General features: G+C 34.3%; 30 protein-coding genes, 1 long non-coding RNA gene and 3 pseudogenes across 62 annotated transcripts; 14 read left to right on the top strand and 20 right to left on the bottom strand.

Moving 5' to 3' along the window:
- Positions 1 to 7837: 7837 nt before the first annotated feature.
- LOC133672665 (kunitz type trypsin inhibitor 104-like) lies at positions 7838 to 8429 on the bottom strand (annotated as a pseudogene).
- A 1858-nt stretch (positions 8430 to 10287) lies between these two features.
- On the bottom strand, positions 10288 to 11192 carry LOC133672447 (kunitz type trypsin inhibitor 104-like). Its single transcript, XM_062092871.1, has one exon. The coding sequence runs from the start codon at positions 10983 to 10985 to the stop codon at positions 10377 to 10379; it is 609 nt and encodes a 202-aa protein (XP_061948855.1). The 5' UTR covers positions 10986 to 11192; the 3' UTR covers positions 10288 to 10376.
- Positions 11193 to 18865: 7673 nt separating this feature from the next.
- On the bottom strand, positions 18866 to 19703 carry LOC133672433 (kunitz type trypsin inhibitor 104-like). The gene has a single exon (XM_062092848.1). The coding sequence runs from the start codon at positions 19619 to 19621 to the stop codon at positions 19031 to 19033; it is 591 nt and encodes a 196-aa protein (XP_061948832.1). The 5' UTR covers positions 19622 to 19703; the 3' UTR covers positions 18866 to 19030.
- A 1993-nt stretch (positions 19704 to 21696) lies between these two features.
- On the bottom strand, positions 21697 to 22288 carry LOC133672649 (kunitz type trypsin inhibitor 104-like; annotated as a pseudogene).
- Positions 22289 to 58311: 36023 nt separating this feature from the next.
- LOC133672533 (kunitz type trypsin inhibitor 111-like) lies at positions 58312 to 59006 on the bottom strand. The gene has a single exon (XM_062092967.1). The coding sequence runs from the start codon at positions 58939 to 58941 to the stop codon at positions 58330 to 58332; it is 612 nt and encodes a 203-aa protein (XP_061948951.1). The 5' UTR covers positions 58942 to 59006; the 3' UTR covers positions 58312 to 58329.
- Positions 59007 to 65677: 6671 nt separating this feature from the next.
- Positions 65678 to 67301, top strand: LOC133672998 (RING-H2 finger protein ATL54-like). Its single transcript, XM_062093581.1, has one exon. It carries the CDS (start codon positions 65823 to 65825, stop codon positions 66936 to 66938), a length of 1116 nt encoding a protein of 371 aa, XP_061949565.1. The 5' UTR covers positions 65678 to 65822; the 3' UTR covers positions 66939 to 67301.
- An 8067-nt stretch (positions 67302 to 75368) lies between these two features.
- Positions 75369 to 79436, top strand: LOC133672428 (uncharacterized). Of its 3 annotated transcripts, none has more exons than XM_062092837.1 (2): positions 75369 to 75686; positions 78261 to 79436. In XM_062092837.1, the coding sequence occupies exon 2, from the start codon at positions 78292 to 78294 to the stop codon at positions 79300 to 79302; it is 1011 nt and encodes a 336-aa protein (XP_061948821.1). In that variant the 5' UTR covers positions 75369 to 75686; positions 78261 to 78291; the 3' UTR covers positions 79303 to 79436. The 3 variants fall into 3 exon arrangements, with proteins under 3 accessions (XP_061948821.1, XP_061948819.1, XP_061948820.1); XM_062092835.1 differs by lacking the exon at positions 75369 to 75686 and adding an exon at positions 76794 to 76939; XM_062092836.1 differs by lacking the exon at positions 75369 to 75686 and adding an exon at positions 76795 to 76943.
- Positions 79437 to 80254: 818 nt separating this feature from the next.
- On the top strand, positions 80255 to 84356 carry LOC133673225 (serine/threonine-protein kinase PEPKR2-like). 4 transcript variants are annotated; one of them, XM_062093950.1, is made up of 5 exons: positions 80255 to 80435; positions 80891 to 80990; positions 81136 to 82059; positions 82333 to 82629; positions 83567 to 84356. In XM_062093950.1, the coding sequence occupies exons 3-5, from the start codon at positions 81318 to 81320 to the stop codon at positions 83929 to 83931; spliced, it is 1404 nt and encodes a 467-aa protein (XP_061949934.1). In that variant the 5' UTR covers positions 80255 to 80435; positions 80891 to 80990; positions 81136 to 81317; the 3' UTR covers positions 83932 to 84356. The 4 variants fall into 4 exon arrangements, with proteins under 4 accessions (XP_061949934.1, XP_061949935.1, XP_061949936.1 ...); XM_062093952.1 differs by lacking the exon at positions 80255 to 80435 and adding an exon at positions 80449 to 80760; XM_062093951.1 differs by having other exon boundaries at positions 80891 to 82059.
- A 977-nt stretch (positions 84357 to 85333) lies between these two features.
- Positions 85334 to 88004, top strand: LOC133672976 (uncharacterized). Its single transcript, XM_062093552.1, has 2 exons — positions 85334 to 86561; positions 87479 to 88004. Exons 1-2 carry the CDS (start codon positions 85488 to 85490, stop codon positions 87869 to 87871), a joined length of 1467 nt encoding a protein of 488 aa, XP_061949536.1. The 5' UTR covers positions 85334 to 85487; the 3' UTR covers positions 87872 to 88004.
- An 8451-nt stretch (positions 88005 to 96455) lies between these two features.
- Positions 96456 to 98701, bottom strand: LOC133672299 (uncharacterized). The gene is made up of 3 exons (XR_009834828.1): positions 98561 to 98701; positions 97352 to 98423; positions 96456 to 96966 (listed from the first exon to the last, which is right to left on the bottom strand). It is a non-coding gene; the product is annotated as an uncharacterized LOC133672299 (long non-coding RNA).
- On the top strand, positions 96828 to 100042 carry LOC133672298 (root phototropism protein 3-like). Its single transcript, XM_062092675.1, has 4 exons — positions 96828 to 96958; positions 97181 to 97250; positions 97383 to 98681; positions 99279 to 100042. Exons 1-4 carry the CDS (start codon positions 96846 to 96848, stop codon positions 99825 to 99827), a joined length of 2031 nt encoding a protein of 676 aa, XP_061948659.1. The 5' UTR covers positions 96828 to 96845; the 3' UTR covers positions 99828 to 100042.
- Positions 100043 to 105928: 5886 nt separating this feature from the next.
- On the bottom strand, positions 105929 to 108972 carry LOC133672885 (endo-1,3;1,4-beta-D-glucanase-like). Of its 2 annotated transcripts, none has more exons than XM_062093442.1 (7): positions 108613 to 108972; positions 108413 to 108434; positions 107466 to 107592; positions 107302 to 107347; positions 107055 to 107142; positions 106843 to 106945; positions 105929 to 106311 (listed from the first exon to the last, which is right to left on the bottom strand). In XM_062093442.1, the coding sequence occupies exons 1-7, from the start codon at positions 108758 to 108760 to the stop codon at positions 106171 to 106173; spliced, it is 675 nt and encodes a 224-aa protein (XP_061949426.1). In that variant the 5' UTR covers positions 108761 to 108972; the 3' UTR covers positions 105929 to 106170. The 2 variants fall into 2 exon arrangements, with proteins under 2 accessions (XP_061949426.1, XP_061949425.1); XM_062093441.1 differs by having other exon boundaries at positions 107257 to 107347; positions 108613 to 108966.
- Positions 108973 to 110970: 1998 nt separating this feature from the next.
- Positions 110971 to 115005, bottom strand: LOC133673047 (transcription factor bHLH143-like). Of its 2 annotated transcripts, XM_062093660.1 has the most exons (4): positions 114839 to 115005; positions 113500 to 114134; positions 113148 to 113305; positions 110971 to 113048 (listed from the first exon to the last, which is right to left on the bottom strand). In XM_062093660.1, exon 4 carries the CDS (start codon positions 113029 to 113031, stop codon positions 111925 to 111927), a length of 1107 nt encoding a protein of 368 aa, XP_061949644.1. In that variant the 5' UTR covers positions 113032 to 113048; positions 113148 to 113305; positions 113500 to 114134; positions 114839 to 115005; the 3' UTR covers positions 110971 to 111924. The 2 variants fall into 2 exon arrangements, with proteins under 2 accessions (XP_061949644.1, XP_061949645.1); XM_062093661.1 differs by lacking the exon at positions 113148 to 113305 and having other exon boundaries at positions 110971 to 113022.
- Positions 115006 to 121077: 6072 nt separating this feature from the next.
- Positions 121078 to 122299, bottom strand: LOC133672967 (mitochondrial uncoupling protein 5-like). The gene has a single exon (XM_062093541.1). The coding sequence runs from the start codon at positions 122148 to 122150 to the stop codon at positions 121182 to 121184; it is 969 nt and encodes a 322-aa protein (XP_061949525.1). The 5' UTR covers positions 122151 to 122299; the 3' UTR covers positions 121078 to 121181.
- Positions 122300 to 123240: 941 nt separating this feature from the next.
- LOC133672519 (peptidyl-prolyl cis-trans isomerase FKBP12) lies at positions 123241 to 125928 on the bottom strand. Its single transcript, XM_062092953.1, has 5 exons — positions 125756 to 125928; positions 125129 to 125162; positions 124928 to 124989; positions 124207 to 124259; positions 123241 to 123551 (listed from the first exon to the last, which is right to left on the bottom strand). The coding sequence occupies exons 1-5, from the start codon at positions 125841 to 125843 to the stop codon at positions 123450 to 123452; spliced, it is 339 nt and encodes a 112-aa protein (XP_061948937.1). The 5' UTR covers positions 125844 to 125928; the 3' UTR covers positions 123241 to 123449.
- Positions 125929 to 132475: 6547 nt separating this feature from the next.
- LOC133673285 (uncharacterized) lies at positions 132476 to 133696 on the top strand. The gene has a single exon (XM_062094028.1). The coding sequence runs from the start codon at positions 132476 to 132478 to the stop codon at positions 133694 to 133696; it is 1221 nt and encodes a 406-aa protein (XP_061950012.1).
- Positions 133697 to 134542: 846 nt separating this feature from the next.
- LOC133673198 (transcription initiation factor TFIID subunit 1-like) lies at positions 134543 to 156557 on the bottom strand. 5 transcript variants are annotated; one of them, XM_062093902.1, is made up of 22 exons: positions 156420 to 156557; positions 155521 to 155578; positions 154965 to 155068; positions 153248 to 153310; positions 153088 to 153133; positions 151204 to 151464; positions 150195 to 150280; positions 148946 to 149111; positions 147589 to 148675; positions 146276 to 146478; positions 145904 to 146141; positions 144157 to 144493; positions 143351 to 143560; positions 143113 to 143205; positions 142262 to 142468; positions 140780 to 140986; positions 139556 to 140039; positions 138870 to 139045; positions 138590 to 138739; positions 137597 to 137653; positions 136357 to 137505; positions 134543 to 135670 (listed from the first exon to the last, which is right to left on the bottom strand). In XM_062093902.1, exons 2-22 carry the CDS (start codon positions 155561 to 155563, stop codon positions 135323 to 135325), a joined length of 5715 nt encoding a protein of 1904 aa, XP_061949886.1. In that variant the 5' UTR covers positions 155564 to 155578; positions 156420 to 156557; the 3' UTR covers positions 134543 to 135322. The 5 variants fall into 5 exon arrangements, with proteins under 5 accessions (XP_061949886.1, XP_061949888.1, XP_061949887.1 ...); XM_062093904.1 differs by having other exon boundaries at positions 138590 to 138709; XM_062093903.1 differs by having other exon boundaries at positions 151216 to 151464.
- A 3708-nt stretch (positions 156558 to 160265) lies between these two features.
- On the top strand, positions 160266 to 160769 carry LOC133673284 (uncharacterized). The gene has a single exon (XM_062094027.1). The coding sequence runs from the start codon at positions 160266 to 160268 to the stop codon at positions 160767 to 160769; it is 504 nt and encodes a 167-aa protein (XP_061950011.1).
- Positions 160770 to 163436: 2667 nt separating this feature from the next.
- On the top strand, positions 163437 to 169956 carry LOC133673393 (uncharacterized). Of its 5 annotated transcripts, XR_009834976.1 has the most exons (3): positions 163437 to 164260; positions 164839 to 167057; positions 168824 to 169956. XR_009834976.1 is itself a non-coding variant. In XM_062094163.1 (2 exons), exons 1-2 carry the CDS (start codon positions 163626 to 163628, stop codon positions 165242 to 165244), a joined length of 657 nt encoding a protein of 218 aa, XP_061950147.1. In that variant the 5' UTR covers positions 163437 to 163625; the 3' UTR covers positions 165245 to 169956. The 5 variants fall into 5 exon arrangements, 3 of the variants coding, with proteins under 3 accessions (XP_061950147.1, XP_061950146.1, XP_061950148.1); XR_009834977.1 differs by having other exon boundaries at positions 163437 to 168082; XM_062094163.1 differs by having other exon boundaries at positions 165223 to 169956.
- Positions 169957 to 170705: 749 nt separating this feature from the next.
- LOC133673283 (protein PELPK1-like) lies at positions 170706 to 171065 on the bottom strand. The gene has a single exon (XM_062094026.1). It carries the CDS (start codon positions 171063 to 171065, stop codon positions 170706 to 170708), a length of 360 nt encoding a protein of 119 aa, XP_061950010.1.
- Positions 171066 to 172577: 1512 nt separating this feature from the next.
- LOC133672748 (agamous-like MADS-box protein AGL62) lies at positions 172578 to 173493 on the bottom strand. The gene is made up of 2 exons (XM_062093265.1): positions 173176 to 173493; positions 172578 to 173084 (listed from the first exon to the last, which is right to left on the bottom strand). The coding sequence occupies exons 1-2, from the start codon at positions 173491 to 173493 to the stop codon at positions 172662 to 172664; spliced, it is 741 nt and encodes a 246-aa protein (XP_061949249.1). The 3' UTR covers positions 172578 to 172661.
- A 7333-nt stretch (positions 173494 to 180826) lies between these two features.
- On the bottom strand, positions 180827 to 181853 carry LOC133673282 (agamous-like MADS-box protein AGL61; annotated as a pseudogene).
- Positions 181854 to 183660: 1807 nt separating this feature from the next.
- On the bottom strand, positions 183661 to 184020 carry LOC133673281 (protein PELPK1-like). The gene has a single exon (XM_062094025.1). It carries the CDS (start codon positions 184018 to 184020, stop codon positions 183661 to 183663), a length of 360 nt encoding a protein of 119 aa, XP_061950009.1.
- Positions 184021 to 185668: 1648 nt separating this feature from the next.
- LOC133673280 (beta-xylosidase/alpha-L-arabinofuranosidase 1-like) lies at positions 185669 to 190276 on the bottom strand. Its single transcript, XM_062094024.1, has 8 exons — positions 189806 to 190276; positions 189250 to 189555; positions 188986 to 189155; positions 188625 to 188725; positions 188196 to 188537; positions 187659 to 188072; positions 186950 to 187552; positions 185669 to 185988 (listed from the first exon to the last, which is right to left on the bottom strand). The coding sequence occupies exons 1-8, from the start codon at positions 190274 to 190276 to the stop codon at positions 185669 to 185671; spliced, it is 2727 nt and encodes a 908-aa protein (XP_061950008.1).
- Positions 190277 to 191888: 1612 nt separating this feature from the next.
- On the bottom strand, positions 191889 to 192523 carry LOC133673021 (protein PELPK2-like). Its single transcript, XM_062093614.1, has one exon. It carries the CDS (start codon positions 192438 to 192440, stop codon positions 192096 to 192098), a length of 345 nt encoding a protein of 114 aa, XP_061949598.1. The 5' UTR covers positions 192441 to 192523; the 3' UTR covers positions 191889 to 192095.
- A 2665-nt stretch (positions 192524 to 195188) lies between these two features.
- On the bottom strand, positions 195189 to 195900 carry LOC133673019 (protein PELPK1-like). The gene has a single exon (XM_062093612.1). The coding sequence runs from the start codon at positions 195825 to 195827 to the stop codon at positions 195414 to 195416; it is 414 nt and encodes a 137-aa protein (XP_061949596.1). The 5' UTR covers positions 195828 to 195900; the 3' UTR covers positions 195189 to 195413.
- Positions 195901 to 198464: 2564 nt separating this feature from the next.
- On the bottom strand, positions 198465 to 199172 carry LOC133673020 (protein PELPK1-like). Its single transcript, XM_062093613.1, has one exon. It carries the CDS (start codon positions 199097 to 199099, stop codon positions 198686 to 198688), a length of 414 nt encoding a protein of 137 aa, XP_061949597.1. The 5' UTR covers positions 199100 to 199172; the 3' UTR covers positions 198465 to 198685.
- Positions 199173 to 200029: 857 nt separating this feature from the next.
- Positions 200030 to 203370, bottom strand: LOC133672697 (beta carbonic anhydrase 5, chloroplastic-like). 2 transcript variants are annotated; one of them, XM_062093187.1, is made up of 9 exons: positions 203067 to 203370; positions 202899 to 202969; positions 202013 to 202171; positions 201881 to 201929; positions 201625 to 201738; positions 201420 to 201473; positions 201023 to 201105; positions 200802 to 200907; positions 200030 to 200486 (listed from the first exon to the last, which is right to left on the bottom strand). In XM_062093187.1, exons 1-9 carry the CDS (start codon positions 203184 to 203186, stop codon positions 200286 to 200288), a joined length of 957 nt encoding a protein of 318 aa, XP_061949171.1. In that variant the 5' UTR covers positions 203187 to 203370; the 3' UTR covers positions 200030 to 200285. The 2 variants fall into 2 exon arrangements, with proteins under 2 accessions (XP_061949171.1, XP_061949172.1); XM_062093188.1 differs by having other exon boundaries at positions 202013 to 202335; positions 203067 to 203136.
- A 7358-nt stretch (positions 203371 to 210728) lies between these two features.
- On the top strand, positions 210729 to 216528 carry LOC133673371 (uncharacterized). 7 transcript variants are annotated; one of them, XM_062094122.1, is made up of 5 exons: positions 210729 to 212670; positions 212924 to 212995; positions 214470 to 214602; positions 215818 to 215966; positions 216233 to 216528. In XM_062094122.1, exon 1 carries the CDS (start codon positions 210831 to 210833, stop codon positions 212664 to 212666), a length of 1836 nt encoding a protein of 611 aa, XP_061950106.1. In that variant the 5' UTR covers positions 210729 to 210830; the 3' UTR covers positions 212667 to 212670; positions 212924 to 212995; positions 214470 to 214602; positions 215818 to 215966; positions 216233 to 216528. The 7 variants fall into 7 exon arrangements, with proteins under 7 accessions (XP_061950106.1, XP_061950103.1, XP_061950104.1 ...); XM_062094119.1 differs by having other exon boundaries at positions 216227 to 216528; XM_062094120.1 differs by having other exon boundaries at positions 215732 to 215966; positions 216227 to 216528.
- Positions 216529 to 219801: 3273 nt separating this feature from the next.
- Positions 219802 to 226049, top strand: LOC133672441 (MADS-box protein JOINTLESS-like). Of its 6 annotated transcripts, XM_062092860.1 has the most exons (9): positions 219810 to 220009; positions 220345 to 220562; positions 223767 to 223845; positions 224700 to 224761; positions 224850 to 224949; positions 225045 to 225086; positions 225305 to 225346; positions 225429 to 225541; positions 225839 to 226049. In XM_062092860.1, exons 2-9 carry the CDS (start codon positions 220381 to 220383, stop codon positions 225855 to 225857), a joined length of 639 nt encoding a protein of 212 aa, XP_061948844.1. In that variant the 5' UTR covers positions 219810 to 220009; positions 220345 to 220380; the 3' UTR covers positions 225858 to 226049. The 6 variants fall into 6 exon arrangements, with proteins under 6 accessions (XP_061948845.1, XP_061948844.1, XP_061948840.1 ...); XM_062092856.1 differs by lacking the exon at positions 225839 to 226049 and having other exon boundaries at positions 225429 to 225649; XM_062092858.1 differs by lacking the exon at positions 225839 to 226049 and having other exon boundaries at positions 219815 to 220009; positions 220351 to 220562; positions 225429 to 225649.
- Positions 226050 to 236462: 10413 nt separating this feature from the next.
- On the top strand, positions 236463 to 248552 carry LOC133672263 (MADS-box protein JOINTLESS-like). Its single transcript, XM_062092632.1, has 9 exons — positions 236463 to 236730; positions 237670 to 237881; positions 243598 to 243676; positions 247313 to 247374; positions 247463 to 247562; positions 247679 to 247720; positions 247931 to 247972; positions 248055 to 248194; positions 248294 to 248552. The coding sequence occupies exons 2-9, from the start codon at positions 237691 to 237693 to the stop codon at positions 248310 to 248312; spliced, it is 675 nt and encodes a 224-aa protein (XP_061948616.1). The 5' UTR covers positions 236463 to 236730; positions 237670 to 237690; the 3' UTR covers positions 248313 to 248552.
- Positions 248553 to 256265: 7713 nt separating this feature from the next.
- LOC133673014 (MADS-box protein JOINTLESS-like) lies at positions 256266 to 265168 on the top strand. 3 transcript variants are annotated; one of them, XM_062093608.1, is made up of 9 exons: positions 256266 to 256396; positions 257304 to 257515; positions 261626 to 261704; positions 263831 to 263892; positions 263980 to 264079; positions 264173 to 264214; positions 264401 to 264442; positions 264525 to 264664; positions 264776 to 265168. In XM_062093608.1, exons 2-9 carry the CDS (start codon positions 257334 to 257336, stop codon positions 264792 to 264794), a joined length of 666 nt encoding a protein of 221 aa, XP_061949592.1. In that variant the 5' UTR covers positions 256266 to 256396; positions 257304 to 257333; the 3' UTR covers positions 264795 to 265168. The 3 variants fall into 3 exon arrangements, with proteins under 3 accessions (XP_061949592.1, XP_061949590.1, XP_061949589.1); XM_062093605.1 differs by lacking the exon at positions 256266 to 256396 and adding an exon at positions 256573 to 256953; XM_062093606.1 differs by lacking the exons at positions 256266 to 256396; positions 264401 to 264442 and adding an exon at positions 256501 to 256953.
- Positions 265169 to 265817: 649 nt separating this feature from the next.
- Positions 265818 to 268954, top strand: LOC133672410 (guanosine nucleotide diphosphate dissociation inhibitor At5g09550). Its single transcript, XM_062092818.1, has 13 exons — positions 265818 to 265904; positions 266105 to 266167; positions 266284 to 266367; positions 266474 to 266581; positions 266672 to 266844; positions 267072 to 267183; positions 267266 to 267346; positions 267423 to 267485; positions 267600 to 267701; positions 267805 to 267929; positions 268236 to 268446; positions 268608 to 268682; positions 268904 to 268954. The coding sequence occupies exons 1-13, from the start codon at positions 265818 to 265820 to the stop codon at positions 268952 to 268954; spliced, it is 1335 nt and encodes a 444-aa protein (XP_061948802.1).
- A 1021-nt stretch (positions 268955 to 269975) lies between these two features.
- Positions 269976 to 280239, top strand: LOC133673001 (probable ubiquitin-like-specific protease 2A). 3 transcript variants are annotated; one of them, XM_062093585.1, is made up of 17 exons: positions 269976 to 270273; positions 270472 to 270558; positions 270632 to 270813; positions 271100 to 271187; positions 271304 to 271344; positions 272039 to 272236; positions 272317 to 272392; positions 273096 to 273204; positions 273559 to 273633; positions 274300 to 274431; positions 275888 to 276088; positions 276175 to 276230; positions 276317 to 276407; positions 276738 to 276828; positions 277676 to 277795; positions 278497 to 278892; positions 278972 to 280239. In XM_062093585.1, the coding sequence occupies exons 1-17, from the start codon at positions 270099 to 270101 to the stop codon at positions 279527 to 279529; spliced, it is 2676 nt and encodes an 891-aa protein (XP_061949569.1). In that variant the 5' UTR covers positions 269976 to 270098; the 3' UTR covers positions 279530 to 280239. The 3 variants fall into 3 exon arrangements, with proteins under 3 accessions (XP_061949569.1, XP_061949570.1, XP_061949568.1); XM_062093586.1 differs by having other exon boundaries at positions 269977 to 270273; positions 270638 to 270813; positions 276314 to 276407; XM_062093584.1 differs by having other exon boundaries at positions 269977 to 270273; positions 276314 to 276407.
- Positions 280240 to 283848: the final 3609 nt, after the last annotated feature.

Genomic DNA, 283848 nt, shown 5'->3' with positions numbered 1-283848 from the left:
TGTGTCTAGGATAAAGCCTTTAGTGTCTTCAAAATTTTTTAGATTCATTATTCATCAGAGATAAAGTTGGATTAGCATTATGACCTATGTTAAGAGAATTCTGAATTTGATATTAACAAGGTTATATGTCACTTTCTCTACAATGACAATAAGAAAAAGTTGATGAATAGTTGATATTGATCCTAGGTCTTTGAAACCCTTAAACACCTTTTGAGCCTGTGAATTCCCTTTCTTTCATAGCCATGAACCATAGCCTGCATTACGTGCTTTTGAAAGCCCTTTTCGATCAAGTAAGCAATCTGAACCGATAAATGGCGCTCTCAAAACTTGAAAAGTTTTTCCATAAGGGTCGTGACTTCATGAATTAAGCTACTTGTTATTATGCATGCTAATAAAATTGGTGCTAAAAAAGAAAACAATCTTTCTTGATGAATCCTCAAGTTTCGACTTTGAGCCTTTTGTTTTCCTTGAAATTCACAAAAAATGTCACCTCATCACAGACCATCAAAAGATATAACCAAAGTCAGAGTTTAAAATGGACACAAAGAACCACGAAAAAAAGTCATTTTAATCTTACAACGGGTCATTTCTGTTTTCAAAATACAAGACAGTCACAAGATCATATTGAATACTGTGTGTTGGGTCTTTGACCAAAAAGCTTGATTTTCAAAAGATCTTTTCCAAAACTGATATCTCTTTGATTTCATTTCAACAGTTAGACTTGAATTGACATGATCTTTGAAATGTGAGAGTTGATTCCAGAACAAGAAAGATTGTTAAACAACAAGAACATCAACCGAATTTGCAAAATCCTTGACAAGAATGACATTAACACTTCTTGACACTCCTTGAAAAGTTGACCACCTGGGGGCAATACAGTGGATCCTGAGTAGGAAAACAAACAGTATTCAGATCAGCTGGGGGCAAAGAAAGATGATTAAATGATGAATCAATGCACTAAGGACAATGGTGTTTAAAGAAAGCTAATCAGCAGAATAAGCATTCAGATCATTACTGGGGGCAATGTTGTTCAAAGACAGTTAGTGATTTAGTGAACTTCAGCAGCAATTGATGAGCAATGCTGCACTTGAAGGGCATTTTATTATTATCGTCAACTTGGGTTACCCTCTAAAACATGGCTATGACTCCTGACAGATGTTATCAAGTGAGTGCATTTGAATGAACATCTAACATATGCACACCACCAAGACTGATGGTGGATCAAAGATGTACCTGAAGGACATCTTCATTAGTCATCGTTTGAAACATGGCTATCGACCGATGTGGGCACATAACTGCATTGAATGAATGTCGGAAAGGGCACCCACCATGAAGACTGACTATGGGACAATTTGTTTTGAAGCTCAAATGTGCACTGCACCGTATGAATATGGGTGATAACATGAACATCATTGATGATGCCACTGCATTTCTTTTCATGATCTGATTTGACAAGCTGAGAGGAATCTATGGAGAAGAACATTGAGCTTACAACGATGAACCTTTTACTGCAAGGTATGAGATCCATGTTTAGATGACCTGACAGTTCCAAGAAGACTAATGATAACATATACTTGAAGAGTATTGTTTCAACTGGGGGCAAGTTCATGACTGATTAACAATCTTGATGGGTGTTGGCATGATGCACACAACCAATCGAAAGATAATTTTCAGAAGAATCCAGGAGAGAAAATCCTTCATGATGAATCAAGCAACACCACACTAATAGGCAGAGTCAAGCTTGATAAACAGTGAGAGCAGTAATCATCATGGACAACCTAGGATGGGCACTGCACTTACAGCTGAGTGGATGGCTAACACATGAATAAGCCAATGCATCGAAAGAACAAAGAAAGCTTGGGAATGCAAACAAAGGCACCCTGTGATGATGGAACATCGAAGAGGGGGGGACCTATATTTCGAATCAGGTAAGGATGCATGCATGTCAGCTAACGTTAAAACATCGTACATATTTTTTATTTATTTTGTTGCAGGAAAAATCCTCAATGTAGTTTAGCAAGATTGAGGAACAAAAAAAAAAGAAAAAAAAAGGGGAGAATCATTGAGCTGATAATAACAGAGAATCATGGTTGTGACCTTGGAACGGGAAGAAGATGAGATAAGCCTTACTGTTAGGAAAATCTCAAAGAAATGAAAAGATCAACCTTGCAATCAGGAAACATCGAGTTTTCAAACCCTGCGCTCAAGAATTATCAAGAAGCACCAAGTTTTCTGGCCCTTCTTCTATCATCCCTTCAGGACTTCGCCAGGTAAGTCCCATTTTTCACACTTGTCACATCACATCCTCCACTTGGGTTCGTCACCCATACAATGAGACCATTATTTTTCTTGGGTTCGTCACCCATACAATGAGACCATTATTTTTCTTGGGTTCGTCACCCATACAATGAGACCATTATTTTTCTTGGGTTAGTCACCCATACAATGAGACCATCATTTTTCTTGGGTTCGTCACCCATACAATGAGACCATTATTTTTCTTGGGTTCGTCACCCATACAATGAGACCATTATTTTTCTTGGGTTCGTCACCCATACAATGAGACCATTATTTTTCTTGGGTTAGTCACCCATACAATGAGACCATCATTTTTCTTGGGTTCGTCACCCATACAATGAGACCATCATTTTTCTTGGGTTAGTCACCCATACAATGAGACCATCATTTTTCTTGGGTTCGTCACCCATACAATGAGACCATCATTTTTCTTGGGTTTGTCACCCATACAATGAGACCATCATTTTTTTACCTGGGTAGGTCACCCATTATAATGAGGTCATTCTTCCCCCTGGGTAGGTCACCCATTACAATGAGACCACTTTTTGCACAGTTTTAGTTTTGATTGAATGAGGTCGCCAGATGGGATCTCATGTAGCTTTGGTTAAAGGGAATCGCCAGATGGGATTTCAGGTTGACCGAGCTACCACACAGTTTTTAGTTCCACTTCAATGAGGTCGCCAGATGGGATCTCATGTAGCTTTGGTTAAAGGGAATCGCCAGATGGGATTTCAGGTTGACCGAGCTACACATATTTTTTTTAGTTTTGGTTTAATGAGGTCGCCAGATGGGATCTCATGATAGTTTTGATTTAATGAGGTCGCCAGATGGGATCTCATGTTGGTTCTGGTTAAAGGGGATCGCCGGACGGGATCTCAGGTTAGCCCAACCACGCAGATTTTGGTTTTGGTTCAAGGAGGTCGCCAGATGGGATCTCAGGTTAACGAAAAAAAAAAAAAAAAAAAAGAGAGAGAAAGAAAGAAAGAAAGAAGAGGAAGAAAGGAGAAAAAAAAAAGAAGAAACATTTAGAGTTTTTCTTTACAAAGCTTACTATGCGAAACATTGAGGAGTTTTGCTTCGTAAGCATTGTAAAGAGGGGGCATCTGTTGCTACCCAATTTTTGACCCATGTTTTAATAATTTTTTAGAAAAAATCCAAAAATAGTGAAAAGCATTGAAAACCCAAAAAATACATTTTTAATACATTTGCATCGTTTTTAGCATTGGCAGCGTCGTCTAAAAAAGAATTTAAATTTTCAAAGGTCTTTCGAACGCGTTCAATTTTTAACGCTTTAATTTTAAAATCATTGATTTTCCTCATTTGAGTCGACGTTGATATTTGCTCGCTTTCAAAAATACAAAAAAAATAAGAAAAATCAAAATTTACAAAAAAAAAAAGAGGAAAAGAGAAGGAAAGGAAAAGTTGAGGGACTAATTTGAAAACCTAGCAAAACTTTTCCTATAAATACCATGCTAAAACTGAATTTTGAGGGGGGGTAATTTTGCAATTAAGGGGGAGGCAACACAAACCACAAAAAACCCTAAAATTTTCCCTAAACCTATCTCCTGTACAGGGAAGCCGCCGCCCCCCTTGATTTTGGCTGAAAAGCGGAGAGCCCCGCTACTTCCTTTGATCTTCTTGAAGCCGCCGGCTCCCCCCTGGTGATTTCGGCCACTCTCCCCCTCACCAGACTCACGGACCAGCTAAGACCTTCCCTTTCCCATAGCCGGCTATTTTCCCCTGCCAAAAGACCTCACCAGACCTCTCCCTCACAGAAACAAGCCGCCGTCTGGCCAGCCCCCCACCCCCCTTTGGTTTTTTATCTTCTCCTCACAGCTCCCTCAACTGGACAGCCGCTCTCCGCCATCCTCTCATCTTCCCCAAGCCGCCAGCCCCCTCCAGGATTTTTCATTTTTTTCTTCCCCACAACAGCTGACCGAAACCTCTAGCCTTCCACCGTCTCCTCCTCCCTTGCCCTCTGCCAAACGGACACAAGGCCACTTCCCCTCTGCCTCTCTCCCTCTCGGCCGCTCCTTTTTTTTCTCCAGCCAGAACCGCTGCTGGAACCTTCCCCCCTCTGACCTGATTTTTGTTTCTTCCTCCCCCCGGATGTATTGATTTCCAGCCCCATCTCCGGCCACTACACTTCTCTCCCTTGACCCAGAAGAGCTACTGCTCGAAAATCTCCATCTTCCCTGCAAAGAAACAAAACCCCGCCGCTCATATCCTCCTCTCTCAGCCCCCCACGGACAAGCTCTATTCCTTGGCCAACCGTTCCCCAGCTCTGACTAACCTCTCTCTCAGCCGACCCACCGGCCTCCCTCTCCGGGTCAACGAACAGACCCGACCACAGCAGCCGGCCACAGACTCGATCTCCTCAGCACCGCCATTGGGCTCCTCCTTCAACCGACCTCGAGTGGCGGCCCGAACACAACGGCACCAACAGATCAGCAGCCATCCTTCCTCCTTTTGCCAGCTACCAGAAGCGGAGGGGAAGACAAGAAACCCACAGAAGAGCCAATCTGCAGATCTAAAGGAGAAGAGAGAGGCAGATCCCAAAAACCGTGAAAGAAGATTGAAGCAGTTGCTTTTTGCGTTTTATGTGGCTTTGCAGGTCATGGTTGTCACCGCCGGCGAGGAAAAGAAGAGGGGAAGAAGTCGATCCAGACACCCCCTGTTGCTGTGTTTTTCTGTGGCGGCGCGTGAACCCACGCGCCGCCAGTCACGGTGGCGCGTGGGAAGACGCGCCGCCGCTGTTCCCATGCCCAGAAATCCTGCTGAACACTGTTCAGGCTTCTAGAAGGTGTTCCCTGTAAATTCCAGATTGTTTTGGGGCTGTTATTGTAATTTTAATGTAATTTTTTGTTTATTTGTTTTGAAATTGTATTGTGTACTGTGGATGTAAAAAAAAAGAAAAGAAAAGAAAGAAAAATAAAACAATGATAGAAAAAGAGATTGTGTGTGTTTGTGTATTTTTTTTTATGTATGTTATTGAATCAAAGAAAAAAAATGAATTTAATATTTTAATTTATATGCACAAATATCTAAAGGACAGATAAAAATCATGTTGTATTTCTCATAAAAATGTAGAACATGTATCTACATATATTTTGGGAACCAATAACTGATTTATCAAAGCCTTAGAATTGGGTTAAAATTTTATTTTTAAAAACACATCAAGTCCACGAAGCAGCTTACCTCAGGTAGGGTGCGTTAGGGGTGCTAATACCTTCCCTAACCACAACCAGTCCCTTTCCTGTGAATCTCTGACAAGACCAGTACATCAGGTTTCCTAGTAGCCCTCAATAAATTACTAGGTGGCGACTCCAACGAACCAATCAAATCAAACAACAAACGAAAAATCGCCAGCCAATGCCGCGCGGATTTTTTCAGACGTGCGACATACATGATCCTGGAATATTATATATTAATAAACTCAAACTATCATATTCTAACTAAAATTCTAATTAAATTGTACGAGCTTAGTTATCAACCTTGATAACTAAGAAATTAAATTGTACGAGCTTAGTTATCAACCTTGAACTTGATGAGAAATTGTGTAATTGTAATGTCTTTGCACTTTGTGGTCTATGCATGGTAGCTAGATTTTTATAGGAAATCTGGCGCAGGCAGGCATGCGACTTTTCTACAAGATATCACAAAGTAAGCACGGCAACGAAAAGTCCATTTGTCTATCCTAATCAATCACTGCTTTTACCGACTTGATAAACCTTTGCATCCTACCCTTTTAATTATGTGTACATGGATAGCCGAAAAATTCAGATATTTGAAGTTCCAATTTCTGAAAAGATGAGTAGAATGATAGACAATGAGAGTAAAATGACTATTAATTCGCTCAAATCTATCCCTTCTACGTGAAAAAGGTTCTAATTAGTCCATTGCTAGCTCTTAACCCATCCCTCAACCGCCATTTATGATAAATAATATTTTGCTGGGTACTGGCTAAATGTGTTCGTCTACCAAATAGGAGCCAATTAGGCAATGAAGTCTTACAAGAAATCCATCACAAAGTCAATAGGGGTTTTGTACTTGGGAACGAATTTTAATTGAGAACTAAATTTAATACTTTTGGGCAAATTGTGAAGGGAGAGGCTTATATATCTTCATATTTGACTCAGCATCACTTCTCAAAATTATACTACACACCAACACGCTTTCCATGACGATGCTCCCTCAAATTCATGAACTTCTAGATAAATTTTCTAATACGTGATATATAGATAACAACCTAAGAAATTCAAAGACGACAAACATCCTTTAAAAATAGCACCTCCAAATCATATATTATAAAATTCTAGCTCCTAACTTGGCATACTATTTTTGCTATCGAGACTTTTCTTTCACTGCAATTTGGAATTAATTAGAATTGATCGATGATGTCTATTGTGTCTTGCGTCTCCTCTAATCATCAATATATATATATATATATATATATATATTGTAGGATATGGCATGAAAATATACTAAACTTGACCGATAAAAAGGATGAAAAAGCTCCTGCAAACACACACTAAACACTCAAGAATTCAATATCTCATACTCTGCAATATAGATATAATAATTAGTATATATACATATAGATACATGATCCTGGAATATTATATATTAATAAACTCAAACTATCATATTCTAACTAAAATTCTAATTAAATGCTAGTTTAATAAGGATTCCAAATATAAATCTTTTTGGACCAGAATTACTAATTGATCTTGGAATCATTTTCCTATCTCAACAATCCTCTCCTACTTGATATAGGAACTCTTCTCTTATCTCCACACTCCTCTCAACAATCTTTTAAACAAGGCCTTATTGAGTGCAAATAAGTTGTCTATATATGATTGTTGGAACCAGATCTTTTAAGACAAGTTTTACTTAAAAAAAAAACTTCCACGTGGCCTTAATTATCTAAGATCTTTGATCTCTTTTTGAGCAGCATGTCCAAAGAAGGGAAGCCTGTACAAAGAGAGGCCTGGTAATTACAAAGCTTGGTTGAAATTAATTTCCTTGCTTTCAAATTAATTTCTTTGTTGTCGTGCTCTCGATCCTTAATAGACCTATACTTTGATACCCCAATTATTGGTTGAGATTAATTTCCTTGTTGTCATGCTTTCTTTAATCTACCTATGCTCTGATACCCTAATTATTGAAAACAGTACTAAACATTCCTTATATATATTCGTAGAGAGATTATAGGATAAAGTTAAATTATTCTATTCTAACAAGGATTCTAAATACTATTTTAAGGATTCTAAACATAAATACTTTTGAGATTAGGATTCATTCTTGATCTAGGAATCCTTCTCGTATCTCAACAAAAGCCACGAAGAAACTAAGAGTCTAAAATTCTCAATGCTCAAACACACAATTCAAAACGACACAAGGAAAGAAAGATCTCCATTTATTTGCTGAGGATAATCATCAACTTATGCCCTTCTAAACATGAAAGGCTTGATTTTATTTACTATTACAATGACAAAATGCCATTTCTATATATTTATTTTTGTTATGGAGAATGAACCTAATTAACCCTTACAAACATAAAAGTAAACTCAGGACCATCTAGGACTAAAAATCTCGTTCCATTTTGAATCAGAATACCAGCAGTTCCACACGTTGGCCTACCACAATCTGGTTCGTCGACACATTGTGGGCACCCTTGGAAAGTATAAGAACCTCCTAGTTGATTCCTGCTTTTAATTTGAAAGTAGGATGGTTCAGCTCCAGTCACAACAAATCTCCTTCTCGTCTGTGGATCTTCGCCACCTATAGTCCATGCAGTGTTTCGAACACAAGTTGAAACCCCTGAAAATGTAACATTGACCTCTGTAGATTCAGTGATGATAGTCTCTTGAGGATTTCTTGGTGTAAAGATGACTGGAATGCCTAGTCGACCAGATCTAGCGGATTCTTGACCAACATAAAACGGGCAAGATCCATTGCGAGCCACTAGAGTTAAACTACCAGCAACATCAGCTACAGCAGGGCGCAAGGTATTCTACACCGCTTCTAAGAGGTTCACCTCCAGCATCAAGCACAGGAGGGCTTTGAGCCATAGTGGATATGGCCATTAGTAGCCATAAGAAGTTTAAACTTCCAATCAACCTCAACATTACAAGAAAACAGTACTGTGCTGTTTGTGCTTAGAAACTGAAGAACTTGGTAAGAAACTGAGTAATGTGTTCGCTTTTCAAGGTATAGAATATGTGGGCTAGATATTTATCGGAAATGTGGTACACACACGGTGGCATGCGGCAGTTTACAAGATTTGAACAATGGAGGCACGGCATCGAAAAGTCCATTTCTCGTAGCGTAATTATTGTTGTTTGAACGAACAAGATAACCCTATCCTGTCTGTACATGCATGGCAGTAAAGTAGGAATTCCAAGTTGAATTTCTGATGAGGAGTAACGTAAGAGATAGAGAGAAAACGTCTCCCAGCACAGCCTAAATGTAATCTTTTTCTGTTTATTATTATTAATGTTGTTATTATATTATTATAGGAAGTCCAAAAAATCTTTGCTAAGAATGGAGAGTAGAGTCCTCGATCTTTTATATGAGAATTACGGAATCTGAGCTGGTTTATATTAAAACAAATAAATTTACGAGAAAAACTTAAATTATTGAGTTATCAAGGATTACCGATAAACATAAATCAATTAATTTTTTTTATATCAAATCGTTAAATTTAGATTAGATTAGATTAGGTCTATTAAACTATAAAAAAATCAGTCAGGTCGATGAAGTTTTACCAAGTCAATATTTTATTAATTCAATTAAAAAATCTATTTGAAACAGATCTCAAATCTCTAAGCAAGTTCAGACAAATTTAGTAACAACTAATGCTTAAACTTAGTCTTTTTAATTAAAAAAAATTAAAAAATGGTATACTTAATCTAACAATTGTATATTCGTTGGCTTGCTATAAAGTTAGAGTCTTATTAATGAGTTCTATTTCTCATCTGCAATCATGTAATAGGAAAGAATTACCCATTTGTTGTACGATTCAAAATCTGTTGCTTTATGAAGTTTGTGATCGGCAATTCGGCTAAGAGGGTGTTTGGTTTAGAGGTAGGTTGTGTTTTTTTTGAGTAAAAAACATATTTTTATAGTTTTTAAAGATGTGGTATATGTTTAAAAAATATTTTACCTTTAACAAAAAACCAACACACTTCTAAACCTAAGAAGTGAGGTGGTAGGAACTTCAAACTTGTAACAAAACCAATTTGAGATTTCGTATTTGGGCCAAATTGCAGTACTTGGGCCACTTTAATTGACCAGGAAAGAAGTTGCTCACTTGGGCCGCCATAATTGACCCACGAAAGAAGTTTCCCATTTGGGCATGTTATCAAAGGTCAGATCCATATCCACATCGGGCCCATGTTTGTTTGAGCAGTTCCTCTCAGTCAACTTGGCAAGAGAAAAAAAATCCAATCATTACTTCTAACATGATCTCATGGCTGTTGGAAAATCTGATCCCCAAACAAGACAAGTATGTGCAATCTGGTCCTAATTATACATGTGCAACAAGTGAAGTTTTGAGATGAATTTATAAAGCACAATTTGCATACGAGCTTCATCCTAATCATGTACAATAGTCTCAGCCCTCACAGGACAATAAAATTAATGATTGAAATATTATTTTAAAGAAGAAATCATTTAGATATACAAGAGGTAGCAATTTCTTATTCGAAGTCTACTACTTGTATTTTTTAACTTATATATAAATATACAATCATAAAATAACTCGAGTTGACAAGTTTTTTTTCATGATTTGGCTTTTAAAAATAGTTATTTACTTATAGATAGTGTCAAAAAATATATTTAATATACACATGTGTATAGAAAAAGATTTAGATATACCATAATTTAACAATAGTATGCATTAATAATTATATGTTATCATATACATCTCAAAACTCAAAAGCCTTTATTTATTGCCCAAGCTATATATTCAATATTAGTCAAGAATTAAATATCTCCATTTATTTTTATAATTAGCAATGCATTGACAAGATGTCATTGATTATTCTTGACACATGGAGGCTATTACAAGCTATTCAAGCCCTTCTAAATATAAAAGGAAAGGCGGGACCATCCAAGACCAGCAATCTCCTTTCATTCTCAACCACAATACCAGCATCCCCACACAAAGGCTTGGGACAAGCTCCGGTGAGACAATTTGGACACCATTGAAATTTGTAGAGGCCTTGATCATTCTTGACAATATTGAAGTGCCAAGCATTAGAAGATGGAATAGGATTCGTTTCAGCCAAGATATACCTCCTCCTTGTCTCTGGATTCCGCTCACCTACCCTCCATGCAGTAGACTGAGCACAAACTGATACACCAGTGAATGCAACAGTGAAGTCCCTTGTCTCCCTTACAACAGTATCCGCAACCCGTGGTGTGAATATGACTGAAGTGCCTCGGGACACAACAGGTGCAAGAGGCTCTTGCCCAACAAAGAGTGGACATATGGAACCGTTGTTAAGATTAACAAGGGTTAAGCCACCGGCAACATCAGTTACAGCTGGAAGCACGTAGTATTCTACACCACTTCTAAGAGGTTGGCCATCTGCATCAAGCACAGCAGGCAAGGTTTGAGCCATTGTGGATGTGGCCATCAGTAGCCATATAAAGCTCAAGCTTCCAATCAATCTCAACATGGCTGCCTAGAGCTAGCTATCTCGCACAACAAAAAAGAAGTAAATATTATATGCTGGTTCTTAAAATTAAGACGCTATGAGCAATTTGTAATCCTTCTTTTCATCCTTTACTTGAGATTTGCCATCTTTTTATAGTGGAAGGAGTTGACATTCCACATTTATGTTGGGTTTGTTGCCATTTATAATGTGTAGCAAATGAAAGAGCATTAACTTAATTTGGCAGCCACCATTGTTAAAAAAAAACTAGGGTTGGCAGCCACCATTATTAAAGAAAAGTTGAAGCTGTGACACCACTCTTGCCTATAAATAGGCATAGAGAGAGAGCAACAAAATTTGAGCAGAGAGAGTAAGGCAGTAGAGAATAAGAGAGAAAGTGGGGCTGCCATGTGCAGCAGTGTGAAAGAGCTAGGAGTAGAGTTTGAGTGAAGTGATTCTTCTTCTCAATGTGTGTTGTAACTCTTTCTCTATTTATCTCTAATAATATAAACATCTTTCGTGAATGTAGGCGATTTGTCGAACCACGTTAAATATTATGTCTCAGTGTGTTTAGCTTTTAATTGAAATCTAGCAAGAATTGATACAGAGATGAACAAGAAGCAAAATAGAAGTAGGGAAAGATGCTGCTGTAATGCAGAGGAAGAAGAAAAATGTCTATGTGTTTTATTCACTTAATACGTTCCCAGCACTGTTACATTCATTTTATATCAACAGAAGATGAGAAGCTTGGTTACGTTTTCTACTCAACTGTAACAGAATTCATTAACTGCCTAACCATATTAACAAACTCGCTAACCATTATATTCTCTATTCTCTTTGACAGGTGGCTGAAGCAGAGGTGGCTGAAGCAGAGCATTTGTTATCTTGACATTCCCCCGCAATCATATGCTTGGAGGAACCAAGCATAAGATTGGAACAGTGATGCCGAAATAAAGGAGTGGAAAGGCCTTTAGTGAGAATATCGGCAAATTGATCAGCAGAAGAGACATGTTGAACCAACAAATCACCTTTGATAACACGTTCGCGAACAAAATGATAATCAATTTGGAGATGCTTCATTCTGGAATGGAAAACAGGATTGGAAGCAAGGGAAATAGCAGAGATATTATCACAATGAATGATCGGAGGGATATGTAAAGGAATGTGAATGTCACAGAGAAGCTGACGAATCCAGGCAAGTTCAGCAGCAGCAATCGCGAGAGCGCGATACTCAGCCTCAGTAGAGGATCGAGAAACAGTATGTTGTTTCTTAGAAGCCCAAGAAATAGGACTGGAGCCGAGGAAGACAAGAGAGCCAGAGACAGAACGACGATCATTGGGATCACCGGCCCAGTCAGCATCACTATAAGCTTGGAGATTAAGAGGACCAGCCTGAAAATGAAGACCAACATTAAGGGTACCTTTAAGATACCGCAAGATCCGTTTGACAGCAACAACATGAGAATGCATAGGATTATGCATAAATTGGCAAGCCTGGTTCACAGAGAAGGCAATGTCAGGCCTTGTGAACGTTAGATACTGCAAGGCGCCAACGATGCTGCGATACTGTTGAGGATGAGAGTAGGGTTGTCCATCATCTTTAAGCAAATGATGATGAGGAAGACAAGGAGTATCACAAGATTTGGAATGCTGTAAATCAACTCGACCAAGTAAGTCAGTGATGTAACCTGTCTGGGACACAAACAAACCGGAAGGGAGATAAGAGATCTGCAGTCCCAAAAAATAATGCAACCTGCCGAGATCCTTCATATCAAATTCTTGAGTCAAGGCATCAACGACTGAAGAAAGAAGAGAAGCATGACTACCAGTAAGTATGATATCATCAACATAGAGTAGCAAAATCACAACACCAAGAGAAGAATGCTGAACAAACAAAGAGGGATCGGCAGGAGATGCTTGAAACCCCAAACTTGGTAAAAAACTGGTAAAGCGTTCATTCCAGGCACGGGGAGCCTGTTTAAGGCCATATAACGACTTCTTGAGTCTGCAAACAAAGTCAGAAGGATGAAGCTGACTCACAAAACCTTGGGGCTGAGTCATATAAACCTCCTCATGCAGAAGACCATGCAAAAAGGCATTGGTAACGTCAAGCTGTCGTAAAGACCAGTTAAATTGAGCTGCAAGAGCAAGGACCAAACGAACCGTAGTAGGTTTCACGACAGGACTAAAGGTTTCATTATAGTCAATACCCTCCTCTTGACTGAAACCCTTGGCTACCAACCGAGCTTTATGCCTAGCGATAGAACCATCCGCATTCTTTTTGATTCTGTAGACCCATTTACAGCCAACAAGATTCTTGGCAGGTGGGAGAGGCACCAAGTCCCAAGTACCTTGGGCATGAAGAGCATCAAGCTCTTCCCGCATAGCAGACTGCCATTCAGGAATGGTGGAAGCAGCCTTGAAAGAATGGGGTTCAACCTGAGAAGAAGCAACAAACTGTACAGAGGCAGAGTAAGCCCTTTTTTTGGAGATACCATTCTTAGACCTGGTGGTCATGGGATGAAGATTTAGTGGTGAAAGAGGTAAGACCACACATAGATTCTCAGGCTGGAAGTCAGGATCAACAGGGAGAGGGGACTGTGTAGATGACAGAATGGGCAGAGGCAGAGACAGTGTAGGCTGTGAGGAGGAACTGTGAGATAGTGCAGACTGAGAAGAGGAACTGGAAGACAATAGAGGCTGAGATGTAGCCGCTGGAGTAGGAGGAGAAATAAGAGGGAACACAGTGGGATGTAGACAAGGAGATGAGGAAGTGGAAGGGGATACAGGAAGCACATGTGAGTAAGGAAACATGGATTCATCAAATAGAACATGTCTAGTGACAAAGAAACGATTTGTGCAAATAGAAAAACAAATATACCCCTTATACTGACCTGCATACCCCAGAAAAATACAAGTGGAAGTCTTAGGCTGAAGCTTGTTAGAATTATAAGGCTTGAGTAAAGGAAAACAAGCACAACCAAAAATTCGCAAATGATGAACAACCGGTGGAGAACCATAGAGCAGGAAATATGGTGAGTTGTGTTGAAGAATTTGACAGGGCATTCTATTAATCAAATAAATGGAAGTAGCACAAGCATGAAACCAAAATTTCGGAGGTAAATGGGTAGTTTGTAATAGAGTGATGGCTGTTTCTAAAATATGCCGATGTTTACGCTCAGCAAGGCCATTTTGTTCCGGAGTGTAGGGACAAGACATTTGATGGATAATACCCTTGGTAAGGAGGTAATGTTTGAATTTATTACTAAGATACTCACCACCCCCATCACTTTGAAAGACTCAAAGAGTAGCAGAGAATTGAGTAACTAAGAAGGTATGAAAGTAAACAAAAATGGAATAAACCTCTCCTTTATTGATCATTGGAAAGATCCAAGTAAATCGAGTACATTCATCAATGAAGCTAACATAATATCTGAAACCTTCAACAGATACAGTGGGAGAAGGCCTCCAAACATCACTGTGAATGACCTCTAAAGGGTTAACAGATTTAACTGCCGGATAAGGAAAAGGAAGTTTGGCAAGTTTACCTTCTAAACAAGTGGTACAAACAAATTTGGATGTGTCTGAGGTGAAAGAAATCTGGGATTGTTTTAACATGGCAGAGGTGACTGTGTTAGAAGGATGACCAAAACGCTTGTGCCAAAGACTTGTGTTGACCTGTTTACCAAGATAACAAACCAGATTATTTGGAAAGAGAGACTGTGAAGGAAACGAAAAAGAGAAAGGAATAGGATATAACCCAGCTCTACACAGTCCCTTGAGGAGAACATTCCCCGTGATTTTGTCCTGAATCCAAAAACCAAAAGCATCACAAATAAAACGGCAGTTGTTATCTTTGCACAGCTTATAAACCGATAACAAGTGTTGAGAGAGTTTTGGCACATGCAAAACTTGCTTTAATTGTAAGGAGCAATGAGGAACATCCAGAGTAGAGGAACCAATATTAGAAATGGTCAAACCTGAACCTCCTGCAGTGGTAACAGTATCAGCTCCTGAGAAAGGTGCAGCCAGATTAAGTTGAGCCAAATCAGAGGTCATATGTGTGGTGGCACCAGTATCAGCCACCCAAAATTGTTCTGGAGGAGAAGGAGATGGGAACGCAGCATGCATAGCACTAAGGTTACTAGAGGGAGGCCGACCTTGATAGCTGAAATTACCTCGATGATAACACTGAACAGCAGTGTGCCCAAATTTCCAACAAATTTGACATTGAATGGAAGAGGCAGAATTAGGAGGCAGAGTGTGACGCTGATAACAATCAACAGCTACATGACCTTTCTTAGTGCAAATTTGACATGTAGGAATGTCAATGCCAGGACCAAGAATACCAGGGTGAGACGTAGGTGGAACCTGATAAGGACGTGGACTGAACTGATACTGATGACGTCCTCTGCCACGTCCCTTAAAGTGAGATCCCCGATTGCCAAAGTATCCACCATTGGAACCATGAAATCCATTGTTATGACCATTAAATCCTCCATGGAAACCAGGAGGTGGAGCAGACTTGGAGCTTGAAGGATGAGAATGAGAGTTACCTTCATCAAGAACAAGAGCTTTGCCAGGAGATACTTGATGTTGAGCCATCATTGCAGGAACAAACGAAGCAGCAGAATAAGTTTGCTCAAGAGTAGCTTCTTCAGCCAGCAATTGAGACCGAAAATCTTTAAGAGATAACACGTTGTCTCGGCCGCGAACCATACACCGAAAGGTGTTATAATCAGAAGGAAGACCATTGAGAGCTAAGATGACAATGTCATCATCTTCAAAATAAACCCCTGCTGCAGAAAGATGATCCCGAGCATCTTTGATTTTTTGCAAATATTGAGTCACAGTATCGGACCCCTTCTTGATGGTTTAAAGCTCACTTTTCATCTGAAAAATCCGTGCCTTAGAGATTGTGGAAAATCTATCCTTCAGTTGAATCCACATGTCATGAGAGCTAACACATCCAATAACGTAAGAGATTGCAGTTGAAGAGAGGGTAGCAATAATCAACTGCATCAATGCCCGATCATGCATTTTCCAAATTTTGTAATCATCAGTTTCAGCACCTTCAACATCAGAGGCTGCATCAAACCGATGTGGACACTTTGTTGATCCATCAACAAATCCTAAAATACCATGACTCTCCAGTAGAATTTGCATTTGAAAGTTCCAGATGAGGTAATTTGTGTCATCCAATTTAACGGTTACTGCTGTTGAAACTGTAGGAAGTAAAGAGGTAATGGGAGATTGGATGATCTGTAGTTGAGAAGTTGTTACCATTTTTGAAGTTCAAGCGACAGAAGATGAAGAGAATCACAGGTTTGAGAAGAGTGTTTGAAGAGAAGTCTTTCAGTTAGACAATATATCAAACAGATGATAGGCAGATCATTATTATGGAATTTTTTTGGTTGAATATGGTGATAATAACGCCAGAAACAGAGATTAGAAGTAGAGAAATCACAAGCTCACAAGATACTAACAATCCTAAGCTCTGATACCATGAAATCTAGCAAGAATTGATACAGAGATGAACAAGAAGCAAAATAGAAGTAGGGAAAGATGCTGCTGTAATGCAGAGGAAGAAGAAAAATGTCTATGTGTTTTATTCACTTAATACGTTCCCAGCACTGTTACATTCATTTTATATCAACAGAAGATGAGAAGCTTGGTTACGTTTTCTACTCAACTGTAACAGAATTCATTAACTGCCTAACCATATTAACAAACTCGCTAACCATTATATTCTCTATTCTCTTTGACAGGTGGCTGAAGCAGAGGTGGCTGAAGCAGAGCATTTGTTATCTTGACATTAATGGGTAACTATCAGTACATCACCGGCCCGCGTATAGGGGAGCCGGAATCCCCAACAATTTCTCTATTACGGCACGGCAACAAAAAAGTCCTTGGGTAATTATCCATTTTCATCTGTTGCATTGTTATCTAATGAATCCAGTTTAACGGTGTCTTTAATACACTTAGGGATATTGTCTCATGGGTGGACTAATTATGAAGAGATCTGTTGGAGCAAGTAATCGAAGGAGGAAAACAGAGGAAATATGCTCCCCTAGTGCCATGTGCCATTTAATTTAAAAAATATATAAATTCATTGTATATTTATCCCATAGATATATTCATTTTATGTTTTTGTTCTTATCCTTTTAACCAAACAATTTTTTTTGGTATCTGTTTTTATTTTTATTTGTTCGGCGATACTAATCAAACGTTGTACAAAATTAACTCGAGGAACAGTGTAAAACCAAAAAAATGGCAGCTGAAATACTTAGACTGTAAGCTTTGAAATACTGTCTCATGGGTGGAGTAATTATGAAGAGATCTGTTGGAGCAAGTAATCGAAGGAGGAGGAGAACTATTCACAACCGGAACAAAATTAATGATCCCTTCCAAATTCTTTGAGCTGGTTAATTATCAGGAACTAGGTAACGGGAAAATGCTAGTACCTAGAAAGTCATTATCAAATTCATATAGGATTTGAATGTTCAGTTTGACCAAATTTCTCGTGTATACCCACAATTAAAGCAATTGAATTTCCCAAAAAATCGTCTACTTTCAGTATCGTGTGTGTGGATATACTAGAGAAAAGTCTGTGTTGTCTTAATTATCCAATTAATTAATTAAAGACAATAAAACAAGGGTTGGTTGGAGCATACTATTCATTTTGAACAATTCCTAGTTTTACTGCTGGAAATTATCAGACAATGAGGAATACTCAACTCTTCATGCTCTTGCTACAGCTAACCAATCCTTTTCAGATTACTAGTCCAACCCAAGAAAAACTGTATTAATGTCTTGAAGTTTCTCGCAACGCCATAAGATTTTGCACTCTGTGCAGTTTCTTAAAGCTCCTCTAGTCTCACAGCTAGAAATTAGTTGATTACTTTGCAAGGAATTTCGCAATAACTTGGTTAAATCTTTGCATTGTTTGGCAATGTTTCGAAGTCTTGAAACATTAGTAAGATTTTAACTTGTATATATCTGCTATTTTAGAGTATATTGCTTTGGCTATTCATTATATGACATTTTTAATATATTTTCGATAATTATCCAAAAAAAAACTTCCTATTTTATATTCTCTTTTCAATGCGGATCCTCCCACGTTTCCTACTAAAAAAAACACGTTTCCCTTAACTTATATCTACTCTTAATGTTTGTTGTTGGATAGAAGTAATTAAGCACTCATTCCCATTCCATAAAGATAATTCTCTAATTAGAGCACAACAGCAAAGATCATAGATAACTAAATTGAATTATTTGATTATGTTTTTAATTCAAGTACTAGAATTTAGTTCTTAATTTCAGCGAGTGATCGTCAAATACCAAGTGTTCTCCACCTTCCACCTTCCATTTCATGATATCCACCTGAACTATATACGCTAAAGTGGAATGTTGATGGTTTTTCTTTTGGCAAACGTGGTCCTACTGTTAATGGAGGGGTTCTTCATGACCATGGTGACTTTGTGATGAGTTATTTATCTGCACATGTGGGAATTAAAAATTTAAATGAGGCTGAATATTTGCTTCTTGTTATTAAAGTGCTTGAATTATCTTCTTCATTGGAGGATTTTTCCTAAAGAAATTTCATCTTTCAATCTGATTATAAGTGAATAGAATATGTAGTATTGTGGCTTGGATCTAATTATCCCATGTCGTGATGTGGTGTCTCCAATATATTGTGAAGGTTTTTCGTGCTTAATACGGCCTCCATTCTATGCTTCAGTTTTGATTCACAGTTTTGAATGTCTTTGTGGGTTTATAGTATCACAGCTCCAGAGATTTTTTATATCGGTCATGGTGTTTGCAATTTTTATTTTTTTTTTAAATTTCATCACAGGTGTTGTTATGCTTATTCTTTTATATATATAAGATAACTAAATTGAATTCTAAGCATCAAGAAAGATCTCCATTTATTTCCTGATATTACAATGACACCAAGGCACTTATTCTTCTTTGGAGAATAACTTAGGCGCTTCCAAGTATAAAATGATTTATTTGTACTATTACAATGCCAGAACGTCATCTACTTATATTTTGCAAAGGAGAAGAACTCAAGCCCTTCTAAAGCTGAAAGGAAATGCAGGGCCATCTATGGTTAAGAACCTCGTTCCATTCTGTTCCAGAATACCTGCAATCCCACATCTTGGCCTCCCACAAGGTGGAGGAGTGTTGCATTCTGGGCAATAGCCAAAAGTATAGGGACCTGGTGCTTGATTACGGCTAATACTAAAGATGGCTGGTTCATCACCAATCACAATAAGTCTCCTTGTCGTCTCTGGGTCTTCCTCGCCTATACCCCATGTAGTATCTGAAACACAAATCGAAGCAGCTGAAAATGCAACAGTGAATTGAGTATTTTCAGTGATGACAGTCTCTCCAGAATTTCTTGGGGTGAAGATGACTGGAAGGCCTTGAACATTACCAGGACCAATAGGAACCTGACCAACATAAGATGGACAAGATCCATTGCGAGTCACTAGAGTTAAACCACCAGCAACATCAGTTACAGCAGGATCTACATAGTATTCTACCCCTCTTGTAACAGGGTTTCCATCAGTATCAAGCACAGGAGGGCCCTGAGCCAAGCATGATATAGCCATCAGTAGACAAATGAAGCTCAAACCTCTAATCAACCCCAACATGGCTGCCTGTGTCAAACAACAAAATTAAATTGTACGAGCTTAGTTATCAACCTTGAACTTGATGAGAAATTGTGTAATTGTAATGTCTTTGCACTTTGTGGTCTATGCATGGTAGCTAGATTTTTATAGGAAATCTGGCGCAGGCAGGCATGCGACTTTTCTACAAGATATCACAAAGTAAGCACGGCAACGAAAAGTCCATTTGTCTATCCTAATCAATCACTGCTTTTACCGACTTGATAAACCTTTGCATCCTACCCTTTTAATTATGTGTACATGGATAGCCGAAAAATTCAGATATTTGAAGTTCCAATTTCTGAAAAGATGAGTAGAATGATAGACAATGAGAGTAAAATGACTATTAATTCGCTCAAATCTATCCCTTCTACGTGAAAAAGGTTCTAATTAGTCCATTGCTAGCTCTTAACCCATCCCTCAACCGCCATTTATGATAAATAATATTTTGCTGGGTACTGGCTAAATGTGTTCGTCTACCAAATAGGAGCCAATTAGGCAATGAAGTCTTACAAGAAATCCATCACAAAGTCAATAGGGGTTTTGTACTTGGGAACGAATTTTAATTGAGAACTAAATTTAATACTTTTGGGCAAATTGTGAAGGGAGAGGCTTATATATCTTCATATTTGACTCAGCATCACTTCTCAAAATTATACTACACACCAACACGCTTTCCATGACGATGCTCCCTCAAATTCATGAACTTCTAGATAAATTTTCTAATACGTGATATATAGATAACAACCTAAGAAATTCAAAGACGACAAACATCCTTTAAAAATAGCACCTCCAAATCATATATTATAAAATTCTAGCTCCTAACTTGGCATACTATTTTTGCTATCGAGACTTTTCTTTCACTGCAATTTGGAATTAATTAGAATTGATCGATGATGTCTATTGTGTCTTGCGTCTCCTCTAATCATCAATATATATATATATATATATATATATATATATATATATATATATATATATTGTAGGATATGGCATGAAAATATACTAAACTTGACCGATAAAAAGGATGAAAAAGCTCCTGCAAACACACACTAAACACTCAAGAATTCAATATCTCATACTCTGCAATATAGATATAATAATTAGTATATATACATATAGATACATGATCCTGGAATATTATATATTAATAAACTCAAACTATCATATTCTAACTAAAATTCTAATTAAATGCTAGTTTAATAAGGATTCCAAATATAAATCTTTTTGGACCAGAATTACTAATTGATCTTGGAATCATTTTCCTATCTCAACAATCCTCTCCTACTTGATATAGGAACTCTTCTCTTATCTCCACACTCCTCTCAACAATCTTTTAAACAAGGCCTTATTGAGTGCAAATAAGTTGTCTATATATGATTGTTGGAACCAGATCTTTTAAGACAAGTTTTACTTAAAAAAAAAACTTCCACGTGGCCTTAATTATCTAAGATCTTTGATCTCTTTTTGAGCAGCATGTCCAAAGAAGGGAAGCCTGTACAAAGAGAGGCCTGGTAATTACAAAGCTTGGTTGAAATTAATTTCCTTGCTTTCAAATTAATTTCTTTGTTGTCGTGCTCTCGATCCTTAATAGACCTATACTTTGATACCCCAATTATTGGTTGAGATTAATTTCCTTGTTGTCATGCTTTCTTTAATCTACCTATGCTCTGATACCCTAATTATTGAAAACAGTACTAAACATTCCTTATATATATTCGTAGAGAGATTATAGGATAAAGTTAAATTATTCTATTCTAACAAGGATTCTAAATACTATTTTAAGGATTCTAAACATAAATACTTTTGAGATTAGGATTCATTCTTGATCTAGGAATCCTTCTCGTATCTCAACAAAAGCCACGAAGAAACTAAGAGTCTAAAATTCTCAATGCTCAAACACACAATTCAAAACGACACAAGGAAAGAAAGATCTCCATTTATTTGCTGAGGATAATCATCAACTTATGCCCTTCTAAACATGAAAGGCTTGATTTTATTTACTATTACAATGACAAAATGCCATTTCTATATATTTATTTTTGTTATGGAGAATGAACCTAATTAACCCTTACAAACATAAAAGTAAACTCAGGACCATCTAGGACTAAAAATCTCGTTCCATTTTGAATCAGAATACCAGCAGTTCCACACGTTGGCCTACCACAATCTGGTTCGTCGACACATTGTGGGCACCCTTGGAAAGTATAAGAACCTCCTAGTTGATTCCTGCTTTTAATTTGAAAGTAGGATGGTTCAGCTCCAGTCACAACAAATCTCCTTCTCGTCTGTGGATCTTCGCCACCTATAGTCCATGCAGTGTTTCGAACACAAGTTGAAACCCCTGAAAATGTAACATTGACCTCTGTAGATTCAGTGATGATAGTCTCTTGAGGATTTCTTGGTGTAAAGATGACTGGAATGCCTAGTCGACCAGATCTAGCGGATTCTTGACCAACATAAAACGGGCAAGATCCATTGCGAGCCACTAGAGTTAAACTACCAGCAACATCAGCTACAGCAGGGCGCAAGGTATTCTACACCGCTTCTAAGAGGTTCACCTCCAGCATCAAGCACAGGAGGGCTTTGAGCCATAGTGGATATGGCCATTAGTAGCCATAAGAAGTTTAAACTTCCAATCAACCTCAACATTACAAGAAAACAGTACTGTGCTGTTTGTGCTTAGAAACTGAAGAACTTGGTAAGAAACTGAGTAATGTGTTCGCTTTTCAAGGTATAGAATATGTGGGCTAGATATTTATCGGAAATGTGGTACACACACGGTGGCATGCGGCAGTTTACAAGATTTGAACAATGGAGGCACGGCATCGAAAAGTCCATTTCTCGTAGCGTAATTATTGTTGTTTGAACGAACAAGATAACCCTATCCTGTCTGTACATGCATGGCAGTAAAGTAGGAATTCCAAGTTGAATTTCTGATGAGGAGTAACGTAAGAGATAGAGAGAAAACGTCTCCCAGCACAGCCTAAATGTAATCTTTTTCTGTTTATTATTATTAATGTTGTTATTATATTATTATAGTGTTGTGTGGTCCCGCACCATGTGATGGGGGGACCACCACATTAATTAAGGAGGCAGCTGGTTTAAATTAAATGAAACGGTTACTGTAGATGGCAGTAGCAAATTTAACAAGAGAGGAGAAGAAAACTGAGAGAAAGAAAGAAGAAGAGGCAGCAGAGCAGTCTGTGTTCTTTCTTTTATTTCCAGTTCGTTCACCGTTGGATCGTGCTGAGATTTCGAACGAAGCTTCTAGACATATTCCTCTTCATTCTGGACGGTTGGATCGAAGATTGATGGTGTGGAAGCTAGCCGTTTTGACAGAAAACGGGGCTGTCAGTTTTGTGAGTTTTTCTCAAATAATTCTCCTTTAATCTTGTTGTAATCCGAGAATAAGTAGTTCTTGATGATATATATGTTGTATCCATTAGTTGAATCTGAGGAATAACAGTTGTGAACCTATTATTTGTGATAATGGAAGTTTTTAGGTGGACTCCGGTCCCGTGGTTTTTCCCGCATCGGGTTTTCAACGTAAAAATCTTGGTGTTAATTTGTGTGATTATTTGCATTATATTTGATCATTGTTTGAATCTGTTTTTTACTGCACAAAGAGGGAAAAAGGATTGGGACTTGTGAATTGTGAATTGTATTCCGCTGAATTGATCCGGTTAGTTGTCTCGAGTTTTCCCAACAAAGTGGTATCAGAGCATTTGGTTGTGTAGATTGAGTTCTTGTGCAGTTAAAATGGAAAAGGAAGATTCGGGCATGATAAAGCTCACTTCCTCAAATTATTTTCTGTGGAAAACAATAATGGAGGATCACTTATATTGCAATGATTTGGCTTTGCCGATTGAATGTAAAGGAATAAAGCCTGATGACATGGATGATGCAAAATGGAATGGACTAAATAGAAAGGCTACCACTAATGTTAGAAAATGGGTATCTTCTAAGTCCATTAATCATATTTCTCAAGAACATGACTGCTATACAGTGTGGAAGATGTTGGAAGAAACATTTGCCAAGGAGAGTGCACAAAACAAGGTTTTTGTAATTAAAGACCTTGTGAATTTAAAGTATAGAGATGGTGAAGATGCTTCAGTGCATATAAATGTATTCCAAGGGTTCTTGGATCAGCTGTCATTGATGAACCTTGAGTTAGCTGATGAAATGCAAGCATTAATCCTATTGAGTTCATTGCCGGATAGTTGGGAGACTTTGGTAGTGTCACTTAGCAATTCTACTCCGAATGGAAAAATCACTTTGAAAACAGTGAAGGATTGTATCCTCAATGAAGAGAAGAGGAGGAAAGGGACAAGCACTTCCGAGTCTCATGCACTTGTTACAGAAAGTCGAGGGAGAAGTCAAAGCAGGTTCTCTCACGGCAAGCAAGATGGAGAATCCAGCAATAGAAAAGGCAAATGGAAGCCAAGAGGAAGATCTCAGTCAAGGAAGGGTTTTAAGTGTTATTACTGTGACAAGCCTGGGCATATGCAAAAAGATTGCATAAAGTATAAAAGAGATAAAAAGGGTAGAGATGAAGACAAGAATGAAGAGAATGGTACAACTGCAGTTGTATCTGATGGTGATGTTCCCATTGTGTGTGATGATGGTTGTGTTAATCTTGCATGTCAAGATACCACCTGGGTTGCAGATTCAGCAGCTTCTTACCATGTTACACCCCGACGTGATTTTTACACATCCTACACTGCTGGTGACTTTGGTCAAGTTAGGATGGGAAATCAAGGGATGGCTAGTGTTGTGGGCATTGGAGATATTTGGTTGGAAACCAATACTGGGTGCAAGTTGCTACTCAAAGATGTTAGGCATGTGCCTGATATGCGCCTACATTTGATCTTTACTGGTATTCTTGATGAATGTTGTAACCCATTTTTGGGTCCCCCATAATATATATATATATAAATATATATATATAGCCAAAGGAGGTTAAGAAAAAATAACAGGAGGCAGAAGCGCTCAGAAAATTATCGGAAAATTGTTCAATAAGGTTAAAAATATGAAGATTGAATTTTTGACAGTATATTATTGAAGGAGGAGAGCCCTGTGGAGAAGGAAAATTTGGATTGGAGGAGAAAAGCCCAAATTTGGATGTTTTTGGATTTAATTGGATTTTTAAATGAATTTATAGGGGATTTGATTGCAAGAAAAATTGATTTTTAAGTCAATTTGGGCTTTAATTGGAAGAAATTTAAGTTATGGGGCCAAAATATATTTTTTAGGAATTTATTAAGTCAAATCAGGGGCTTAATTGCATAAATATTGAAGTTTAAGGGCCAATTAGGGACTTAATTGAAGAAATCCGAAACCAGGGACCAAATTGAAGAAGGCGCGTAAGTATAGGGGCTGGAATTAATTGATTCAGGGGCCTAATTGAAGAAATTGGAAGTTATTTGATCAATTGAGGGCTCAATTGCATAATTCAGAGACCAAGGACCAAAGTGAAAAACGCGGCCAACTATGGGGGCGAAGACCGAAATTCGGCAGGGATGCAATTGAAGGGACAAAAGATGATTGAGGGCTGATTTGGACTTTGGCGCGTTTTGGCGTTTTGCAGGTTTTAAATGAAACGGCGCGTTTTATCCAAAACGACGCCGTTTCATCCATTCAAAAAAAAAAAAAAAAAAAAAAAAGGAAAGGGGCAGAACGGTGTCGTTTTGAACGACACTGTTCATCTTCCTTCTTTCCCCCCCGAACATGCAGCGGGGAAGAAAAGGAAAAAGGGATGCCTTTTGTTTGAATTTTGCCGGCCACTCTCTCGCCTGGAGCCCACCGACCGGGCACAATGGCCGACCACCCACCGCGCACCACCCGCCGAACCTCGGCAGCCGCGTCCATGGCCGACCAGCCGGCTGCCCCCCCCCCATGTGAGCTGTAAAAAAGGCCATGGCTTTGGCTCTATAAAAAGGACCCGAGGAGGAAGAAACGGGGAGAAAACGAAAAAAAACAGAGATAGAAAAGGGGGAAGAACCGAAAGGAGAGAGAAACCGAGAGGAGAGAAAAATATAAAAAAAATACTGAGGAAAAAAACCAGAGGAAAGAAACAGACCGAGAGAAGAGAGGGAAGGGAAGAAAAGAAAAAAAAGAAGAAGACCGAACCATAGGAAAAAGAAGGGGAAAGTTGGAAACGGGTAAAAAATTGAAAAAAGAAAAGGAGCACCGCCGGACGTTCGGAGCAGCCGCAGCGCCGCTGGACACCGCCACCGGCCTCCACCGCAGCATCAGCAACGCGGCCGCCTCCTCCTCCAGGTAACCCTTCTTCTCTTTCATTTCCTGCATTCTTTTTTTCTTTCTTTCACTGCATGCAGAACGACTAGCGTTCTGCATGCAGGGGTGGGGGGAAAATAATTCCCCCCGCCCGTTTTGGGTTGCTGGGCCAGGCGGATCCTAGCCCAGCCCTGCCTTCTGGGCCGGGCCTGGCCCAGAAGGCAGTATTAGTATTTTTGGGCCGATGTCGGCCCAATCCATTTTTTGGGCCGAAATCGGCCCAAACACCTTTAGGGCTGAATCCGGCCCAGCCTAGTTGGTTGGGCCGGCCCAGCCCGGTTTAATATAATATATATTATATTATATTATATATTATATTTTATATTATATATATATATAAATAAAAAAAAAGGATTTGAGAAAATTCTGCAAAAATTATTAAAAAATATGTTTCTTTTTTCTGTAATTTTATTATTGTATTTTGACCAATATTGGCTTGTATTTTTATACTGTAAAGATACAAATCCGGTATTAAAATACCCGGTTTTCGTCAAAGCGTCAAAGATTTTCAAAAAAAAATGTCTTTTGCTTTCTAAAAAATTTCCTAAATATCTTTAAAAATATTTGTGATTTTTCTACATATTTTCACCAAAATGGATTAATATTTGGTTGTATTTTTGTACTGTAAGAATACAAACCCGGTATTAGAGTACCCGATTTGCGTCAAAACAAAAAAATATACATAATTAAAAAAAGTTTTGTTTTAAAATACGGCCTAGTCTCTCCAATATATATATATATAAATATTACAACATCATATTTTTCATACAACAAAGAAAATTTTAAAATGATATATGTATTAGCATGCATTTTGGCTTTAATAACCAGTTTATTCAAGCCATGAGAACTAGGCCAATATTTCAAAAATTCTAAAAAAATCTTTTTGTTTTATTTTTTAGATATGGGATTATGAATTTATACACAAAACTTTTTCCTGATATTAAATATGTTTTTTTATCATAGACATTAGCATGGTTAGGTTTTACCCGATAAGATAAGGACCTCCTTATTGAGGAGGACTTTTCTTGAACCATAGATGGACCAACAACTAGGAAACACAACGGGACCTTGATTTTATCAGACAAACAAACAAAGCAGCTTACCTTAGGTAGGGCGTATTTGGGGTGCTAAAACCTTCCCTTTACGCAACCAGTCCCCGTGCCCGATCTCTGAGACCAGTTAGGGTTCCTAGTGACCAAAATACTAGGTGGCGACTCCCACACCATTTTTTTTATTAAGAGACAAAGAACTCCTTGTCTCTCCATATTTACCAGATAGATATATCCATACCCCTATACACACCATGAGGGTGGACGATCGCCGCGACGTCGCGCACCCCGCGACAGAATGGCGACTCCACTGGGGACCTTGTGGACTAAGCTTTGTTTTTGTCTGATTTATTTGTGTTTTCATGCGTTATTGTTAATGTACCTTCCCTTTGGTTATTTGCTTATATGCTTTAAATATTTTTTACGTAATATTGTTCATGCATTTGTATAGAACTGTTTCATGCATTTATAGAACTGTTTCATGCATTTGTATAGAACTGTCACATGCATCACATACTTTGTTTTTGAGAGCAAGCAAACTTTAAGTTAAGTGGGGGACTAGCAGCTTACCTTATGACTTTTAGTCAAGGTTTAAGTTTGTGTAAACCCCAACTCTTCGCTGAGTGCTTAGACTGGCAATAGTTGGTACATGTGCCATCTCGTTGCCTACAAGCCCCCATATTGCCTCCACGAGGGCAATCACTGGGACAGCAAGAGACCCTTTTTAGAGACTGAATAGCCAACCTACCCTCGTCAAAGCACAAAAAAATTTAGAACTGACTATAGGGTGTATGCTCCACAAAATGCATTTTGCATAAAACCATCTAAACCATAAAGCATTTGGTTTTCAGGTCTTTTGAAACGAAAAGATGGCCATCATTACCAAATTTTCTACTGTGGAATATGGGCAGAATTCTGAATTGTCACAACTATCAGAAGGAAACTGCTCTAGATATGATGCAAGGAAGCTTCCAGTAGTCAAAGATCTGAATTGCATAACATATGAGATGAAGAAAATATTAGGCCATAGTCAGAACATTGATGAGGCAGCATTTTTTGGGAAGTATGGGCGATTGTTAGAAATTGCAAGGATAGAAGTATTGAACCCAGCAATCAAAGCCTTGATTAATTTTTGGGATCCCGATTACAGATGTTTTTCCTTTGGAAATGTGGATTTATGTCCCACTATAGAGGAGTATGGAATGTTGATGGAGTTTCCCAAACACCTACACCGGGTTTACTTTCCTTTGAGAAATGACAAGGTGATTCCTGAATTGTCGAAATTATTGAAGATTCCACATATGAGCAGATTTTTAGAGAAGAATGGCAGCGGTTTAAAGTGGAAATTTTTGGAAGTTGAATTAGAAAGGAAAAAAGAACAATACGACTCAGTGCTGGAAAGAGACAGGTTAATCGCTCTGGGGATCTATGGTCTTGTGTTGTTTCCAAGCTTAAAAGGGGTTATAAGTCTAGAAGCTGCTGCTGCATTCGTGGAATATGAAAATACTCATGTCAACCCTACAACTGCCATATTAGCTGAGACTTTGCTGACCCTCAACCATTTTAGAAAGACAGGGAAAGGCGCAGTAAGATGTTGTACTCAGTTATTATACATCTGGATGGTGAGCCATGTTGAAACCAAGAAGCCGATCTTTAATAATTTTTGGTGGTTTAACCAAAAACCCTTGAAGATAGTGGAGGAAGAAGAATGGGGAATCCTGGGTGATCAAGGTTGGATGGAAAAACTGCAAGAGTTACCTAGTAGCAGCTTTAGTTGGAAGGCCCCTTGGGTTAAATCAGTTGATGTCATAGTAAGTTGTGGACAAAAATGTTGGGTACCTTTAATTGGGATCACAGGTTATGTCAGCTACGCTCCGGCTCTGGTAATAAGACAGTTAGGTGGCATACAACACATCCCAAGAACTGTGGGACTTGCTGAATTTTATGGGTTTTTCAAGGATCAATCCGCGAGAGAAGTTCTTGAAACCATCAAACAAGATTGGTGCCATTTGACTATGATTCAAAAGGAGTCAGAAAGTTTGAGAGACCCGAGCTCAAGTGAAGGATATGAAAGGTGGAGGAATTTGACCCCGATTGCCGCTCCAAAAAAGCCATGTCCAGAAGATGGGTCTTCACGAATTGAAGAAGGGACATTGAAAAGAAAAAAGGTCAGTAATGAGGAAGACCTTATGGAGCAATTAGAAAGGCTCCAAATAGAATTGGGAAAGAGCAAGGGAGATAAAGCAGCATTAGAAAGGATGATGATGGAAGGAGATAAAAGCAGAGTGTTTCTAAACGAACAGCTCGAATCCAGAGATGCGAAAATAGGGGTGTTGGAGTTGCAATTGAGCAAAAGAAAGGCTGTAATAGAAGAATCTGAGAAAGAAAAAGGAAAACTGATTTTAGATTGGATGCAAAGCAGCTCTGAATTGGAAGCATTGAAAGCCGACTTCAACGGATATCAAGAGAATGTCGAGGACAAATTCTTGCATGTTCAAGCGGAGTTGTTGGACCGAATTGAGAAGTATGATGAGTTAAACAAGAAATACGTGATGAGAGAGAGTCACCTAGCTGAATTACAAGAGTTCGGAAGAAAGGGGAATGAAGAGGAGGTTTTGAAGGCAGATTTGGCAGCTAAGAAAATTGAAATTAGAACGCTGAAGATGAAGTTTGACAAAGAACGAGAAAAGGTGAAACAATTGACCAAAAAGTTGGAAGTTTCAGAAAAACATAAAGAACAGATCGACACCAACAACCATACCTTGAATCGTAACAACATGTTGCTTATAGAGAAGATGGCCAAAGTAGATGAGCAAATGGATGAAGCTGCCATTCACGCACGGATTATTAGAGCCAATGCTCGAAGGGTAGGAAGGGACATTTTTCGTTATCGACGAAGCTTGGCTGAGACGGACACCTTCTTAGAGAAAATTGAGAATCGAGGTCTCGCTTTTCTACCAGTGGCTAGAGATATGAATGAAGAGGAAGATTGATGTATTTTTCTTTGTTATTTTGTACCATCTTTTTAAGAGATGTATTAGCCAATATTAATGAAAAGGGGCTTTGACCCATCTTTTGTAAAAAATATAAGCCTACCAAAGCAGCAGCTATAGCAGAAATTACTCCTGATAAGGAATGCGACAAAAAGAGTCCATGCCCATTATACAAGAGGAATGTTGGCCATCGATCGTTTTTTTTTGAAAAAAATTCATATGCATTCATACATTGTTTCTTTATCATACATTCATTTACATTTCTCCATACATCCCAGACCGTGAAACATAGGTCCCACATCCAAAATCCACAACACCCGGTCTCGAGCAAGAATGGAGAACGAAGAGAGAGCTCACTTAGAGTCACATTATCAGACCGAGTTGGAGTCCGTAAAGAATGAAGTTTCTCGGCTAACCGACTTACTGGAGCAACTTCTAAGAGCTAAGAATGGGGAGGGAACATCAGCACAACAGCTTGAAGGAGTACCAGCAGTTCACATTCCTCAAACATCTCAAAATCAGGGGGCAAACTCGGCCAATGGGCAGCAGTTTGTACCTGTTACTCCTATTCTACCAACTCATGCTCCAGTCACTGTTGACTTAACAGCGGAAGGAACCCCAGATAATAGGTCTCCCAGTCTGATGGACCAGAACAAGTTATTTGCTTTGGAAGAAAGATTAAGGGCAGTTGAGGGTAATGATTGGTTTGACCCTATGCGAGCAGCTGAAGTGTGTCTGGTACCAAACATCGTGGTACCAAAAGATTTCAGGATACCAGAGTTCATTAAGTACACTGGTTTGGAATGTCCAAACACCCACCTTCGTTCCTACTGCAATAAAATGGCAGAAGTGATCCGCGATGATAAGCTGCTAATCTATTTCTTTCAGGATAGTCTCTCAGGGTCCGCATTGAGTTGGTACATGAGGTTGGATAGTGTCAAGATCAAAAACTGGAGAGACTTGGTGGAGGCTTTCCTCAAACAGTACAAGTTCAACATGGAAATCGCTCCTGATCGAACAAGTCTCATGGCAATGGAGAAAAGGAGCCAGGAGTCGGTAAGGGCTTATGCGCAAAGATGGAGGGATGAGGCCATGCATGTCCAACCCCCTTTGATAGAAACAGAAATGGTGAGCTTGTTTGCCAATACCTTCAAGGCACCTTATTATGAGCACCTAATGGGTAGCTCCTCTCAACATTTTTATGATGCGGTACGCATAGCTGAGAGGATAGAACAAGGGATTAAAGCTGGGCGAATAGCAATGCCAGTAGAAAAGAAGGGTTTTATTGGAAGAAAGAGGGAAGGTGATATTAACCACTTGGAAGGCGGGTATAGGGGCAAGAAAGTAGATTCCCACAATCCACAAGTACCTACCTCTCAATTCTCACACATGAACTTTAACCAACCTTTTTCCCCCAATCGAACAAATAACCAGTCAAACAACCAAAATCACTACCAAAGACCCTATATAAGATACCCTTCAGAACAACTACCGCCACTACCCATGCCTTTGAAGGACATGTACGCCAAACTATTGAGCATTGGGCACATCGCTCATATCCCTACACTACCATTACAACCACCATTCCCAATTTGGTACAAGCCCGAGTTGACTTGTGAGTATCATGCGGGTAATCCCGGGCATGGGATTGAAACATGTTACGCTTTCAAGAAAAGATTGTTGGAGCTTATTAAGATAGGATGGGTATCCTTTGAAGACAAGCCCAATATTAATTCAAACCCGTTGCCTAAACATGCCTCAAGCAGTAGTGGAATAGGCATGATAGAGGTGGGAAATCAATGCAAGATGTTGAAGGTGTCTATGGAAAAGATGTACGACATGTTAGTACGATCAGGATTTCTAGAGGCGAATGTGGGAAGCCATCCGGCGGGAGGTGATTATTGTGAGTTCCATGGAAGAGATGGACACCATATTGAAGATTGCATCGAGTTTCGTGAAAAGATTGTCAAAATGTTAAAAATGGGGCAATTGAGAATTGAACCCATGGAGAGTAGGGGTGAGGTAAGCATGATGGAAGGTCAAGATGAGATGACAAGAGTATGCAGGATCCAACAAACGGCTAGTGGGCCCCCAAGGCTAATCTTGGTTAAACCATCCTACACCAAAGGGAATCACAATGCCATGCCTTATAATTATGGTTATACCTCCAACGTTCGAGCCCCTCTTCCTTTGTTCCAGACTGAGATAAGTGGTTTGACCAGGAGTGGTCGTTGCTTTACGCCCGAAGATTTGAGGAAGGCAAAGGGCAAAGAAGTGGTAGATCTGGACAAGACACTAGAAGTTAATAAGCCGGTAACGGAAGAGGAGTCGAATGAATTCCTGAAGTTGATCAAGCACAACGAATATTGCATCGTAGATCAACTAAAGAAGACTCCAGCTAGGATCTCCCTGATGTCCTTAATACTCAGCTCTGAGCCGCATCGAAACGCCTTGCAAAAGGTATTGAACGAGGCATATGTACCCCAAGACATTGAGCATAAAACCATGGAACATCTAGTAGGGAGGATCCATGCAACTAACTACCTCTACTTCACAGCTGATGAACTTGATGCTGAAGGTACCGGACATAACAAGCCCTTATACATTACGGTTAGGTGCAAGGACTGCCTCATAGGAAAAGTACTCATTGATAATGGCTCGGCCCTTAACGTGTTGCCAAAGCACATTCTGGAAGAAATGCCGATCGATGAATCCCATATAAAGCCAAGTACTATGATGGCTAGAGCGTATGATGGCTCGCCTAGGCCAATAATTGGGACTTTAGAAGTGGAGCTATATGTGGGACCACAATTGTTCCTAGTAACACTTCAGGTTATGGATATCCACCCTTCCTATAGTATGTTGTTAGGAAGACCTTGGATTCACGCAGCAGGGGCAGTAGCTTCGTCATTGCACCAATGCCTGAAGTATATCATGAACGGGATGTTGGTAACTGTCAAGGCCGAGGAGACAGTATCCATGATAAAGAATGTGGCTGTGCCTTTTATCGAAGCAGATGATTGCAAGGATAACAATATCCATGCCTTTGAGATTGTGAACACTGACTGGGTGCCGGAGAACACAGTGCTAAGAAGGCCAAGGATCTCAGAAGCAGCAAGGATGGCAAGTCTATGCTTTTTGGACCGCGGGATCCCATTTCAGTATAACCTCATTATCGGGATACCAGAAGGGGTTAGTCCGACAATGATGAAAAATACTGCTCAAAGATTTGGGTTAGGGTATCAACCCAGCCAAGAGGATTATCGGTGGGCTGCTGGTCGAAGAAGGGCAAGAAGGATGGCTAGAATTAAAGGAAGAGAGCCTGAGGAAGAAAAGCTAGAAATCCCTCCTCTTAGCGTGTCATTCCCAAAAGCTGCATACATAATGCAACATGATAGAGAAGCTGAAAGCCTTGATCAAGAGCTGTCAAACATGAGCATAAATACCTTGGGAGAAAACAAGGTGGAAGGAGATAACAAGAAGGCAGTAGCAAGAAAGGGAGATGAAGCACTCCCACAACTAACGGTCTACACCATAGAAGACGTCTCCGCCAAGACCTTTGTGCGCAAGTTGGCTCCGGACGAGAAGTTTCAAAACTGGGTGATCCAAGAAGCTCCAGTAGTTTTTAAAATGTAAACCCACTTTGGTTGTCTTAACATGCTTTTGTCATTGCTTTGTTTGTTTTTTTTCTCTAGTCGACAATCAAGGCTCGATTGTCAGCTAGATTTCGTGTTTGTCATGGAGCCTACCTTTTCTTCAAATAAATTATGAGATCATGCACTTTTCACAAATTGCCTTCTTTTCTTATGCATTTACACCAAACACTTCCCGCTTTCAGGAATCCTGAAAGCGGATCTCCTACAACATCACATACATTTAGCATCAAGAATAAATGGCCAAACTTGAACGAACATGTGATAGCTATGGAAGAGGAAGAGTTGGATGAAAGCAATATCAGTGAATTCACCAGGCTAGTAGAACAACAGGAACAGACTTGGAAACCTGCTGCAGAGGAACTTGAAACCATCAATGTAGGCAGTGATCAGTTCAAGAAGGAGTTAAAAATAGGTACCCTAATTACTTCTGAACAAAGGATAAAAATGATCGCCCTATTACAAGAATATTCAGATGTCTTTGCTTGGTCCTATGAAGATATGCCTGGTTTGGATACAAATATTGTAGTACACAAGATACCGTTGGAGGAAGGTTGTAAGCCAGTCAAACAGAAGCTGAGGAGGGCCCACCCGGATGTCTGGATGAAGGTCAAGACAGAACTCGAGAAGCAATGGGATGCTGGCTTTCTAGAAGTAGTTAGGTATCCACAATGGGTATCTAACATTGTTGTGGTGCCTAAGAAAGAGGGGAAGATTAGAGTGTGCGTGGATTTTCGGAATTTGAATAAAGCTAGCCCCAAGGATGATTTTCCTCTACCACACATAGATGTTTTAGTGGACAACGCTGCCCGGAGTTCGACATATTCCTTTATGGATGGTTTTTCAGGATACAACCAGATAAAAATGGCTCCAGAGGATAAGGCGAAAACAACTTTTGTCACACCTTGGGGTACATTCTGCTACAAGGTCATGCCATTTGGATTGAAGAATGCAGGAGCAACCTATCAAAGAGCAATGGTGACTTTATTCCACGACATGATGCACAAGGAAATTGAGGTGTATGTAGACGACATGATTGCCAAGTCTAAAAGGGGAGAGGATCATGTTGAAATTTTGAGGAAGTTGTTTGAGAGGTTGAGGAAATATGAACTAAGGCTTAATCCTGCAAAATGTTCATTCGGAGTTAAGTCGGGCAAGCTGTTAGGATTTGTGGTAAGTGACAGAGGAATAGAGGTGGATCCAGATAAAGTAAGGGCCATCCAAGCCATGTCATCACCCAAGACGGAGAAAGAAGTAAGAGGATTCTTGGGAAGGTTAAACTACATTGCTCGGTTTATAGCTCAGCTAACAACAACGTGTGAACCTATATTCCGACTACTAAGGAAAAAGAATCCTGGAACCTGGAATGAGGAGTGTGAGGAGGCATTCAATAAAATCAAGCATTATTTACAAAATCCACCTTTACTAGTTCCTCCGGTATCAGGAAAGCCTTTAGTATTATATCTCACAGTAACTGAAGCAGCCATGGGATGTGTATTAGGACAGCATGATGAAACCGGAAGGAAGGAAAGAGCCATTTATTACTTAAGTAAGAAATTCACTGAATGTGAGTCTAGATACACGGAGATAGAAAGGCTTTGTTGTGCATTGGTGTGGGCAGCAAAGAGGTTGCGACATTATATGTTATACTATACCACTTGGTTAATTTCAAAAGTGGATCCTCTGAGGTATATTTGTAACAAGCCCTTTCTCTCAAGTCGAATTGCAAGGTGGCAAGTTTTATTGGCAGAATATGACATAGTATATATGACAAGGAAACCCGTGAAAGGAAGTGCAATCGCGGACCATCTGGCCGATAATGCTGTTGAAGACTACGAACCTTTGGATTTTGACTTCCCTGATGAAGATATATTGTCAATAGAGAAAGAAGAAGAGAAGACAGATTGGTGGACGATGTTTTTTGACGGTGCAGTGAATGTATATGGTAATGGGGCCGGTGCAGTAATAATCTCTCCCGATAAGAAACAGTATCCAGTTTCGGTTAAACTGCATTTCGAGTGCACCAACAATACAGCTGAGTATGAAGCTTGTATCCTCGGTTTAGAAGCAGCATTAGAGTTGAAGATAAAGAAGATAGATGTATATGGAGATTCAATGTTGATTATTTGTCAGGTTAAAGGGGAATGGCAAACCAAGGAGGAAAAGTTGAGGCCGTACCAGGAATACCTATCCATGTTAGCAAAGGAATTTGAAGAAATTAGATTCACCCATTTGGGAAGGGAAGGGAACCATTTTGCGGATGCTTTGGCCACGTTAGCTGCTATGACTACCATTGATCTCAAATGCAAGGTACAACCGGTACACATTGACATTAGAAACGACCCAGCTCATTGTTGCTTAGTTGAAGGAGAGATGGACGGACAACCTTGGTATTATGATATCAAGAACCTTGTGCAAAATCATGAATATCCGTTGGGAGCTTCCAAAACGGATAAGAAAACCTTGAGAAGGTTGGCTATAGACTTCTATTTAGATGGAGAGATTTTGTACAAAAGATCATTTGATGGAACCCTGTTAAGGTGTTTGAATGAGGAAGATGCTAGAAAGGCATTACGGGAGGTCCATGAGGGGAATTGCTCAACCCATGCTAGCGGACATATGATAGCAAGGAAAATCCAAAGGGCTGGTTATTTCTGGATGACACTAGAGAAAGACTGTATCGACTATGTCAGGAAATGTCATAAATGTCAAGTTTACAGTGACAAGGTCAATATGCCGCCAGCTCCTCTATTTAATCTAATATCCTCTTGGCCATTTGCAATGTGGGGAATCGACGTGATCGGTCCTGTTAACCCAAAAGCTAGCAATGGTCATAGATTCATCCTCGTAGCTATTGACTACTTCACAAAGTGGGTGGAAGCCAGTTCATATGCCCACGTAACACAGAACGTAGTGAAAAGGTTTATAGAGAAGGACTTGATTTGTCGATACGGTCCTCCGGAAAAGATAGTGACAGACAATGCACAGAATTTCAATGGCAAAATGATAGCAGAGTTATGTGCCAAGTGGAAAATCAAGCATTCGAATTCTTCACCATACCGACCAAAGATGAATGGAGCAGTAGAAGCCGCCAACAAGAACATCAAGAAGATTATTCAGAAAATGGTAGTCACGTATAGAGATTGGCATGAGATGCTGTCATTTGCTCTTCATGCATACCGCACTACAGTCAGGACCTCGACGGGGACTACCCCATATTCTATGGTGTACGGTATGGAGGCAGTGATGCCTTTGGAAGTGGAGATCCCGTCGTTAAGAGTGTTGATAGATTCAGAATTAGAGGAGGCCGAGTGGGCCAAAGTAAGATATGAGCAACTGAACTTAATCAGCGAAAAGAGGATAGCTGCAATATGTCATCACCAACTTTACCAGAAACGAATGGCCAAGGCATATGATAAAAAGGTTAGACCACGGTTGTTTCAAGAAGGGGATCTAGTATTGAAGAAAATATTGTCACTACCTGGAGATGATCAAAGCAAATGGGCACCGAATTATGAGGGTCCTTACGTAGTAAAAAAGGCATTCTCAGGAGGAGCACTGAAGTTGGCTAGAATGGATGGGGAAGACCTAGCTCGACCTGTGAATTCTGACTCTGTAAAAAGATATTATGCTTGATGTAGGCTCCTAAATCAATAAAGCAAAGTTTGGCCATTGACTTCTTTCTCTTTTGCATTGATCTCACAACAATCATTTTTGCATTAATCCCAATAGTGCATGTCTTGTTGTTATCACACCTAAAAAGTTTAGCATCGGCTGAACGAATTTCTTCTCCATACAAAAGCCTAGGCTATAATAACACCCCTACACTGGGGGCAATAAGAGATGTTTTCATGAAAAATTTTCCGTGTTTAAAATGTACGTAAAATGTACGGAAGCCTATAGATTTGAAAACCAAGCTAAAGCATTTGACAAAAGCATGACAAAGAGGCAATGACAAGTCATACTTTTTAAGAAAAGGACTACTTGAAGAAAGTCAGAGACAACACTAGAGATGAATCCAGCATACGACGTCAAAAGCAAGCGGCCAAGGAGAACAAGAAGAAGAGGATGGGGCCTATGTTTCAAAACCAGGTACGAATGCATGCATGACATCTAATCATAAATCATTGCATATATGCTTTCTGGATCATTACAGGAGGAGTTCTTAATACATTCCAGCAAGATTGGAGACGAAGAAAGAATCATAGTGGGCGATAGCAAAGAATCACGATTTCGAACTATAGTGGATTCTGGGACAACAAGAAGAACAAGACAAAGAGAGAAAATGAAAAGTTTTGAACCCTGCCATCAGGAAGAACGACATCGACATCAGCTTTGGTAATAAGGAATCGCCAGACGGGATTCCCAAGTTGTTTGAGATCGCCGGAAGGGATCTCGTATTTCGATATTCGTCACAGGAGGTCGCCAGATGGGACCTCATATTTCATGTTGGTTACAAGGAATCGCCAGATGGGATTCCAAGTTGGTTAAAGAAGATCGCCAGAAGGGATCTCGTGTTTCACTATTTGGGGGTCGCCAGATGGGACCTCGTATTTTCATGTTGGTAAAAAAAAAAAAAAGAGAAGATAAATAAAGGAATCGCCAGATGGGATTCCAAGTTGGGATTGCTATAAAAGACAAGCATCAGATCAATCAAGCTTCAACCAGATCAGTTCCGGGAGTTCTGTTTTGGGGTTTATCTTTATAAAACTTACTGCGCAAAATCCCTGCTCCGTAAGCATTATAAAGAGGGGGCATCTGTTGTAACCCATTTTTGGGTCCCCCATAAAATATATATATATAAATATATATATATAGCCAAAGGAGGTTAAGAAAAAATAACAGGAGGCAGAAGCGCTCAGAAAATTATCGGAAAATTGTTCAATAAGGTTAAAAATATGAAGATTGAATTTTTGACAGTATATTATTGAAGGAGGAGAGCCCTGTGGAGAAGGAAAATTTGGATTGGAGGAGAAAAGCCCAAATTTGGATGTTTTTGGATTTAATTGGATTTTTAAATGAATTTATAGGGGATTTGATTGCAAGAAAAATTGATTTTTAAGTCAATTTGGGCTTTAATTGGAAGAAATTTAAGTTATGGGGCCAAAATATATTTTTTAGGAATTTATTAAGTCAAATCAGGGGCTTAATTGCATAAATATTGAAGTTTAAGGGCCAATTAGGGACTTAATTGAAGAAATCCGAAACCAGGGACCAAATTGAAGAAGGCGCGTAAGTATAGGGGCTGGAATTAATTGATTCAGGGGCCTAATTGAAGAAATTGGAAGTTATTTGATCAATTGAGGGCTCAATTGCATAATTCAGAGACCAAGGACCAAAGTGAAAAACGCGGCCAACTATGGGGGCGAAGACCGAAATTCGGCAGGGATGCAATTGAAGGGACAAAAGATGATTGAGGGCTGATTTGGACTTTGGCGCGTTTTGGCGTTTTGCAGGTTTTAAATGAAACGGCGCGTTTTATCCAAAACGACGCCGTTTCATCCATTCAAAAAAAAAAAAAAAAAAAAAAAAAAAGGAAAGGGGCAGAACGGTGTCGTTTTGAACGACACTGTTCATCTTCCTTCTTTCCCCCCCGAACATGCAGCGGGGAAGAAAAGGAAAAAGGGATGCCTTTTGTTTGAATTTTGCCGGCCACTCTCTCGCCTGGAGCCCACCGACCGGGCACAATGGCCGACCACCCACCGCGCACCACCCGCCGAACCTCGGCAGCCGCGTCCATGGCCGACCAGCCGGCTGCCCCCCCCCCCATGTGAGCTGTAAAAAAGGCCATGGCTTTGGCTCTATAAAAAGGACCCGAGGAGGAAGAAACGGGGAGAAAACGAAAAAAAACAGAGATAGAAAAGGGGGAAGAACCGAAAGGAGAGAGAAACCGAGAGGAGAGAAAAATATAAAAAAAATACTGAGGAAAAAAACCAGAGGAAAGAAACAGACCGAGAGAAGAGAGGGAAGGGAAGAAAAGAAAAAAAAGAAGAAGACCGAACCATAGGAAAAAGAAGGGGAAAGTTGGAAACGGGTAAAAAATTGAAAAAAGAAAAGGAGCACCGCCGGACGTTCGGAGCAGCCGCAGCGCCGCTGGACACCGCCACCGGCCTCCACCGCAGCATCAGCAACGCGGCCGCCTCCTCCTCCAGGTAACCCTTCTTCTCTTTCATTTCCTGCATTCTTTTTTTCTTTCTTTCACTGCATGCAGAACGACTAGCGTTCTGCATGCAGGGGTGGGGGGAAAATAATTCCCCCCGCCCGTTTTGGGTTGCTGGGCCAGGCGGATCCTGGCCCAGCCCTGCCTTCTGGGCCGGGCCTGGCCCAGAAGGCAGTATTAGTATTTTTCGGCCGATGTCGGCCCAATCCATTTTTTGGGCCGAAATCGGCCCAAACACCTTTAGGGCTGAATCCGGCCCAGCCTAGTTGGTTGGGCCGGCCCAGCCCGGTTTAATATAATATATATTATATTATATTATATATTATATTTTATATTATATATATATATAAATAAAAAAAAAAGGATTTGAGAAAATTCTGCAAAAATTATTAAAAAATATGTTTCTTTTTTCTGTAATTTTATTATTGTATTTTGACCAATATTGGCTTGTATTTTTATACTGTAAAGATACAAATCCGGTATTAAAATACCCGGTTTTCGTCAAAGCGTCAAAGATTTTCAAAAAAAAATGTAGTCGCGGGGTGCGCGACGTCGCGGTGATCGTCCACCCTCAGGTGTTGTGATGGGGGGTATATCTGGTAAATATGGAGAGACAAGGAGTTCTTTGTCTCTTAGCAATAAAAATGGTGTGGGAGTCGCCACCTAGTATTTTGGTCACTAGGAACCCTAACTGGTCTCAGAGATCGGGCACGGGGACTGGTTGCGTAAAGGGAAGGTATTAGCACCCCAAATACGCCCTACCTAAGGTAAGCTGCTTTGTTTGTTTGTCTGATAAAATTCAAGGTCTCGTTGTGTTTCCTAGTTGTTGGGTCGTCCATGGTTCAAGAAAAGTCCTCCTCAATAAGGAGGTCCTTATCTTATCGGGTAAAAACTAACCGTTCTAATGTCTATGTAAAAAAAGCTATATTTTTAATATCAGGAATACATTTTACGTATAAATTCTTAATCCCAAATACTAAAAGAAGACAAAAAGATTTTTTTAGAATTTTTGAAATATTGGCCTAGTTCTCATGGCTTGAATAAACTGGTTATTAAAGCCAAAATGCATGCTAATACATATATCGTTTTGAAATTTTCTTTGTTGTATGAAAAATATGATGTTGTGATATTTATATATATATATTGGAGAGACTAGGCCGTATGCATGAAAACAAAACATTTTTTTTTTTTTTGTAATTATGTATTTTTTGATGTTTTGACGCAAATCGGGTATTTTAATACTGGGTTTGTATTCTTACAGTATAAAAATATAACCAAATATTAATCCACTTTGATAAAAAAATGCAGAAAAATCAACAATATTTTTAAAAATATTTAGAAAATTTTTGAAAGCTAAAGACATTTTTATTTTGCAAATCTTTGATTTTTTTATGAAAACCGGGTATTTTAAAACCGAATTTGTATTTCTATAACATAAAAATACAAACCAAAATTGATCAAAATACAATAATAAAATTACAGAAAAATCACATATTTTTTTGAAATAATTTTTGAAGAATTTACGTAATTTTTTTTATATATATATCTATATATAAATAATCTAAAACAAAATAATATATAATATATAATATATAATATTAAATGGGCTGGGCTGGTCCGGCCCAACCAACTGGGCTGGGCCGGACTCAGCCCAAAGGTGTTTGGGCCGATTTCGGCCCAAAAATGGATTGGGCCGATCTCGGCCCAAAAAAGAAAAAAAAACTAATGCTGCCTTCTGGGCCAGGCCCGGCCCAGAAGGCAGAGCTGGGCCAGGATCCGCCTGGCCCAGCAACCCAAAACGGGTGGGGGGAATTATTTTCCCCCCACCCCTGCATGCAGAACGCTATTCGTTCTGCATGCAGAGAAAGAAAAAAAAATGCAGGAAATGAAAGAGAAGAAGGGTTACCTGGAGGAAGCTGGTGGCGGCGTCTTGGCGAGGCTGTGGCGGAGGCCGGTGGCTCACGGGCGGCGGTGCTGCGGCTGTTTCCAGTGGCAGAGAGTGAGGTTGTTTCGTTTCCTTTTCCTCCCGTTTTCTCTCCTCTTTTTTTCTTTCGGGTCACTTCCCTCTCCCTTCGTCCTCTGTTTTTTCGTTTTCTCCTCTCCCCCTCCCCCCTCTTCTCCCTCTTTCGGGTCCCCTTTTATAGAGCCAAGGCCATGGCCTTTTTTACAGCTCACATGGGGGGGGGGCAGCCGGCTGGTCGGCCATGGGCGCGGCTGCCGAGGTTCGGCGGGTGGTGCGCGGTGGGTGGTCGGCCATTGTGTTCGGTCGGTGGGCTCCAGGCGAGAGAAAGAGAGGGGCCGGCCAAAATTCAAAAAAAAGCATTCCTTTTCCTTCTTCCCCGCTGTCTGTTTCGGGGGGAAGAAGGAAGATGAACAGTGTCGTTCAAAACGACACCGTTCTGCCCCTTTTTTTTTTTTTTTTTTTTTTTTAATATATGAAACGGCGTCGTTTTGGAGAAAAACGCGCCGTTTCATTTAAATGTGGCGCCAGAACGCGCCAAAGTCCAAATCAGCCCTCAATCATCTTTTGTCTCTTCAATTGCATCCCTGTCGAATTTCGGTCTTCGCCCCCATAGTTGGCCGCGTTTTTCACTTTAGTCCTTGGCCTCTGATTTATGCAATTGAGCCCTTAATTGATCAATAAACTTCCAATTTCTTCAATTAGACCCCTGAATCCATTAATTCCAACCCCCCTACTTGCGCGCCTTCTCCAATTTGGTCCCTGGTTTCGGATTTCTTCAATTAAGTCCCTAATTGGCCCTTAAACTTCAATATTTATGCAATTAAGCCCCTGATTTGACTTAATAAATTCCTAAAAAATATATTTTGGCCCCAGAACTTAAATTTCTTCCAATTAAAGCCCAAATTGACTTAAAAATCAATTTTTCTTGCAATCAAATCCCTTATAAAATCATTTAAAAAACCAATTAAATCCAAAAACATCCAAATTTGGGCTTTTCTCCTCCAATTCAAATTTTCCTTCTCAACAGGGCTCTCCTCCTTCAATAATATACTGTCAAAATCCAATCTTTGTATTTTTAACCTCATTAAACAATTTTCCGACAATTTTCTGAGTGCTTCTGCCTCCTGTTATTATTATTATTTTTTTTTTAACCTCCTTTTGGCTATATATATTTTTTTATATACATATATTTTGTGGGGGACCCAAAAATGGGTTACAACAGATGCCCCCTCTTTATAATGTTTACGGAGCAGAGATTTTGCGCAGTAAGTTTTATAAAGATAAAACCCCAAACAAAACTCCCGGAACTGATCTGGTCGAAGCTTGAATGATCTGATACTTGTTTTTTATAGCAATCTCAACTTGGAATCCATCTGACGATTCCTTTATTTATCTTCTCTTTTTACTAACATGAAAATACGAGGTCCCATCTGGCGACCTCCAAATAGTGAAGCACGAGATCCCTTCTGGCGATCTTCTTTAATCCTTGGAATCCCATCGGGCGATTCCTTTTATTCAACATGTAATATGAGGCCCCATCTGGCGACCTCCTGTGATGAATATCGAAATACGAGATCCCTTCTGGCGATCTCTTTTAATCAACTTGGAATCCCATCTGGCGATTCCCTTTTTTCTTTTTTTTCTTTTTTTCTTTTTACGAGGTCCCATCTGGCGACCTCCAAATAGTGAAATGCGAGATCCCTTCTAGCGATCTCTTTTATTCAACTTGGAATCCCATCTGGCGATTCCTTTACCCATAACCAAATACAAAAACACGTATGTGGTCTCATTATGACGGGTGACCTGCCCGAATGGGAAAAGGAAAGAGTGGTCTCATTATTATGGGTGACCTACCCAGGAAAAATGATGGTCTCATTGTATGGGTGACGAACCCAAGAAAATGATGGTCTCATTGTATGGGTGACTAACCCAAGAAAAATGATGGTCTCATTGTATGGGTGACGAACCCAAGAAAATGATGGTCTCATTGTATGGGTGACTAACCCAAGAAAAATGATGGTCTCATTGTATGGGTGACTAACCCAAGAAAAATGATGGTCTCATTGTATGGGTGACGAACCCAAGAAAAATGATGGTCTCATTGTATGGGTGACGAACCCAAGAAAAATGATGGTCTCATTGTATGGGTGACCTACCCAAGAAAAATAATGGTCTCATTGTATGGGTGACCTACCCAAGGGGAAGAATTCTTAGTAAACTCCATGCTTTTCTAAGAAATAGTTTCAATACGAGGTCCCTTCTAGCGACCTTCCTTGATGAATGTCGAAGTACGAGATCCTTTCTGGTGATCTCAAATAACTTGAAATCCCATCGGGCAATTCCTTTTACCTCAGCTAAAACATGAAGTTCCTTCTGGCGACCTTCATCGAAATACAAGATCCCTTCTTGCGATCTCCTTTATCCAAACAACTTGGAATCCCATCTGGCGATTCCTTTTATACAAAAGCTGAAATTTAAGGTCCCTTCTGGCGACCTCCATCGAAATACGAGATCCCTTCTAGCGATCTTAACAACTTGGAAACCCATTTGGCGATTCCTTTTTACCGAATGCTATCGATGTCGTTCTTCCTGCTGGCATGGTTTGAAAACCATTATCTTATCTTCTTGTTGTTCTAGAATCAACTCAATGATTCTTTCTTTGTCCATAATCTTGTTGGAATGCGCTAAGATCTCCTTCTGTAACGATCCAAAAAAAAACATACATGCAATGATTTATGATTAGATGCAATGCATGCATTCGTACCTGGTTTTGAAACATAGGCCCCATCCTCTTCTTCTAGTTCATGAGACTCCCTCTTAACATGAACTTTACTTTTGAAGTCGTATGCTGAATTCATCTCTCGTGTTGCCTATCATATTCTTGGAGAAGAAGTCTTTGACTTTCTTCAAGTAGTCCTTTTCTCAAAATGTATGACTTGTATTTGCCTCTTTGTCGTGCTTTTGTCAAATGCTTTAGCTTGATTTTCAAAACTATGGGCTTCCCACCAATTTTAAACACGTAAAACTTTTCAAAAAAAACAACTCGTTTTACCCCTAGTGTAGGGGTGTGATCCTAGTCTGGGCTTTTATTCATTCAGCCAATGATAAACTATGATGATTTTTTTTTTTTTTTTTCAAAATGCACATTGTTATGGTTGATAAAGACAATTACAGATGATTATAAAGTGACCACTTAATCATTTATCCATTCATTACGCTATCAGAGGTAGGGATGTACTTCAGGGTTAGCTTTTCTTAAATTTCATATTAAACCATTTTATGATATAACCACTCAAACTTGTTCAAAAAGTGCATAATCTCATCATTTATTAAAAAAGTAGGCTCAAAGACAAACATAAAATCTGGCTGAAAACATGAGCCCTGATTGCTAAATAGAGAAAATAAAAGCAATGACAAAAGCAAATGACAAAAACATGCTAAGGCAAATAAAGTTGTTTTACATTTTGAAAACTACGAGAAGTTATTGGGTCAACCCGTTCTGGAAAGTCAACCGAGGCAATGCTTCATCTTCCTTCCCCACTTGCGTTTCCTTGTCTTCTCCTTCGATCTCGCCTTCTTCATTATTGACGATTCTTGACCAAGGTTTTCCAACCCTTTATCCCCTATTACTTTTGTCATGACCAGGCAATGGATTTGAATTGATATTGGGTGTGTCTTCAAACGACACCCATCCTATCTTGATGAGCTTCAACAACATGTTCTTGAAAGCGTAGCACGTTTCAAGACAATGTCCGGGAATACCAGCATGGTACTCGCAAGTCAACTCGGGCTTGTACCAAGTTGGGAATGGTGGTTGCAGTGGTGGTGCGGGGATAGGAGCTATTTGTCCAATGCTTAGTAGTTTGGCATACACGTCCTTCAAAGGCATGGGTAATGGCGGCAGTGGTTCTGAGAGGTATCTTGTGTTTGGTCTTTGGTAGTTGTTTTGGTTGTTTGACTGGTTATTTGCTCGATTAGAGGAAAAAGGTTTGTTAAAGTTTATGTGGGCAACATGAGAGGTAGGTATTTGTGGGTTAAGTGAATCCACTATCTTGCCTTTGGACCCATCTTCAAAGTCGTAAATGTGACCTTCCATTTTTCTTCCAAGAAAACCCTTCGTCTCCACTGGCTCAGCTATACGTCCAGCTTTAATCCCTTGCTCTATTCTTTCAGCTATGCGTACCGCATCGTAGAAATGCTGAGATGAGCTACCCATTAGGTGCTCATAATATGGTGCTTTGAAGGTATTGGCAAACAAGGTCACCATCTCCGTTTCTATCAAAGGGGGTTGGACATGCATTGCCTCATCCCTCCACCTTTGCGCATAGGCCCTTACCGACTCTTGGCTCCTTTTCTCCATTGACATTAGACTTGTTCGATCAGGAGCGATTTCCATATTAAACTTGTACTGCTTAAGGAAAGCCTCCACCAAGTCTCTCCAGCTCCTGATCCTGACACTGTCTAACCTCATGTACCAGCTCAAAGCGGATCCTGCTAGGCTATCTTGAAAGAAATAGATGAGCAATTTATCATCATGGATTACTTCCGCCATTTTGTTGCAGTAGGATCGAAGGTGAGTGTTTGGGCATTCCAAACCAGTATACTTAATGAATTCTGGTATCCGAAAATCTTTTGGCACCACAATGTTTGGTACCAAACATACTTCGGCTGCTCGTATAGGGTCAAACCAGTCATTACCCTCAACTGCCCTTAATCTTTCTTCCAAAGCAAACAGCTTGTCATGGTCCATCAAACTGGTAGGCCTATTATCCGGGACTCCCTCCTTTGTTAAGTCCACAGTGATTGGAGCGTGAGTTGGCTGGATAGGGGTGATAGGCACAAAATGTTGTTCATTGGCCGAGTTTGCCCCCAGGTTTTGAGATGCTTGAGGGATGTGAGCTGTTGGCGCTCCTTCAGGCTGTTGTGCTGATGTTCCCTCCCCATTCTTAGCTCTTAGAAGCTGCTCAAGTAAATCGGTTAGCCGAGAAACTTCATTTTTTACGGACTCCAACTCGGTCTGATAATATGACTCTAAGTGAGCTCTTTCTTCGTTCTCCATTCTTGATCTAGACCGGGTGTGATGGACTTTGGATGTGGGGCCTATGTTTCACGATCTGGCGTGCGTGGAAAAATGTAAATGAATGTATGATAAAGAACAATGCATGATGCATATATGATGTGAGCTGAAAAGACCTGAAAACCAAATGCCTTATGGTTAGGTTTTGTCTTATGCAAAAATATTTTGTGGAGCATACATCCTATAGCCGGTTCTAATTCTTTTGTGCTTGACGAGGGTAGGTTGGCTATTCAGTCTCTAAAAGGGTCTCTTGCTGTCCCAGTGATTGCCCTCGTGGAGGCAATATGGGGGCTTGTAGGCAATGAGATGGCACATGTACCAACTATTGCCAGTCTAAGCACTCAGCGAAGAGTTGGGGTTTACACAAACTTAAACCTTGACTAACAGTCGTAAGGTAAGCTGTTAGTCCCCCACTTAACTTAAAGTTTATGTGTGCTCTCAATAATCAAAGTATGTGATGCATGTGACAGTTCTATAAGATATATGAGACAGTTCTATACAAATGCATGAACAATGTGTAAAAATATTTAAAGCATATAAGCAGATAACAAAAGGAAAGGCATATTAACAATAAACACACGAAAACAAAAACAAATCAGACAAAAACAAAGCTTAGTCCACAAGGTCCCCAGTGGAGTCGCCATTCAGTCGCGGGGTGCGCGACGTCGCGGCGATCGTCCACCCTCAGGTGTTGTGATGGGGGGTATATCTGGTAAATATGGAGAGACAAGGAGTTCTTTGTCTCTTAGCAATAAAAATGGTGTGGGAGTCGCCACCTAGTATTTTGGTCACTAGGAACCCTAACTGGTCTCAGAGATCGGGCACGGGGACTGGTTGCGTAAAGGGAAGGTATTAGCACCCCAAATACGCCCTACCTAAGGTAAGCTGCTTTGTTTGTTTGTCTGATAAAATTCAAGGTCTCGTTGTGTTTCCTAGTTGTTGGGTCGTCCATGGTTCAAGAAAAGTCCTCCTCAATAAGGAGGTCCTTATCTTATCGGGTAAAAACTAACCGTTCTAATGTCTATGTAAAAAAAGCTATATTTTTAATATCAGGAATACATTTTACGTATAAATTCTTAATCCCAAATACTAAAAGAAGACAAAAAGATTTTTTTAGAATTTTTGAAATATTGGCCTAGTTCTCATGGCTTGAATAAACTGGTTATTAAAGCCAAAATGCATGCTAATACATATATCGTTTTGAAATTTTCTTTGTTGTATGAAAAATATGATGTTGTGATATTTATATATATATATTGGAGAGACTAGGCCGTATGCATGAAAACAAAACATTTTTTTTTTTTTGTAATTATGTATTTTTTGATGTTTTGACGCAAATCGGGTATTTTAATACTGGGTTTGTATTCTTACAGTATAAAAATATAACCAAATATTAATCCACTTTGATAAAAAAATGCAGAAAAATCAACAATATTTTTAAAAATATTTAGAAAATTTTTGAAAGCTAAAGACATTTTTATTTTGCAAATCTTTGATTTTTTTATGAAAACCGGGTATTTTAAAACCGAATTTGTATTTCTATAACATAAAAATACAAACCAAAATTGATCAAAATACAATAATAAAATTACAGAAAAATCACATATTTTTTTGAAATAATTTTTGAAGAATTTACGTAATTTTTTTTATATATATATCTATATATAAATAATCTAAAACAAAATAATATATAATATATAATATATAATATTAAATGGGCTGGGCTGGTCCGGCCCAACCAACTGGGCTGGGCCGGACTCAGCCCAAAGGTGTTTGGGCCGATTTCGGCCCAAAAATGGATTGGGCCGATCTCGGCCCAAAAAAGAAAAAAAACTAATGCTGCCTTCTGGGCCAGGCCCGGCCCAGAAGGCAGAGCTGGGCCAGGATCCGCCTGGCCCAGCAACCCAAAACGGGTGGGGGGAATTATTTTCCCCCCACCCCTGCATGCAGAACGCTATTCGTTCTGCATGCAGAGAAAGAAAAAAAAATGCAGGAAATGAAAGAGAAGAAGGGTTACCTGGAGGAAGCTGGTGGCGGCGTCTTGGCGAGGCTGTGGCGGAGGCCGGTGGCTCACGGGCGGCGGTGCTGCGGCTGTTTCCAGTGGCAGAGAGTGAGGTTGTTTCGTTTCCTTTTCCTCCCGTTTTCTCTCCTCTTTTTTTCTTTCGGGTCACTTCCCTCTCCCTTCGTCCTCTGTTTTTTCGTTTTCTCCTCTCCCCCTCCCCCCTCTTCTCCCTCTTTCGGGTCCCCTTTTATAGAGCCAAGGCCATGGCCTTTTTTACAGCTCACATGGGGGGGGGCAGCCGGCTGGTCGGCCATGGGCGCGGCTGCCGAGGTTCGGCGGGTGGTGCGCGGTGGGTGGTCGGCCATTGTGTTCGGTCGGTGGGCTCCAGGCGAGAGAAAGAGAGGGGCCGGCCAAAATTCAAAAAAAAGCATTCCTTTTCCTTCTTCCCCGCTGTCTGTTTCGGGGGGAAGAAGGAAGATGAACAGTGTCGTTCAAAACGACACCGTTCTGCCCCTTTTTTTTTTTTTTTTTTTTTAATATATGAAACGGCGTCGTTTTGGAGAAAAACGCGCCGTTTCATTTAAATGTGGCGCCAGAACGCGCCAAAGTCCAAATCAGCCCTCAATCATCTTTTGTCTCTTCAATTGCATCCCTGTCGAATTTCGGTCTTCGCCCCCATAGTTGGCCGCGTTTTTCACTTTAGTCCTTGGCCTCTGATTTATGCAATTGAGCCCTTAATTGATCAATAAACTTCCAATTTCTTCAATTAGACCCCTGAATCCATTAATTCCAACCCCCCTACTTGCGCGCCTTCTCCAATTTGGTCCCTGGTTTCGGATTTCTTCAATTAAGTCCCTAATTGGCCCTTAAACTTCAATATTTATGCAATTAAGCCCCTGATTTGACTTAATAAATTCCTAAAAAATATATTTTGGCCCCAGAACTTAAATTTCTTCCAATTAAAGCCCAAATTGACTTAAAAATCAATTTTTCTTGCAATCAAATCCCTTATAAAATCATTTAAAAAACCAATTAAATCCAAAAACATCCAAATTTGGGCTTTTCTCCTCCAATTCAAATTTTCCTTCTCAACAGGGCTCTCCTCCTTCAATAATATACTGTCAAAATCCAATCTTTGTATTTTTAACCTCATTAAACAATTTTCCGACAATTTTCTGAGTGCTTCTGCCTCCTGTTATTATTATTATTATTTTTTTAACCTCCTTTTGGCTATATATATTTTTTTATATACATATATTTTGTGGGGGACCCAAAAATGGGTTACAACAAATGTCTTTTGCTTTCTAAAAAATTTCCTAAATATCTTTAAAAATATTTGTGATTTTTCTACATATTTTCACCAAAATGGATTAATATTTGGTTGTATTTTTGTACTGTAAGAATACAAACCCGGTATTAGAGTACCCGATTTGCGTCAAAACAAAAAAATATACATAATTAAAAAATGTTTTGTTTTAAAATACGGCCTAGTCTCTCCAATATATATATATATATAAATATTACAACATCATATTTTTCATACAACAAAGAAAATTTTAAAATGATATATGTATTAGCATGCATTTTGGCTTTAATAACCAGTTTATTCAAGCCATGAGAACTAGGCCAATATTTCAAAAATTCTAAAAAAATCTTTTTGTTTTATTTTTTAGATATGGGATTATGAATTTATACACAAAACTTTTTCCTGATATTAAATATGTTTTTTTATCATAGACATTAGCATGGTTAGGTTTTACCCGATAAGATAAGGACCTCCTTATTGAGGAGGACTTTTCTTGAACCATAGATGGACCAACAACTAGGAAACACAACGGGACCTTGATTTTATCAGACAAACAAACAAAGCAGCTTACCTTAGGTAGGGCGTATTTGGGGTGCTAAAACCTTCCCTTTACGCAACCAGTCCCCGTGCCCGATCTCTGAGACCAGTTAGGGTTCCTAGTGACCAAAATACTAGGTGGCGACTCCCACACCATTTTTTTTATTAAGAGACAAAGAACTCCTTGTCTCTCCATATTTACCAGATAGATATATCCATACCCCTATACACACCATGAGGGTGGACGATCGCCGCGACGTCGCGCACCCCGCGACAATGAAGAAGGCTATCACAGTTACTTTGGAGATGGTAAATGGAAGCTCTCCAAAAATTCCCTAATTGTTGCTAAAGGGAAGAAGATGGGTCTCTACATGTCACAAGCCAAGGTGATCAAAGGGGAGGTAAATGCAATTGAAGATTGCTCTACTGATTTATGGCATAAGCGGCTTGGACATTTGAGTGAGAAAGGCCTTGGAATCCTTGCCAAGAAGAATTACCTTCCTTTAAAAGGTATGAACTTGAACACATGTACTCATTGTTTAGTTGGTAAACAACATAGAGTTGCATTTCAAAGATCACCTCCACATAGAAGATCACATGTTCTTGATTTAGTTCATACTGATGTTTGCTCAATGATTGATAAGTCTCTTGGAGGTGCATTGTACTTTGTTAGTTTTATTGATGATCACTCCAGGAAGATTTGGGCCATTTGTTTGAAATCCAAAGATCAGGTGCTTGATGTCTTTAAGGATTTCCATGCCAGAGTTGAAAGAGAAACTGGTAGAAAGCTGAAATGTGTTCGAGCAGATAATGGTGGTGAATACAGGGGTCCTTTTGAGAAGTACTGCAGGGAACATGACATCAAGTTAGAGAAGACAGTTCCTAAGACTCCACAGCAGAATGGAGTGGCTGAGAGAATGAACAGAACAATTGTTGAAAGAATTAGATGTATGCTCTCTCATGCAAAGCTGCCTAAGTCCTTTTGGGGCGAGGCAATGAAGATTGCAGTTGCCATGATCAACCTTTCTCCATCAGTTCCTCTTGAGTTTGATGTTTCAGATAGAGCTTGGAAAGGAAAGGATGTTTCTTATGCACACTTAAGAGTGTTTGGATGCAGAGCATTTGTACATGTTCCAAGGGATGAAAGGTCTAAGCTTGACAACAAGACAAAGCAATGTATTTTCTTGGGCTCTGAAGATGATGAGTTTGGTTATAGGTTGTGGGATCCAAAGGAGAAGAAAATTATGAGAAGCAGAGATGTTATCTTATTTGAAGATCAAATCATTGAAGACTTTGAACTGAAGGAGAAAACAGAGTCTACTACTTTTATTCCATCTAATTCAAATCCAGCACCTACTTCACAGTTATCTTTGATGCCTGCTAATCATGGGGGAGACTTGCAAAATGATGAAAATGGTGGTTTTCTTAATGAGTCATTAGTTGGTGATCCTAAATCAGCTAATGATGATATTGATGTTATTCCTGAACAGGTTATGCAGGAAGCTCCAGATGAGCCACAATTGAGGAGGTCAACTAGACCTCGCCAACCTTCCACCAAATACTCTCCTCATGAGTATGTGCTGATTACTGACGGGGGAGAGCCAGAATGCTTTGATGAAGCTATGTCACATGAGAAGAAAAGTGAGTGGTTGAAAGCAATGCAAGAAGAGATGAAATCCTTGCATGAAAACCATACCTTTGAGTTAGTGAAGCTTCCTAAAGGTAAGAGAGCACTCAAGAACAAATGGGTGTTCAGGTTAAAAATTGATGAACATTGCTCACAGCCAAGGTACAAGGCAAGATTGGTTGTGAAAGGTTTCGGTCAGAAGAAGGGTATTGATTTTGAAGAAATCTTTTCACTAGTGGTCAAGATGTCTTCAATCCGAGTTGTGCTTGGCTTAGCTGCTAGTTTGAATCTTGAAGTTGAGCAACTTGATGTGAAAACTGCCTTTCTCCATGGTGATTTAGATGAGGAGATCTACATGGAACAACCTGAAGGGTTTGAAGCAAAAGGTAAATAGCAGTTAGTTTGCAAGTTGAAAAAGAGCTTATATGGGTTAAAGCAAGCTCCAAGACAATGGTACAAGAAGTTTGATTCTTTCATGGTGGATCATGGTTATGACAGGACCACTTCTGATCATTGTGTATTTATGAAAAGGTTTCCTGATGGAAACTTTATTATTCTCCTGTTGTATGTGGATGATATGTTGATTGTTGGCCATGATGCTAAGAAGATTCAGATTTTGAAGGAAGAGTTAAGCAAGTCTTTTGCAATGAAAGACTTAGGACCGGCAAAACAGATTCTTGGCATGAAGATCACACGTGACAGGAAGAAGGAGAAACTTTGGCTATCTCAAGAGAGATATGTCCAAAAGGTACTTGAGAAATTCAACATGAGCAACTCCAAACCGGTTTGTTCTCCACTTGCAAGCCACTTTAAACTAAGTTCTAAGCAGTGTCCTTCAAGTGATGAAGAAAGAGATGAGATGAAAAAGGTTCCTTATGCATCCGCAGTTGGTAGCTTGATGTATGCCATGGTTTGCACAAGGCCAGATATAGCTCATGCAGTTGGTATGGTTAGTCGATTCCTCTCCAATCCTGGTAAAGAACACTGGTCAGCAGTGAAATGGATACTCAGGTATCTCAAAGGTACTTCTAGTTTCAGCTTATGTTTTGGTAATGATAAACCTGTGTTGGATGGATACACAGATGCAGATATGGCTGGTGATGTTGATTCTAGAAAGTTCACATCAGGATACTTGATGAAGTTTGCAGGGGGAGCAGTCTCATGGCAATTGTCGCACGTCGGAAAACACCCGCGCGCGGTGTCGTCCCGTCCTGGCGATGGCGGTTTTTGCTCTCTCTGTTAATTGGAATTGATTTTGTTTGGAGTCGCCACCTAGTATTTAATTGAGGGTTACTAGGAAACCCAAGTTGACTGGTTCTGTCAAAGATTCACGGGTAAGGGACTGATTGTGGTTAGGGAAGGTATTAGCACCCCTAACGCACCCTACCTGAGGTAAGCTGCTTCGTGGCTTTGATGTGTTAAAGAAGTTTTAAAAATTTTGTTTTTTCATCGGATTTTAGAAATACAACTTCCGTACAAGTTTGTACTTCTACACCGTGATCCAATCAAGATATTGAATCCTTCTTTTTTCTTTTGCCGTCTCATTGTAAAAAGATCCTGAAATAAATACAAACATGCATTTTTTTGTTTTTGTTTTCTTTCTTGCCTTTTTTATTTTTTATAAAATAATAAAAAAAAAGCACAAACACACATTTTTTTATTATTTTTTTTCTTCTTTTGTTTTCTTTTTCTTTTTTTTTCTTTTTTTTTTTACATCCACAATACAAGTTGTAAAATTCAAAAATAAATAAAAATTACATCACATAATTTATAATTTACAAAATAGTCCTCAAAACTCCAGAAATTGCAAGGGAACCCTTCTGCACAGGAATTGGAGCGCATGAACACTGGCGGCGCCGCTGTAACTCCAAAAACGGGCGGATCTGCCCCGCCTTCTCCTTCTCTTCCCTTCCCTTCCGTCTATGAGGAACACCGCTACCTGCAAAACAATCAAAACGCAACACAAGCAGTTGATTTTAGTTTTCATTTCTTTGGATCCGGTTCCTTCGGGTCTGTCACGGTTGGATCTGCAGATCCTGTTTCTTCTTCTTCAAGCGGCCGGTCGCTGGACCATGGAGCTGCTGGTCTGTGGGCGCTGGTTGAAGGAGAAATGGGGAACGGGCTGCAGCAGCTGTGAAGAGAGGGAAGACCAAATGGGTTTGTGGGCGCCACTGCTGGGTTCGGCTACTGTGGTCGCTGCCGTGTTGCTGCTGCTGCCGGAGGCTGTTCGACTGGCACCAAGGACCGGATGAAGAAGATGAAGTTGCTGGAAGAAGAAGAGACCAGAGGGCCAAGGGGAGTGGAGGTTGAAGACGGGTTGTTTGAGCTGTAATGGCCAGCTTGGTCAGCGGCTGGAAAAGGAAGAAACCGAAGGCAGAGGAGGAGATCGGTCTCCGTTTTTGGTGAAGGAAAATGGCGTTGGGTGAAGGCTGGAGTGGGAGCAGCCACTGGAAAAGAAGAAGAAAATGGGGAAACCGGCTGAAGAAGGAAAACAAAGGGGAATGGGGCTGCCGAGAGAGAAGATGAGAAGGAAAGGGAGAGATGACCGGCTGGTGTGGTTGTCAAGAGGGGAAAAGGAAGATTGTGCCGGTTTGAGGGAAGAAGAAAATTGGAAAACCACCGGGTGGGGGGGCGGCGGCTGCTGCAAAAAATGGAGAAGAGAGTGATGGTTTTAGGGTTTTTTTTGGTTTAGGGTTTTCTGTATTTTTTTTTCTGATATTGTCAAAATTGCCCCCCCTATTTAGCTGAAAATGAAGGCTATTTATAGGCAAAATAGTTTTTCGGGCTTCAAAATTGGTCCCTCAAGTTTTGTGTTTGGCCCCTGATTTCAATTGATTAACTTGGTAAAAATTGAATTTGGTCTCTTAAAATTCTGATTTTTCAATTAAGTCCAAATTAAGCTCCCAAACTTAATTTTCACCAATTAAGCCCTCCAATTAATTTTGACCCGCTTAAAGTATAATTAAGTCCTTGCACTTAATTAATTCCTTCAATTGGACCTAAATTAATTCTTAAACATAATTAAAATTCAATTTGGCCCATGATTAAATCAAATTGGCCCATTAAAAATTTAATTATATCGTTGGACTTAATTTTTATGCAAATTCGTCCAATACTCATTTAATTTGACCTTTGAATTTGCATTTTTCTATCCTTGGGCATAACAGGGTACAATTAGGCCTCTGAAAATTGTAGCTTGATTTTTGCCTATTTTTGCAGCCTTTCTTGGTCGGCTCTCTCCGCATTGCCAGCCTTTATTTTATTTTTATTTTTTTATTTTGATTTTTTTATTTTGAAAGAAAAGTGAATTTTGGGGAATCACCCAAAATTGGGTGATGACAGCAATCAAGGTTGCAAAATGTGTGGCATTATCCACTACAGAGGCTGAATATATTGCTCTTACTGAAGGGGGCAAAGAGTTGTTATGGATGAAGAAGTTCTTACATGAAGTTGGCCTAGTTCAAGAGAACTTTGTGTTGCACTGTGATAGTCAAAGTGCAATCCATCTCAGTAAGCATCCTACTTTTCACTCTCGGTCAAAGCACATTGAGGTTAGATATCAATGGATTCGAGATGCTATGGAGATGAAGTCATTTGTTGTCGAGAAGATCCATACCGATGACAACGTGTCAGACATGATGACCAAACCTCTACCGAGAGAGAAGTTTGAGTTTTGCAGAAGGGAAGCAGGCTTGTCAGAGCCTCCTAAATTGAAGCTTACATGTTGATCGCCAGTATGGCGAATTCCTCACATGGTGCGTGAGGGGAAGATTTGTTGTGTGGTCCCGCACCATGTGATGGGGGGACCACCACATTAATTAAGGAGGCAGCTGGTTTAAATTAAATGAAACGGTTATTGTAGATGGCAGTAGCAAATTTAACAAGAGAGGAGAAGAAAACCGAGAGAAAGAAAGAAGAAGAGGCAGCAGAGCAGTCTGTGTTCTTTCTTCGATTTCCAGTTCGTTCACCGTTGGATCGGGCTGAGATTTTGATAGCAGCTTCTAGACATATTCCTCTTCATTCTGGACGGTTGGATCGAAGATTGGTGGTGTGGAAGCTGGCCGTTTTGACAGAAAACGGGGCTGTCAGTTTTGTGAGTTTTTCTCAAATAATTCTCCTTTAATCTTGTTGTAATCCGAGAATAAGTAGTTCTTGATGATATATATGTTGTATCCCTTAGTTGAATCTGAGGAAGAACAGTTGTGAACCCATTATTTGTGATAGTGGAAGTTTTTAGGTGGACTCCGGTCCCGTGGTTTTTCCCGCATCGGGTTTTCCACGTAAAACTCTTGGTGTTAATTTGTGTGATTATTTGCATTATATTTGATCATTGTTTGAATCTGTTTTTTACTGCACAAAGAGAAAAAAAGGATTGGGACTTGTGAATTGTGAATTGTATTCCGCTGAATTGATCCGGTTAGTTGTCCCGAGTTTTCCCAACATATAGGAAGTCCAAAAAATATTTGCTATGAATGGAGAGTAGAGTCCTCGATCTTTTATATGAGAATTACAGAATCTGAGCTGGTTTATATTAAAACAAATAAATTTACGAGAAAAACTTAAATTATTGAGTTATCAAGGATTACAGATAAACATAAATCAATTATTTTTTTTATTTTTTTTATATCAAATCGTTAAATTTAGATTAGATTAGATTAGATCTATTGAACTATAAAAAAATCAGTCAGGTCGATGAAGTTTTACCAATTTAATATTTTATTAATTCAATTAAAAAATCTATTTGAATCAGATGTCAAATCTCTAAGCAAGTTCAGACAAATTTAATAACAACTAATGCTTAAACTTAGTTTTTTTAATTAAAAAAATTAAAAAATGGTATACTTAATCTAACAATTGTATATTCGTTGGCTTGCTATAAAGTTAGAGTCTTATTAATGAGTTCTATTTCTCATCTGCAATAATGTAATAGGAAAGAATTACTCATTTGTTGTATGATTCAAAATCTGTTGCTTTATGAAGTTTGTGATCGGCAATTCGGCTAAGAGGGTGTTTGGTTTAGAGATAGCTTGTGTTTTTTTGAGTAAAAAACATAATTTTATAGTTTTTAAAGATGTGGTATATGTTTAAAAAATATTTTACCTTTAACAAAAAACCAACACACTTCTAAACCTAAGAAGTGAGGTGGTAGGAACTTCAAACTTGTAACAAAACCAATTTGAGATTTCGTATTTGGGCCAAATTACAGTACTTGGGCCACTTTAATTGACCGGGAAAGAAGTTGCTCACTTGGGCCGCCATAATTGACCTACGAAAGAAGTTTTCCATTTGGGCACGTTATCAAAGGTCAGATCCATATCCACATCGGGCCCATGTTTGTTTGAGCAGTTCCTCTCAGTCAACTTGGCAAGAGAAAAAATTTCAATCATTAGTTTGGCATGTACTGCACTTCTAACATGATCTCATGGCTGTTAGAAAATCCGATCCCCAAACAAGACAAGTATGTGTAATCTGGTCCTAATTATACATGTGCAACAAGTGAAGTTTTGAGATGAATTTATAAAGCACAATTTGCATACGAGCTTCATCCTAATCATGTACAATAGTCTCAGCCCTCACAGGACAATAAAATTAATGATTGAAATATTATTTTAAAGAAGAAATCATTTAGATATACAAGAGGTAGCAATTTCTTATTCGAAGTCTACTACTTGTATTTTTTAACTTATATATAAATATACAATCATAAAATAACTCGAGTTGACAAGTTTTTTTTCATGATTTGGCTTTTAAAAATAGTTATTTACTTATAGATAGTGTCAAAAAATATATTTAATATACACATGTGTATAGAAAAAGATTTAGATATACCATAATTTAACAATAGTATGCATTAATAATTATATGTTATCATATACATCTCAAAACTCAAAAGCCTTTATTTATTGCCCAAGCTATATATTCAATATTAGTCAAGAATTAAATATCTCCATTTATTTTTATAATTAGCAATGCATTGACAAGATGTCATTGATTATTCTTGACGCATGGAGGCTATTACAAGCTATTCAAGCCCTTCTGAATATAAAAGGAAAGGCGGGACCATCCAAGACCAGCAATCTCCTTTCATTCTCAACCACAATACCAGCATCCCCACACAAAGGCTTGGGACAAACTCTGGTGAGACAATTTGGACACCATTGAAAATTGTAGAGGCCTTGATCATTCTTGACAATATTGAAGTGCCAAGCATTAGAAGATGGAATAGGATCCGTTTCAGCCAAGATATACCTCCTCCTTGTCTCTAGATTCCGCTCACCTACCCTCCATGCAGTAGACTGAGCACAAACTGATACACCAGTAAATGCAACAGTGAAGTCCCTTGTCTCCCTTACAACAGTATCCGCAACCCGTGGTGCGAATATGACTGAAGTGCCTCGGGACACAACAGGTGCAAGAGGCTGTTGACCAACAAAGAGTGGACATATCGAACCGTTGTTAAGATTAACAAGGGTTAAGCCACCGGCAACATCAGTTACAGCTGGAAGGACGTAGTATTCTACACAACTTCTAAGAGGTTGGCCATTTGCATCAAGCACAGGAGGCCAGGTTTGAGCCATTGTGGATGTGGCCATGAGTAACCATATAAAGCTCAAGCTTCCAATCAATATTCTCAACATGGCTATAACAGGAATAAACTATATATTTCTGCAAATATTTTGAAATTGGGACTCTATGAGGAAATGGGTTTATGTCTATGTATGATTCTTTAGACCAAGACATGGTGAGCTATTTATAGTGCATGGGGCTAGCTGGCTTACCAGATTTCATTGAAAGAAAAAAGAAGTCCAATTGTATTAATTAATTTATCCAGTTTCATCTTTGTGTCGGTATATATAATTCAGCAATAGCTCTCACAAGGGACCCGTTTTGGGGGCTGCGCAGGCATGTTGTCGTCTTAATCTCTTGCAAGAGTATATATAATTGAAGAAGAAAATGTATAGAGACGTAACGTGAGAGAAAGTTGAAAACATCTTAGCTTTTTGCTACTCCTTGATCCACTTTATTAGAAGCTTTGAACTATGAAACATTGGGTGGAGTAATTATACATGAAGGGATCGGATCATCTGTTTGAGCAAGCTATCAAACGAGGCACACTAGCCCGGATTCACATTTGGATGAAAATACATTCTCAAATTGTAATTAAATGCTATATTTCGATTGTCAATGGAGGGCTAGTCAAAACAATAATACTGCTACTAGCTAGTAATATTTGATGTGAATTCATATATACATGTGCTTGAATTTTATTTATTTTTTGAAAAAAAAGGAATAATCATGCAATGAATCTACAAAGAATTAAATGTGTTAGAGAATAATATAAATTATATCTTGGAATCTTATATAACAGCTTAAGCTATTGAATTGAAATAGTTTTTTGATATAATATCAGAGACTTAATGATCAAGCGATCATGAATTCAAATTTTATCATTTTTATTTATTTGATAAAAATTAAATATAAAATAATGTATGTAGATCTATACAAGTTTTTCAAATTAACCTATTTGATTGAGATAATTTTTTAATAATATACTCAAGGAAAAAGATGCTTTCGGGCAAAAAATGGTAGGTATCAAGAAGCATCCACTCCATCACTGGTTTTCTTCTCAATTAAATGCATGTAGGCACAAAATTCATTCGTTAAAATAAATTTATAGAGGTAAAAAAAAGTACCAAAGAATATGGCTACAGGTATAAGCTGGGAATATTGGATTTGATTCTGCATAATGGACCAGCTGATTCTTATGCATACATCATGGAGCTCTTGTCTATATACATTTTTTTTTTAATATCTAGTAAATTCTAGTCATTACCATGTAAATATTTGACCCATATCCTTTGGTATCTCTTTCCTTCTTTAGCCCCTAATCAAGGGCACTAATTCAGCTTGTAACTTGGAGTCTGCACACATACACACGCTATATCTAGAATGAATAGAGACGAGAGACATGCTTTGCAATTTATATTATTATATGATATCAGAGTCTTTTTAAATAAGTAGTGATGGATTTAATAGTACAAGACAGTGATGTAAATCTTATGTTCAAAAGAATTTTGTTAAGGAGAGTGTGGAGGAATTAATAAATATACATAAATCATTCTTATAATTCAGCCAATTGAAAAAACAAACCTTGAAAACCTAGGACGTCACCATCTTTCTAATTTATTGACAAGAAGGCTAATTTATTTATTACATCAGTCGTTGGGGTACAAAGAAATAATTAACCCGAAGATATCTAACTCTTTCAACCTTTGTTGTTCAAAGCATGCCCACAATTTGAACGAAATTTGGTCTTACATATATAATTTCAAACAAATGTGAGGATATTCTTTGACAAAGACAACCTAGTCTTATCCAATTAGTCACGTTAGGTAATCCATCAAATTACAGCTATAAACATCTGAATTTGTTTTTTTTTTTTTTAAAGAATCTGATCGAGTTTTAATTATGGTAAAAGGAGAAATTAACAACGAGCTAGGAAGAAGATGGCTACAGAGGTATAAAATGAGAACAACATCATGCAAAATAACTTCAAAGACACGCAGACGATGTTGCTCATAATTTATTGATAAGAGATCAGTCGTTAATTGGGATACAAAAAAGATCATAATTAACAAAACAAATTCCAAGTTTTCTTCGTTTTTTTATTATATATAGAAGAGGTTCAAACTCAGGATTTTTTAAGAAAAATGAAACTCTAATACCAGTGAGCTACAATTTATTGACTTCAGCCTTTATTGTTGAAGGAAGAACGAAATTCAATACGATCAAATTTCTAGATAGACTTTGCCTCAATTTAAGTAATTAATTATCCCAAGTTCAAATGTTCAAGCACCTCTCATTTACTCCATTGATTCTTGTAATTTCAACAAAATGTAATGATATTCTTTGGTAAAGATCGATTCGGTCTTATCCAATTAATCACGTATGCGATGCAGCGTAAGGGGAACGTAACCCTCTCAGGATGGTTGCATATTTGATACACAAATTTGAGCATAGTGCTAGTCCATAGCATTTACTATAAAGACGTAGAGGATTAGTTATGGGAGCTCGAAAACATCTAAAGATACCCTATTGTTTATGTGTATCAAAAAAATAAATAAATAAAAAATTTCCTGCATTTTGAGAGAGAGTCTACTTGTAGAATTACTGAGATTTTCCTTTTGTCTATGTAATTTTCCGGCACTGTTATATATCTTAAGATCAATTCCCATGCATTGAACCAATTGATCTCCGTAGCTCAGTCAAAGGGCAGCATTCGTGCCAAAAATCACGAAACATTGTTTAATACATAACGATGATGATTTTGCGATTGAGGAACAACAGCCAAGAAAGACATCCAAAGTGTGAGTAAATCATATAAACGATCTCCATTGATTTAGTATTACAATTACAAAATGTCACCTGTATATTTTACCATGGAGATTAGCTTAAGCCCTTCTAACTATAAAAGGGAATGCAGGACCATCTAAGGCCAAGAACCTGGTTCCATTTTGAACTCAGAATACTAGCAGACCCGCATCTTGGACAAAATGGAGACCAGGTATAGACACCAGTATTTGATCCCTTGTAATTTCAAAGTAGTCTGCTTCACCTGATCCAATCACAATAAATCTTCGCTGGGAAAGCCTGGTCCCTCAGATATACGTGGTGTTTTGCGAAATCATTATAGAATTCTCTTTGGTATCTTCTCGTTGTCGGTTGGTATTTTAGAATCCAATGAAACCGAGCTTCGAGATGCTGTCAAAGCTATTGAAATTTCATCCTCTAACTCTCTCTTGCATCACAAACATATTATTATTGAATCCGACTCTGCTAATATCATTAGTTGGATGAATAATCTAGATTCTAGATCTTCAGTCAAGAGATTGGCTCCATGCTTGGGCTCAATCACTTTCATCATTCTTGTCGTGAGTCTAATTATATGACAGAATATTATCTAGCTAAACAAGAAGTGCGCAAAACAAGTTAATTTGTTGCTTGGATTTGAGTCAACCAGATGTTTTTGGCCCTTCCTTTGCCTATTTTTGCTTGAGATTCCTGGTGGTGATGGTTTGTTTTGCCAGGAGTTGAAGGTTGAATTCTAAAGAGGCCATGGCTGGTTCTAGCTTGTGGTAAGGAGTGGTCTGGTTCTTCACCGTACCATTCGTTCTCTTCCATTTTATTCCACTGCGATCCACTGAAGCTAAACCACCAGTAGTATCAGTAGGGCTGGTAGTACATTTATAGCATTCTACATCACTTCTAAGAGGTTGTCCATCAGCATCAAGAACAGCAGGGCTTTGAGCCAGAGTAGATATGGCCATTATTAGGAGCCAGATGAAGCACAAACTTTGAATCAACCTCAACATGATGTGAAGATGGATTTATGATGTGATCTAACGATGGAGACAAGAGAGAAGATACTTGCAAATTACTCAAGTTAGATAGTTAGCTAATCTGATGTTATGACAATGTGAATTGGGATTTTGGATTTGATATCCTCTTATTGATTCTTACTTGTACCTACCTATGCATATACAACAGTAAAGTTGAAATTGCAGTTGAATTTATGAGTAGAAATAATGTGAGAGCTAGAAGATCAATGATTTTCTTAAAAAACATGATATCTATATTTTATTCAACTTTTAGACATCCAGATTTAAATTTTAGATGATATCTAAATCAGTTTATTTAAAATAATAATTTCTTTGTTCTAATTATAAGTTTTTACTAGTGCGTGTTTGATATATAATATAAATAAATAAAATAAAATAAAATAAAATATTGAGAAACAAAATTCAAAAAGCTAAGTCAAGAAAAGGATAAGAAAAAAACAATTTAAAGATTAAGAACCAAAATACAATTAAAAAAACCAAAAGAAATAAAATGATAAGGGACGAAATTGAAAAGAAAAATTAAAAAGAGATCAAACACAAAAAAAATCAAAAGAATAAGGATCAGATTGAATACAATAACTAAATAAAATAAAATATTTATAGATGAAATTAAAAGAAAAATAATTTATATAAAATATTAAAAGAATAAAAATAGTAATGCAAAAAATAAAAACCAAAATTGATAAAACTTGAAATTGAAGGACATAGTTAAATTTTTAAAAGAATGGCATGATTTTGTAGGTCGAGAGAGATTAAAAAAAAAAGTTTATTAAAACTTAATTATATCTCTGTTATGAATACGTGTCTCACCAATACAAAAAGAACAACTCGTTACTCTAAATATAATCATGAATGACTAATTTAGATAATTAAATTGCTTCGTACATGTTGCCCAAAGAGATTGAGGGGCGCCACTTGTAAGCTTTTTTTTAAGTACTATTTAATTTTTTAAAATTATCAAAAAAAAACCTTAGGTTAACCTAGAAAAACATAAGGAAAAGATTTTAAAAAAAAATCCTTGGAACCAGATTTATATTTTTTTATATATATTTTAAGAGCAATTCCATAATTGTACTGTTCATAAAAATTAAAAAAACAAAAAAGCACTTCTGTGCAAGTTTGTGTTTTTTTGTTTTTGTTTTTAAGATTATCAATATATTTTATGATGCAAATAATATTAAAAAGATAAAAAAAATCAATGTTGTATAATTTTTTCAAGAGCAACAAAATTGTATTAATCAATTTATCCCTAATTAATTTTGTAATACCTAATGAATCTCATTGAAAAAACAATTTCACTCTAATTACAAGTTTTGTTATTTTTTTAAGAACTACAAAAACGTAATGACACTATTTCATGACTTTTAGTTTGTTATATATATATATATATATATATATATATATTTCGTAACAATGTATTGAGAATCTGAGATTGAAGAAGAATTAATGCCTGTGTGTGTGTGTCTGCTTTCACATGTAAGAAACTAAATCAAAATCAATTGGGATTTTGTATTGGGCCCACCATGTTGTCCATTGAGCCGCTTTAATTGATAAATAAATAAATTACCCAAAACATAATAATAATAATAATAATAATAATAATAATAAACATTTTCAAACAGAACGTAAACGCGTTATCATCACGAAAACCAATATCTTATTAGCTAACAGCAGAGGCTTTCAAAGGGTAATGAAGAGATTCGTATTTGGGCCACATATTCGCTTCGTTAGTGCATACTATCACCAAGCAGATTGCTAGAATCCACATATTTCAGACTTGGTTTACGGTGGTGGTGGATATTATCATAGTGATTATTTTTTGAAATATTATTTATTTATATATATATATATATATTAAGAAAATTATTTTTATAATTAATACATTAAAACCGTAAAAACAAACATCAGGCTTCGCTTGTTGATTTTCGTTGTTTGCCTGGTTTTACTTTTGCTCCAGGGGTGGCGCATGGCTGTGCTTGCTGTCTGACTGTTTTTGTTTTTAGTATTTTGGTACTGCTGTGATTACAAGTATTTTTTATTTATAAATATATTTTAATAATATTTTTTTATTTTTTAAAAATTATTTTTGAGATCAACAATCTAAAAATATAATTTAAAAAAAATTAAAATGTTAAAAAATACAGTTTGAAACGTAAACTCTTAAGATTTACCTAACTAGCGTTATTTTCCATTAAAGCATACTTAACGTAAGAAAAAAAATCACCATCAGATACATTATTGGAAATCTCTCAATTTTGATAATTATCTATATATTTACAAGCTCTTGATACATATTATTATTAAATATACAAGTGTGTTCGTGTGTGTTCTATTTTTAAAATATAAAATACATAAATCTTCTATATAAAACTTATGTGCATATATAGTTAAAATAATGGAAAATGTATAACTAGATAAAATATACGTAATTATATACTTGTTGTAGCGATATATTTTTAGTTATTTACACACTCTGGTGTTAAAATAAATAAATAAATAAATAGAAGTTTTCCATGAAAATCACGGTACGTATTTGTAAATACTTTTATTATTTCTACTTCGATCATGGCTATATATAGTAAGAAGTAATGACATTAAAATTGTGATAAAAACAACAACAAATTAATCACATGGCAAGAAAAAAGAGTTATAGACTTAAATAAACTTAATTAATAATTAAAAGTTGGTGAGGAATAAATCTTTGTTAAGGTTCTTTGAAATTGTGGTAGTAATTATTTTTTATTTAAAAATTTATTAAAATAATATATATTTTTAAATTTATTTTTTATATTAATCTAAAAATATATAAAAAATTTAAAAATTTTGAATTTTAGTTAACCTCCCCCATGGCTAAATTGTGTAAGCTATGATAGAAAAAAAAATTACAGAAAAGAATAGTCAAAGGAAAGGGAAAGGCAAATAATCTATTATCCACTATGCTCCTTTGTCAAATTAAGGAGGCTGCAAGCAACCTTCCACTAATGCTCTAACTTGCATCATCTCTCTTCCAAACCAAACCCTTTCAATCTTTTCACTTTGTATCTTCCCATCCTCTCTTGATGTTCCTCTCTTTCTCTCTCCAAAACCAAGCTCAAAATTCTGTCTCGCCCTGATCTTTAATGGCTCTGCAATACAGAAGGTTGTTGTTCGCGTCTTACGATGATTGTGTCGTCTCATGTCAAGCAAAAAATTACACAGAAAGCTGTAACTCAGAATGTTCAGATTTATTTGGTGTCGACTCCTCACCACAGCAAAAGCTTGGCAAGATTGCATTGGCAATGATTGTTTTATCAGTTATAACTAGTGTTCTTGCTACTTGTTATGCTATCTATGCCAAGTTCATAAGACCAAGAAGAAGGAGATCAACACAGCGAGAAGATGAAGCAGAAGAAGAAGCAGAAATAATTGAGACCCGTGATCAGTTTGCCGATGAAGATGAAGGTCGTGTAGTTGACCATCCAATATGGTACATCAGGACAGTAGGGTTACAACCATCTGTTATTGGTTCTATCAGAGTTTTCAAGTATAAAAGTGGTGATGGTCTTGTTGAAGGTACTGAATGTTCTGTTTGCTTGAGTGAGTTTCAAGATGATGAGAGTCTTAGGTTATTACCAAAGTGTAGCCATGCTTTTCATATCCCATGTATTGATACTTGGCTTAGATCCCATACTAATTGCCCTTTGTGTCGAGCTCCTATAGTCACCAACACAGCCATAGCAACATCATCACAGGCTAATCTTGATGATACAAGTAGTGGAGAAGAAACCAGGATTGAAGTTTCGGAAGAGGATCAAGAATCTAGTAGAGAGATGGAAGGTAGAGATGGTGGAGTGAGGGTTGTAACAGAGGAGGAAAGTGAATTACAGAGTGAGAATTTGAATGAGGAGGAGGAGGACGAGGTGGAGGAGGATGGGATACAGCCACTGAGAAGATCAGTTTCTTTAGATTCTTTGTCAGCTTTCAAGATAATTCAGGCTCTTGCTAATGTTCATCCTGCAGTGGAATCTGATAGGAATTCAGGTACCAGGAGCGCTGGCGGGGGGAATGGATCCAGTGGAGAAAGTGTTCAAAACAGAGGTGGCGGAAATCAGAACTTGATAAAATTAATGGCGACTTCTTCTTTTGGGAGGTCTTTTCAAATAGGCCCAAGTTCATTGAAGAGGTCAATTTCTTGTAGTGGGAAATTTTTCTTGTCAAGAGCTCGCCGGAACCGGAATTCAGGTCTTCCTTCATGATGCTTTGGATCTGTTTCATGGTTTTCTCTGTCAGGTGAGGAAAATGCAAGCTGGCGTGTTTTGAAATCTATCAACAAGCAGTGGATTTCATAGGTTTTTATAATATAAATGCAACATATACTGTAGTATTAGGACAAAAGAAGCTGAAGTTTTAGGACATGTCAACGGAAAATGAAAGCGATCCAAAATGGGATCATATTGGGCTTGTCACAGTTTGAGTTTTCTGAAAAAGAAACATTCAACTGTGAGTAGAACTTTTTGTCTTGATGAAGTGGTTGTGCTTTTATCTCGTCTTTTTTTGTGTAAAAATTGCTGCTGCACATCCATATTTCTGTTCAAGAAGAACAATACTTGTACTTGCTATTTTCCTGCTGACTTCTTCCATAACTCTTAACCCTATTAGTTTTGGATTATGAAATTTGTGATATTCAACCTAAGCATTGCTTGGTCCTGAAGTCAATACGAGCGTTGATTTTCCAGCCTATTTATTTACTTTTCTCAGTTGCTGATTCCAAGAACAGCAACGCCTAGTTCCATAATCAGTGGCTGAAATCGGCTATTCAACTTGCCAACAGCATTGCTTGGTCGGTCACCAATCTACTTCACATTTCTTGGTCACTCATTCCTTAAAACAGCATTACATAACTGTATTTTGTATGAGCAAAATCAGTGGCTGAAATTGGCACTGCCAACAACATTTATTGGGTCACCTATCAGCAGTAATTTTCTTTGTATTTTGTTTGAAAATCTGCGGCTGAAATTGACAATGTCAACCTGCCAACAACTTTTGTCTGTTCCCTAATCGGCATCAATGGTGTTACGGTCCTTACGGTCGACCATATCATAATCCACACCACAGTATGTCATCCAGCGATGAGAGAGGTAGGCCCTTGGTTTACTATAACGACAACTTTAAAGCCATCAAGACTTAATTTTTATTTCTTTGAGAATTCCGAAGTTCCATAACTTTTAACCTTCATTAGCATTAACTAGAAGCGGGATTTTTAATGTCTGTGCTATAGATTGAAGCCATTAGATGATAGCAAAGTTTGCACAAGCTATTAGAAGAGATCGGTACCGTGTAACTTCCGAAGGAAATCCCTTGTGTTTCCACTTCCTGACATTTGACTTTGAGTTGTATGATTTATGGATCATGAGATCAAGAATTGCTTGCCACAACGAAGGCATCGGTTTTCTAACAGGGGATGGTGCTTTATTTTTAGCCAAAGTTGCATTCCTCAGTCATTGGTTCCAAACAGCTTGACATAGCTACTAGTACTATTACTTTGTACAGGCACCAGACGGCTGAAATTGCAATGCCATCAACTTGATTAGTGGGTCTTCATTAATCAGCACCAATATAATTCTCTCCTTATCTTGTTTGATTTTTGCGTTGGCTCATCATGTCTTAAGCTAACTATTCTACTTTACATTGATGTATGTGAAACTCTGTTCCTTTCTAAATCAGGTGATCAATCATGGAGGGCCACAGAGCTTACTCAGGTTATGATTGATTGCTGAAAATATTTTTTTGATCTATCAGAGGAGGAGAAGCAAAAGTCTCAAGGGAACCATGTATGGGTCCCAATAAGGTGTGGAACCAGCTTTTCAGTTTTTCAGTGGAAAAGGTTTCCTTTTGGAGGGGTTTTGTCAAGCTTTTCGCACATCATGTGTTTCACACACCTGCCAAACCTGCTGGCCTCATGTATCATCAAACTGTGGGAAAACTTGATGGTTATGGATATGACTTGGAGTTTAGGAAAACCTAATAATTTAAGCTGTTAGGTAAGGTTTCATGATATGATTTATAGTATTTTTTAACACATCTCCTCAAGTGAAAATCCCTTGAGCTTGAAACTTGCACAGGCTCAAATTATCTTGTGCTTAATTTTTATCAAATAAATAGAAATGGTGAGATTCGAACTCGTGACTGTTTGGTCATTAAAGCTTTAATATCATGTCAAAGAACCATCTCAATCAAATGGCTTAAGCTACTAGGTAAGTTTTCTATGATATGATTTATATTATTCCCTAACACCATTTGTCAAGTTCTTAAGATGAAACAAAAAAAAATAATTCTCAAAAGTTTTTAGTTTGGCTTTATTAAATAGGTTCATTAGAGCACTCCAAAAGAGTTAGAGAAGTATCAAGGTGGTTCCTGAAAGGAATATCAGAAAGCTTGGATTGAAAGGCAGCTATGGAGACAAGGCACTGGATTTGGAAAAAGGGGAAACAAATACTTGTTAGCAAATTTGCATCCACCTTGTCCACAGCCAGAACATGCAATGGGATTGCCTTCTCATTCTGATCATGGCCTGTTGACACTTCTAATACAAAATGGCAACGGTTGCATTCAGTTTCAACAGAGACGGAAGTGGGCCAACGCTGGCATCACCCCACTTTCAATTAGCCCATGGAGTAGAGACATATTTTTCAAAACCTTTAAGCTTATTGAAATATATCTGTTGCTTTCATGGAGGAAACAGTCAAAGCATATATACATGGTGCGTACAAATGCAAATATTTTCAGTGCATTTGATTATATTTATCATAACCTGACCTGCACAGCAAAGGGTTGCAAATTTCTAATTTGCAGGTCACATCTCAATTCCCACTTCGATATATCATGATATTGTTTCTGTCAGAATTTCTACGCCGGGGTTCACATGGATAAATTCTCCTCCTATAACAGTTGATAGTGATTGGCGACCATTATAGCTAGAGGGCCTGGCTTAGCAAGTGTCAAATATGTTTAGAGTAGGGGTCAGAAAAAGACTGATAAAATTGAACTGTGAAAAAAAATTGATTAAATAGATTAAAATTTTGAAAAAACCAACCAGTTTGGTTCGGTTTTGATTTTATAAGCCTGAAATCAAAAAAACTAAACCAAACCGAACCGAACTGAAATTGAAAAAAATGGAAAAAAACGGAGACAAACCAGAAAAAACCGAGCCAAACTGAACCAAAATCGAGCCAAACCCGAGTCCAATTGAAAAAACCGAGCCAAACCGGTTTGAACCAGTTTTGTCCTAAAAAATTGTATCGAACCGAACTAAAATCAGTTGATTTGAACCGGTTTTGGTTTGGTTTTGGTTTTTTTAAAAAAAATTGATTTAATTACTTTTTTTTCAATAAAAATTGAATTCAATCGAAAATAATTACCCCTCATTTAAAGTAGTTTATGACTTCTTTGGCCAATGCACGGATGCACCCATAAAATTTCAAGTAAATAGTCTACTCTTAACCTGATATAGTTTATGAGGGCGACATGGCAGCAATTTTAGGTATTTTTTTTATGCTGAAAAAAATCATTGATTTCCCAGTTCAAGTCATGATAGTTGAACCTGTCGTTCGAACCCTTCAATGAGTTGATTGCCAAGTCCTACAATATGTATGCTTTAGCTAACCACTATAAATTCAACAAATATAAACGAAATTATCTATTGTTTTTTTTTCATCGATATTTTACAGTGATATTTACCAAAATAACCTTTTCTTTTCGTTAAAACCATCGGTATATACCAATAAAAACAACCTATCAATATATACTGAGAGAATCCTACATGAGCCTAGATTCCGAGCCTCTCTTGCCCCATTTTTAAAATCTTTCAAGGCCCATATAGGAGATTGAGATAATTCTATCATAGAAGTAAGGTTTGCTTGCTAATTTCATCTAAATGGATGCCCTTATCTTTATTTTTACGTGTTCAATTCCTGATCGAATATATAGACAGAAAAAATGGCTTAATTAAAAACTCCAATAACATAAACTATCTATATATATGTTTGATCATGATTTCAATTTCATATCATTTTGGAGACCCAGTTTCTATGAATGTTCACTCTCCACAAAAGTTGTGGATAAAAGAATTTGAGTCTATAACTCCTTTCTTTTGGCATGTGCTCTAACCGACTTGGAAAAAAACGCAGCACCAAGTTGGTTCCTTGGCCTCAGCGTGGCCAAACTATTTATACAGATCACGAGACTCATGTCATCTCCTGCCTTAGTACTGTTATCTCCTAATTCTAGTCTAAATCCAATGAAAATTAGGATTCAAACCTGTGTACGTGTATATATATATATATATATATATATATATATATAGAGAGAGAGAGAGAGAGAGAGAGACCCAATATTTTATTGCATTATAACCACTGCAGCCCTTTCTTTCTCTCTATCGTGCGATAGGATCTTTCTTTCCCTTGTCTAGAAAATCTGAGGCACTTTTTATTACCTTTTGATCAATATGAAAATGATTCAAAAAAGGCTTCGATCCCTTGCAGAAAAGTTAAACTTGAAGAAGCAGAAGAAGGGTTACGAGAAGCAAGTGCCTATACCAAGCAAACACTTTCCAGTGTATGTTGGTGATCAAGAACTTGAAGAAAATCTAAAACGTTATGATGTTCCAGTTGCATGCACATCTTCCATAATCTTCCAAGCTTTGCTTCGTCAATTCGATGATATCCTAGCAGTAGACGAAGGGCCAATCACATTATCTTGCTCAAAACAGATGTTTGAGTCTGTCCTCAAACTTTCTCTTGACGGGTTAAGAATAGAAGAGGTGAAGAAGTTGACAGATTTCCACCACTAATATTGGAGGTCGCAGCTTTGCTTTATTTTTCCTCTGTTGTTTTTTTTTTCCCCTAGGTTTAACAAAACTTGGATGTAAATTTTTTTCAATTTTCTAATCTATAACATAGTTTTCATTGATATGTGAGAAAAAAAGATTGCCCTTTACACCAGAATCAATTCAGGAATTGATCCTCTGTATTCAAATTGATCTCTGATTCCTTTGGCAAATTTTCTGAAATAGTTTCTTTTTTAGGGTTATTTATCAAAAAAGCTTAACTAGCTGGAAGGCCGGCACATCAACAAAAGCGATTATGGACCGTGATTGTGTTTCATAAAGGATCCGGTTTATAACCGATGAACTTGTTGCATGTGATTAATAATCGAAATTCGATCTTCCTATGGACAAACCGAGGTCACCCCATAGATTCGATACTCAGCCCGGCCTGGTGGGTCGATCTAGAACTTGGTCAACCTGGAACTGGAATCAGGTCAGGTTTAAGAAAAAATAGAGGAAGTCAAAACCTAGTGTGACCCGGCTGACCCGACAACCCGATCAAAAACCCGGTTGCAACCCGTTGATTTCTTTTTTTTTTTACTAAAATGATGTCGTTTTGATTTTTTAAAAAAAATCAGAATTGACCCGGGCGACCACCCTACCTATAAAAAAAATAAAAATAAAAATAAAATTGAAATATGGAGAATTTTTAATATAATTTTTTTCGTAATATTCTTATTACCTTGTATTATCCTAATTGTCATATATAATCTTTAAAATAAGAGAGATAGAATAATCTATTTATTATTTTATCAAGATATATCAAAATCTATCAAAAAATTAACTAAGCGATTGTATTTATACTACTTCTTGACATAAACCCTAATTCTTAAAAAGAAAAAATATTAATATATAATTTTAGAGTTATTATAAAATCTATCTAATATTAAAATTCCTAAACTAAATAAGAAAAAAAAATAATTTCTCAAAAAAACATTGTCATCCCTCTTTCTAATGAAATTTTTTATGAAGTTAAAGTTATAATTAATTTTTTAGTGTTTTCAAATCATTTTAATATGTTGATGTTAAAAATAATTTTAAAAAAATATATGATTTTAATATATTTCCGAGTAAAAACCACTTTAAAAAACAATCACAAGTATACTTTTAAAAATCCTAAAAAACAACTAAGAGGGGTGTGGTTCAACTGGTCAGATCTTAGGTTTGCTCCCTAGAGGTCACCAATTCGAGTTCCACAAATCTTAAGACTACTGGAAGTTTATATAATTGTTAACTTCAGAGCCCGTAAAATTAATTAAAAAACACGTAAACTAAACCAGATAACCTAGGTAATTAAAAAAAAAAAACTAGAAAACAGATAAAGAACATATGGGCCTAAAGTGCTCTGAAGGTACCTTTAAATTTACCAGAGCTGTTGCTCCATGTATATATCTTTTCATCTTTACACCCTGTTGCCACGTACTCTCCACCAATCCATGCAATGCGAGTCACTTCACTCTACACCACAAGGAAGAAGATCCTTTGTGAGAGTAAATATTAGAAAGCAAGTCAAGTGCTTCTCTGTCTACAAACTTTGCAATACTTCAACAGGAAGAAAACAATCTAGCGTAAGAAATTATGTGAGTGATGCAAGAGATTCTGTAAGAGCTGAGCTGTAGAACATGGAGTTGATGATGATAGACATTGACATGTCTAGCAGATATATTCATGAATTAGATGGACGAAGTCTGAATACGTCAAACGTGTTTCGTAATAAAAACATGTATAATTTTTAATCTTATTATTAGATTAAACTGGAATTTTGCAACCATGCAAATAAGGTTATTTTCAAGTCAAATTAGGCTCAAAATATGCTATTTTAAGTTGTTTTTATTTTCGGATTTTTTCTTTGCTTTCATTGTTATTTTAGGATTCTTTTTCCTTCCCATCTGACGTCGGTGCCTATTTAAACAATTACAAGTTATTTTCAAAAGAGTTTTATAAGAATATTATTCAAAGGTTTAGAGTTCTCTCAAGCCCTTCTCATTTTTTCTGTCCTCCTGATTTTCTTTCAATCTCAATTATAGAGTTGAGACTGCGTCAATGAGGCTACAGGTAACATAAAAGTCGTAACAGTTTGGTATTGAACAGAGTTCATCCAGCCTCATGTTTACAGATCCATGCCGATTCTGATGAATGCTTCCGTTCCCAGATAACAAGTTTCTTATCATAGCCTCCTGTTTTTTTTTTAATAACTAAAGAATAGCATTAAATCGCTAAAAGATGACGGGAAGGAGAAGATACAAATCTGCAAAACACTCAGGTTTAGCAAAAGAAAACAAACGAGGAGGAGAAGACCAATTAAGGAGACCACACAAAAAACAGAGCAACAGATCATCAATCAATCCTGTTGCTACCCAATCAATCCTGCCACCAATGTTTTTGTTCAGAAACCTGTAATAAGTGAAGTGCATAGGCTTTCATCTTCTCTACTAACTTCTCCTCCCTTAGCCAGACATCTTTGCCTGTTTTGAAACTTCTTTTTTTCCTTGCAATATTGTTAAAACTTTCCAGAAACTGAAGGGGATGATCACAGAGCAAGAGAGAATAGGAATTACTGCTTAACTGATCCTTGGCGCATGCCGATACAAGAGATCTAATAATCCGAATGAGCAGGTAGAGATCTTACCAGCTTGTATGGAATGCATGTATTTATATACTCACCAAAATCTTTACGCCATGCATGCAATAGAAAACAAACAAGAGAACACCAGTTCATACAAGCTGCAGGGAACCATTCCTGGATGATTTATATTATATTGTGATCTTTCTATAAATTTATATTATATTGTTTTTACTAACAATTAATTATATATACCAAGCTTTAAGAATTGGTCCTTAAAAATTATTTAAGATTCCCAGACTAAAAATTTTATATATTTTAATCAAGTAATTTATAAGGCGAGAGAGTAGTTGAGATGAATATTGTTAAAATTACAAGTTAATTTGTAAAATTATATAATTTTACGAGTATATAAAACATATAAAATTAAATTAAAAACTCAAAAATAATTAAACTCGAATAAACTCGATAGAAATTGATGAACTCAGTAAACACTAATGAAGTTGCAAAAACGAAAAAAATAATTAACTACTTGAGATTTTTGACTACAATATATAAAATTACCGAACTTGTGAAAAGTTACGTTCCCGTGATGAAAAGTAGATGATAAACTGGGCTCCACATATATTTTCATAAATAAAAATAAATCATGGCTTTAAACCTGAGCTGATAAATTAACTTGAAAAACCTGCGAGATATAGCTTAATTCAAGTCATATTTTTATTGAATTATTTTTAATATTGATTTGGCCTTATATATGACTTAGTTAATTTTACCAAACTTAATGGAATGAACACTATAAAAAATAAAAAATAAATAAAACAAGATAATCTTTAACAAAAATAATAAATCTATATTGATTTAATATCTCACAGGTTGGTCTGAATTTGAGCCCGTTGCCAGGTCAGATCCAGGGCCAGATACAACCATGAACTATGGAAGAAACTGTGAGCAAATGTGGAATGAATGACAAGTAGTTTACAAAAGGCAATTTAACTCATAGGAATTACATGTAGTTCAACTAAAACTCGTTTATCATGGTTATTAATAACGCAAATTAACTTGTAAAATTATATAATTTCACGAGTTAATATATATATATATATATGTAAAATTAGGTTAAAAATTTAAAAATCAGTAAAATCGATTGAAATTAGTCAAAATCATCCAAACTCGATGAAATCGTAAAACCGAGAAACCGACCGATTTAACGAGTTAGACAAAAAAATTAAAAATTTCGCTGACTCCATGAGTCCCCCGACACTCCACCCACTCCTCAGTCTTCCCTTTCCCCTTTCTCAAATCTCAAATTCTCAAGTCTCAACAGCCAGCAGCGTAGCTGGTTCCACTCTCTACTCTCTACTCGCCAGCAGCGGCATAAGTCACCAGTAGCGCAGCAAAGATTAATCTTCATTTTTTTCTTTACTTTGTTTGCCTCTGATCTGAATCTAATTGTCTCCAGACTCTCCACTCTCTCAGCGGGTTTTGCAATTAAATAATCTTAAAGTTGCTGTTAATCTTGCAAAAAGAGGAAATCTTCCTGGTGCTGACAATCTGGTAAGTGGTAAACACATTGCTTGCTTTTAATTTCGGTTAGATGTTAATTGTGTTTTGCTATTAATACTCATCTGCTTGAAAGAGGAACAAAAGATTAGCTTTGAGATCGTCCCTGTCAGTTGTACTGCAGTGCTCATTAGTTCGCTCATAAGATTATGTTTTCCTCTTTATTCCCTCTCCCTCTTTCCTCATTTTTCTTCTTCTTCTTCTTTACGATTTTTTAAGGCTACTAATGATGTATTTCTGCACTCTTCTTCTTCTTCTTCTTCTTCTTCACTCCATGTTTTTTTCAAACCATAACCATAAAAACTATCACAATACCAAACACACTCTTAGTATTTGATCATATGATTATCGATCGGTTAGGTTTTTCACGGTTCATTATAATAGTAATACAAGTTTAACCAGGAGGGCCCAATCTATGCTCCATGGCATGCATCGGTCTTGTGTATGTTTGTGCCTCCGATAAAAGAATTATGACTAAATTTAACATATAAAAGCCCGAGCCCAGAATTATGCTTATAGTTTTAATTCTTGTCCTGAAGCAGCAGAGAGTATATGAGAGCCAAAGCCCGAGCCCAAGCCCAGTAGATTATGAAACAGATAAAAGTAAGCCCAAAGGTGGAGATACTTGAAAAGGCCCATTCAAGTTACTAGGCTTCAACTCTTAAGAAGATAAAATAGAAGTAGAAGGAAGCAATGTGATATGATAAAGCCTAGTGATGCCAATTGAAGCTATTTAATTGATTAACTGTTGGGAATAACCCTAGTGGGTGTCGGTCAGTCAAAAGGTTTTGTATCAGATTGTTTGTTTTAGCATCATTAACTAAAAGTTAATGAAATTTTATAGATATAATTATATTATATTATATTCTTAAATTACTTAAATTATGTATAAATTTTTATTTGAATTATATATTTTAAAATATTTGGATATTTATATTGTTTATTTTATTTTTATTTAAATTATGCTATATTATTATTTATTACTTGACTGGAATTATTAAAATATAATTAATTAAAATATTTTAGTTATAATTTTATAATTTAAGTTTACTATCCAAGTTTATGTTATATAATACGTTTACCACTTTATTATCTGATTTCCTATTTTATCCCTGTCAATCGCAAAAGGCAATTTAACTCGTACCCTTTACTTCCCGTCTCTCTTCTGCTATAAGCACCGGCCTTTCTCCACACAAAGTTCCCTCTTGCCCGCCTCAGTTACTCCAAAATCACTACGTTGTACACACGTAAGTAGGAGAATCACTCTCTCCCATTTGAGTTTTCTATTTAAGATAGATGATTCTGCTTGTAGGATTTCTACAAGTTTGTCTAAAGTTCTAGTCTTTATGGATTTTCCTTAACATGTTTAAGTTTGATTAGGAGTTTATGCTGTCATCGTTTACATCTGGGCTGTTTATTTTCTTGCTAATTCTTCTATGAACAAGCAAAAATATTCATTTGTCGGAATAATACTGGTCCATGATGTCGGCATAAGGGGTATTTTGGTTAGGCTGTTTGAATTTTTCCTGATGAGATTGATTGTGCTCTTTAAAGAATAGAAATTGTAGAGGAAATGCTTAAATTGTGAATCTTGATGGCATTACTGTAATATTGTTTTGTTATTTGAACTTGGTTTCTGTATGCTCTTGTTGATGCATGAACCTCGCATTGAGATGTTTATGGTGTCTATAATTTAGTTGACAATAACCTCATGATCAACCCTTCATAGGCAGGTGAGACGAATTAGTTTGCACTTGGTGAGTATCTATGTTGATTCCGGTGCAATACTAGCAGTCTTGTTGTAATCTAACCATCAGCTTATAAGGAATTGGTTTAAGCAGTATCTATGACGTTGCTATAATATGTTGCTTGCATTCTTTGAACTGCCAATTGAGTTAGTGACATTTAGTACCAATGCTGCTTATATTAGCTCTCAAATTATATTGTAATTGCTCCTGCATTTGTTGATTGGATCGGCTTTGCAGTTGTAGAGCTTCAGTAGATATAAGCTTTTGTTTTTGGAAATTCAAAGATATAGTGATGATGGATATTCCAGTAAATGTAGCCTGTCAAAAAAATTGGAAAACATTAACTAATTTTTGTATGGAATCTGTTCCCTTGTTATGAAAGCACATCCTGTTAAAAGTTAGGTCTAAATTTTCAATGTTCATTCTTCTATAGATTCTGATTTTTATATAAGAGCAGCTCCCGGGTTCCTGTATTTTTGTTATATATGAGCTGCTTGTTTGTTATGGAACCTTTTGATATCGGTGCTTTGTAGTCATTTTTATGGTAGATGCCACAGCGAAGGTGTCCGTAAGAATATACAAAGAATTTTAGCTTAACATGATTTTATCATTAATGGTTGTTGCATGATTTATGTGGGAGCTCAAACAATAATTCACTGTTATTGTCATGTCATATGATCACTTAGTATTCATTTTCTCCAAAAGTGACCTTGGAGGAATGAAGTAAATCCATCTAGTAGTAGATTAAGTTGAAAGGAGAGAATACAGGATGAAATAATATGATAGTTGCTAATCATGTTCATATCTTGTTCTATACCAGGTAGCAGGAGAAGCAACTAAAGTCAGTGACAATGAAGGAAGAAGATGTGAACCGATGCCAGATTCAGGAATGGTACCCAAAATTCAAGCCTGTATCTATCAGAACTGTAATCCATGAACTTCCAGAATCTTTTGTTGAGTACCTCGTTGATGATTCAGGTCCTTTCCTCCTCCCTCTTTCTATCTCAGGCGAAGATGCCTTGCCAAATAGAATTCACAACCCCATAGATGAAGAAGACTATCAGGTGTCAGAGGGACCTGGAGATGAATCTGAACAACCTCCATTGCCCCCTTCTTTCCCTGAACTTGAATTGAATATTAAGGAGTCAATTAATACCCTAGGAGGTGCAGTTTTTCCTAAGCTGAACTGGAGTGCACCAAAAGATTCTGCTTGGATTAGCACATCTGGGACCCTTCGCTGCACCTCATTCAGTGAGATAGCGTTATTGCTGCGGTCATCTGACTCATTGGTCCATGATTTGTGCCACGCCTATGATTCATGCCTTGACAAAACCTTGTCAAGACCCCCTAGCTTCTTTCTTGCACTTCGCAAGTGGTATTCATCTTTCTTGCCTGAGATGGAATTTCGTTGCTTTGTTCGGGGCCAGCAGCTAGTTGGAATCTCACAGAGGGAGGTCACTACATTTTATCCCACTCTCCTTGAGAAGAAAAATGACCTTGAACTGTTGATCAAGGAATTCTTCACTGAGAACGTGAGACAAAAATTTGAATCAGAAAATTACACGTTCGATGTTTATGTGACAAAGGATGGGCGTGCTAAGATATTGGATTTTAACCCATGGGGTGCGTTTACACTCCCACTGCTTTTTACTTGGGAAGAACTGGAGCAGAATCTCGAGGAAGTGGAGAATGTAGTGGACTTCAGAATCGTGGAGAGCCAGTGTGGAATCCGTCCAGGTCTGAAAACAGCAGTTCCGCAAGATTATTTGGATACTGGCCCAGGGAGTGGTTGGGATCAGTTCTTGAGGAAGGCTGACAAGGAGTTGCAGCAGCAGAAAATGGCTCCTGGAAATGGTGCCTGAGGTTTCCTTTTTATTTTTGACAGAGGTTACTGTGTTTTTCATTTATCCTCCTTGATTTCATGTGTTCTGTAACGAGCAATCAGTAGTGTTTGTTGGATCTAGTACTTTACTTTTGCCCAGCAAGAGATTTTTTCAACATGTTTTTCAAGTGGTGAAAAAAATTGCAAACATTTATTAAAATAGTTAGGGTTACATGAACAAATAAATTTAAAGAGAGATCCTAACACCATTTGTCATCACAAACCTAAAACATGTCGGTTGCAACATCAAAATCAAAATCAAACCAATTAATTCAATGATCTTTCACTTCAATAATTGGAGCAATATTTACAATTGCATGGTTATCCCCATAAAAAGGGGGAGAAAGAAAAGTACATGTAAAGAAATAAATTGATATTGGAGTGATGAGTAATCACGTCTAATCCCCCCCCCCCCTTTTCCTTCACACCAAACTCAAATTAGAATTTTATAAAATAAATTTTTTTTTGTTTTAATATCTAGAATACTTCTTGACTAAGCATTTAATTTTACATTGAGACTAAAATATTTCTCCATTCTTAGCAAATCATTCAAAACTAAACGTATGTTTACACAAAATTTATTTTTTTCACAGCCCTTTTCTAAATATGAATCAAAATATTAATATCATAAACTATCTTAAAATCTTATAATTCATGAATGAATACGTTATTTTTATTTATAAATACATAAAAATACTAATAATATTCAGTACTGGAATAGTAATTATATTTTAAAATATTTTTTTTAAAGATATATTATTTTTTAAAAAAAAAAATTTATTTTTAATATAATATATTAAAATAATTTAAAAATAAGTAAAAAAATAATTTAAAATAAATTCTCATTTTTTTTTAAAGTACAGTTTGACGACCAAAACAAAAACTGGCTATACTTGTATGCTACTAGTAGTTAATAGAAACGCGCGAGATTCCAACGGTTGTTGTCGTTCACGTGTAGACAAGTGTCCTTTTTCTTTTTCTCTCTAAAAATCAAATATCAAAAACTAAACTTCTGCTAGTTGAAGGAAACTTTCCCTTTCCATGAAACCCTTCTTTAATCCTCCTTAAACAACCATAAAGTTTCAACCTATCTTTCATTTCTTCTCCATGAAGGTATGGTGTTACGTTCACATCCTTCCTTAGCATTCTCTTTGTCCAGTTTCTGTTTGCTTCCTGGGAAAATATAAGAAAACAAAAGGAAAGTGGGGTCTTTTCCTTCTTCTTTTTTCTTTTCTTTTTGGGATTAGATAGTGAGTTAATGGCATTAACTAGACCAAACCCACTTATGCTTTAGCTTTATTTGAGTTGGGTATTTGCTTTTTTCACTGTTAGTTCTTTTTTTCCCCAGTTTCAAGCAAACAAGTTGGGTTTTGTTTAATTTTTTTGTTGTCGTTGGTTTTGTTAAGTGGAGAGTTTAGTTCTGTTAGGTACTAAATAGGTAAAATTTCATATTTGATTATGGGATCTATCAGTATATTCCTTTATTTGAAACTGCTTAAGCAAGTAAGGCCTTTTTGTTTTTGCTTAGTCTTTTTATTCTCATGTTGGGGTATTTTTAACGACTGCAGATTTTTTTTATTAATCCAAGTCAATCAATGTCTGAAGTCTTTGAATCATCGATGAATATGGATCGGAAGAAGAAGAACAAGAGGCTTCTGGTGTTCAAAGGTTCCATCTTGCTTCTTTAGTTCTTTAAAAAAAAATATTTGTGTAATTTTTGAAGTGATTCTGAATTAATATTCAGATTTTTATTATTAGTATCGAGTATAGTAAAAGGAGTGTTTTGATTGATACCCATTTGTTGGAGTTGCAGAATGTATGCAAAGATCCAGTCTTGTGATAGAGTGCTTATTGCTTTGATTTCACTTGAAGAGAGTTTTAGGTTATCTTTGTTCCTTTTGTAAATTTTTGGAGCAATGTTATTAGTGTAAGGATGTAATAATTTTCCGGGTTGCATGGTTGTGGTGTTTTGGAATTGCTTGATTTTAAAGTTTGATGGAATCCTTAAGAAGGAAGAGGAAGGGCTTAGAAATTTTGCCTTCATTTGGTGAGTCCCTTGCTCCATTAACAGTGATTTTGCCGCGCTTGTCATTGGGAGATTATTCGAGGCAAAGGAAGAAGTATAAGGAAGATGAGGATAAAGAAGCTGTTGGTTCTAGTACAAGTGTAGTTAAGGGTGTTTTCACTGCTCCACCTTGTAGGAGTGTCTCTGCAGATCCACCTTGTAGGGGTCTTAAGAGGAAAATTGGGTGTATTGATGTGGCAACTCAGTTGGGCAGGAAGAAAAAAATTGAGAAAGAGTATGACTTGGGTGCGTCTATTGGGCAAGGGAAGTTTGGGTCGGTGGTTTTGTGTCGAAGTAAAGTGACCGGAGAAGAGTTTGCTTGCAAAATGCTGCGCAAGGGAGAGGAGCTTGTGCATCGGGAAGTGGAGATTATGCAGCACCTCTCAGGTCATCCTGGTGTGGTGACATTGAAGGCAGTGTATGAGGACTTAGAATCTTTTTATCTTGTCATGGAGCTCTGCACTGGGGGACGATTGCTCGACCAGATGGCTAAGCAAAGGCAGTATCCAGAGCATAGGGCTGCTAATATACTCAAGGAAGTGGTTTCAGTTATCAAATATTGCCATGACATGGGAGTTGTTCATCGGGACATAAAACCGGAGAATATCCTCCTTACTGCCTCTGGGCTGATGAAGCTTGCGGACTTTGGCCTAGCTGTGAGGATGTCAAATGGTAATTGTGATTTGTTAATATGTTTTTATATGTATTTTGCTAAATCCAAGCACATTCCCACAAATATAAGTGTGTATATTTTATTCCTTTCAGATTTTCTTTTCTTTCTCAAATTCCTTCTGTTTTAACTATTTACTGTATGCATACAAAGTTTTCCAAAATCTTCTGCATCCTTCAGTTCTGCAATACTGGTGTCATTTCCGCTGTTGTTTCTCTGCAGCTCAATCGTGTGTTGTTTGCTATAATAACTAAACTTGTGTTTTGTTCCTGCAGGTCAGAGCCTCAGAGGTGCGGTTGGAAGTCCTGCCTATGTTGCGCCAGAAGTTTTAGCTGGTGATTATTCAGAAAAGGTTGATATCTGGAGTGCTGGTGTCCTCCTTCATACTTTGTTGGTTGGCGTGCTTCCATTTCAAGGTGATTCATTGGATGCTGTCTTTGAGGCTATTAAGAAGGTCAACCTTGACTTCAAAAGTGAATTATGGGAATCAGTATCTCAACCTGCACGGGAGTTAGTTGCTCATATGCTGACAAGGGATGTTTCAGCAAGACTAACTGCTGATGAAATACTAGGTAAGCTTCTTCACCACTCTAACAAACTTTATATAAAAAATGGTTCTAGGTCCGTCTCACTAACATTGAGGCTATAAAAGATTCAAAGAATGTTCACTTTCTCGCATCAAATTTCCACGAAGACAGCCTGGCTGCATCTCACAATTTACCATAAGCTCCATTTGCTTTCTAGTAAATGCCACCAAAAAAATATTTTCTTTGTTTGAACTCTGAATCCTTTATAGGCCAATCTAATTTGATTGTTTAAGGGAACAAAACTAGGAATCAGGTCATCAAAATTAAGAGACGTCTTTAAGATGATTTACCAGTTGAGGTGGAACCAAAAGCAGGAATTACAAATAGTTTGTGTGCATTGTATTGTTATTGGTGGGGTTTATCTGAAGAGGAGAACCATCAAGCCTTTTTAAGGGTTGGGAACCCTTATTGCTGCTATTTAGACAAGAAAGTTGTCTCTCGTTTTCTTTTCAGTACATGACTAATATTGAGGTTCTCTGTGGAATACATTGAATTGTCTCCATTATCTTGTCCAGTTGCACCAGCTGCCTGCAATTCTGAGTTGAGCCCAGATGGTAGTATAATCTGATAATATTTTTATGGGAGTTGGTTTTTTTGATAGTCATGCAATATGATAATGTCAGAATCCTACTTGCACAATATTATGATGTTTGACTCAGTATTTACATTAGTGTAATGGACATACTTAAAGAACAACTTCCTTTCTACTAATTAGATTGGGGACCTGTGCTATATTTCATGGAGTAGTTGTTTATTCATCTATTTCCAAACTCAGCAATTCTCATGCCATTAATTTGCCTACAGTTAACTATTTAATGATCCAGATTTTCTTTCTTTTGAGACATTAAAATCCAAGTTCTCTATCTCCCAGAGTAGTTTTATTACTGTATGAGTGTGTATGATCAAATGCATGATTTTGCAGGACATCCATGGATCTTGTTCTATACAGAACCAACACGGAAGGAACTTACCCAAAAACCAAAGTTTCAAGACCATGCAACACTGACTTCTCAACAACTAACTGTCACAACTAGGTTGGAGTCAGAGAGATACAGGATAACAGCCAGTGGTTTTCTCAGTGATGACTCTAGCCTAATTTTATCATCTGATGGTTCTAGGTCAAGGTTGGAAGAGCAGGACTGTGGATTGGTTGATGCTCTCACCGTGGCAATATCACGTGTGAGGATATCTGAACCAAAGAGAAGCAGGTTGTGTTGGCCCACAAGCCCTATCCGACAAGAGCGTTCCTCTAACATTAAGATTAACAATCTCTGTACAGCATTTTGATCCTGTTGTGTAAAAATGCTGACTCGGCTGCCAGGCATCGCCACTGTTAGTTATAACTGCAACGGAAGAAAACTCTGTGGCAATAGATTTGTGCTGCTTGGAGAAGGAAGAATAAAGACCATTAATAAAACAACCTTTTAGGTGAAAGTAAGTGGCAACTAAAATATTCTTGTTTCTTTAATTTGTGAGAACCATCTGGTATTTTATTGGTGAGCTCCTGGTTTCATTTCTTTCATTTGGCCTGATCTGTAATACTAGTACAATGTGGCTTCTAAGCTTCCTGTGTAAATAGCATGTGTTACTGCTTGGCATGCTTTGCCTGAAGCTTCAGTTCAATGTTAGCTTTTTTCAACAAATGAAGCCTAACATGAAACATATGGACGATTTTGAGTTGTAGAACTAAATGTGTTGAGTGTCTGATTGTATTTTCGTTCTGTCTATTTTCATATATCGCTATTCATCAAACCATAGACTCGAAACGGGTGGAATTTTTGGGATCTAATAATTGCTGATTTTGAGTGTTGACAAAAAGAAAGAAAGAAACAGCTGATTTTGAGTAGACTCCGTAGAGTGTTGGATGGGGGATCCCAAAGCTGTATTATATTAATTTAAAAGAACATTAAACATGGAAATCATTACAAGTAACTTGAGGATACAGTTTCAACTAGTAAATTTGGATCTTCTCATGTTGTACATCATACTCTTCCACTCGTGTCAATTGTTTCGACTGTCAAAACTTGCGTTCAGAAGTCAAGAAAACAATAAAATATTGCATGATTGTAGCTTTTCGATGAAGCTCGACTTTTGAAGTATACCATGACCGTATGATCCTAAGCATGAAGATAAACATTAATTACACAAAAAGGTATAAATTTATCATGTAAATAGTCCAATGACTTCAGCGTTGTCAATTCTCATGAACTTGGGATAGTTTAGCATATAGTTATTAAACTCGATGTTGATAATCTGTTAATCCAGAGTTAGGTCCGGGCCAGGTTTTCTTTCAAGTTGGAGTGAATGTTGGCTTAGTTAAACTTGATTGATTAGCATGGAAATTCAAACTCGTAATTTGATTGATTTAGTCAAGTTCATGTGAGAATTGCTGAGTTAACTCAAAGAATTGTTTTTTTTCTTAATTTTTGTTCAAATCAACATCATTTCAGTTTTTTTATTTATTCAAAACAATGTTATTAATTTCTTCGTAATAATCTTAACTTGACAAACCGCAATACAAGTTTTGAGCTCGGTCAGATCCAGTTTCAGGATATGTGCAGAAACTGCATGTGCAAGTTATTTCAGTTTTGTAAGTCTATGCAAGTTGTAGTCACATGATTGCATCTTTCTTGTATTTTTTTTTTTTGTTTACCTTTACTCATGTTTTCTTCTTTTGATTATCTTGCTTCCATTTGACACCACTTTTAATTTGGGGGGTTTGTTTTCTACTCAACTGTATAGTTTTTAAGCAAGAGAACTATGCATGATATGGTGATCTAATTTCTTTACAATGACTTCTCACTTATGAGGGAGAAAGAGAGAAAAAGAATCTCATTACTTTCATGGCCAAATCACCTCCAGAACTAAGCAGACCCACAAATCCCACTCTCAAAACTCCTTCCTGTCCTAAACAACGCACTACCATGTCAGCCTCTTCTCTCTACTCCCCTAAACTCTCTATCTTCCTTCTAGCCCTTTGCGTTTCTCTCTTCACTCTCTACCACATCCGGTTTCTCCATGGTCCACCATCTTCAACTTCATGGTCTCTCATGCACCATTGGGAAAGAGTAACCAATTGCACCCAAGAACTCGAATCCATGGCTGAAAAACTGCGGCAGGCGGTCACATTTCTCCCCCTTAAGGACTTACGCTATGCAGATACAGCTCCTGAAGGTCACACGTGGTTCATGAGCTCTATGCATGATACCCGTGAAGAAGGTGAAGTGCACTATCAGCAGTTTCCTTCAGAATCGTCAAAAGGTAGGTTACTTTGCTTGAAAGGAAAGGAGACACATGATGGTTCTTGGAATTCATATGCACTGGCATGGCCTGAAGCATTGCCTATCAATGCCACTCTTCTAAAAGGACTAACCTTTGTATCATATAACCATTATAACTACGATAATATTTGGCATGGGTTATCAGCAATGGTACCATTTGTTTCTTGGCATAGAAGAAATGGGTGTGAATCTCCAAGTAGATGGATTCTGTACCACTGGGGTGAGCTAAGGTTCAATATGAGTCCATGGCTAAAGATCCTAATAGAGGCAACATTTGGTGGAGCCCCATATATTGAAAACTTTGAAGGGGTTAATGATAGTCAGCCAGTTTGCTTTGAAAAGTCTGTGGTGATGAGGCACAATGAAGGAGGCATGTCAAGAGACAGGAAGATTGAGACTTATGATTTGATGAGGTGCAGAGCTAAGGTGTATTGTAATTTAAGCTTAGAAGGTAGGATTGCTGACGTTAATAAGCAAGGTTTACCAGTGATTGGCATGACCCTGTTCATGAGAACTGGACCAAGATCATTCAAGAATGAATCTGCAGTGATTGGAATCTTTGAGAAGGAGTGCGCTAAGATAGATGGGTGCAGGTTGATGGTGGCATACTCCAACAATCTAACATTTTGTGAGCAGGTTTGTAAGATTATTCTTTGTCTATTGACTCCTTTTTCATTAATAATTACAACCTAAAACACATTTAAGTATATTAACTAGCTAGTGGGATATGTGTGAATCCCACTAGAGAGAATGCATTGACAACCTTAAAGAGAAGAGCCTTTTAGCACAGCACTTAGGACTACTATATTGAAAATGTTTACACAAACACATATGTGCTCATAAGGTTGCTGGTCATGTGCGTTGTTTTATTTGAGAGAAGGTGGAGGTCATGCTGGCACTTGTTCTACCTTTTCGTATCAACAGGCAAGCCCAAGTTTAGATTTTGCTGAAAATTGTCTTCGCTCATTTGATTTGCGAAATTCATGGAGAAGGAAAAGATAAAGGGTCAACGATTTTCATTTCTTATGGTCAAGAAATCTTCAATATTAATTAATATTCCCTAAAGAAAGCTCTATTGAGTGAGGCTCAAGACTTGCCCAAAAGGCAGGCCACATGATAGCATGTACACAGCATTAAAGCCCACTCCCCAATTTTTGGTGAGTTCAAACTTCAAAGTAAGAGAATGCCATAGCTAGCATAAATAACCATTGATTGTGTGAAATGTTATAAATTCTACATCAAGCACATTAATTTCGAGTACACTCCAAATTGTTAAGGTAGAACAATATAGGAACTTTACTTGTTTTAGTATTTGATGCAAACATGAGACATAGCAAATAACAATTTTGTTCATAGCCAGATTTCTGTCTTACCTTTCCTCGCGGGACAGTTTTGCCTGAACGCTCAGCTTCATCTGCTCACCAAACACACTTTAAATACTGTCTATCTTTGCTAGTAGTCTAGTTAAAGAAACACAAAATGATTGTATATGATCAACACCTTCTTACATTAATGAAGCCAATGCTTGATAAATATGTTCTTGATATTCCCAGGTGAAGTTGATGAGCTTGACAGATATTCTAGCATCTGCTCATGGTGCTCAGTTAACAAACTTGTTCCTAATGGACAAAAACAGCAGTGTCATGGAGTTCTTCCCAAAAGGATGGTTAAAACTTGCTGGTGTAGGCCAATATGTTTTTCACTGGCTGGCAAGCTGGTCTGGGATGAGACACCAAGGAGCGTGGCGAGACCCTAATGGATATGAATGCCCCTACGGCGAAGATGATCGCCGGTGCATGTCAATTTACAAGACTGGCAAGATTGGACTCAACGAGACTTACTTTACTGAGTGGGCTAAAAAAGTTCTCAATGAAGTTAAAATAAATAAGTTGGAGGCGGCAGCAAATAAGACTAATGCTTCAGCTTCTATTTGTGCTTGTGGCTAGCTAACTTGCTCTCTTGATGATGACAGATTTTTTGTTTAATTTTTTTACTTTCCAATGCGTACTTTCTTATGAGATAGCTTTGAAATTAAGACCTCTTGGAAGATAAAATTAAGGTCATTTAAACAACTGTTCAGAGACATTGTTATTGATTTTTTTTTTTTACACCAATCAACAAATTATTTTTTTTATTCAATAGGATTATACTCGAGGGGGCTTGTGTGTCAACATTGACTAAAGTGTTTGCTTGGAAATATAGTATAAATTATTCTATAAAATATTTTTTATTTAAAAATATATTAAAATAATATATTTTTTTATTTTTTAAAATTTATTGTTAATATTAGTACGATCTAAAAAAATCAAATATTTTTAAAAATACAATTAGATCGTAATATCCAACAAACTCTAAGTTTTTCTCTAAATAAGATCTTAAATTGCTTGGTCTCCTAGAACAAAAAAAAAATAGATATAGAAAGGGTAAAAATATATTTAGTTGGAAGAACAAAAACAAATAAAAATTTTTAAAATGAATTATAGTTTTTTTATAATAAAAAAAACAAAAGGTATAAAAGATATCTCATCTCAATTTCCATTAACTTCGTGTTTCAAATACTATTATAATCAAATATTAGCCTAGTTTGCTAATAAATTAAATTTTCATTCTAATTTTTAGCTTTTGTGGTAGTTGTGGTTGGATACAATCCAATTATATACAAAACTCAACTACAAAAGCTAGTTTTTTTTATTTTTTATAGCTTTTTTAATGGGTTTCACATCCAAACCTCAACTTCTACCTCTAAAACAAACACACACGATCGAGATATAATTGAATCAAGGAAACAAAATCTCTTAAACATCAATTTAACCGCAAAAAAACTAACTAATATAAACTAACATGTTATTTGCTCAACTAGGCAACCACAAATTGAGCTAGATAGGCATAAACATATATTGACGATGAGTCGACTTATTAGCCTTTTGAAAAAGCTTAAGCTTCTCGTGGCCCGTCTGAGCAGGAATTAAAATTGGCAAGCCCTACAATGTCAATAATAATGCAAACACAACAATGGAGAGGCAGCCTGTTGTTACCAACAAAATTTCATAGACACATACATACCTCTGTATGTCTGTCTATACATGTAGTTATGTCTGTACCTTTGGTGTCCGAAACATTCTCATATCATTCATCAATGGAACCCTCGAATGGACCTAGTTCTTCATAGATTCGGCCGAGCTAAAACAATGTAACATATATCTAGATGGGCTCTGTCCATTTTTGATTCCTTCGGAACTCAAAAGTGAAGTGGGTCCAAAAACAATTGCACGGTTGGATTGAGGTACCGTTTGGGAACGCGGCTGCGGCCGCGTTCCCAAAAAATTTGAAAATTTTTTGTTTTTTTTTTTGCTAAAATTTAATATGGTTTGTACGTTTTGGATCGTTTTGATGTGCTGATGTCAAAAATGATTTTTAAAAAATGAAAAAACATCGTTGGCATGCATTTTGGCACAAAAAGTTATTTGAAAAGCACCCGCAACCACACTGCCAAACATGCTCTGAAATTGTGTATCATCCACACTCATATGTAGAAGTTACCATAATTAAAACCTGGTCTGGTCTAGAAGATGGATCATAGATTTGATAATGTTTGGAAGGGTAGTTATAGTTATTTTTAAAGTATTTTTATTTAAAAATATATCAAAATAATATATATATTTATTTTTTTAAAATAATTTTTAATATCAATGCATCAAAATGATTTAAAAATACCAAAAAATATTAATTTAAAGTAAAAATAAAATTTAATTTTTTTTCAAAAGCATTTTTTAAATACAAAAATAAATAGAGCCATCTAGCTCAAGTTTTATTTTTAATATTTTTAGATATTAAAATACTTAAAATTAAGTGATTTGATTAGTTAATCTGTAGAATCATTGATTTTATAAAACTCGGGTGAGACTGCCTGATTATGTTAATTTAAAAAAAATAGAATATATTTTTTTCCGCCTAAAGTAACATTATTTTGTTGTTTTTTAATTTCTATCCTAAGAGATTCATCCAAATTAACTTAATGACTGGAGAATTAACTCAACAACTTAGCTGCTAGACTTGATAACTCATGGTTAGCCTTAACAAGGTTTGATAACTATGAAAGTAATTATACAATACTATACTGGATTGGATTGGATAGAAATTTCACTTGTATTATTGGTGTTCGATATAAATATATATGGTGAATGGTAAATATTCACACCTCCATCCATGGAACAATCCGGCCGCCGATATTGAATTTGCCTGATCATGTTCCGTCTTTTCCAATCTCAATCACTCACTAAAAACAACTCCGTCCACCAAAGATTAGAAAATGAAATTATTGGAGTAATCATGTAGTAGAAAAGGAAATAAATGGAGGAGACCACGTCGATCACACTGTCTAACCTTAGCTGGTTGAACTGATCGTGATATCTTGAAGTTAATTAGTTGGTGTGTGTGTGTGTGCGCGTGTGTGTGTAGTTTTATTTGTGTAAAATATATTTATTATTAATAAAAAAAATTTTATTTTTAATATTTATTTATGTTTGATTAATAAATTTAGAGTAAAGAAAATGCTTTGCAAAATTTATTACATCAAAGTATTGTTCTTATATATTTTTTTATTAATGTTCTATTAAGATTGGACATTAATTAGAGTTGTTGAAATCGATACTTATAATACACAGGTGCTTGTCATATTACTAAATTTATCAACAAAAAAATTTTATATAGAGAGATCACATATATCTATAGAAAAGCTCTCATAATAGTTATATAAGTTATTCTTAAACTTGAAATTACTAAATTATCTTATATAGGAAGTGTTATATTTTGATCTTTACCACACGTTGTCTTAATCAATGGTAACAAACAAGAAGATATTGTGTATAACATAAACTATATGAATGTATTTGAGTAATCAAGAAAAGATTCATCACCCTATGTAATTTAGATAAAATATTTCATCTGTTCTCAAATAGTAGTAATTGTGAAATCATTGGTCAAGATGAAATAAGTTTTGAAAAGATATTCAAAATCTTATTCAAATAATCAATGACTATCATGCCGAGAATTAAAATCATTTAATAAAGCAGACATACTCCATGTTATAATGTTTAAATTAAAACATTCATGGTGAAACTATTATAATTACACCGAGAAATTAGTCACTGAAATGTTAAGTCAAATCACTTATGACTTTTTTAATAGTTGGGAATCATGATAGGTTGCTAGACATTGTACAACTTGATCTTCAAATATAAATCAATCAATTATTGAATTGATAATAAATTAAATTGTTTAATTTATTTAATCTTTTTTTTTAGGATTATGATTTATATTTGAGCTAAATTATTAGGGAATCTAATGAGTCACACAAATAAGAACCATTGATCATAAATTAAAATAGAATGATTAATCAAGTGTAATTTGATTGTGTATAAATTATAGAAATTAAGGACTAAAATATAATTAATATAAGGTATTATAATTCTAGACCTGTAAACAATCAAGTAAGGGCTTGATTGAATAAATTTATAAAATTAGCCTAAAATAATATATGTGATATTATTTAAGAAGTAAATTGATATTTTATTATTTATAGGGTTTCACTATGGATAAAATGATATGCTTGTTATTTCCTAAGAAAAAAAGAGTAAGAAAAGTACAATACATAAACATTTAAAACAACGAGAGTTAATACTCTACGGTATAAGAATCTCTTTATTTTAAAAGGGTCTAGAAGATTTTTCAATGATGGTTTTTATGGATTACCGTTATATGCTAGGCATTTAGACAACTCGTGGTTTGCGAAAAATCAGCTTTAAAGCAAATATTTAAAACTGGAAAGAATATCTGATTTTCAAACAATATTCTCATAAATTCTAAATAACTCTAGGTCTATTTAATTGAATCTTGAAACTTCTAAAAAAAATTAAATTCACTATTTTTATTGTATATATATACGTATTTCAAGGAGCCAAGATGAAGCTATCATGTCTTGCCAGACCCCAACAGCTAATGGGGACATGCATGTGGGGAAAATGGCATTGGATGTTAACGTGGCTCATTTCCCATCACCACCCTTCAAACACCTCGCTGTCCCTGAATTTCCACAAGATATATACAAAATAATTATGATATAAAAACGTCCAAAATCGCTCATTTTCCATCCATATCACTGCACAAGTCAATCACCAGTTGATAAGATCATTGAAGGTACATCTGAGTTTGGCTGATAACCAAGGTAGTTTACTGTTGAATGGATGGTAAAAAAAAGCTTGAGTTTAGAGCTTCTTGAATGATTAGTTGAAGTAGTGGGCCTTGATTGGAGATTATTAATCTCTTGGATTTGACATGTTTTTGAATGGAAAATGATTTACATGCCGGAGTTCTTTCACATGAACATGGCAGTAATTAACTGGTGAACCATGCATTTTAAAAATTATTAAACGATTAGTACTTAAACAAGATTAATATGATCCTAAAGTTGATTTTCCCTCCTTGATTATGATCTGCATAATATTCAGTAAGTGTTTGCTACATCGTAGCTTGCGATATCACCTCCAAAATGCATGGCTTCTTGTCCGACGAAGATGGAAGCATCCCCACATGGTCATCACCCAATTACTAGGGTTGGTGTCAACTTTTATAGTCGTACGTTGTACCCCCAGAATCTGACTTGCAACTGATTACAGGTCTGGATTTCGATCTATATATGTTGGATGATACATGCATGAGCTAGAAATATAGAAATCAGTTGTGTCTGCATGCCTGGAGTTTCCTCTCTTTTTGCTATTTTATGGTCTTAAACTTTCACAAGGGATACTTTTGAAATTTTAAATTTAAACGAGTTTTTTTCTTTTTTTGTAATATTTTTATTGGAGCAAAGAGAATTTTATTAAATCTTCGAATTTTTAAGTAAGTAATGTGGGAAACTACGATATTGAATTTCTTTCTTTATCTATGAAAATAAGAGGATATGGATGCTAATATATTACTGAGAAATCATGGAAATTCCTCAAAGAAAAATCCATATATGAGAATTAAGAAAAGGTTTTATTTGCTAGACAATAATATCTTCTCTTTCAAAATCAAGAAACATTTTAGCTGCCAGCAGATTGAGGGTAGGAAACAATATCCCAGGCTCTAAAGAGCTCCAGAGGGTCCCATCACCCTTATCTCTATCACTGTCAGGCAAGAGGTGGTTTCATATTACGACCGTTTGTTTTTTATTTCAAAAGTATTTTAAAAACATTTTAAATTTATTTTTTTATTTTAAATTTATTTTTTTTAGGCATTTTTAAAAAATTAAAAAAATATTATTTTAATATATTTTCAAACAAAAAAAAAACTTTTAAAACCAACCACTTACATTCTCATTCTCGTAAATACCTCTCATTCTCAATCTTCCTGTCGTTGAAATCCTTACAGAAAAGGAGCACAAATAATTATGTATAGAACTCTTTTTTCTATGCCCAAATTTAAAAATTATTGTTCTTGTTTCCACATTCACTTTTTTTCACAAAAGGTTAATCAATCAGAAGAATTTGGCTGAAGACTCTTGGACTCACTTTGAGCTTTTCATAACACAATGCATGTGTGACCAAAAAGTTATTCTTGAGATTAATTGGATGATCCAAAAACCCCACACCTTATAAATCCGAAGAAAAAGGTGCAAATTTATACCAAAATTTTTTTTCTCGTTTTTGGCAATTATTAGATTATTCAATGGGAATAACCCTATTCTCGTTCTTTGGGATTTTCTCTAATTTTTATATATTAAAATTAAGTATTTTTTAAATATAGTTATTAAACTTGTCTGACGTGATGGATCGACATGGTATTTTAAAGCCTAACCCATGTCATGTTTAATTTCAAATCATTATGGATATTGATCCGGTTAAACTCAAGTAACTTGATGAGTTCATCTACAACTCGATCAAATCAAGATGAGACTTGACTAGGTCTACTTTAATAAAAAAAAAATTAAAACTAAAATGTTGTTATTTTAGATAAAATAATTGATTATATTAACATAGTGATCAACAATTTAGGTCTAAAATAGATCATATCTTGTACCAACAACAACTGTGAGTTTAAGAATATTATTTATACTTAAAGTAGTGGGTTTGTAAGAAATTTATTTTATAATATCTTTTAAAATTCAAATATTAAATAATAACACAGGGAGAAAATCCAACTCCTCAGCATCCCACAAATCTTTTTAGGTGTTTTTTAAATTAAATAAATAATTTTAATTAAAAAATATTTTTCAAATAACAAAAACACAAAAAAAAAAGTTGGCATGGGTGTGTAATGGTCATGGAATGTTTGTCCCACCAGCTTATTGAGTAGTTACTATCTTCTTCCAAGAATTCATGTCAGATCTTCCATTGAAATTTCAATATCAATGCGGTTTACATGTTACTAATATATGTGGGATCCGCAAAGGAAAGTTTACAAGATGATGATGAAGGAGTCAACACCTGAAAGATGAGAAAATCTTAATTAATGATCAACATTATTATTCTGGAAAACAAATTAACATAATTACACATGCGATAACAACAATCTAAGGCCATATGTTCATCATCTTAATGATATGATTTTGCACTCCTGAAATACTTAATGCTCTCTCAAGTTTATTCATCATAATAATGCACTTATAAACATATACAAATTGTTGGCTTGATAGTATAGTTATAAAACGAGTCCGGGCAAGGAGCCGATCGAAAAAATCAATCCAAGTTTACTTAATTTTTTAAAATATAACATCAAAATCATGTTAATTTTATAAAAAAATAAACAATAAATTTTATCTTGGATTAATTGAGTCGCATATTAAGCTAAGTTTTTTAATTGAATTAGAAGGTCAATTCTTTACTCTTTTATTTTAGTAATTATGAATATTTGAGTCAGCTTACGTATATTTTAACTAATTTTTAAGATTCTAAAATTAATAATAAAATAAATATTTAGTGACCCGGTAATTCAGGGCATTCGAACAAGTAATATGAAGACTTTTACCCTCTCTTTTTTTCAACTTGTAGTAGTCCAAGAACTATATTTGCCGAGTTGCAAGTTCATCCGTAAGTCTAGCCCCTCTGGATTTATATCTAAGACTTGATAGTCAAGTCACAATTTATTTCTACTTTAATAACAAAAATTCAAGATTCAACTTGAGCCATAAAAGTAAAATCTTCAAAAAAAAAACAATAATTCTTACCCAAATAACCTGGAAAAGAGAGCTTGATTTCAGTACACACAAATTAACCATAAGAGAATCACTTAATTAGCTGTAAAACCAGGGGGGGGGGGAATAATAGATACACATTGTGCATATAAACAACACAAAAATTGGAAAAAGAGAAAAATAGATAATGGGAGGTAGGGTCAGGATGGAAGAGGCAAAAGGACATGGAGTCAAATCCCAGACAATAATCAATCAAATACACATCTCCAAATAGTAAAAAAGTCTCTGTATTTCTAGAGTGCTTCAGATGAGTGGGGAAGAAGGCCATCACCAGCCTTATAAAAAGGCCAAAAATACTTGTTACCAATCCAGCTAGCTAGCTAGTCAGTCTATGGATGGATGGGGGGGCATGCTTATCATTTCTTGCTGACACAAAAATTAAATAAATAAATAAAACACTCCTTTAACTGAAACTAATGGACCTACCAATGATGCCACAGCAAATTGAATTTTGATCTTGCTTCTGCATGCATTTGTACATGTTTCTAGACAATAAGATTTCTCTGAATTTACCACTAGTTTTGGTTCAAACCATGATTGTTCACTTTTGTTCCCAAAGATTTTTGTTATCATAGTTATAAAATCTGGTTCTGTGTTGCTGTGTTTCAGTTTTTAATTTGATTTTTTTATTAAAATAATATTATTTAATTTAAAAACTAAAATGTCATTATTTAAATAAAAAAATTTGATTCTTGCAAGTTAACTCGACTATCTCATGATTGAGGCAGGATCTATAGTCAAAGATGTTTTTCAAGTTTGGAAATGCATCAAAATATTTTTTTTATTTTTAACATCAGTATATTAAAATCAATGTATTTTTAAGACAAATACACATTTAAAACACAATGAAATAGAGTTGAAAACAACAAGCAGGCACAAGTTTGTTGTAAATGAGAAGTAGAAATTTAATCGAGGTATTTAGGAGATGTTTTAGAGTGTGTTATTATTGTTTTTTAAGTACTTTTTACTTGGAAATGTATAAAAATAATATTTTTTTAAAAAAATTATTTTTAACATTAACACATTAAAATGATTTAAAAATACTATAAATTATTAATTTGAAACAAAATAAATTAAATTTTTTTAAGAAATACTTTCAAAACTCAAAAATCAATATTCCTTTGCACGGTAATGGGAAGGAACCAAAATCATTAAAAGTGATGGTCCACTCCCATAAATATAATTCCTGTTACTTTTAACTTCCCATTCTCTCTTGTCCACATAAGAATGTTGTCTTGGAATGTGATCAATAGTAGCAAAAAAATGAATGAAAAGAGAAAACACAAAGGGAAAACAAATCACAAAAAAGCATGATATGAAAGATTAGAAACTGAATGTTTCAGTATTTTGTGCGCAGAGCTATGAAGAAAGAGAAGTGTCTTAAGAATTATGCAAGCTAGCTCAAAATGATCCAAAACCAGTGCGAAATTCCATGCCCATTACTTCACAGACTGTAATGTAAGAGAGTCTCTTGAAAATCCTCAAGAAGCCGACAGTTGAGAGATAATTCCAAGCACCCCCATGTGGGGTTCTTGTCCTTTTCTTTCTCATCAACCCTCTGTGTTGTTTTACTTGTTGTTTTGCCTGCTTTTGTTGCTTGTTTTCTCTGCTTCAACTCTGTTTTAGAAGGGCTCTTTTCCTGAGAAAAACCCTGCTCAGGCTTTCTTGGATTTTCTTGTTTCGACATCATGTGGGACTCTGAGAGTGAATCTGTTACTGGTAGAGATTATGGAAATGGAATCCTTTCCTCGAGCAAGCATGGTGTCAAGACTGATGGATTTGAGCAAAGAGACCACTCATGGTATGCATCTGAAAAATAAAAACTTTAGTAAAGTTTCATACTGTAAACTATGAGATTCTTCGACTTTCGGTTGGTTGCTTGTCTTTTTTTATGTCATGTCTATAGTATCATGACAAAGTTTGAGCATAGACGAGTTTGAAATGGTTCTTCTTCAGGCTAGTAGTTTAGCTTGTTTTGCACATGAACTTCTGAAATATTAGGTGGGATTTGATTGATATGCAGGTATGTCGCAACTGATATTCCAAGTGATTTTCTAGTTCAGGTTGGAGATGTAAATTTCCACTTGCATAAGGTACTTATTTTTCTCTTGTGATGCTCGAATTTCTCTCCTCTTAAGCTTCTGTATTTCAGAATTCAATAACAAGAAGATAGTTTAAGAATTGTGTTACTGACCCTTTTTTTGTTGTTTCTGTTCCTGTGAAAGTATCCGTTGCTTTCAAGGAGTGGAAAAATGAATAGACTAATATACGAATCGCGTGACCTGGACCTTAACAAGGTAGCATTGGATGATCTTCCGGGTGGACCGGAGGCGTTTGAGCTTGCAGCAAAATTCTGCTATGGAATTGCTGTTGATCTAACAGCAGCCAATATCTCTGGCCTCAGATGTGCTGCAGAGTACCTTGAAATGACAGAGGACTTGGAAGAAGGCAATCTTATTTTCAAAACCGAAGCATTTCTCAGTTACGTGGTGCTATCTTCATGGAGAGATTCTATATTGGTATTGAAAAGCAGTGAGAAGCTCTCACCATGGGCGGAGAACCTTCAGATTGTTCGAAGATGCAGCGAGTCCATTGCTTGGAAGGCTTGTGCCAATCCTAAAGGAATAAGGTGGGCATACAAAGGAAAACCCCCTAAAGTTTCTAGTCCAAAATGGAATGAGATGAAGGATTCAAGTCCTAGTAGAAACTCCCAAGTTCCTCCTGATTGGTGGTTTGAAGATGTTTCAATCCTTAGGATTGATCACTTTGTTAGAGTCATTACTGCAATCAAGGTAAAGGGTATGAGGTTTGAATTGATTGGAGCTGCAATAGTGCATTATGCAGGAAAATGGCTTCCAGGTTTGATTCAAAATGGGGGAGGTTTTATAGATGAAGCAAGCAATAGCAGCAACAGTAATAGTAATAGTAGTAGTGGAGGCATCAGTTGGAAAGGTGGACTCCATATGATTGTGGCAGGAACTAAAGATGACACCCCAACAGTTCAGGCCAAAGATCAACGGATGATCATCGAGAGCCTAATCAGCATAATCCCGCCACAGAAGGATAGTGTCTCTTGCAGCTTCCTTCTTCGCCTGCTGAGAATGGCAAACATGTTGAAAGTGGCACCTGCTCTGGTTACTGAATTGGAGAAGCGCGTCGGAATGCAGTTTGAACAGGCTACTTTGGCAGACCTTCTAGTACCTTCTTACAATAAAAATGAAACTTTGTTTGATGTGGATCTTGTTCAGAGACTTCTCGAGCATTTTCTGGTTCAAGAACAAACAGAAAGTTCAAGTCCAAGCAGACAAACATTTTCTGACAAAAATATGCACGATGGAACTCAAAGGAGTGCTAATACAAGTTCCAAAATGAGAGTAGCAAGGCTTGTTGACAGTTATCTTACAGAGGTGTCAAGAGATAGAAACCTTTCACTGACGAAGTTCCAGGTACTGGCAGAAGCTTTGCCTGAATCCGCAAGGACCTGCGACGATGGACTCTATAGAGCAATCGATTCTTATCTTAAGGTAATTCCTTTCCTTCTCCTTATTTGTATTTACAGAATTTATTTTTAGGACTCTATAAGTAAGAAGCCTCGTTCAAATTTGAGCTTTAGGTACTTGAAATAGAGAGTGCTGATTAGAGGTCTAGAAACAGGACCAAATTGTGCATGTGAACCTGTTGATAAGTAGGCATACCAGTGCATAGATGTAGACAAAGAGCATATGATAATTGGAAATAAATTATAAATTTGAAAAAGACATACCCTCAGGTCAAAGAGGAAGAAGACATACTATCACATATAATGGTCCCCCCTGTAAAACCATGACCACAGGCAGACATTTCTTTCCATCATAATCAGATATAGCTCATCAGGACAACGAAAGCAGTAACAATGTCAAAAATGAATTTATCAGCTTGAAGGAGTTGGCAGAAAGCTATTGCTAACTAAGAAACTGATGTGATAAGGAATTAGCAGAAATGTAAGCCTAGTTTCATGAAGAAAGCTTCAAAGGAAAGAAATTAAATTATAGTTCAAGTATTCTATACTTTAGCCATATGTTAAGCAATTTGAAAATGCAAATTTCTTTTTTTGAAATACTTTCTGGATCACTATTCAACAGGCTCATCCATCATTATCTGAGCATGAAAGGAAGCGCCTCTGTCGGGTGATGGACTGCCAAAAACTCTCAATTGATGCTTGCATGCATGCTGCTCAAAATGAAAGATTACCACTTAGAGTTGTAGTCCAGGTACTCTTTTCTGAGCAGGTGAAAATAAGCAATTCATTAGCAAACAATACCCTGAAAGAATCTAGTGAAGCTCAGTACCAGCCTATGATATCAAACAGAAAAACTCTACTTGAAGGGACACCACTGTCATTCCAAGAAGGATGGGCAACAGCTAAGAAGGACATTAACACTCTCAAGTTTGAACTCGAAACCGTGAAGGCTAAATACCTTGAGCTCCAGAATGACATGGAAAATTTGCAGAGAAAGTTTGATAAAATGACAAATAAGAAACAAACATCAGCATGGACCACAGGGTGGAAGAAACTTAGCAAATTTACCAAGATGACAAATTTGGAAAACAACGAAATCGGGTCTCAGGTTGCAGCTCCTGAAGAACAGACTAGAAAGACACCTGGAAGATGGAGAAATTCTATTTCCTAAGAGATGATGCTGTTCATTTTGATTCTGTGTTCCTGCTGCTCACTTTTTTCTTCTTTGTTTCGTTTTAAGTGCAGGATTTTCTTTCCTCTTCTTTCTCTTCAATTTTTAGAAATTACCTCAAAAAATCTAGCATAAGTACAATTTATTACCAAAATCTGCTTTTGTATCCTCTCTGAGTTTGTTAATTCTCCATTCAAGAGCACTTGGTTTTCAAAGGAAGCGTCTAATTGTGATTCACTGGATGAACAACATAATGCCAGTACATTTACATACTTCCCCCAAGCTCTCAATAGATTAACTTGGTAAAAACCCCAGATAAAAGTAAAGAAGATCAAAGGTTAAACAGTTGAGAAGAAATATCCTGTGAGACAATAATGCAGACTATGGTTCGGCAGGGTATCAAGTTAACCTGCCAGATTGGACCGAATTTTATAACTGCGATAGCGAGCATCTTTGTCAACAAAAGGTGAACAACCATGAATTTGTTGCAAGTTCCAGTCAATTTAGATTATTTTTTTGGTAGGTTTTTTTTTATGTTATTTTGATTTGTTTATGGAAGGATTAAAAAAAAGATTAGGGTTTATAAAGATTTGAAGTTTATGTTGTTAAGATTGATTTATGATTATTATGAGTTTAAGGTTAAGTGATTGATTTTGGCTGTGTTGTTAAAAATAAAAATTTGTGAATTAATTTGTTATGGATTAAGAAATTTATTTTAACTTTACTGAAAAATCTGAACAGAGTGGTCTTGAGGTTAAAAATGATAAAATTTTATTTTAGTCATTGATTTATGAAAATTTAACCCTGAAATGTATTTTGGAATTCTTGGCAATATTCTTATGAGGTTAAGGATGATAAATCTCAGTTTGATATTTGATTTGAGTAATTTTCAGTTTAATCCCTCTATTTTTTGGAGATTTACAGTCTAGTCCTTAAACTTTGGGAAATCATAATTTGGTCCCTTGAATGTAAATTGAGATTCTAGATGGAATTCAAGATGGATTATGGGTGAAATTTCAATATGGTTATGTATTTTTAACATTTACAGTTTGGTAATCTAATTATAGTAAAATTATGTTTTGGTCCTTGATTTCTAAAAATTAGCATCTTAGTCCCTAAACTTAAGAGACTAAACCTAGTTTTCTCTTACGCATTGGAGTCTTTTATTTATGTTCTTTTTTAGTATATTATGTATATTTGTTGTAGATACTTCTAACAATCTTCAATAGGATTTTTGGGTCTTTTATCTGATATTCCTTTTATTTCTATATTTTTCAAGTAAGTGAGATAATTTTTAATATGCATGTAATATAAATAAATATGTGTATTGATTATATGATGAGTACAACTAGTTAATTTCTTGAATATTTATATTTGTTGCTTTATTTTCTAAGTACTCATCTATTCTTGGATTTGCACTCGTATTTTATTAAATTAAATTCTATTTGATATGATATACATTGCTTTGATAATGATGTGAATATATATTATATCTTAATATAAGACTTGTTAGTAACTTTATGCTAATGGAGAGTAGTTGATCTATGTGCATGTGGTGTTTTGTATACCTAACTAATGAGAGAGTTATCAGTTTATGACGATTGATCCTCCCACAATGATTATCTTTGAGTGTCATCTGATCTCTGACATATATTCTATTATTTTATGACAATATGCTTAATGTGTGTGTATATCAAAATAAATCGACTTGCAAACTATTAATATCTAAAATGTTTATTAAATATTATTCTCTCACTGAATTGGTTGAACTCACCTTTTATTTTTAATATTATTTCAGGATTTTAGTTTCTGTTAACAGGTAGATTTTGTTAAGTGCTCTTGTTTCTTAGTTTTGGTCGGTATGCCTTACTTGTTTCGCAAAGCTTTCCTTTTAAGTTTTGATTCGATGTCATAGATACTCCACTATTAAATTGTTTTAGTTAAAGTTTTGATTTTGACAGTGTAATGAGTATTATAAATTATTTTAAAGTGATATTTGATTTTATTGGTTTTATGTAATATAATATTTTGAAATTTATGAACTACTGTACTAATTCTAAACAGTTTTGTTTATAATATATATGTTTTGAGGTTTAGTATAAATAGAATGTCTTTATAGCACCGTTCTTGTGTTGGCGGTCATAGACTTAGAATTCGGATCATGACACAAGCAGTATCGGTTTTTTATGCATCATGGATGTGGCTGTTAAAATCAGGCATTTCACTAACAGAGTACAAGATTTTCAAACTGTTTTATCCAAGATGAATGATGATACTAAAATTTGTGCCTGAAAACATGATTTAATATGCTAACCACCACACATGGCCCATCTGATGTACTGGACTGACATCTGCCAGAGATCTATGAATGTACTTGGAGGGAAAATTTATAGCATTCATAAAAAGGGCTTCTTGAAAGGATCCTCTATTGGAAGGAGTTGCTCCAAGGTTCCTATCAAGTGACTAGAATGGCCACTGAAAGGACATAGACTTAGCCCACACTGATGTAGTTTCCAGGATTCTGTGGTTCAACTGCAAAGGATTTGAGCTTCTGATTGTCAGTAATGTTTACGTATAGTGTTTGATTGAAAGGACCTATGTTTCCGCATGAAATCCAGAAGTATGAAAGAGGCAATGAGTGATAATAAAAGAGTTCACAATTGTGATTCTATGGGACCACAGCTTCAAGCTGATACAGATTATACTGGAAAAAGTAAGAAACAAACACAAAGAAGCAATCCATGCTTTCAATCATATCTCGTTTTACATGAAAAAACTGTTACTGATGTAATATGTCGAGGCAAGAGACTCAAAATGACAGAATTCATGTACCAGACAAACGTAAACACCGACGATTATTCGCTAGGCACTCACCTAACAGGTTTGAACAGTACTATTGACGTTGATATACTTAATGCACTACCACATTTAGAGGCAAATAATGGCAGGCATCGCTGAGATATGGTTCTGAAGAACTGCCTTCAACTTCCAAGTCAGAACTCATGTTTATGGGCGGAAAGCAGTAGGTCCCATGGTACCTAAATCATGTAGGATTAGGGATAGTGACAAGAGTAATAATGGTGTTGCATTATTTTCAATCCTGGAGAAAATACGTTGCTGATCTTGGATAAAATAGGCACTAATTGAAGATTATGTTCCACTGTCATTGGTTCGACTATTATGACAAAATCCTCATACAAACCTAGGTGATATTGAAACTATGTAGATGCAGAGTGACAATTTTAGAGATGAAGAGTGCCTAATCAAGTAGCAAATTGACTGGAAGAATATAATGGGACTTCTAATCACTGTTCAGGAAACTCATTATCATTAATTAAAATAAATTTGAATTCAGCACAAGCACAAGCTCTGCACAATTTGTAAGACAAAAATCTTTTCAGCAATCTAGAGTGCACTACTTCTGTCCTTAATTCAGATGCCAGCATTTACATTCAGAAGAAGCTGAAGGCAGTGGTATTTTGAAAGTAGCTTCAAAAACATAGCCGGGAGACAAAATTAGGTGCCAATGTAGCCATTTACAGAAGCAATTCCTTTTAAGTGGCACCAATAACTAGCAGAGTGACAACATCACCAGCATGGAATTGTTCCCACAGAATCTTTGTTCAACAATGGTGTAAACAGAAGGATTAGAGAATATGTGCTGCAAGAGAATTCAATGTCATACCAAAGCACTAGGCCAGTTATAGTCAAAGAGTAGAGTAAATGTTATAGGTAAAATACCAAAAGCGGTGAAGATTCAATGAAAGGATGCAAAAATCAAACCTGGCCCAGATAGTGGAGTTGACTAGCAAGGTATTTGGACCTGTTTGTCAGAAAGAATAATTCAACATTTTTGACAGAGAACTATCTCAAACTCACAGCAGGAATGCCTCAAATCTTCCACAAGGTATTGACCTGGGACGATCAAGACACTTAATCTTCTAAAACGCAAAAAAAATCAATGAACATTGAGTAAGTTGTTAGAAATATTCACTCGTTACATTATGAGAATATCCTTGTAAGTCCATGGGAAGAAATCCTCTTTGAAAGTTAATTTCAGGACCAATAACACTATGACTACTATCCTGACAACAAATTTCATAAGCTAATATTCTTCTCAGATCATCATTCCACAAGCACAGTAATTAACCAAAATGCAATTCTTGGACAAATGGGAATTTAGCCGGTTTTTCTTCTATACATGTTAAAAAACATCTCAATTCAAAAACTTAAATGGTTAGGTGAGGCACATGAAAAAACAAAAAACAAAATGAAATTCCTCGAATATTAATGCATTTCACCTGATATTTTCTTCAAGAATTTACCCAAAAATAACTCCAGTTCCTAGCTTCTGATTCTATACAGGCCACGCTGGTCTTTTGATCATTGTTTGCTATGCCCTATAGCTTATGAAGTAACCAACCCAATTTAATATTGTAACAATCCGAAGTTCAAATGCCATAGTTTCCAAATATCTGCAAAGGTTTATTTGTTTGGGTACAAGGGAGAGTCTCGAGTCGGAGTCCTCTCAAGGAATAGGGATATGGATACAGATTGAGCTAGAAGCTCATGGACGCTTATAAAAATTACATCTAGCAACCTAGCACTTAATCAGATATTGCAAGACTGGCCATCACCACTTAATTCATCTAACTTAACTAGTCAATAACACGAGTACAAAGCCATCAGAATGTACTTATATAAGCAATTATTCATGTCTTTGAACATATATAATTCGTTTAAATCATTTCAATGAATGTAGTCAGTTTCAGACTGCATTGTGTTGTCATCAAAGTGTAGCAGACTTGACTGAATTTCTCTGAAACTACTCCTCATGCAAGCGAATGTCAACATGAGAGTTGAAACTCAAAAGTGGGGCACCTCTGAGTGCTCATCAAGGAGACAAGACTTGGTGCCTTCACTGTATCCATACATGAAGCACTTGCATGATCTACTGTTCCTTAATTCTTATCCACTCTAAAGAGAAAGGGGCCATAGGGCACCATTGTCTTGCAATGATGCAGCATTAGAGCATATAATCTTTGACAAAACTTTTGCTACACCTATATAAAAACAAGAAATTATTACATGAGACCAAATATAACCTCTACATAACAAAGGCTATAAAAAATAAAAAATATTCTTGAAGCTTTTAAACTTTGATTCAAGTGATAATTATGCCAATTAGCTACAAAAATAGGTGACAATTAGCTACATAGAGTCTGATGGGATTCGAGTCACGATTTCTTGTCATTAAAGAGAGAAAGGATTTAAAATGGAATTTAGAAGCTTATGAAGATCACTGACAAGTATAAATAAGTATACAATTAATTAAAAACAGGGAATTAGAAACAAAATTGGAGATTATATAGGAGAGAAGAAACATGTTGAAATAAGAGTCAAGCCTGGTCTATTAAACTGGATGTAGCAATTTGTCTGGACTTGATAGGCGTGTGTTATGAGAGTGGAAACACCAAGAAGAGTGGCATTAGCAATGGGAGTGAAAAGATTAATAAACCTGAACTATGTTAAGGATTCAAGTGTTAAGGGTTTGTTTGGCTTTGTTGCTCACGCCACCCAATTGTTGTGAGTTAAACAAGATATTACTGTCACCTATTTTTGTACCCTAATTTCAATATCCCATTCACCTCTCTTAGAGTGTTCAGTTTTGTACTAGAAATTCCCAAATAAAAAAAAAAAGTTTTAATTATTGGGACGCCCCATGAAAATATTGATGGCCATACTTTTTAGTCAAATGGGCAATTTTATTTATTTAGCTTCAAAAGTACTAGTGATTGTTCCTGAGTGTTTGGAAGTAAAGTAATTGTTTTTAAGTATATTTTATTTAAAAAATTATTAAATTGATTATTTGTTAATAATTTTTTATGTGTTTATGTTAAAAATTTAAAATTATTCTAATATTTTTTAAAATAAAAAACAATCTATACCACAATACTAAACTTAATTAATATAAAAAAACCTCAACCAAAAACTAGAAGATTTGGTTTGGGATTAGATTCTGAACCGTATATCTATCCATCTCTTGGCAGTGTTATTGGCACTCTCCTAAAGAGATATCAATGCCTTCGCATTCTTGCAAATGAACGGTACAAAAATTATTATATTTATCATGGTAATGATATTTGTTGAGTTTCATACGTGAGCAAGGAATACACGAGATGCCCCCAAAATTCATTATTTTAGGCTTTTAAGTTATGTCTAATCTTGTGAGTAAGTCCTCACACATACAGGCTAGGTAGAGGCCTAAGCGACCTCGACCAATACAAATCTCCCCAACAATAGTACTGACAAATCTTGTCTGCACCATTAATTGTTGGTTCTTTCACTTGACAAACTTGGTAAACCAGTGTAACATGTCGCGGTGAGCTTCTTCAGCACTCTTAACAGCCGGTTCATCCTCGACATTGTAACGAACTGTCCATCCATGACTGACACCAGGGAATATTTTCAAAAGGCTAGCAAGCTGCAAAACATAGGAATCAAACATAAGCATGCAATTTAGAGCATCAATAGTAAGGGAAATAGAAGAATCATCGTTAGCTTTCGGGTCAAAACATGTCATTTCAACATGGCATGGAATGATCAAAGACACAAGTCCCTTTCCTTCTACCCAAAATGTTAGATCATGCTAGTTAGCATAGTTATAAGAAACCAGTGACCTGGTCTAAGATTTAGATTTGAGTCATGATTTGGGTGGATTATCTCATAGATTGGCTAGTTGACTCGAGTTTATTGAATTTTTATTTTATTTTATTTTTGTTTAAAATGATATCGTTTTGGATAAAAGAAATTTAAAAAAAAATGTTAGTTGAAACCCGATTCGACACTAAACTCTGAGAAGTCACTGGTCCACCTGTAAAACTAGGCAAGATTTGATAATTAACTATGTTAATTATTACAAGTGATGAGGTGAAAAATGTTTCATAATATTATCTCCTTAAACCACATAACCTCTATCAGATAATCGCCAATCTTTAGGTTGAGGGCTCATTACCTGAGACTTTGCGGATAAAATTTCTCCAAATTCCTTCAATTGTTCTGGCGGAGAATAATGGTCAATTTCAGCTCCAAGAACAGCAATTGGAATCTTTACCTCTGAAACAATATAATATATTTGTCATCAATTGTAATGCATAAATATCTGTTATTTCCTATTTATCCTAAATCATTTCATAATCACAAAGAAACGAGGGAAGAACCTTTCCTCTAATTTCATCAATGGTAAGTGGACCAGGATGCAATATAACTGCAGCTTGAATATCATTAGAACTGGCTAATTTCACTGCCACGTTCCCTGAAACAAATATGAATAATCAAATACTACAAGCCAAGTTGATCCTTCCAGTCCACTAGATAAGAGCTTGTTCTAGTTTGAGCAAGGTCTTAGCTACGAGGGAGAATGACTCACCTCCCCAGCAAAAACCTGCCGCGCCAATGGAATTCACACCCTTACTTTTTAGAGTGGCAATTACCAGTTTTGCATCTTCATGTCCTTTGTCCTATAAGAGATTAACTGAGATTAAACTCGAAACTAGCTCATTAAAACACATGCATGAAGGCTTTCATCTGGTCCAAGTCATGTGTTTCGGTATTTATGAAATTACTCTAGATACTCACCGTGTTATGGAGTTTTTTCCATGCCTCTATATCAAAGCCAGGCCTGCTTAGATCAACCGGATCACCATAAAAAAAATCAGGAACTACTACGAAGAATCCAGCAGCTGCAACTTTGTCTGCAAGCTTCCTTCACATCAAGAACAATGAAACTACATAATTATTTTGATGAGATAAGTGATATCAGGGCAAGTATTCTTGTTGTGATGCCCCAAGTGCAACAGGGAGATATTTTGGACAGTGAAGACAAATAAGCTCAACTCAGTATTATACTCGTAGAATATATAGAGGCTGTTCAGTTGCGCACCTGTTCCTTGCCCCAGTCTTGGGGTAGGACACTTGAGCAAGAACATAAGCATTGCAAAGCCAGATTTATTTCCTTCTATAATAGGTATACTTTGTGGAGGTTGAACATGAATTTTACTGTTAAAAGTTAAAACTCAGAATTGGTTTTGTCCTTTGATCAATAACATGAAATGTTTTATCTGGATGGGCTATTTTTCCAATCAATAGATGATATCAATATGATAGTTATTGAACTCTGCTCTAAAATAACATTGTTACAGCATTGCAGCTTTGAAAAAAAACTTAAAAAAGTCAAATCATGTTCTGTCTCACTCAATTCAACTGATTTGCGGGTTAAATCATTAGGTCAATTAGATTTAATTAGATGAACTATCAACTTAATTCAATATAAAATTTACTTCATATGATTAGATGTTAAGACCTCTTGAGCCAAATCAGGTTTTATAACAATTATTTAAATAATATGATTAGAAAATAAAGGTGAGCGCTAATTGATTTTCCCTAGCCTCATTTTATTTTCCCTTCTGAATTGAATCTTAAAAATGGTCTGTTAAATAACAAAGTCAAGAGCCAATGAATTGAGATTAAAAAACTGGCCATGGAAACACCAAACTTCATTCTAGCAAATGAGAGAATTATGTTACCTCAAATTCGGAGCTTCATAACCTGGAAAAATACGTTTAAAGATGAGATAACAGGCCAATCAGTATAGTAATTTTCTAAATAAACACTCTTTCACAGAGAATAGAAAGCCCGTCTCAAAATCAAACCTACGAAAGTGGAAATCAAGAAATAGAAGGGGGGGGGGGTGTGGGGCGCGGGGGCGGGCTTGGTGGGCTCTTACCAAAAGCATCGGCAATGAGAAGGATGGCTAGCTTGGAATCTGAAGCACCAGTAACATAGGTTTTAAGGCCACCAAGCTCTTGGACTGTCCCTGCTCCATAATCTGGAGTCAGTTTCGGTGGGTTCTCAAAACACTGAGGACTTGACATCTATCAACTGCTATACTAGCAGACTTCACGCTTGGAGATGGGGGAGACAAGGAGAATCAAGATGTTTTTACAAAAAGATAGTAGAAAGTTAAATCATGTAACATCATTACGCACGTCAAAGAGGGCTGCTCGACAGATACCATTGCTCCTGTCACCTCTTATCGACATTGCTTTCGTCAAAGAGGGCTGCTAGACATATACCATTACTAAAGAAAAAGAAATTGCATATTGAATATAATATTTTAATTGCCTTAAATTGAAAAATAAGAAATTTTGAAACTAGATTAATGGAGCTGAAGAGAGGTTTCCCCAAGTTTAATCACTAAATGAGTTATCTAAACAAAATTAGTATGCATAACTTCAAGTTAAGGTAACAAACACTTTCTCCTAATTTAGTAATTTAGAGGGTGTTTGATGTAATTTTTACTTTTATTTTATGTATTTTTTAAAAGTATTTTTGGATTGAAAAAATATTAAATTAATATTTTTTTTTAGTATTTTTTATGATATTGATATATTTATGTTAAAAAATTTTAAAAAAATCTGAAAACACTCATTTTAATATATTTTTAAAATTAAGTTTGTTTTAAAAAACACACTCCATCAGCATCATTCATAGTATCTAACATCCTTTAGATTGCCGGCCGAACTCACCCCAAAGACAACAAAAACTGAATGTCCTTGACTACGTCCATTAATCTCTCACGCACAAGCTTTCTTCCCTTCGATACTGATCTGTCTTAATTAGTTGTCAGAACCACGTACTGCAAACAACAGAGAGCATGCGCTATACGTAGTAGCTATAGACAAGGGACCAAATCCTACGTAGAGGACTCTCTAGTCTCTACATCTATGTTATGTATTATTTGATGTAGGAAGTACTTGCAAGCTCGATGGGTTGTTTGGATAATTGACAAAAAATTCTACTAACATGTATCTGGACTTTTAAAGTGTTTGCAGCCACTGGACTTTTGCAAGAAAAGATGGGAGATGCATGTGGACGGATGCCACAGTTTTTGGACTTGTACACCTGTGCCTACAAGCCCTATCTAGACTAGAGTGCTGTCACCACTTCTTTTTCTTACAAGAGAAGGGTACCTCCAGCTTAGATTTGTTTCTGATCAGGATTATTCATGGTTGTTAATTTGATCACTTGTAAAATTAGTTGAGGTATGTGATTGTTGTTGTTGAGACACCCATGTTAATTAAAAAAAAAAACAGAAAAGATAATGCTGTTCTTCTTCTAGCTTAAAGTAATGCAGCACTCAATATGAACCAATTATGCGCAGGTGTTACGAGGCTGGATAGATAAACACTCCCATGAAGATATATATGTTTAGTGACGAGGACAATCCCTGTAAGAGATTTTGATCTTGAGGAGACCCTACCTTGCTAACACCATCTGAGGTAGGTTAGGCAAAGTTTGGGTTGGCGAAGTGAAGGGTAGCCAAGACTTTCACGTGTCTTACACATCTTGATCCATGATGTTTTTTTAACTTATATATAATTTAGCCAGTTAATTCTATTTCAAGCAACTGGGAATCGTTCACACGCTACATAAAGGAAGGGAAAAACAAAAAAAAACCCTTACCTCCTAATCCAAGACCCAACGATCCTCTAACCTATAAAAATCCGTATGGTTCATGATCATCCAAGTCACCTCATCCCTACAAATCCTCGTCCAAAATGAAGGAAAGGAGAAGTTATGGCATTCAAAAAAAGGAAATCATTCATCTTGGTACTCCTCTATAATTGAAGGAATAAAGACATGGCAACAGGGGAAAAAAAAAGGATCACGGGACGAGAGGTTCAATAGGGTTATAAAATGGCATATGATGTGATGACACTGCTCCTAACGATTTATCATTCTTGTACTACTGATTATTCACCATCCATGCCAGGGTAAATCTTACTTTTAATCAAGAATCTTTCTTTTATGTACCATGGGTAATTATAGAAAGTAAAAATGTCTTAAAAGGAAAAGCAATGAAAAGTCCGAATTCTTATTTCATTCTTTGCAAGAAAATGGTGAAGTGGTGAACCAGCTTTTATCTTTTACCATGGCGTCAAAACACACATTTTTCTGACACCGTAAGTGCATATTATTACAGTGGCAGAACACAAGCAAAGACATTATCCATGAAATCAGCTTCAAGATCCACTTGTCCCTACACCACTCATCTGCCACAACTCAAAAGATGACATCCATCTCCACAGCAAGAGAATCTTATTCACTTCATCCATTACAGACACACATAAAACATCGATGCATAGGACAACAGGACGGACAACAAAAGAACAGCAAAGATAGACAGACATACTCAAACTCAAGCACTCCACTACTACTACTACCATCAATCACATGGTTCTACACTCCAAGTGTCAATGCATACAAATCTGACAAACCCACGGTAGGGCATTAAAGGACTTCACACTACATAACTATGGTCACATGTCCCAATACTGTGCAAGACCATGGGCAAGCCAGGATGGAATGAGTGAAAACAAACAAGACTTTATTATGAACATTTGATCAAAGAGTGGACCCCAACAATTGATGATTAACCACTGAGCTTCTCCACAGTAGTATCCCACACCAGAAGTTTTCTTTGTACTGCTACTTTTTAATGAGAGTTTAATACCAGAATGATTTGTGTGAGTTTAAAGAGACCAAGACAAAAGCATGAAATCAAAGAAAAGGGAAGGGTGGATAGTGGGACCCGAATTACCTAACGCGCATGCACTAAATCCATGGGGGTTCTCAACACTTGAAGAAAAGGAAGTCCTCATTTACAGCACAGCCCACCTCTACAATCAACCCACGCGTTCAAATCCTTTGAGACTTTTGTTAACCTTTAATCCACAATAAAGCTAAAAGATAATCATTTCTGGTCAACAAACAAAACCCATTTTTTCTTCACCTTCTGCAAGCAAAACAGCCATATCATCCCACTATTTCTCTCCTTTTATTGGCCCATTATATACAAGCCCTTGAGGGGAAAAAAGGTTGGAAAAAGAGCCCCCACATGAGAAAAAAAGCTAATATAGTGATTTCAAACTCATCAATCATTCAAACCAAGAATTCTTGAGTAGCTACCTTTCGTTCATTCTTCCTTCCTTCCACTTTTTAGCGAACATGCTACCATGGAATGAGGAAATGAGACTTAATGATAGTTCACTCCAAGCGTTTTGGCTTTGAGCTTCAGAGACTTCAAGTAATTTATAGCTTCATCAAGGACCAACAACGGTTCCTTATTCTTTGCACCAGGGATTATGCTCTCCAGAATTTTCAAGGTTGCATGAATCTTATCCTTTCTAAATTGCTTGCTGCCCAAAATGGAAACCATTCCCTCTTTTTGGGTTTGGCCTATAGCATAGCTTGATCCCATATCACTGTCATATCCATTGTCATATCCAAGAAATCTTTCCACTTTCACTGAACTAGCAGTGTCTACTGGAGATGATTTTTTGTACCCGCCATCGATCAATTTCTGCCTTTTGTTTGGACCATCAGAACTAGTAACTTCCTCTGTTATTTCCTCTACTTGCTCTTGCGTCCCGTGACTTTTAATCAGAATGGGAAAGTGACCAGTGCTCCTTACTTCATCATCGTCACTATCGTCATCGTCACTTGCACCATCATCTTCATCATAATCATCGCCATCCGAGTCTAGCAACGCATTGATTTCTTCAGTGTCCTCGTGCATCTCAGTTTCTTCACCACTAAAGTGATTCTCGTCTGATACTTCGTGTAACTTCAGCTTCATCTGGTCCATTTTTGCTGCATATTCTTTGTAGTTAAAATAACCAGGAATCGGCTTTGCATCAGCTGTAGTTGGTTTTGGGACAGTAAGTCCAAAGGAACTATACATCAACCTTTTTTCATTCCCAGACTGATCGAAAATGAAGAACCTTCTCTGGCATCCAACAATTGGATTTGGCACACCTCCCCTACCAAGCCCATAAGAAAACACAGACAAGTTTTCTTTGACATATGGGTTTGTACCAGGAAGAAAATTCTGGAAGTGAGGGGGTAAACACGGAGGCAACCCATAGGTTTCATTGCCTTGTTGTGTCTCAAAATTTGGAATGCTTGGAACTGCTAACCCTGGCATTGACATATTTGCAGACGTCATGCAAGTGCCAGGGTTCATACATGCTGGCAAACATTGTAGTGGCGCAGGATCCAAAGATGTGGTCATGCGATTGAAATTTGGTGATTGCCAAGTAGAAAGTGGTGGAAACAGCGAAGAACCTTCAGCCTTAACCATCCAACCAAAATAATTACCTGTAGATGAAAATAAAAGAGAGAAAATAAATTAGTGTCTAGAAAAGAACCTGTTATCATTTTAGATTCAGACCCAGTGGTAAGATATCGCAAACATACCAAGAGTTGTGCTTTGATTTGCAATGCGGAATTAATTGCTGCTTCTTTTAGGAACAAGAAAAGGAAAAGGAAAAACTACAAACTCCAGCTTGATACTATAACAGAAACGTGGAATCAATCTACGTGACAGGTTTAAGCAAATGACGGAAGTATTCAGCCTGCAAAAAAGTACCAGAAACAAGGAATGAATTAGTATCGCCACCAAACAAGGAGCAAAAAGAAAGCCATGGACTATAAGAGCAAAAATATACAATTCAATTCTTTGACAAAAATACTTTCTTATGAACTGCTAATTAGTTGCATCGCGCAAACAGTCAAATAATAAAGGAAGCTTTAAATGTTTTATACTAACCTGACAATCCTGCAATGGTTGATAGCATGCAATAACTCTAACTATAATTGTTAGTTTTCCAGCACTTCCATTCTCGTGTTTCAATGCCCGAAATCTTGTTTGACTAGCTGCTTGGCACACCATAACTTCTTTTGAACGCTTAAAACTCAAAACTATCCAGATGTAGGTTACAACACGGAGCAGTTGCCTAATAATCGAAAGCAGGGCAAGGAAAAGCTCGGTACAAAGATCAAAGATGGGCTGGACTTAGAATAGCAGAAAAAAAGAGGAAGAAACGCCGTAGAAACAGAAAAATTGAATTGGAAAAACAGAATGAAGATCGAACAAAAAGAGAAACTAAGGAAAGTTATATTGTTTTCTTGTTATCTTTTCAGCTAATCCTATAAAAATCACAATAAAAGATGAAAAAGTGATTAGATCCCATTAACAATTTTGTAAGGAACAAGAAGCCCAGAGTCTCAAAGATTGAAGTTCACTGGAAAGGTGATTTACAGAATAACCCTGCAATACAAATTCAAACGCATAACTTTGCGGATCACGTCAACTGGTGGACTCAACCAAGGCATATTGTTTCCCTTCGGTGCACTAATGAATTATTCACAGATATCTACTCTAAGTATATATGCCCAGATTTCCTGCAAAGGGTAGCATAAAAAACAAGAAACATGAGCTAAATGGTACAAAATGCAATCAGATAGAAATGCAATAAGATGGTGAGCAACAAGAAGTAAAAATGTGGAACAAACTCATAAATAACCTCTACAAGCTTAAACCTTGGCTATCAAATTTGACAAGATGATTTTTGTTTACGAACACAAAACTACAACTAAATTGCACTCCATAACTGAGCTTCATAAACTTCCCTCGACATCAACAAGAAACACAATAATTTTCATCATACTCTGCTTTCTTGTTCTGCCATTTTCTACCAACTGAAAGTATGGTAAAGATAACTATAACCAAAATAAGCTGAGCTGAACTTTCAGCATTTCTATCACATGAAAATTATCGAAGATACCAAAAAAAAAAACAAAATCAAAGAAATTAGCATCTCTATCTATATTGATTATTCTCATCAAGCAAGAAGGGCAATCCAAATTCTCTCCTGAATCCATCAAACCCCATGTACTGAAATTTGGAAACTTTAAGCTTAAAACAAACCAAAGCACACTTTCACAATTACCAAACAGTAAAACGAAAACCCATCAAGCAAAAAGAAGATAAAACCAAAAAAACAACTCAAACCAGAGACAAATTCAACAAACATCAAGCAAAAACAGGAAGGCTCAAAACAAGAAAAAAGAACCCATAAAGATAAAACTAAAATTCAATCACTTACAGTGAAAAAAATAATAATAATATCTTTCGTTGCTCAGATCCAAATACACAAAAGTTGACTCAAAAGGAAATCTTAAAAACACTGAAATATTACAAGGAGGGAGGGGAGGGGGGGAGGAAGGAACAGTTAAAAGTAGAAGTACAAGAAAGTTGTGACTGAAGAAGTGAGCGTGTCAAGAGATGCTAAGATTTTAAAGAGTTTTCATGACCATATTGCCCTTTTACTGTTATAGAATAGTAGTTGACCTTTGTCTATGGTTAAGCTAACCTAACATTAGTTATTTGTTTACCGTTGATTGAGTAAAGCCTCTCTCTCTCTCTCTCTTCTTTAGACTTTTTTTTTTTTTTAGAAAAACATTTTTTACAAAATGGTTTTTATGGTATGAAATAGGTTGGGGTATAACTTATAAGAGGGATTTAACAAAAAAAGAAATATTTTCCTTACAAAATGATTTTATGGTATGAAAGCACTATGTATTTTTGGTATTTTGAATACATTTTAAAAGTGTATCTTGGATGAAAAAATATTAAATTGATTCTTTTATTGTTTTTTGATAATTTAATAAGCCGATGGGAAAAAAAATATTTAAAATATTATTTTAATATATTTTCAAATAAAAAATATTTTAAAAAAGTAATATATATTATAATATTAAATATACATGAAACTAGTTAGCTAAGCTTGTAAAAGGGGTTTATAAAATCTTATTTTTTCTTATTCATCATCATCCTGAATTCAGAATTTAAAGGGATCTATTTTCTTAATACATCATATTATTAGCCTAGAAAATATATTTTTAGGTCGTTTATAAAAAAATAAATAATATGATGCTCTTACCAGCTAATATAATAATAAAAATAAATAAAAATAGTAATAATAATTAATGTGAATAGGCAAGTAAACAAGATCTAATTGATTTTTAATTTTGGTTGAGGTCCTACCATACTACAACAACAATCATGTTAAACATGAGCTTTATAGATTGTGACAAGAACTAGGAGAACGAACTGAAGCCATGAGAAGGCAATGGCAACCCAAGCTAAGAGCCCTATACCCAAATTATATTGTGGCAAAGACCAAACCATCCCTGAGCCTCAAAGATGAACAGGCGCAGAGTCAAATCGAGCACGTTCCCAATTCAGAGAACCTTGGTTCACATTCACAGTATACGACCAGAGGTAGTCATTTTTTATTCGATTTATTTTTTATTTGTAAAAACAATTCAATTAAATTAAATTATATAAAAATATAAAATAAAATGAAACCAAAACAAAACTGGTTTCAATTAACCGGTTTTGATTTGGTTTAGTTATTTAAAATTAAAAATTAAAACTTAACCAATCAATTATGGTTCGGTTCGATTTGGTTATTTTATATTAAAAACTGGAAATTATTTTATTTTTTGGGTTTTTTTGGACTTTCTAACGAGTTCTTTTCGGTTCGGTTTTTTTCAATTCGATTTAGTTTGATTTATTTCTTAACTAAACTGGTTCGGTTCGGTTTTTTTATTTCAAGCTTATGAAACCTAACCTAACCAAATTTTAAAAAAATATTCTAATTATTTTTTTTTATAATTCAATTCTTTCAGTTATTTTTTTATTTTTTTAATTTAATTGGTTTCTCAATTTTTTTAATCATTCCTACCCCTATTTCACAGTACTGGAACAATTCTAGGCAACCCAAGCTAGAGCCCCAAACCCAAACCATATTGTTGCAAAGACCAAACCACCCCTGAGCCTAATGGGAACAAAGTCAAATCGAGCACGACCACGGTGTAGAGAGCCTCGATCCAGAGTGCCAAAACATATCTTTTCCCACGCGGTTTAGATTTTCTTGTAATAAAATAGAATTTTAGCCCAATATTTATTTGAAAATATCAGTATTCTATATTTAAAATCTGAACCAAATTAGTTTATATAAACCTGCAATATATTTATATATATTTTTAACGAATTATGATGTTATTTATAAGCATAAATTTGATTTAACGTTTGTGTATTAGCTTTTTAAAAAATAATAAAATGCAATTTACAAAATGTTTTGGGACTTAATTTATTCGGAATTTAGTATGCACTACCAAATTCATTGCATTGAAAATTATCTCTCTCAAGGTGCATAAGAAGAGAGAATCATCGAAGATATATACGTGCTTCCTAGGCGTGGCGTGGGTTAAAGTTTTCATGATAAAAACTTCTAATCATGTAAATTATTAGACATGTAGCGGGTTGATTTTTGAACCTGATTTTACCGAGTTTTAAAAAAAATGAGTTGATTTGATGATATTTAGGTGATTTAATATTTTTTTATTTAAAAAAACTTGAAATAATATTGTCAAATATATAATTTGATCTCGAACTAATTATAAATCAGCATAATTTAATAACTTAAGAATTATAATATAATTTTTCACAATTATATTGAGTTTATATTTTTTATTATTTATAAAATCTCCTTTTACATTTTATAATGTGATTTATATTTCATTTAATTTTAGCTGAATTTTAAAAAAAATTAATTAAAAGTTGACCCGACTCGATCAAGCTTAAATGACTCTATATAATTTTTATTTAAAGAGAAAAACTTGAAACAACACGTCTAATAACTCACAATTCTGTTGAATTTCTATTATTTGTAAAACTTCCGTTTACTTTTCATAATGTGATTTTTTTTTTTTTTTTTTTGAGGTTCATAGATTTTTGTGTTTCTAAGAATCCATGGACTCGCAGCCAGAGCACTTGAATGGACTGAAACACCATGGGGCTCAGCAGGTCTAACATCCATTTCAACAAAACAAGAGCTGAAGGCTTGAGCTGGGCTAGCCCAAGTCTTCTTTTTTCTGGTATGATTGCAATTATACCAATAATGATAATAAACACCTTAAATCATATAGTCATTAAAATGTGCCATTGCTCATAAGTATCCACTCTACTACTTGCTAATCTAATAATTAAAATACTCATTTCCCATCTCAAGGCAGAGAGAAGGTGATCTACATAGTGCAATTTTGACCCCACAGGAATATATATATATATATATATATATATATATATATATATATATATATATAATAAATTAAAAGAGCCTTGTATTAACTAATAATTAAAAGGGCATCGATTGCAGGCTCCAACTTATGCACACAAAAAAAAAATTCTTGAATATTGAATTTTTAATTGTAGATAGCACTCGTGTATAAAGAAATCCCATAAAATAAATAGTAAAAGTATATAATAAAAAATCAATAATGATGAATTATATTATATATAAATTATTCATGAGAGTGGTGGAGGGAACAAGAATCATAGGGGGCGAACTGATATTTAATCAAAACATCATAAGGTCTTCCCTTTTCAAGGCAATCAAATATGATCCAAATTTTCCTTCTGCTGGCATTGTTCGTCTCTTCCCTTGCTTGTGAACTAAATAATAATCAAATCAATTGCTTCAGTTTCACCCTTTTTTTTTCTTTTTTCATTCAAGGTTTTATTAGCCTTGAACTGCCAATACTCGAGAAAAATATCTCTCTAATCTTCTTATTTCCAAGTGTGATCAAAACCCATCATTAATCTAACAATAATTAATTAGAATTATTGTTAGATTAAGATAATTAGAGGTGTAATTTTCTTATAAATACAAGGTCGACCGGCAATGCATGAAGAATTTAAATATGTGTTTTGAAGAGTGTGAATTAGTCAATAAATATTAAGATATCCATCTAAATTTCTTGTTAGATTATGATAATTAGAGATATAATCTTCTTAGAAATAAAATGACCAATGCAAAAAGAAATTAAGAGGGTGTTTTAAAAAGTATGAATTAATCAATAAATATTACGATATTCATCCAAATACCCGAGTTTCTACCTAATCTGGGCATATAGTTTGGTAAAGTTTGACTCCCTTTCTTGAATCCTCAACAGTCTACGTTTTATGTAGTGGTCATTATTTTTGTACCACTCCTGAGGAAAAAAACACCACCAATTTTAGGCCCTCGATGTTAAAATACGGCCCCACGTATTCCTTTGCTGGAATTTGCTTTTCTTAAGGCACCGAAAGTATAAACACAGTTGTTTTTTAAAATATTTTTTTTAAATAAATTAAAATAATATATATTTTTTATTTTTAAAAAATTATTTTTAACATTAACATATCAAAATAATATAAAAACATTAAAAAATTAATTTAAAGTAAATAAAAAAATAAAAAATAATTATTCTTAGTGATTCAAGTACCCATGGAATCTATATTTGATGTTGAATAAAGAAGGTATAAATGCGTGTAATGAGTCAATATAATGGTGTCATCCACTTGATTCAATGTAAGCAAATGGGGTTTTCGAAGGTGATGATAAGACGGGCATATGGCTCCTGTGTGATACTCGATGTTTTGTAGTGGAGGACGAAAGAGGTGCTCATACATATATATATATATATATATATATATATATATATATATATATATATATATATAAATAACATGGTATATATATATATATATATACCATGTTATTTTTTAGCAAAAGCCTTGATAAAATATAATACAAAAAGTATGTACTATACTATATTATATTAATCTAGTGCTTAATTATACACCTTGCCTCCTTCCCCAGATTGAATCTTTATTGTTAAGTGTCCGGCAAATAGAATAATTTAGCATTCGACTGATTGGGTAAACTCTTTTTCCATTGCAGGCCTTTAAAGTTTAAAACCTGTTTGTTTTTCGTTTTAAATTAATATTTTTTGATGTTTTTAAATCATTTTAATGTGTTAATATCAAAAATAATTTTTTAAAAATAAAAAAATATTATTTTAATGCATTTCTGAGTAAAAAGCACTTTAAAAAACAATCTCTTTTATAAATCAGCTTTAGGAATAATTTTTAAAGGAGAAAAAAATAACTTTAATTCCATAAATTTATTAAATACTGGGAAAGCAAGGTTGTATTTCATAATTTTTATTGGCAATCAAACTAATTCCAGATGAGAAAATAGGCTATAAGTACAAGTATAATTAAAAAAAATAGAGTAAACTCGTATTAATTTAACCATTATTAAAAAATTAAATTGAGGGAAAAAAACAAACAATCGTATTAACTTCACAAACTAATTCATTATTAAAATGTTAAATTGAGGGGAAAAAACAAATAATAATATCTCAATGAATAATATTTTATAAGTTTAACTATAATGATTTTGTTTTTGTTTAATTTAATTTAATTCAATATAATAGTAGGATGGTAAAGAGTTGTCAAATTCGGGCTGCAACTTGCAAGAGTTTGATGGGGATATTTCAACAGACCACTAGGTCTCATGATAAACGTTTTGATCTCCTTGCTTGATGGGTGATTTTCTTTTTTTTTTTCTTTTTTTTACAATATATCGTTGTATTATTTTATATCATTGAACGATTGTAAGTAAAGATTGTGAGGGACAGAATAAGATAATTTATCTTAATTTAATAAGTAAATAGTAAAAAACAAATTTTAATACTTATTTCCCGATGAATATGAATATTTAGATCTAGTAAGTGAAATGAAGTGATTAAATATAAAAAATAATTGTAATTGTGCTAGACAAACTTTTACTTGGGTGTAGAACTACCCGACAATAATACTGTGTTTCAGCATATTGATTCACGTGCAACAAGGACATAATGCAGCATCATTGTTCAAACCACGAGAGCTGAATATTTCTAGCTCATGTCGCTAATGAAATCTTGCTGTAGAAGAGAAGTTGGCCCAGCAAAATGGCTGGTGAGAGAGCGGCTAAACCATGAGGAGTGAAGAGTGAAAATGAATGATTGCTGAACTTGTCTGGGGACATCTCTCCTTGCAGGCTGTATAACGGGCGTAAAATCTAACTATGCTCCAATCTGGCATTATATATGATCATATCTTGCTGTATTTTCATCTTTAATCTGATGATCAGGAAACCCTCAGCAGCTTAAGCTAGCAACGATGAGCTTCGTTGTAGCATCCTGGAGAACCATATGTCGCTGTTAAGGCCCACTTCTGATCATATAGATGCCTTAGGAACTGTGACTGATGGGGTCTAGCAAACTTTTAGCCATGAGCCCAGGAGGTGAAGATGAGGTGAGTGGTCTTTCAAGCATGAAGGAAGAGCTAAGAAGCCACGTTTAGAATCTAGCATTTCATCATCATGATCTGAGGAATTGTATTGCATAACCATAGCTGGCTATTGTTCATGATCATCACTCATGTTCTACCACTCTCTTAGACAAATCATGAAGGAGAATAAAAATTATATTGCTTCCAATATATAATTGAAGTTGAACTAATAAATCAATAAATATATGTGAATTTTTAGCTGAACTCATCATAATTAATAATCAGAAATCTTTAAGTAATTTCCTAACTTGCTCCAGCGTGACAAACAGCACTACTGTAAAAGGTCCCTGCCTTGAAATTGTAGGGATAAACCCCTTGTACAAGGCCATAGGACCCTCTATCCTGATCGTCTTCATTGCACAATCTAATGCACCCTTGTAAGGTGGTTCCACTCCGGGCTCAACCTTCATATTCATAACTCTAGTCTTGATCACATCAATGGGGTTTGAAGCAACAGAAGCAACAAAACCAGCCACAAAACTTGCCGTAACATGGGTCCCAATCCCATCATTCATCAAACCCTTCTCCAAAATCATCTCCTTGGCTTGATCATATGTTGCAAGCTGTGATGCAGTCACAATCATTGCACGATTGATTGTAAGACCTGAACCGCGCCATAAGCTGGCAACACCCTCATGCTTTGACATTTGACCTAGGGCATCCACAACACTCTTGTAGTTTCTACGTTGTTCAATAGGGAGACGCCCATCAGCCTGCATACGAACCATTGCCACATCTGCAGGGTTACCAACTGCCGCCCCGACAGCACCAGAGATCAATCCAGCCACTATCTTACGTGCAAGTGGCATGTTATTAGTATCCGAATCAGTCCATTTATGTTTGAGGACATCATAAAGGCCCATACGAGTGGTGGAGTATAGGGTTTGGCGTAGTATGGTGGCGGAGACACCGGAGAAAAGGGCATTAGCACCTTCGGATTGGATGATACGTAGACCAATGGAAAGGGGCCCAACACGGGGTGGAGGAGGGACTTCTAGGGTGGTTGGTAAGGATATGTTGGCAGCAGAGCTCAAGGCAAAAGCAGGGCGATAGGATTGTAAGGCAGATGGATTTGGGATGTGGGATTCACCTTGAAGTTGCATCCGGACCTTGATTAAATCTAGAGGGTGTGTGGAAGCTCCAGCAATGATGGAGGCAATACCACCTTCAGCAAAACCTTTCAAACCCATGTTATGATTTCTAATGGAATTTTCGAAGGCTGATATATTGATCAAACAAAGAGTTGAATTAATTGGGAATTCTTACAGAGAATTGAAGAAAGTGATTATGGGAGAAAGAAGTGAGCTGCGATGTGTTGATGAGTGTTAAGAGTATCATCCATGTTTATATACAGAGAGTCGAATGAGAGAAGGGAAAGAACATAGAGACCTTCTTGACTCCTGGACGCGGCTATCTCACTTCCAGATATCGTTGACTGTGCTGTACTGCTTGGTGTGCTTGCTTGTTCAAAGGTGATTTTTTGTGACCGATATTGGCAGTATCGGTTTGACTGACTTCAAAATAGCTAAAAGTATGCCATACAATTCAACTTGACAAAGTGGGTGCCACTTGTGGAATTATATGGGATGCTTATTTATTGGAAATGTTCTGTGTTTTGTCCTCTGTGCTACCTGCCACATCTCATTTCAGCTGCGGCACTTTTTGGTTGAAATTGTCCACTTTGTTTGAAAACTCAGACCAGCCCACCAACCAGCAATTTTCGAGGATTGTTGACAATATCACAGAAAGTCTCTTGTTTTTTCTGCGTTTGTGCGCGTTTGCCAGTGGGAGGAGGGCTGATACTGATGTGTCATGTGAAGGTGACTGCTAGAGATCAGAGGTCTTGACCCTAACAAAACTCCATTCCATTTAAGAAGCTTGCCTCAGATCAAGGCTTGTCAGAAAACCAAAATTGCTTCTTCTTTTTTTCCTGTTATTTGATTTCGCCAACACATTGTTTATTTTTGTGGTTTAGGTAATTTTAAAAAGTACATTCAACTTGAAACAATATTAAATTGGTATTTTTTTAATATTTTTATATAATTTTAACGTGCTAATATTAAAAATAAAAAAAATCTGAAAAATAAAAATTATTTTAATATATTTTTAAATTAAAAATACTTTTAAAAAACAATCTCCAGCGTCTATTTGCTGTAGGGTGAACGCAAGCAAGGATGCCAATTACTTGTTTGATTAAAGAGCATGTCATGGTGCTCATAACCACTAATCAATTCCACAAGCTATCAGGTCATATGGTGGCACGAAACAAAGCATAAAACATGAGAAAACTGAGTGCTTCATTATGCTTGGCACCAAATCATGCTCATTTCAAGATGATGAAATGTTTAACCAAGCTACAAACCTTGTTCCTAGTAAGAGAACAAGAGTAAATAGCTCCATCTTAAACATATTACATGTTCATCAAACGCTGGGAGATAATACTCATGTCTATGACATGTTATTTAGAATAGCCTCCTCCCACGATTTACTCACTCCAAACTTATGACTTCAATCTCAAAATCCAGGACCGAGTTTGGTTGTATTCCCCAAGCTGGAAATCCACCAGCTCCATAAGCATAGTCAGGAGAACACTGAAAAATCATTCAAGATAATTTGTAGTTAGATATAGAAACTTTAGAGAGCAACACAATCCAATTCTTGATCTATCAAGGAGCATGCTTACATAAGTATGCTGTAGCTATTTGTAAGCAGTTCAAAGGATCAGAGTATAGATGGAAAAATGTTAAAAGTTTCAGCAATTGGAGTGTTCTTAATTTTAACAAATATTGAAACAAATAATAATAATAAAGTAAAGGGTAACTGTAACCTGCAACAAAATCTCAGAATTACTCGCTCAGAGGAGAATATGGGTGAGTGGTGAGCCACAGTGAATGTGAAGGAGGAAGAAAAGAAAAAAGCATGATTATTTTTATTTTTACATAATATGATGGTAAGTGATTTGAATAGAGAGGATTGATTTCCTACAATTTTCAATTATTTGGAAAGTATCCCTAGATACTATTAGAATTGCAAGCTACATGAAAATACATATCTCAAACAATATCAATCCGTTTGCTCAAAAGTGACACTTTTAAGATTTTTCTGTGATCACAGAAACATTGTGTTCCTTGCCTTTGCCAACAATAATTCAACTGGAACCACAAAATGGTGATTCTTATTTCACTTGATGCATGAGAGACTGTTTTATTGGTGGCATTGAAAAAATACAGAATAATAAGGAAATACCCGCAGGCGAGCAACTTCTCCCACTTGCATTCCCATGACACCTTCATCCCATCCTGCAATAAATTGAATGGGATAATAAGTTCATCAAAACATATCCTATTAAGCATTTACAAACAGAGGCAAATTGGCCATCTAAAGCAGCGATTCTATTAACTTGACAGTTGATACGTAACATGCTTATAACCAATGAAAACTACAAGGCTGTAATGAAATTGAATACACAAAGAAAGCATGCAGTTGGATCTATCAAGAAATAGGCATTTCATTTCCTCCGTAAAGCACACAGTAAAATTTCTGGTAATGCAAGAACTTTCTTGTTTAGAAAAATATACTCAGTGCACCTAACATGTGTAATATTTCATCAACAAAAAAGAATAGCCAGAAAAAATCTGCAAATCTTCCTACATCAAGAAAAGAGGAGTTAGTGGCCACAAAAGAAAAGGCAGAATGAAGAGCAAAGTAGGGAAACAAGCACTGGCATCAGCAAATTGTTAGAATTTTCTTCATTTCTTCCATCTCAGGGTCAATTGTTTTCATGTTCACATCACCACTAAAATCATGAGGCGAAGAAATAGAGAAAGCAAATAGCTACTACTATTCATCAACATAGCTTTTAAAAAGTACACATGATCCTATAGTCAAACCCTTGCTTATTTTCACTGAATGAAAGTAAACGAAAAGATTGTTATTTGTAGCAAACACAATGATAGCAGGCTCCTACCCTTTATGACAGATCCTTGGCCAATTTTGAACGCGAAAGGCTTTTGCCCTGGATCCTTGGTGCTGAAATAAAACAATCAACCAAACAAATAAGAAACACAGAATTCAACTCCACAAATCGCAAGCCTACAACAAAGAATACAACTTTTCGAATAAAAAAGTTTCCAATTGCAACAAAATAAAACAACACAATCCTCCTCACCTCCAAAACTTCTGTGAGAGATCACGATTTTTCCCTGCATAAAAAAACAACCAACATCACTCCTGTATTTTAATTCTTTATTCAATGATACAGAAGCAATCTATTTCACTCTTCAAGCATTATCTCCCTAACCCACAAAAAAAATGAGAACTTCTTCACCTCCTTGAACTCAAATCACAAACACGACTCAAAAAACCCTTATATTATAACATCTAACCCAATCCTTTCACCAAACAATAAACACACCCAATAACTACTAAGCTCTTTCGCACTCCATGCTTCTTTACTAACCCCCCCCCCCCCCCACCCACCCAAAAAAAAAAAAACAAAAACAAAATCAAAACTTTTTCTCCCTCAACTCAAACTCACAAAACCCACCTCGAGAAACCCTAAATTACAACATCTAGCCCTAATAATTCCACGAATTAAAAGGCACACCCGATAACAATCTCATAAACCCATATAGAAAAAACCAAACTTTCACAATATTGTAAAACTAAAATCCCAAGTCTCTATACTTTCATAGATTCTATCAGTAATCAGACAGAAAGCAATAGACTTCCTAACTTGCAAATCAAAATAAGTAAATAAAAATAGGGTTTTGTCAAAAAAAAAGAGCTAGCTAACCAAAACCAGTGCAATGAACGGTCACGTTTTGACCAGCAGTTGGTTTGGGACCAGTTCCGGGTCTGATAACTTGTTTCTCCACTCCCATTTTTGTGTTATTGTCGACTTCTGAGCTTAGCTTTGCTTTGCTTGTAGATATCTGTGCTGCTGCGGTTTTTTTTCGATCTACAGTTCTATAGTGCCACCGAATGGTTTTCACACGTGCCTTGCACGTGATGAGATGAATGAATATTGTTAAAATGATTATTTATTTATTTTTATATAGGAAAGATGATATTTTCCGTTTGAAATTTAAAACGCAAAGATAAATAGTGGTATCTGTGTTTAACCAATGCATTTTTAGTGACTTTTACTGGATTATTGTTACGTACAGGCTATGCCGTGGATTCCGATATAAAAAAAATATTCAAGTGCTCATGTTTTCTGGTTAAAGAACTTACAACGTTATAAAGGTTAATATGATATGATATAGTTAATTCTGTGAGTTTAAAAATAATATATATAATTAGTAAAAATATAATTTGATTAATATATATATATTTAAGATGGTATTTTTAAAAAAATATTAAAATAATAGTATATTGGATCAACACGGGTTCACTTGTTAAATTCACAACTCATGTCATGAGACCGTGATAGTCCCGTAAAAAACAAATTGAAACAACTTATAAAGCCTAATTCTAAATTAATCTAATGTTGAATGATAAAATTAAAAAAAAATAATTAAAAAATGATATAAAAAAAAGACTCAAATCAACTTCGGTTAATTTGTCAAACCCACAACTCAGGTCATGAAACAATGATAATCCTATAGAAAACAAATCCAAACAAAGAATGAAACTCAATTCTCAATCAACCCAATATTTAAGGATTAAAATTAAAAAAAAAACAATTCAATTAATAAAAAAACACAAAACAATTACTAGGTAAATTCATCAAATTTGTGACTGACATTATGATATTATGATAATCTCATAAAAAAAATTATGAAATTCAATTCTTAATCAATCCATTATTGAATGATAAAATTGAAAAACAAAATTCAATTAAAAAAACCCAAAAAGAATTTACATTAACTTGTCAAACTCGTGATTTTGATCATGAGATCGAGAAAATCTCATATAATTATTTATTTGAATGAAATTTAATAAAAAAAAAGAAAAAAAACATGATAACCCTAATAAACAAATGTCAAGCCCCTGCCTAAAAAGAGAACGTCGTATGTGAGGTTACAAGGCCAAGCCCGCGCACTTGGATGTGCATTTTTTTTATTGGTAAATGGGGAGATTGTCTACCCTTATTTTCATGTAAGAAATAAATTAGATGATATGTCATCTGTAGTTCTACCACCAACCATCTTAAGTGACTGGAAAGTCGGGTCTCCAATGTTTTGAACTTTAAAACCCCATTTCTCAACCTTTTTCTTTATCTAAAAATACCTAAACACACCTTAGTAACATAAATAAACTCATTGATAGCCTTAAATTAGCTAAAAACTGGTTGAACACTTAGATTCAATCTAAATCCAAAAAAATTATTGAGTCCAAATCTACTTTTTTAAACAAAACGAAGGCTAAAAAAATACTCTAATGAAACTCCTCTAATCAAATAAAACTCATTAAAACTAATATTGAGTTTTTTCATGGTCATAATCGAGGCAACAAACATATTCTCCATCCTTTCCTGTTTGTTAACCATCCATTCTCTCATCTCTCTCACTCGGATATTGAAATAAAATAAAAATGAAGTTTGGATATTGAAATGAAATAAAATAAAAATGAAGTTGAAGACCAAAATAGGAAAAACACATTAAACAAGGATTATAAATAAAAACATTGAAAAAACAACTTAGCGGGCTAAAAATGCTAAAAACACGCCTCAACTGTAGTATATAAAAAAGAGTCTATGAATTTGTTTTAGTGTCAATTTTGATCCTTAAGTTTTAATTATGTTTAATTAAGAAAGTCAAATTTGATTTTCCAAATAGAACATCGATTTAATGTTAGAATGTTTTTTAAGTACTTTGAGAAACTCTATGCGATGTCATTTGAAATAAATTATTGATCATAATTCTAAATAAAATATATTTAGAAGGATAATATTAAAAAAATAATAATTCAATAACCAAAAAAGGAGCCAAGACAAAAAATAATAATGGGGAAACACTATTTCAACCCACATTGTTTCATACGTGTGGGGGACAAAGTTCACCACACACCTTTAGGTTTTTTTTTTTTTGTAATTCCCTCCTATACATGGTAAAATAAATTAGCCTATGATTTTCAAACAATTTGATTCATTTATATTTTTTTATTTGAAAGATAACAGTTTTCGAGTCAATTTATATATTAATGCAATATAAATTATTTTTAACTGTCAAATTTATCATTTAGGAGCGCATGATGAGGTTTTAGTGTAAAAAAACTGAAGCTTATGTCAAAAGAAATTATGCATATAAAGAAAACATTGTAGATTGTAATAGTATTTCACTGTAATATCCCACATGGGTGGGTGATGGAGTGATAACTAGCCTTATTAAAAGTGCTGGTTACTGAATTGTCACTGGTTGTCCGGTTGTGTCGATGGGGTCGTTGGGCTTCTTAAGGGGATAGATTGTAATATCCCACATCGGGGGGTGAGGAAGTAGTAGCTAATCTCATTAAGAGTGTTGATTGCTGACTTGTCATACGTGTTTTGGGGCATCAGACTCAGAGATGGGCTCACATCACCAGGAACAAAACCGTGAGGGCAGTAAGACCCAAAGCGGACAATATATGGCAGGTTGGGTCGGGTTGTTACATTCACAATGCTCTCTCTCTCTCTCTAATTTTCTTGGTCCATTGGTTTTTTTTCATTTTGGTCCTTTTTTTCTTATTTGTTCCTTTGAGGTTGCATTTATTTGAGATTGGTTTTAGTAATTTGTTTTGATTGCCTAGGTTATGGGATCCCGGGATGTCAAGAAAAGATTTTGTCTCTCAACTTATGCTTGGTTTGAAAAACTTGAATAAAATTTTATTGATTTAAAAATATTGAAGCTATTGAGAAATTTGAAATAAAAAATATTTAGTCCTTTTCTCTTGAAAGAATCAGGGACTTGATTGTATGAACAATGAAAAGATCAACCCTTTTATTTCCCATAAGTTTTTTTCAATTGATCCTTTCACATTGAGTTTATTTTGGATTGGATTTAACAATATTTTTTGGTTGTTTAAATATGAGAATCCTATGGAGTCGAGGAAAAATATTGACATACAATTGCTGATTAGTTTTGCAAAATAAAATTCAATTTTATTTATTTATAATAATGAAGGCTTGAGATACCAAATTTAAAAATAAAAACAATTACAGGGAGTTGGGTTAATAGGTGATGGCAAAGAGGCTAGTGTGTTCAATGCATGTACTAGCGTTTGAATGAGGTCATCACGCTCTAGCAATGTCTATGGATTCCTCTGGTGTCATAATGTTGCTTTTCTTGATGGCATTAAATTTGTTTTGGAAACTTATTAGTGATGAAGTGGCACATGTATAAGTTGAAGGAGCATATAGTTCCTTTTTCCTTTTCTTTTGTTATATCCTTTCTTTCTCTTCTCATCGGTTTTCATGCACGTAAAGCATAATGATATTTCTTCTCTAAATAGCAAGGTGTCTTGCCATTTTATTTTTGTGTTAAATTCGGTTCTCGTTATTTTAATTGATATTTATTTTTTAATCTTTTTTTAAATTGATTTTTTTTAATTTCATCCCTCGACATTAGGTTGGTTAGGCATTGAATTTCATGAATTTTTTTTTTAATTTTATTTTTATGAAGTAATCTAGTCCTCATAACCTGACATATAAGTTTGGAAAGTTAGTCCAGATTGATTTCAGTCTTATTATGTCTTTTTTTTTATTTTTTACTTTTCATTCTTCAACATTAGTCTTCATATTGGTTTTTGCTTTAATTTATATAGGGTCATCCCGGTCTTGTGACATAAGTTGTGAGTTTGGTGGGTTAGCCCGAGTTGACTCAAGTCATTTAAAAAGATGAATTATTTTTTTTAATTTCAATATTCAACATTGAGTTTGTTTGAGAATTGAGCTTCATATTTTTTTTTAATTTAATTTTTATAGGGTTATGATGATTTCATGACCCGAGTCATAGTTTAGCAAGTCATCTCGAGTTGATTCAATCGGTTTTTTTATCCTTTTCAAAATTGATATATTTTTAATTTTATTCTTCGTATCCATAATTTTTCCTTGATTATTTTTCGAGCTAGAAAACAGTTTTTAAATAATGCCTTTATATTTTTTTACATTTTTTTTTATCTAATCCAACAGAGTGCAAGCAAATCATCTAGTACAGACTATAATAAGGAGTTTGGTTTAGCTAAACACCATATTTTCTATCTTTAATTTTTATTTTATTATAGTGGCAAGGCTTTCTGTTTTTGGCGGAGAAAAGGAGAATCCTAAAATTAAATTGGACCATTACTCCTGTAAAAAAAATCTACTGACGAAAAAAAAAAAGAAAAAGATCTAAAACCTAGAAATAGGGTATCATAATTCATTAAACTAGTTATGGATGTATCATATTATAGTTAAGAGACTTGGTCTGATCTATAACCTTAGTTAAAACTTGGGTTATAGATTGATCCAATTCTGTTTTAGTTTTTATCCAAAATAATATTATTTTTTAATAAAAAATAAAATAAAATAAAAATAATAACAATAACAATAACAATAACAATAATAATAATAATATGACTTCACATAGTTTTTTTTTTTTAAAAGATGGTCAAATCTTATAAATCATTAAACTAGTTATAGATATATAAGATTATAGATAAGAGACTCAATTGGACTCTTAATGTATCTTAAAATCTAGATCAATGTTAACTCGAGTCTATTTATTGACATGTATTCAAAATAATGTTATTTTAAAAACAATTAGAAACTCATTCATATTGCCTTGATTTTTATTTTTTAAAATGTTGGTGGAATATCATTTGAATTTTGACTAGATCACTCTAGTTGTGGGTTAACTTACTAATCACCCAGATTTTCCCTGTCAATTACATGAGCGGTCCAAAACAAAACTGAATTAATCTAGAGTTAGGGCTCAAATCATGAATTTTCTAGTCAACCCGCCAGCCAAGACCTATTTTCAGAACAGAGTGTCAACATAGGACTAAACAAAATTTCAAGTAGTCCATCATTAACCAAAGATCTAGAAGCCTGTAATGATGTAAATCAAACTTAAAAACACTTTTTACATGTGAATTGTTGGTTGATATGATAAATGGATTTCTTTATATTATAAAAGAACATGTTAAGTTGGTTTTCGAAGATGGATTTAGCCTTGACACCCCAAACTTAGTTTAAAGATTACGTTAAGAAAAAAATAATACTTGAGGTCATGGCTTAGTGGAGAAAGTGACTTGTTTCTTTTCTCTACACCTGAGTTCGATCCTTTCTATACATGTCTATTACCCTTGTAGTGCCTTACATGTTCACTAGGCTTGCAGAATAGTCAGTGGACCTGAAGATTAGTTGTGGTGTTCGTAAACTGACCCGGACACCCCGAGTTATATATATATAAAAGATTAAGTAAAAAAAAAACTTCATTTTAATTAAGGAATCAAGGGATCGATCGATTAATACGTGAAACGAAAACGAAATACATGAAGGACCAATAAGTGTGCATGAAATACATCAGGGACCAAGAGCATGAAAGGGAAAAAGGCCCTTCTCAATTAAGGATTCTGTAGCATCTGTCGGTGATGATAAACAAGAGACAGGATGTACCACCTCATTGAAAATTAATAGTTTAAAACCCTTGTAAAGCAAGCATCCATCATAATTAATGAAGTAATTATTTGAGTTGAAAATGCAGTAAAGTGATTATTATTTTTTAATTATTTTTTTGTTTTTAATAATAACAATTCAAGATTATTAAAACATAATAAAAGAAACCCAACTCATAACCTCTCTGATATTATCTCCACACACACAAGAAAGATAGACATCCTTCCTTAATTAAGACACTGTTCTCACACGGCAAGCTGAAAAAACCTAATTAAAGTAAAAGAAATTCAAGAAATCTAAGCTTAGCCAACAAACTGAGAAGTTTACAACTCATCCATCAAGCGCACATTTTTAGCCCATTATTTCTCCATTGCTACACCCTATAAAACCAACACGACCCCTTTTTTCCCATCGATCTTGACCTCACATTACACAACACAACAAAGCCTATTCACATTCCATACACCCACAACCATCTGTCTCTCTCTTCTTGGTCTCTCTCGTTTCTGGCTCTCCAAACACAGGTCTTGTTGTGTTTCAGATTTCTGAATGACATTTGGGTGAGTTCTAGGAATCTGAAATGTGAATGGCTGGTTCTGATCTGATCTGGGTTTGGTGAGGAAAAAAAAGAAGAGAAGAGAGAGATAGAAAGTATGGAAATTGAGAGAATTAAGGTGCTGTTGCTCCTTTGGTGTAGAATCAAAAGTACTCGTGTGGCCCTCGTGGGTGGAAACCACACAGCTTCCAGGTTTTGCACTCGCTAAAGATCATTCTTTTCTTGGTGTTTTAGTCTCATTTCCTTCAAGGAATCAATCTTTGTTTATATATCAAAGTTCTTGGCTTTTGCTACTTAGAAAGAAAGCTTGAAACTTTACGCGATTGTAGATTCAAATTCATTGTTTTGAGTGAGAGCTCGAGGTGGAAACGTGAAAAGATATGGATGTGGCTCGTGGGTTGTCGGCTAAGAATCTAAATGGGATCAAGCATTTGCAGAATGGAGGGATTGGCTTGAATTCAGATGCCATTTTGGTGCTTAAGCTTCCTGATTCGCGAGTAATGCGTGTTGTGTCTCGCTCCTTCTTTTTGGCCATGCTTGTTCTTACACTGCCATTTGTGGTGTCCATTTTAAGGGAACTTGATTCAAGTTCTTATTATGATGACCCCGGTTCTGCTTCATTTGATCTTGAATCCTTCGATCTGTTGTTGCAAGATCTGGCCAAGGAGGGCCTTATCAAGAAGGGCGATAAAGCTCTCATTGTTTGCTCCGGCGTCGGGGCTGTAGTTGATACTTCAAGATTCTTGAATGACAATGATATTGACTTCGTGTCGGAATCTGATTTGGAGCAAGAAAGATTGTTCCCGAATGCAACATTTGATTTTGCATTGACATTGCGCATTGGAGATGCTAGATTTGTTGATCGTGTTGTGAAAGTTGGAGGCATTTTGGTTTCTCAATTGAGCAGTGACCCCTCAAATGCTTTCCAAAAGCTGTCAAATTACAGAGCTGTGTATCTTCGGCGATATGATTCAACCATAGTGGCAATGAGGAAAACAAGTTTGGTGAATCAGTTAGTAGTTTCCTCAGCAAAGAGGCGGCCTCTGCAGCTGGCATTGGATGCCAAGAAAACAGCATTGCAAGGCTTGGAAGATGTTCTGCTTGAGCCTCCGCGGAAGGCTCTGGCCAAATCTAGAGTGTACTTGAAGAGATTCAAATATCTACCCAACTTGTTGGGAGATTCTTTAGAAGATTACTCACGTCGAGTTTTCATCCATGCGGGTTTGCATGAGGAGAAGAAAGGTGCAATGCAATGGTTTAATGAAAACTATCCAACTAGGAATCAAGACTTTGAGTTTCACAGCATAAACACGTCACCTGAAGGACATTCTAAGAGGGTGGCATCACCTGCTGATGTTTCGAACTGGCTGATGAAGAATGTGAGGGAAGATGAGTTTGTTGTGATGAAAGCAGAAGCAGAAGTAGCTGAGGAGATGATGAAGAGGAAGACCATTGGTTTGGTGGATGAACTGTTTTTGGAGTGCAACAACCAATGGAAAAATGGGGAAAGAAAGAAGAGCAAGAGGGCTTATTGGGAATGTGTAACACTTTATGGAAGGCTGAGGGACGAGGGAGTTGCTGTGCATCAATGGTGGGATTGAAGAGGGAGACAAACAGACCCTCACATCAATGGCCTCTGAGTGTGTTTTGTGATCATTTTGTTATCTTGGGATTTTAGTAGCTAAACCTATAATATGGTTTTATCTAAACTCAAACCTCTTGTTGGTTTTGTGTTATTCTAAGAAGCACAGCATCTGATTTGCTGTTGGGAGGGGCAGCGGCTATGCTCCTTTGTCCTCCCCCTGACTCTTGTTGATGTCAGTGGGAATAAAATTATTTTATCCAAGGTTAATTTCATATTATATTAAGGCTGTTCTTAATATATGTCATCCTTGCTGTTCCTTAATAGGTTGCCTCGTCTTCCTTATCCAATCAGCTCTATTATATTAGGCATTCCAAAGCAACTTGCTCATGCTTTGTTTTGCATTCCTTGTTAATGACGAAAATCTGCTTGGATGCGGCAAAAATGGAGGTATGGATAGCTCTCAGAAGCAAGCAAAGATCAGCGATGGATGTGTCCAAATGCCTGCACTCTGCATATACCACTCTATTTGCTCCCTTCAGCGAGATCAAGAGCTTATCAAAAGGATATAATCGTCATATTTGGTTGACGATTATATCACAATTTTTATCTAAAACATCACTACTTTAGAATTGACCTAAGTTTTAAAACAAAATTGACAAAATTGAAACATCACAGCTTATAATTCAACCGAGTTGATTTAGAAACCGTTTAAAAATACAGTCCAAACCATGTTTTTAAAAAATTTAATTTTTTTTTTAAAATTTAATATAACTTATATGTTTTAGATTGTTTAGACATACTGATATAAAAATTAATTTTAAAAAATAAATAAAATTATTAACAAATATTTTAACATGAAAAATTATTTAAAAAACAACATCTATAAACTATCACAATAATAACCCAACAAACAACCAGTCGTAGTCGCCAATTCCAAGCCTGTGGTCTAACGATTACAACATGTGTCGTTAGTAAGCAATAGTTGAGAGCAGAAGAAATATAAAATTAATCCATCGGGTCGGGTCTTGTATAGCCATCCAACCTGGGGAAAGGGGAAGGTTTACATTTTCTAGACAACTAGTACATAGGAGCTTAGCTTGCTTGTATATACCAAATCGGTAACACAAACACGAGGGCAAAATTGGGGGACTTTGTTCCCTACGAGGAGGAATATGATTATCCTCACAAAATCCACATCGAATGTCCATGTTTCGAGGAATAACACATTATTGACTCCATTTGTTAATGAAAGAAAACTGAGCAGAGATGCAGCAACATGAAATGGCCATTCCTAAGGGGAGATTTTTGCTTCTTGTACCTTTTTGCAACCGGCAAGCAGCTGCTTCCTTCAGAGAATATTCCCCCCTTTTTTTCCCACTACTGATTTTCATCGTGGATTGGAGTTAATACCTAAATTTAACAGCACAATGAGGACAAGATGTGGCAGATCTACTCAGATGTACAGGAGATATGGCTCGTTATTTTACAAGGGCATAACTGCCGTGCAAGCTTCTGTGCCCGAACTCAACTTATTTTGTTACTAACCCTTATCAACCCCAGGGAAGGAAAAAAAAAAAAATTAAAAATTGATTTTTCCACCTGGGAGTTTGGGACAAATAATGAAAGATTAGAAACCAATGATTCAAATACCAGCTTCAGCTTCAGATAAGCTATCCTGTTTCTCCATCAACAAGAAATCACATATTTCCAGAAGCTGGTCTGCAAGGGGAGGAATACCAGGGTTCCGTCCATCGTTGTACAAGTGAGCATTGTAAGCAATCTGCCACATATCATGTCTGAACTCGTTTCGGTTCTTGTATTCCATCTTCCTCGCCTTGTCCTTAATAGTTGAAAGATCCATGGGGCGTTTTATGATGTGCAAGTAGTCAGGAGCCTCCTTCTTCAGGACCGGTTTCAAGAAAAGATAGGACACTTCCAACCTATCTTTAAGAGCATCCACAATACCTTCCAAGATGTTTGCCAATCCAACCTGGACGGAAGTTGAGAAAATTCAATTAACTTAGTTCAGGTTTTCATACAAAAGCAGCGATAAGATTTTGCAGATAAAATTATAATTTCTGCAAATTGTTTTTTCAATTAAGGGATATGGCACTAAAGGTCGACTCCCAAGTCCATTTAGGTAAGAAAATTGTACTTTAGTCGTTAATACTTCCCGAGTAAATAAAAAATACTGATCAGGATAAGTTAAAAAACAAGTTGCATGATGGCCAGTGAGACAATCCAATCAGAAATATTTCAAATGAATGCGGTAGGAAAAGCCTCGCGTGTTTAAATTTTTATGCAATTCCCAGTCACCACTGAATTGAGCAACCACTGAATCAGTACACTGAAAGAGAGACTCCTCAAAACCAACCAGGACCTAAGAGGTGAACACTAAATGGTTGTTAACAAGCTTTTCAGAAATAATAGCACCGAGGAGCTCTAAACCATGACTTTTAAATTGGGGCTTTGTACCCTCTAAAATATCTCTGTGCTTCTAAAAAATGTTAAGGTGGCAATAAAAGCTAAGCTAGCACAATTTCACAAAAGACAATTTGACCAATAAAGGTCTTCCAAACCATTGCATAAAAGGAACAATGGATAATGGTAAAACAGGAAACAATATAAGCCGAGCACAAACCACATGGAAATAATAAGGTTAGAGTTGGTCAGTACCTCTCCAACTCTACGACGCTTGGTTGCCGGGGTATAATCAGCACCATAATTCCCCACATCAACAACAGGTCGCCTTTTTGCACCTCGATCTCTTTCTGGTATCCTTCTCTCATTTCTGTCTGCCCTGAAATCATCCAAGTGATCACTGATTTCAGGCTTTTTCTTCTTCTTCGTCTTCTTTTTGGCTTTTTGGCGTTCTTCCTCCTCCCAATCCCATCTAATGGTTTCTGTGTATCTTTCAATCTCAGCTAATTTTTCTCGTTCTTCTCGTTCTTCACGTGACCTCATTTCTTCTGCAAAAATCCTCCTTGCTCTATCTTCTCTCTGTCTCTCAGCAGCTCTCTGCTTCTCCTCCTCTTCCCACCATCTTCTGTCCTCCCTAGCTTTCCTCTTAGCCGACTCTCCAGAGAAACGCATGGTTTTCCCAGGCTTCTCAAAACTGGACAGTTCAACTATTTTTTTAGTTTTTCGATGCTCATAACCAGGGCTTCCATCCTGACTAACCTGGTCCAGATCAACAATCTCTTTGGGCTGTTTGATAACGATTTTCTTTTGAGTCTTTTTTCTATCTTTTTCTGCTGGTGGACGTATCACAATGGAGGGCTTATGAGGATCAACATGGTCTCTGTCCATGTATGTTGGTGGTCGTATCACAATAGAGGGCTTATGTGATTCACTTTGGCCTCTCTCGGTATCCATTGGGGGTCGTATCACAATAGATGGCTTATGTGATTCAACCTGTACGTTTTCAGGTTTCACCTTGTTGAAAATTTTTATTTTACTAACCTTAGAAGTTGCCCTACTCCCAGTGTCAATATCAGAGCTGACAGGTCGGACATTGGACGTGGTAGGTTGATTAGAAGTATCCGCAGCCCCATCAGAAGGTTTATCAGAAAATTTCTCTGTGGAACCACACTTGAACTTCACTGGAAGAGATTTTGCTAAACTAGATTTTTCACCCTCAGCAGCTTCAATTTTGGTTGAGCTTTTGGAGATCATCTTCTTCTTCTGCAACTTATGCTGGGACACATTCAAGAGATCCTGGGAAGTGGATTTTCTAGAAGACTTTTCCAAATCTATAGTTTCTGATGGTGTTTCAGGCTCCTTTCCGTACTTAGGGCAGTTTTTATTGGTCTTCATGTGTCCAAGCTGGAAAATGAAAGGTAATACAATTACAACTGAAATTCTTCTGAAGCATTGCGAAGAAAAAAAAACAAAGCTAATTTGGTAAGTTATGCACCTGTCCACAGGCTCCGCAAACAAATCTCTCTCTTGCTGATTTCTTCTCCTTGAAAATCTGGATTGTAATCAAACAAAATTAAAGGTTGTTCAGGGCCGAAAATGGAAAAACTAGAATTCAAAAGTTAAAATGGGAAGTAGTGTTTCACATGTTAAAAATCCAAGTAAATGCAGCTTTAAAATGTAGCATGATAGCTATTGAAACACTGGCTATTCTAGAACAACTACCAGTGCAAGAAATGATTACAAAGCCCAATGGCTGTCCAGAATAGAAATATAACACCTCATATAACCCAGGTTGCATCTATATCACTAAACACAACTTGGTATGAGAAGCCTCGTACATTATTATCGGTAGCAATTAGAGACATGCCACTATGACATACTTAAGCCATGAAAGGAATTTCGAGCATCTTTTTAGGGAAGGCGGAGAACTTGATTTCTTTTTTAAATTTAAACTAAACTGTTTGGAAAACTGAGTCAGAGAAGAAGCACATGTATTTGGGTTTTGTGAGTTACAGAATGCATCCTAATAACATCATTTCCTGCTTTTCTACTTAGCAGAAATTAAAGGATGAGCCTCTAGTTGGTAAGCATGTCATACCTAAATTCTTTGCTTGAGTAAGTTTCAACCAAACTGCAAATTAGTCAAAACACAAAAAATGATTATCCTATGCTTCTTTCATATCTTCTATTTCTTCTATGCTCCCATAATCACATATCTAGAGGTTGCACAGTAAGACAGCAGATTCAGTACAAATTTATGATACATGATAAGGTGTACTCAATGTGAAAGGAATTTCTTAAGTGCAACCACACAAAAAATTAGAGAGCATGTTATATCACAAAAACAAAAGATAGAATACCCATGCATTATATCTACATGCATTATATCTACCAGAATCTGTATCTTTGAATAAATGTTCCAAAAACAAAATTTCCAATAACAAAGATAAAGTTGCATATGTACTGAAGAAAAGATGAATACGCTCACATGATTAAGTCCATCTGCCATTATTACTTTTGCCTTCAGTGGAGGTGTGTTGAAGGCGCCATTCTTTTTCACTGTTTTCACCTTCTCAGACATCTTCCCCTTGATAGATAAGGTTTCAAGCTGCCACCACAAGATAGTCACTGGTGTACACTTTCACAAGCAGGAAGAAATTATCTAACCATAAGATATGACAGCAAACTGGAAGTGAATTGGCCAAGAAAAATGCAGGTTTAACAACAATGAACAATGTAGTTAAGGTTTAAGGTGGAATGTATTTTACCTCCTTCAAGTCTCTAATGTTGTTCTCTTTTGGTGCATATGATCCATTGGGTTGGGTTTTGTTCATTTTCCTACCCCAGTGAACATTGTCAACAAAATTTGGTTTCGTAGGTGTCACTAATGCATCAACACCAACATTTCTTGTTTTTTTCTTCCTTTTCTGCTCAGCCTCATCATCTGCAGCACAGCAAGTCACCACAGTCTAAGCTAAATTATAAAGTAACAATGTGCAATCTATGATTCATCTACTAAAAGTTTTCCATCTAAGTTAGCTCCTTGAGTACAAGGGTTATGCCACATTAGCAAAAACTAATCAACATTCAAACAGAAAAGCACTTGTAAATGAAGTGGAACAGAACCTAACCCTTAAATGAAATTCCACCAAACTAGAAGATTAAAGACACACACAAGTACAATGTGAAAAGAAGAAAATAAGTGCCATGATACTTATGTTTCAGTGCGTAAAGGTAGTAACAGTGATAAACCAGTGATTTTGATAAACCAAGATTAATAAGAGGCTTATGCTCCCCGATATGTGGCAGCACATAGACTGCCATGTTCTTGGCGGCAGGAAATTTTTATGCTGAGATATAACTGTTTCAGCTATCTAGAAGTCCACAGAAGTATGCAAGCAATAGTTCATCAGAAATGGCCATATGAAGTATTAAGAAAACAAACAAACCATACCATCCATAAGCAACCTGCACAGTTCAGCTGCCTCAGCAGCTTCATCTTCAAATTCCTCTTCTGCCTGAGCTTGCGATGGGCGTCTTCTCATTTTTATCCCCTTAACACCATCTCCTTTGTCATGCTTGGACTCGTAATTATTCTCGTCTCCTTCAAATTCTTCTGCATCAAGTAAGTTTTCTAGGTCTCCAGCAAAGGAATCCAGATCGCTATTTGCTTCAGAATCACTTTCAATTTCATCGCCATCCAATGCTGAAAGAGATTGAACTTGACGATCCCAAATTTCTTGGCACTTTTCTCTTGTCTGTTGATGTAGCTGAAGAAAGGACATTCGTTGGCCACGTGCATATTTGCTGATAGTTGTTGGATCAACCTTTACCCCACATGAAGCTTGTTCACTTGATAGCTTGCGTATCATGGCAATACGATGCCATCTCGTCTGTTTTGCAATCTGCTCATCAGGTACATTGAACTTCAGAAGTACCTGGAAATAAGAGAATAATCGAATCAATCATTTACATCTTTCTTGTTCATCACTATCAATTATACTCTCTTAAGGATAGGTTCAATGAATTTAAGGCTGTTATTTACTAGCCATGTTGTGTAGTTACTGGGAGTCAGTAAAATTGGAGATCACTCTGTGGTTAATGCATAAAGAAGAGGACTTTTGTTTTGGTGGCTCTGTTTAGAATGCAATAAAAAAAGATGAATAGGGACTGTCACATTGTTAACTAAATGCAAAGGGATGAGGCACAAGATTAGTGTGCCTCAGTGGTGCCACTGAAAAATCTAAAGCGAGCTTTGTAGCTGGATCTGTCTGGTAAAGTTTTTCTATTACCATGTGAGAATTTTGTTAAATGTTTGATGTCGGTAGCTTAATTAATAAATGGTTTCACCATATCAAAAAAAAGAATGTCCATGGCTTCATATGAAGCATGGTATCCCAGATATGGGATTTCAGTGGAAGAAAGAAAGAAACTTCATTATCCCTTTCTCCATGCCGTGTTCCAATGATTATCTCTACTAGATATTTAACTAAATCTACCCCAATGCTTCCCTTACTTTCAGTTCAACATGCTGTTATAATACATGTTTCAGAGACTGATGAGTTCTATGCAGTTTCCTGGATGGTTGTTTCAAGCTAATCATCTCCAAGATATGATCTATTCAGAATAATTGAGGATCAATAATTGGAAATTCCTTTGAAGAAAAAAATTAACACACCTCTCTTGCAGCCTCCATGCTCAATCTACGAAGGTCAGCATCTGTCCCAGTGACAGTGGAACCTCCTCGACCAGCACCTGCTTTTTTCTTCACTACTGCGTTTGAAATTGGTGCCTTGGGAGCAGTACGAACATAGCTAAATCCTAGGCCCCGGCCAGATGGATCACCAACACCAGTAATTTCAAGGCGCTCAATATTTTCTCTATCCTGAATGCAAAAAATTAAAATTGAGAATTAACATTGAAGAAAAAAAAAGAGTACATTTTTCTAAACAATAGCATAGCCCTGCCAAATCCTAAAATTCTGAAATAAAAAATAACCAGCAAAGAGGGGAAAAAGAAACTACTCCGGTACAGCAAGAAATAACAACTAGAGCTTTGTGAACTAGCTTAACCACTTGCAATATTACTTCAATAACATTTTGAAAAGTAAGAAAACCAATTACAACATTATCTCACAAGGAATTGCTAGATTGTCACAATACAGCAACAAAGGTGACATACTGAAATGACACAGTGCCTACCCAACTTTCTTTTCTAATTTATTTTTTTGACAAGGATTGAAAAACATCTACAGAAAGATGTCAAGGAGTTGCCAAACATTTACAGAATGACAAATAACATGCAAAATGAAGAATCTGCAAGTTATATCCCATCATCTGCATTTCTATAAGAATTTATGTACAAAAAACAACAATAATTCTTTTTCCTTAAGATTTTATGTATAAAAAATAAAAATGATTCTTTTCCTTTGCACACACTTTTGTCTTTCCTCTCAGCAAATGAGAAGTTGCTACTCCTAGAACACACCTCTAGAGCCCTTTTCCTACAAAAATGTACGACGATTCAAACATTAAACTTTTGCAACCACACTCCAGACACATAAACTAATACAAGTCATATTCAGTTTTCTCAGGGATTGGGAATAGAATATGGGTATGATTCTAGTGCCAATTCCAATTAGGATTATTCACATTCAATTTATAAAAAATTGAACGTAATTGTAATAGGGTCCTAATTCAACTAAAAAAGAGATCCATTTATTTCACTTATAATACAACTCAGTTCTTGTAGAATTGCAGTCCTTGTTACTAACAAACCAAACAGTATCAAGCAAGAAAAAGAATGAGATTTCCAATCTCTACTGAACCAAACACTATCATATAAAATTCTATCCCAAAAACAATGAAGGAACAAGGGAACAAGTTTCTCAATCAATCTTCAAGTCAATCCCAGAGAAATGACAATCTAACACATCCAAAAGAATCAATTTCTTAGTGTAGAATAGTTAAGGAAACAAAAAAGAACAACACTCTCACAATGGAAATGATATTTCTTTATATAAGCTCTTAAGAGAACAGATATTCACACATAGTGACTGGTAGCTCCATCCAAAACATGTTCAAATGCAATGCTGACCTTAAAGGGCATTAGGATCAGAGATGGCTTAAGAATGTAATAAATCAGAAAAAGAATACCTTACCTGGTTTGTACAAGCAACAAAATTGCTGCTCAGGCTCCATGGAGTTATCTGAAGTTCTCTCTCGATGTGTGACGCTGCAGCCAAAGCTATTGCTTCGTCAGGGAGCTGACTCATTGCAGTCGAAACACTAGTGGGAAGTGTTAGCCTTGTAATCCCCAAGTGTTTAAGACGATACAGACCAGCTTGCATGCTTTCATAGGCACAAACCTAAACCCAAAATGAGGGGGATAAATCGTATATTTATTTAAAAGAAAAGGGAGAAGTACATGAAGCAACAAAGCGCAGGAATTTTCAGCATACTAAGGGACCACTGGAGTACAAGATACAAGAAAATTTAGATGATCTTTGTTCCTAGGACAGAAAGCTGTATTAAACCATCAGATTTATTAGGTTCACCAATGGCTGAAGTTGAAAGTTTATGGATCCACAAGGTAGCAGTTACCAATCATTTTAGTTTAACAATTTATTCTTAAGCAAGATATGAACTGATTTTCCTATAAAAAGATTATTCTTACATAGTGGCTAGTGCTAACTATAGAACCTGCCAGTTTCTTCACTCTAACAATGCAAGTTAAAAGCAATCTCAATTACATTTAGTATGCAGGAATTTTCATCTAATAACACTAGCTAGCCAGACAATCGAGTTGCAAATAAAATGAAATGCAATTTCCAAAACAAGCTTACAGATTACAACATCTTTGCAATAATACAGCCTTTCAGAAAGTACAAAAATCTGATTAACAGTGAACTCAAATCAAACCAATCCATGGCTATCAAAACTCATAGCCATAATAGAATCATAAAGGATGAGGAAAAATTAAAGAGAATTAGAAATGAATTCTGAAACTCACATTCTCTGGTAAGACCATCTTTTTCAATTCCTCTTCAGATGGAATGATAAAATCACGCTTCTTTGCCCAAAACAAGTGTCCATTTGCATCCTTCTGTATGTTGAATGTCCGTGTAAAGCAAAATACAGGGGACATTGAAAGATTCATTTTTCAAAGTGCAAATCCAACAATCATCACACTTATTATTTACTAACGTCTACAAATCTAATGTAAAATATTATAAAGCAAGATATCATACCCGCAAAATTGTGCACTCCTTGAGCTTCTTCCGCAAGATGGTCTCCGAAATGTTTGGAAAATGAGCGGACAGCTCATCTGCACGGATCCAAGGAAGCATCCCACGCTTCTCAGCAGCTCGGAACTCACGATAAAGATACAGTAATAGCCTATTTATGATATATGCCTGAAGATTCTTAGAAGCAGGAGTTAATACCTCCATAAGGGGTTCCTGCAAAGACAGATCAATGAATCCAAATTTGTTTGATAACACTTGCACCAAATAATTATTAATTCTCCTATTTCTATATTGAAACATCACAATGTTTTAACTTCTAATGGTGGAATAGAAAAAAGACTCCCGGGGTGTATGGTATGGGGAGTGTTGGAGAAGAACTTCTTGTCTGAGCCAAACTATCACATTATGTAATGTTAATCAAAGCTCTATCATTAATGTCCAAACTCCTATCCTCTTCCTTTCCCAACTACACAATTTTTTTCCCTATTATGGCGCTCCTTTGAAGTGACCACTTTTAAAGGAAAAAAAACCACATCCTGATCTAGTAAAAATAAAAACCTAATGCGCGCAACCTGGCCCGAACACCCACGTTAAATTAAAAAAAATAAAATGAAAACCTAGTGTGTGGAGCAATGTTAGGTAGTCATTACATGAAGGAAAATAGAAATAACTCTTAGGTGTTCCAACATGTAGCACGAATCACTAATCACAACAAACCTTTAAGAAGAAAATGAATCTAGTAGAGATTCGAGGATGGAGTCTAATTCAAGGTAACCTGCGAGAAAGCATGAAAAAAAGCTAAATCAAACCTGTTGTCCAACGACAGCAACTCTGTCAATGCGTCTAATAGAAAGCTTTCCTTTTGCAGAACGAACCAACAAATAGTCAGTAGGAGGCACCTTGTGGGGAAATAATGGTGCTTTATACATGTTTGTTTCAAGAGATGATTGTCTGCAACCAGCTTTTATGTCTCCAAGGAAAGGGGATTTGTCAGTCTGCTCTAGTATCACAACGTTCCCCAAGCTGCTTTTTTCATTGCGCAATGAGATACCGGTTTGATCACTGGGGCTCAACTTCTGATAGTAAGTGCGGAGATTGGCACCCATACCAACATTGCTTAATGACAAAGGTCTTTCCTCACAATACCTGCAGTTAGAAAGTAAATGAACCCCTGTAAAAATACCATCATCATACTCATGCAAGCATGAGGGAAAACTTAAGAAAATAAAACACCATGAGAAAAGAAACACCACGGTTTAGATGAATTTAATCCTGAAGTTTAGATGAATTTAATCCTGAAGCAATTATATTTATCAATGTTAAGAATATAATATGATGCAACAAAAGTGTTTCTACATGCTCACAAACTTAATATGAGAAACATCTGTTGAGAATAGGGATGACAATTTAACCCGACCCGAACCTAATGGATATCCACCTGAACCAACCTGATTTGGTAGGGGGTTTTGGATAGTCACCTTACCCAATGAGTAATGGACAAGGTTTGGACATTGCCAAACCCAACTCGAGATATATACATTAGTGTCATGTACATATATGTGTAGAACATTTATATTTTTTGAATATAATATAATGTATATGTAGACCAATATTGACATAATACTGTATAACTTTTACAGTTCTGCCACTTAATATATGCATATATACCCCATATATATATTACTCATTTAACATCCTCACTTACTATGTGATGTCCATGACACTTTAGTAAAGAAAGCATACGCAGAAGATGTTTTAGAACTCACATGCTGAAGGCAGTTGTAGAAAATTTGGTTTGGAAGGAGGATCACACAAGATTTTGCTAGAATGATGGTCATTTTTAAAATAAGATAACATGGAAAAAAAAAAAGAACAAAGAAAAGTGAGACCTTGGAATTACAAAAAATATCAAGTGAAGATACATAAAAACACATAAATGGTAAGAGGGAAGAAATGAAAGAGAAAATAGAACATAAAGGAAAACAGGTAACAGAGCCATACAAGAATCTAAGCAAGGGTAGCAAATCAATGGTCGAATTAGGGAATTCCTCATTTTACTAGGACAATGATGCATTGACAAGTTTACTGCACATAAAAAGCAAGCTTTCTGATATTAAATTTTCAAATTAAATTAACGATAAACAAACTAGCTAATTCAGATAAGCATCTCAGGAATATCTATGTGCTAATAACAAAAACTTTGCATTTAAATTTGCTTCTGTTGGTTCCAAAATATATGTGTGAACAGAAGGCCACAGTAAGAAAATGAAGAGAAGAATACAAGGGAATAAAAATGGGATTAATTGGAGCATGCAAATCTCTTTATGCCAATTTGAGCATGTTTCAAGTATGTAAATAAGCGAATTTTCTATGAGCATGAAAACAGCTTTCTAAATACCTTCAAGGGAGATTTGATGCAGACAAATCCTTATAAAGAACTAAACAGGTATATCTCCATAGTTCTATGCCTAGGAGGTATAAGACAGGAGAATGCAGGACATAGGAGTGGGACAAGGAAAGACAGAGTGAGAAAAGAAAGATTTTTCTGTCACTTACTCCATTAGAAAAACATGACCATCTTTCACAGAAAGGTCGGATTTCTTCTTAAATGCCCCTGGAGGGCGCAGAGACTTGTTCTCACCCGGAATCTTTTGTGCCCTAGGCCACAAGTGAATTTTTGTTCGAACTAGATGAAGCAAGGAGTTTGGCTGAACATTATGAGCAGAAAGAGATTTATGGTCTTCAAGCTCCTTCCCCAAATAAAATAACTTCACAGTTTCTGATGGCTTGAAATCTATAAAAACAATATTTTCAAGTAAGCTCTTGTTCTTCTTAAATGATTTAGAAATAACAAAATGTAAATGTGGATTAACAACACAAGCAATTAAAATAAACTGGATATATTACAAGCATAAGAGTAATTACAACCTAGCTTCTTTGAAGCTTTTGCTTTGACAGATGAGATATTTTCCTCAGCATCCACATGTACCTTACTTCCTTTGCCTCCTAAGCTCTTTAAAATAATTTTCATTGGTCCAGAAGTAGGTAGCTTCCCTCGTTCTTTGACAGCCACCTCATGGTCATGAGGATACCATAAAGCTTTTGGTCGATGAAAATTAGCTAGATCTTTACTGCAAAAGGAGTATATGAGAAAATGACATATTGTTGATATTCAAAAGGAGTATTTAGAAAATCCAGGACATAATGTTGCTAGGTAAAATCAACACCATGAACCCAAATTTTAATAAACAAGGAAAATGACATATATGAGAAACAATACAGCTTGCTGAAAAGAGAACAAGAAAAATGGAACCCCATATTTATGCAGATGATTTGTAAGTCATAATTAAAGGACCACAATAATAGAGAAATTCCTTATCCAAAAAAATAAATAGAGAAATACCATCATCCATTATACTATTGATAAAAGGTGCACGGAGCCTTAAGGCAATTAGGCTTCCTCTTGCCTAAGGTGCCTAGTGCTACTGTATGAGCTTGCCTCATAAACAAAAGATCCCAATCTAGCAAGAACATATATTTCAAATAAAGGAAAACAAACAGGCAAAGAATCACCAAGCTTTATCAAACAAAAGGTTTCTAATCAAAATATCAATTTCAATGTCACATATGTATATGATCAATAAGAAAATCCATGTCAATATACAAATGCCGTGCTATTACAGCACCCTTTTCTGGTAAGTAACATAGGACTCATATTGAGTATCTCAAACAAAAAATTCACGATTGATTTCTAACCATCATCAAAATTTACTACTTAATCATCATTATCATCCATGTTCATCATTAAATATGTAACTTAAGATTCTGGTCTTTTCTCCTTTTACCCTGACAAAATACTCCCTTCAGGTCAATGAAGTACATCACTTTTACTCCGTAAGATATTTTTCCCCTTCGGCAATTCTATCCCTCACTATGACTTTCAATAGGCTATCTCAAATTTAAATATTGCTGTAAAATGTGAATTAAACAAAGGCTTTAAAATGCCAAATTGTAGAAATCAAATATAACTTATCAAAGGAGAAACCCAGCACAATCTAAACTTCTTAATAGTTGAAGAATAACTGTCACTAAGACCCTGGGAGTTGGAGAACCTAAATTCAAATCCCCTATTTTCAAACCGTCAAAAAGAACTGAAGAATAATCATTTATCATTTTAAGAATAGGCCCGGATATGAAACAGCATAAAGAAGACTGCTACGAGGTAGGCCACTAAATCTTACTTGCTCAACTTCAACTTCATTGTCTGAAGTTTTATTGCAGGTGCAGAGTGATGAATTTTAATGCCATAAGCAGTTCGTTTGTTAGAATTTGATTGCAATCGCTGAGAATTTTTCCTGTTCATGTAGAACTTGTCATTAGCAATGTTGAATTGCCAACCAGATCGATTTCCACAGCCTAGTAGCTCATGAGAAACCTTTTGCTTTAGGGGTCGAGTTATAATCATTGCCCCTGCATGAAGTTGAAGATGCTTACTATCCCTGTGATCCAAAATTTCAAAGAGCATCTGCTCATCTTGAAGATCAAGAATCAGCTTAGGCTTTATGTTAGCTTCACATGGTTCCCATATTATATCATCTAACCAAGATCCTTCCATCAAGTCTCTATTTTGCAATGTGAGCTTGCTGAAACGCCTTAGAGCATCACTTTTGTGAAGCTCCACAGCATTATTCTCTCCTCTATCATTAACATGATTAGAGCTATCCTCTTCCAGGCGAGATTCCAATCTCAAAAGTTGTGGATGGCATCTGCTTTCTGATAATGGAAGATTTCCAGGTTCTGAATAATCTCTTGAGCCAAAGGACTCCAAGAGAACATAAGACCTGTTCCAAAAACAGCTATCAAGGTTCTCGTTTAACTCCACTGGGAGCTCTGAATGAAGATTTGGTGGACTAGTCACTTGTTCAGTTTCTATAACAAATGAAGATCCCAATTCAGGTCCAGAGGGATCACAACTCTCCACAGAATTGTCACTGATAACTGGGGAATTGTCCCAGAGAATTCTCTCTTCCCAATCGTGCTGATCAAGTGGGTTGAATTTTGAATCCAATGGAGACTTCCATACCACATCCTTGTTCAATGGTTCAGCACTAAGATAAGAGTTCCTTCTTTGTTCCTCAATTTGAACAGACATTTGAATAGCTCCATGCATAGATCCAAATCTTGCTAACTCTGAGGCATCTTCGCTGAAGATTGAGATGTCATGTTGATTTACATGCAAATGTGATGGAAGCATTTGACCAGAGTCCTTTAAAAACGCCTCTTCATCCTCTTCAACAATATCAGAAACATCCAAAGATGTATACTTCTCTGAAAAATGAATTAAACAACAACATTAAAACAGGAATCAAGCAAAAAGCAACAATAAGAAGGACGCACAGAATTAACAGAAAATCCTTCCACATTATTAAAGAACAAAACCGAGAAACTAGACATTAAAAAGAAGAAGTGAAAAGATGAGCATACAATGCAAATTACACAGGTCCTAAAAGTTACCGTGAAATTGCTAGAACAAGTAAAATGATAATGAGAATGGAAACATTAAGCCTGAAAGAAAATATCTAAAGCAAGAGAGCGTACCTTTCAAAATGGAATATCTATGATCTCTTTTTTCTCCTTTCTTCAAGGGTTCATGAATAGAAAATATTTCGGAGAACCGTAAGATCTCCATCCCATCTTCTATACACAAAATAGGAAGCGGAGTGTGACCTTTATCTAGAGACCCCTTGACAGTATCAGTTTCCTCCTGCATCATCGTAAAAGACATCAATTAGAGTCAGAAAAACAACAAAACTTCTGCAAAAAACATGATAGTGGATTATTCAACATCTTGGGTGAAAGATGGTGAACATTTACAGCTTGCCATATTTTATCAACCTTTACAGAGAAAACAATGGTATATCTTTGATTAACAGACAATTAAGATTTATCAGGTTAGCATTTCAGAAGTGTAAGCAGCAAATTAACCACCAAGATAGAAGCATAAATGCATTTTTCCTCTCTGTTCCTTTTTCTTTCTTCCTTTCCTCAAAAAGAGCAGGATGTGATTATTTGCTATTAGAGTTGCACCATGGAGGATGTTGAGTTTTTTTTACAAGGATGGCAGAATTCTTGACAGTAGCCTTTCTGGGTTTAGGAAAGAAGAAATGTTCTAATACTTTGATAAAATATGTTGTTTTTGCAACTATCTGATTTTTCTGGATGGAAAGAATTGCTAAAATATTTCAAGGAACACTCCCCATCAAGAAAGTAATCGTGGAACAAGATACTCTCCCAAGGTAACTCTAACAACACCAGAAAATAGCGGGATAGCACAAACAAGAGGCAAACTGAGAGCAAACTAAGAGGTTGTCCAGACCCAAATCTTACAAACTGCGGGAACTGGGAAAGGAAGACATTACTTTCAAGTGCAAACTCAATCCAAGATCTTGCATCCTCGTGATCCAATGCTTCAGGGGCTATTAGGGAGCTTCCCTTGCTGATACTCAACACTCAACAGAAATGAAGCATTTATTTATTTATTTTGAGCTTTGTCCATTTCCAGAGAATTGGCAGTTTGGCACGCAGTGAATACCAGGAGAGGTATTTAATAACTTGCTGGCACTCATCTATATTGACATCATAATCTAACAAGCACAAATGTTTTTCCAATCTCACAGTATGTGTTCATCTTTCAAACATTTACATAGTCAGTGATTTGTTGAAAGTGGATCATACGGTAATCCAAACATTTGCTGACCAGAACATCATGCAACAGCCTTTAGAATGCAAATGCTACACAGAACACCTACAGAAAAATTGAAGAATAAGGAGGACATGGTAAACTAACCTCATGAATATCTACGAATTCAACATCAGAACTTTCAAAACCCACGGAGACAAGTTCTCCGGAAACTACTCCAACATCTTGCTGACCTGAAAAGGAGATTCTAAAACTATATAATCTTGCTTACACAGTTCAGAAATTTGGAAAGCTTGTGTGTGTGGGGGGGGGGGGTATTGATTGTAAAAAACCAAAGAATTATCCACAACCAAGGAAGACAACCACAAATAGAAATAAAATATTTGAGAAAAAATATTAATAAGAGAACGAACCAAAAAAATAATCTGTGAAGTTCATAGTCAGCTAATTTATAACTTGTCTCAGAAAAAAGTTTCAGAAATTCCTTAATGCGATAATGTCGATTAAGCAAAGTCTCAGAGACAATACAGTCACTCTGGAAAGTTCAAATTTGGTGAAAAGCTTGGGAAAAACTCATTACGTTCAATTGTACACTGCAAAAACTCCTGTGTGGATGATGCAATTTGGATTACTTTGTGTACAAACTCATTGAGCTATCTGGGAATACAGAACAGAGAGTGGGGAAAACACAATCAATATGACTGCTGAAATCTCACATAGAAAATCCATCCAAATAGCTGATACTGAATTTGTACATCATATGGTTCCCCACAATATGGGTGTAATCAAAAAACATTTGCAGGCTATAGAGCGAATAAAGAAAAAAGGATAGGGGGATGAAAAATATCTGTTTTGTGAAACGGAGCTACCAAGTTCTGATCTGACCAGTAGCCAAGTTGAGTAACACCAAACAGTCAAATTTTCTGAACTCCAATCTTTTAAAATTAAGAGAATATAATAACAGGTTTCAATATGAAAGTTTGAGAGGGGTAAAGGAAATAATCTATCTGAACCACTAAATCACAGAATAGGTCATTAATAAATAAAACCTTGAAAGATGACAGCAGTGGCCCTCAATATCTTAAATGGAAAATGATTACACGAAGAAAAAATTGATGAGGAATTGTCTATTATAAAAAAAAACAAAATGAATCACCTAAGAGTGAACCTGATAGAGAAGCTGTTTGAACTTCAAGTTTTTTATCCGAAACCACAGGTTCCTTTTCAAGTTCCTCTTTCACACCTTCATCATAATCTTCATCATCAGATATGGGAGGCTGCAACGTGGATTCAGACAACATATAATCCTTTTTTGACAACAAATAGTCCTCCTCACTAACAGCTTGAATCTCAGGCCCCTCGTACTGTTCATCAAAATCTTCATAATCAACTGCATCTTCTGCCTTTGCATCATAATCTAGCAGCAGAAATACAGAGTAAACACATAATCAGAAGGTTTAATGAGATAAGGCACAGGATAAACAGCCAGTTACATAAAGCTAAACCTCAGAAAGCATTAGTATAATGATGTGGAATCTACATATTTTGACACACATAAATGCAAGAAAATTTATGCATGGATGCATTGCATATGTACATATGCAGAAAAGTTCAACCAGTAAGTTTCAACCTTTACCCCACACACCAAAAAAAAAGTTTCAACAAGCAAGCCACTGGACACCATCAAGATATGCATCAAAATAAAAACAAGGCAAAATCACAAGTACAATGTTCCTTGCAGCATAAAAAAACATAGCCAGAGGAACAGTTGGAAATTTCTGACATGACTTGAACTTAACAAAAAATATTAGAAAAGATGTGACCCTGTTCCCTGTTCAGAAATATATTCATTAGTGAGTATTTTCAACAAAACCAGCATATTTAACTATAACCTTTCCATTTGGCTTGACCAGACACGTGACTGAAAAACCAGAATATCTATTCACATTGACTTCTACTAGATGTGCTGGAAAAATGTAAGTTGTTAAGTTCTCTTAATCACATATTCAAGATTCTTCCAATTTCCGATAAAAAATGGTACTGAAAATAGGAGTAGAGACTTCAGTTACTAGAATAATGATAAGTGTCTAAACAGTTTTCCCATTCTGAAAATTTAGTTTCAATCTAATAATTGATAAGTTCCAGTCTTTCTCTTTGAAAGAACATCAAGCACAACTTAAATTGAGTAAGTGCTCTTTATTTCTTCTTTTGTTTAAATGTTTCTTCAATAAATTCTGTTTGAAATAATGTCAAGACGCGGACAGGCATCACTTTCTGCAATGGCATGCGACTATTCTCATTTTGAATGCATTAAGTAATTGGGATAACATAATTTATGAAGAACTATGTTTCCCCAATTCCACAATATATTTTTTAAAGAACAAATCTGGGCTTGGCCACTGCAGAAAAATGTTGTCAGATCAGATAGTTTCCTTGCATCCCTATGGTATCATGCTTTGGGTGGTTTTAGGGTGTTTCTTAAGAGTTCTACGGGAATATGGGTCTTCATTATTCAGATTTCTGTTTCATTGATGTCTTTCCTAGGAGGTTGCATGTGCATTGCTACATACTTTCATTGACTTATAAAACATATATCTTTCAGAATTTTCATGACAGCATCTTCTTTTGCGATTTCCTAAGTCTCATTATTATTATTATTATTATTATTATTATTCAATAAGTTAAAGATACCCTAAAAGGTTATTGCTTTTTCATGCAAATCCAAGCATTGGTCTGGCAAAATGTGTGCATCAACACTTGAGAATACCAAATACGTTCCTTAAAAGTAAGTTATCTTTTCAATAGAACCGTCATTATAAGACATAGCCCTATGATCAAATTAGAAAGCTTCCCAAGTACTTGACATACAAAATTGAAATCAAATACAAGAGTTCACAACCTTGTATACCAGTAAATGTGAGTCAAGATAAGTAAAAAACAGCAGAGAGAGAGAAAGAGAGGTTAATTAGTTAAAGAACCAAAGATACTAACACAACATCAAAAACTGCATGACATAGTTTTCCTTGGCAGACAACATCACCTTGTTCTGCAGCGTCAGTGGATGTTTGGGGTGATTTCACTGACAACTGAAATTAGAATAGCTTAAGATTAGTGTCAAGCCAAAAAAAAAAGGAAGGAAGAAATCTGCCCAAGCATCACAGGAATTGAAAGCTAAAACACATGATAGAAATTTTCCATACATCAATTTCTGTCAATGACGAACCCAACTTGTCAGCTAGTGCGGCTAGATGCTCCTTTGCATCCTGAAGATATGTAGTTTAGAAACATACGTGAGAATCTCAAACCGGACACTTACCATACTAACAAATGGGAACGCTTCTTATTAAAAGTAAAAGAAGAACGTATGATAAATATAGCAAGCCCACAACTCAATTGCACAATAAGATTAGAAAATAGAAGTTGCTGCAAAACAAAGATGTTGCATGCCTGTACATCATGATTCTACCCAGTGTTTTAAAACCCGGACCGGCCCGGCAGGTCGACCCGGGACCCGGCCGACCCGGGCCTGGGACCGGTCCGGGTGGAGGCTAAAACCCGCTTGGGAATTGGCCCGGGGAAACCCGGTCGACCTGCCGGGTCGACCCGGGACCCGGTCCACCCGGTCAAACTCGAGTGAGACCCGGTCAATTTTTTTCCTGCTGCTACCTCTTCTCTTCCTTCGACCTCCGCGTCCCGGCCTATTGCACCTGCTGCCTAAGGAGCAAAACCCGAGTTGGAGGAGTTCCATTGAAATTCACACTCTTCACCTTCTTCTCACTAGCATTCACTATAACCCCAGCTCTCCTATCAGTCTTCTTCGCCATCAATGGCGTCATCATCGCCATCTCCCGTTTCCCTTGCTCCTGTTTCCCCAATCCTTGCCCTTCCTTCCACCCTATCTTCGCCATCATCCTCTGCGCTGCAATCATTTGTCCACCAGCACCAACTCCCAACCCTACCGTCCCTGACATCCCAATACTAAACCCATCCCCATTCCTGGGTGGCGAAGAACTCCTCGGAACACCTCCACTCATGGCAGCACGCCTTCTCCACGCTTCCTCCCCAGAAATATTCACATCCCTGTCCCTGTCCCTATCCTTCTCCCTCTCCCTCTCCCTCTCCTCCTCCTCCTCTTGCCTCCTCCTCTCAATCTCCCTCAACCTCTCCGCTTCCATCGCCTTCCTTTTTTTCTCCCTCCTATAATCTTCATAATCATTCGGCCTGGCCGGATCATACTCCTCAACAACCACCGAATTCACCCCTACCAGTTCCGGTTGCGGAGCCACCTCATTGGGTAGCACAGTCGCCGCCGCCACGAACGGAGAAACCATAGTTTTGGAAGCAGAGATTTGGGGTTTTTTAAAATAGTTAGTGGTGATGTGAGCAGAAGAAATTAATGTGTTGATTTAATAAAAGTGACTGTGCCACTGTGGTGTTAATTTTGTTGCATGTTTTTTTTTTGGGTTGACCCGGGTACCTGTGACTCGATCACTTGACCGGGTCAATGACCGGGTCGGGTTTCAAAACTATGATTCTACCAATTTCTATCACATGCCTGAACATAATATTTAAATATGAAAACCGTTTCACTCAATGTCATCTCCCAGAGTACCAAGCCATGACAAATGACCATTACCAAGCCAGTGAAGTTTAGTTTATTCTCCATCTTAGAATTCATAAAAAAGTATTAGTTCTTCATTTCACTGGCCTAAGCCTCATATGTTTTTTTATCATTCCCTGCCTCAAATAAATAATACTGCCTTCACTCAATATCAGTTTTAAGAGGAAGAAGAGGAAGCCAACTATCACTTGCATGTGCATTAATTTATGTATCAACACGTGCATATTATTGATACCTTTTACTTGAGTTAATATAAGAAATAAAAGATTACACTTAAGAAAGACAAATAAGCTCACCTCATCAAGGTAATCGGCATCAAGATCACCAGAATTATCAACATTCCCAAACATAAAACCCAAAAACTGGTTACCCCCGACTTCATCATATTCCTCGTCATCATCTGTCCATAAGTCATCCATACATTAGAAACGATGATCACAAGGGAGTTAAAAAAAACACGAAGAACGAAAACGAAAAGGAACTAATTTTGAATGTGTTTAAGACACACATCCTTTTTTTTTAACAAAACCAGTTTGATAATCTCAGTTTGTGTTTCACAAGGTTGTCTAACTATAGGAACAAAACCAACTTAAACTACAGCCTTTAAGAACAGAGACTAAAGATTGCAATTAAACACACTGTCCATACACTGTGACCATCATGATTCTACCTATATCTATCACATGTCTGAGTACAAAACAACAAGGCTATTCATCACCCTTGACAAAGATGACACAACTATAGAAAACCTTCAAAATCCGCAATTATACACAATTCTACCAATAATTATTATACCAATAAGCATAAAACAATCAAATTACAAAATGTCATGACGTTAAATAACCAACTTACCATCACCGGAAGCACTTCCCGACTCATAGCCACCTCCACCCATGTTTTAAAGGCAGTTCTGCCAAGAATCATGAAAATGTAAATTTCAATTTTTAGCTATTAAACTAAAAAAAAAATCAGTTATTTAATAAAATGTTTTTATTTCATTTGAAAAATCCATGTGGAAAACAGAAAGTATATGGCAACAAATTTTAAAAAAAAGAGCTAAAATAATGCCAAAGAAATTGAAAAAAGAACTTATAAAAGCAAAGATAAAACCAAAACCTAACAAAAACCAATAAAACACTAAAAAAAAACAAAAATAATCACGAAAAAAAAGAACAACATCATCAAAAAAATTCGAAAATGGGAGCCAGAATTAGCTACAAAACACAAAAATTAAGAGAAAATCATAAAATCACACCAAAAATACTTAAAAATACTTAAAATTCGTTGAAATAACGAATAATGACCGCACTGGAATTCTCCCATGAAATAAATAAATGTTCTCTAAAACTTTCAATTTCCAATTGATAAAGAAACTCTTGTAAGTAACCTAAAATCAAACCCTAACACAAACCTATAAAATACGGCGGGAAGTAAGAACAGCCAAAATTCGAAAAAGAAACCACAAAATATCTCGAAAAAAGAACAAATTGAAGATAAATTTACAAAATTAAGCCAAAAATACTAATATAGAAAATTAAATTCGTTGGAATAATTAGTACTAACCAACCGTACTTAGATTCTTGCATGAAGAAAATACAATTATATTTTAAAACATAATATTATAGTTAAATTTAAAAGGAAAACAAAGAGACAAAATCAGCGATTTGAATTTGGAAGTAAGGAAGGAAGGAAGAAATGATATAAGAAAGGAGCTGAAATAAGAAATTGGAGTGGTTGGATTGAGATGATACCTGGTAATTTAAGAGGATTGATTCATATCCTGGTGGTGAACAACGATCATCTCCGACCGAGATAGCGACGACGGAGTGGATTTTGCATTCAACGACGAACTGAGAGGTTTTCTGCTTTTGCGTTTCTTTCTTTATTAAAAGAAAGCAATTGAGTGTTGGGGACAGGAGTCGGGCCGCGTTTCGGAGATGGGTGGAATTGGGCCTAGACTTTTTGGATTCGTGGAATACAATCCAAGCCCATAGAAAAATAAACGTTTTTTTTCATGGTTATGGAACCCGGTCTGCCCAAGAACGAGGTCAAAAATTAATTAAGAATGGATTTAATCTAAAATAATATTATTTTAATTTTTTATAAAAATATTAAATTAATTTTTTAAAAATAAAATAATAAAAAACAAACTAAAATTTAACTAAATTAATTAGATATGGATTAACTTTTTAAGGCAATTGAATCAATTTTTTTAAAAAAATTCAACATAGGCTAAGAGCCAAGTTGGATAAGTTTTAGGTTGGTCTATTTTGAATTTAGGCCCCGTTTGTTTGCAGGAAAGTAGTTTCCTTTTGGAAAGTGAATTCCTGGGAAAGTGAATTCCAGGAAAGTGAATTCCGGAAAAGTATTTTCCGATGTTTGGTAGTGTAATGGAAAATAAGTTAGAAAACACTTTCCAGTGTTTGGTTATATTATGGAAAATGAGCTGGAAAATAACTTATTAATGTTTTATTTTTTTAAGTTTATTAAAATAATGAGTAACAAATCTTACAAATTAAAAAGTTGAATGAGAATGAAATTGAAAAAAAATATATAATTTCATAAATTATCTCAAATAAAATAAATAATAATCAAAATAATAGAGATCAAATCTAAAAAATTAAAAAAAAATAAAAGGTGAAGAAATTAAAATAATAATAATTAACATTTCATAAATTATTTTAAATAAAATAAGTAAAAATCAAAAGAATGAGGATCAAATTTGATAGACAAAAAATTTCAATAAAAAAATGATAAGGAAAAAGCAAATAGCAATTATAAAAATAAGGACCAAAATTAATATAAAAATTAAATTTTAAGAGAAGAAATTGAAAAATAAATATTCAAAACAAATTATATATAGCAATCAAAAGTTTGGGGATCAAATTTGATATAATCAGCAAATAATGACATTTCTAAATTTTTCACAACTTCCGGAAAGTGTTTTCCGCCCAAATTTTTCAGGAAAACACTTTCCTGAAAACCAAGCCAAATTTTCCTTTGACTGGAAAGTGTTTTTCATTGACCAACTTTTCCAATGGCAAACAAACACATGAAAGTTTGGAAAGTGGTTTCCCGGAAACCACTTTCCGGAAAACAAACACAAATTTTTCTTTGACTGGAAAGTGTTTTCCGTTGACCGAAAAGTGTTTCCGTTGACCAGAAAGTGTTTTCCGTTGACCGGAAAGTGTTTTCCGTTGACCAACTTTCCTAGTGGCAAACAAACACAGGAAAGTTTGAAAAGTGGTTTCCCGGAAAATGAATTCCGGGAAACAAACATCGCCTTATAATGAGTTTGAATTTTTTTAAATTCACTTATTATTCATTTGCTTTATGTTGGGGGGTTTCACTTGTTGGCATGTCACCAAATTGATAGCTGATAATATTATTTGTAAAATGTATTGAGATGGATATTTTAAAATAATTAAAATTACTTTTATAATTATATTTAATAGATCTAATTTGAGAATTGATTCAAAAAAAAAAACTTAGATTATTAGGTCAACTTATTGGTCACCGGGTTAATTATTTATATTAAAATAACATAATTTTTTTTCTTGGAGCTGATCTGAATAGGTTGAGTGGGGTCAACCAAGTCATTAAAAACTCTATTAATTCAGCTATATTTTACCTAGTTAATATTATATTTAGTTTAATTAAAAATCTAACTCGGATTAACTTTTAAATCTTGAGTTTTTTTTTTGTTATTGTACTGGACAAAGTTTAATAATTATGAGTGCAATATTAGGAATAGAAAAAAAAAATGATTGGTACAAAAAGATTATCCTTGAAACCATTATCCTTGTATGCTTCATTTTCATTAGAGAAAGAAGAATGGATGGCTTGGGTTTGGAGTCTGGGTTCTTAATTTTTTGGCGTGGCTAAGTGGAAGGTTTGGGTTCTTAAGGTGATCCATTTTTTATTCTTTAAAGGATGAGTTATGAGACTAAATCATACCTAATTTTAGCTTATAAAATCAACCTCCAACATTCCCATGTATAAGAGAAAATATATTTCTCTAATTTGTTTAATTTAGTTTATAGTAAATCTCTCCTTAAGAATCAATTATATTATATGGTTCACATGTATTAAGTAAAATCAAATGTCTTGTCTAGATTTAATAAAACACTAACAATCCATCTCTTTAATACTAGTTAATTTCTTGTCACGTGTATGTGCATCATTCAACTATATATTTAATATTTTTTTTATTTTTTCATGAATTGATTTAACTCTTATATAAAAAAGTAAAATAAAAATAAGTTTAGTTAGATAATTTTAAAGTGATATTTTATACTTTTAAAATAAAAATTACAAAAATAACATGTTTTCAGAGACAATATTTATTATTTTGAACAAGGCTCAAATCATGGATAAGCACAATCAACTCTAATTTTTTTAACTGTTAAGTCGGTTCTGATTTTATAACTAGAATTATTATATTATTATTAATTTGAACATTCAAGATAAAATAAAGAAAAAAAATATTTAATTATTTTTTTAGCTATGTAAGATAAACAATAATATATATTAAATGTATAATAGACCCTTTCTCGATGTTTTATTATATCTTGTTTACTATCAATAAAAAATGATACAAATATAATCATTTAGTCTTGTAAATTATTATCATGTTTTATCTTGTTCTATTTTATTTTTATTATTTTTTTTTCTATTATAAGATAGTAACGAAACACTGATTTTGTGTTCATTCATTTTTTTTTTGGTCACATTAAGTAAGAAACTAAAACACATTGGTTTTTAATTGTAGCTAATATTGTTCACGATCTCACATGACACTATAGATTAACTGTATATTTTTTTACTAATTCATTTTGGTCTTTAAAATTTAACTTTGGATGATTTAATATTAATTAAAAGCTAATTGTTTTTTATTTGTTAGTAAAGGATGAATTTAAAAAAGATGTACCAAAATAAAAAAAATACACCAAATATAGGTGGCGTGATAGAGAATTCGAGAAAAATACACTTACATCTTCAAACTTTAAAAATAATATAAATTATATAATTTTTGTTCTTTTAAATTTTAAAAAATCAATTTTTATATAAAAATCAATTTTTATTACATTTTCAAACACCCGGCAAAGCAGATTGATTACTAATTAGGCCATAGACAATTAAATGCCAGAGCAAGATCCTTGTTCATTTAAATCCATTTTGGTACCTGATTGTGCATAACTATAAAGTCCATAAAAGAAGAAGCACAACTGCTCTTGGCTGCTGATCATTGAAGTGTTACAGATGTTGAGGCTACTGCTATCACTGAAACATTAAACATAATTTATCCTTTCTTCTTCATAATTCAGCTCTAACAATCATTTTCCGAAACATTCTGATGTTTTCTTGGCTTGGTGGGCCATGATTTTGGTATGGTGGGCCATGATTTTGGCTTTGGCAAAGGCCAGTGCTTGACTGGCGGGAATTTGGGAATGGTGGGAAATTTATATGGCTTTGGCATAGGCCACTGCTTGACAGGTGGGAATTTGGGAATGGTGGGAAATGTATACGGTTCAGGGTGAGGCAGAGGAGGTGACTCGGAGCTAGTCGATGGTGGCATTGCATCCTTTGGTGGTGACATGGAGATTGGTGGTGGCAATTACGTCGGTACTGGTTCCACAGGTGTTGGGTTTGGTGGATTGGAAGGTGTCAACACAGGGATGCTAGGAGAAGGTGTTGGTTTTGGTGGATTTGAAGGTGTCAACACAGGGATGCTAGGAGAAGGTGTTGGTTTTGGTGGATTTGAAGGTGTGAACACAGGAATGCTAGGATATGGTTTTCGTTTTGGTTTTGGTGGATTTGAAGGTTTCAACACAGGAATGCTAGGAGAAGGTGTTGGTTTTGGTGGATTGGAAGGTGTCAACACAGGAACGCTAGGAGAAGGTGTTGGTTTTGGTGGATTGGAAGGTGTCATTACAGGAATGCTAGGAGCTGGTTTTGGTTTCGGTGGACGTGAAGGTGTGGGCGGTGTTTCAGCTGGGGATGGCGATGTTGGTGCTGATGTAGGTGGTGTGGGAGTTAGTTTAGGTGGCAAAGGAGGCCATTTAGGTTTCGGCAACGGAGACAAATCCTTAGCATGGTGAAGAAGATGCCGAGTTGCCAAGACAACATTAGTGCATGAAAGTGGAAAAAATATGAAGACAGCTATGATCATGAGGTAATGAACAGAAGCCATGACTGTATACAGAACTATTTCTTTTGACGCTTTGTTTGTGTATATATAGGGGGTCTGGGGAGAGTAAGCTTAGGACATGCACTAAATATGTTGAGTAATACTCCTTCACACGTGGTTAGATTTCTTGAGATGGTGCAGGTTCACAATTAATAGTGTCAAATTGTAGCTGTACGTAGTGGACAAGAACAAGGCTTGTTTATGGCATAAATTAAAACACCTTTAAACTTGCAAGGTAAAAAACAGGAATCTGAGCTTACAATGTCTATTTATTACCCTTTGGAATTAAGATTGAAACTATATATATATATATATATATATATATATATATATATATATTGTTATAAATTCAAATATTTTTTTAGTGTTTTTAAATATTTTTGATATTCTGATATCAAAAATAAATTTTAAAAAATAAAAAAATAATATTTTAATATATTTTTAAATAAAAAATCATTTAAAAATCAATTTTTATTACATTTTCAGACATCCGGCAAAGCAGATTGATTACTAATTAGGCCATAGACAATTAAATGCCAGAGCAAGATCCTTGTTCATTTAAATCCATTTTGGTACCTGATTGTGCATAACTATAAAGTCCATAAAAGAAGAAGCACAACTGCTCTTGGCTGCTGATCATTGAAGTGTTACAGATGTTGGGGCTACTGCTATCACTGAAATATTAAACATAATTTATCCTTTCTTCTTCATAATTCAGCTCTAACAATCATTTTCCGAAACATTCTGATGTTTTCTTGGCTTTAAACATTCTGATGTTTTCTTGAAAAGTACTGATCCAGAAATGCTCTGGAAATAATAGCTGTTCTTGAGAGTCACTCTGTTATCCAAGGTGGAGATCAAAATTAAAATTTTCCCAGGCAATTTAAGCATTCCAAGCAAGTTTGATTAGCAACTGCTTCTTGATGATAGCTTGAAGGATCTGAGATACAACTACTTAAAGCTTCTCATTAAAATGCTAGAAATATTGGGTCACCTACAATACTGAGCACCCTTTAATGCTGTCAGGAGACGAAACTTTGAACAACCTGAATCCCATTAGGCTCTTGAAAACCATGGCCACCCTCCCCTCCACCACAAGAACAATCCAATATTCAACTACTTGAAGAACTGTCAGAAGGATAGTGACCTTCTCTAGCTCACATAAAAAAAGGGGGGTTGCAGCACGGATAAAAGTGCCCTGAAGGGAAAGCTACCAGTACTGTATTCATTATCACCGATTAGTTATTTTTGGTTTGAGTAGACCGGTGGCACATGTTATGCTGTGGGCTATTCAAATTCTCTCAAGATAAAAAATAATATTTAAATGATGATAAAAAGCACAACTCATGATATAAAACTGAATCAACATGTAAAAAAAAAAAAATCATAAAGTTTAAGATTTAATAATTTAATGTTAAAAATAAAAAAAATATAATATTGAAAAAGTAAATCCAAGTCAACTTGGTCTAATTTGATAAACCCACAACCCGTAATATAAGATGAGAATAAAAAAAAATTCAAAAGAAGCACCTAGCAAACAAAACAAAGTTAAAAAAACCTTTAAAAAAACCATGAGCTAATTCAGGTTAACTTTCTCAATTCGCCATCATAATAATCAAATTGAAAAAAAATTGAAAAAATTGACAAAACTCAAGGGCAAATTATTCTATGTAAAATGATGAAATTAAAAAAAAAACTCATAAAAAATCGAGGGAAAAAAATAGACCTTCAAAAAAAGCACTTGATAAAAAATACCAGAATTAAATAAAAAAAAACTTAGTGAAAACATGCAATCCAACTCTAGTTAACTTTACTACCCTACATTCGAGATAACCCATCATGCGTACATTTGTTTTTAAATAGTATTTAATAAAACATGCTTAAGGATCAATAATTTAATGGAAAATATTAAAATAAAAAAAATAATTAAAAAAACAAAGTCAACCCAAGTTAATTCAACTAACTTTTGATTTGAGATATAAATCATGAATAATCCAACAAAAAAAAAAACATAACAAACCAAGAAATTCAAAACCCAACAATTCAATGTCAAATGATAATAAATAAATAAATAAATAAAAACCCTAAAAAAGATCAAACTTAAAAAATTAATTTTGAAATTAATATATTAAAATGATATAAAAATATATAAAAAAATAATTTAAAACAAAATTTAAAAATTTCAAAAATATAATTTAACTAAAAAAAATATTAATACAAATTATCTCATGATAACCGTGTCAAGCAAGTCACTGAAACCCAAGACTCGGTAAATCTCGGTAAAAATAATTTTTGGAAGGGAAAAGAATCAAGGAATAATTATAAAAAAAACTCCAAGATTTGCTGGTATTTTATTTTCCTGTTTTGGTAACTTTACACCGGTGCTAATCCTTAACTTTCTAAAAAGAACGACAATAATAGAAAATATCTAATTATTTATAAAATTACTATTATTCTTTTTTTTTATTTAATTACTATTATTCTTTATTTAATTACCATTAAACTCATATTATTACCCGAAATTAAAAGAAAACCTAAAACTTAGCAACTGATATTTCTTTTTAATTTTAGATTTTTCATATTCAAACCGTATTTTACCGATACTGATGAGTACAAGGGGCAACCACCACATTTTCAAGTTCAGAATGAACACAAAGATTTTGATCTCCTTTTGTCTGAAACAAATCCTAAGCAAGAGTTTTTCTGAAAAGGCCATGCTAAGTGCGAGTCCAATGAGAATTTGTTGCTGATACTATTGGTGGTGCGAATGGTGCTGGATACACTACTTGATGTGGGTCTGAACAAGCAAGAACTTGGAGATCAAAGCTCTACAATCCTAGTTTATGACGCCTATGCTACTGTCTCTGCCTTTGCTTATAGGTGTGGTTATAGGCACCCTGCAGAGCTCAAATCAAAAGAAACAGAGTTGAGGTTGATTGAAGATTCTATCATAGAGCTCTCAGCAAAGCTTCAACAAAAAGAAGAGAAATTGGATTCAGCTCGACAACATGTGAAACATTGTGCCAGAAAAATTGAATCAAAAGAGGAGGAGCTCAATAAAATCAAAGGAAGAATAAACACATATGATACAGAGCTTGAATCGAGAGAGAGGGAGTTCAATGCCATTCAACTGTCCATTGAAGACCGGAGTGAGGAACTTAAAGGGAAGGATAGGCAACTGAAATCTGTCCAACTATCGATAGGAGAATGGGAGAAAGAGCTGAAAGCAATGAAGGAACATAAATATCCCATCCAAAAATCAGTTGTGGAATGCTCTGAGGAGCTCCAATCAAAAGAGAAGAACCTTATTTTGGCAAGAGAATCTCTCAGAGAATGTTGTGATAATCTCGAATCGAAGAAGGTGCAGCTGGATTCAATTCAACGTACTGGTTATGATTATAGGTATGCTTATTGGCACATAATATGCTTACAGGTATGATGTGGGAGCCTTTTATGATTTTTGAAAACCCTAAAAAAAAAAAACCAAATTGATTTCTATTGGTTATAGAACCCTAATTGAAAAGGAAAGGGAGGGAAGGAAAGGGAAAACATTGGTAAAAAAAATTATATAAGAAGGCAATTCTATCTCTAATTTTTTTTTAATTTTTTGTTTGACAGTGTTATTTCTTAAATTATAGCGGAAAAGTTAAAATGCAGTAGTTTTTTTTTTTCAATTATCCCAAGAATCAATAATGTTAGGCTGATTTGTGGGGTCTAGCATTTTATCACAGGCAGGAAAAATTTTTCTAACACAAGGATTGCTAGTTGTTTTTATTCAGGGGAGAACTAAACTAGATATCTTCCGCTAGGGTTTTTATTCTTTATGTTTCTGGCATATGCTAGCTGTAGGTGTATATTTTGCATCCAGGAAGAATACACTTTGAGTTTTTCATGCTGTATTTTTCATATAGGGTTAAGTATCTGTTTTGCCTTTCTCTTTCTAATATCTTATCATTTTCCCATTTAATATCATTTTATAGCAGATTGAAGACAATGCAACTTATCCAGCAATTTAGCCTGAGCTTAATGCAACCTTAAAAAATTACTGTCTCTCCCCTGGAGTCTTTTGACTTTAACATGTAGCAAGCATCTCAACAGAAAACCATATTCAGCATAATTCCCATTCATATTTTTTGAAACAGTACACTAATATTCCATAAAAATTCAAGAGAGAACACAAATAATGGAAATCCGATCAGGCCATTTACGTGCCATGAAGATATCAAAGGAAATAAGAGGCCATTTTGCATGCATAAACGTTTATTTACCTGCTTAAATATGCAGCCATACTATTACCATTCACATATATTCCATATATATGCAAGCTGCTAAGTAACAATGATCTTGAGGTCCATTATGAATAGCAGTGGCCCTGGTGGGGAATGACACTGAGGGGATAGAAGATGGAGGGCTTGGCACTGAGGGGATAGTTGGTGGAAGTGGAGGCAACCTGACAAGTGGTGGATCAGGCAAATTAGGAGGAACTGTAAAGCTGAGAATATTACGTGTTGGAGGCAGGAGATGACGAGCTGCCACAGCAACATCAATGCTTGAAAATGACAGTGTGATCATGAACATAGCCAAAATCAGTAAGCGAGAAGATGCCATGGTATAATAATATAAGAACAAGAAATCAGTGACCTCTGACCTAGAACAATCAGGCAAGGAAAGCAATAGAGGCTTATGGGGTGTGCAAACTCTGACCTTTCTTTTGCTATTTATAATCGAGGACATTGGTTCACTGTGTAAATGAAGGGCAGGTTCACTGTGTAAATGAAGGGCAGGCAGTAAGCTGCTGCATTTGACGAGTTTTGTTGCATGTGCTTGGCTAAAACTGAAGTGCTTTGAAAGCGGAAATCAGGCAACCGGTACATATTACTCCAGCTGCTGTTAAATTTTCATCTTCAGTGCTTTCAAATGCAGTTGTAGTCATCACATGAGTCTACCTAATTTGTTTGGTAGATGCAGGTATGTCTCAAAATTTTGAATAAAGTTACACAAATAATATTTTCAGTCCACTGACGTTCCCTATTGATTGCTATCTGTGGTCATGGAAATTTGTTCCGAGGATGTTAATTCGAGGCAGTAAGATGTCAGTGTTTAGTTAAGATTAGCACTGCTCTCATTTCAGTCTTCATGTGAAGTGGCTGCAAATTTTGTTGTAGTCTTCATACCTGTAGCTAAATAGTTTGATAGATTCAGATGTGTCAAAAATTAGATACAAAAATAAAACCACACAACTACTCTTTCCTTTCTTCTACTAATTTTTTTCTCACCTTTATGTAGTTAGCTTCTGTTTGGGGCCATTACATTCTGTTTTAGGAACTGTAATTAATGATGTGTTCAATATGATATGTCGGTGATCTATTAGTTTGTTCCATGTAACCAGATCATTATTTGAATGGAAAAATTATTCAAGTCCTTAATGATTTTTCCTTATACGAAGTCCTTTCTGGTTCTCAAACATGGATGATATCAATCATGATTTTCCTTTCTTAGAAAAAATGAATTTCTGGTTCTCAATATGATATGTCGGCGATCTATTAGTTTGTTCCATGTAACTAGATCATTATTTGATTGGAAAAATTATTCAAGTCCTTAATGATTTTTCCTTATACTAAGTCCTTTCTGGTTCTCAAACATGGATGATATCAATGATGATTTTCCTTAGAAAAAATGAATTTCTGGTTCTCAATATGATATGTCGGCGATCTATTAGTTTGTTCCATGTAACCAGATCATTATTTGATTGGAAAAATTATTCAAGTCCTTAATGATTTTTCCTTATACTAAGTCCTTTCTGGTTCTCAAACATGGATGATATGAATCATGATTTTCCTTTCTTAGAAAAAAATGAATTTTTGAGTCAATATTTTAGGAATTGATGAAGAAGGGTGTCAACGGAAGCTTATTAAGGAAAGGATTAGATGTTGTCAAATTGTCAGTCACATAGATTTGCTGCTGATTTCTTTCCCTTACCTGTCAGAAATGTTAAGAGAAGGGTATCTTTGCTACAGCTGATTATTCACAATGATGCGGGTTGAGGCCTTCTTGTGGTTTATCTTAGTTTTTTTGCAGAGGATGCTGCCAGGATAAAATATGGGTATTACAAAGGTTTCACGTATATCGTTATCCAGTTAACCTAGTTTTGCTGGAATGCTGAAACAACGGAGACTCAGGTTAATTTGTTCCCGTGGAGGTAAATGCAGAATCTGTTCTGTTATCATGCTTACGCAACTCTGCTTCTTAGATTACTTTTCTGATGCTTTGTTTTATTATGGTGTTTTGGCATATTTTGCATCAAACTCTGCTACAGAAAATGCAAAAGATTTCTGTTGAGACTGAAAAGTTCAAATTGCAACCCATTTTAAAGGACGGTCAAGGATATTGTTTGAAACAAGCATTTCAACAGAAAAACATATTAAGCATAACTCCATTCATATTTTGAAACAGTATACCAACATTATTTTCACGTGAAAATTCAAGAGAGAACACAAATAACTGAAATCCTCTGGCGGTTTGCATGCCATGAAAATATAAAAGGAAATAAGAGTCCATTTTGCATGCATAAACCTTTATTTACCTGCTTAAATATGAAGCCATACTATTACCATTTACAAATATTCCATATATATGCCGGCTTCAAAGTAACAATGATCTTAAGGTCCATTACAAATAGCAGCGGTGGTGGGGAATGACACTATGGAGGGCTTGGCACTGAAGGGATAGTTGGTGGAAGTGGAGGCAATCTGACAAGTGGTGGAACAGGTAAATTAGGAGGAACTGTTAAGCCAGGAATATTACGTGTTGGAGCCAGGAGATGGCAAGCTGCCACGGAAAATAACAGTCTGATCATGAACAAAGCCAAAATTGGTAAACGAGAAGATGCTATAGTATAATAATATAAGAACAAGAAACCAGTGACCTCTGACCTAGAACAATCAGACAAGGAAAGCAATAGAGGCTTATGGGGGTGTGGAAACAGTGATCTTTCATTTGTTATTTATAGTCGTGGACATTGATTCAGCTTGTAAATGCAGTGTGGTAAGCTGCTGCATTTGGTGAGTTTTGTTGCATGTGCTTTGCTAAAACTCAAGTACTTCAAAAGCTGAAACCAGGCAACCAGTACATATTACTCCAGCTGCTGTTAAATTTTCATCTCACTGCCTTCAAATGCAGTTGTAGTCATCACATGAGTCTACCTAATTTGTTTGGTAGATGCAGGTATGTCTCAAAATTTCGAATAAAGTCAGTCCACCGACATTCCATATTGATTGCTATCTGTGGTCATGGAAATTTGTTCCGAGGATGTTAATTCGAGGCAGTAAGACGTCAGTGTTTGGTTAAGATTAGCACTGCTCTCAATTCAGTTTTCATGTGAAGTGGCTGCAAATTTTGTTGTAGTCTTCATACCTGTAGCTAAATAGTTTGATAGATTCAGATGTGTCAAAAATTAGATACAAAAATAAAACCACACAACTACTCTTTCCTTTCTTCTACTAATTTTTTTCTCACCTTTATGTAGTTAGCTTCTGTTTGGGACCATTACATTCTGTTTTAGGAACTGTAATTGATGATGTGTTCAATATGATATGTCGGCAATCTATTAGTTTGTTCCATGTAACCAGATCATTATCTGATTGGAACAATTATTCAAATCCTTAATGATTTTTCCTTATACCAAGTCCTTTATGATTCTCCAACAGGGATGATATCAATTATGATTTTCCTTTCTTAGAAAAAAATTATTTTTCGAGTCAATATTTTAGGAATCAATGAAGTAGGGCGTCAACGGAAGCTTATTAAGGAAAGAGTTAGATGTTGAATTGTCAGTCACAGTGTTTTGCTGCTGATTTCTTTTCCATATCTATCAGAAATGTTAAAGAGTAGGGTATCTTTGCTACAGCTGATTATTCACAATGATGCTGGTTGAGATCTTGTGGTTTATCTTAGTTTTTTTTGCAGAGGATGCTGCCAGCATAAAATATGGGTATTACGAAGGTTTCATGTATATCCTTATCCGGTTAACCTAGTTTTGCTGTAATGCTGAAACTACGGAGACTCAGGTTAGTTTGTTCCTGTGGAGGTAAATGCAGAATCTGTTCTGTTATCATGCTTACGCAACTCTGCTTCTTAGATTACTTTTCTGATGCTTTGTTTTGTTATGGTGTTTCAGCATATTTTGCATCAAACCCTGCTATAGAAAATGCAAAATATTTCTGTTTAGACCGAAAAGTTCGTATCGCAACCCGGTATAAAGGACAGTCAATGGTGTTGTTTGAAACAAGCATCTCAACAGAAAACCATATTAAGCATAACTCCATTCATATTACTTGAAACAGTTTACCAACATTATTTTCATATGAAAATTCAAGAGAGAACACAAATAACTGAAATCCTCGGCGGTTTGCATGCCATGAAAAATATGAAAGGAAATGAGAGGCCATTTTGCATGCATGAACTTTTATTTATGTACTTATATATGAAGCCATACTATTACCATTTACATATATTCCATATATATGCTGGCTTCGAAGTAACAGTGATCTTAAGGTCCATTACGAACAGCAGCAGCCGTGGTGGAGAATGACACTATGGAGGGCTTGGCACTGAAGGGATAATTGGTGGAAGTAGAGGCAAACTGACAAGTGGTGGATCCGGCTAATTAGGAGGAACTGTAAAGCCAGGAATATTACGTGTAAATACAGTGTGATCGTGAACATAGTCGTGTACATTGATTCAGCGCGTAAATGCAGTGCTATAAGCTGCTGCATTTGGTGAGTTTTGTTGAATGTGCTGGCCAAAACTTAAGAACTTCAAAAGCTGAATTCCGGCAACTAGTACATATTGCTCCAGCCACTGTTAAATTTTAAGAGCAGGGCATCTTAGTACAGCTTGTTATTCACAATGATGGTTGAGGCCTTATTGTTGTTTATTTTATTACGTAGCCGAGGATGCTGCCAGCATAAATTGGGCATTACAAAGTATTCGCAGACATTCTTATCTGGTTACCCTATTTTTCCTGTAATGCTGAAACTAGTGAAACTCAGGTATTTTTTTTTTTTCATATGAAGGTAAATGCAAAATCATTTTCGTAATTGTGCTTATGCAACTCTACTTCTTAAATTACCTTTTGCTTCGTTTTATGATGGTGTTTCGGCATTTCTGTTATAGAAAATGAAAAAAGATTTATGTTTAAATAGAAAAGTTCATATCGCTAAAGTATTGCAACCAGGTAGGTATAAAGGAGAGCCAGGGGTGTTTTCTGCAGAATTCATTTTCCCAGGACTCCTTTTTGCAGAAATAAAGGTTCTGTTGTTAGAAATAATGGAGTGCAAGGTGATGGAATTGAAATTTTGAAGATGTAGCTCTGCTTATAGACTGGAAATTTTGGTTTTGTAAAACTGAGAATGTATACATGGACACAAACTTGCATGCGGAGGTAAAGCTTCCGCTGATGGCTCGATCAGGGAAACTTCATAATGTGAGATGACAGGTATTTTTTCAGAATTTGATTAAGGCAAAGACATAAACGAAAATGAAATTTTAAGCAAACAACCTTTTATTCTGTAATAATGGATTAAAATACACACAAAAGTATATGGAAACTACAGTTCCGAGATAGTGGAAACTAATAAAGCACACTGAAGGAAGAAGAAACACCCCAAATAGGCTCACATATGTGAGTCGAACTATAAATACATACAACTATAAGCCTTCATTGCCTCCCAAGTCAAACAAGACAGATAAAATTCCTTCAAAAAGAAACATGAAATACTACTGCATGCCTTGCATCACAAGAAAGGAACCGCAAAAAGGTTAACTATATTAAGTAAATTGAGCAAACTCAAGGGCTAGTAGTTGCTGGTGGAGGGGAAAGGAATGGAATAGAGGGAATAGTTGGAATTGTGGGGATTGAGGGCATGCTTGGAAGAGGAGGCAAAGTGACCTTTGGGACTGTAGGAAAGGTAGGGATGGTGGGAATGCTAGGAAGTGGTGGCAGTGTGGGCTTAGGTAGGGATGGTTGAGTTGTAGGCAAGGTGGGCAATGTGGGCTGTGGAAGGTTTGGAATAGAAGGCAATGGTGGCATTGGTATCTTAGGCAACGTTGGCAACTGGAGGAGATGACGGGCAGCTATGCTAACATTCATGCTCGAAAATGTCAGAGCGATGAATAAAGCTAAGATAAAGCTTTTGCAAGAGGCCATCACTAGAATTCAAGATACAATACTTGTGATCACCAGAAATGTAGGACAAATAAGTTGTTCTATTCGGCTTGTATGGGAATGTTTAGGCTGATTATACAAGTATTTATAGTAGGACATGGAATCATTATGGTGATTTAGGCACTACTAGTTGGTTGGAAAATCCTGAAAGACAATATTGAGGTTTATTGTTAGTTCACCTACTTCTATGTCACATTAGTTGACTATTGTTTCTTTGAGATTAATCTGTTTGGTTATCTAATTAGAGTTCATGGACAAACAACAAATTTTATAAGTGTCTTTCTTCGATTGATTCTTAGTTAACTTCTAGGCTCATAAATTAGTATATTACTGCTCTTCTCGAAATTAACAAAATTATACAACCCATGTTGTTAGTTTGCAGCAAGCAACCATGACTTGGAACCCTTGAGTTTTCTTGTTGGCAGTTCATCTTCTCATGTGCATTTTGTTGAAAAGATGTCATAGGCTTCTTACAGGTGTTGTTGAATAAGATTTAGCAGGTTCTTGGGGTTGGTGAGTTGAAATCTCATAATTAATGCCTACTCGCTACAAAAGGAAAGTCCAAGTGATGACAGAACAGTCAAATATAAAAACAGTTTCCTGTACTCCTAGTCTCCAATACCATTATCTGAAGAAAAAATTACTAAATGTTGGTCAAGTGCAGGCCACTAGCCAAGTTTGCAATATAAAACAAATCATATTTATAACTGCAAATTATAGGTCCCTTTAAGAAGATAATCTATCCAACATTTTCTGGATGTTAATAAAAGGTTGGTTGTGCTTCAAGCAATGAATTAACATGTTAACAGATCATATGGCAATTCATCAAGTGTCATTAACAAGTTGTTCATGAATCAATTGTACATGTACAACCTTAATCAAACATGGTTTTAAGTCATTTACGATAAACTGCGCGCCATTTCAACCGACGATTCGCACGGCGGAGGTTTTTCTAAGAGATGCAACCGCAAAAAAGATAACTGCAGACATCAAATTTAAATTTTGAATCAAGTTACCAAATATACTACCATCAATTTATGATAACAGCATCTTTTTTTCTTTTTCTTTTTTTCGCGGGATCTCTTTTCGACATGTTACCGTTACTGCTTTGAACTTGTAGAAACACAAAATCGATATGAAACCAGTTTACCAGCCAGTACTTTTGCAGTAGAGGAATATCAGTTAGTAGCGATGGTTTGTGATGCGCAGATCTAGACGACTGCTTTATGCATCAGAACATCTAGTCACAAAAAGCTTGCATCTCTTGTAAAAAAAAAAATGAACCAGGCCATTGATTTCTTTACCTGAAACTTTTGAAAATTCTGAATTGGATAATTTCCTTACGTATAAAATATAAATGCATGAACACATGTATAATCGGAATATGCATTACTGGATGTATGTATTGGTGTGGAGATCTCACAACAATCCTTCAGAAACCCAAAGGGTAATTTATTATCATTTCAAATAGCATCTCAAACAAAGTACTGAATTCAACCAGAACACATAGATACATCTAAACAATAAATGCACTAACGGTTCCATGGTTAAGATTATTTCAACAGAATTATTAAGAATCTAGAAGAAACCATTTCCATATCCAAGATTGTATCCATAAGGAGTCATTGTTGTGCTGCTTTGATTGAAAGGAGTCCCAGTCATGTCTGTGTTGAAAGCAGTCATGGTTGTGTTTGAACTGAAAGGAGCCACAGCCATGTTTGAGTTGAATCCTGTATTATTTGTATCAAAGGGAAGATTCCCAGCAGCGCCGGGGTTTGGAGAGAAAAAAGGCTGAGGAGGAGCTGAATTTTGAAGCAGAATCTGCTGGGCTTGCCTGGCCAGATTCTGCTTTAGAGTTAGAAGAGATGCCTTCAATTGTTCAAGCTGTGCTACGTTAAGTTCCTGAATAGGACTGTCCCACCAGTTCTGAATCTGACTAGCTTTCCTCAGTTTGTCCAGCTCTTCACCTCTTTTCTTTTCCATCTCCAGTTGGTTTTGCGCCTAGTGAATCATTTATTAGTAAAAAGAATATTTTTGTTTTCTGATGAAAGCAGACTGATGGTACTAAAAATTGCAATCAAAATTCATGTACCTGAGTTAGCTTCATGTTGAGTTCACTGATCCTAGCTTTCCGGTGAGCCTCAATCAGATAAAAAGCACCTGAAGTTTGGGGAATATTTCCCGAGACATAACGTTCCACCACCTTTTCAACAGAAGGGTGGCCAAAAGAGAAGACCTTCTTGCCAGGCGAGAACACAATGATGGCGACTTCAGCACCACACAGAGTTGAAATTTCACTAGCCTTCTTGAAAAGGCCAGACCTACGCTTTGAGAAGGTTACCATTAGATTGCTTTCGTTAGGTATTTTGACCATCTCCAACTTTTGGCGACCCTTGCTGCTTCTAACCATGGTTAATCAACAAGAAGAAGGACCTCGCCAAGAAAAAAGAGAGAAAGCTATCTTTAGAACAGTACAGGTAGAGGGGAAATGGTTCACACTTTATAGAGGTTTCAGGACTTGAATCTGAGAGTTGGAGACGTCAAAATTCACTGAATTCTTGGTGGCAATTCTAGCGTTATGCTTGTATTTATGAGCTTTCTAGTTTTGGAGGGTTCAGAATCCCCCGAGGACTGACGTATATGGTATACAAATTTCACACCATCAACTTGTAGAACCAATCTTTGTTGGCTAGACCGTTCTCCGATTCACCGCCAAGAGGAAATCTCTTGGAAACGCCCTTGTCCACAGCCTGACCTCCCTTGCCGTCCTGTGATGAGTAGGTGAAATGGTCTAGCCTGACATCTCAGATCATAAAATCCTCTGGTTGGACTTACCAAATGCGTAACTAATAACTGTCCATTATGAGATAAGGGATGTTTGGAAGAAGAATTTGTATGCATATCTACCATTATGTTTCTATATAGTAAACTTGCTAGTATTTCACTTTTTTTCCTCTTATATGAGTCTAGCAGAATCCATAATCTGATATGACTCCAAAGGAAAATGTGACATCCTTCTGCCCAAGTAATTTTCTCTGCTTTCATACATTTTCCTTTGCAATTTCATGTGGAATTGGAAAACTTATCACATATGCATTTTTCACTAGATTGCAAGTAAATTTTGCTTTAAAGACCCCCCCCCCCAAAATAAATAAATAAATATTTATCTTAGTTGTAATAGTTACACCATTCATATGGTTTATTTTCCAGAATATTCTTAGTTTCCTATTCAAGAGACTATCCTTATCCTATCTCTGTGTCATAATGGAAATCCCCACAAAGAAATCTCCGATATATTTGTTTGGTTTTTTAATGGAACGGAATGCCCTTATGATTACTGTGGCAATTTAATTTCGTTGCATCACTCGTATTGAAGACTTTGGAGGTAAAGTAAAATTGGTTATGTTTGTTTTCTAGAATTTATTTTTTGAGAAATTATTTTTAAAATTTTCTAGAAGTTGTGACAAATTTAGAAATATCATATTATTTGTTCATTATATCAAATTTGATCCTCAAACTTTTGATTGCTATATATATTTTGTTTTGAACATTTATTTTTTAATTTCATATTTTAAAATTTAATTTTTATATTAACTTTAGTCCTTATTTTTATAATTGTTATTTGCTTTTCCCTTATCATTTTTTTATTAAAATTTTTTATCTTATTTTTTTATTGAAATTTTTTATCTATCAAATTTGATCATCATTCTTTTGATTGTTACATATTTTATTTGAGATAATTTATGAAATGTTAATTATTATTATTTTAATTTCTTCATCTTTTATCTTTTATCTTTTTTAAATTTGATCTCTATTATTTTGATTGTTATTTATTTTATTTGAGATAATTTATGAAATTATATTTTTTTTCAATTTTATTCTCATTAAACTTTTTAATTTGTAAGATTTCATTTTCATTATTTTAATAAACTTGAGAAAAATAAAACATTAATAAGTTATTTTCCAGTCTATTTTTCATGACATAACAAAACACTGAAAAATATTTTCTAATTTATTTTTCATTACATTACCAAACAGTGAATTGTAAGGATTCTGTGTGACATAGCAGGGCTAGTCTTGGGGTTTATGTAGATGGAGATGAAGCGGGGAGATCTCTCTTCAATGGTGGTTTAGTCGAGAAAACAGAGACAATCATCACCTTCGTATCTACGTGCATTGAAAAGAAGAACATATGTTCATTGTTGTTGACCACCTATGCTTTTCTTTGTTGGATTAAAAAAATTTAAATTCCTCTATTCAATCTCCCATCTTTTGTTAATTGGTGCTGTCCAGAATGTTACCAAATAAATAAATAAATAAATAAAAATGTTAAAACTTGGATAAATAAGTTGACGTTTAATTACTATAAAAAGCGAGGATAATGAAGACAAATGGGATATATCTCTCTATAATTCTTATTTTAAAATTATATAAATTCACTCTAAAAATATACCAAAAATAAATTTATTTTATATCTTCATTTATGATTTTAAGACAATAACATTGGGCTTTTCTTAGGAAAAAATTAAATTACTATAGGACTTATTACAAAGCAACAAGTCAAATATTTCATAAAATTCCACAAAATTTACTAAAGATGAGAAATTTACAGAAGGCGTTATGTTTTGAATTCTTATCATATGGAGGGGAGAAGTGGGATGATGATGAATTTCAACTTAAATGCCATAAACAACAACCTTCTCTATTAAAATTAGATTCAACTCTTTCTTGCCTTGCCTTTTCAATATTGCTTTAAAGTGAACTTTATTTACCATGGGTCAAATGTTTTTTTTTAATAAAAAAATAAGCATGTAGACTTTTTTGATGTGTTTTTTTATTAAAAAATTTTTAGATATAAATCGAAAAGTTTATGCACACATTTAATTAAATAAATCAAGAACCATTTATATAAATAAATTAAAAAATAATTTATTAATGATAACTAAAGATAAAACTGAAACAATTAAAAAACAAATATAGATCAAGATATTTAATCTCGAAATAAGGGTCACTTACCCATTTGTGTTTAATGAATCTTTTTTTTATTAAAATAATTTTTTTGTTAAATCAAATAATAATAGAAACTGACACATACATAAAATTGATTGAATAAACTAAAAGAAAAAAAAATATGCAAGGTTGCATATATTAGATATATTATCCAAAAATAAATATTTTTTATTTTTAAAAATAAAATTCATCTATATAAAGTTAAAAAAAATAGGTGAATGATAATAACCTCTTTAAAAATTACATGCATACAAAATAATTAAAAGAATAATTGCTATTTAAAAAGTCTAAATAAGCAAAAAAAAATCACAAAGAAAAAATATTAATTAAAATATAAATTAAAAAAATCATTTAAAAAAAAGATATAAGAAGGCACTAAATTAAAACAAAAGAAATCAGAATTAAAAAAGAAAGAAAGAGATTACACTTGTTAGGCTTGATAAGCCAAGTCATGTATTTAGCTCATTAGAAAAGGGCCAAGCACCACACGCGGACCTTTAGTTTTTAAAAGTTAATTTATTGTTTGTCCTAAAATTTTTTGAAAAAAAAAAAAACAATGCATTTTCAACTTGAAAAAAAAATTGGGATTTTGGGTTTTGGTTTGAAAACCTATTTTTCAATTCATTTTTTACCCCAAATACCTAGAAAAGACCCTAAACTCTATGATAAATCTATAAATGACCATAAAAACATTAAAAAAAAAACCATACAAAACCTAAATCAACTTGAAACAAAAAAATTCTTCCGAGCTTAGATATGATTTTTAGACAATTTTAAGGTGTAAAAACACTTAAAATCGATAATTTTTGTGACTGAAGTCATTGTCAACACCAATTTTCTCTCTCTAATGTTGGAATCCAGTGAATCTCTTTATCTCATTTCTTTAACCAAGGGCTAAAATATAAGAAAAATGAAATTTTGGATCAAAATTGAATCCTAGACATTTAAAAGGACCTAAATTATATTATTTCTAAAGATTAAGGACCAAAGTGTATTTTTGTACAAACTTTGGACACATCATCTGTTTTGGATGCCTTTTTATTTTGGTTTTTTATCTTTCAATGTTGTCTTTGCCTAAAAAATCATAAGCAATTGACCTTCAATTTAGGATCAAATCGCCGAAAATAAAAGTTTGATGATTAAAGTAGAAAAAGAAAGATGCACAATAAATTCAGACTAATTTGTGAATGTGTGAACAATGCAACACAATCTTTTTCTTTACAGGAAAAACACCACATGCTTTAGAGTTTTGTACTAGATACTTGACTTGTACTTTGCTATGGGTTAAATATTTTTTTCCAACAAAAAAATTATATATACAGGCTTTTTTGACACGTTTTTGTAGTTAAAAAAGTTATAAGTGAAAATTAAAAAACATTATGCATACATGTAATCAAATAAATCGAGAAGTGTGTGTGTAAATGTTTTTTTTAAATCCATAAACGATAACTAAAAATAAAATTTAAAAAATCAAGAGATAAGTATAGATCAAAATATTTTAATTTCGTAAAACAAGATATTTACTCGACTGTGTTTGCTAAATCTGTTTATTAAAAAAAATTATTCAATTAAATAATAATAAAAATAGACACAACTTAAATTTGATTGAATAAAATAAAAAGAAAAAAATATTATGCAAGACTGCATATATTAAAAATATTATATGAAAATAAATATTTTTTAATTTAAAACATAAAATTTATCTATATAAAAAATAAATAAGTAAAAATAATCTTTTTAAAAATTAAATATATAAAAAATAACAAAAAATATTATAAAATTCACTGGCCCATCGCCGTGTACTACTTCTATTAGTTGAAAAGTTTTTATTTAATATGATAGGCCCATATTCTAATTATCCAAGGCTCAACATTCTAATTTATTAGATACTTCTATTAGTTTACGTGACAATTGTTATTGCTGGCGAGTTGACCCATAAACTCACGATTCAGAATTTTTGAAATAAATTCTAATTTGATTCAGAAAAAATATTAACCTATTAAATTTAGTTTATTTAAAATTGACTGCTAATCTAATTAATCTTAACAAATTTAATCGGATCAACAATAAAAATAAAATGAAGTTATTTTGATAAAAAAAATTTGATTGTGACCCGAAGGTTAACCCGAAAACCCAATGACCCGTGTCCTTTTCTTCTTCCAGTGGGGCCAGGTAGGATAATTAGAACTGTTCAAAGAATAAGGGAATTTTGAAATAATGCCGAAATGCTTGTAAAGAACTACAAAATCTCAACATGGCAAGCGTAAAACGGTCAAGAAAACTTGAACACACATCTGCAGTGGTCTCAAATCTTTTGTATTTCCCTGTCTAATGGCGTTCTGATTTTTATTTTTTGGAATAATATTATCAGTCTTATGGCTACGCTGGATGGATCATAAACAGACATGAACCCGAAAAGGATCGGCTTATGAGCCTGTGGAAGACTGTCCATATGATTTCACTTCTTATGATGTATCTGGTAATATCATCAGGTTCATCCAGTGCTAAAATATTTCCATTATTCTTGAACATTATAGTAGAATCTCATAATCCCTTTGCTTTGGTTGATCATGGAAATAATTAAGAAAAGAAAGAGAAGGATGTAGTAATTAAATGTGAAAGTTCATATATATGGTACAAGGAGACAAATGGAATCCACAAGCTCCAATGAAAGTAAACAAACAACACAATTCTTCACACTACTCCATAGACAAGTATAAGAACAAAGCACTCAAAAGATATCTTCGACAAGACAATTAACTTGATAATCAAACTCAAAATGAAACTAGTTTCCAGCTGGTGGTGGGGAGAGGAATGGAATAGAGGGGATTGTAGTTGGGATAGGGATAGTGGGCATTGTAGTTGGGATAGGGATGGTGGGAATATTTGAGGGCATGCTTGGAAGTGGAGGCAAGGTCACCTTGGGGAGACTAGGCGTTGTTGGGAGGCTGGGAAGTGGAGGCAGAGTGGGTTTAGGCAGTGAAGGTTGTGTGGTGGGCAAAGTTGGCAAGGGGGGCTGTGCCAGTGTTGGTATAGAAGGCATTGGTGGCAATGTTGGTTTAGGCAAATTCGGCACGGAAGGTAAAGGGGGCAATTGCAGAAGATTACGAGCTGCCTCGCCGCCTGGAAAAGAGAAAGCAATGAGGAGAGCTAAGATGAAACAGTTGAAACTTGCCATCTTGGTGCTAAATTTAAGGCCTACGAATAAGCAAACAAAGAACAGTATGAGATTGTTCGTGATAAACCAGGGCTCGTAATGGGTTTATATAGATGGAGATACTGTAGGAGAGATCTCCCTGTGATCTGTGACAGATGGCTGGTTTAGTATAGAAACAAGGACATTCATTTTGAGTTTTGTTAATGGTAGGTCACCTTCTTATCCATCTTCCATTGAAAACATTGCCATGTCTTTTTTTCTTTCTTGTTGTTATAGTTGTTGTGACTACGAGGATGTTTTTTGCTTCCCATTTTGCACTTATGCTGGCTAGTGCAGGATTCAAACTTGTATTGTTGGCCAAGCAAACCATGAGTATTTGTTTGGTAATCTAGTTTTTAGTTCGAAGGAACAGCTAACCCCTGAAACTGTTCTTTTCTTAAAAGAAAAAAAAACATTAGACTCGTTGTTTTAGCCAATCTAACCTTTCTGCTACAGCATAATCACACACAAAATCAGTTCTGTCTTCTTTGTGGTAAGAGTAACTAACTAAACTGGTTAAGGCCAGAACAACTTGAACATTCCTAAAAAGTCCAAGTTGAGGACAGTAAAAGTAGACAAGGGGATTGTTTGTCTCTAACCTGCGTTGTTTGTTTAATTTTTAATAGGTTTAAGGTCTCTAACCATGCGCAAGAAACATGGTATTTATGAGCACATAATGTATAGCCATGTCTCAGATTCTGCAGAAATAATAGTCTGCAGATTCTGCAGAAATATTATGCAGTAATAGCTATAACTTTCTGCTGCAACTGAAACTATACTTTATGGTTATTTCCAGAACCGAGTTTGAGTTATAGCCTATAATTTTGTGTGGCGTGTTACATGAAATATTACAAACTTCATATTACAATCCACATCCCAAAAAAATCAACAGCAATCATACCATATCACCTTAATTTTATGAAGATAATTATCAGTTTTCTGTTAATGATCAACTGAAATAATTTTATTCAGACTATCAAATATATCAATGGGTTAATTTTCTACTACCAAATAATTATGATTTTTTGTTATTAAGAGATTAGCAGTGTTAGAAAGACCTAGATAGGAGTAGTGTAGAAATAAAATTTGGAAATAAAGTACAATCATTCATTGAAAATCACCAAGCCATTTATTTCTTTACACGAAACCTTGAAACTTCTGAAAGGGATCATTTCCTTGTTTATGAAATATAAACGGATGAATATTATATATATATATATAAAATAAGAATATATGTTGGAAAAAAATTAGGTGAGAAAGGTAGGAAAGAAAGCATGGTAGAAACATATCATATTCATATCGTTTTACTCTTCTAAGAGGTAAATTACAACACTTTCATGACACATTTATATTAGTTTATAGAGAATTTAGATATTGGATAACTAAAAGGATAGTTTTAATGTAGAATCCAAAATTAATTCTAACAATATGCAAGCCAGGATGTATCTAATGTGGAGATCACAACAATCCTTTAGAAATCAACACGGTAATTTCTTGTCATTTCCATTAGCATCTCTCATAATTAAACAATACTTAATTAATCCAACCCAAATACATAATTAGATTTGAACCCTAAGTAAACGACTATGGTATTGTGGCTAACAATTTCGTTTACAACTGAATTTTTAGCAGACCAGAAGAACCCATTTCCATTTTCATATCCAAAAGTATAGCCATGAGGAGCCACAGACATGTTTGTGTTGTAAGGAGCCATCGTCGGGTTTGTGTTCAGAGGAGCCACGTTCATGTTTGTGTTGAATCCAGATCTCCATGTATCAAAAGGAAGAACCTCTTTAGTACTGGTGTTTTGTGTGTCCATAAGCTGAGGAGGATTCAGATTTTGAATCAGAATCTGCTCAGCTTGCCTGGCTACATCATGCTTGAGACCCTGACCCTGTAAAGATGCCTTCAATTGTTCAAGCTGTGCCATGTCAAGTTCCTCGATAGGATTCTCCCCCAGTTCTGACTCTGACTGGCTTTCCCCTTTCTGTCCAACTCTTGACCTCTTTTCTTCTCCATTTCCAGGTGGTCAAGACCTAGTGAATCAGTTGTTTAGTAGGAAAATATTTTTATATTCTGATGAAAGTAGACCGATGCTACTCTGATTTCCAATAAAAATCTTTAAAATATTCAACCCAAAAAAGGGAAACATCACGAAATCTTCTGGAAATAAATTTTACAGAAACATAAACAAATAAATAAACAGAAAAGAATACATATACTTTCAAAATCCTTGTCAATCAGTACCTGAGATAGCTGCATGTTGAGTTCACAGACCCTAGCATTGCGATGAGCCTCAATAAGTTGAAAAGCACCTAAAATTTGGGGAGTATTCCCAGAGATAAAACGTTCAGCAACCTTTTCAACAGAAGGGTGGCCGAATGAGAAGGTCTTTTTGCCAGGAGAGAACACAATGATGGTGACTTCAGCACCACAGAGAGTGGCGAGTTCAGAAGCCTTTTTAAAATACCTGACCTACGTTTTGAGAAGGTCACCACCCGATGGCTTTCACTAGTTATCTCGACCATCTCCAACTTTTGGCGACCCTTACTACTTCTAACCATCGTGATCTGACTTAGAAAAAAGAGACAACTATCTTTTGAATGGAATGGATGGAGGAGAAATGGCACAATTTATACAGTTTTCTAGATTTGAATCCGGGAATAAAAAATATCAAAATGTACTGCTTTCTTGGTGGATATTCTTCAGTGCTTTGCTTGAAATTAAAAGCTTTCTAGTTTTGTTTCAGAATCCCGTAGAATTAATATACATGGTATTTGCAGTCGATGCCATCAATTTGTAGAACCAACCTTTCTTGGTTGCACCATTCTCTGACTCATTTCTGACGAGATATATACGATGAGGAAATTTATTGGAAACATGCCATCCACAGCCTGCCTCTTGTTGCGTCCTGTGATGAGCACGTGAAATGGTAAGCCAGCAAATGGAGCATCTCGGAAAATTTAAACCCTTAGTTGGACTTAATTATTTATAAACAATTCTCTAGGAGTTGTGAGAGGTACTATGTTTTTGAACACTAAACTGGCTGCTAAATGGACATTGTTTGATCTTGTATGAATATAAAACTGAAACTGTGCGGCCGAAGCCAGAAGTCTGATATAACTGGAAAGAAAAATGTTACATTACTAAATGGCATGAAACATCCTTTTGGTTAAGTTTGCTGCCTTGATACATTTTCGTTTGATGCAGGCGCAAGCTATGTTGGACAATAACAACATGAATTCACAAGAAAAAAAGAGACTTAGAAGATTTAATGAGTGAAGAGAGTTGGGGGTGTGAATCTTGAATTCACAATTCTATTTTCAAAATTGAACATATAGTGGGTGGTTGACTCCTTACGAAGTTTATATGAACTTTAAATAGATCAAAAAACCCTATTTGTACTAGAGAATAATTAGAAATCTAAAAATATAAAGTAGATAAACATAAATTCTGAATCAAAACAAGAAAAAATAATAAAAACTGTGATATCAGGAGCATCAGTGATCAAAACATGATTTTGAAATATCTGACGATCCATTTAGTAACACGGTGATATTCTAGGGAAAATTGCTCGTAGAATCACAAGTAAAAATTTAAATATAATTTAACGGTTAGATCTCTTGTTATTGCAGTTTTAAAGAGATAATTAGTTCTAGCTATTTCAGACTTTTTTTTTTGCTCTAAACCTGTTTTATTAATTCATAAAATAGCATTTGCTAGACTATTGACATTGTCTGTATAGGCCAGATCTCCGTCTGATAATGTTATATTATTACCTGAATTCTCACAACCAACCGTGTTTGCAAGATATTTTGGGATGAAAATAGAAAAGTCTAAATAATGGAACCTGCTGTGTATTTTTCACTATACTGCAATAAAATTTTGTTTGAAAGACTAATATTTTTTTCCTGTACTAAATTGGTTAACTCATAGTAATTAGATCATACACATTATCGATGCATCAGAATGATATTAATTCCTATTCAAGAGACTATCCTCATCCAGATCTTTTTGCCATAAAGTTTCAGAGTTTATGAAATGGAAATCCACAGCAAGAAACCTCTGGGGTGCCTGGCTGGTGGAAATTCAAATTCATTTCGACAAACTAAAATCGAAAAAACATAATACAATGATCATATATCTCAAAGTACAAGCATAAATACGAACTGCCATCCAAATACATATAAACAAACATAAACAGAACTGAAACAAATGATAAACACCCCTGTAATGCTCTAAAGATAAAAGAAAGGAAGAATTCTGCGACCCGATGGCATGAAACTACTCTTGTATTTGCTATATCCAATCAAAGCCATGCTAATGGTACATGTAATTAAGCTTTCACACCGAGGAACAAAGTGAAGAAAATCAAGGCTTAGTTGTAGCTGGTGGTGGGGAGAAGAACGGAATAGAGGGAATTGCAGTAGGGATTGGAATTGTTGGGATTGAAGGCATGCTTGGAAGTGGAGGCAAGGTGACCTTGGGGACAGCAGGCCTTGTTGGAAGTGCCGGCAGGCTAGGAAGTGGAGGCAAGGCGGGCTTAGGCAGGGAAGGTTGAGTGGTTGGCAAGGTTGGCAATGTGGGCTGTGGCAGAGTAGGTATGGAAGGCAATGGTGGCAATGTTGGTTTAGGCAAATTGGGCAATTGCAGGAGATTACGAGCTGCTTCGCCAGCCGAAAATGACAATGCAATGAAGAGAACCAAGATAAAACAATTGAGACTTGCCATGCTGCTAATGATTCAAGGCCTCACAAGACTAAGAGCTAGCAAGATATATAGAGTTGTAGGAAATCCTGTGTGCCATTCCAGGACTCCTCTTTGGGGTTTATATAGATGGAGATGAAGAGGGGAAATCTATATGTCTGGCATGGTTGGTATAGTTGAGAATACAGGAGACTGGTTTTGAGTTTTGTTCTTGTTAGTTCACCTTCTTATCTATGCCATTGAGAATACCATATCATATGCTATCGTTGTTGACTTGCTATGTTTTTCTTCAGTTTTTTTCCCCACTTGGGATTCAAAAACTTTAAAATCCTCCATTGCCCCTCTTTTTCAAGTTGAATAGGTACTGTCATCGGTTGTTGACCAGAAATCAGCGTAAATATTTGCATGATTTTGTTGCCCACAGTGTCGGTAAATAAAAAAGAGCGTAGATCGATGGAGTTCAGAGAGACTACTTGTAACCCTTGAAAGTGTAAAAAACACAAGACTGCTTACTAGAGTCAACATTTTAGCAAATGAAGACCTCGTGCAAGAGAATCAAGAACAAAGTTGTATGTCACAAGTCACGAACTAAGCTGGCCAAGGCTAGACTAGAACAACTTGAGTATTCGTAACTGTGGCCAAGCTCAAGGCCTGGAAGCACAATTTTGAAGTGAATTCCATATTCTATATACAATGCATTTTTCTTTTTTATACAAAAAAAATTAAATTATTATAATAGTCGCATGTTTTGAATTCTTACCCTAAGGAGGGGATAAGTCATATGGTGATTTTCGAAATGCCATGAACACCAACCTCGTGTTGCGTACAAGAGTTGTACCCTGCATTATCGTATTAATCAAGAATTAAAAACCAATTGTATTGCCTTTTTCTCCCTTTTTTGGGGTTATGTCAAATCACGGTTTTTTTTTTTCTTGATGATATTGATATATCAGATCAACTAACTAAATCATGGATTAACTCATTATATCAATCGGATTTGATGTGGACACTGCCTTTCCCTGTTAAAATCAAAACCTAGCCCAACTTAGCACCGAATCATGGATTTCCTGAATTAACTCACTGGGCAGAGGAAGAGCGGGTTTAATTTGTAAGCGTAGAACACACTGGGCCTATATCAAGTATTAACGTTGTCCTCAATTAATCTCTTGCTAGATATCAACAGTTTTCCCAGTCTATTGCAGCGGTCTGGTATTTTTCTTTTTTCCTTTTATATGTTTTCGAATAATTGATAGGGGCTCATGAGTCATGAAATGAATGATGAACATTGAAAGGAAGACTAACCATGGATTTGGTAATGCCACCAGATTTTTGAAACTAAAATAATTTGGTTAACATTATCGAAAAGATCAAGAATCTTTTATATATACCACCAAATAAATATGATTAATTAACTGTGGAGCAACACCATAAACATGAATGAAAGCAAATTTATTTACTTAAAAACGGCAGTGATATAGGTATATGTAATACAAGGAAACAAACAAGTACAGATAAAAAAAAATAAGAAGGGAAACAACAGTGCAAATAAATGAAGACCGCCATTAACAAACACAATTCCTCAGAATACGCCATCGATAACAACGCACTGAAAATATATGAGCTTCTGACATGAAAGCTTAATAATCGAACTGAATATGAACGAGAACATGGTCTAGTTTCCAGCTGGTGGTGGGGAGAGGAATGGAATAGAGGGAGTTGTAGTTGGGATAGGGATGGTGGGAATATTTGAGGGCATGCTTGGAAGTGGAGGCAGGGTCACCTTGGGGAGAGTACTAGGCATTGTTGGCAGGCTGGGAAGTGGAGGCAGAGTGGGTTTAGGCAGTGAAGGTTGTGTGGTGGGCAAAGTTGGCAAGGTGGGCTGTGGCAGTGTTGGTATAGAAGGCATTGGTGGCAACGTTAACGTTGGTTTAGGCAAATTCGGCACGGAAGGTAAAGGGGGCAATTGCAGAAGATGACGAGCTGCCTCGCCGCCTGGAAAAGAGAAAGCAATGAGGAGAGCTAAGATGAAACAGTTGAAACTTGCCATCTTGGTGCTAAATTTAAGGCCTACGAATAAGCAAACAAAGAACAGTATGAGATTGTTCGTGATGAACCAGGGCTCGTAATGGGTTTATATAGATGGAGATATTGTAGGAGAGATCTCCCTGTGATCTGAGACAGATGGTTGGTTTAGTATGGAAAGCAGGACAATCGTTTTGAGTTTTGTTAATGGTAGGTCACCTTCTTATCCATCTTCCATTGAAAACAATACCATGCCTTCGTTTTCTTGTTGCTGTGATTGAGACTATTATGATTTTTCTCCCTCTCCACATTTCCTGAAATTAGATGGAGCAGGACTCAAACTTGCATTTGTTGACCAATCAAACTATTGAGCTAAGTTAATTAGCTGTATATAGTTATCAGACTGGCTTGAGATCTGACTTTTAACTTTGTAAAATTAATATTTTATCATTTTGAATATTGCTTTCCTTTTTTGTCATATCAAACTTTTATTTTTTTGTTGGACCAGTTGTTCCTGGAAATTGTTGTTGACCAATTATATCTGTTCTCTCTCTCCTTTTCTCTGTATTTGTTTCCCGGGAAAGTGTTCAGTGAAGGGTTTGCAAGCTCAAAGCCTAATTTTTCCTTTTTCTTGAGTGAAAAACAAAAAATCAAACATGGTTTCATCCTATTTGAGGAAAAAAAAAACTATTATCTAAGTAAGGAGAAGTTTAACCTGTAATGTCGGGCTTACAACACAAGGAGGAGTTTTCAAGTTGAAAAGTTCAAAGAAACCAAGTGATAGAAACTTTGGAAAGAAAATAGTTCAAAACTATAAAATCTAGAACAATAAAGAAATTAGTACTATTTATTTGATAAATTGGAAATTCCATAAACAAAACATTCAATGGAAAAACTAGTAGCTAATCACTAGCAAAATCCTACACCTAACAAAATCTTATTTGGACAGTAAAAGAAATTATATCATCTCCAAGCATAATAGTGTGTCCACCAGAAGGCAAAACACTGTAGGCGTTGAAGTCTACAACGTGTAAACTCTTGCTAGCATTGAACTCAAATTTCACCTTCTCACTGCCTCCAGCGGGAACAAATACCCTCTTGAAACCAATAACTTGCTTGATGTAGGTGGCGTCAATTCCTTCTGGTGGCTTTGCATAGACAATGACCACTTCACTCCCATCTTTAGAGCCTGCGTTCTGGACTTCAACTTCGAATTCAAACCGATCATTATACTGAGAATCATCAACTCGAATTGCAGGACAAGAAGGCTTGAACGAGTCGTTCTTGTATCCCAAATCATGACAATATTGATACTTATCCAATTTGATGTCGAGTGATCTTATCGAAGATGTCAACTTATAAGTGAATTGAGTATAACTCAGTCCATGTCCAAATGGATAAACAGTAGATCCATTGAAGAACTTGTAAGTACGACCTGGGTAGCCTAGGCTATCAATTGGTCTCAAAGGCATAGACGTCATTGGGAGCATATCCACGTAATCAGCTTCATGCCATGTGAGTGGTAATCTTCCTCCTGCGTTCATGTATCATATCATCTTTATATATTGTATAAAAAAGATACACAGACATGATCATTTTCATGAATATTCAAGAAATCTAATCTGAAAAACACTAATTACCTGGATTATATTTGCCAAAAATAACATCTGCGATGGCATTTCCTCCCTCTTCTCCAGGGTATCCAACCCACAAAATAGATTTGATGTCTCCATTACTCTTGGCAAAAGAGATATCCACACCTCCAGCAGACATGAGTACAAGAACAACCGGGCCATTAGAAACACTAGCAACTTCATTGATGAGTTGAGTTTGGTAGCCTGGAAGGAGAAGGTCATCCCTATCAAGACTTTCAGCCTCGATAGACAAATCTATGCCAGCTAAAATAATAGTGGCATCGGCTTTCTTTGCAGATTCCATTGCTGGGAATATAAAGCTCTCATCCTTGCATGCAATATCACTGCATCCCATTTGATAATCCACTTTCGCATATTTTGATAGCCCTTCAATAGGAGTAATGATTTGGCATGGAATACCTACAACAAGATAGATGAACAAAGCTATATTAGAGCGAAAATGTGCATAATAAACTATAAATTTATATTGTCTTTAAAATTAATATATATGTAAATATAATTTTTTTGCTTAAAATTAACTACCAGCATAGTTTCCAATCATAGCTGAGGTAGCATTAGAATGAGGTCCAATCACGGCTAAGGTTTTAACTTTTTCAACGCTCAAAGGTAGACTATTATTTTCATTTTTTAGAAGAACAGCCCCCTCCCTTGCAGCTTCGGTTGCTAACTCAATATTTTCCTTCGAGCACACATCATTCTTGCCAAAAGATTTGTATTGGGGGATTCCATCAAAAAACCCTAATCTCATTAGAACCACATAAAGGAAATTCAGGGACTTGTCTATGTCTGCCTCCCTGACTTTTCCTTGTCTAACTGCAGCTTCAACATTCTCCGTGTAGTAAGCTCCACAATCCAAATCCAAACCTAATAATAATAATATTATTATTAATTTGATAATGCAAACATTTATATTTCAAAATTTGATAATCCACAAACATTAATTATCCTCGCCTGCTTTAAGAGCTTGTGCAACTGCATCCTCTTTGGTATCACCAAGCCATTTATGATCGTCAACCATTACTTGTAAGGAATCACAATCAGAAACTATGTATCTGCCAAATCAATAATATTAAAATATATAATTAAATGATGAAATATTTATTGAAACACTTGAGGTAAGAGCTAAAGGTTGAACTTAAGAGAGAAACCAGTGTGGCTATTTAATTTGTATGTATAGCTAGTATCAAAGGGTACAAGATGCTTGCAATTCTTAATAATCAGTATTGGCAGAATATATATATAATTTAAATTCAAATGACAAGAAAAAAATAAATAAAAGAAAATACAATGATATTGGATTTTAAAGTTGTACCCGTGTAGATCCCAATCTCCTCTAATAGTTTGATTTAAAAGCTTCGGATCAGCACAAGTAGGTATGCCATTAACACGATTGTAAGAACACATAACACTGCTAACATCACCATCCTTGACACACATTTCAAAAGGTCGAAGGAATGTCTCCACCATATCTTGTTCTGACACCTTCAGAACACAAAAGGAGAGAAAAAGTTTAGTTGCAATATTTTTGTACGAGAAAAAACCTTAAAAGAAGTGTTGCAAGGTTAAGAATAGTAACTCTAGCATCAAAAGTGTAACGTTCAACTCCTTTCCAATTATCAACATCATAAGCAGCATAGTGCTTGCAACATGAGGATACTTTGAGGGGTCTAGAATTAGGATCCGTGTAATTCTCTGATCCCTCAACATCTTGTAAGCCTCTCACATAATTAACAGCATATCTGCCAACAAGGTAAGGATCTTCTCCTGGTGTCTCAATGGCTCTTCCCCATCGAGGATCCCTCACTACATTAATATTTGGACTCCAATAAGTTAATCCAGCCCGACCTAGATTATACATGGCTCTTGCTTCTGTTGAAACGGCCTACAGAGAATAACAAAATGGATTAAAAATATAAAAGGCTGACATAAAAAAACTAACGGAACCAAATGGATTAAGCAACTGGTTAATCAAGCGTTTTCAAGGAGATTGGAACTACAAAAAGAGTCTAACAACGATAATTTCTCTATAAGAAAGTAATACTGTAAACGTAAAAATCACAGGATGACGAGTTTTTTTCCCATTTAATAGGGATTGTTTAAAGGAAAAAGTTAAGCTTAGCATATTTAATTACCTGCCCAATAACTTTCCATAGTGACTCGTTGAATGCTGCTGCAGTGGTTATCACCGTAGGGAAACTTGTTGAACCAGGAATCAAATCATCAAAGAAGGTTCCTGGACCGACATTTGACACTCCATGGAGAGCCTCTGACCACCACTGATATTCAGCAAGCCCTAACCTAGGCACCCCATAAGCTTTGTTTCCAAGTTGCAGAACTTTTTCATTCAAGGTCATTTGATTGACTAAATCCATTGCCCTAACTTCATAAGACAATGAAGTGTCACAAAATGCAAAGTTTGAGACATCTAAACCCAAACTAGCATATCTGGCGGGGTCACAAACAAAGGTAAAGTTTGAGCCAGTAGGGGTAGCATCATCATGATCCAAAGTAGAAGATGATAGGATTCTATGATTAACTCTAGCACCAGTAGAAAGAACAAAGCAAGCACAAAGAAAAATAAACGAACAAAGGATTTTCGCCATTTTTCTTTTAACTGATCGGTGCAGGTGAAAAAGACTTGGTTATTTAATTATAAAGAAATCTACGATGACAACAAACTCATCAAAAGATAGATATTTAAGTGATGTGATTACATTAGAAATCTTAATCTACAGAATAAAATCGTAATCTGGTGGTTTTGATTCGGATTAAGATTTAATATTTGTGTTGTTTAGATTCGATATATTATTAATTAAATCAGTCATATTTATCCATATGAGATTCTATTTTTTTTATTTTTTTGATGAAAGATCTTACCAAGATTCTTCCAAGAAGGAGAAAACGAAAGAAGAATAGACATACATAATTAGCCAACTCCAATATTCAAGCATCTTCAACATGGAAATTTGATCTCTCGACTTGCTATAAACCATAGCTTAATTACCTTGTATTTCTTATAATTTGACAAAAACATTATTTACAACTTGGTCCCTTTATGTGCTTAAAGATAAAAATGGTCCCTTTATGTGAGAATAGTTTTCAAGGGCACGTTAAGTTAAACAACTAAAAGGTAATCAAAACAATATGACTGATCTCTACATCTTATGGCCCTCTTATTTCTTCATCCTGTTTCAGTTTCCTCACTAACCCTTTATCTCCTAAAAACAAAACATTTCTGGGTCAAGAAGTTGGGTTCTACTCAATTTGTAAGAACCTTAAATATTTAGCTAAAACCCGTACATATATATATATAAATATATTTCTTGCAACAAAAAATAAAAACAAAATTCTCCTCATTTTTATTCATTACATGTTTAAGATATTAGAAAAAAAAATACTTGAAAATTAAACAATAGGTTAAACTCAGTTTGGCTCAACTTTATAACCTAAAACCTCACTCAAGTAAGGTTTTGTGTTGAATCAGATCGAGAATTAACTTGTTTTAACCCGTTTGATCTAGTAGATCAATTCTCAACCCAATCAACAAGTCAAGATTCAAGTGAAATTTATCTTGATTTTTAAAAAAAAATTAAAAAAATATCACTTTAAATATTTTTAAATAAATTTTTGAAACAGTGTTATTTTGTATTCACCTGGATAGAGTTTTATAACTTTACTTAAGAAGGAGAATTATAATATTCAAAATTTCTCAAAAAAAAAAAGAAGAAGAAGAAGAAGAAGAAAAAGGGTGCATCGAGCGAGGGCCAGGTAGCCAGCGTAAGGAACAGGCTCACATTCGGGATCATTACACGGCCTGGCAAGACCAACCCAAGTGTCATCGTAAAAGGATAGTGCTTTACAAACCAAAAATAAATTCTTAGAAGAATTAATAATCCTGAACATTAACGAAAAAAAACAACAAAAACCAATACACACAGGATCATAGATTAGATAGAATTTATCGTCGAAGCTTATATTAAAATCATGATTCCTGTGCTTTCTTTGTTCTTTTTTGTTGCATATAATTAATTTAGCCCTCCATCTCATGTATTTTGCTTTGTAACCTTGTTTGCTTCTTCTTTTTTTCTCACTTGGTGTTTTAATATATTCCTTCGGCTTATATAGTAATCAATTTGCATATCATTTTCTTCATAAAAGAAAGAAAAAACTCGACCAACAACGGGCAATATTGTTTAATTTTCAGAAGAGGAGGAATGGCAATTTGCAAGGATATATGTAACATTAAAATAGTAGAAAAGGGACTGCAGAAACCACAAATTTTAGTACAACAAACTCTCAACAACGTAAAATAATATGTGTGTAATACAATAACAAACACTCAGACGAAAGTCCTATCCACATATTAAAGTTATTTCACGACACATGTGTCTAATACATAGAAATATGAAATGGTATGGCCATTTAAGGACTAGTAGTAGACTGAGGTGGCTTGATTTCCTTGGGAAGAGCTGGTATGGTAGGTAATGTGGTCTTTGGAAGCTCAGGGAAATGGGGGAAAGATGGTAATTCAGGCAATTTGGGAACTTCAGGTTTTGGCAGCTCAGGGAGTTCAGGTTTCGGTATTGTTGGAAGTTCAACCTTAGGCAACGGTGGCAGCTCAGGCAATTCAGGCTTGGGGAGCTCAGGAACCATAGGCAATGTTGTCTCCAAAATCCTGCGCGCTTCTGTCCTGCTTGTGTTGTCCACCATTGACAAAGTGATCAGCAAGAGTGGTGAAAGAAATGTCAAGAAACGAAGAGAAGCCATGATTTTGGAGATGGAAATCAGGAGGACTTGGATCAAAAGTAATTAAATAGAGTCGTATACTAATTGCAAAGTGTGCAAGCTTCTCCAATCACTTTGGTGTACTGATTTCACTTTGAATTGGGGTTTTATAGATGTGGGATGTGGAGAGTAGGGCAGTTTCAAGGGAGATAATTAATTTGGTGGGAAAGCTTGAGTCGTCTTGGTAGCTCAACTTCTGGGCGGACGTCGAGAATAGGGCAGTTTCAAGAGTGATTTTGTACAGATGAGTCTTGGTAGCTCACCTATACAAGTCTTGGTTGATCATCGTATATATGATGCATTATCCGTTTAAAGTTACTCCGATTTTGCGTTTTCAAATTCTCTTGTTGGGTGCAACCAAATTAAGAAGCACTAGACACGTCTTGCTAGATTTTATGAATGGTGAAATCATATTATAATGAGACAAGGATATGATAAAAATTCAATCCAAATAAATTATAAAATTTAATTATTAATTAATTTAATATTAAATTAAAAAATTAAAAAAAAATTAAATTAACTGAATTAACATGTTAAACTCGTGACACGAGTCATGAGACTAAAATATTCATATAGAAAGTAAACCACAATATTAAATTATGACCTTCAATTTCTAATAAACCAAATATTAATGGATAAAATTAAAAAAAAAACATGGATTTCAAAAACAGAAAAGATAAAAAAAAAAATTATTGTAATGAATAGTATTTTATGAGGTGGTGCATAGTAAAGCACCATCATTTTTAATCTTGTTAAATAGTTATGTGACCTGCGCTCCGTTGTGAGTCAGATATTTTAATTTCCTATAAATAAAATTGTATATATATGTTTTTTCAATGCATTTTTGCAGTTTAAAAGATTTTAGTACAAATAAAAAAGTTATGTATACATGTAATCAAATAAATTAAGAACTATGTGTACTGATAAATAAATAAAAAGACATTAACAATACCTAAAAATAAAACTTGAAAAATTAAGAGACGGGTGTAGATCAAAATATTTAATCTCGTAAGACGGGATATTTACCCATTATGTTTGCTAAATTTTGGTTATTACAATATTATTTTACTTCATCAAGCAATAATAGAAATAAACAAAAACATCAAATTAATATACTCTCGATGATTATAAAAAAAACAAAACAAAAACATCAAATTGATTGAATAAAAAAAAGAAAAAATATTAAGGCTATACATATTAGAAATATCATCTAAAAATAAATATTTTTTTATTTTCTAAGATATAATTCATCTATATAAAATATTAAAAAAATATAGATGAATTAGAAAAGCCTCTTTAAAAATTAAACACATAACCAAAAAATAACTATAATTTAAAATAGGCTTTTTAAACAAAATAAAAAAGAGAATGAGTAATAATCTTAATAAAAATATAATTTTTGAAAAAAAAAACATATAAAAAAGGCTAGGCCCTGACCCATTTTGTTAGGGCCCGTGAGATTGGGCCCTTATTATTTTTTGTTGGATAGAGGGTGGACAACCAAATTTTTTTTGAAAAAAAAAGACAATCAAACGACGCGTTGTCTGATCTTACCTAAATTCCGGCTATTATGATAGTCAATAAATCAGAGCGTAAGTTTTTTTACTTAAAAATCTATTTTTCAACCCATTTTTTAACTAGAATCTTAAAAATCATGTTAAACCTATCCATGACCTAAAAAATCAAAAAACCAAAATCACCTGAAATCAAAAATCAACCCAAACTCATATTGGTTTTTTTATAAACTTTAAAGGTAACAAAATACTTAATATGAACTCTTCTCTCAAAAAAAATTAATATAAATATTATTTATTTTATTGATGTAAGTTAATATCAACTATATTTTTTATTTCTAACGCGGGATTCCTTTGACCCCTCTCTCTCCTCTCTCAAAACTTCTGCTATCGATGGGTGCTTCAGGACTTGTTCCTGCGGACACCAGCTTCCCATCAGAGCTGTCTCTTTAGACTCTTCAAGAAACTCAGGCGGAAAAATCGTAGATTCACCCCTGACAAGATGAGGTCTGATTCACAAAAAGGTTTTCTTGCTGTTAGCAAGTCCCCAAGCAAACTCCACAAGTGTGTTGTTCTTTTTTTTTTTTTAATCAAATGTAGCACAAGTGTGTTGTTGTGTCATGACCGTTGTTGCTATCCAAATTTTTTACCCAGTGTTTGATAAATTTTTGAAAAAAATAGCCAAAAAAATGAAAACCCCAAACAATGAATGAATTTTAGCCATCGATGCCGTGCGGGGACAAGCGACAACCGTGATGTTACCAAAATCCACATCAAATGAAAATGGCAAGAAGCTCACGAAATTAATGGGGCTAAGAAATTAGGAGTTTGAGATAGAGTGACAGATAAATGAACTGTCTAGGGGTAGTTTCAAACTGAAAATCAGGCATGCCATCAAGGGAGCTGGGGCCTCTCATCAGCTCGCCTACAGAGCTTTCGCTCGAATAATTCGATATCAGCTTAATTATTAAATTAAATTAGAGACATTTCACATGAATGATTAGCAGTTAAGAATTGAGATTCAATGAAATTTATATCTTCGATTAAATTAAGGAAAAGTCATCTATGTTGAGATTAGTACGTTCAATTTGCCTTCAGATTAAGGCCTGATGGTTAATCCAAGTGAATTTTTTTCTCTTGTATCACATACACTTGAATTATGGAAGTGACAACAGAAACACACTTGATGGTTTGTGCCACATTAAGCAGCTTAAAATAAAGAACCAAACGAGTATCCATATATATATTACTTGTAACGGAAGGTATAGTAGAAAATACATGGTAGCAATGACCCTTATACAGGTATGCTGTACTAAATAGTAAAAATGGCATAAAGAAATAGTAGAGTACAGTATAATCACCACACCAAACGATAATACACCCAGCAAACTAGATGAAGTATGCCATAACACGAAACATTATATGGTATGATCATCATCATTCAAGGACTGGTAGTTGAGTGGGAGGGAATAGTTGGCAGTGTGGGCTTAGTCAGATCAGGAAAATGGGGAAAAGGTGGCAATTCAGGCAGTTTTGGCATTTCAAATTTTGGCAGTTCAGGTTTTGGGAATTCAGGAAGCTTAGGCAACTCCGGCTTGGGAAGCTCGGGAAATTCAGGCTTCGGAAGCTCAGGCAGTTTTGGTATTTCAAATTTTGGCAGTTCAGGTATTGGGAATTCGGGCAGCTTAGGCAACTCCGGCTTGGGAAGCTCGGGAAATTCAGGCTTCGGAAGCTCAGGCAATGTTACCTCCAAGAGTTGGCGTGCCTCTACCAGAATTGTCTGGCTCATTATCAATGACATGCTCATGATCACTATAAGTGGTGAAATGAAAAGTGGGAAGATATGATTGGCCATGGTTGTGGAGATGGCAATGGCTTCAAGGGAAGGGAGAGTTCTAGGCTTTAGCAGATCACAAGTGGTGTGAAGTGTGCTTTTTGCAGTGCTTTTCCGTGAGAAAACCATTGAGTTTTTATAGATGTGGGAGGTGGAGAATAGGGAGGTTTTGGAGGGCGAGTTGGCAGGACATTTTGTATGTTGGCAGTTCAACTTCTCACCAGTTATGCTTACTTACAGTTCAACAACATAATCAGGTTTCAAAGACACCCTTTGGAAGAAAGAAAAAAAAAAGAGGAGGTAAAAGCTGGTGCATCTAGATTGATTAGCCGGCATTTCCATTTTACCCCAGAACCAGCTAGAGATTGATTCAAAAAAAGGGTTCGGGTTACCAGGACAATTCGTAAATCACCGGGTCAACTCAGGTTAATTATTTTTATTAAAATGAAGTCACTTTATTTAACAACTATGCATGTGCATTAGGGGGCTCATCAAACCAAATTCATCCATCATTCATGGGAATTGAAATCAAGGGCCGTTTTTACGATGGGTTATTTGGGATTTTCCCAAATTTATGTGTTCATTGTAACCATGTCATGCATTAAATGCATGTTAGCGCGAAAATAAACCATAAGAACATGGTGGCTAGTCTTTTGCATGTTCTTTTATTACACTTGCTTCATGATTTGGACTAGAAAATTTACTCTCGTGTGGCTAGTGAAACATGGTAAACTCCATATAACTTCATCTCGAAGTCCATCCGAATCCCGGCAGACTACTGCTACAGATGTACGTCTGCAGACGTCTACTCTGCAGATTGCTTTCGAGAAACGAGTAACTTTGACAGTAAGTTTTCATCTACAGGGATGAACTAAAAGTTAAACTAATAAGCTTAACCATCTCTTACTTATCCATGCCATCAGACATGCAGAAAACACAAATATCATCCATCAGAATCTGGAACTTGAAAGCTCTTATGCCAAACTAATAAACAATACTGCTTTATCAAGTATGAAATGTAGTGTCATGCAACATGTTACAGATTATGACATCAAATGTGACTATAATTACAACAGCACTTATATTACTTGGTAGTTAATCCCAGGAGTTCGAGGGAATAACATTATTTTTCTGACTGTCTCCACATGCATGTATAAACAAAGCACAAAATGCAAGAAGACTTAACGATGACGACAACAAAAACATCAACAAATTATACGGATAAATCAGCAGCACAGTTTCAGAACCAAAATGCTCGGTCTTTTACTGCAACTTTCCCACTTTTGTCCTTCATCTTGTTTTCCTTGTACAGCGTCCACTTCTCAAATGAACAGTCAATGAAGTCGTAATAGCCACCATGAATATATTGAGTTCTCCATTCCTCACTTTTTCTTCTACCCAAGGATAACTGAGGAGGTTTACCAATGAACAATTGACTGATTCCTGTAGGAAACAACATCAGGAAGAAATCATTCGGCATAATTATGGTTCGATTATTTAGACCACCTCTCATCAAACTATATTCTTCTCTACCCACTGGTTAGCAGCAGTCCTGAATTCATTATTTATTAAGACGAAATTTTTTGTGGCATTGAGGCCCAAAACTTTCAATATTTAAAAACAGGAAAGGAAATGGGATTGGAGAAAAAATAGTTACCTTTTCAAAGTAGGGCTGTCCACTACACAAGTTCACTGTATAGCACAACGATAAAGCAGGACGGTAAAAAAGGACCAAACTAAACCCAATCCAGCAACAAACATGCGGTTACTATACTTTTCGCTCCATTTCTCAGATGATAGCCATGAATTTCAAAAACATCAAGTTGGCCAACGTCAGCTATTTCATGAAAGATACGAACAAAAACAAATTAACAGAAAAAAGACAAATGAAAGAGAGAAGTGGTTAGAGCAAGCAAGAATAGGACGTCAGATCTATGAAGTTCATGCTAGAATGAAACAAAAATGCTCAAAAATAAATAAAAAAGAATCCTAGGAACAGGGGTTTGTTCTCAATGCTTGAAGGAGAAACAAAAAAATAACTAGGAATATGCAGACATGCATGCTGGATGAAAGCAAGAAACATGGCCTTTTATCAATCAGAGGGAGACCATCTGGGGTAGTTTCAAACTGAAAATCAAGCATGCCATCAAGGGAGCTGGGGCCTCTGGATTCGACAAAGATGATGTGAAAGCCTTTGTGATGTAGTAGTTTTGCTACTTTGAGCTTGGGAGTTATGCGACTCGAGCTAGCAGGGTATGGCAGCACTCGTTTGGTTTTGAAAGAGAGCCCATATCTCTCACTCTCTTATAGTCTCTTGCACATTTTGTGAGTTAGAAATCTCACATCACGATTCTAGGAATTACTTTGATTTTTTTCTTTCCAATATTCAAAATCTCAAATCACACATTTGGTGGCATTTTTCTCTTTTCTTCCAAATTAAAGATCTCATTATAGGAAGAGTGCTTCTATTCATCAACTCTTCTACAGAGCTTTCGCTCGAATTATAATTAGATATCAGCTTAATTATTTAATTAAGGCTCGAATTATCTTCGATTTGATTAAGGAAAAGTCATCTATGTTGAGATTAATTAGTATGTTACGTTCAATTTGCGTTCAGATTAAGGCCTGATGGTTTGTGCCAAATTAAGCAGCTTAAAATAAAGAACCAAACGACTATCCATATATTACTTGTAACGGAAGGTATAGTAGAAAATACATGGTAGAAATGACCCTTATACAAGTATTCTGTAATAAATAGTAAAAATGGCATAAAGAAATAGTAGAGTACGGTATAATCACCACACCAAACGATAATACACCCAGCAAACTAGATGAAGTCTGCCATAACATGAAACATTAGATGGTATGATCATCATCATTCAAGGACTGGTAGTTGAGTGGGAGGGAATAGTTGGCAGTGTGGGCCTAGTCAGATCAGGAAAATGGGGAAAAGGTGGCAGTTCAGGCAGTTTTGGCATTTCAAATTTTGGCAGTTCAGGTTTTGGGAATTCGGGAAGCTTAGGCAACTCCGGCTTGGGAAGCTCGGGAAATTCAGGCTTCGGAAGCTCAGGCAGTTTTGGTATTTCAAATTTTGGCAGTTCAGGTATTGGGAATTCGGGCAGCTTAGGCAACTCCGGCTTGGGAAGCTCGGGAAATTCAGGCTTCGGAAGCTCAGGCAATGTTACCTCCAAGAGTTGGCGTGCCTCTACCAGAATTGTCTGGCTCATTATCAATGACATGCTCATGATCACTATAAGTGGTGAAATGAAAAGTGGGAAGATATGATTGGCCATGGTTGTGCAGATGGCAATGGCTTCAAGGGAAGGGAGAGTTTTAGGCTTCAGCAAATCACAAGTGGTGTGAAGTGTGCTTTTTGCAGTGCTTTTCCGTGAGAACCTTTGGGTTTTTATAGATGTGGGAGGTGGAGAATAGGGAGGTTTTGGAGGGCGAGTTGGCAGGATATTTTGGATTTTGGTAGTTCAACTTCTCACCAGTTATGCTTACTTACACTTCAACAACATAATCAGGTTTCAAAGACACCCTTTGGAAGAAAGAAAAAAAAAAGGAGGTAAACGCTGGTGCATCTAGATTGATTAGCCGGCATTTCCATTTTACCCCAGAACCAGCTAGAGATTGATTCAAAAAAAAGGTTCAGGTTACCCGGACAATTTGTAAATCACCGGTCAACTCAGGTTAATTATTTTTATTAAAATGAATAAGTCACTTTATTTAACCAAATTCATCCATCATTCATGGGAATTGAAATCAAGGGCCGTTTTTAGGATGGGTTATTTGGGATTTTGCCAAATTTATGTGTTCATTGTAACCATGTCATGCATTAAATGCATGTTAGCGCGAAAATAAACCATAAGAACATGGTGGCTAGTCTTTTGCATGTTCTATTATTACACTTGCTTCATGATTTGGACTAGAAAATTTACTCTCATGTGTGGCTAGTGAAACATGGTAAACTCCATATAACTTCATCTCGAAATCCATCCGAATCCCGGCAGACTACTGCTACAGATGTACCTCTGCAGAAGTCTACTCTGCATATTGCTTTCGAGAAACGAATAACTTTGACAGTAAGTTTACATCTACAGGGATGAACTAAAAGTCAATCTAATCAGCTTAACCATCTCTTACTTATCCATGCCATCAGACATGCAGAAAACACAAATATCATCCATCAGAATCTGGAGCTTGAAAGCTCTTATGCCAAATTAATAAACAGTACTGCTTTATCAACTATGAAATGTAGTGTCACGCAACATATTACAGATTATGACATCAAAAGTGACTATAATTACAATAGCACTTGTATTACTTGGTAGTTAATCCCAGGAGTTCGAGGGAATAACGTTATTTTTCTGACTGTCTCCACATGCATGTATAAACAAAACACAAAATGCAAGAAGACTTAACGATGACGACAACAAAAACATCAACAAATTATACGGATAAATCAGCAGCACAGTTTCAGAACCAAAATGCTCGGTCTTTTACTGCAACTTTCCCACTTTTGTCCTTCATGTTGTTTTCCTTGTACAGTGTCCACTTCTCAAATGAACAGTCAACGAAGTCGTAATAGCCACCATGAATATTGAGCTCTCCATTCCTCACTTTTTCTTCTACCCAAGGATAACTGAGGAGGTTTACCAATGAACAATTGACTGATTCCTGTAGGAAACAACATCAGGAAGAAATCATTCGGCATAATTATGGTTCGATTATTTAGACCACCTCTCATCAAACTATATTCTTCTCTGCCCACTGGTTAGCAGCAGTCCTGAATTCATTATTTATTAAGACGAAATTTTTTGTGGCATTGAGGCCCAAAACTTTCAATATTAAACAGGAAAGGAAATGAGATTGGAGAAAAAATGGTTGCCTTTTCAAAGCAGGATGCATCAAACAGGTTCTAGGAATATGCAGACATGCATGCTGGATGAAAGCAAGAAACATGGACTTTTAAATTTCATAAAACATAATTACCTTCTCACAATGTTTGCACTGCTGATCAAAGTTCAGAAGATGAGCGGCAGCTTTTGTTTTTACTCTTGCATTCATCCCCACAGAAACCCAACTTCCAATGAGGCTACTGAAAATAGATAAAAAAAAAAAAAAAGAGTTAAAATAGAGGATAAACATAAAGTTACACCTTTCACAAGGATGATATTTGATGATTGCAAAAACAGATATTATCTTCACTGGACCTTGGTTCTACATCATCATGCATGCTCATTAGGGCACGGATGCCTCCACAACAACTGTGACCAATTACTAAAATGTTTTCAACCTGCGAAAGGATTCATTTATGATTTGTCAAAAAAAAATAGATAAATCCAGGAGATTCCAGAAGCATTAGTTTCCATATTGTTTCATATCTAGAGCCCGGTGTAGAGCACATTGATTCTTAGATATAACACTTCCCAAAATCTACTGGTCATGATGAAAAAGCTTGTCATAAGAGATCTTCATTAGTTTACAGTCTGGTGTCCCCTGCTTACAATCCAGTTTTGACAATATGTATATACACATTTTATAAACCCACAAATTCAAAGGAAAGGAAGAAAAGAAAGAACCCTAGAGTTGTAGGCATGTATAACTCACTTTAAGAGAATTTCCAGCAAACTCTAAGGCCGCATTTGTTTCAGACGGTCCATTCTGCATAAACAGAGACGATGATCAAACAAAAAGGACAGATGCTGGTAAAAATATTTTAGGCTATCATTTAAGTGTTCACTCCATGGCATCGATGCTTCAGATAAAAACACAGACATGAAGTTAGGACATGCTCACGCAACGCATCATATACCTCATATGGTGGCACCATGTTTGCAACATTTCGAACAACAAATGCTTCACCAGGCTGGAACCCTAGGATGGATGAAGGGCAAACCCTTGAGTCTGCACAAGCAATCACCATAAACTGCACTTGAATTTGTTAGATTATGTGTACTACTATTTTTTCGATTGTTCAGCAGCAAAATTGCAGTAAAAGCCAAACAAGATGCTAAGATGCATCCATAATATGTACAGTATACTTCAAAAACTAGAAAGACCATTATTACCTTTGGTGCTTGTCCCTTGGCAAGCTTTTCATAGTGTTCCAAGTCTTTCCTGCTCAAAAATTATCTCAATTAGAGGGCATGATAAGTTTCAGTAAAACTAAACCATGTCAGGCCAAAGTCTTCACTGCTTACATGTATTTATGCTTCTTAAAGCTCAAAAACCGTTGTTTCATCTCATTGAATAAATCAACATGTTCAACTCCCGCCATGCGTTCCGACTTGTCACTTTTAAGTTCCTTAGTCACTGCAGCAGGCTCGCTGGAAGCCTGTAATTTCAAATCTGAATTTGTCCTGAAAACATTGCAAACCATTGTAGAAGAACAAGCAAATATGCCACCACCTAATTAAGTACATGGCAGATAACTTGTATCGAAACAAAGACATGCTTATCTTTGTCTCTTAAGCTCAATTCCAAAGGTTGCTGGTAGGAGTCATTGCATAAACTATACACTCTCCTATAAATAAAATAGATGATTAAAAAGACTAAAACAAATCATCAGAAAATCACCCACCAGGCAGTAACATCCTCAACATCACTAGATAAATCATTCACGGGAAAAAAAAATCCTCGGTATTTTAACTAAGGGATAACAGAGTAAACAAAAAATGACATGCCAATTTCTGTTTTTAACTCAAAAAAAAAATTAAATGGCTAATTACGTTGCACTATACTATATTGAGTTTTATATTTTTTTTCCAAGTACTGGAAGAATAATATTTTTTATAAAAACAACCACATGCATCCACCTGCAACTTTAACTGGCCATTTTGAAGATCCCTATAAAGTCTGCTGTGGCTAGTGTTTGATCCCAGATATTCTAAATTCAAATTGTGATCACATAAAGAGTGATTATAAATCAATTCAGCTGAAAAAATTAAAATAGCAACTAGCAACAATCAAAATTAAAACTTGAGCTAATTCTTGATTTAGCAACAGAAAGTAAACAACAATAAGGAAATAAAATAAATTCAAAAGGAAAACCTTTTTACAAAACCAAAGAAAGTAACACCAACTTACTTCAAATTAGCCCCACACAATCTCAACTGGGTTTGCTCAATTCCTCCTGAATTAGCCTTGGAACCAAGGACCTGCAACAAGAAAAGCAAATAAACACGAAACCAACAAAAAAAAAACTATATAAAACATCTCTAAATATATACACAGAGAGAAAAGGGAAAAGTTTACATTTTGGGTTCTCAAGACTGAAGCTTTAGAGGGATCCAATGAAGGGTTAGATGCAGGGATTGAAGAGGAATTGGACAAAGGGTGCTTTGAAAGAGAGAAAGATGATAATGGGACAGCCATTGGAGAGACAAAGAAAGGTAAAGTTTGTGCTTTTGGATGGAGAGAAATGATGATGATTTAAGACAAGTAGACATAGGTGAGAATTAATGAATTAGAGGGGAGGTGGGGTTGATGTGTTGGTGAAAGAACAAGAAAGAAACACTTGTTTTTGTCTCCAAGAAAGACGGAGAAACCTAAGTAAAGATCCAACCGTGTTTGTGTTGCATGGAGTTTCCAACTAGACAAGTACTGGCTGGTACTTGATTCCGACATCTAACAGGTTTTTTTTTATAATTATTTTGATGTATAAAAAAAAATATTTTAATATATTTTTAAATAAAAAATAATTTACACCACTGAAATACCAAATTCATTCTAATAACATGCTCATATATAACTCACTAAATTAAATTAAATTACTAAAATGTTGAAACCATATTGAATATCACGAAATTTATATAAAATTAAATTTAAAAAATATATATATAAATAAATTAGAAACCAAAGCCTTTATTTACTATATTAAAAAAGAAAAACCAATATCTTTCTATTTATTATATTAAAGAGGGGAAATCAATATTAATACTAATATTTTTTTCAAAACAATCATCTACTTTTCTATTTTTTAAAAGATCTTGCAAAGAATAAAATAAAGATAATGAGATATTATCGAAAACAAAATCAAGTAAATTCTATTTTTTAAAATATATTAATTTAACTTATTTATTAATTAAATTAAAATTGCACTATTACACTAATAAAATTGGTTATAAACAGCCTCAGAGGTAATAAAAAAAAATAGGAAAAGAAGCTACGGTAGGAAGGAAAAAAAAGGAAAGCAATAGAATGAAATGACTTTTTTCATGTTGTTAGCTTTTTTTCTCTCCTTTTTATTTATTTTTTACATTTTGTTTAAAAATATTTAATATATAATAGATTATCTAGAAAAATCAAGATTTAAATTCCGATCATATTAGTATATTGTCATCATGAAAATAATAATAATATCAATAAATATTAATCATCATAATTAATATTAAAGATGAATACGAGTGAGGGATCAATATATTAAATGTTATATAATTTGGATTTGGATTTGCAGTGATGGTAATGTGTTGTTGTGGATTACAAGATAAATTCAAGTTAGTTATTTTTATTAAAATTATAATTATATATTATTTTTTTACCTAGCCTGGGTCAGTGATGCAAGAACTCTTTGAAAAAAAACTAAACATCTTTCCTAGTTATTTTTATTTCTCCTTTCAGTTTTAGGCTCCGTTTATCTAAGCAGTAGCATTTGTGTATTTTAAAAACGTATTGATGCATATGTTTGGTTACCACATGTTACAAAAATTTAAAACACGAGTCCCACCAGTAAAATGAGGCAGGACCGTGATTTTAGAGAAGCAGTAAAATACTGCTTTTTTGCAAGTTTAACCACATGTTCAACTTTTCTAGAGATAACAGAGATGAGAAATTACCAGCTTATCCTCTTTCTGGCTGGCCCCCCCTCCAATCCCTCGGCTGAACCTTCTGAGGCCGTGATGACTTTTTGCGGGTCTCTTGTCGAAATGAGAAGCTAGCAAAACAGCAGTTGGTGTGCAGTCCACTAATGACGCCTCACTCTGTCCCTTGCAGTGAAATGTAGATGTAGAAAGTGATGTTTATTGCAGTGATCAATCTTTAGACAAACGGATCTGTGTATTTCCTTTGATAAATCAATTGTTTTTACTCTTGAAAGTTTAAATTGTAATTGTTTCATTCATTTCTCTTTATCAACAGAAACGGAAGAAGAAGAGCAAACTGTCTGTAATTATTAATATTATGAATGAAGTTCTTTTAGGTAATTGTACCATAATATCAAATTGAACCATAATTTTTAACCAAACATAATAAATTACTTTTTGTTCAACCTCAATTTCAACCACAATTTTAACCAAACATATATTTTTTCAAACCAACGACAACTAAAAACACTTTTTACAAAACTATTTTTTTCGAACCACAACCACAACAGCCGCTGTAATACCAAATACACTCTTAGAGTATGTGTGGTAGCGGTTGTTTTTCAAATAACTTTTCGTGCTAAAATGCATGCCAATGATGTTTTTTCATTTTAAAAAAATTATTTTTGACATCAGCACATTAAAACGATTCAAAACATACAAACTATATTAAATTTTAGCAAAAAAAATTGAATTTTTCGGAAACGTGGTTTACATCACGTTTCCAAAAAGTTTCTAAGAATTTTATTCCTTTTTTTTTCTATTCAATATTATTAAAACTCATCTAATTATTTTTTTTTGAAGAAACTAATTTTTTTTAATTTTTTATTCAATATTAATAAAAATTTATAGTTTCCTATATAAAAAGTTGTAATGAGTTTTGACAAGTGATACTTGAATTAATAAAAATCAAATATTTTGAGTGTCTTTCTATAATTATAGTTTTTTTTTATTTTGAAAATTTTAACTTATAATAAAACTTGTTGTTAGTTGGTATTAGAATACAATAATTCTTAATTAATTATTGCGTGTTGATATTAAAAATTTTAATTACAGGAAAAGCTTTATAAAAGTGTAAAAATAGGTTTGTTTAGTTTTTCTCTTTTTTAAGTTTAGAAACTTAAAAGTATAAAAGTGTAAAAATTTTAAAATAAAAAAATTTTAATTTTTTTCTCTTTTTTAAGTTTAGAAACTTTTATTTTATTTTTTCTTATTCAATATTATTAGGTTTGTTTGGTTTTTCTATTTGAAAAGAAATAGTTTTTTTCTATTTTTATTTTTCTATTTATTACTGATAAAATGTTTTATTTTTTTTAATATATATAAAGTTGTGATGGTTTTTTGGTAATTAAAACTATGATAAATAAAAAATTATATATTTTAGTCATCTGAGTATCTTCTCGTTATTATAATATTCTTGAGAGTTTTGATTTGTAATAATTCTTGTTATCTTTTATTTTTAACCATGTCATTTCTTTTATTTTTAACCATGTCATTTAGACTTTGAGTCTCAAATTTTTTAAATCAACTCACCAAGTCAGGCCAAATTTAACAACTATAATTTATATTGTGATTGTACTATGTATAATTAGAGCATTTTTATATTATGGTAAAGATTTTTTTAAAAGTGTTTTTTACTTGAAATGTATTAAAATATTTTTTTATTTTTATTTTTAATATATAAAAATAATTCAAAAACACCAAAAAAAAATAATTTAAAACTTTTAAAAAAACATTAAAAAAATAAAAAAAGTATAGCTGAACCTCACAAACAAACATGCTGGATCACCCCTTTTAACCTTAAGGCTAGCATGCCCTTGCCTGTTCTTGTAAACGTACACAATTAACAAATCTAAAAACCTCACTTGGGAAAGCCAGTCCTTTTTTCTCCACCCACGTAACAGAACAGTCCTTCTACTTAACAGGTTCAAAGGTGGGTCCCTCTCATATATACAAAACAAAACAGGTGCAATAAATTGAAAAACAAAAGAAAAGAAAGGAGAACAAATCAAAACAGTGGAAATTCGAAAATGAATATTGTTTCTTTTTTTCTTTCAAATTCTATAACCTATTTTATTTTATGTATATATCTCATCACTAATTCTAATGGTTTGGAAAAAGATCGTTTGTATGACAAATTAAAATCTCACGGGACACAATTCTCATAATTAGGAATATTATTCTCATAAGAATCTTGTTTTATTGACCGTCATCTTATAAAATACTATTTATTATACTAATATTTTTTAAAACAAAATCTATATATTTTTATTTTTTTCTTTAATATTTAATTTATTAAAAATTAAGTTTCATGACTTATTGCAATTTATACCCTGACATGTTAATTTTATTAGAAATTGAACTTCATAATTTATTTTGATTTGTATTTAACGTTAACCCAAATTGTTTCAGATCAATTTTTATGTCCCTTTTAATTGAGGTTTTTTCAATTTCATCTTTCAACACTAAGTTGATTAAGAATTAAACTTTATAATTTGTTCTGATTTACTTTCTATTGGGTTGTCTTGATCTCATGACCCGGGTCGTGAGTTTGGCGAGTAAACTTAGGTTTACTTGGGTCATTTTTTTATTTTTTTTAATTTCATCCTTTAATATTGGGTTTATAGGAAATTAAGCTTCATAATTTATTTTGATTTGATTTATATAGGGTTATCATGGTCTCATGACTTGGATCGTGGATTTGACAGATTAAACCCAGTTGATTTAGGTCAATCTAACAAATTCTTGTCTCAATATTTAAAAAAAAAACATCTTAAATTTTTTGAATTAAACTATGATTTTACCTATCGCTTGAGTTGTTTTTAGACTTATTAAATTAATTAAGTTATATCAAGTTAACTCTCACATAGTTTAATTTTTTACTAGAAAAATATTAACAATATCTAAATATTTATTTATTTTTTAAAAAATTAATCTACCCCGTAATATATCACATGCAAATAATCTAGTAACACCATAAATGGCTTGCCAAAGAAGAAGGAGATTACCTCAGCTTATTCTTGTACTTAACAAAATCATCAATCATCAAAATCGTTTTTTTCTTATATTGATTGTTATACCCTACATTAAACTCACTTTTCGTCCCTAATTTCCCAAAAAAAAAAAAAACACTAAACTATGGACCTTTAGAAGCTAAGATTACTTATCAATTCATTAAGTGACCGAAATACCATTTATACAAAATGACAAAAACCAACAAATAACTTCAAATTAATATCTAGAAATCCTCAGTTTAATCTTTCTATCAACAAATATACCTAACATCGTAACTAAGATTAGGGACTCAATTGAGAAATGGGTTATAAGCAGGGGACAAAATATGAGGTTACCCAAAACCAATCATCTCTCCGGCTTATCTAACCTTACCTTAATCTTAGTATTATAATTACGATTACAAAAATAATTAAAATGCATAACAAAAACACTTTGGAATCCCTCGCAGTGCCTTGTTAACCTAAACAATGATTTTTTTTTTTAGTTTTTTTACTAGATAGATGGTCCATGTTATACTGTGAAACCGAGTTAAACTTTTTTAATGTTAAAAAAAATCTTAAATAATAACAATTCAAGTAAATTCGGGTTAACTTTACAAATACACGACTCGAGAGATATAAAATCAAAATAACTCACAAAAAAAAACAAAAAGTGATTGCAAAACTTAATACCTAATAACCTAATGCCAGAAGATAAGAAAAAATAATTTCAAAAAAATATAACATTATAGAAGAAAACTCGAGTAAATCTGAGCTACTTGAATAATTCAGAACTCACGACATGGGATTGAGATAAAAAAAAGTTAGAATTTAAAAAGAAAGACTTAGTAAAAACAAATCGAAATTCAGTAAAAAAAATAAAAAAATGATATAATCTGGGTTAACTTTATTTACTCGCATTCGAGATAACTTAATAGAAAGAAAATATAAAAAGAACAAAGGTCAAGGGTCAATGCCAAGTGATGAAATTAAAAGAAAAAAAAAATCAATTTCATAAAAAGAAAGTCAAGAGAAAAAAGCTTGTGTCAATCTGGGTTATCTCGACTAACCCACCACTCATAATTTAAGATTATGATTAAAATAAATTTTCAAAAAACAAACTTGACAAAAAAATTGAATTTGAATATAAAAAAATAAAAAATAAAACCCAAACTAACTTAACTAGCTTATACTCAGGATAATACAACAAAAATAAAAGCTAAAAAATCGTAAAGTTGAAAAGCAAATAATTTAATATAAAAAAAAATCATCAAAGACCATTTAATTTTGCACAAATGATTATCAATTACTTTCATTAAACACATGGGTATTGTTTCACATTTAAAAAATTTTCTTAGTTTATCAAAGAAAAAAAAAACCTTAATAAAACTCATATATATATATATATATATATAAAAGTTAAAATTAATTTTTGATATGCATGCAGTGGAGAAGAGGCACTGGATCTAGTCAAGCCTACAGGCTATTGGGGTAAGCTAGATGTTTGAGAGGCCCATTATCTGGCTAGGCCACACAGTTTCTCTCTGGTACATGGACTATCAATGCCTGAATCTTAATGCAATCAACGACACTGCAAAGCGGAACAACTGCTTATTTTTTAATTTTTTTATATAAATATTAAAATATTTTTTTTTATTTTTTAAAAATAATTTTTAATATTATCACATCAAAAATTTAAAAATATAAAAATAAAATTTTAAACAAATAAAATTTTAAATTTTTATGAAACACTGTTTGAACACGATTTTAAATAATAATCTTTTTACCGAAATAAACTTATGTTTATTTTTCTTCGCTTACTCTAAATTAAAATTATAAAATCCAATTTAACTTATTACTTGATTTAAGTTTTATGTTATAGATTGATTGTATTAATTAGGTTAATTAAAATAATATTGTTTATTTTTTAAAAAATAAAAGTAATAATAATTTAAAATTTAATTAAAAAGTCAAACAAGTTTTGATGTTGAATGTTCAACTCCCACCAAATGTTTTTTAAACTCAAACCAAACGTAAACCAGGTTTGTAACATCACTCCCAACACAATTAACGAATTAAAAAAAAAAAAAAAAAACCTCACTTGAAAATACTGGTCCTCTTTTCTCCACCCCTATGACCGAACAGGCTTTCCAGTCCTTAACATTTATCACGAGGTTTAAATTGACCACGTCATTTCTTAATTTTAATGACCATTATACCCTTCGACACTCTCACTTCCACATCCCTTGACCTTCTTTTGACTCTTTGAAGGATTTTACACCAATCCGGGCTTTACAACTCAACCAGAAAAAGCGAGATAAAAAAAATTAATCCTTAATATTAATCTACCCATGTATTAAAAACAAAAACATCATAAGAGCCAAACACGGGTTTATCAAATAACTAACTACCCTCATTTCCTCCAAAAATAACCATAACACCCTCCAATAATCTCACCTTTCCCTTCCCGGAGCTCCCTTACAACGCACCATTACAAGCTAAGATTACCTTACCGGATAATGTAAAATGACCAAAATACCTCCCGTTCAGAATGATAAGAAACCACATCACAAAATGCAGCTGGGGACTGATATGTCAATCTATATTTAAGGCCTCGACTGATTTATATTGGAAAAAAAGAATTTGCTGACCTATTAAAAAACTCAGATTTACCTGGTGAAACTCAACTTTAATAATGTTATTTTTCTTTTTTTTTTTAATTTTTTTTTTTAAATTAATCTGAATGGACCGTTTGAATACATGATTTGTGACTCGGCCTTCTTCTAGGGAGGTCTTAAGGTCGGGTTTTTTTATAACTTTGACCGTAGCTGTCTCAGCACTTTTTAATGACCAATATAACCCTCTTTTAAATTCCCGTTTAACAAACAGAAACACCAGTTTTCCCTCCTTATATGACCAAAACACCCTTCAACAATCAACCATTCCCATTCCCCTTCAACACCACAAACACGTGGACATATACGAAATGACCAAAACAATCCTCATCAAATCCCTTAAGGCAGACAATTTACGTGGTTTCTAAAAAACTTCCAGTTCTTTTTCGTCCACTCAAAAAATCCAACTTTTTCTCCTTCTCGCCCTCTAAAATAACAGACCAATAAATTTGTAGAGAGGGAAAATATTTTTAGAGAGAGAAATAAAAAGAAATGGACGGGAGCAGTAGCGGAGGAGGAAACGGTTACAGAGTAGAAGCAGAACGGTGGTTATCTATTTCAGAGAAACTCCTAGCCGCACGTGATTTGCACGGGGCTAAGAGCTTTGCCATCCGATCCCGAGAATCCGACCCGAGACTCTATCAATTCGCCGACCAAATCATCGCCGTTGCCGACACTCTTCTTGCCGGAGAGTTATGCGTCGAGAACAACCACTACTATGATTACTATACGATTCTCCAACTTGGACGGTTTACTCAGGATCTCGAACTCATTGCGAATCAGTATCGGAAACTCGCCTTATTGCTCAATCCGACGAGTAATAGGCTGCTCTTTGCTGATCAGGCGTTCGAGCTTGTGTCGGAGGCTTGGCTCGTTCTTTCCAATCCTGCTAAGAAGGCAATGTATGATCATGAGTTGCAACCGAGCCAGCTCGGTCTCCTCGTGACTCAGCAACTGCCACCTCCACTATTTCAACAGCAAGCGCCGTATGCTCCAGAGCCGATTCGGCCCGTCCCGCTGTTCACAACGCCGAGGATGCCCGAGTCTTCTATTCGGTTCCCCACTCAGCCCAAACCCTTGGATTCACCTCGGCCGCATGCTCAGCAAAGAAACCACCCGGAGCCAACTTGGCGACAACCTCAGCAGAAGCCAACTGAGCCAACTCATCAACCTACCCCGCTAAAGGCCGCTACTGAGCCAACTAAGCAATCAACTCCTCAGCGGAAGCCAACTGAGCCAACTCAGCAACCTACCCCGCTGAAGGCCGCTACTGAGCCAACTAAGCAGCCTACCCTGCTGAAGGCCGCTACCGAGCCACCTAAGCAGTCAACTCCGTCTAAGACTCCCAAGGAGCCAACTTGGCCAGAAGTTGTGATCGGGCTAACTCGATCAGCTCCAAAGCGGAGTGTCACTGGTTCGACCCGGCGAGTGACTAAGCCGAAAGCTCCCACCACCGCTGCTGCTGTCATTGAGACAACGCATGTAACTCAGTCAGCTAGGAAGACGAGTGCGAGTGAGCCAGAGGCACCGAGTTTCTGGACTGCGTGTCCTTATTGTTATATACTGTATGAGTATCCAAAAGCGTACGAGGAGTGTATTCTGAGGTGCCAAAGTTGTAGGAGGGCATTTCATGCTGTCATGGTACCAGCACCGCCGGTGACTGGTAAAGATGCATGTTTTTGCTGCTGGGGATTTTTTCCATTGGGATTTTCTGGTAATAATGAGAAAGGAGCTAATGGGTTTGGTAGTAATTGGTCGCCATTTTCGGCAATGTTTGCCACTCCATTCCAAGCTGGTGATGCTATTGATAGTGGTGGTAAAATGTATAATAAATCGAAGCAAAAAGTGATATATAAAGATGATGTGTATATAGATATCTCTGACCCAAGTGAAGAGGAGTCTGATTCTGGTGATGAGTGGGGTAGAAATATGAGAAAGAAGGCAAAAAATGCCAAGGGGAAAGGAACTCTCGATAAAAAAGTGAAGAAATTGCCTAATGAAAGACTGAAGGAGGCGGGGGCAGGGACAGGAAATATTCAAAATTTGGATAGTGATGGCAGGGGTAGCGTGCCAGAGGAGGTTGTGGGAAAAGGGGAAGGGAGTAGCGCGAAGAAGAAGGCTGCAAAAGATCTGGAGAGGTTGGATTTGAATGTGATGTTTAGCAATGATGTGGATGAGGCTGCGCCTGGACCAAGTCAAAGGAATGGGCCTGGGAATGAGGAGGAGGATAATATTGAAGGGATTGGGTTTTTTGAGGGTCTAGATGAGTTTTTGAGTACCTTGCCCATACTTTCGGTTGTAGGGGATGAAATGGTGAAGGCTACTTAGTGATGTAAGGCCCTTCGTTTTTGTTTTTACCTTGTTGTTGTAGCTGTTTATTGCAATGTTGTAGCTTGATCATGTAGAGTTATTGGCATTTTGTCTGCACAACTACTTTGTAGTTGAAATCTAATATTTGTTTTGCAGGCATTGTTGTTTTTTCTGCATGATGTTTGCAGAATTGCCTTCTTGTTGAAATCTAATCTTATATCAGTTGATTCTAGTTACTTCTTAACTTTCTGGAATGGTTTATTTCTTGTGTCTAGACTTTGATGTTGGTGAGGGTTTGGTGGTCGCAAGTAGCGGTGCTAAAATATTCAGTTCAATGAATGACTGAGGTCTGTCATCACTGAACCTTGCATAGTCTTTTATCTGTCGCGGAATTTTTTTTCATATGTGCGTGAAATTTTTTTTGTAGCTGTTTTGCTGCACTTTTATTTCTTCGCTTCCATTAAGTTTTCTGAATAAGTTTGCTTGATGCATATGTTATTTCATCTCTGATTGATAGGTTGCTTTTTCTAGATTTTCAATCGGTACTCTTCTCTATAGTCGAGTGATGAAAATAAGGAAATGACCAGAGGAGATATGGTAGTCTTTAATGTCCACTTTCCCTCCCTTTGTTATAGTTCTAGATTATAAACGGAAGGCAGTAACTTGAATGATCAGATATGCTGCAGTGTTGTCAAAGGCGAAAGGCGCTAAAGGCTTATATGCCCGAGGCTCTCGCCTCTCCTGAATGAACCAAGATGATATGCTATAAATTAAATAAAAGGTGATATTATATTATATAAATTTAAAATATTCATCTTCTCAAGTAAGATTAGATCATTAGAAAATTAAAAAAAAAATATAAAATACCATAACATAGTCATGTAGAGTTATATTTTTCACTCTTAAAAATAAAATAAGATAATTTAAAGTAGTAAGTAGACAAATAGATTAAAAAGCAAAATAAGTCAAAACATAAATCAGTTTTTTTTTTTTAAAAAAAAAAAATCCAACAGAAAAGAAACTTCAAGCAGGCGCTAACCTTAACGCATTGCACCCACTCACAAGGTGCTCGCCTGAGGCGCTTCATTGAAATCCAACGGCTGAGGCTAATAAAGGTGCTGGGGCCTCACCTAGAGTGCCTCTTGACAACACTGATATGCTGTTCAGGTTTCCATGAAATTTAAGAGAGAAAGGTTGTCACAGCTGCAACTTACTGTGTCATATATATGCTCAGTGTTTGCGTGTAAGATAAATTAAAAAATCAATATCAAAACATACTGGAGAAGCGTATATGGACACCATGGTTAAAATGGTTCCTTAATGGATACTACTTATGACACTTTCAAGGTATATCAGAGAAGCATGTTTTAAGAACCAGGGAGTTTAATAGGCATTTCAGAACTAGAAAATTTCATTATAAAATGGAATAAAGCCTCTACAGTTTTTCAGGATTTTTTTTCGAAGATCTTAAATGATTTCATGTTGTTGAAAAGTGTGTTGTTGAAGTTGCTAAACTGATTGAAGCGCTTACAATACACTTTTGAGTTATGCATCAATTTTTAATCCTGGTCCTGCAGTAACAGATGCAGTCTGCAGCCCTATTAGCTTCATTCCAGGCCACAAACCTTGCATTACCTTTGTGCTAGGCTTATCCCGTACTTTCTCTTGGATATGCCTAGTTGTTGACAGATATGCTCTTGTGGACATGGTGAAGTGTTGCCTTTTGTTCTAGCTTTGCAGCATCTCTTTCTACCGTTCCATGATTAATATTGCATTAAAGTCCTGCCCAGTATCTTAATCTTCATTCTGAAAAGCATGTAGGTTGACCAGCTCCTCAACTGTATATAATACTCGAGGAATATTTTGTGAGATGCAAATGAGTTATCTAAATGTGATGCAGTCATGCAACCTTTATTTTGTGAGCAGTGACGTTGGACTCATTTGAGCTACTCAGGTACCATCTGTTGCTCTCACTCTAGACATGAGGTTTCCCTGTGAAGCACTGCTCCCAATGCAATTTTTAATGCCCGAATAATCATTATTGTCTATTTATGACAGTTAATTTCTTTGAAATGTAGTTTCTGAGCCATTAATCCATCTTGTTACTCGTAGCCTCATACAGTTTTATCCTTCCCATTTTGTGACTGCTCGAATCCATTTACTGATTTTTGTTTGTGCTACTCAACAAGCAGCCTGTTTATGTTGTGCTACTCACAGAATTTCATATATGTTCATTTACATCATTGCATGTAGACCATATCCTTTATTTTTTGCATGCCCTGCTCATGATCTGATCTAGATATCAGCAAACTATTCACAGAGTAGTGATAATGGTTTCCCCATCCCCCAACTTCCTTTGTTTGAGAGGTATGATCCAGCCTGTCATCGGTAAGATTCCCTCCTCTTATACAGGGCAACAACAGCTTCCATGCCCGGTTGCAAATTTTATTGACTGATCCATTGTGTTTTTGTCACGCTCACACTCCTACGTACAAAGGATGATCTATCCTTCCTGGTTCAGGCCTTCAGGGCAATAGCAACAATTTCATTGGTTCAATCCACACCTTTTTATTATATATTGGGTCCATATGTAGACACGCACAACCTATTCTTTCAGTTGCATGCATATTTTAGCCTCCTAGCTTAGTTCTCTTTATTTAATGGCTTGCCACCATGAAATGTCTTGCTGCATGATTAGCTGCTGGAGATGAAGAAAGTTTTACAGTGGACTGGGGGAACTTGTTAAATAACAGGGAGTTGCTTCCACTGTATGTAAAAGTGCAATGATGGGTTCCATGACTCTTCGATCTGTAGGCCTTAGAAAGATTCTTCTTGTGTCTGCATCTCTCCATGCTCTTGCTTGGTACCCGCAGCAGTAGCAATACTAGTGCATAGAAGTAAAATGTCTGTCTACTACATGCATGTTACTAGCATCTCCATCTTTCTCTTAATCATTTTACATGTTCTTCAAAGATTGTGCAGTGGATGGGAAAATATGTGTTTCAAATTAATTCTAACCAAATATCAATGTGACTTGATACCTTTTCTTGCTAAATTAAGTTTGTCGTGTTCTGTGGGCGTAGGGAACTCGGTTTTTCATGCCATGACTGCGATTTGTGAAGAGCAGGGTTTCATGCCTTGTATTGAAGTGAAGGTACTATTTGTGCAGGTTTGACATGCACTAGCAATGCTTTAAATGATTTTGGACCACCATGATGGTCGACAGCCAACTTCAATTCCTCAAAACTCCTCCGTTGCGTGGTCACTAGCCACTGCTATAAATCACTGTCGAACAGGAAAATTTTGGACCACCATGAGGTGAGTTTTATGATGCTCAACCTTGAAGCTGTCAATCGGGCATTGTTATGAGCTTTTATCAAATATAATAATACCTTTGCTCTTGGGAGAAAATTTTAAATTTTGGGCATTTGGATTATAGTTTCATGTTCATCGTTCCAAATTCCTAAAGGCAGCAAATTATTGGGGAAGTGCGACGTTGTTGGGTGGTGCTATTCCAGCAACATTGTCCTCTTGTTGGGTTTCATATAGTAACATCACGATTATATATTTTTTTCAAGACACAGGCCCCTTGGATGGTGGTGCTAGTCCAGCATGGTGGAGATGCTTTTCGCTACGATCTGATCCGGTGATCATTTGCACGGCGGAGTGACCGATGAGGCGATTTCAGGTATAAAAAGAAGGGTTTTCAGCTTATACAATGGTATTAATTTGTATTATTCATCGAGTAGTTCAGACATAAAATAGACATAAACGAGTTTGGACCACGATGATGCTCCACCGCAACCACCTTCAATTCTTTAAAGATTTTCTCTCGTGTGGTCGCTAGTCAGTTCCTTGAATAAAAAGGAATTTTATTTTATTTTCCCAGGATTTGACTGCAACCATACTAGTACTTCTAGCCACTCTCAATTATTTTTAGCTTGGTCTTAATAAATAAATAAACAAATAATCTTTCTTTTTTCGTGGTTATAAAATATGAACAATGAATCTAGCACCTCTGTCAACTGACTATTTTTTTTCTTCATATTTTAACTCTCTTTTTTCTATTCAATCAATACCTTATATAGCCTAATTATAATATATTAAGCTTTAAATTATGGTAAAAACATAACATATAGAGACAGGGGACTAAAATATAAAATATGGGAAAAATTTATAGCTATCAACAATTTTTATTTTGATTTAAATTCTTTTTTTTTTCATTTTCTTAGTCCTTGAATTAGAGAGAGGGTAAAGAAACTCACTTGAAAATGACAAGAAGAGAGAAAGTAATTATTTGATACTGATTATAACCACGAAAAAAATTGATTTTGGTGTCAAATATTTATATTCGATGAGAAAAGTTCTATTACTATTTTTTTTGACCTTCATCTTGCTTGAAATGATAAATATGAGTTCAAGAAATTTTATCAATTCAGATTAATTTTTAGTTTTTAAAATTTGATCCGTTAAACTAAATTTAATAATAATATCAAAGAGTTCTTCACAAAGTGGACATTTGTTTTACGTTCAATTTTTTCTATGCTAATTAAATCATGAATATATAATTAACATAAAGTTTATGTTTTTTTTAAGATTTTTAATTCATTTTTTATACCAACTTATCACATTTAGCAATATTTTTTTTTCTTCAACCATAAATAAAACATTGTTACTTTGTTTGAATATTTTATTTTAAATTTGATTCTAAGACCATAATGGATTTTTTTTATTTGACCCGTAACATAAAGGTGGAAATAACTTTTAGATGTCGGGAATACAAATCTTATTATCATGTGTGATCCATAATATATCAACATCCCAAACATTATTATAATAATATTTTTTTAAAAAGTCTAAGTTTTGATCTTGATATAGGTATGATTACGATTGGATTGGGTCTTTTTCAAACAAAGAGATGATGTGATATAAGCACAATATTTTTTTATCGGAGAGTATAATAATTAATTTACTTACCTTTTCATTTTAGGTGGAAAAGATTTAATGAATAACTTATTTAAAAAACTATTAAATGCCTTTTTTATTTTATTTTATTTTATAGAATCTACTTTTTGAACATACGTCTATATGGAATAATTTAAAAATCAAGCTTTCATGTGATGCTACGTGTGTGGACCAAGCAAAGGGAGGTATGAATAGACTAGGGTTCCCATGGAGCATAACATAAAGCTAGAAGAAAATTCCTTGTTTTTCCATGCTTTTTGTAGCCTTATTTAGAAGGTTGTAGGTTCGATCTATATGTATGTTTTCAGTAGGGGTGTTCAAAAAAACTGAAAAACAGATTAAACCGAGAAAACCGGAAAAAAATAACCGAAAAAACCAAACTATGAAAAAAAACCGATTAAACCGATTAAAATTTTGAAAAAACCGACCGGTTCGGTTCGGTTTCGGTTTTTTAAGTCTGGAATCGGAAAAACCGAACCGAACCGGAACAAAAAAAACCAGAAAAAACCGAGCCAAACCGAAAAAACCGAGCAAAACCGTTTTGAACCGGTTTTTGCTCTAAAAAACCGAACCGAACCGAAATTGGTCGGTTTGAACCGGTTTCGGTTTAAAAAAATAATTCAATTTGGTTATTTTTTTTTATAAAAACCGAATCAAACCGAACCGTGAACACCCCTAGTTTTCAGTGTTGTCCAAAAACTTACAAAATAATTAAATAATATTTAAAAAAACCCGATAAATTAACGATCATAATCAAAATACTAGCATTCATACTAAACATATATAATTAGAAATATATTGAACAAAACCAATAAAAGATACTTACTTATTAAAGAACTTAGCATATAATCAATCTAAAATTTGTTATTGTTATTAAAATAAAGGAATTAAACTGAAATTTAGATGAAGAAAAGTGTAAAAAATTCCATAAAATTTATACAAGAAAAAACCTAGTTGTAATACTATTGAAAGCTAATATATTGAAATGGATCCAACTAAAAATTTAAAGATTTTACTTTTTGATTGAAAAAGAACATATAAATTCGACTTAACAAAATTACAATTATAAATTAAAATAAATATTTATCAAAGATATTTGAAAGCACAGGGACAAAATATCTAAATAAATTGTGTTATTATTACTATAAAGTAAGGATTATATTAAATTCAAAACACATTTTCTTGCCTTTGGATTGTGATTCCCATCATTTTAACTAGAAGGAATCACATTCCTTGCTTTCAAGAGAATGCAATGCCTTAGGAAATGTTAGATTCCTGATAGCGAAGGAGCTCTAGGATTTCCTACTAAAGAGGTAAAGGATTAAAACAAATGTCATTATCGCAAGCATTATTCTAATTCTTTTCAAATATATATTGTGTTCTAACCATATATATATATATATATATATATATATATATATATATATATATATATATATATATATATATATATATATATTAATTAAACTAAGAATAAAAACAAATTAAGTTGTTTACTCTTTTTTTTTTTTTGTGAACGGAATTTCGTTAGTCATAAATAACAATAAAGAGAACAATTTTGAACTTAAAATATTATTTATAAATCAATAAAAATACAATAATGTTTATTCTTTCGTCTCTTTAACTTGAGGATTAAAATGTAAAACAATAAATTTATGAATTAAAATATAAAAATCTCTTAAGATTAAAGACCGGTTTGGTTTCATAAACATGAAACCGAAAAAACCAAACCCAAATAAGAAAAAAACTAAACCAAACTGAAAAATCGAGTCAAATAAAAAAAAACCGAGTCAAACTAGTTTTTATTTTAAAAAAACTTAACTAAATCGAAATAGGTCGATTTGAACCGGTTTCATTTTTTTAAAAAAAAAATTTCGGTTTAATTATTTTTTTGATAAAAACCGAATCAAACCGAAAATAATCACTATTACTAATAGGTATTACATTTTTAATAGGATGGGGTAAATTTTAAGTTTTTTAAATTAATTTTTTAAATTTCTAGATTGTTTTAATATATTAATATTAAAAATAATTTTTTAAAAATTAAAAAATATTATTTTAATATATTTATAAATAAAAAAATATTTTAAAAAATAATCCTATCAATCAAACAATAGATATTTTTACAGTGTAGCTTTTGTTTTCCTTACATTTTCTTTTTATTCAAATTTCTTTCCACTTTTATTGGAGCAAGATAAGTTTTTCTTAATTTTCCATATATAGGCGAATTCTTTTGAGTGGTCAATGGACATTTGCTTTTCTTCAATTAATTTTGTGGTTTGATTTTTTGTAACCAAAGATCCCTTCTTGTTGTCTTGCAATTAAGATCCACTGCTGTACATTAATGTAACTCCAGATCTTCAGTTGATATTTTTCCTTCTGCAAGGACTTCTCTGGTAAGGAAGTGATCCAGATTTCTTTATTTTGTATCGTCACTCCTTCTTCTCCTTCTTCCTTCTCTGTTCATGTATTCAAATACATGTGTGCATACATGTCATTCAAAAAAAAATTGATTTCCTGGTAAATATACTTGTTGAGTATGTATGGTGCATGCTTTTTCTCATTCAATGTAAGGGGTTTTGATTTTTCTGTCTGTAAACATCGGTATTGTCCTCTATTAGTGAGCATATAACACTAGGTCTATGGTTTTTGTACCCTGTCTCTCTCATCCTCTTAGGGATTCTATTTTGATCAGTATGTGATGAATTACCTTGGTTGATTTTGCATGAAGGGTTAGTTGGATTTTTGTTTCTTTTACTTGGGGAAGATGACTCGAAGGAAAATCCAGATCAAGAAGATAGACGACACGATGGCAAGACAAGTTACTTTCTCAAAGAGGAGAAGAGGGCTTTTCAAGAAAGCTTATGAGCTCTCAACTCTATGTGATGCTGAGATTGCTCTCATGGTGTTTTCTGCATCTGGCAAGCTTTATGAGTACTCAAACTCAAGGTTCTTCTCTTTATCATTATCTTATTATTTTCATCTTCATTTTCTCATCTCAATTGAAAAAGGAAGAGAATGGTTGAAATGCATGTACAATAGAACCTCTCGATATCTGTGAGCAAAATGACATTTTTCAAGGGAAGAGGAGAGGGGAGTGCTTTAGGGAGAAATTGGTACTGATGAGATGAAGGTTTTGATGCTAGTTGCTGCCAATTGTTGCATGTTCAAACCCTTTGTCAAGGACTATTACCATTAACACATCCACTTATGGTTCCTCTCACTGCTACACCTGAACGTGGGTGGAGAAATTTCATAGTTAATATCTTCTCTTTCTAGTTGATTCTTTAGCTCAATTGCTATATGAAACTTCAAAAATTTATGGTTTAATGTCTTGATTGTTTCTATATACACACACACTATGTAATTATTCTGCCAGTAGAGAGTCTAGAGACCAAAGCCACTGATATCATTAAGCTGTTTTTGCCATTTTCTATGCACCTAGAAACCACAACTTACTATAAGGACGTGCTCATAAAATTTAGGGCATAGACTACTCGATTAGGTAAGGCCTTCATTTTGCAGAAAATTCAAGGTCAAATTCTGAAACTTCAATGCCCCTAAGCTAATATAGTACCACCTCTATGTATTCTTTGACAAAGAGCATTGATTGCATCTGCCTATAATGATGAACTAGAGTTCTGGAACCCGTGCTACGATTGCGTTTTGAAAAACAAGCAAGAAGAGCCCAATATCCGGTAAGACACGAACCGTATATAAAAATTCCTGTCAATAATAAATAAAAAAATAAGCTTTCAATATGATACTTGAAAGGAGAGAGAGAGAAAAAAAAAAGTTGGCCACTCGTGGACATCACCCACAATCAAAAGAGTTTGAATGTTTGTAAAAACAAACTGAACAAAACAAAATGAAGTGAGTATTTATTTATATTCAATCATTCGATTCTATTTAATTAAAGAAAACTATTTTGAGAAAAACTATTTAAAAAAATAAAAAGACGTAGATAACCTAACCAAATAAAAAAACAAAGGATGTAAAAAGCATATATAAAGTCAATGAGCTTAATTTCCAATAAAATAAAAATCGAAGGATAAAATCTAAAATAGCAACCCCTAGCGAACATCCCTACGTGGAGTTCATTTTTCAAATTGGAATCCGTGAAATTCCAAAATAGGGTTGACCAAGAAGTTTAAATTCAAATCAACTCAACGTTGAAAGATAAATTGAGTGTAAGAAAAACGAACTAAAAAATTTAGCAAAAAAAAAATTAAAAGAATAAGGATAAAATCTAATAGGAAAAAAAATGATTGAGAGTGAAATTTCCAAAAAAGTTTCACTATAACAGAGGACATAAATAACAATTAAAAGACCGAGGACTCGATAAGAAAACTTTTAAAAATCAAATGAGGATGAAATTGAAACAAACTTCAATTTTCATAAGTTATTTCAAATAAAAGAAATATTAACAAAAAAATCAAGGACTAAATAAAAAACAAAGAGAAGTAAAAAAAAATCAAACGAGGAAAAAATTGAAGCAAATTTTGATTTTTACAAGTTACTTGAAATAAAACAAATATTAATCAAAAGATCAGGAAAAAGAATGAAAACATAGAGAAGCTAAGGGGTTGATTTGAAAATTGTAGGGTAGGGTGCAAGAATTGAGGGAGAGAAAGGACAAAAAAAATAAATGTCCGCAGAAGCCAAACCAGAGTTTCATTTTCTACACATGCCACCTTAACGTGGAGGAGACACCGAGATGAATCTAATGACACCCTAGAATGATGTTTTTAGTAGTCGGAATCAACTGCACGCGCTGTCCAAAGATGATAAGGTGATTGATGCCTTGATGCGTGCCTAGCACGTGCTAATTTTTTTTATTGTTTTTTAAGAAATGGAGTTTTAATTATAAAATGTTGAGTCCATCTAGCATTTGGTAACAACTAAATGAATAAAATAATAATTAAACAACCAAGATAAAAGTATATGTAAGTTTTTTTTAAAAGACAAATTACCAATTAGTTCTAGTTCTGTGGTAAACTCTTAAGATCTATAAGTTTATTTTTATAGTTTATCTTTCAAGAAAATTTATATTTATTTAAAAAATTACCATTTGAAAAACAAATTACTTAATAAAACTTGTTGGGAAGTGTTTTCTAAGATGAAAAAGGACATATAAAATTTTTTTAATTTATTTTTAGAATTTTATATGAAAATATAACAAGACATAAACTTACCTTAAAGAGAAATCTGAAAACTGAACTAATTGGTCTAACAAAAATATTATAGAACTTATTGGCCATTTATCTTTCAAAAATAAACTTGTCAGTGTTTATCCCAACAATCAATCAATTTCAACAAACATTTTCCCTTAATATGTAGTTTTTCTTCAAAACAGAGAATGCATTTCTATTCTGAAAAAAAAAAGTTAAATAGTAATTCACATTTAGTATGAAAATTATAGTTTTAACTTGATTTTTTAGTATCTGATTAATGAATTATTTTTTAGTATCTGATCAATGAATTAAAGTTTTTTAGTAATTCACACATGCGAAGTTAGAATTTGGAGTAAGGTTTCAAAGAATTACTCTAAGAAGTAATATTGTATGTTAACAAAACCACTGAATCGAAAATGAATTTGAAATAATTACAAAATAGCCCATGTAAAGGATAATTTCGTAGACACTGTCTAGTCTTCTTCATTTTCTATTTGGACTTTGTTTTCCCTTTTGGATTTTCCAAGTTTTTGGCTAGCCCTTCTTTTTCTAGGGTTGGTAGTTTGCTGTTGTAAAATACATAGGAGCAACAATTTTTTCCACCCTTTCCTCTTGGTGAGCCTTTTTGTCACTATGCTTACAAAATAAATAAATAATAATGAAAAAAGGAAAAATATTGATGATCACCCTGCCTTAACCATTATGAGTCTATGACTCCTTCAAGCCAGGGTGTTTCCCTTGGCTTGTGCATCATCTGAGATTTTATTTACAATAGATGGTTACCTTTCAATTGATATTTTTCTATTTATTATTGTAAAAAGAACATATAATTAGAAAAGAGAGGGTATTTTCTAAAATAATACTTGGAACAGTCCAAGTAGCTAGCAATTAATTTTTCTGACAATAAATAGCTAGTTTTTGCCTAATCTTCATAATCAATAATTCAAGAATTGACTTGGCCTGCTTTTTGTTCTTTAAGCATGGTGCAAGTGATTGAAAAGCGCAATCTACATCCAAAGAACATCGACATGTTCGGTCAACCATCTCTTGAGCTGCAGGTAATTAGTTTTCATATTTTGGCTTACCAAGTTTTTGAATTTGTACCCATATGAAGATTGCTCTTCATATCAGAGGAAGAAATGAATATAGGGTAAACAACAATTCTTTTCTTTTTTGCTTGCTGACCAGCGGTGGATTGAATAATAAGTGCATGACTAGATTTTATTATAACTAGTTTTTCTTTGTTTTCTCATTATTTTCCTAGCCGGTTAAATTGGTTGTTTGACATGGTATCAGAGTCTTGATGACCAAGCGGTCACGAGTTTAAATCTTACCATCCTTATTTATTTGTTAAAAATTAAGCACAAGGTGGTGTGGATCTATCCAAATTTCAGGCCTAAATGACTTTCACTTGAGGAAGCGTGTTAAAGAATAATATAAATTTCAAGCCTAACAACTTAAGCATTTTGGGTGAATTGGTTATCTGACACTAGCTTTTCTTTCACTCAAATGTGTCTGTTTTTATTGTTGAAGAGTAGTATAATTTGTTTTGCTGCGTCTCCAACATATTTTGACTTAGATTGGAAGTCTATTTGCATGCTATAGTGTTTTTATAAAAATTTGAGATAAGAAGTGTGATTCATGCTCAAGTTCTTTATCCAAATCATGCCCTTATGACTTAGATCATAAGCCTCAGCCTCTGAATGAAAACTCAGGACTTTGAAATAGAATGTGATATTTGAACTAGTAAAATGGATGATGGCTTGCAACTCTATGTTAGATAATCTGATTCAGAAACTTTGAACCAAGTTGAAGAAGGAGGAGATCTCATTTCAATAATCTAACATTATTAAATTCCATAAGATAGCATGTTTATGCATTAAATAAAGGCAATATTCTTTTATCCTTTTAGCCTGATGGTGCTGTGTATGCCACGCTGAATAAAGAAATAGCCGAGAAAACCCGTGAACTGAGGTAAACTTACATGACTAATACTTGTTGTCACAATAGATGAACATTCCTATTTGCAATGCTGAGACATATAATGATCCATTGATGACAGCCAGGTGAGGGGAGAAGACCTACAAGGATTGAACTTGGAAGAACTACATAAATTAGAAAAATTAATTGAAACAAGCTTGTGTCGCGTCGTGGAAGAAAAGGTTTGTGTAGTCTTTTCTTGTCTTGATTCAGGAGATATGTATGCTGAAAACTCTGTACAATACCTAACACATGTTTCAACTTCTATTTGCTTCAGGGGGGTAAAATTATAAATGAGATCAATACTCTCAAGAACGAGGTCACATTCTTTACCTCAAAAAAATTCAGGATATTCATGCAAAAATTCATAAAAATTATAAATTAAGATTCAAAACTTAATCATGAATCAATAAAATCGAACACGGCCATATATATGATGAGCATAAACTGATATTATTACCATACTTTCTTGGATTATCAAATGATTACCATGGTCACTGTCTATTCAATTTCATATTAGTTTTGGTTAATTTGTAGGGGGTGCGATTAGTAGAAGAGAACCGGCGATTGAAGCAGCAAGTGAGACTACGAGATCTCTTACGAATTTTCAGTCCCTTCGTTTCACACACTCTCAATTTTGAGCTCGGTTTTTATTTGACAGGTGATGAATTTATCAGCAGGCCAAAGGCATTTGCTCGAACCAGACAAGTCATCAGATTTTCTGGTGACCAATACCAGGAGCACGAGCTCAGTTGATCCTTTTCTTACACTAGGGTTGGCTTGTTACACTCATTTTCATGCAAATATTTTCTGTTTTCATTCACTAGTTCTTACAGACATCATATATATATGGCACCAAGCAATAAATCATATTTAATCTCATTTTTTCTTGCGGTTTCACGACTCATTCAAACACATTATAACTACGTAAATCCAAACAACTTCGAACTGATAATGACATAGTAGTTTATTTACTTGCTATTTTCTAGGTTATTCTTGCCAGTTAATCTTTATCGTCCTGGTTCCTGGTAGTGTTAATTTGTATATAATGCAACTCCAAAATTCTTGCAGGTTACCTTTTCGTGATTGAATGGGAAAGATGGAGAGGCTCATCCAGCAAAAAGTATTTTTAGCTTGATCTAAATAAATAATAAAAAAGAACGTTTAATTTTAACGTATGTACCATTACTGAACAGAGAATCCCCTTCATTGTGGTCTTCTTCTTCTTTAAATCGACTGTAAAGAATCCTTGAATTAATTTACACATTAATCCTGTAGACGATCTTAAAGCGTTCATTTTACGTCAGTTTAGTAAACTTTTAAAAAATTAATTAAACCATATAATTTTTTGTTAGTGTTATCTAAAATATATCTTCTATTTCTTATTTATTCTACCTGTAAAAATGTTTTAAACTAGTTTCCACGCATCAAAACTATATAATTGGAGTTGAAGTGGGCTATATCTCTTATGACAATTAATTCTATTAGCAAGGCTCAATTTGTAGGTTTGGCATGGACTAGCTAGCATGCTTTTATACTGGAACAAGAAATGCTAATTATTATTTTTTATATATGTTTTTTAAAATATATTTTTTTATTTTTTAAAATTTATTTTTAATATTAAGATAGCAAATCGATATAAAAATATGAAAAAATTAATTTAAAATTAAAAAAAAGGGTTTAACATGGAAAAAGAAGTTTGGACTAGTTTCAAATTATCAACAGCACAAACCATTTTAAAAGAAGAAGCTAGCTCCCATAAAAATAAATAAAGTAGTAGTAATAATAATAATAATAAAAGACAATCTAGCATATTCAAATGGGTGGGTTTAGACTACAAGAAGCCCATATAAAAACAATGCAAAGAAAGCCAATTTATAAGGAATAAAGTAGCCCAGATTATGCTTTAACAAATAACGACCCAAGCACAAAGCGTCCAGTTGGTAAGAAAGATTCAAAAGGATCCAGTTCCTTTCCATTTCTAGACCCTTAGGCCTTAGCCATGCCCACCATAACCAGAATAGGTGCGCACGTCACCATCCACCCTCCACCCTCTTCTATCTTATAATAATAAGATTTGAACTCGTGATCGTTTGATCACTAAGACTCTGATACCATATTAAATAACTAATTCAATCTAAAAATTTATAAAGTCTTAAGATATAATTTATATTATTTTCTAATATATCAATATCCCAAATATTGTTATAATAATTATTGAAAAAACCCCAAGTCAAGATCTTGATATAAGTAGGATGGGGTCTTTTCAAACAAACAAAATGATATGATATAAGCATAATATGTATTGTAATAATTTACATACCTTTCCATTTCAAGTAAAACAAGGATTTAATGTATCGAAATAACTTATTTAAAAATTATCTTTATTTGGAACACCAGTTTAGAAAGATTAAATGCATTTTGAAAGAATCAACTTTTTTAACATACGTCCCTATGGAATAATTTTAAAATCAAGTTTTCAAGTGATGCTAGCTGGTTTATCTACAGTTACTTGTGTGGACCAAGCAAAAGTATGAATATACTTGGAGCATCACAGAAAGCTAGAAAAAGTTCTTCGGTTTTCATGCTTTTTGTTGATTCAGTAGATGCATCAGCGTTTTGCAGGCACCGTTGGTTTTGAAGCTGAGTGGAACGTTGCTTCTTGCATTAAAAAAGTATGTATGTTTGGTGATCGGTATGGTGATAGTTTTTGTGGTTATAGTTTGAAAAATGTTATTTTATAAAAAATATTTTTTGTTAAGGTTGATTTGATATTTATATATATTTGGTTAAAACTGTGGTTAAAATTGAGTTTGAATAAAAATTAGTTTAATGTGTTTGGTTAAAAGAATATTTTTCAAACTGAGGTTATAAAATAATATATATATATATATATATATATATATAATAGTTTTTAATTTAAATATTGTAAATTTAACTACTACTATTACATCATAAAATAAATAATACTAATATCAAATATTTTTTATTGTTCCATTAAACAATCTATAATTTCATCACGTACGAAATTCATCCGACAAGGACTACAGTTTCCTTGGTTTCTTAAGCGCGCAACAACATCAGGTAAAATATCATCAAGAACAAAATTGAGATTGCGATTAAATTCTGTAAATGCTACGTCATCAAGCGATCTTATTCTAATTTTTTGAATAAAACACAATTAAAAAAAATTAAAACTGAATTTTTTTTAACTGGGTCGGACCCGGTTCATTGTATTTAGCTTTGGATTGGACCCGATCCGACCGGAACAGTGGCCGAAAGAGTAGAGTCACTCTCCACTGTTCACTTAACAAAAACACAGTGAAGAGTGAAACTCTGCACTGAACAAAAACGCAGCAAGATGAGAAGCAAGGAAAAATTGTTTCACCAAAAACTACGGTTAAACCTTATTTTTAGTAGGTTCCATGAGCCAAACCACAGCTGCTACTTATAACCAAACACTATATTATTGAGTTTGAAAAAACAAGCAACAGCTACCGCAATGACAAACGCTCTCTTAGAAGGTTGGAGGTTCAATCTATATGTTTTCAGAGAAAAAAAAATAAAGTTGAATTGTTTTGTCCCGCGTAGTTAGATTATTGGACCGCGCTACACTACGAACATGTCAAATTCATTTTTTTTTATGTAAAAAAAAACATAGAGGCATTGTTAATGTGTTTTCTAGTAATAAAAAAAAAGTATTATGAACTAAAAACCTAATGCATATTCGATGATATCTTTCTAGATATTGAGTTGGTGACATGTTGAATGATATTTTTTAAAAAATAATGAGACGACTATATATTGGATCGATCCGAGACAACCATGGCTAACCTGTAAAATCCATGACTTGGGTGATAAGACCGTGATAACCCCATAGAAAACAAATCAAAATAAATTATAAAGCTTAATTCCCAATCAATTCAATGTCGAATGACAAAAATGAGAAAAAATATTCAATTTAAAAATAAAATAAAAAAACTACAACTCGAGTCTATCCAAGTAAACTTGTCATACCTGCGACCCGGGTTATAAAAATAGAATAAACCTATAAAAAACAAACTAAAAAAGATTACAGAGCCCAGTTCTTAAACCAACACAATGTTCAAGGGCAAGGTTGAAAAAAAAACCAATCTAAAAGAATGATAAATTGACAAAAAGACTTGTGGCAACCCATGTTAACCTGTAATCTAGGTCGTGAGACTGATATAACATCATAGAAAAAAAATAAAAAAGATTACAAAATTCAATTCTCAACTAACCAAATATTTTAGAATGAAATTAAAAAATATATATTTAAAAGTACCTTAAAAAGAAATGATCCAAGTCAATCTAAGCCAACATTCCAAACTCACGACCTGAGTCATGAGACCAAGATTATCCATACAGAGAACAATTTGAATTTTTTTTAAGAAGCTTAATTATCGATCAATCAATCTAATACTGAATGATAAGATTGAAAAAGTTATTCAATAAAACAATGACACAAAGAAAATATAAATAGCAATAAAAAAATAAAGATTAAAATTGATATAAGAGAAAATTGATGAAGAATGACATAAAACCCAAGGTGAAGAGAGATAAAAAAAAAAAAAGAAAGGAAGAGAAAACAAGATGCTAGCGACAGACTACCTAAAAGAAACGATCCAAGTCAACATGGGCTGACCTGCCAAACCCACAACCTGAGTTATAAGATCAAGATTACCCCACACATAGCAAAAAAATAAAAAAAATAAAGCTCAATCCCTAATCAATCAAATGCTGAATGATAATATTGTAAAAAGAAAAAAAAACAATTCAATAAGAAAGGCTAAAAAAAAACAAATAGAAATAAAAAAAAACAAAATTAACATAAAATTTTTTTGAGAAAGCACGACATGAAACAGTGTCAAACGAGAAAAAAAAGAGTGTAAAGTTGATGACACACCACCTATAATCCACTACGTGCCACTTCAACATATAACATTTTGTTTCGGCTTTAAATTTGAAGGCTAAGGTTTTCTAAACCATTTCAGGATTGCTCAAGCCTTAATTGTTTTAGATAAATAAAATTTATTTTTATTTTGTAAAATTGAGCATCAACTATTTGCCATAATATTTTTTTGACACTACGAGATCTTTATATCTAGACAACTAAAAAAAACTATTAGATCTAATCACAAATAAAGTTAATATAAAAGGATCAAACTGAAAAAAAAAATCAAGCAATAAAAAGAAGCTAGATATTTTTCCATGCCCGTTCAATTCAATCCTTCATGCTAGCATAAAAAAAAAAGTTGTGTATTTACCTAGTTTTCAAATTCAGTTCCATATACTTTAATTGTTTTAAATAAATAAATTTTCATATAATCTTGCCAAACCATCACCAATTGAGCCATAAAGTTTTTTTTTCGACATCGTAACGGAAAGTCCTCCAACACAAGCATAAAAAAACCACCAAATCTAATCCTAAATAAATGCAATGGCAAAGAAAAAAAAATAAGGAATCAAAATGAAAAAAAGAGAAAATATAATGGAACGCTATTATAATTTACAATGTTTTTTTTTTTTTTTTTTGTCTTGGTGAACAATGAAAATGCCACACCCCTTAGTTTTTTTCCTAGCTCATTAGCACACACTACATGACAGGTCTGAATAAAAGGAATTTTAAACGCATAAAAAAATGTATAGGCATTAATAATATGTCTCCTAAACAAGAAACAGATTTTAACTATAATTTTAATAATATTTGTATCTAATATTGTGATCGAAAAATATTTATCTACCTAAGTTAACCTGGGCTGATTTATGAAGTTCATCAAGGTAATCTTGAAAAAAATAAATTGAAAAGCTTAATATTGAATTAACTCAAAGTTGAAGGATAAAATCGGTAAAAAACAACATTTAATTAAAAAAAAACCTAAGTGAACTTTAGTCAACCAAGCAACCTCACGAGCAAGTAATGCACGTCATCAAATTCAATAATCCTTTTATCCTAGAGATTATATTTCATTTAATATTACAATAATAAAGTGCGTGATAATTTTTTGTATGAAACATTTTTTGTAAAGTAAAAAAAACTGTGATAGGCATGTGGGGCCGAGATAGACAAAGTAGATAATTGATAACAAATGATGAAATTTTATTTCTTTTATGTTTGAATTAAATTAAAAAAAATAATAATCGATAACAAATGGTAAAATTATATATTTTTTTGAAAAACAATTAAGGGACAAAAAAGAATTCAATAAAAAAATATTAAAAAAATAAAAAGAAATACTAGCTTGGATGTTGCAGATTAACCCATTAAACCTATAACCTGGTTCATGAACTCAATTGGATTCAATAAATTTTTTTAACTTAAATATAAAATAATTAAAAAAAAAAACTAAAAAAAGCCTATGCACGTGGGCTAGGTGGCCTAGTGTGCCCGGACATTAAAAAATAAATAGCATCAGCGTCAAGGCTCGCTGCCTAGCTTGCTTATCTTTAATTTTTTAAAAAAACATTTCTTAATCGTTCGACTCATTTTTTTTTAAAAGAAGATAGCAGACAATGTCTTCTACTTTCCATAGGATCAAATGACCAGAGGTCAATGGAGAAAAAGAACCTCGGTTTTTTTGTTTTAAAATCTATTTTTGATAAAAATTACCTAAAAAACACCCTAAGAAATAAGAACCTATATAAAGCTATCCATGACCTAAAAACTAAAACAATAGCAAGAAAAACCTTAAACCAACCGGAACCAAAAAATATTCTAACTGTCACATCTGCACTCTCAGGTAAGGAAAAAAAATCTAGGTAAAACTTTTATCAAGAAATGAAACTATTTACATCAATTTCAATTATTTTTATGCCCAAAATAATTATTAAGAACAACCCTTTCTCTATCAACTGGAATAGACTAGGGTTGACAAAGCAAAGGGATGAATAGACTAGGTTCCATGGAGCATAACATAAAGCTAGAAGAAAATTCCTTGTTTTTCCACGCTTTTTGTTGATTCAATATATACATGTACGTCGTTTTGCAGGCACCGATGCTTTTGCAGCCGAGTGGAACGTGGCTTCTGGTTCGATCTTTATGCCTCGAGAACAAACAGATGTATTGTTTCACAATTATCCCTGAACTCCTTTTATGATTGTAATTAGGTCCTTGTTTGTGCATTGATGCTAGATAAACCTGACAATCTCTTTACCTACCCCACTAATTGAAATCTATACCTACCCCACTAATTGTTACCAACCAACCCCCGGCCTGACTAGATTGATGTAAAAAAGGAACGAAAACATTATGATATTAACATTCTTGTTTATTTAGTTAAAAAATTGGATTTTTTTAGGAAATCATGGAGAATTTAAAATTTTTTACTATTTTAAGTTTTTAACATTAAAACTTATAATATCTAAATTTGAAAATATTAATATTTGCCTTTTATTTAAATATTATCCACATAAAATTAGATATCACTACTGTCAAAAACTAATATATTGAAATGGATTCAACTAAAAATTTAAAAATATAAAATTAACTTGTTAGAATTATAATTATAGAGTAAAATAATTATTTATTAAATATGTCTAAATAATTGTGTTATTATTAGTAAAAATTAAAGATATATTAGTCCAATAATAATAATAATAATCATAATGATCATAATATTTAAGTCCAAAACATATTCCCTTGCCTTTAGATTGTAATTTTCATCATTCTAGAAGGGAATTGCGTTCCTTATCTTCAGCTTTTCAGATTTTTCTTGGCATTGATTGATGAGAATGTGATATTTGTGTTCGGTTAAAATGAAAATTTCTTGTAATGTGTCTTTCTTGTGTTTGGTTCATCTTTAAAAATTCATGAAAAAAATAAATAAATTTACTATTTTAGCCTTAAAAATTCACAAAATCTAAATTCAAAAATATTAGTAATATTTGTCTTTTATTTACACATTGTACAATAAAAGTACATGTTACTAGTATTGAAAGCTAATATATTGAAATTGATGCAACTAAAAATTTATATTTTTGGTATATAAAAAAATAATTTTTTTTTATAAGAAAACATACAAATTTGACTTGATAAAATTATAACCATCAAGCACAATAAATAGTAACTAAATATTTTTGAAGGCATAGAGACATAATACATAAATAAATTATGTTATTATTAATAAGAATTAAGGATTATAACGTTTCAATAAATATTAATGATAGGATAATTAAACTTAAAACACATTTTCTTGTCCTTGGATTGTGATTCTCATCATTTTAGAAGGAATCACATTCCTTGCTTTCAAGGGAATGTAATGCCTCAGGAAATGTTAGATTCTTTATAGCTGTAAAAAAAAATCATCTCAAAGTTAAAATTTAAAACGTTAGGTGAGATATTAATATATTATTTATGTTATTATTTAACGTATTTTTTTTAAATAAAAATTATTTAGATTTGAAATTGTTATAGGTTGTCAAAGAACCATCTAAACCTAATAGTTTAAACTGTTAGGTGAGGTCTTAATATATAATTTATATTATTTTCCAACACATTCCCTCAAGTAAAAGTTTTTTTAGACTTGAAACTTGCATGGGTTCATATTATCTTATGCTTAATTTTTATCAAATAAATAAGAATAATAAGAATCAAACTCGTGACTGTTTGGTTGTTGAAGTTTTGATACCATGTCAAAGAACCATTTCAACCTAAAATCTTAAATTGTTAAGTAAGACTTCAAAATATAATTTATATTATTTTAAAACAAATAACAACAAAGCTAGGATTTCTACTCAGAGGTAAAAGATTTTTTTAAAAATATTGTTATCATCACAAGCATTATACTAATTCTTTTCAAATATTTATTACATTTTAACTATATATATTCATTAAATTAAGAATAAAAACAAAGTAAGTTGTTTTCTCTGTTTTTTTAAGGAAATTTAGTTAGTTATTATCTAACATGTTGTTCCCTATGTTATTATAAAAGTAACCTGGCCTCATGTATCGTGATAAATCTTATATAAAAAATTAAGCAAAACAGATTATGGATAATATTTACCAATTTTTTTTTAGATAAAAAATTTAAAATTAGAAAAACACTAGTTAATTATTGACTAAAATAGAAACAGTAGCATAATAACAAGAACAGTTAAGCTAATACAATACGAAATCATCTCACCTTTTTCTGGTCATTAAATCTTTGGAAACACAGAAGAGAAACATAAATCATTCTAAAAGTCTGAACTTTCCTTACACTTCATCTGGAACTCCATTGCTTCACATTAAGAGCTAGCCTAATTTTATTCGTCTTAATCCTTTTTTTTTTTTTTTGGATAATCTTATTGGGTGAGAATCATGTATAATTTACCTGTAAAAGAGCTGGCAGAAGCAGCTAATTCAATCAACTGCAACGCAATTGATTTAATCATCCCAGAATTATCTAAGTAAAACAATCGCAGATGATGTATATACAGATACAACAGAAACAATTCGAAGCTAGTGACAATATCAGTCCAAGTTCAAAGCAATTCATTGATTTACCACCAAAGCAGAGCCATAAAGCTAACCTGCACATTCATATTAATTAAAAAAAGAAAGAGATTTTTCAAAACATTATCAGCCTGCTGTCCTCGAGTAGTTGCAGGTGAAAACCATGAAAGCCATATGGAAATCCAGATGTTGTTCCATGCACAGTAGCGTCTGGGAATCCTCGAAACTGAATGTTAAACGACGATGGGAAAAGTGATAGACCACCAAAAGCAGTTGAAAAAGTAATTTAGCATGACAATCATAATATTGAGTGTTTCTATATTAAATATGAAAAAATTACTCGTTTTTCTATGTATTATCTCCTTGTTTCTCGTAATTAAAAATAATTTATGATCATACCGTTGGGGAGGAGCATCCCTCCTTCCAAGTTCCGAGAATTAGTTTTTATTGTTTGGACTTTGGACAGCCCCAAAAATAATGGAACAAATTAAAGGAGATTTTTGCTCTTCATTTACAGTTTTTTTTATCTGTCAGAATTTTGAAATATATTTTCAGATAAGTAATTTTATGAATCAAAACTAATTTTATTTTTCAATCAAATTTTATTTCAATATATATATATATAATTTGATTCTTATAACATCTCCTTTAATTACCATACTGCTAATTAAAGAAATAAATTTTGATTTTTTCAAATTCGTCTCAATTAATATATATTCACGATAAATTTATTTCTTATCGATTCTTTTTAAATTTTAAGGGAAATAATGTAGGGTGTTTAAACTTACTTAATTATCACTAGAAGTGAGTAAAAAAACTGAAAAACTGATTGAACCGAAAAAACAAAAAAAATATCTAAAAAACCGAACTATAAAAAAAATCAATTAGAATTTTAAAAAAACCGACCGATTTCTTTCGGTTTTGTAAGCTTAAAATAAAAAAACCGAACCGAACCCAAACAAAAAAAATCAGAAAAAACCGAGTCAAACCGGGAAAACCAAACCACACCAATTTGGACCGGTTTTTGTTCTAAAAAACCAAATCAAAACCGGTCGGTTTGAATTGGTTTTGGTTTTTTTATAAAAATTGAACCGAATAAAAAATAATCACCCTTGATCACCACATATGCCGACCAATTAATTTCAATGTTTTTTGTTTTTAAACTCATAGATTTGTTTTTTACACTTTCATAAGGTATTCTGGGACTACTATTAGGTAAGATGTTTAATTTTGACAACCTTCTCTATTTTTGTTTGACATGATAGAAAATTTGGTTAATATAAAATATTTTATACTTCAATTATTAAAAAACATTTTTAATTCATAAAATATTTTATAAATTTAACTTATAATATTAATTAACCATTTCAATCACCCCACCATCACTCCACCACATACTACAACATTCTATCAGATCTCCATCCATCATGTCATTGATTTCATATTATCTGTATCATTGTGCAATAACCATTATAACTTTTATGATCATATCACTTTATTATTATAGTGACTATTACCTAATCACCATAATGTTATTTTACCATTGTTATTATTTTTATATTATTACTTATTGTAAAATTTAGAAAATCTTAAAACCAAACCAGAAAAGTAATGTGCTGGGTTTACTTGGGTAATCCAAGAGAGCTTACTTTTTATTTTTGTGTTTTAAAAAAATTTATTTTTTTTTATTTTTTTGTTTTAAATTAATATTTTTTTAAATCATTTTAATATATTAATATCAAAAATATTTTTTATAAAAATATTTTAAAAAACAATTATACCTCACCCGACAATGTAATTATCTTTATCTGTATTTGTAGCTGAGGAGTATTTTGTTTTTTTTTTTTGTTTTTACAGTATATTGTCAGCTTGTTATGTAAAAAGATAAAATGACGTGTCCCACTACTTGTAGCTATCGTCGCAATTACCTTGTACTAACCTGTCTGTAGAGACAAGCTGGAGAGACAACATTGGTACGAGGGTACAACGGCTAACCACTAGACAGCAGCATGGCTATCTGTACGGAAAGCAAATCTCACCGTATAAAATAAACTTTGACGTTAAAACAATAAAAAAATAAGAAAAAGGTTCCCCCTTAAATTGAATCTGACCTTTTATAGCTCGACAACAACCTTATTACCTTCCTCAAATGAAAATAAATAAATATTAAATACACAACTAGTAATTAATATATATTTCCCTACATTCTTTTTTCAATAACAATTACCATTTTGAGAAAATTGCAGACAGTGACTCTCTTGCTTGGCTATAAGAAGAATCTATCTTTTTCCTGCAAGCTAGGTCAAGATCTCCTGGTTAAAAATTTTTCTCTCTTATCTCTCTCTAAATGCCATCGGTGTAGGGACTTGACGTTGATTTCTGTGAGGTGTCGCGGCACCAGAAAAAGACAGGATAGATATAGTTAAGAAGAACCGAAACAAAAGACTTCTAACCAATCCTTGCAAGCTCACATCCTTCTTGCATAGCTCCATGACAGCTTGAATTATTGGTAGGTTACTCTCCTTCTTCACCACCTTGATTCTCTTAAGATTACCTTTTATGCTTTAAATTTTTAGCTAGGGTTGTTTTAGATTATGTGTTGTTTATTATTGTTGTTGTTGCTGCTGCTCTCTTTTATACTCAGTTCAAGATTCCTGGCTTGATTTGGAAAAAAGTTTGCTCTTTGCGGCTCTTAATTGTTTTTTTTATCTAATTTTCTTTCCCTAACTTTATCACAGAGGGGGATTCTATGCATTTCTATTTACTGAAATATTCTCTAACTGGTGTACCAGATTTTTTCTTCATTTTCTTTTTATTAAAATTTGTTTCCACTTTTGTTGAAGCAAGATAATTTTTTCATGATTTTCCATAATAAGCAAACTCTCTTAGTACAGTTGTTTGAAGCAGTCAGCAGACACTTGCTTTCTTCAATTAATTTTCCTCTCTGTGTTATAATTGTACCTTTATCTCTCTTTCCCTCTCTTTTGTGGGTAGATTTTCTGTGACCAAAGATCCCTCCTTGATTTCTTGCAATCAAGATCCACTATTGTACATTGACGTAACTCCAGATCTTCAATTGATATTCTTCCTTATGAAAGGACTTCTTTCGGTAATTAAAAGGAAGTGATCCAGCTTTCTTTACTTCGTCAAATTCATCACTCTTTCTCCTCCTCCCTTTTCTGTTCAAGTATACATGTGTGCGTATATGCCAATCAGAAAACAGTTTATTTCCCTGTAAATATACTTGTTAAGCATGCATGATGCATGCTTTTTCTCATTTTATGTAAAGGGTATTGATTTTTCTGTCTGTAAACATGGATATTGTCCTCTATTAAGAGCATATAACAAAGGGTCTGTGGTTTTTGTGCTCGGTCTCTCTCTCTCTCTTAGGGATTCTATTTTGATCATTATATATGCGATGACTTATCTTGGTTGATTTTGCATGAAGGGTGAGTTGAAGTGTTTTTACATGGTGAAGATGACGCGAAAGAAAATCCAGATCAAGAAGATAGACAACACAGCTGCAAGGCAAGTTACTTTCTCAAAGAGGAGAAGAGGGCTTTTCAAGAAAGCTTATGAGCTCTCAACTCTATGTGATGCTGAGATTGCTCTCACGGTGTTTTCTGCAACTGGCAAGCTTTTTGAGTACTCAAACACAAGGTTCTTCTCCCTTTCATTTTCTTATTATTTTTCCTTCTTTATTATGTCATCTGTGATCTCATTGATCAACCTAGGATTCATTAACTATGGTTTCTTCTGAACCCAACAAAATTGAAAAAAGAAGCGAATGGCTGAAATGGATGTACAATAGAATCTTTTGATATCTGTGAGCGAAATAATATTTCTTGAGGGAAAAGGAAAAGGAGAGAGGAGCTTAGGGAGAAATTGGTACTGATGATATGAAGGTTTTGACCATGTCAGTTGCTGCCACTTATTGCAAATTCAAAAAAAATTTCAAGGACTATTGACACATCCATTTGTGAGATCCTCTTAATGCTACCTATGTATGAAACTTGATTAGTTTATATTGTTTTACACACACACATGTATGCATGTATAGTTACTATGTTTCCTTCTAAAACAAAACCACCTGTACTTATGCTGCCATTAGAGACCTAAGCAACTGATATTATACAAGTTGTTTTTGCTATCCTCTGTACACCCAGAAACCACCACTTACTATAAGGATGTGCCATAAAATATAGGGCATGGACGACTGAATAAGGTAAGGCCTTCATTTTTCAGAAAATTCAAGGGAAAATTCTGAAACTTGAATACCCCTAAGCTAATATAGTACTACCTCTATGTATCCTTTGATAAATAGATTGATGGCAAGTACTCATATCGTATATTGATGTATGAGCAAATAGTGCTGTAGTCTGAAGTGACCTGTAGCATATATAGTTTTTATGTGTGAAAAAAAGAAGAAGGTCTCTTCATTGTCTTTGTTATGTACTATATTGATATAATTGCCTGATTTGTACTCATCAATTGTATTTATTTTTTCAGTATATCAATTGAGTCATAGAAACCAGAACTAGTTTTTTTTTTGTTGAAGAAGGTTTACATCATAAACAAAAAGTTTTTCCAATTTGTTTTACCATCAATAGCCAGTCTTCCCCTAGGTTTTTATCTGTCCATATATTCGAGCCAACCTCCTGTGTTGCCAGCATAAGATTTAACCTTGTCAAGCACATCTCCAAACTTTCTGTCTGTTTACGAAGCCTCCAAATTTTCTTACATATATTGATATGCTCCTGCCCCGATCATTATTTTCCTCGTTTATCTTTATAATTATGTCATTTTAGTTTCAAGATTAAATAAATGCTTCACTTCGTTCCATGTTAATTTGGATTTTAAGTTAGGGTCTTGATGTGATCCGATGCCTCCCCCAGCCCTCTGGTCATGAGGGATGGGAATGATAATTTTCTTCAATAAAAAACAAATCCTTCCTTGTTCAATTGCATTTACTCATCATCCATATGAATAATACCTTTGTTGAAGCGCAGATTTATAATATGACAAAATGAGAATTTGATTATTAGTAGATAACAATCGAACTGGTATTGGATTGAGGAGAGGTCGCTTGCTTGCATTGCTTCTTCTTCTTCTTCTTCTTCTTCTTGTTTTTTTTTTTGGCTAGCTTGCTTTTACTTCAATATGATAGAGGAGAAGTGAGGTTTTTAACATCAGCCTTAAACACTGCCTTTTCCTTTTCTTCAATATATATAATCTACTCTTAACCACTGCTTGCTATTTCACAGGTAATGAGATTATGCTCTAATTTTAGGAAAAATGTATGATGAATCTTAATTAGGCTAGATAAGTGTCAGTTTCTCTCTAAACTTTGCTAATTCTTGGTTCTTTTATTGTTATATGGGATCAAAGTGATAGTCTATGTCCGTAGAATACTGCCAGTTCTCTTCGATTACTTTCATGTACTTTGCCAGGCATCCCTGGTTCTTGAACTTTCCCACCTTTTCTAGGTAGCTTGGTGCTCTATTAATATACTACGTACGAATTTAATTATATTTCTTCTTTCTCATATTACTATATGAGTAATACAAGAACAATGATTTTTTCTCCTGTAGTAGTAATGTGCATATGACGTACAAAAATCTCATTACTTTATGAATAACACCTAACAAAATTACGAAATTAAGAATTTGATCTCAAATGAAATCTTGTTCGAGAAAAGTCAAATATAAGATTAAAATTTGAGGGATTACTTTATAAATGACTTCAAACTAGGAAGAGGAGACACCCATTTAACCCCTAATTACCAATGTCATTTTTTTTTCCCTTTTTTTGCAAGGTCATGTCTTATAAATGCCTTCCATGAAAGTTTATTAATGTTGTTTTTACTTTCTCATATTACTCCTTTTTTACTTCTTGCACCAAAAAAGAAAAAAAAATAATTTCTTTTCCTACAATGTTTAATTCAATAGTTTTAACACCAATTTCTTTTTTGTTTTGGGATTAAAATTAATTAAATCACTTCCTTTTCTTTCCCTTTTGACTTTGTTGCTACTGAAAAAATATCAGAAAATAGTTGTATTCAATGATTCAATTTGAAGGATCTTCTTAGGAGGCGTACGAGCATATAGGAGAGGAAAGAAGTAAGTTACGATGACACTTTGTCAGTGCTTCTAATCCTACTCAGTATTTCGTAATGTTATTAATGAGTGAATAGTTTTGCTCCTAATTAAATTGAAAATTTGGGATATTTTCGAAAGAGTACTGCTATAAACAAACTTTTTATATAAAACTTTCATATAAATATGTTATAGTTTTTTTTCAATAAATTATCTATCATTCATGGACCTGCATAAATTTTATCACTTATCAATTAACATATTAATTTCTATGAAATTTTAATATAAAAAATTTGTTTGTAATCATTTTTTTTAAATGATAGTAGAGCTTATTTAATAAACATTTTAATGCTTCTTATTTTTTTGATAATCTTCGAGAGTATATTGAGAAGACTATAAAGCTAATAACAAAAAAAATACAAGCGATATGAAAAAAGAAAAAAAAATAAAAATTAATCTACTACAGCAAACAACAAAAAAACTACCTACAGCAAACAACAAACATTTTAATGCTTCCTATAAGAACATTTTAGTGGTAAGGTCTTTATAGTTAAAGATTTCCCATGCATATTTCACAAAATTTCTCCAGAAACCATGAAAAAGAAGAAACATTTCTACCTAAAGGAAGCAAGTGGTGTAAAACATTTAAAGCATATTTTTTCTATAAAAGCCAAGACGGCTGAAGGCCATCTTGCAGAAAACAACACAGAAAAATCCGTAAAGGTAGCGGGCAGAGAAGAAACAAGAACAGAAGAGGAAAGAAAACACCTTATGATCCTTGCTGAAGAAAAGCAGTGCAATTTAAGAACACTTTAATTAGCCTAGAAGAATACGTTCTGCTCATAAATTTATATTTGCTATGAAGTTGATTAATATTGGATATTTTATGATAAACACAAGCTATATACAACAAGAATTTTGAAAGAAAAATAAATTTCAGTTGCTTTACATTATTGCTAAATGAATTTTGGCGTGCATTTAAATTAAGGTGCCTACTCTGTGTATTTAATCCATTCTCTTTGAGCTATAGTGGCTAAGTAACCACAAAAAAAATGTATGACTCTAGAACCCTAAGCCTGGCCAATGATAAGACAAATATTCATCACATATTTTCTAAGAATTCTAGTAATTAACAATAAATCTTTTATTTTTTAAAACAAATTAATTCTATAAAATATTCAAGAAAAAAATCTAAAAAATGAAAAAGAGCTACATAATAAAACTTGTTGTGAAGCTCTTCTCTAGGATAAAAAAAAAAGATAACTAAAATATTTTAAATGTATTTTTAGAATTTTATAGGAAAATAAAATAGGACAAACTTATTTGGAAAAAAATCTAAAAACTGAAATTAATAATTGGTTTAACAAAAATATTATAAAATTTATTGGTCATTTATTTTTCAAAAATGAAGTTGTCGTGCCTATCCCAACAACAGTCGTTAATTTGAGCAAACATTCCTTTAATATGTAATTTTATTAAGAATAGGGATTGCATTTCCATTCTTGTTTTTAGTGAACAAAGAAAAAATAGTAAAACTGTAATTCACATTTAGTATGAAAATTAAAAATTTTTCATACTTGGAATATATATTTTAACTTGATTTTTGGTAGAGGCATCTCAACCCAAGTAATTTGTGCTTATATAAGGCTTGTGATGAGTTTAGAATTTAAAATAAACACCTATTAGGGTTTCATAGCTAATTTCAAGTTTGAATTTTATTTTAGAAGAAAAAACCTCTTTTTGTATTAATCTAATAAGTAATATTGTACGTAAAAAAAACTACTGAATTGAAAATGAATTTGAAACTATCACAAAATAGCCCTTGCAAACAATAATTCCATAGACATCTATTAGAAGAATTATGTATGGGGTACGTGGATATCATGTGATATGGACTGATTGGACAAGTTTCTAAAAGTAGTGGGGCAAATGTTTAGAAGGAGCAGGATGATCAAAGTTGAATTTCTAAGGACTACTATGAATATTTGAAAAATATATAAGGGGGAAATTGCCCCTTTCACATGCATGCATGTATTTCCATCCTTGGTTTAGCAAACTGATCACATGTTTTCATGTATGCTCGGGATGGGTTTTGGAAAAATCCAAAAGCAATTTCACATTTAGTATAAAAATAGATTTTATAGAACTAAGTTTTCAAGTTAAATATAAAGATATGGAAAATGTAATAATAAATCATTTATCTTGAGAAAAATATAAGACATACGATTTTGACTTTTTATTTTAAACTAGTTAATGAAAAAATATTCGTACTTAATTATAAGGATGGATTCAAGAAATATATAGAACATCCATAAAAGTTGAAGGACTTCTTTGCACTTTGTGGCGCTGTTGTCTGCTCTGCAAACATCCTTTTCGCCCGAACTCTCACCATGTCAACAAGGGATGTAAGAATATAATTTATGATGAATCTCCTTTCCCGTCATAAAAGAGTTTGTTTTTGTGAGCATCGATCTAAATAAAACTTTCATAGAAAATGATTGCAAATGTCATTGTTGCAGTGAAACTATTGTAGCAAAATAGGATTATCTTCGTGGTAACTTGTGTCCATCCTGTTACATACTTGGCTTTAGGATGAAATACGGGAGTTCTTGGGTTTTGCTGGCTTCTGTACCCAAATTCCTTTTTATTAGATCTTCTCAGTTTTATATTATTCTAGATTTTTTAGGGTTTTTGTAGTGTGAGATCTCAGCAAAATCACCAGCTAGATTCCAGATGTTTGATAAGTTTTTCAACAGGTAGTTTTGGAACTAGGCCTTCTCTTTCCTTGTCTTGATGCTACTTTATATTGGTCTTGAAGCATATATTTCTTATATTAGAGAGGTATAGATCAGTTAAACATTAAGCAAATGTGAGATTTAAGCTTTTGGCACTCACGGTACTGGATCTTTAGGATGGAAAATGAGAGTTCTCAAATGAACTTGCATATGATTTTAGGGTTTGTTATTGTTAAATTTAGCTACCGCTGTAAGCTTCTTTAATATAGGAGTTGTTATTGGTGTTGTATCTAATATTAGGGTTTACTTAATATTAAGATTTCTTTTACTTGAGATAGTTACCTTCCTATTGATAATCATCTATTTATCATTGAAAAGAGAACTTCTTTCTAATTAGACAAGAGAGGGTTTATTTCTGAAAGAATACTTGGAACAATCTTAGTAGCTAGCAGTTAAACTCTCTACCAATGGCACTGTTAACTAGTTTTACCCTATTTTTCATCACCAAAAATTCGTGAAATGACTTGGCCTACCTATTTTTTGAAGCATGGGGCAAGTGATTGAAAGGCGCAATCTGCATCCAAAGAACTTCAACACCCTTCATCAACCATCTCTTGAGCAGCAGGTAATTAGTTTTCTTGCTGTCGCTTATCAGGATTTTGAATTTGTACCCATATATATCAATATTGATGTTCATAGAAGAGGAAGAAATGAATAAAGGGTGAACGATAATTTCTTTTTTCTGTTGATTAATGCTGGATTGGTAAGTCAAATAATAAATGCGTGGCTACATTTTATTGTAATTAGTTTTTCTTTTTCTTCCCATTATTTTCCATGAAATCTTTTTTTTCCTCGCTTAAATGTGTCGATTTCTATTGTGAAGAGAAGTATAATTTGTTTTTCTGGATATCAAAAATAAGCAATCTAAACTTTCATAATTCTATTTGCGGCTACAGTTTTTTTTTTTTTTTTTTGATAAACTTGAGTATTATTAATAAAAGAAAGGCAGCCGCAAAGATAAAGTACAAGGCATGAAGCTAAAGAAAATTGCAGATATAGGGGCTAAAAACCATACCATATATAGTAGCATTTATTTCTTAGCAGCGTTGGTCCATAATCTAATCCTCTAGTTAAATCATACCCTGTATATGTGATGCTACCTTCTGTGTTGTGAGTTCAAGCTAGTTAAAACTCCTCACCATTGAATTACTCTAGACCAAAAACACCAGGAGCAATGATAGTACAGAGAAGGTGTAACGTTGATTCAATAAATTTGCTGCAGAAAAGACATCTTGTTGCATCCATATTGATGAGATTTCTTTGGGTTATTTTTTTTTTGTACAAAGTCAGTTTTCATAGCTAACCAGCATAGAGTTTTTGTTTTTGGAGGAGCCATGCCAGCCCGTATATTTTTTTTGGAATAATATTAGCTTTCCATTTACCTTCACCTGGGATTTACAGTATAAATCCCGTGTCTTTGCTCGCTTCCCAAATCTTCTTGTCTTACTTTGCTTAAGATAGTGTTTGTGATTGAATAATATTCGTCAAGTTTGTCAACTTTAATTGTTCAAATACCCATAACTCCCTCCTTTAGATAAGACTAGCTCCAAATCCAAGCACTATCCACCCAAGTCTCAAAGCTTGAGATTTGGCGTGCTTGTTGCATTGATATTGCAAAAAACCTTCAAAATTGATGTGAGAGAGTAGAGTATATTAATGGTGAGGAATTTAGCACACTCTTTAGGAGACATAGACGACCTGCCATCGACAGCATCTTCCCCCACCTCGTTCTTAGTCCTTAGTCTTGCCTTTATTTTGCTAACCATGTTTTGGATTCACCACATGTTGCTGTTAAGATATGCTTTGAAATAGGATACGGCATTGATTTTATAGCAAGAATTCATAAAAAAAGATGATGGTTTGCAACTTTACACCAGATAATTATTAGATTTAATAATCAAGTAGAGTTATATAATAACCCTAAATTTTAAATCAAATAATAAATCACAAACTACAAAGAATAAAATAAGCATGCATATGGAGCAATATATAAAAAATTAAATGAAGATGCCAGCCAAAGAATTTTTTGGCAATGCCTTTACCCTTCACAACAAGATTCTTCTTTTTGTGGTGTTCTTTGCCATTTTTTAACAATATTGTCTTTGTAGTCTGTAAAGGAAGTATTAGTTTTTTTTGGATACCTTATTATCCTTTTTATTTTGAACCTTAGAATAAGGTCATCAACTCCTGATTCCTTACACTTATGCTTAAAATAATTCTTAAAGTTTTTTCAAGATGGTAATATTTTCTAAATGATTTCAATCAATTAGAAAGATTCACTTAGAATAATCACTTCATTATGGATGTCAAGCAAGATGAATTGAAACTCGTGAACTTAGCTTATTACAATTCATGAATTGATTATCTTGAAATCTAGAAATTTGTCGACTTGGAACTTTTTCACTTCAGCATCTTTAGCCTTATATTTTCAATCCAAAGCTTCTTATAATACATTTTCACTATTAATTAAACTATACACATTATATAATATCTTGTCTAAGCCATTCAAGATGTTATTCTTGCACATGAAATTGTTAATTATACATCTATGCTACCATAAGTTCCATAATGATATGATCAAATTCATCATCTAAAAGCTTTCAAAGAGGAGAGATTGAACAGTATCATTTTTTTTTGCCACATTTCAAAATTCACACCTTTGAACTTCTCAAGTTTTTCACCACACACCAAAGTGATGATGAAATCCTCTTGAGGAAGCGGTGGTATTAGGTTTCTAACCATCACCACAAAATATAATGGTGATATCCTTGATGTTAATGTGAATTTACTAGTCTTGCTTTAACCATTTTTCTCTTTCATAACATGTCACAAACTTTTATCATTTGATTAAAATAAAATAATAAAACTCATCTTGTATAGTTTTATAACATGTAACTAATAAATGATTTTAAACTAAATTGATAGCATGGAGCAACATATGAAACATGTGTCATAAATTGGATTATTTTGTTTTATATAATAATAATAATAAAATTCACTTTATAAACTAATTGAGTTTTAAAATTTCTTAAGACTTTTGGATTTAGTAATCAAAGAAATTCTAATCTATTTTTGCAAAGACAAGTAAACTAAATTTGGAGTTGGTTTCTTATGATTTGTTTGTTCCCCTTTTTGTTGCTTCCCCATGTTTCATGTAATAGTTTTTGTGCTTTCCTTTCCTCTACTTGTTCATCTGATGTAAATTAGGCTATTAACTTTGTAGTCTTTTTTCTTAATAAAATTTCAAGTATTAAAAAAAAAGTAAACTAAATTTATTTAACTAAATTTGATTAATAATTAAATCTAAATTTTTAAATCAAATAACAAATCACAAACTACAAAGAATAAAATACTCTCTCTCTCTCTCTCTCTCTCTCTCTCTCTCTCTCTCACACACACACACACACACACACACACACACACACACTAAACTAGCATACCAACAAAAGATATTAAAGATTTAAATCATCAATAAATGTTACTTAGTTGTACCATTTATCCTTAAGATAAATGTTGCCTATCAATTAGTGCACATAATAGATGCAAATTGTCTCCTGTAATTTAACAATTATATTACTTAGTTTTGATGCTACTTCAACACTAAACCAACACACTTTCTCTGCAAATGAAAAAAGGAATGACCACAAAATATGAAAGTATAGGAAGATAATTGAGAAGGAATACCTTCTTCTCTTTTTATAAACAAGCAAACATCAATCTTTCTCTCTCTCTCTACATACATGCGCACGCGCCTTCAAAGAGAAGAGTTTCTATTTTTCCTCTGTTGGATAAAGACCATATACACAAAGAGGAGTTTCTATTTTTTAAACGTGGGATAGTTTTATGGTTGGATTTTGGTATTTTATCAACTCCACCAAGTTGTTATTTGATATCAATTTTTTATTCACTTATAATTGGTTTTAAACATTTTAATATTTTATATTATAGCACTCATGTTGAAGAAAATATTTCAAAAGATTTTAACCAAAAAATGGATGAATTTCACATCTAATCAGATCTCAAATATGTCCAAAAACTTTGTCTAAAAATAATTTTTTCCAAAAATAATTTGTTTCAAAATCTTTGAATTAAGTTGAAGGCATAGAAGATGATGATTTTGTTTCAAGAAGTTAACTTTATTAAATTATATAAGATAGTATGTTTATGCATTAACTAAGGCAATATTCTTTTGTCCTTTTAGCTTGATGGTGGTGTGCATGCCTTGTTAATCAAAGAAATAGCAGAGAAAAACCGTGAACTGAGGTAAAATTACAAGACTAATAATGGTTGATACCATAGATGAACATTCCTATTTTCAATGCTGAGACATATAATGATCAATTGATGACAGGCACATGAGGGGAGAAGACCTACAAGGATTGAGCTTGGATGAACTAAAAAAAATAGAAAAATCAATTGAAGGAAGCTTGCGTCGAGTGGTGGAAGAAAAGGTATATATGTGCAGTCTTTTCTTGTCTTGATTCGGTAGATAGGTTGATCCTGCATGTATATGCTGAAAACTTTGTACAATACCTAACAAATATGTTCTAACTTCTATTTGTTTTAGGAGGAAAAAAGTACAAAGGATATCAATGCTCTCAAGACCAAGGTCACATTCCTTACTACGAACATTTTCAGGCTATTTGTGTAAAAAATCGTAAAAGTTATAAATTAAGCTTCAAAACTTAATCCTGAATCAATAAAATTAAACACAGCCATATATATGATGTGCATGAACTAATATCATTACCATACTTGATCAAATGATCACAATGGTAACTCTCTATTCAATTTCATATTACCTTTGGTTAATTTTTAGGGGGAGCAATTAGCAGAAGAGAACCAGCGATTGAAGCAACAAGTGAGACTACGAGATCTCTCACGAATTTTCAGTCCCTTCTTGTTACAAACTCTCAATTTTGACTTCATTTTTTATTTGACAGGTGATGAATTTATCAGCAGCACAAGGGCATTTGCTCGAACCAGGCCAATCCCCAGATTCTTTAGTGACCAATATCAGTAGTATGAGCTCAGCTGATCCTCGCCAGGACAACGATAGCTCTTGTGCTTTTCTTACACTAGGGTTGGCTTGTTACACTCATTTTCATACAAATAATTTATTTTAATTGTTTTGATTCCTGATAATGTTAATTTATATTACGCAACTTCAAAATTCTTGCAGGTTACCTTTTCCTGATTGAATCCGAAAGATGGAGGGTTATCCAGCAATATTTAATGGCTTAGAAGTCATCAGTTTAATTATTAGTGTATTACTACTCCTTGCAAATAAAATATATTACATCTTGGCTTGTAGTTAATAAAATTCATATGTGCACTTTTCATGTCTGCTTTTAGTTAATAAAACTCATGTCTGCTTGTTGATTCAGTTGATATTTTTCCTAATGGAAGGACTTCTTTGGGTAAGTGATCCTGATTTTTTATTTTGTCAAATTCATCACTCTTCCTTCTCCTCCATTTTCTGTCCATGTCTTTGAAAATATGTAATACATGTGTGCATATATGTCAGTAAAAAAAAAATTGATTTCCTTGTAAATATACTTGTTGATGAGGTATGATGCATGCTTTTTCTCATATTTTATGTAAAGGGTGCTGATTTTTTTGTCTGTAAACACCGGTTTTGTCCTCTAATAATGAGCATATAACACAGGTGTATGGTTTTTGTACTCGGTCTCTCTCACTCTTAGGGATTCTATTTTGAGTAGTATGTGATGAATTATCTTGGTTGATTTTGCATGAAGGGTGAGTTGAAGTTTTTTTACATGGTGAGATAACTCGAGAGAAAATCCAGATCAAGAAGATATACAACACAGCTGCAAGGCAAGTTACTTCTCAAAGAGGAGAAGAGGGGTTTTCAAGAAAGCTTATGAGCTCTCAGACCTATGTGGTGCTGAGATTGCTCTCATGGTGTTTACTGCAATGGCAAGCTTTTTGAGTTCTCAAACTCAAGGTTCTTCTCTTTTTCATTTTCTTATTATTTCCTACTTGATTATGTCATCTGTAATCCCATTGATCATCCTAGCATTCATTATCTATGGTTTTCTTTGAACCAACAAAATTGAAAAAGAAGAGAATGAATGAAATGGATGTGCAATAGAATCTCTTGATATGCGTGAGCAAAATGATATTTTTCGAGGGAAAAGGAGAGAGGAGCTTAGGGAGAAATTGGCACTGATGATATGAAGGTTTTGATGTCAGTTGCTGCCAGTTATTGCAAGTTCAAATCCTTTTCCAAGGACTATTGATACATCCACTTATGGGATCCTCTTAATTTATAGTTACTGTGTTTCCTTCTAAAACAAAACGACATGTACTTATTCTGCCATTAGAGACCAAAGCCAAGTACTGATATTATAGAAGATGTTTTTGCTATCCTCTGTACACCCAGAAACCACAACGTACTATAAGGATGTGCTCATAAAATATAGGGCATAGACGACTGAATAAGGTAAGGCGCCTTCATTTTTCAGAAAATTCAAGGGAAAGTTCTGATGTGATCCTAGACCTCCCCAGCCCTCTGGTTATGAGGAATTGGGAATGAGAATTTTCTTCAATAAAAAACCAATCCTTTCTTGTTCAGTTGCATTTATTCATTATCCATATGAATGATACCCTTTTCAAAGCACAGATTGATAATATGACAAAATGAGAATTTGATTATTAGTAGATATTAATCGAACTGGTATTGGATTGTGGAGAGGTCGCTTGCTTGCACTTCTTCTTCCTCCTCCTCCTCCTCCTCTTGGCTTGCTTGCTTTTTCAGTGTTGGATTCATTGCTTGATCGGGGAGAAGTGAGGTTTTTAACACATCAGCCTTAAACTGCCTTTTCTTCTCCTTTTCCTATCATTAATACTGGGTTCTAATATATATATACACACATCTCTTCATTGGGTTGCAGGAAACTAACTGTAATCCTACTAACTCCTAGCCATTAATTGCGATTTCACAGGCAAGATTATATAAATATATGTTCAAATTTTTGGAAAAATTATAGGATGAATCTTAAATAGGCTAGATAATTGTCATTAATTGAGAATTAATCTCTCAGCTTCAAATCTTAAGTTTGACATTTCTTCAACAATGTTTTATTTGGAACCAAATCCTTCTATTATTTACTACAATATATCATTTTGCATGTCAAAACATAGGGTACGCTGAGGTTCTTGTTTCTTTTCAGCTTCAATGGGAAACTGATATTATACATCGTAGCTACATGCTTATTCGCCTTTTGCCTTTGTTATACTACTGGAGAAGTATCAGAAAATAGTTGTTTTACTTGGATTGCTTATTTGCTTTTGTGTTTGAATTTTTTTTAATTGAATATTTTAAAAATAATAAAAATTTGGTTTCATGATTTTAAATTAATGTCAAAAATATATTTTAAAAAATAAATAAAAATATTATTTCAATATATTTTTAAATAAAAAATATAATAGTAAGAGTCAAAAAAGTCAGTTATGGTGACACTTGTCAATGCTTCAAATTCCTACTCGGTATATCAAAATGTTATAAATGAGCGAAGTGCTGACCCCTCCTGATTAAATTGAAAATTAAGGTGGGATATTATAAAAAGTTATTTGTTTATATGAAATTTTACTTCGAAATATTTGTTTGTATCATTTTCAGAAATTCTCTCCATAAAAAGTTATTTTCGTATAATGTCTACTAATAATCAAAGATAATTTTCAATCATGTATATCTGCTTTTATCGAAGGTGAGTTTTATTGAAGCTCCATATTATTCATTAAGTAAAGTATAAAGGATAAAAAAAAATTATTTCACATATATTAGACAGTTAAACAAGAAAATTTTAATAAAAAACTATATATTTAGATATGTTGTCGTGGATGAATGACGCATCGTCTAAAATATTTTAAATTTTAACTACTATGATGACGGAAAAATAAGACTCATATTATTTCATTTAAAAACTCATTTTCAACTTAAAAACACTAAGAAAAAACCTTGGAACCTTGTTAAAATCAATCCATAAACTTAAAAAAGCACAAAATCTACAATCAACTCAAAAGCAAAAAATCTTTATGAACTTAGATTTGTTTTTTTTGGACACTTTCAAGAAAAGAAAGAAAAGAAAAGAAACATTTAATTTGAATTTCTTTTATCATATAAAATTATTTGATATAAAAAACAATCGTTTTAGTAATTAGTATTTTTACCAATAACTTTTTCTCTCGGTGCTAGAATCCAATGAGCCTCTCCTCTACTCCTACCAAAAAAAACAAATAAAAAAGTTTTTATCTTATCATATTAAAACTTAATTATTCTAATGCAAATATATATATAAAAAAATAAAATGAACTGTTTTTTTATTTAATATCAAAAACATGTTTTATGTATAAGTTTATAACCTCGTATATTAAAAGAAATAATTTTTTGATATTTTGAAAATATAAGTCAAATTTTAACGGATAATTATAAACTAGTTATGATATTTTTTGACCGAATCTTAGTATTTTTTTTCTCAAAATATGATAAAAATACAATTTTTATATATATAAAATATGCATGAAAATTTTAGAATTTAACCACGTGCAAGAAAAAAGAAAATATTTTTTTATTATTTTTTATTATTTTTAAACTTTGTTTGGCAACCACTGATTTTTTCTTGTAATAAAACCATCAAAACAGGTATAGGGGAGTGTTTGACAAATACATCCTTAAACCAAAAATCTTTTTAGCAAAAAGATTGAAAGTCAAAAAGGGTCTTAACCCTCTAACCTATTTTGACCCGATTGGGTCAACCCGACCGAGTTGACCTAAATTTTTTTGTTCAACCATAAACTGAATAAAAAATCATGGTTTAACTCGAAAACAACCCAAAAGCAAAATCAAAGTAAAAAAAAATAGATTAAACACCAAAAAATTATAAAAACTCAAAAATTCTTTGAACAAAATGGATCAAATACCTAAAGAAGTGAAGAACACTGAAACCTAACCTAGCAACATGGGTTTCAAATTAGACCAGATACAATCAAAACAATGACACATACATGTTAGAAATAATGCAAGGATCAATAATTTAGTATCTATTCACTTTAATTATCACTTAAACATCATGATTTTGTCAAAAAGTTTAGGTTCAAAATTGAAACCTTAGGATTAAATTTCATAAAAAATTTGTTATTATTGCAAATAAGCCCTAGATTATTTATTAATCAAGCATAACGAAGGGTTCTAGGCAAAGAAATTGATCAAAATTGGTCCAAACCAAAGGGTTAAGACAATATTCTTTTTAAAAACATGAAGAATATTATTCAGAAACACAACTATGAACTCAGTAAAAGATAGTCACTATCAAGCCTAAAAATGGTATTTGGGTTTTTAAAGCATGCTTTCTCTAACTCATAAGTCACACTATCATAAACAAATATTTTTAAATCACAAAGACTAACAAATAAATCAAAACATCATAATCAAATATGAGGAACCAAATCTAAAATTACCAATTTAAAATAGTCTGCATGTTCATGCAATATAAATTCAAAATTGGTTTTCAAAACCTATATTGTGCATGAACAGACCTAACAAACTCAGAATAAACATCATTACTTAAATATGCATTCCTTAAGTTAAACTAAAACAACAATACACACACACACACACAAAAAAAACAATTTATATAGTAACTTTATTATATCAAAAATATTTAAAAAATATTTAAAAAGAACACAATAAATAAAAATCACAATAATAAAGAAGTGAATACAACATCACTTATTAAGCATTCCAAACTTTTTTTCTATGCTTAAGAACATAAATATATATATAAAAAAACACCTAAAGCAAGCTACAAGGGCTTCCTTTTGGATAAAAAAATATACCTAGAACAACTATTTTTTTTCTTTTTTTTAGAAAGTTTTTGCCTCTCACAAACTTATTATTCTTTCAAAGTTTAGGAAATCTTTGTGTTAGAGCCTTGAACCTTTACATTTAGGTTTATTTTTAATAAAATAAATAAACCCCTAGATGCAAGGTAAGAAATTTTTAATTTTAAGAGTAGCATAATTATTTTATTGTGTTGCTAAAATTAAAATATAAAAAAACCCTTTAGATGGAAGTTAAATAAGCTTTTACTTTTAAAAATAAATTAAATAATTATATTGTACAAATAAATTGAAAAGACTAAACTGGGTCTAATTAATTCAATTCTAAAATGACAAATAAATATTTGTAAAGAGATCAAATTACCTCAAATAAATAATTTATTTTTTTAAGTAGATAAAATGAATCAAGACATTTCCATGGAATTGAACATTTTTATATTTATTTTTATATTTAAAAAGTATTTAAAAAAATAATTTTTTTCTTTAAATTAATACTTTTAATGTATTAAATCAGTTTAATATTTTGATATTAAAAATAAATATTTAAAAATAAAATAATATATATTAATATATTTTTAAATAAAAAATTCTTTAAAAACCAAGAATTGCCGCTTTCATATCATTTAGAGCGTGTTTGGCAGTGTGGTTGCGGGTGCTTTTCAAATAATTTTTCGTGCCAAAATGCATGCCAACGATGTTTTTTTATTTTTTAAAAATCATTTTTGACATCAGCACATCAAAACGATCCAAAACGTACAAACCATATTAAATTTTAGTAAAAAAAAAAAAATTCAAATTTTTTGAGCCAAACGGTGCCTTAATGGTTTTTCGAATGCGTGGGGTTTACTTAATTACCAAGTACCATGCGAGCCACCTACTTAATTACCAAGTACCATGCGAGCCACCAATTTTAATGTCTTCTCTTTATCTATATTTGTAGCTGTGGAGTGTGGGCAAGAAACATGATGTAAATAGTGTTTTTTTAAAAATTATTTTTTTAATTAAAATTTAATATAATTTATATATTTTAGATCGTTTTAATATTTTAATATCAAAAATAATTTTTAAAAAATAAAATAAATTATTAACATATATTTTAATATAAAATATTATTTAAAAAATAATTGTTATAACACTGACACTGACAGTACTATATATAAAAAGATAAAATGACGTGTTCCACTACTTGCAGCTATGGTCAGTGGTCACAATTACCTTGTACTAACCTGTCAGTAGCGATAAGCTGGAGAGACATCATTGGTACGAGGGTACAACGGCAGCCCCTAGAGAGCAGCATGGCTATCTGTACGGAAAGAAAATCTCACCATATAAAATAAACTTTCAAAGTTTAAAAAAAATAGAAAAATATTTCCCTTAAATTAAGATAGCGTTTAAAAGTTTTTTTTATTTTAAAATATTTTAAAATAATATTTTTTTATTTTTAAAATTAATACATCAAAATAATTTAAAATTATAAAAAAATTATTTTTAAAAAACTAAAATTATTTATTTTAACATGAAAACAAACAAACTTTTACTTTGCCGACAACTTCAATACCCTCAAATGAAAAAAAATGGATCACAACTAATAATTAACACTAGCTATTTGATACGCTCACTGTGATAGGTTGTAAATTTTTCTTTTAAAAATATCTTTGGTATGTAGGATGTTTTCAAAAAAAAAGTTCAAAATATAATTAAAAAAACTTATATAAATATTTAATCAAATAATTTAATAATCATTTATATAAATAAAAAATCACTAACAATAATAAAAAAACTTGAAATTTAAAAGATAAATATAAATTAAGATATTTAATAAATTTATTTATGAAAGTCAATATGTAATAAGGACCCACATACACGTAAAATGTATTTAATAAAATAAAGAAAAACAATTACGTGCAAGATTGTATATATTAAAAATTGTGTAAAAATATAAATATTTTTGTTTTAAAAAATATGTTTAATCTATATAAAATATAAAACAAATTATAAATGAATCAAATTAACCCCATAAAAAAATTAAACATACTTTATATAATTAAAAAATAATTATTATTTTAAAAGAGCTAAATAAACCAAAAACAAATAACAGAAAAAATGTATTAATGAAAACTCAAATACAAAAATTATTTTGAAAAATACATATAAAAGGTAGTAATTTAAAAAAATTATATAAAAAATAGAAAATAAAAAAGAATGAAGCTATGCACTATGGGCTGGTAAGCCATGCTTACAAAGAAAGGCCACATGTGCGGGTTTTTTTTTTTCTAAAGTGAATGGAGTGGTGTATTCTTTGTAAAAAATAACGACGTGTGATTTATTAATTCTAGAATCAACAATAAGGTTTTTTTTATTCAAAAAACTCATTTTAAACCTATTTCGACCTAGAAATACTTGGAAAACACTAGGTGAACCTTGTTAAATCAATTGATGGCCTTCAAAAATGCAAAAAACTATTTCAAAACTCGAAATCAACTCGATATTAAAAATCTTTCTGAATTTAGACATGTTTTTATAAGTGTTTTTAAGGTTAAAAATAACACCTAATCTTAATCCTCTTCATTATATAAAACATTTTGACATAAAAAATAGACTGTTTTGATGGTCTAAATCTTCCTCAATAATTTTTTTTGTTTAAGTTGGAATTTAGCAATCTCTTCTATTTTCTTTACCCAAAATGAATTAAAAAAAATAAATTTTAATATCAAAATGTATGTTTTTAAAATTAAGCTGGAATCTAGTAAACTTTTAATATTATTTTTAAAAGAAGAAAAATTTAACAAATGGGAGAAAATTTCACACGGTGACTTCTTGCTTGGCTATAGAATGAAACTTTCATTTTCCTGCAAATTAACTGGCTAATAGAATGTTTGAAATTTTGGTAATAATTAGTTTTTAAAGGAATTTTTGATTGAAAATATATTATAATATTATTTTTTTAAAATTAATTTTTATATTAGTCCATCAAAACAATTGAAAATATAAAAAATTAATTTTAAATAAATAATTTTTTTTCAAAAAATTATAAAACATGAGTTGCACGCAAATTCAAACAGTTTCTCCTATTTCTTTTAATATTTTAGGGTTTTTGAGTTTTAAAAGTATCTTTTAAAAAAATAAATTTTTTATTTTTTTTATTTTAAAATATTTTTTTATGTTTTTAAATTATTTGAATGTATTAATAATTTAATATAAAAAATAATTTTAAAAAAATAAAAAAATAATTTTAAAAATTAATCGTCACAGTACTCTCAGACACCATTGTTGTAGGGAGTTGACGTTGATTTTCTGTGGTGCACAGTACCAGAAAAAGACAGGATAGAAATAGTTAAGAAGAACCGAAACAAAAGACTTCTGACCAGTCCTTGCAAGCCCAAAACCTTCTTGCGAAGCTCAATGACAGCTTGAATTATTGGTAGGTTGCTCTACTTCACCACCTTGATTCTTTTAAAACTATCTTTTATGTTTTAAATTTTTAGCTAGGGTTGTTCTAGATTATGTGCTGTTTATTATTATTGCTGTTGTCGTCGTCTTTTGTACTCAGTTCCGGATTCTTGGCTTGATTTGGCAAAAGTTTGCTCTTTGCGGCTCTTATTATTATTTTTTTATCTAATTTTCTTTGCCTAACTTTATCACAGAGGGGGATTCTATACATTTCTATTTACAGAAATATTCTCTCACTGGTGTACCTGATTTTTTCTTCATTTTCTTTTTATTATAATTTGTTTCCACTTTTATTGAAGCAAAATAGTTTTTGCATGATCTGAAGCAGTCAGTAGACACTGGCTTTCTTCAATTAATTTTCCTCTCTGTGTTATAATTACACCTTTATCTCTCTCTCTCGTTCTTGCGGGTTGATTTTCTGTGACCAAAGATCCCTCCTTGATTTCTTGCAATCAAGATCCACTATTTTACATTGACGTAACTCCAGATCTTCAATTGATATTCTTCCTTATGAAAGGACTTCTTTGGGTAAGGAAGTCATCCAGATTTCTTTATTTCGTCAAATTCATCTCTCTTTCTCCTCCTCCTTTTTCTGTTCAAGTCTTTGAAAATATGTAAGACATGTGTGCGTATATGCCAGTCAGAAAACATTTTATTTCCCTGTAAATATACTTGTTAAGTATTCAGGATGCATGCTTTTTTCTCATTTTATGTAAAGGGTATTGATTTTTCTGTCTGTAAACATCGATATTGTCCTCTATTAAAGAGCATGTAACAAAGGGTCTGTGGTTTTTGTGCTCGGTCTCTCTCCCTCTCTTAGGGATTCTATTTTGATCATTATATATGCGATGACTTATCTTGGTTGATTTTGCATGAAGGGTGAGTTGAAGTTTTTTTACTTGGTGAAGATGACTCGGAAGAAAATCCAGATCAAGAAGATAGACAACACAGCTGCAAGGCAAGTTACTTTCTCAAAGAGGAGAAGAGGGCTTTTCAAGAAAGCTTATGAGCTCTCAACTCTATGTGATGCTGAGATTGCTCTCATGGTGTTTTCTGCAACTGGCAAGCTTTTTGAGTACTCAAACACAAGGTTCTTCTCCTTTTCATTTTCTTATTATTTTTCCTTCTTTATTATGTCATCTGTGATCTCATTGATCAACCTAGGATTCATTAACTATGGTTTCTTCTGAACCCTACAAAATTGAAAAAAGAAGAGAATGGCTGAAGTGGATGTACAATAGAATCTTTTGATATCTGTGAGCGAAATAATATTTCTCGAGGGAAAAGGAGAGATTGGCACTGATGATATGAATGTTTTGATGTCAGTTGCAGCCACTTATTGCAAGTTCAAATCCTTTTCAAGGATTATTGACACATCCACTTATGGCTCCTCTTAATGCCACCTTTGTATGAAACTTGGTTAATTTATGGTTTAATGTCTTAATTGTTTTTTATATATATATATATATGTATAGTCACTGTGTTTCCTTCTTGACAAAAAAACGACTATGTTTCCCACGTGTCATTAAGTTGCTCTTGCTGTCCTCTATACACCCAGAAACCACAACTTACTATAAGGACGTGCTCATAAAATATAGGGCATAGACGACTGAATCAGATAAGGCCTTCTTTTTCCAGAAAACTAAAGGGAAAATCCTGAAACTTCAATACCCCTAAGCTAATATAGTACCACCTACATGTATTCTTTGATAAAGAGATTGATTACAACTACTCATATCGTATACTGATATATGAGCAACTAGTGCTGCAGTCTGAAGTGACTTGTAGCATATATATAGTTTTTATGTGGAAAAAAGAGAGTATCTTCACTGTCTTAATTTGTTTAGTACTATATTGATATAATTGCCTGATTTGTACTCATTAATTGTAATTAATCTTTCAGTATATCAATAGTCATAGAAACCAGAACTAGTGTTTTTTTTTTCTAAAAAAAACACTTTGGAGATAAAAGATATATTGTGCTAGGGTAACATATACAAACTCCATTACATGAAAGATTTGCAGGGAAGAAGATCAAAATCTTATCATGGGGGTGGATTTGCAAAACACTAATAGGTACTTTTTACCTCTTAAATTGTTATTGGATGAATCAACACATAGCTTCAATGTCTAATATATGACGAACTACAAAAACAATGATGTGGATGACAAATATTTATCAATATCGAGGATCAATTTCTTTCTACTACATGATTGTAAATGTTTAATGATAGATATGGTAAATGAGTTTGTTGGAGCAGGTTTGCATCATACACGTAGCCTTTTCAATTTCTCTTAGCATCAATATCCAGTCTTCCTCTAGTTTTTTTCTGCCTATATATACGACCAGCATCCTGTGCTGCCAGCATAAGATTTAACCTTGTCAGGCACACCTCCAAACTTTCTGTCTCTGTACGAGGCTTCCAAATTTTCTTACATTTGCTGATACCTTTTCCTCGTTTATCTTTATAATTATGTCTGTTTCACTTCCTCCATTGTTAATTTCATCAGCAAAAGACAAATCCATATGAATGATACCATTGTTTAGCACAGATTGATAATATGCCAAAATGAGAATTTGATTATTAGTAGATATTAATCGAACTGGTATTGGATACTGAGGAGCCGTCGCTTCTTCTTCTTCTTCTTGTTTTTTTTTTTTTTTTGGACTTGCTTGCTTTTATAACTTCAATATGATAGGGGAGAAGTGAGGTTTTTAACATCAGCCATAAACACTGCCTTTTCATCTCCTTTTCCTTTCACCTCCTCATTGGGTTGCGGGAACCTAACTTTAATCCTCCTTACTCTTAACCACTGATTGCGATTTCACAGGTAATGAGATTATGCTCTAATTATAGGAAAAATTGTATGATGAATCTTAATTAGGCTAGATAAGTGTCACTTTCTCTCTAAACTTTCAAGTAATCGAAAATTAGTCACTAACCAATTTCAAGTTTGACATTTCTCCAACAACATTTCATTTGAAATCATATTATACATATATTACTTTATACATGTCCAAACATGGGGTAAGCTGAGGTCCCTGTTCCTTTTCAGCTTCAATGGGAACCAGTAGACCACTGGTTTCAATTACAAGTTCAACCATTGGTGCCATTTCTCGTTTTCTTTTCCTACAATACTGTTTAATTCAATAGTTTTAACACCAATTTCCCTTTTGTTTTGGGGTTAAAATTAAAGCACTTCCTTTTCTTTCCCTTTTGACTTTGTTGCTATTGAAAAAATATAGAAAATAGTTGTGTCCAATGCTTTAATTTGAAGGATCTTTCGAGGAGAGGAAAGAATTTCGTTAAGGTGACACTTGCCAATGCTTCTAATCCTGCTCAGTATTTCATAATTAACGTTCTTAATGAGTGAAGTGCTGCTCCTAATTAAATTAAAAAGTTGCGATACTTTAGAAAGAGTAATGCTATAAACAAACTTTATGAATGGTCCGGCCTGTTAAAAGGAAAATTTCAGCGTCGGGCAATTACCCTTCTCTGTAAAGGATTATACTGGTCAATTTGGATAGCGCGTAAACATATGATCTTTGACTCCAAACTTCCAGACTGGGATGCGATTTTTGACCTCACCTTTCATCGGTTGGCCTTTTGGTTGAAGTCCTCTGTAAAAAATTTCAGCTATACAAGCTCCGATCTTTATAGAAATCCTAAATATATCATGAACTGGACTAACTAGCTGAGGCTATAAATTCCTCGCTCTCATTATGTTTTAATTCCCCCCTGTATTCTTCTTTTTGGCAGCCTCATATTTTTAACGGGGTTGTTTTATTTATAATATTCTCGATTACAATAAAAAAAAATTCTCCTATATATATATATATTTTTTTTTTCTTATAAAGGATCAATAATTTATCTATCATTCGTGCATGGACCATATATTTTATCACTCACCATTTGACATATATTAGTTTCTATGAGATTTTAATATAAAACATTTGTTTGTAAATCATTTTTAAAAATTCTCTAACTTCTTGTATAATGCCTACGATATAGTGCTGAGTAACACCAAAAAAAAATGGATTAGAGCTTATTTAATAAACATTTTAGTGTTTCCTATTAAAAAACAACACAAAGCAAAATCTGTAAAGGTAGCAGGTAGAGAAGAAACAAGAATAGAAGAGAAAATAAAACACCTTAAGAACACTGTTGGACTTGACACTATATATGTCTATCTTTAGTGTTTCTTCATTTCCTGCTGCTGCATTTCCGGTTTTACCGTGGCTTTCATGCAATCTCTGTTGGACTTGACACTATATATGTCTATATTCTTCATTTTTTGTTTGGACTTTGTTTGCCCTTTTGGATTTGTCAAGTTTCTAGGCAGACCTTCTTTCCAAGGTTGGTAGTTTGCTGCTGGAATACATAGAAGCAGCAAATTTTTCGTCTTTTCTCTCCAAGCTGGTTGTTTTATGGGATCTTGGTGAGCCTTTTTTTCATTCTATGATTACAAAATAAATAAATAATAATGAATAAAAAATTAAAATATGTATGATCACCTTGCCCTAACCATTATATATCCCGCTTTGCTTTTTCTAACCTAGACTAGCTAATCTTGCTCTCTGTATCCTTCTTCATTTCCTGCTGCTGCATTTCCGGTTTTACCGTGGCTTTCATGCAATCTCTGTTGGACTTGACACTATATATGTCTATCTTCTTCATTTTTTGTTTGGACTTTGTTTGCCCTTTTGGATTTGTCAAGTTTCTAGGCAGACCTTCTTTCCAAGGTTGGTAGTTTGCTGCTGGAATACATAGAAGCAGCAAATTTTTCGTCTTTTCTCTCCAAGCTGGTTGTTTTATGGGATCTTGGTGAGCCTTTTTTTCATTCTATGCTTACAAAATAAATAAATAATAATGAATAACAAATTAAAATATGTATGATCACCTTGCCCTAACCATTATGGCTCCTTCAAGCCAGGGTGCTTAGCGCCATTGGTTTGTGCATCATCTGGGATTTTATTTATAGGAGATAGTTACTTTCCTATTGATAATGATCTATTTATCATTGAAAAGAGAAATTCTTTCTAATTAGACAAGAGAGGGTGTTTTTTTGAAATAATTCTTGGAATAATTTTAGTGGCTGGCAATTAAATTTTCTACCAATGTTACTATTAGCTAGTTTTTACCTGTTCTTCATCACCAATAATTCAGGAAATGACTTGGCCTTCCTTTTGTTCTTAAAGCATGGGGCAAGTGATTGAAAGGCGCAATCTGCATCCAAAGAACATCAACACGCTCGATCAACCATCTCTTGAGAAACAGGTAATTAGTTTTTTTATTGTAGCTTATCGAGTTTTTGAATTTAATTATACCGATATAAAGATTGATGTTCATATAAATGGAAGAAATGAATAAAGGATAAACAATATTTGTTTTTTTTCCTTGCTGAGTAATGTTGGATTGATAAGTCAAATACCAATTGCATGGCTAGATTTTGTTATAACTTTTTTTTCTTGTTCTTTTAATTATTTTCTATATATAAAATCATTTTTCCATGTCTTTTCTTTCACTTAAATGTCTATTTTTATTCTTGAAGAAAAGTATAATTTTCTTTGTTTTATCCAAAGCCACTTAACTTATTTTCTAGTTTTATCAAAAGCAATAAACTCTGATTTTATCATAGATCTTGTGATGAATATTTGCTTAGAGAAATCCTAAGACATAACTACTCCACCAAGAGTGAAGACATCAACTAGTGTATTGTCGACTCAAAACTTTTTCACGTTGGCATCTTTAGCCTTGTATTTTCAATCAAAAGCTTCTCATAGTATCTTTGCACTATTGATTAAACTATACGCATTGTATAGTATATTGTCCAAGCTATTCAAGATGTTATTCTTACACATGAAATTGTTATGCATCTATTATTGTCTTAATAGTAGGATCATATTCATCACTCAACGCTTTGATACATCTTCAATCAAGAACTTTTATAACTTCAAGATGGTAAGAATAAAGAGCATATTTTAAAACTCACACCTTTAAACTTCTCAAGTTTCACATCAAGCACATAAGGTGATGATGGAATCTTCTTTATTGAAACAGTGTTCTCATATTTCTAACCAAGCACCATAAAATATGATGGTAGAATTTTGCTTGTTAAAACAACATTTAATATTACTAAAGTAATATTTTGAAAAACTAGAAGCTGCTTGGGCCATTTGACTAGTCTTGCTTTAACCTTTTTTTTCTTTCTCTTTCCTTTTTTTATGTGAGAAAGTAACATTTCAAAAACTTTGGTAATTTGATTAAAATAAAATAATAGAACTCATATTGTATAGTTTTATAATATGTAACTAATAAATGATTTTAAACTAAATTAATATCGTGGAGCAAAATATACAACAACATGTGTGTCATAAATTGGGTTATTTTGTTTTATGTAGTAGTAGTAATAATAATAATTACTCAAAAAAAATTACTTTATAAAATAATTAAATTTTAAAATGTCTTAAGATTGTTGGATTTAATAATCAAAGAATGTTTAATCCATTTTCACAAATATAAATAAAACTAAATTTATTTAACTAAAGCTGATTAATAATTAAATCTAAACTTTAGATCAAATAACAAGTCACAAACTACAAAGAATAAGATAGACATGCATATATATATATATATATATATATATATATATATATATATAAAATTTAAATTAGCATGCCAACAAAAGATATTAAAGACTTCAATCATTAACAAATTATATTTTCACATACTTGTTGAAGCTCTAATTACACGATACAACAGAAAGCGGTGATTGTTGCGAGAGCTGTACCATTTGTCAATTGGTGCATGTATAAGATGCAAATCTTCTTCTAGGATTCTACAATCATATTACTTAGTGTTGCTGCGATTTTAACATTAAACCTAAGCAAACTTAAGAAAAGTAACTCTCTTTCTCTCTATATAAAAACATTAAAACTAAAATAACCACAAAAGATGAAAGTAGAGGAAGATAATTTAGAATTAATACTTTTTTTTTGTTGATTTTTCATAAACAAGCAAGAGGCCTTCAAAGAGAAGAAGAGTTTCTTCCATTTCAATATGGGATAAAGGTTGTATACACCTATATATAGGCCTTGGAAGAGAAGAATATTTTTTATTTTCTCAACGGGGGGACAAAGTTTTATAGTTGGATTTTGGTATTTTGTCAACTCCATCAAGGGTTACTTGAAATCAATTTCTTATTTATCTATAATTAGTTTTAGACATTTTAGTATTTCATATTATAGTTCTCATGTTGAAGAAAAGTAATTTGTTTCGAAAACTTTAAATTAAGTTGAAGATGGAGAAGATAATGATTTTGTTTCAAGAATCTAACTTTATTGAATCATATAAGATAACTTGTTTATGCATTAATAAAAGGCAATACTCTTTTGTCCTTTTAGCTTGATGGTGGTGTGCATGCCATGCTGATCAAAGAAATAGCAAAGAAAAACCGTGAACTGAGGTAAATTACAGGACTAATAATGGTTGATACCATAGATGAACATTCCTATTTGCAATGCTGAGAGATAAAATGATCCATTGATGACAGACACATGAGGGGAGAAGACCTACAAGGATTGGACTTGGAAGAACTACAGAAATTAGAAAAAATAATGGAAGGAAGCTTGCGTCGCCTGGTGGAAGAAAAGGTTTGTGCAGTCTTTTCTTGTCTTAATTCAGTAGATAGGCTGAAAACTTTGTACAATACCTAATACATATGTTTAAACTTCTATTTGATTCAGGGGGGTAAAATTATAAACGAGATCGATGCTCTCAAGACCAAGGTCACATTCCTTACTCCGAACGTTTTTAGGCAAAGATTCGTAGCTTCAAAACTTCATCCTGAATCAAAAAAATTAAGCACAGCCATAAATATGATGTGCATGAACTGATATTATTGCCATACGTAAACAAATGATTACAATGGTCACTCTCTGTTCAATTTCATATTATTTTTGGTTAATTTTTAGGGGGAGCAATTAGTAGAAGAGAACCAGCGATTGAAGCAACAAGTGAGACTACGAGATCTCTCACGGATTTGCTGTCCCTTCTTGTTACACGCTCTTAATTCTGACTTCTTTTTTTATATGGCAGGTGATGAGTTTGTTAGCAGGACAAGGGCATTTGCTCGAACCAGGCCAGTCCTCAGATTCTTTGGTGACCAATATCAGCAGTATGGGCTCAGTTGATCCTCGCCAGGACTGTGACAGCTCTTGTTCCTTTCTCAAACTAGGGTTGGCTTGTCACACTCATTCCCATGCAAATAAAGTTCTTCCAACTATCATAATGGTTTTGATTTCTGACTCTGTAAATTTTTATATAACGCAACTCCAAAATTCTTGCAGGCTACCTTTTCCTGATTGAATCTGGGAGATGGAGGGTTCTAGCAAGTGTTTAATGCCTTAGCAGTCATCCATTTAACTTAATTAATGGTGTGTTACTATTGCTTTCAAATACAATTTCATCTTGGCTTGTAGTTAATAAAATTCCTGTGAGCCCTTTTCATGTCTGCTTGTTGATTATAGAAATTTGTAGTGTTGTGTGTGTGTGTGTGTGTGTAGATGAACCAAGGCTTCTCTTGTTTCCTTAAATTAGGAGGAAATGAGTTGTAGCTAGTGGAAGGAGGAGTTGTATCTACCTTTTTATGGTATTGTAGCAGATTTGGATGAAGCTGCCATGTCTACCAAACCTTGGTTCTTATCATTTTCTCAGTTTTAAGCTGATTATGAGCTGTGAAATTCTTTGCATTTGTGCCCTTTATTTACAATGTGTGTGTGGGGCTGATTTTTCAATGAAAAAAGATAAAACATGCAGCCGATTAAATATTATTTCTCATTGTAACACCCCCAAAATAAAATTTTCATATAAAATAAATTCAGATGCTTAAGGCTCCCATAACAATGAATTTTTCAATTGGAAACTTTTTCCACAAACTGGAGTGTATATATATATATATATATATATATATATATATATATATATATATATATATATATTCCGACACACGCGCACGCACACAGAAGCCCAGAATCAAGAAAGCGAGCCAGATCCAACGGTCACTAATCAACCCTCTAGAAACTAGTCTCTGCAAATCTCGAGTCAAAGCGGTGAAACTCAAGCGCTCACAATCCACCTCGTGCAATTCCACGCGGTGCAATTAACGTGGGCATGCATGCCATTTGCTTCCCAATAATCACCACTGCTTTGTGCGTTATTGTCGTTGGTTCCCCTAAAGACTTGCTCTAAATCAACAAACATATATAGACTACCCTACGTCCACTCTCTTCAATATTTCTCTTTGCTTTGACAAGAAAACCAATCTCTCTTTCTCCTTATATTCATCAAATCTTAAAAGGGTTTGTTTCTCTTAGCTTGAATTTTGTGGCCATGGATGAAGACTACGATGTAATTGTTCTAGGAACTGGTCTCAAGGAATGCATTCTGAGTGGTCTTCTTTCTGTTGATGGTCTCAAAGTAAATCTTTCTTAATTATGTTTTCATGTTTATAATTTAAATTTGATGGAAATGTATCAATAGTTAGATTAGTGTTGAAAACACATTGAATTTTTAAATTGTTAATGTTGTCTATATAAAAAAAACATGTTGTTAATATAAACTTGATTATTCAATTTTTTTTTCTTGGATAAATCCATTTGAATCTTCATTTGAAACAGGTATTGCATATGGATCGCAATGACTATTATGGAGGAGAATCTACATCTCTTAATCTTAATCAGGTTAATTATTCTGTTATGTCCATGTTGTAAGAACTTTAAATTTAATTGTTGATTATTTTTCTATGTTCTTTTATGTTTACATGATTTTTTTTCCCTAACCTTTTTCATGATTACAGCTATGGAAGCGTTTTAGGGGAAGTGATACACCTCCGGAGAGCTTGGGTGCAAGCAAGGAGTACAATGTTGATATGATACCTAAGGTATTTTGTATGACATTCTATGATCTGTTTATTGTTAACTGATAAAGTGCAATAACATGATGTGTTTATATTGTCTTTTTATTTCTTTATCGATTTGTTTTGCTAGTTTATCATCGCCAATGGTGGTTTGGTCCGTGTTTTGATACACACAGATGTTACTAAGTATCTTCATTTTAAGGCTGTTGATGGTAGTTTTGTGTACAACAAAGGGAAGGTATAATATATTTGCATGATCACAATTTTTTCTCTACAATTTAGATTAAAAAAAACAACAAAATATATGAGAAGTAATGATGATTTTCAGATCTACAAAGTCCCAGCAACTGATGTGGAAGCACTAAAATCACCATTGATGGGATTGTTTGAGAAACGTCGTGCTCGAAAGTTCTTCATTTATGTCCAAGACTATGAGGAAAATGATCCCAAATCTCATGAGGGTCTGGACTTGACCAAAGTTACAGCAAGAGAGGTTATCTCGTATGTGTCTCATCAACATTTCTCTTTTCATTGATAAATATTTCAGTTTAGTTAAAATGGCATCATCCATATTTGGTGGAAGAACTTGAATGAATATATAAATGATCTTATGGATAATGGATGATGTTAATGAAAAGGGGGAAGGAAAACAACTCCGTACCTTGATGTATATTTGGTTAGTCAATTTTATATACTAGATTAATTCTTCTTCATAATATTTCATGTAGAAAATATGAGCTTGAAGATGATACAATTGACTTTATTGGCCATGCCTTGGCTCTTCATCTTGATGATAGTTATTTAGATCAACCAGCTTCGGATTTTGTGAAGAGAATGAAGGTGCATTTGAAATTCTTTGAATATTTGATGGTTATCGATAAGAAATGATTTTCAAGTTTTTTGTTGTTTTCTTTTGGTAAAGCTTTATGCAGATTCTTTGGCACGTTTCCAAGGAGAATCACCCTATATCTATCCACTTTATGGACTAGCAGAATTGCCTCAGGTTTGGTCAATTTATAGTTATCGTGTAGGTTTTGAAAGTGAATAAGTTTTCATAACAGATTGTGGTATTTTGTCAGTCATTTGCACGCTTAAGTGCAGTATATGGTGGAACTTACATGCTCAACAAACCAGAATGTAAGGTAAAATTGCGATAATAACTTGTATCCATGGCCTCGATCATCTTTAAGATATGAATCTGGGATTCTTGATTAGTCACCTACTTGATCACCATTAATTATCTTGAGCATTGATAGGTAGAGTTTGACGAGAGTGGTAAAGCCATTGGTGTCACCTCAGAAGGAGAAACTGCTAAATGCAAGAAAGTTGTTTGTGACCCATCATATTTGCCAAATAAGGTAATCCATGTCAATTTTTTAAATAATATTAAAATCTTCACTACTTTGTATGATGAAATGGACATTGCTATCGCCTTTATTTTTCATTGCTTTAATGCAACAGGTTAAGAATGTCGGGAAAGTCGCTCGTGCTATTTGTATAATGAGCCATCCTATTCCTGTCACTAGTGATTCTCACTCTGCACAAGTTATTCTGCCACAGAAGCAACTTGGACGCAAATCAGACATGTATGCAACTGCAATTTCTTGCTCAGAATTTATTTCTACAAGTTTTTGTGTAATTTAAGCCCACTAAGCTCTCATATAAGCACAATTTTTCTGCAACTTCCATTGATATCTCATTTTTCGTTCGAAGAAGTGATTCGTTGTAGTGATCGGCTGGTAACAATTTATCCTGAGACAATATGATTAAGGTTAATCTGACTATTGATATTTGTAGCCTATGCCCTTCTAATCACTGAAATATAACGCAACATGCATAACAACTAGTCCTCATTTAAGATATTTTGTTAACTTTCCACATTGCTTCTCCAGGTACCTCTTCTGTTGTTCTTATGCTCATAATGTTGCTCCACAAGGAAAATACATTGCTTTTGTTTCAGCTGAAGCTGAGACAGACAACCCTGAGATAGAACTGAAGCCAGGAATTGACTTGTTGGGTCCAGTAGATGAGATTTTCTATGAAACTTATGACAGATATGTGCCCATAAATACTATGGAAGATGATAATTGCTTCATTTCTACTGTAAGTATTTGCATGTAACGCACACCATTTTTTTCCCTTTGTCTGAAAAGAAAACGAATTTTCTTTTCTATTTCTAAATAAGCTTAATATAGCTTTAATTATTTCACTTTGTTTTTGAGAAAATCCAGCATTAGTGATCAAAATCTTGATATTCCTTGCAGAGCTACGATGCAACAACACATTTTGAGACCACAGTACAAGATGTGATTGCAATGTACAGTAAGATAACCGGAAAGGTAAGTGTCTTAGAATTCCTGAGATGACCCTTTGCTTTGTAAATGATTTATAAAGAGAAATTTTATCTCTAGATTTTCAATAACATAAGTTTTCAAAGATAAAAAAAAAAGAAAGACAAAAAGAACTTTTCTAAATCCTTTTTGAATTGTTGGCTTTAAAATCTTTTTGAAATAAACATACAATTAACTTGTAATTTTCTTTTTCTTATTTGGTGATGCAGACTCTTGATCTTTCCGTGGATTTGAGTGCTGCAAGTGCTGCTGCTGAATAAATTTCTACATTACTCAAAGTATTTAGTGGAACAACATTTATTAGATTTTAAATCATTCATTATCTCTTCTTGATGAAGACTAAATAAAATAATGTTATGTATTTTGTTCTAATTTTATTAATATGTTGTTTTGCAAAACTATGCTTATGTACTTTTAACTGGACAAACAATCTTATTTCACTCTTTATTTTTTTGGTTCGAAACTTCATATATACACAACACTTGGTATGGTTATCATGCAATTGAGCACATGATCTGTAACTTGCTGGGAAGATCTGCATTCACAAGCTTGTGCACACCTTTGAATGTGCATATAATATCGTCAAATCACACCCACCTAGATGTGTCAATGATCTAGAGTCTAACCTAGTCGTTATCTCGTAGGCAGCATGGTTGCGATTGCTTTTCAAATAATTTTTTGTACTAAAATGCATGTTAATGATTTTTTTTTGTTTTTTAAAAATAAATTTTGACATCAGCACATTAAAATGATTTGAAAATACTAAAAACATATTAATTTGAAGTTAATAAAAAATAAAATAAATTTAAATTTTTTTAAAAACGTTTTTGAAACGCAGAAACAAATATCTGGTCAAATTTATGTGGTAAACTCAAATAAGATTCAATCAAATTAACTTAAAAAATTAATAATATCATTTTAAATAATATAAATAACTTAAAATTACCAGTAAACTAATATCCGAAGTCTTAAATAAAGTTAGACTCAGTGTCTAAGATATATTTAAAAAAATAATCTAAAAATTTATTGGGTTAATATTTCATAAAAGATAAAATAAAAATAAAAATTAATTTTAAAAAAAATTATTAAATTTTTTTATTAAATAATAAAAAAATAAAAGAAAATGTAATAACCTTTCCATGAAAAAAAATTTAATATCGAATTAAAAAAAAGCCCAAACCCTTTAACAATAAACAAACATATTAATCATATCATTAAAATTTGACACGGCCTTTTCCTGTCCCACTGACTTTAAAATTTAAATTCTCCTTTTCTGTTTCCAAAAATTTATCTCTTGCTCACCTGCTACATATGTCCTCACTGTCAACCTCACAAAATCAAAAGCTTTCTCAACAAGCATCCCTAAAAAAAGAAAAAGAAGAAAAAGCTCCTTACGAGTAAATCATGGCTCGTTCGAGTCAGAAATTTAGTGTGTTCGAGTTCGACGAAGAAGAAGAAAAAGTCGAGAAGGAGTCTGCGAGGTTCGTCGGCAAATTTCGGATCCAAAAGAGAAGACGAAACGGCAACAACAAGGACGACGACACTTCTCCTCGCACTAAGTATAAGTCTCTTCAGTGCTGTAAGTTTATATTTCTATTCTCTCTCTGTTTTTTTTTCTTCTAAATTTGTGCTTCTCTCTTCTTCTTTTTTTTTTCTTTTTAAATTTGTGTTTCTATTTTTTCTTGCCTCCTATCATTGCTTTACTCTAGTATAAATGCTTTATTATATAATAGATTTGTGTCTAACTTTGTTTTTTATATTATTTTTTTTAATCTAGTTGGAGGATGTACTGGGGCTGTAAAAATAGAAAGTAGCAATGAACCTATTGATATAGATGATGAACCAATCGATGTTGACTGTGGAGGTAAGGGAATTTTCTGCACAGGGTTCTTTAATTTCTCTATATTCAATGTTACTTGCCCTCGTTTGCTTAATAGTTGCAGGAGAGACCAATTCCTTATGCAAGGGAAACAGCAACGAAGTAGTAGATATCGATCCTACCGACGTGGAGGGTCAATGCCAATATTCTGTTTCAGCTCCTGCTTGCGTGCCACGAGAAGATTGTTCTGTCAAGGAGATTTCTCGGCTGGATAGATTATTCAGTTTCTCAAATTATGAGGTACGTACTGTGGTCCTGCTTTGCACGGATTGGAAGCCTGTATTCTAAATTGAACAGTGATATACTTCTCCTGCGTTTTATGGAATGGAAGCCTATATTCTAAATTGAGTTTGTTACACGCCATGGTTATTATTCTTTGGGTAAAGTTCTACTGACAGCAAAAAGAATTCGAATAGCATGTTGGCACAGTCTTTTTTCTCTTAGAAACCTCTCCTTTAAATTGTTTTATGAGAAAGCTGGATGTGTAAATTTTGTCCCCTTAGTTATTTGACCAAAATTGTTGCAGAATGAGTCAGTTGGTAGGATTTCGGATAATGATGTTGGGATTGAAATGAGCTCATCTACTTCTGTCTCTACTCTTGTGGAGAATGAAGGTTCTAATCTTCTGCCCCCCTCATCTTTTTTTGAGTTGATTCTGTATTATCTTCTCCTTGTCATGGATGATCTGATGAAATTATTTAAAATATGTGCATTCTTTCATTTCCATCAGGAAACCAAGTGCTAGAGTGTGGTTCTGTTGGACATAAAATTGTAAGTATCCTGTGTTTTTTTTCCAAAAAAGTATAATTGAACTATTGATATTGGGAGCTGCCTGAAGATTACATTTATGAATGATAAAGGGAAAGATGATAATTTTCCACATTTTTAAAGTAAATATGCATGAAGGTGAACTGCAAAAATTGTATGTATTAAGGAATATAATATGGATCTAGATATGCAACTTTGCATTGTCTTCATTATAACCTAAAATCTTGTCATTGCATTAGATTTTTTGCCAGCTTACTCTGCTCTGACAAAATGGTTCTTAGGAGTTAAATGGTTCTTTTTCTTCAGTTGTGTGAAGAAACTTCAGTTTTCAAATGAACCCTAGTTTATTCTATTTTGGCCTGTTGGAATGCCTTACTTCTTAACCTATTTGAGATTGGAAATCCTCTGAATCTGCATCTATTTGCTAGATTTTAAATGGCTAATTCTGAGAGTGGTGAGCAAAAACCACTTTTTAAAATTCACACTTGTTCTTTTTTAATATAGTCCTTTTTTTTCTGTATAAGAAAAACACACTTTCTAAAAGAGATTCCTTCTCTTATCAGTAGTCGTACATCTTTTGTCTTAATTTAATACCAGATGACCATCCATTTTTTCCGCAGCTCGCTTCTCTCCCCACCCCTCTTTTATTTAAGACATACTATGATAGAACTCATGGATCAATGCATTTGTATTGCAGGATTACACAAATAATACAGTTGCTGTTTTCCCTGACTATATCCTGTGTGGCGATGTATATGGTGCAGAGTATTGCTTAACTTTCTCAGGAAGCAGCATCAGAATGGAGGGTTCAACTGCAAATGGGGTCAAGGGAATATTTAATGCTGAGTGGACTCTTGATGATATTATTAGTATTGAGTCAGAATGGTGTGGAATGGTGAGTTATACCACCCATACTTTCTTCTTCGTATGCTCGCTGATTTGAGCAAGTTAAATTTCTTACATCACTGGATGTAGGTTACGACTGCTATGGTTTATATCTGTTTTAAATCAAAGGTTTCTCAAGGAGCTGGAAATACAAATGATACTTCAGGTTTGTACAATTCCAGGAGGATTTTGTTCAAGCTACCTTTTATATTATGTAGATCAGATTCTAGGATGCAAGCAGCATTATATGCAACCTGTTCACAAATTACTATTTACCATGAGGTACCTCCTTGATGATGCCTTATTGTTTCCTGCTTTGACACAATTTTTCTAGAAGTTTATTCAGCTTGCTCGTTACATATAAATTTTTTTATCTGTACATTCTCAGATAATTCCTTGTAGTTTTTTCCTTAATTCCATGTGATGCATTGTGCCATCTTTTTGGTTGCAATAGAAATATGTTATCCTATATCCTTGTTACCAATCAGCTGGCCACACGAAGAAACAGTAATAAATTAGATTGGTTTGTATAATATTTGGAGACATAACCCCAACTAGTTTGGGATTGAGGCTTGCTTGTTGCTGTGTTGATTTTGTGCCATTGCCTTTTTTCCGTAAGTTTTATATTTGTTGCATGCTGCTCCTTCTTAGAGCAATGACAGCATTCTCTGTATATAGACAGAGGTCTAATTTTTGGCCAATATGAATCAAAATGTGTTGAAGAGATTATATTTTTTTTATGTTTATGTTCGATTTGTTTCGTACTCTTAATGGATTGGCAGACACTATATGGAAAAAATATATGCTGCTCAAAATTTATGTCAATAAAGCTCTAATATGTTATGTTTTTCATAAAAAAATGGAAGCAGGTGTTGACAAGTTGAAGTTTTCAGTTTGTGATCCTCTTTGGAATGAAGGAGAGGAAGCAATCAAATCATTGCATGTCAGATACAGGGATAGCTGGAATGTTACTTCTGAGTGAGTTCTTGATCTGGTTGCTAATACCCACCCATCTATATGTGTGTACATGATTATCCCAGATGGGATTCTTGCTTAACTTTTCAGAGATTATTCAGCTGGTTGCTTAGCTTTTTTAATGAATTAGCGATATCAATTTTTATACCCTACCGGATGCTAGCTTGCATTTCTTTTTCAGTTTTAATTTCAAGTTCTTTGTGTCTTTTGGCTTCACTCTATTTTGCATTGGGAACTATTATTCCCAACACAAGGTATTTCTAATAGCCTGTTTCAGTTAGCTTTAATAGTGAGTTTGCTTGATGAGAGGTTCTTTATGTTAATCCTTTTTTTTTTTTCCTTTTTTTTATGCTACAGCTCTGATTGGAAAAATGATGGAAATGCCTTTTTTGGGCACAGTGGGATGGTCATCTCAAAGCCTTATTTTCCTGTGTAAGTCAATGGATAAATGTAAATATTTGCTAATCGAACACCAAATAGGGTATGATGTGCGAGCCCAGCTGATTTTTCTCATTAATTATTTTAGTAGTTAGCCTTCATGGTTGTTGCTCTCTCTCTTGTTACATACATACTTTTCCTGGTTGTAATAATTATATTTGTTGTTGTTGTTCACTTTTGGGTTTTGGAGGCACGTATAATTTATTTGGTAAATCACTTTTCTAGACATGAACTCTCTCATATCTTGATATAGATGAAGTAAATTTGGAATAACCTTTTATTTTGACAGCATGAAGTCTCTGATTCTATCTTTTTCAATGGTAAAAGTGCTTGCATCTTATGCAGTTGCAGTTCATCAAATATTTTTACCTTTTAAGGCCTACCAACCTTCTGCAAAATGTTTTTTCTTTTAAACTGTGAGCCATCTCTTTTCTATGTGGTTTTTGCTGATTATATGGTTAACTCTACTAATACTGCAAGAATGTGTGGTCTCGCATTGTATATTTGCTTGATTAATTTATAATTCCTGTACAAATTAAGCTTTATACATGAATTTGTATTTGCTCTCTTAAACTTGTTGACTATCTCTTTTTTTCTCAAACTGAATTTCACTTGTTTTTCCGTGATAATTTTTTCAAATTTAAGTTCTTTTTATTTCAGTCTTCGTGAGACATTTGAAGAGGTTATCTATCCTAAAGGTGATCCTGATGCTGTTTCTATTAGTAAGAGAGATGTGGAGCTTCTACGCCCAGAGACATTCATCAATGATACCATCATTGACTTTTATATCCTGTAAGATTGGTCAACTTACTAATGGGTTTATTGATGTGACCCTGTTTGATTTGTTTCAAGCTCCAGAATTTGGTTTTTATGTTGTATGTTTGAAGAAATTCTTGCATAGGATGTGTTATTAAGTCACATAAGTTTCACTGTTGAAGTCTGATATACAAGTTCATGAAGAAGAATCATATCATAAAGGGATTAGAGTTCTTTTTCTTATTTTTTATTTTATTTAATTTCACAATTGATTTCTTGATATAGCCTCTATAGTGATCAACATAGGGTTTTTTTTCCCCTCCCTCCTGAGAAAGAAGCACATTTGGGATCAAAAGTTAAGGTCTGATATTCTTGCATAAGATTTGTTATGTAGTCTTTCAGTTTCATTGTTGCAGCCTGATATACTAGTTCATGAATTAGAATAGTAACATAAAGGGATGAAAGTTCCTTTTAAATACTCCATACCCTCATCACCTTTGTTGGTTTTATTATTTTTTTAGCACATTTGAGTTCAGAACTTACGGTCTGGGATTGTCGGACTTAATGAAATTTGAAATAATTAGTTGATAGTGGAAAAGAGATTGATTGAGATACAACTGGCTAAGTGATCAGACATCAGACATGAATTTTCCAAAGAGGTAACATCTAATCTAAAGTGTTGGATTTGTGAGTATATTTGTTAAATCATACTTTTCCTAAACTATTTGGAGACAGTGGGATAAAGCTGTTTCATTTCTAGTAATCCTGTGTTTGACTGGAAGAAATTATGGAAATCTTACCCAAGAAGTAGATTTGTTTTTTCCCAAGGCCCTACACTTTTTTCTTCTTGCTTAAGTTGAGGGATAGGCTGCGTGATCTAGTGCTTAGGCTGACAGAAGGCCTTGTCCGTGAGTGAGCAGTCAGATGTTTGCTTTTATATTTGGTTTCTTGTAAATAATTCGCTATGGCTGGTGGTTAGTTCAAGAAGTGAAGATGAAGGGAGTAATTAATGCTTGTAAATGTTGCTTCATCCAGGTTGGCAGGTGGCCTGGCTCTACTTGTTTATCCATTCTTAGTTTAAGATTTACATTAGTACACTGTTTCACCCTTACCTACTATCAATAATTACATGCATTAAATTAAAGTGTTTTTTTTTATCCTTGTCTGGCTTATCACACCAGTAATTAGTTTTAAGGCTCGCCACTGAGGAGCATTAAATGAAATAAATTGGATATGGCAGCTTTTGGTTTAGATTTTTATGTTTGTAAGCTTTCTACTTCAATTGCTTTGCTGTGAACAGCTTGTTGTAACTTACATTTTCTTCTACGCATCCTATTTCTTGTTGAAGCATGATTCACTCCTGTGATGTTATTTTTGGTATATGTGTTTTCAATTACTCTTTAACAAATGAATATTTTAGCCTTATGGGGCTTTATTTACTTTCTCTACACTCTGAAATAACAGAGAGTTAAAAGATTTGTCCATATGACAGGTATTTAAAGAGTAAACTTAAGCCTGGGGACAAGCATAGGTTCCACTTTTTCAATAGCTTTTTCTTTCGGAAGCTTGCTGACCTAGACAAGGGCCCATCTAATGCTTGTGGAGGCAGGCTAGCTTTTCAACGTGTTCATAAATGGACAAGAAAGATGAATCTTTTCGAGAAAGATTACATTTTCATTCCTATAAATTACAGGTTAGGTTTGTGTTCATTTTTCCTATTCACCAGTGGACATTCTGTTATGTATTAATGTGAAATATATTAAACTTTCTCGGTGGCAGTCTTCACTGGAGTTTGATTGTCATTTGTCATCCTGGAGAAGTGGTTCATTCCAGAGGCAAGGGCCTATGCGATGAAGTCTGTTTTTATTGTGTTTTGAGGTTTATCTTTGCTTGATTTGTTTTTGTGGTAATCTCATAGAAGATGAAGGCAGAAATTCAGTTAAGGTACCATGCATCTTACACATGGATTCTATCAGAGGAAGTCATAGGGGCCTCAAGAATCTTATTCAGAGGTAACCTCTTTATTGCTATGGTTATTCCTAGCTAGTCAGTATATAACTTTTGAAAATCCAAGACTCACACTAATGGTACAGATGCCTTATAGTTGACACTAAAACTCTAATAAAAAGACTTCAATATTTTTGTATTTAATTACCTGATAACAACAAAGTGGTAACATACTAGTTGTAGTTGTTTGGATGGGAAAACGGCCTTGCATCTGTAATTCCATTTACTTTTTCTTGGTGCTATTTTTTCCCTTTAATTATATTTGTCTGCTACTGCTGTGCTTTGAATACCTTCATATGAAATGAGTTCTTTGTTTACATGTCATGAGATGGCAGTTATCTGTATGAAGAGTGGAGAGAAAGGCATAACGGGACAGTGGATGATACATTGTCAAAGTTCTTACATTTACGGTTTGTCCCACTTGAGGTACTGTCTCCCTTTTAAAAATGGTTTTCTTTTTTTGCCTTTTAATTTCTCAATAGTTGCCTTATATGTTATATTGTGGTTCACTGAAGTATCCTAATGGAAGAAACTGTTAAAAGAAAACACTATTAGACTGAAGCTCATTCAAAAATTCAATCAAGGTTCTCATTTTCTCATAAACAGCTAGAAAAATAAGTCTTGCACTCATTCTGGACCCCACCTCCACCAGTGAAGTCCATCTGTCTCCTTTTAAAACTTCAAAGCTAAATATGAATTGCAGTATCAAACTAGGCTTGCATATTTGTTTTTCTATAGAAGTAATGGGACAACTTATCAGATTCAATGTAGGGACATTGAATGTCAGACACATGTGGGTCGTATTATATGTCAGGCAAATTAATGATTTAACCCACAATGCTCTCTATATAGCAATTCCTGCCATTTTCCCAGTGCCTCAGTTTTAATGTTTTATGGAAACAGAACTCCATTGGAAAATGTCTTGCAGGATGAAAATTGTGTAATTGACCCCTTGGCTATCTACTTAAGTGGTAAAGGAGAGGATGGGGTTAATCCAATAAGGGATTATTATGTCCAAATCTTGTCAATCCATCAAAAACTTATTTAGTTAATAAAAAAAAGGTTCCTCATATAATATTTTGATGACATTTAAGCTCGTTTCTTAATTTAAAATCTTGATATTTTATTGACTCAGCTAGAAACAAAGAATTGCTGCATGATAAACTTCCCCTACATTTGTTCATGGATTACCATTTTCAGAAAATTATCAAGTTTGTCCTTTATACAGTTTAAAAGTCTATTAACCGCAATTTCTTTTACCACTTTGATTCAGCTTCCACAGCAGGAAAATTCATATGACTGTGGCCTGTTTGTGCTCCATTATGTTGAACGTTTTCTTGAGGAAGCTCCTATTAATTTCAGTCCTTTCAGGATAACAGAGGTTTCAAACTTCGTAAGTTAAAATTTGTTTTCTTTGGTTTTGCATTCATTGGATCATCTGCACAGCTTGTAACTTCTTGTGGTGATTACTGTACTTTCCTAACTTCACCTCTGTGGTAAGATCTGTTTCGAATGAATAAATATTTATTGTAATATAACTGAGTGATATCAGTGCTTAGCATTTCCAAGTTGAAAAATCTATGAGCCCATGTCTGCTGGCATCCTTGCTTTACATTTCTAGCGTCTCTGAAAGCAAACTCTCTATGATAACTGATGATTTTGGTGTTTCTTGTATATGTTTGTTTTTTCAATTAAAAGTGTTATTGTTTTCTCCATGCTATTTTGTGTTTCTTACTAAGCTGCTCTGTTTTTAGCTTGTATTTCACAATTGCAGTTGTGATTAAACTTTAGCTACTTTGGTCTTATAATCAATTCATGGAAGTCTTTACAACTTTATAAACTGCAAGAACTGGTGGAATTTTTTTATAAATAAAATTGGTAAATTATATATTCTCTTGCTTTTACTGGGACTCTTCTCTTTCCCTCCAATTTTCTAAATGGGGTTAGGACAAGAAGGTCCCAAATCCTGCTGTACTGGACAGTAAATACTACACTGGAATTGAGTAATCAATAATTGGCTTTGGTTTTTTCGTTCTGAAAATGTTTATCTCACGATGCTTTTAGTGAGTTACAAATTTGTTAATCTTTGACCAGCTTAATAGAAATTGGTTTCTACCTTTGGAGGCCTCTCTGAAAAGGGCATGCATCCAGAAGTTGATCTGTGAAATTCTGGAAGATCGGTCATCTACCCCATTTTCTGATCCATATGAAGAAGAAACTGGAGTTGAGTTTCTTGAGGAGATATCTAGTTCAGTATCTGGTACTGGTACTGGTACTGGTACTGGTACTGGTACTGCTACTGATACGGGGATTAATATCTCAGTCACAACGAAATCTCCAATGAGAGTTGCACATCAACAACAACCTGGAGAACTAGGATTGAAATCCAGGAATTTGTTCGAACCAGGAACTAGTGCAAGGTCCTTTTCCAATGAAGATTGCTGGCAGACAGGAACAATTCATGGGAGCAGTTGCATGTCACCAGTAGAGGTAATGTTTTATCTTTACTGGCTATGATCAATTGTCTCCTATGGAATTTAATGAATTCTTGATTGTTGCTTAAAAACAGGAAATTGGTGAGCGAATCTCTGATTCATCATCAGACACAGGAGATTATTTGCAACATACTGGCTTGGCAACTGAATTTCCCTCAACCACATTTTCTCATAAAAATCTTAGATCTCTCGGTTCATCATCAAGCAATAAGAAATATATGCAAATTGAGGAACCTTATGATGATTCCAGTTCTGAAGCATCTATCAGTGGATCCCTTAAATCATCAGAGATAGGGGTAGGGGTTGATGAAGATCATTTTCTTTCCCAGATTGAGGGATCTGATCATCGAACACAAACTAATTGCCATGAACTCTCTTCAAAATCAACCGAGTCTGAGGAACTTGCTGATTGTGTTGTTGAGGACTCCGAAGAGGGAAACAGCATGCACAACGACCAAGTGGCAAATGATTCACCATCCTCCCTTCATTGCAATGACCTTGTTGCATCAATTGATGCCATTAAGGCTACCGAAAACATTTTGCGAAAAGTCCGGAAACCTGTATGCAATGTAGATTCGGCATCAGATGAACAGACTAGAAAGGACAAGCTTACATCTTCTGATGGCGCATGACAACTTGGAGGAAGCATTCTAAAAAGATTCGCATCGATTTCACGAAGAACAGCAGTGCAAGAACAGTATATATTTTGTAAGGGCTTGTAAGTAAAGAAATAGCCAGTACTTTGATGGGCCTTTAAGTTTGTAAATATTACAGAAACAGGTAGAGAAAAGAAGAGAGCTAGAGGGTGCTTTTCTGTTGCGCAGCAACCATGATACCATAGAATTTGGCGGTACATAAGAACAAACAGGGGTGTAGAAAGAAAGACGGTGCTTTAGCTATGGCAGACTTTTTTCCGTATGCTGAAAAAGCCCCTTCAAGTAACGATGAAATGCCGTGTACTTTGGAATTAAGTAATTAAATTGGGGAACGCTGGCATGTCGATTTTGACGTGAGTTTGAAGTCTATGGCTGGGTTTTTCATCTAATATGGATTGAGATGCGTTGAACTATGCTCGGACTTCATTAGGTACGCTTCTTCTCTACTGTGAAAGAAATTCAGGAGCAAATTCAACATGTAAATGGGGGCCTAGTAGAGGTACCATAAAAATCCTGATCTGTTCAACAATTGTGCAGTGACATCATAAGGGGTATTTTGATGATGTAACGATAATATTTGAAAGAGTTTTCTAGGCATTAAAAGCCACAATTGAGGTTTGGAGGTATAACTGTCGGCTGATGAGAAATGGTAACGACACCCATTTATACAATAAGTTTATTGGAAAGTTGTCGATTGTAGTTGGTTTTGACGTGAACAATGGCATATTTTCTTTTGGTTTTGCTCTAGTTGAAAAAGAAACCAATTACAACTAGACACTAGACATAGTTTTATATTGCATTCGACAATACATTACTGGTGGTTATATATATATATATATATATATATATATATAATGAGATGGACATATGGCTATTAAAAATTCCATGACATAGATATGATTGAGTTTCATCGGTATTATTATTCACATCACTCTATCGGCAACTTAAACACAAGTTTTAAATATTTAATTTTGAAAAAAGTTATGAAAATGATGTTTTGTGAAACTTCAAAATGAAAAATTAATACATGTTCAAATAATTTAGAAGGACCTATGAATCAAAAAAACAACTAGAACACAAGCCAAATAAAAAATGAGCATTTTCATATGACAAGGGTTATTATTATGGTAATATGAAAAAAATATGCTACGAGGGTTATTATTATGGCAATATGAAAAAAAATATGCTAAAAGTTTTAATAATATCTTGAAGGCTAGATGAGCATCGCTTGTTACTACTACTATTCTAGTCTAGTTGACCTTATAGATCAAATAAGTATGTTTTCCATCAAAGAACCTTGCAAAAGATTTCATTTCCTATTATATATTTTGTCTTCCAAAATTACTTTATAAAATCATAGAAAATTAAAATAAATTAAGAGACCATACAAAAGCTCTTTCTAACACCAAAATAGAATATTTCCAGGTCAACACCTTCCATAAACTTAGTGTTCGAAGTGAGATTCAGAAAACTATTAACAAACAAGAAGGAAGTTTCACGTGTGGTAAATAGAAAATGTTACATCAATCATGTTCATATATTATTGTATGTTGTACGACATAACGAGTTGACTATGCCTAATATATTGACTTATTCTACAGTTTTGACATGTACCAAAAATGTTTTCATTATTATTGTTCTTCTCAGAGTAAAAAAAATATAATTACACACTAAAAATATTAGTTGGGTTAAATCTCGTTTGATTACATTTGTTTCATGTTAGCGTATCAAAACACCTCAGAATTGACTCAAATTTTATATTCTGGTTATTTGAGTTGGAAATACACCAATTATAAATTTTCAACTTATTCGGGCATCAATTTTTTCGGATTCCAAATTCAAATTAGAAAAGGGTTGTTACTTTCTTTTTTTGCGTCGGCATATCAAACATTATTGTAATTGTGTCAAAATTAATATTCAGTTTATTTGGGTTGAAATCACACTAAACATCTGTTTTTAACATATAAGAAGGAAGTTTCACGCGTGGTAAATGAAAAATGTTACATCAATCATGTTCACACATTCTTGCATGTTGTACAACACGAGTTGACTATAGCCGATTTATTGACCTATTCTACAATTCTGACATGTACCAAAACTCATATGCTCTTTTATTTTATCCCTTACCTAACGAACCATTATAGAATGAATATATTAAGCCTTGAATATAACTAAAACCCTCGAGATAAAAAGCTATTTAGGGTAGAAGGATATCTACTCGGTTACATAACAAAATGGATGCAAGAGAGTGGCATACCCGAAATAAATGTAACATATGTGGTGAGAGAGGGCACAATAAACAAACTTGCTAAATTGGACAACATATGTCAACATGATGTAGAGTGGATACCATGGTCAACATGTTGAAGAGAGCAATTTTATCACTGGTCCTATATAGTAATATGTTGATTCTGCACTTGTAGAACCATTATAAATTGAAGGACATATAGGTGTGACATGTAAGTATACCTTTTATTATATTCAAACATGTTCACAATATCATAATCATACTAGTATTTATGTTATTTGATTAATTTTTAGGCTAATAATATGATATATTGTCTACACCATAGATTGATGGGTCTTAATCCATATATGGTGTCATATGTTGTTTATGTTGGTTCATATTACATCACTTGCTTTCAACACATCATACTGGATCGCAATTTGTTGGTGCATTGATTGAGAGGTAAATATATGAGATTCACGTGTTTTATCTTTATATATATAAGATGACACATGCATTCTAAAAAGTTGTTATTCTTATCCTATCTTTTGATAGATGGCTTGTAATTAGCAAGGGATTAATAGAAAGTGAGGATTTATATTGGTGTTTATGGGGACATGTATCCTTACTAATGTTGTGAATGAGAATGCAATCAAGTTGAAGTTATTTAAGTAAATGTTTTTTGGCCCACCTTCTAATGATGCAAGCGAGGAGATGTTGTGTGGGTGTATTAGAGCATACACTATGCACATGATTGGCAGCATCTTACTCTCAAGTATGATTAAGAATGCAGTGCAAGTTATGTATATATCAGTGCTAGAGAAGTTCAATGATATTCTAGAATATAGTTAGAGGTCTATAATTATTGTCAATCTATACCACTAGTTATGTCATAGATGCATGATAGGCTTAAAACAAGTAGGGGGTTGTTTGTTCCCTTTACATATATAATAATTAGAACAAAGTATTTTGATTTATCATATATCATTTATATAACAACAACACATTTGAGTGTTTTACTAATAGTTTGAATATTATTATATCCAATTATGGTTATAGAAGCAACTGCATATTGGGCATCCTTAAGTGAGGGGCAAATAGATAATCAATGAAATTTAGGGTTATAACTCTTATTAAAAGCTAGGTACTAGATATTCTTGAGCAATTTTTCATTAGCATATAAATTATAATAGTTGAAAAGTTGTAATAATTTTGTGGTTTGTAATGTCAGGTATGTGAGACTAGGATGTTTAAGGATAATCTAACCCACGTCTTGTTGTCTTACCACAATGAGTTTGATAGACAATAAACTCATCAGGTAACAGTTTAAAAAATTCAAATTTATTTTTTATTATATTATTTGTTTTCAAATTATTTATAAAAAAGATACATTAATTTGATATTTTAATAGGATGAGTAAATATCTTGCACTAAGAATGAGCTCCCATGTGTTCTCCTCCTAAGATTTGTAAAATGGATAAGGACACGTGGATATCAGTGGTCACCCTTATATTTTTTAAAGTGGCTAAGTTTGCATTATCATAATCACATTATGCGACAATTGAAGTTGTAATAACATATTCCATTTAATATTGACACCAATAATATGCTATATTTGATAAGTCATCATATTAAAATGATGATAATTAGACGGTAATACATTAACATTATATCTAGTAGTGTCATACATGGAGGACATAAATCATTTATGGGTGCATCCTATTATTTTAATTGATGTGTACATGAAGTGGTATATGGAGATTATGCACCACTTCATCACACCACCATGAGATCGTATTGATAGGTGTAGATATATGGAGTACGAGCCTAAATTATAGAGGCATAATAAAATTGTACGTATTTGTTTCTTTTCTCATCAATATGTGATAAATGATGAGTTACATGTAATATAAGTACATCCTGGACACCAATTGGTTCAACGCATATTATTTTGGTTCAACACTTATTGTTAAACTCATTATATTGTGCTACTAGTAACAATACAATCTATGTGTTTATGCTATTTTAATAAAAAGAAAAAAAAATTGTTGTGCTAGTTTTCCAAAAA

This window comes from Populus nigra, chromosome 14 (assembly GCF_951802175.1).
Source record: "Populus nigra chromosome 14, ddPopNigr1.1, whole genome shotgun sequence".
In the NCBI taxonomy this organism is placed as follows: Eukaryota; Viridiplantae; Streptophyta; class Magnoliopsida; order Malpighiales; family Salicaceae; genus Populus; species Populus nigra.
Note: the sequence above shows the minus strand (reverse complement) of the source record. Positions and strands in the feature narration are given on the sequence as shown.

What these genes read in the sequence shown, in the direction of transcription:
- LOC133672447 (XM_062092871.1), bottom strand. Translation starts at nt 10,985, where the DNA reads ATGTTGAGATTGATTGGAAGCTTGAGCTTTATATGGCTACTGATGGCC.
- LOC133672433 (XM_062092848.1), bottom strand. Translation starts at nt 19,621, where the DNA reads ATGTTGGGGTTGATTAGAGGTTTGAGCTTCATTTGTCTACTGATGGCT.
- LOC133672533 (XM_062092967.1), bottom strand. Translation starts at nt 58,941, where the DNA reads ATGTTGAGAATATTGATTGGAAGCTTGAGCTTTATATGGTTACTCATG.
- LOC133672998 (XM_062093581.1), top strand. Translation starts at nt 65,823, where the DNA reads ATGGCTCTGCAATACAGAAGGTTGTTGTTCGCGTCTTACGATGATTGT.
- LOC133672428 (XM_062092837.1), top strand. Translation starts at nt 78,292, where the DNA reads ATGAAGGAAGAAGATGTGAACCGATGCCAGATTCAGGAATGGTACCCA.
- LOC133673225 (XM_062093950.1), top strand. Translation starts at nt 81,318, where the DNA reads ATGGAATCCTTAAGAAGGAAGAGGAAGGGCTTAGAAATTTTGCCTTCA. An exon ending in AGCTGTGAGGATGTCAAATG is followed by an intron (nt 82,060 to 82,332) that starts GTAATTGTGATT and finishes TTGTTCCTGCAG; the next exon opens with GTCAGAGCCTCAGAGGTGCG. An exon ending in AACTGCTGATGAAATACTAG is followed by an intron (nt 82,630 to 83,566) that starts GTAAGCTTCTTC and finishes ATGATTTTGCAG; the next exon opens with GACATCCATGGATCTTGTTC.
- LOC133672976 (XM_062093552.1), top strand. Translation starts at nt 85,488, where the DNA reads ATGGCCAAATCACCTCCAGAACTAAGCAGACCCACAAATCCCACTCTC. An exon ending in ATCTAACATTTTGTGAGCAG is followed by an intron (nt 86,562 to 87,478) that starts GTTTGTAAGATT and finishes TGATATTCCCAG; the next exon opens with GTGAAGTTGATGAGCTTGAC.
- LOC133672298 (XM_062092675.1), top strand. Translation starts at nt 96,846, where the DNA reads ATGTGGGACTCTGAGAGTGAATCTGTTACTGGTAGAGATTATGGAAAT. An exon ending in GAGCAAAGAGACCACTCATG is followed by an intron (nt 96,959 to 97,180) that starts GTATGCATCTGA and finishes ATTGATATGCAG; the next exon opens with GTATGTCGCAACTGATATTC. An exon ending in CAATCGATTCTTATCTTAAG is followed by an intron (nt 98,682 to 99,278) that starts GTAATTCCTTTC and finishes ACTATTCAACAG; the next exon opens with GCTCATCCATCATTATCTGA.
- LOC133672885 (XM_062093441.1), bottom strand. Translation starts at nt 108,760, where the DNA reads ATGTCAAGTCCTCAGTGTTTTGAGAACCCACCGAAACTGACTCCAGAT. An exon ending in TATGAAGCTCCGAATTTGAG is followed by an intron (nt 107,593 to 108,412) that starts GTAACATAATTC and finishes CTTGATGTGAAG; the next exon opens with GAAGCTTGCAGACAAAGTTG. An exon ending in CTTACCATTGATGAAATTAG is followed by an intron (nt 106,946 to 107,054) that starts AGGAAAGGTTCT and finishes TTATATTGTTTC; the next exon opens with AGAGGTAAAGATTCCAATTG.
- LOC133673047 (XM_062093661.1), bottom strand. Translation starts at nt 113,622, where the DNA reads ATGGTGTGCCAAGCAGCTAGTCAAACAAGATTTCGGGCATTGAAACAC. An exon ending in AACCATTGCAGGATTGTCAG is followed by an intron (nt 113,023 to 113,499) that starts GTTAGTATAAAA and finishes TGGATGGTTAAG; the next exon opens with GCTGAAGGTTCTTCGCTGTT.
- LOC133672967 (XM_062093541.1), bottom strand. Translation starts at nt 122,150, where the DNA reads ATGGGTTTGAAAGGTTTTGCTGAAGGTGGTATTGCCTCCATCATTGCT.
- LOC133672519 (XM_062092953.1), bottom strand. Translation starts at nt 125,843, where the DNA reads ATGGGAGTGGAGAAACAAGTTATCAGACCCGGAACTGGTCCCAAACCA. An exon ending in CTCTCACAGAAGTTTTGGAG is followed by an intron (nt 124,990 to 125,128) that starts GTGAGGAGGATT and finishes GTTTTATTTCAG; the next exon opens with CACCAAGGATCCAGGGCAAA. An exon ending in GAGAAGTTGCTCGCCTGCGG is followed by an intron (nt 123,552 to 124,206) that starts GTATTTCCTTAT and finishes ATGATTTTTCAG; the next exon opens with TGTTCTCCTGACTATGCTTA.
- LOC133673285 (XM_062094028.1), top strand. Translation starts at nt 132,476, where the DNA reads ATGGATGTGGCTCGTGGGTTGTCGGCTAAGAATCTAAATGGGATCAAG.
- LOC133673198 (XM_062093902.1), bottom strand. Translation starts at nt 155,563, where the DNA reads ATGGGTGGAGGTGGCTATGAGTCGGGAAGTGCTTCCGGTGATG. An exon ending in AGATGGTCTTACCAGAGAAT is followed by an intron (nt 142,469 to 143,112) that starts GTGAGTTTCAGA and finishes TTTTGGGTTTAG; the next exon opens with GTTTGTGCCTATGAAAGCAT. An exon ending in ACATTAGAGACTTGAAGGAG is followed by an intron (nt 138,740 to 138,869) that starts GTAAAATACATT and finishes TGCTTGTGAAAG; the next exon opens with TGTACACCAGTGACTATCTT.
- LOC133673284 (XM_062094027.1), top strand. Translation starts at nt 160,266, where the DNA reads ATGGAGATTGGTGGTGGCAATTACGTCGGTACTGGTTCCACAGGTGTT.
- LOC133673393 (XM_062094162.1), top strand. Translation starts at nt 163,626, where the DNA reads ATGGTGCTGGATACACTACTTGATGTGGGTCTGAACAAGCAAGAACTT. An exon ending in CGTACTGGTTATGATTATAG is followed by an intron (nt 164,261 to 164,838) that starts GTATGCTTATTG and finishes ATCATTTTATAG; the next exon opens with CAGATTGAAGACAATGCAAC.
- LOC133673283 (XM_062094026.1), bottom strand. Translation starts at nt 171,065, where the DNA reads ATGGCCTCTTGCAAAAGCTTTATCTTAGCTTTATTCATCGCTCTGACA.
- LOC133672748 (XM_062093265.1), bottom strand. Translation starts at nt 173,493, where the DNA reads ATGGTTAGAAGCAGCAAGGGTCGCCAAAAGTTGGAGATGGTCAAAATA. An exon ending in TCAACATGAAGCTAACTCAG is followed by an intron (nt 173,085 to 173,175) that starts GTACATGAATTT and finishes ATGATTCACTAG; the next exon opens with GCGCAAAACCAACTGGAGAT.
- LOC133673281 (XM_062094025.1), bottom strand. Translation starts at nt 184,020, where the DNA reads ATGGCAAGTCTCAATTGTTTTATCTTGGTTCTCTTCATTGCATTGTCA.
- LOC133673280 (XM_062094024.1), bottom strand. Translation starts at nt 190,276, where the DNA reads ATGGCGAAAATCCTTTGTTCGTTTATTTTTCTTTGTGCTTGCTTTGTT. An exon ending in TATGATTGGAAACTATGCTG is followed by an intron (nt 188,073 to 188,195) that starts GTAGTTAATTTT and finishes ATCTTGTTGTAG; the next exon opens with GTATTCCATGCCAAATCATT. An exon ending in TTTTGGCAAATATAATCCAG is followed by an intron (nt 187,553 to 187,658) that starts GTAATTAGTGTT and finishes ACATGAACGCAG; the next exon opens with GAGGAAGATTACCACTCACA.
- LOC133673021 (XM_062093614.1), bottom strand. Translation starts at nt 192,440, where the DNA reads ATGGCTTCTCTTCGTTTCTTGACATTTCTTTCACCACTCTTGCTGATC.
- LOC133673019 (XM_062093612.1), bottom strand. Translation starts at nt 195,827, where the DNA reads ATGGCCAATCATATCTTCCCACTTTTCATTTCACCACTTATAGTGATC.
- LOC133673020 (XM_062093613.1), bottom strand. Translation starts at nt 199,099, where the DNA reads ATGGCCAATCATATCTTCCCACTTTTCATTTCACCACTTATAGTGATC.
- LOC133672697 (XM_062093187.1), bottom strand. Translation starts at nt 203,186, where the DNA reads ATGGCTGTCCCATTATCATCTTTCTCTCTTTCAAAGCACCCTTTGTCC. An exon ending in TTGTGTGGGGCTAATTTGAA is followed by an intron (nt 202,172 to 202,898) that starts GTAAGTTGGTGT and finishes CAATGTTTTCAG; the next exon opens with GACAAATTCAGATTTGAAAT. An exon ending in ACATGGTGCCACCATATGAG is followed by an intron (nt 201,474 to 201,624) that starts GTATATGATGCG and finishes CTGTTTATGCAG; the next exon opens with AATGGACCGTCTGAAACAAA.
- LOC133673371 (XM_062094126.1), top strand. Translation starts at nt 210,831, where the DNA reads ATGGACGGGAGCAGTAGCGGAGGAGGAAACGGTTACAGAGTAGAAGCA.
- LOC133672441 (XM_062092856.1), top strand. Translation starts at nt 220,381, where the DNA reads ATGACTCGAAGGAAAATCCAGATCAAGAAGATAGACGACACGATGGCA. An exon ending in TATGAGTACTCAAACTCAAG is followed by an intron (nt 220,563 to 223,766) that starts GTTCTTCTCTTT and finishes TTGTTCTTTAAG; the next exon opens with CATGGTGCAAGTGATTGAAA. An exon ending in AACCATCTCTTGAGCTGCAG is followed by an intron (nt 223,846 to 224,699) that starts GTAATTAGTTTT and finishes TTATCCTTTTAG; the next exon opens with CCTGATGGTGCTGTGTATGC.
- LOC133672263 (XM_062092632.1), top strand. Translation starts at nt 237,691, where the DNA reads ATGGTGAAGATGACGCGAAAGAAAATCCAGATCAAGAAGATAGACAAC. An exon ending in AACCATCTCTTGAGCAGCAG is followed by an intron (nt 243,677 to 247,312) that starts GTAATTAGTTTT and finishes TTGTCCTTTTAG; the next exon opens with CTTGATGGTGGTGTGCATGC. An exon ending in TCAATGCTCTCAAGACCAAG is followed by an intron (nt 247,721 to 247,930) that starts GTCACATTCCTT and finishes GTTAATTTTTAG; the next exon opens with GGGGAGCAATTAGCAGAAGA.
- LOC133673014 (XM_062093605.1), top strand. An exon ending in GTCGCCTGGTGGAAGAAAAG is followed by an intron (nt 264,080 to 264,172) that starts GTTTGTGCAGTC and finishes TATTTGATTCAG; the next exon opens with GGGGGTAAAATTATAAACGA. An exon ending in TCGATGCTCTCAAGACCAAG is followed by an intron (nt 264,215 to 264,400) that starts GTCACATTCCTT and finishes GTTAATTTTTAG; the next exon opens with GGGGAGCAATTAGTAGAAGA.
- LOC133672410 (XM_062092818.1), top strand. Translation starts at nt 265,818, where the DNA reads ATGGATGAAGACTACGATGTAATTGTTCTAGGAACTGGTCTCAAGGAA. An exon ending in TTTCTGTTGATGGTCTCAAA is followed by an intron (nt 265,905 to 266,104) that starts GTAAATCTTTCT and finishes CATTTGAAACAG; the next exon opens with GTATTGCATATGGATCGCAA. An exon ending in TTGTGTACAACAAAGGGAAG is followed by an intron (nt 266,582 to 266,671) that starts GTATAATATATT and finishes GATGATTTTCAG; the next exon opens with ATCTACAAAGTCCCAGCAAC.
- LOC133673001 (XM_062093584.1), top strand. Translation starts at nt 270,099, where the DNA reads ATGGCTCGTTCGAGTCAGAAATTTAGTGTGTTCGAGTTCGACGAAGAA. An exon ending in GTTCTGTTGGACATAAAATT is followed by an intron (nt 271,345 to 272,038) that starts GTAAGTATCCTG and finishes TTTGTATTGCAG; the next exon opens with GATTACACAAATAATACAGT. An exon ending in TAACAGAGGTTTCAAACTTC is followed by an intron (nt 277,796 to 278,496) that starts GTAAGTTAAAAT and finishes ATCTTTGACCAG; the next exon opens with CTTAATAGAAATTGGTTTCT.